We start from the raw sequence: 284,085 nt of genomic DNA on the forward strand, positions 1-284,085 counted from the left end.
TCCTCAAAGAGGAGCCTAGTGCAGCTGGATCCAATCTTGGGCTGCACACTTTGCCAATGGTTTATGTCCAAGGGATTATACAGGTGTAATTGAGCCTTTATACAACTTTGTCCAGCAGGATTAAGGGTGGGAAACCAAATATATTTTTAAAAATAAAACGAATTATTCATTTAAATTGGTTGCAATAATGATAATCATTAAAAAAAAAAAGGCTTAATCAGAATTATTTACAGCACAGTATAGGTAGCTAAAATTACTAGTATAGTGCACTGGTTTTGAAGCAATATTGAAGCATTTATAATAAAGCAATTATATTGAAGCAATTATGTTTAAGTCCTTGAGCTTACAGGCTTTTTAGAAGGGGAAGACCTTCATAGAAGCTGGCAGTGCTCCTGTCATCAGCTGACAGTCATCAATGGAACATTGTAACCAGGGACATAGCAAGCAGCAGCTTGGACCATCAACAAGCTGTCTAGATACATACAAATTGTTCTCAAAGAAAATAGTTGTCTTTGGATGTGTGCACAACCTGCTGCTCTTTCAACCTTCAAAGCATTGAAATAATGACATTTTAAGCAAAACATCCAGCTGAGTCCGTCCTGAGCAACAGAAGTCCTTGCACCCCAAACAGTGCCTGTTTCCTTTTCCCTATACAACACATGCTATCACAAGAACTACAAAGCTTATGCCTTCAGCATTTCCCCCTAAAAATCAATGACTACACTGTGACGAAGAGAACAAGCACTTCTGAGTGATCAAACCAAGGGTTTTACACCCACCTGTTAAAAGAAATCTGTCTACCAGCAGAATCTAACATAGATGAGCAGAGTTGATTATATTTAAATCAATTAAAAATTTATTTATTATTAAATTCAGAGAAAATGGAACCTTATACAACAAAAACTATATACACAAGGAAAAAAACCTCTTTATACCACCTATCCCTCCAAAATCTATCTAAGTCTGTCTTGAAAAATAGAACTACTTATATATAAATGGGATGGTATTCTTCTGGAGTGAGGTCTTCCCTGCAGGTTGGGCAAAAGCTGCCAGTCTGAAGGGCAACAGGAAGGCACTGACTGCAAAAGATATGGCCACACAGTGTTGACAAAACCATTCGTCCACTTCGCATAATCTGGAAGACAGGAAATCACAGCAGGAAAGAATTTCAGTCTGCTGCTTTTCTGGCAGCAGGCAAATAGGATTTGGAGTATCTGCAGTCTGTCAGTTACTGCTGAATAATGAGGAACATGTAGATCTGGCAGTGCCTCCTTGGCAAGGGTTTCTCCCTCTACGTACACCAACAAGAAGTAACTTTTACAGCTCCAAAGCAAGGTCTATGCTTCACACCAGCTGCCCACAGCATCCCACATGAGCCAACTGGGTTGCACAGCTCCCCCTCTGCCTCATTCCCCTCCCACAAAGCTGGAAGGATGACAACATGTGGGTCCTTACCTGTGGGTAAAAATCCATGCAGATCGGGCACCTAATAGTAGCTGCTGGCCAAGCACTAGAGAGAACAGAACCAGAAAGAACATGCTGCTGTTTATGTCACCACACATCGAGGGTCACTGGCACATAAAAAGTCACGTAATCATCCAACTGCACTGAGCAGCCATGACACATTTCCTTTGGAGAACCCTGCACAACCTTAACTCTCTCTTAACAGTTTGCTGTATGTAATAATGAGTGTGGGTCTCCCTGTCCCAAAGGAAACAGCATCTTGGTTTTCATTGGGAGGAGGATGCAGTCAGGCACCCTGCTCTAGGATTTGAAGTATCAGCAGCCTCCAGCACTGGGCAGACTATATATGGCAGCATTTATGTCCAACGGGTCATCAATAACAGCTTTGTAGCTAAAGCATCGAGCTGTCCTCTGGAAAGCATCACTTCTAGAATGGAACAAGGTCTGACACTACAGTGAGACTGCAGACAGCTCTGGCAAGAAAAGGACCCTTTGCTCAGTGTTAAGTGCTGCTCTTCAGCCTCGCCTACACAGAGCAGGAAGGCACATGCTGTAACAGAGAAGCTTGAGATCAAAGGAAAAAATCATGCCTTTTTTGTATTAACTTCTCTCCTATGTTGCCTTTCAGTAATCCAAAAGGCTCAAAGCACACCAGCTTTATTAAAACCTGCACAGAATTTGTCTGTCTGCTGCCAAGCCATCAATACCAATGAAAATACTTCCTTATCTAACAGCTCTACTAGAGCCTGGCATGAAAATATAATGCAATGCATTGTGAGCTATGGCCTGTGACTAATCACCCTTTCTTGCTATACCCCCAGACTTGTCTTTAAGGTTGTGTGCAAGGTTGTCCATCTGCCTTGGGCTGCCTTACTCTCCCAAAGTAAAAATGGTATCATTTGATCATCATGCAGCATGGGATGTGGTTGTCATTGAGAGAGAGAAATAAGTAGAGTAAGTGAAGGTTTCAAAGATAAGCCAGGCCACAGCAGTAAAACTTAGTCTTGTCTGTATGAAAAACAAAAGTCAAAATTCAATGTTTGGTAGTCATGGGGCATACGTACTCTGAACTTTCCGTGTCCTCTTCTGATGAATCCTCTTCTTCAGATGCAGAATCAGTCACAGACACATCACTATCTGTTGCTTCATCTCCATCATCATTACTCCATACAGAGCTGTCTGACAGGCTTCTTTGTTGTTCACACTCTGCAATTTAATTTTGATAACTTAGATCTATTATTTACTCTTTCCCCCAGAACTGTTTTCGGAATGTGTTATTATAAATGGTCTGTAATGGTTCCTATTTGAAACAGACCCTATTCAACTGGCTTCAAAGCAATCTTAAACAAACTACTTCCCTAAATATTGAGGCTGAACCTTCCACACATTGTGACTATTCTGCTACAGACCAACACAAAACATTTGCTCTATTCACCTTACAAACATCTAAAAATGTTACCTGAGAGATTCTCAGTGTCATATGTTTCACAAGTTACACTACCTGTGAACAAATCTGCCTTATAAAGGGAAGCTCCCTCACACAATTCTTACTAACAGGGTCTATAATTTGAAAATTATAACACATACAATTCAAAGGAGAGCAATTTTTAATGGCCTGGTCTGTAACACCCAAAAGGTGAGAACTGCTGTTTGCTTTTTAATTCTCAGAATACACATGCAACAGTGATCTCTGCAACTCCTGTATACATGTAAAAATAATCAAGCACTAATCAATTAAAATAACAGAAAATGCCACCAAATTAAAGTTTCTTTCTACATAAGTATTGAGCTACAACTTCTGTTCTGGGGATTTTTCACTGTGTTTGATAGCAGCTATCAGACACAGATGGGATCCATTCTCTAAGACACTGGCCAGAGGCTTTAACACTGTCCTTTGCCTTTTGCTAAATGCAGTTTCAATCCCTGCTGCTCAAGATGGTTGGAAAGGACATAGAAAAACTAATGATTATATTTATAACAATTCCATTATCAGCTATAAAACGTAAACTCACCTTCAAGAAGCTTGCATCAGTGCATATGGGAAAAGAGAAAAAAGAAAATACAATTAGATTTTGTTGTGCAGCCCTGGTGCTACATACCCAACAGCAGGTCAGCAAAACAACTGCAGCAGAACAGATGAAGAATTTTAGGCTATAGCCATCTAATTTTGGTTAAGAATATTAAAAGTAGTAGCCAAACAGCTGCTGCCCTGAAAACAAATAAGAGGTTGCTGTTGGTTCTCTCCCCACTGCTGGAATAGGGTAGAATCAGAGGCAGCTTAGGAACCACCTGAACACCCTCCTCCCTCCTCCCTTTTCAGTTCTCAAACTGGATTTAGGCTGGAGGTGTTTCTTTCCCTCAATTTTCCCCAAACAGGAAAATTCATAGTAGATGAACTGAGGAAAAGAAAAAGAAGAAGAGGAGAAACCAAAGTGGCTTAGGAGGAAAGAATTCCAGCTTGCTGCTCTATGGGCACCAGGCAAATAGGATTTGAATATTTGCAATCTGTCAGTAGCTGCTAGAATAATGAGGAATCCACAGATCTGCCAGTGCCACCTTGGCAGGGGTTTCTCCCTCAGTGCACATCAGCAAGAAGTGACTTGGAGGGATGAGCTACTTGGAACTTCAAAGCAAGGGCTGTGCTTCAAGCCAGCTGCCCTCAGCATCCCATGCTGGCCAGCTGAGCTGTGCAGTTCCCTCTCTGCCCCATGCCCCTCCCACAAAACAGAAATTATGACAACTCATGGATCCTTACCTCTGAGAACTCATCCGTCCAGCTTGAGAAACTAGCAGCACTTGATGACCATGTACTAGAGAGAACACAACCAGAAAGAACATGCAGCATGCAGCCATTAATTTCACCACACATCGAGGGCTACTGATATATCAAATGTCAGGAATTAAAACATCCCCTTCTCTGATTTAGCAACATCCCAGCCCAGTAACACAATCATTCCAAGAACTCCTACATACTGCAAGCATTTCAGTGTATCTCAAGCCATTATGTAAGATGCATTCATTAATGACCTCATGAACAGAGAAGAAAGGTTTCTGCTGGATTTTGCTGGGATTTCTTTTTTTTTTAAGTAGTCCTCTTCCAGACAGGCCACTATATTTTAGGTCTGAAGTTTTTGCATAATATTACGCAAACTCAAACTTTAGCAAAAGACTCTTTCCACCCTATGTCAGAAATTAGACTTGAGAGAGACACTTTATCCCTCACATACCTATTGCTGTTTCTTCCTTCCTCTTCATCATCACTTGCCAGTAGCAGGACTGAATTATATGCTGCTCTGGAAGCAAGTGGGTGCTGCTGGTTTTGCTCCAGCTTCTGCAACAGGGTAGAAACAGAGGCAGTTTAGGAACCACCTACACACTCTCCACCCTGCTCCCCCAGTTCCATGACTGGATTTGGGCTGTACATGTTTCTTCCCCTCTTTCTCCCCCAAATGGGCAACTTCATCTGTGATAGCCACAAACAATTGGTGTTAGATGAACAGCTGCTGAAGAAAGGAAACCACATCAGGGATTGGGAGTAAGGAATTCCAGTTTTCTTCTCTATGGGCAGCAGGCAAATAAGACTTGGAATATCTGCAATCTGTCAGTTGCTGCTAAATAATGAGGAATCCACAGATCTGGCAGTGCCATCTTGATAAGGGTTTCTCCCTCAACACACACCACCAAGAAGTGACTTGGAGGGATGTGTAAACTGGAACTTCAAAGCAAGGGCTGTGCTTCAAGCCAGCTGCCCATTAGCCAGATGAGTCCCATAGCTCCCCCTCTGCCCTATTCTCCTCCCACAGAAAATGAAAGGATGATGACGTGGATTCTTACCCATAAGAAGCAATCCGCGTGAAGCACACTTGTTAGGGGACCAAAGAGCCTTGTGGTAGAGTGGACAGAACAAGAAAAATATGCAGCCATTATTTTCACCACATAACAAGGGTTACTGATAAATAAAATGTCAGAAATTAAGTATCTCCTATTCTGATCTAGAAACATCCCAGCCCAGCAACACAAGCATTCCAAGAACTTCTAGGTACTGCAAACATTTCAACATATCCCAAGCCACAGTGTAAGATACAATCAATAATGTCTTCATGAACAGAAAAGTGTCTGATGGATTTTATGGTTTTGTTTTGTTTTTTACTTAGTTCTCCTCCATACAGGCCACTATATTCCAGCTATGAAGTTTTTGCACAGGATTAAACAGGACTTAAAATCTTGGCAAAAACCTGTTGCTACACTGTCAGAAATCAGACTTTGGAGAGACACTTTATCTGTCACATACCCATCATTATCTCTCAGTTCTTCATCATCATCATTGGCCAGTAGTGCAACTGAATCATCCACTACTATGGAGAGAAGTGGAAGCTCCTGGTACTGCTCCCACTGCTGCAACAAAGCAGAAAGAGTAGCAACTTAAAAAACATCTGAAAACCCTCCTCCTTGCTCCCCCGTTTCAGTTCCCTAACTGAACTTAGGCTGCAGGCAAATCTTTCCCTCTTTCTCCCCGAAACAGGCAAATTCAGTTATGTTATCCACAAAAACTTCATATTGGGTGAAGAGCTGATGAAGAAAGAAAACCAGACAGGGATCGGGAGGAAAGAATTCCAGCTTGCTGCTCTATGGGCACCAGGCAAATAGGATTTGAATATTTGCAATCTGTCAGTAGCTGCTAGAATAATGAGGAATCCACAGATCTGCCAGTGCCACCTTGGCAGGGGTTTCTCCCTCAGTGCACATCAGCAAGAAGTGACTTGGAGGGATGAGCTACTTGGAACTTCAAAGCAAGGGCTGTGCTTCAAGCCAGCTGCCCTCAGCATCCCATGCTGGCCAGCTGAGCTGTGCAGTTCCCTCTCTGCCCCATGCCCCTCCCACAAAACAGAAATTATGACAACTCATGGATCCTTACCTCTGAGAACTCATCCGTCCAGCTTGAGAAACTAGCAGCACTTGATGACCATGTACTAGAGAGAACACAACCAGAAAGAACATGCAGCATGCAGCCATTAATTTCACCACACATCGAGGGCTACTGATATATCAAATGTCAGGAATTAAAACATCCCCTTCTCTGATTTAGCAACATCCCAGCCCAGCAACATAATCATTCAAAAAACTTTTATGTACTGCAAGCATTTCAGCATATCTCAAGCCATGATATAAATACATTCATTAATGGCTTCATGAACAGAGAAGAAAGGTTTCTGCTGGATTTTGCTGGGATTTTTTTATTTAGTTAGTTTTCTTCTAGACAGGATATTATATTCTATGTCTGAAGTTTTTGCACAGAATTAAGCAGAACCCAAAAACTTGACAAAAACCTTTTTCTACCCTGTGCCAGAAATTAGACTTTAGAGATACACTTTATCTCTCACATACCCATCACTGTCTCTTGGTGATGATCCCATGTCTCTTGGTGGTGACCCATCATCACTGTCTCTTGGTGATGATCCCATGTCTCTTGGTGGTGACCCATCATCACTGTCTCTTGGTGATGATCCCATGTCTCTTGGTGGTGACCCATCATCACTGTCTCTTGATGATGATGATTCCACATCATCAACACTTGCCAGTAGCACGATCAACTCATCTACTGCTCTGGAAACAAGTGGGTGCTGCTCGTTCTGCTCCCCCTGCTAGAACGGGTTGGAAACAGAGGTAACTTAGGAATCTCCTGAACACCTTCAACCCTCCTCATCTCTTTCAGTTCCCTGACTGGATTTAGGTGGAAGTGTTTCTTTCCCTCTTTCTCCCACAAATGGGCAAATTCAGCTGTGATAGTCATAAAGCCTTAGTATGAGATGAACAGCTGCTGAAGAAAAGACCCAATCCCAAACCCACTCTTATTTTTGCAGAATTGGAGCTGGGTTATGCAGATTCTTCCATAAAGTTCAAGGTCTTCTCCTATTCCTGCTGCATGTTTCTGCTTCGCACGGCAGCGGTAGCGTCCCAAACTCAACGGATAAACTACCCTGTAGGCTGGATCTTTTTTAAATACTTCTTAGAATAATAAATAGAACTGGATTAATAAACTTTAAATACTTATTGGGAGTAATAAACAGTTTGTACCCCAGAGTTGTGCTTGGCACCTCAGTGACAGGAGTACCTCAAACCAGTGTTGCAGCTAAACACTTCATATTTGGGAAATCAAAGGCTTCCTGCCCTCTCATATTTTTGTTTTCTTTAAATCACTGACCTATATCTTGTGTATCTCTAGAACAGCTTCAGCTTTAAATTGGCTCCTTCTGTTCCATTTCCCATGATTGCTAAACATTCTTTCCAAGTTTTTGAGCAACAAGGTCTTTTAAATTACTCTTCCACAGTCTGCAAGTGATACTCAGAGATGCTGATGCATCCACAGGTGCATTTGGGGTTGACTGGGAGCTCTCTCTAAAGTAGGTAAGTCAGAGCTGTGTTTCAGCCCTGAATGGCAGACAATTTGGATGCCAGAAGACAGGCCTAACAGCACAAGAGAAAACTAATTTGACTGTGAGATGGAGAGAAGTGTGTCATTCACTACTTACCACAACATTGCCAAAATCATTTCCAGTTAGATTGATGTCTTCAGACTCAGGAGAGTCAGCTGTGACACCTATGAATTCTTCACCAGCTGAAAACCAGAATGTTAGAATCAAGATCAGAAATTGCAGAGGAATGAAATGGGCAGCCCTAGCAAAACAGGCTGAGGTAGGATTCAACTGTGCCCTGAGTCTCTTCTCTTCAGGAATGTGTCCAACATTTCACTCAAGCTTTGCTCTCAACAGTCCACAGGAGAGCATTACCAGCCCAAGGAACAGTGGCTGAGCTCCTCACACAGCTCTGCTGGATGACAGCAGCTTGGAGGAGGTACACACCAACATAAGATTCATCTAACATCAGGGAATGTTTATCACACTGGAAAAAACCCAAAACAAAGCTGGAATCATAGCAGGTATGCTAATTTTACAGTACCATACTGTACATGTTCCACAGCTAATGACAAATTTTCCTTATCTGCTTCCAGCTTGGGAGATCCCAACCTTAGTTTGCCACCCTGTGTAGTGGCAGCTGGGCAAAGTGCCAGCTGCTCAGAGTAGACATTCAGGTGTTTGAGCAGCACTTGGACCTTTGCATCACAGCTATTGTAGCTGTATCCCACTAGTGCAAATGTATGGCAGCTCAGTAACAAACCCATGTGCTTGTCAGGAGCCTTGCTGTTTAGAGATGCCATACTAGGTGCTTCCTAAAATCGCAGGTTTCCCTTCCTCCCCACTAAAGGGCCTAGAGACTGGCAAACACACACATTTGGCTGGACCCCAACCCTCCAGAAGCAGTTTCTCTTCTTACCAAGCTCAAAAGAAAGTGTACCACTTTCTTCAAGGTCTGCTGGCTCTGGCTCTGAAGCTTGACCCGTGCTAGAAGCCAGCAGCCTGCTCCGTTTCTGAGCTTGACCGAAATCATCTGCTTCTCCACAGCGCTTTCGCTGATTCTAAGAGGGAGCAAAGCCTTAGCATTTTCTGTGGGAGTAAGGGTAACATGGCCCTCATTTTTGCAACAGCAATGAAAGCAGCAGAGTACAGAAAACACTCATGCAAAGGCTGGAATAAGCATCAAATTGTGCTACAGGTCATTCCTCCCTGAGTGCATCGCATCGCATCAAGGAAAAGGCATCCCCTGATCTCTTACGAGCTGTCTCACCAAGAAAAAGCCCAGCTCAAAGGCTTGAAAATGAGGAGACCAGTTTACAATTTTATCAGGTCATTGTTCGCATTGTAAGCATTTCTGAAATATTGTTAGCACCCAGAGAGATTCAAAATCTTCAGTCTCCCAAAATATGAAGTTACATGAAGTCTTAATAGGCTTCTGTTCCGGTGCATTTGCTACAAACTCTTTAAATCCTTTCTGGGAGTACCCCAGACAACGTGTTTTAGGAATCAGATCTGCATTGAGAAGTAAAGTACTCACTGTGCTCATGTTGTTTTGTGACCTAAAACCACTGCAAGAGTAAGCGGGACAGGCACCAGAGAAGGAATGTCAGAGAAGCTACAGCGATTGATGCCTTAGATTCCTTTAGGTAGCACACTGCTACAAAGCCCTGATTTCCAGAGGTCAGAGAACAATGTTCTTCCAAACCTACCAGAAGAGAAGAGAGGAGATTACCTATCTGGAATACCTGTTCTCTTAAATACTACCCCTGCTCCAGGATTCCCATCCCTGAGTCACCGGTTTCTGTACCAGTTCAGTACTGGAGCCTCAGACACCTGCAGCTGGGCCAGCAGCCCAGAACAGCCCCTCAGCATCAGAAACCTTTTAAAAAATAATCTACACTTACGTGTGTAGCCAGTCAAGAGTTTTTCTCACAAATGTCAGCAAATCACCTTCTGTTCCCACCGGGGATGGAGAAGCTGGACACAACGCAGAGGAGACGGACACTGTGCGTCTGCTTCCCAGCAGAGGATCCATCAACTGACTTAACGTACCCCAGGTCACCTGAGTGCCCTGGGATGGAATCCTGGTGGCAACAGTTTGGTGGTGGTAACATTCTATTAACTGTAGCAGAAGCACCCGCATGGTTTCCCAGAATGCTTTGGCTCGGAAAGGGCCTTAAATATCAGCTGGTTCCAATCTCCTGCCATGGACAGGGACACCATCCACCACATCAGGGTGCGCGGGACCCTGGCCAGCCTGGCCTTCCAGGGACAGGGCATCCACAGCTTCTCTTCTCCTCCATGTTTTTAGTCTGTGGCTGAAAACTCTCATGAGACTGTTTTAACTTTAATCCCCAGTAAATAGAAATTAAAATTAAAACAAAAGATTTTGGTGCTGGGTTGGGTTTATTTCTAAACTGGTGAAAGTCTAACAATTTATATTCTTATTTAAAGCCTTTGAAGTCTTGAAGTTTTCAGGTGTTCAACTATTCCTCTGCTGAGCACTTTGCAAGAGGACTGAGTAGAGATTTGCTCTGCTCCTGGGGATAGCACCTTCCTCTTGAGGCCTGCTCTACTATGAAAGGCAACACAGCAAGAAAAGTGAAATTAAAATTCAGTTTTTCTTCTAGCCAGTCTTCCACTGGATCAGCATTCAAAGGGTTTGGCTGGCGCTCCTGAGAGCAGCAGCAAACCCCTGCCAGCCCTGCTGGACACAGGAATGCTCTTCATCCCCTAGTCCTGTGGGTGCTTTTGGGTGTGGGGAGGATGGTGCAAATTCATCAGTGCTGTGGATAGCATATGGATATTTTCAGCTCATACTCTACATGAGGAGGATCATTTCTTAAAATAATTTCTCTGTTGATACAACTGTTGCTTTTAGGTAATTGGCAAAGTGTTGAGTGTTTAAAGATGGATGGGGATAACTTTCTCATTTTTCTCAGTCCTGTGGAAATTCAAGCAAAGGCTGGTTTGGGTCATCATACTCACACCCTTCATTTGTCATATTCAGTGCCTGGCACGAGGTACTTATTCACATATTAAATACGTATTTGGAGTTGCTCTAGCACCTTAGCACTTTTATTTCAAGCATTAAATCTCCTTTAGGATTTTTATTATCTAAAACTTTGCCCTTTGGACCCAACAATTTTGGAAAGCAGGAGTGTTTAAGCTGAGATGAAGCACAAGTGGATTTACTGGCATATGAAATATCCCATGTGTTAAGGCAGGGAGCCTGTTCACTCACTCTACAGGTACAGCTGAGGTTGGCTGAGTGGACTCAGCCCCACTTGTATTTTGGGGAGAAGTTGGATGGCTTTTAGCAGGAATGTGTCAATGGGGATAAGGGAGGAGGGAGCAGTGAGAAAAAGGAGGGTCAGTTTTTAGTAAGCCAAACATTTGAAGGCTGTAAGGCTTGATCTTCCTCATCACTGCTGGACAATGGCAACAGGGGGCTGGAAGACTTTATTTTTGTAAGGCCCAACACTTTTAAATTAAAGTGATGAATATTGAAAATATTCATCACTTGGTGGTGGGAGGGAGATACAGCTCCTGCCCCTTCTCTGCCCATTGCAGGGAAGCTGAAAAGGCCACATATCTATTTTATCTCCTCCCATGCAGGCCAGCTTTGAAGCAAGGTGTAAGATCTCTGAAACACCCCTTGCCATTCCATTTCATGACAGAAGTTTTTATCTATCAACTTCCCAAACTTAAAAGATTAATTATAGCTAGCAGCCTAAGCTGAACCCAGACTGACTGGCTTGGTATATTAATCACCTGGAGGAATGGCATCAGGATTTTCACATGATGGCTACAGTTTGCCAGGATTTTTTGGCAGGAGAAGTTTTTTTCCAGAGAACCTCAGGAAGTGAGAAACCCACATTTCACTGGCCAGGGATTGTCAGCTCTGTACTCTCTCAAGTCAGGGGTACCCTGATGATCAGAGCAAGGCCCATAAAGTAATTCAAGAAGAGTGAATGTGGGTAGGATGCCATACACCCAAGTATCCAACTGCAGGGCAATTGCTCCCCAAAGCAACCCTGCAGACCAGTCCCTCTAAATCCACTATGAGGATGCAGGGAAATAGGCAAGGATTACCAAAAGAGATCCCAAACAGATTATATTTTTTACTAATCTCACTGAGATTTGCATTTCACTCCATGTGTCAAAATGTGCCTTTGCTTGGTTGTGACTTCAGAGCATGTTTCCTAAAATGTTTAGAAGGAAGTGCTGGTGGATGGTCTATTAGAGACTGTTCAGAGTAAGTGAAAACATTTTTGAAGCCCCCTGATGGTAGGCAGTACTGTGTGGCTTCTTCTGCAGAAGAAAAACCCAGGTAAGTTTCTTATTGCCGGGGCTGCTTTGCACCCTCCTCAATGGCAGTAAGTGCTTCTCTAGGCAATGGATTGAGGCTTCAGGGTATCTTCCATCCTCCAAAAACCTGGATGTGCTCAGGCCCTCTCCAGTTGCCCAGCCTTGGCTGCCAGCTTAGGAGCAGGAAGGCTGAGCACTGGGAGGAGGGGTTTTCTGGGGGTGTGCACAGTATTTCAGTCCCTCTCAGTGCCTGGTCTTTGGTGTGGGATGAAAATGGGTCTCACTGAGTAACTACAGCAGGTGAGGAAGAAAATCATTACTGTCCTGTAGCTGTGCTCCTTCTCTTTTGAGAGGTGCTGCTTTCAGCTGCTCCCTCTGTCTGCTTTTGCCCCCTTCTGAAAAACCATGATGCTACAACAGGGAAGGCACCCTTGTCTCTCTGGGCTGCACCCGCTGCCACCACACTGTGAAAGAATCTGAGAAGAGTTATTTGTGATGGGCACCACCTGCCTCCTCCATGCAGCCAGCATTGAGCTCTGTACCTGAAAGCATACCATTCAAAACGTCATTTGAATGGTTCCTCAAAGCTCCTCATTGGTTTTTAGACTTCTTTCAAAAAGCATTTCAGCAGTTCTTTGCAACCTCACTGGACTGAAGAAGCAGTATGTACCCATACTTGCCTGGCCACATGCCCACAATTAGTGCTCATAAGAGTAGCTGGGATTGTTAGGGACAATTTATTTTTTGTTCTGTACCCTCAGAAGGTACATATCACTCTTCACTTGGGTTCACTAACTCACAGGGTGGGATGAAAGACCCTAAATCCCTTCAGCAACAGCCTCTACGGTCCCAGTGTGAAGAAACACATGTAGATTAATCACTGTTTCCCTTGATTAAAAAACAAAGACCAACATATGGAACAGAAAAGAAATGTATATTTATTAAAAGTCTAAATTAAATCTTCAAAAACACACAGCTCAGCAGGGCCAAAGAGCAAAGGGTCCCAGAGGAGCACCTCCCAGACCTGGTGACTACCTCTAGCCCAGCTGTAAGCTTGCTGTGGGTGTTTGAGCATGAGAGGTGGGCAGTGTCACCCTGCCAACTCCCACTCTGACAGCCCTCATCTGCTCTCCCTTCACTGCAAGGAGAGACCAGCACCCGCTTTGCTCCAATACTCTGGGAAAACCCTTTCCTAGGGAAACGCAGTTTTACGTTCAGTGGCCACTTGTGCTATTTGGCAGGTGAGTTTTGGAAGAGCAGAGCCAGGCACCATTGTGGTGCTGAGCAGGGGGCTTGGGATGAGCATCCCAAAATACCATATTATTCCAGATGTAGAGCCAGAGTCACAGCACAAAAATTCCAGGTGCTTTAGCAGCAACTGTGCAAGGAAGTAATGCTGGTTTACAAATGTATGCCATTTATACCTGAACTAGCCAGTTTTATACCTGACCTTGCCATTCAGGCAGGGGTCCCTAGGACCTCGGGGAAACAGTGCGACAAGAGGGCAGCAGTGCCAACGCCAGCATTAGGCAAAGCTGGGCATCATTCAACAGGCACAAAAGACTCCCAGCAACAGGCTTTTTATTCCACTAGATGGTGCCCAGCCCTTGCTTAAGGATGTTGCTTAATCGTTTGGACAAGGGTGTGGTCAGGACTGAGGATGGAGGTACCTGGGCACTAAGCCGGGGCTGCAAACTCCTTAGTTCCAACCCTGCCAGTGGCGAGACCCCAAAACCACCCTCTTAATTTATCAGGTAATCGTGCCTAGCCCTAGATCCCCAGAGCACTGCCACAGTCCATCAGTCTTGGGGTGTGATATGCCGTGACAATTCTAGGGGTGAGTCACCCAGCCCAGAAGGGCAGCAGCCCTGCAGCACCTTTCAGTCTGAGACAGATGGACCAGCGCAGGAGGTCCGTGAGCCTTTGGGGATCTTCTGCATGCTGCCCCGAGCCTGGGAAACTGCAGGCAAATCCCTGACACAGGCTGCCTAAATCTCCATGTCCCTGCAGTGCTGGCACCAAGCTACACAGAGCAGCTTCCCAGGAGACACTAGGGCCTGATGCCCTGGCGGGGGCATAGTGGGCTCATGTAATTGTTGACCTTTTCTGCTGGAGAGCATGAGCAGTAGCAAAGCAGAGTCCCGAGAGCTGGTGTTAACTGTTAGCACCAGTGAGACACACAGTGTTATCCTGGTCCTGGTGCTCCAGCATGAATCAACCATGTATGATCCCTAAGTACCAAGCTGCCATGAGAAGCTGTGGATGTCCCATCCCTGGAAGTGTTGAAGGCCAGGTTGGATGGGACTTTGAGCAACCTGATCTAGTGGGTGGCATCCCTGCCCATGTCAGGGGAGTTGGAACTAGATGATCTTTATGGTCCCTTCCAACCCAAACCATCCTGTGATTCTATGGCCTGTAACAGGATCTGCCACCTCCCTGTGTGCAGGTGTGCAGAGGGCACACCTGTGGGTACTTCACTGTGGGTACTTCACTGACATTGTGGCTGCTCCTGGCTGCTCCCACCTGCTCCCTGCATGGGCACAGCCCTGGTGGTAAGCCCCCCCAGCATGTGCTGAGGCAGCACCCCTCCCCTTGAGGCTTGACACCTCTCCCACTGTGCCGTTCACTCTGGCATGCTGCTGAACATGCCTGTTTTAGCAGCTTCTATGACAGAAAAAGCAACCTGCAATTGCATAAACAGTGATTAACTTGGGGCATCACTGACACCATGGCTCCAGCATGTCGAAGCCCAGCCTGGTCCACGTGCAGGGGCCAGCAGCAGGAATGGCGGTGGCATAGCCAGGGTCTTATGGTGCTCCTGGAAAGACGGTGTGGCCAGGAAATGCACCATCAGGAGGGCGCGATGGGGACTTCTCACTGGATGAGGTGGATGAGCCAAGGGGGAGGATGCTCTGTGGGCCTCCCCAGCAAGCCCAGAGAGGCTGGTGGGCCTGAGCAAGAGCTAGTAGGGCTCAATACCCCAAGGGAGGGATGTGTGGGGGTTGTTGGCCGAATTGCAGCCCCACAGATGGTTGGGCCAGGGAAGTGCTGGGGCCAGAAATCCCCTTATGCCCAGGGGCCAGCCCACCCCCAGCACACTGCTTGTGGCAGAGAGACTGCCTGAAGTCCCGTTGCAAACACCAGAGTCAGCAGATCCTCAGATACAGAAATGCCTTTATTTCTCCAGTAACTGGAAGTGAAACCGTGAGGACAGAGGCTTTTTCTCACTGCTTCTTTACTTGTTTCGCATCAGTGCACAAACACCGCTACCCTATGCCATGTAGCATGGCTGCTGTTCCCTGGCTGTCTAGCACAGCACACCCACACATCCCTGCTGCTGTGCCATGTGCAGCCTCCCCCAAATTAACAGCAGATCGCATGAACCAGCGATTTTTGGCTCCTGGGCTGTGAAGCACCGTGTGCCCCCCAGCAACCTGCCCCTCACCCAGGCGAGAGCAGAGCCCGTGGCGGGGACGCCAAGGGGGAAAACGCGGCATGTGGGACCCCCCAACTCCACCGCTGGAGCCTGCCGGGGTGGATACCAGCCGCGCCTCAGAGGGGCCCCTGGATCCAGCGGCCTTGGGGGTACCCTGGGGATCCCCACCCTGAGGGCTGCAGTCCCATCTGTCCGCTCTCACTCTGACTGCCCTGGTCCCCCTCGGAGGACTGGCTGCTGTCGGCGCTCCCGGGGCCGGGGTAGGGGCCGTGGGGGCCGCCGCCCGCCCCGCCGAGGCTGTAAAAGGCCCGCTCGCGGACGTGGAGCTCGTCAGCGCGTTTCACCTGGTCCAGCTGCCTGCTGCGGCCCAGCGTCGCGAGCGTGCCCGGCGCCCCAGCCCCCAGCCTCCTGCCGTGGTGCCCGGGAATGCGGCCGTCCCCGGCCCCTGGCACTGCTCCCCCGCTCTCGCCGCCTCGGCCCCGCTCCCGGCCCCTGCCTGCTACCGTGCTGTCCATGTCGTGCCCTGCCTGTGGAGTGGGGCTAGCCCCTGCTTTGATGGCCTGCGACCTGCCCCCAGCATTGCCATCATAGCCGCCAACACTGGTCTGGGCTCCGCTCGACGCCCAGCTGCTGGGTTTCCCACCTGGGGATGGTGCTTTGTCCGTCCTGGGTGTCTTGTCCAGCCCTGCTCCCCCTGGACGGACCCTCACCCCTGCCCCGGGCCGTCCCTTCACACGGGGGGATTGGGAGGTGGCTGTCCCCACTTCCCCGCTCCCTCCCCTGCCCAGCACAGTGCTCATGCCTGCCTTGCGGCTGCTGGCTGTCACCGACGGGGTGGTGCGGTCTGCCTCGGTAGCGGCCAGGAGGATGCTGGCCCCTTCGGCTGGGACAGTGCCAGCGGCCTCCGTGTTACCCCACTGGCGGGGGGTCGTGGTAGCCACATGTCCTGGCTTCCCCTTGAACCTCTGCCCCTCTCCTCCCACCTCATCATCGTCTTTCCTACGGATGCTGGACACTGTGGGGCTGGTAATGTCACCACTAGTGACTCTCCAGGGGACAGGGGTTACCAGTCCTCCATCAACACCCATGGTGGTGGCACCTTTCTCATCCTCTCCAGTAGGATGGCCATCCCTGGGGCTGCTGGTGACACTGTCCCCACGGGTTGGGGTGGCTGTGGTGGCCGGTCGTTCAGGCTGGCTGTGAGCAGGGATGCTGTCATCGTCACCACCACTGGGTGTCGCAGTGACGCCCAGCCTGGGCAGGGGGCTGCTGGTTCCCTCAGACGGGATGCCGTCATCCTCGTTACCTACTGTGGCACCGGCCAGGGTAGTTTCCTGCTCTCCCACGTGGATTTTGTCCCTCCCAATGAAGATGTTGACTTCGTCATTTTTGTCCGGAGAGACCTGGGTGAAGCTGGTTGCCCCGTCTGTGCTGCCCAGGCTCCCACGGGTGATGGTGACACTGCCCGAGTCAGGGATGTAAGCATATTCATCCACACCAGCGGTATCCACTTGGACATCCTCAGTCTTCTCAGTGACAGAGAACAAAGCGATGCCTCCTGTCCCTGTACCTCGCCTGACACCCTCCTGCCCTTGGCCAGAAACAGTGGCCTCCCCGCTGCCCTCATCCCCTGCCACTCTGGTGGTAGGGGCCCTCCCCCTCCCGGTAGTCATGGCGCCCTCCGCTGGAACCACTCTGGGGTCACCATCATCCTTGTCCTCACTCTTGACACTGGACCTGTTCCCCACCACAGCCTGACTGGGGCGTTCACCCTGAGGAAGGATGGGAACACTGCCATCAACTTCCACCACCAAATCCAGATCGCCACTGCCCTCTGAGCTGGACAGGGTGGGACCTGTGCCACCACCACTGCCACGTGCTCGCGTGCCAGTGCCAGGATGAGGACTGGGACCGTCCCTGCCAATGCCCGGGGTGCTGCGGTTTTCAGCCTTGAGGACAATCCCATACTCAATTACTTCAGTGCTGCTGTTGTCACTGTGTTCTGGGGCTGTCCTGGCCTCTGGTGGCTCCCGCCTGGCATTGTCCTCATCCAACCGGCGGCTGGGGATGATACTCTGGTGGTCAGCCTCTTCTTTCTGTGCAGTACACACAATGGAGAGGTCAGGGACAGCCCTGGTGATGGATGGCTGCTGGGAGCACTGCAGCCAGGCCAGGGTCCCACAGTGTCCCCTGGCCACATCCTCACCTTTATCTGTGTCTGGTTCCTCCGTGTTGAGAATGAGTAGACGTATTTGAAAATGTAGAAGCCATGCTTGCCGTTGCATCCTTTCAGAAGTATCTGGTGGGGAAGAAAAAAATGAAAGCCACAATTTTCTTATGAAATGCATTGGCAAGAGTTCCTCTGTCTGTGCCTGGCACTGCAGTAGGGTCCCACTGGTACCCACTGAGGCCCCAGGATGTGGCAGAGGGATACCTACCCGGTGCTGTCCCACACAGTTCCCAGAAGCTCCCCCAGGAAGCGGTGGCGGCACCTGTGGGCAGCAAAACACATGCAAGAGCTGAGGCATCAAACACTGCCCCAGAATCCAGGCAGCTGCCAGTGTCCACTGCTGGCCACCCAGCGGTCAGGGAAGGGTGGGAAAACTGCACTGATAAGCCAATACATTTGCAGGCACTACCTGGGGTGCTGACTTAAAGATAGCCATAGTAGGAAAGGTCAAAACCCCATTTCCAGGGTCTGAAAAGTATTGTGAATTTTGCTGCAGCATGATTGTATTGCATGCTAGTTTTCATAGGGTATTTTTGGTCTGCAAATAACCTTTTCCTGGAGTCTGCTGCAGAGTATTTTACTGCAGAGCATTTTTAATACACAGCACCATTGCTCACACCAGAATGCTTCAACTAACTGCTTGGATCTGCCTGTGATGGGAATCCAGAGCTGGTTAACTGGTGGTGTTTCCCAGTATTTAGTGGGCAACTGAGCAGCAACATCTGTGCCCGCACAGCCAGGTTTCTGTACATGCTTGCAGGCTTCCAGTTCTCCCTGATTATCCTGGCATCTTTTGGAGGGTATTGGCCAATGTATCCCTCAGGATTGGGGGACCTGCTGGTGGGAGCATCCTGTGAGCCCCACAAAGCCACTTCAGGCATTCCCTATGTGCCATAGCGAGAGATGGCCCCATGGAGGGAAGTCCTTTTTGATTTCAGCAAAATTAATCACTGAAACATCCCAAGCTCAGCTGAAGGGTCAGAAACACACCCCAAAGCATGGAATATTGGTAGGTTGTTCCATTGTTTGTGAACAGTACCAAAGGTCAAATTACAGCTCTGGTTACACAGCATAGTATTAACTCTCTTCTGTGCCCCTATCTGAAAAGCAAATCTGTGCTGATTTATTGCCTTCCCCTGGGCTGCCCCGCTACAGACTGGGTTGTGAGAGCTTGCTCTGGGGGGTAGAAGACACGCGGGAGGGGCCTATCCCTCAGGGAAATGGGATTTGGGAGAGGCCCATCCCTCAGGGAAATGGGATTTCCCTCCTCTTTACCCTGACAAAAAAGCAAGCCTTTTCTAGGAGCAGACTTTCACTCTACCTGTGTATTTAGTACTCTGAGCAACAGTTATGCAGGACAAAAATGGCTGCTATTATATTCATGTTAGTTTGCCTATTTTTTAGTTAAATCTCTCAAAATTTCACATTAGGAGAGCTGGAAAATAATTGAGGGTGCCTCTCTGACCGCTGTTACCCACACAGGTAAGATGAGCATCCTTCCCACACCTCTTTTCCTGTGGCTTGGCTCAGCCTGTTCCCAGGCCAAAAGCACTGGGCAGAGCCCAGATCCACAGAAATCCAGGAGAAGAGGTACAGCTGCCCAGACAGGCTCTTGTGCAATGCCCTGATTGCTAAACTGAAGGGACATGCTCAGCCACCTCAGTGCTAATATATATTTTTCCTGCTGGGCTCATCTCTGCTGTTGACCTTACTCCCCTTCCCAAACAACAGAGGTGGTGTACACAACTACAACCCATAGTTGCTGAAAGCATGCAGGGATGCACCAGGTAGTATGCCTCACGCTTCCAGCAGCATGTTGGGAATCCAGGAAAAGCCATACTTACAGGTGTGGCGAGGGCTGTGCTGAGCAGGCACAGGCACAGGCAGACGAGGGATATTTGCATCTTGGTCTGCTCCTGGAGGCACAAAGTGAAGCATCACTGGAGTTTGTCTTCCTGGGACTTGTGGTCCTCAATAGTCCTGGTTAGCAGCAACCTCAAAGTTCCCACTATCCCAAAGCTCCCATGGCGGTATGCTCCAGTGACCCCAGCTTTTCCCAGGCTTTGCGGTGGCCCTTGGCATTGTCTTGCCTGTCTGCATGCCTCGCAGCAAGGCCAATGCTCTCTTACCATGTGTGTAGGGCACGGCCAGCAGCTCCGAGTGGGCACTCTGACACCAGCTATTAAAGATTCCTAACTCTTTCTGTCAAAGCAGCTTGGGTGGATATTTGCAATTAATGATCCCCCAAAGTTTCTACAAGCTAAGCCATTCATAAATCCAAATTAAGAAAGTGGCAGGCTTTTACAGCACTGATAAATGGCAGGAGGCAATAGCTCCATTGGGCAATAATTCTCATTTCACCCAACCTCCCTGGCTTGGGCTTGCAGGTGCATCCCAGAGACTATTTTCAGCCATACCAGCATTTCTACAGGAAGCACCAGAAGGACATTCATGCACAAGGATCAGCACTACAAAGCAATGTAAGCTCAAGAGATGTGCACAGCCAAGGATCGAGATGTCTCCATCCACACTGTGGCTTACCTAGAGTGAAAGCAGGAGAATGCCTGCTCAGGGGCAGCAGAGCTGAAGGGTTAGAAAGAGACAGGGCAGGAAGCTAGGTAAGAAGATTACCTTTCCCCGTCGGAGGCAGGTCCCAGTGGCAGACCGTGGAGCCTGTGCCCACTTTGCTGAAATTTAAAGTTGGCCCCGGGTGCGGAGAGCCAATCAGCTCCTGCCCAAGGACATTTGTCAGCTCTGGCAGCACCCGCAGATAACCAGGGGGAGTAATTTCCAGCTAAAAATGTGTTTGTGGTGAAAGACAGCTATCAAATGTTCCACCTGGCTGGATAAACAGAAAGCACAGTTTATAAATATCTGTTCTGAAGGCAAAATTGCTCGATGATTAGCGCAGATCTTAGTGTGGCACATGTCCAGCTTGGTTATTGATAAGAGGGTGTGCAGTGGGTCTTGGCTTGCTCGCTGTGACCAACATGGGAAAGCCGGCAGGGCTGCAGAAAGGGAAGGGCAATATCCAGAGCCAGGCCTGGTTCTGGCCCTTTGGCACAGAAGGGCAGTATTGGCCAAGCTGAGAGCCACCACCATGCTGTGTCTTCTGACACTTGCTTTTTGGGTTTCAACCTCAACCCCTCCGAGCTAAACCTGTGCAAGTGCAGAGTGGCAAAAAAGAAAAAAAATCTATTTTTCCATGCACTGCTTGCACAGGTCCCTTTGAGCCCAACTTCATGACAAAGAAGCGCTACAGAGGTGTGCATGATGTACAAACCCTCCTCCCCACCACCTCTAGTTTTGGTGTCATTGCTGATCACCTATGCCCTTGCCAAGAAGGGTTCCCACTGCTGCGGCCAGTCTGGCTCAGGCACTCACTGTGGTGATGGTGACAGCAGCTGCCATCCCACTCCCCACTCTGTTCTAACCCAAACCCCAGGAGCTGGCACGACTGCTGCATTATCACCAGAAACGCTTAAACCATCAGCATCCAGCCTTGAGCAGGAGCAAATCCCAGAGCCAGCAGGAAACTGACGCTTGCCCACTGGCCAGGGAGCGGCAGTCAGATGCCACCGCACAGGGCAGTCAGCCCATGTGCCTTGGCTCCTGGAGGAGAGCTTTTGCCAGGTGCCTGGGGGGCTGACGCACATGGGACTGGGCTACACGCCCTGTGGGAGCGGGACCCAGCCCCTGGCAGTTCCAGGGCCCTTTGTCCACGCTGCTTCCCTGACGTCTCTGGGCACCCCCTGGGGATGTGGATGATGGGAGACTTGCGTCCCCCCACCAGCCATGAGCGCATGCAGGGCTCCCCAGTGCCACCATAGGGATTTGTCTCCATGGGTGCCTATGCTGCAGGCAGCACCTCCTGCCTCTCCAGCAACTGCAGCCTGGCTTTGGCACACGGAAGCAGTTTTGTACAATGGCCAGCAACTTGCTGTTGTGAGAATAGACTAGTTCTGCAGTTGGACCTACAGCAGGAGCTGAACTCAGGTTCCCTTCCTAGGACTGCAAGAGCAGCACAGTACCTGCCATAAACTGTGCATAATGGGCATCACTATTCCCAAATGGTGGCATCTGTCTGGAACCCAGTGGGATTTATTCCATCCCTATCCGTAATGCAGATCTCCAGTTGGCCAGGGACACACTCCTGTTGAGGAGTGACCCTGAGCAGGGATCTTGACGACTCCCAGCCAGGCATCCCCATCACTGATGTAGGAGGGAAGTAGCTGCACCACTGTCACTGTGACAGCCCTACCTTGTTCTGGGAATGAGGCTGTGTGACAGGGACATTTTAGGCTGCAGTTCTGGTGTTCAAGACACACATCCAAGTTGCCCAGCCTTCTACCCACATGCCTGGTGCAGGGATGAAGAAGCAAAGCCCTCATTACAGGGGTGTGCATCTATAGCTAGTGATGCCCAGAAAAAGAAATTAGTGTTTTTACCCTTATTAACATTGCCTGGTGTGTGGTCAGGCCATGGGAGGCATGTTACCAAGGAATGGAAGATGTGGTAAAATTATCATTGCTCAAGTATTGGAAATTCACATCAACTCTACATAAAACATGTCTGTAATCCCACAGCAGTGTCCCTAAGAGCGCCCTTTCATTTTTCAGAGGGGACTCTACAGAGGCTTTCCAAGTTAGCCTTGGTGTTCCTCCCTCCTTTCATGTGCATCTGAGCTGGAATAGTAAGATTCAGCCCTAAGCATCATGGACAACTGTAGCCCCTCAGCCCCTCACCAAGTGCTGTGCTGCCCCACTGACCCCAGCAAATTTGGCAGCAAACCTTTTGTCACCAGCAGGCTCAGTTCAGTTGCTTTATTTCATTTCATTTCATTTCATTTCATTTCATTTCATTTCATTTGATTTCATTTCATTTCACTTTGCAAGATACAAAATAAAAAAGCCTGGAACGGAGCCAGCGCACATGGCAAGCTGCCTGGCGTCTCCTCTGGCATGCAGTGGCTGCAGGGAGCCTTTGGATGCACCTTCCTGAGTGGGCTGGGGCAGGCAGGAACAGCACCAGGGCTGCCCCCCTGCTCACTGGCTGTAGTAGTAATCCTGGCCATACACATCGTATCCGTGCCCTTTGTAGTAGCCGTACTCATCCTCGTAGGCCCGGTAGCTGTCCCCGCGTGCATACCCATCCTGTTCCTCGTACCCACCCTCCGTGGTGCCCTCGTCCCCCCGGCCGTAGTCCCTGGCCGTCACATCATACTCCCACAGCTCCCCAGCTGTGGTAGCATCTGTGGTGGCATCTGTGGGTCCCCCATCAACCATAGTTGTCGCCTGGGTCAGACCATCTTCATTGGTAGTGCTGGCGATGGTGGTGGCTTCGGTTTCCTCCTCCTCCTCCTCCTCCTCTTCCTCTTCTTCTTCCTCCTCCTCCTCTTCCTCCGCTTCCTCAGCTTCACCAGTGCCCTCCTCAGCCACTGCAGTGCCATTGCCATGAGGTCCAATACCCTCTGTGGTATTGGTGCTTGTGCCATTGACACCATTCTCGTTCTCATCTACTTCTTCTTCCTCCTCTTCCTCCTCTTCCTCCTCATTCTCATCACTGTCTTCATTTTCAGAGTCTTCCCCCTTGCTGGCAGTCCTCTGCCTGATCCCTTTCAGGGTCTCTTGGCAGCCCTTGCCCTGGCAGAGGGAAGACAGCACAGCATTACTGGGGTGTCAGGAGGCTGCACCTCCATGTGGCAAGGGGCAGGTATGGGCACAGCTGAGCATCCCCCCACACCTTGCATGGCAGGACTCTCTTTTTGGGGTACCCCTTCCAACCCCAAGTTAATGCCCAGAGCCTGGTCCAGCTGTGGGTATTTCCACAGCAGCTCCCCAAGCAGAAACAGGGTGCAGGGCATCCCAACGGGTGCAAGCAAATATGCAGTGAACAGAGCCCTCCCCACGGGAGGTTCCCAAGCCACACCTGCTGGGGGGATGTGACGTCTCCTCCCAGTGCACCCTGGCAGTCCCCAGGGGCTGCTCTGGCGGGGTGTCCAGCGGCCTTGGTGCCAGCATGAAATGGCTCCTGCAGGGACAGGGACAGAACAGGGCAGAGGGTCAGCAGCTGGAGTGGAGCGCAGGCCTCCCAGCAATGAGAGGGGTACGCAGCATCCACACACAGCATTTGGGCATTGCTCTGAGTTCCCTGCTTTCCCACAGGTCTTGTTCCAGGCTGAAATGGAGAAGCTGCAGCAGGGCAGCTGGAGCCATGCAATTAAGTGGTGGTGGCTGGAGCTGGGTGTTCCCATTCTGGCTCTGCGTTTTGCTTTGCAAAGCATGTAAAGGTTTTCTTCTGAAGTTACCTCTCCCAGTTTCCAGTAAACAAAGAAAGCCACAGGCACACTACATGTGGGCACGCTGCACATCATGTGTGGATGGTCAGTGAGAGTGTGATGGCTCAAAGGCAGGCGTGAGCCCAAACCCCACCAGCAATCAGCCATCAGCAATGCTTGGCCCCAGAGATCAGCAGCACAGCAGGGCTCTCAGTGGGATGCCTGGCTATAAAAAGGTGAGGAATAAACCAAATGCAAACAGAGCCTGGAGCAGCCACTGAGGAACTGGTGGGGCAGTTCACCCAGTGCCCAGCCTGGGAGGAGGAACATGTTGCTACCAGCAAATGAGCCCAGCCATGGCAGGGAGATGTGAGGTCAGTGTCATCACCGCCTTGGGCAATCCCCACCACTCACACGCCAAGACCAAGGACACCTACCCTGGCATTTTGGGCCACCTCAGACCTTGGAATACTGACAGGTGCACCTGATGGCAGAGAAAACCCAGGCTGCTCTTCTCTCCAACAGGAGAGACATCAAATTGCACTGTGCAGCTAGCTGTGCCAGTGGGAGCGATGCTCCCCATCCAGCAGCCACTATAGCAGTGCTCTTTACATACCTATAACTGACCTTGGGGCCTTTCAGCATGATTCCTCTTGCTGACCACGCTGACAGTGAAGGCACATCCCTGCCTAGGAACAGCCACTGCTCTGGTGCTCTCCAAACGAAAAGGGCAGACCCAAACAGCGGCTACATTCCTGCATATCACTTAATTTCTTCCTGAGAAATGAAATTCCACCTTCTGCTGCCCATCCCACTACTCAAATTTATCCCTAGAGATTGCAGTGGTAGGGGAGAGGAACAGGCAAAATGGGGCAAATTGCAGGGAGGTGCCAGGGTTGGCACAGGGGCCACCCCATACTGTATCCCAACCCTGGATTGGTCTCCAAAGGGGAATTTAAAACCAGAATCCCAGGTTTTCATTAAATAACTTTTGAAAAAGAAAAAAATAAAAGACTTGATTAGGTCTGATACACAGGTTTCCAAGCATACCTGATCCTTATTTCAAAGTTCCTGTGTGCCTGAGACCACTGGATAATTTTTGAGCATTTGTAGCCTGAGGAGACACAAAAGACTTTTGTAACCCCTTGCATTTAATTTTGGACCTGGGTGACTCTCACAACTACAGAGGTGCCCAAGCTCATACTGATCCAGCAGACAGGAGCAGCTTTATCATCTGACTGGTAAAAAATGTGTCTTTCCCAATATAGCATCAGTTTGTGTCACTCCACAGACACACATGCAGAGCTTAACAGGATTTTCCGTAGAAATTTTCTCAGTGCTGTAAGGGCAACAGATCCTGAAAGAGGAAGGTGAGCCCCTAACAGCACCTTCTCCCTTGTATGAACCTCCTTGCTTCTGTTCTTTGACCGGTCCTGCTCCTTTATGAGCCACTGAAAATGGAAACCCAGAGAGTTTTTCTCAGAGTTGTTTGGTGCAACCCCCGCCCAGGAAGAAAAAGGAAAGAAAAAAGAAAAAATTGACAAAAAAGTAATAAAACAAGCCCCAGAGTAGAAAATCCAGTTGTATCCAGAGTGCAAGGCTGTGGGCGGTCAGTGACCACAAATGCTGATGAGCAGAGACTACAAAACCAAAGTTCCCAAATTCCCGTATTTGTTTTGCAGGCTGCTGGTTTGCCATACTCACCCCCCCTTCCTCCTCCTCTGAGCCATCCCCCTCTTCCTCGGATGAGTCACTGCCCTAAGAAGAGGGAAAACCAAGTTGGAGGCAGGTGGGTGGGTTTCCAGTGGTGTCATGAGTACAATGTTCTGTGCTCAGGCCCATGGGCCAGTGCAAACAGGGCACAGACTGTGCCCCCATCTCATTTGGGCCAAAATCTCTGCATTTGGAGGGCGGCAAAACAGCAGCAACCCCTCAGAAGCACCGACCTGGTACCGTCGCTGCGGGGGATACACGTAGATGTATCTGTACAGGTAATGCTGGTGCCGGCTCTTGAAAACCTACCGGAAGAAGGAGGGGGAAAATCCCATCAGTCTGGGGACCTGGACCTGGGTACAGGAGCCACCAAAATGGGCCCTCCCTCAAGACCAGCCTCGTGTGGGACGGGGCACGCAGGGTGGAGGAGACCCTACCGCGTTCTCTTCCGAGCTGTCCAGCTTGGGTTGCCGCAGCCAGCTCTTGACCTGGGGAAAAGGTGGGTTGGTACAAGCCCCACACCAGCCCCGGGGAGGCCGGGGGGTCCCCCCTCACCTGGCACTCACCGAGAAGGCGCAGGCCATCCCCACCAGGCAGACAAAGACCAGGACACTCCTCATGGCTGCTTTCTCTAGGAACAGCAAAACACGTCGAGGGCTTGCTTTTCAGCTAGAAAGCACCGACACTACTCCAAACCATCCACATGTCTGTGTCCATGTGGCTGAGCGAGGAGAAGAAAGGCTGACCTCCAGCCACTTCTTGGTGCAGTCACTCAACCCCTCCATAGACCCAATTCCTTCTTTTCTTTCCTTTTTCTCCTTTTTTTTTTTTTAAAGATCAGCCTCAATTTCCATGAATATATGTTGTTTTTTCTAGAAGCCACAAAATACCAGAAAAGCAAGTTTCACCATGTAGTGGACTCATCCTTTCCTGGAGCAGGACTACTCACTCCTGCTTCCCCATTGCCTTTGAGGGAGGGGAGAAAGCCAAGCCCCACTGGAGATGTGACAGGAGCAGCTGGGAGCACTGCCCATGGTGGCCGCCCTCCCACAGCTCCAAGACCTGCTCAGGCTCTGCCCAGGGAGCAGTGCTCCTGGGAATCACACCACAGACAGTTTAACCTCACTGAGGAAAAACAAACGAGCAAACAAATAATGGAAATAATTGGCTTCTACAGCCTGCCATTGGCAAAAATAACAGTGGCAAGGCACCAATGCAAAGAGCCCCCCACAGGCACACTTGGAAGGGACTTGCCTCTGGGCAGGTCTGAGCTGCAGACCCGAAGCACCAAAACACAGCCTGCCCTCCTCCATCAAGGAGCAAGGAGCACACCCAAACCTTCCAGCAGCACCCCAGCCTTCCCCCAGGGAGGGATGCTCCCAGCATCCTCCCGAGCTCAGCCAGGCCCACTGACCTTCCTTTTTCCTACCCTTCCTCTGCCTAAACTCAACATCAGCTGAGCTTGTGAGGAGTCGTTGTTACATTTGTCTGTGCTTGAAGTTTCCCTATTTTTGCTTAACTCAGGCTAGAAAACAAGTGGCCACAAGCTTCCCTGACCTCACAGCAAGGCTCTGGATGCTCATCCCCTCCACCCAAGCGCTTCATGAAGCCACAGCCCCAGGCAAGGAATAAAAGCAGCACCCTGTCCTGCCAGCAAGCTGAGCCCCTCCATCTCCCTGCAAAAATCAGACAGCAATGCACAACCCAGCTGGGAAGAGCAGCAGCAAGCTTACCCTGCCCCAGCACCGAGAGCTACCCACGGAGTCAGCTGGCACAGATTTCCTCCTGCTGCTGCCCTGCTGGGATATAAGGTCTGGCTTTGCCCCCCCCCCCAAGTCAGTCACCGCCCTGCCCGGAGTGACGCCGGCCCTCCAGAGTGCACCAAAAACCCTCCAAAACTTAAACGCTGGCAGATTTGGTGCACAAACATAGCGCCCCGTGCTGCTGCCAAACCCAGCAAGGTTTGCACTGCACCGCTTAATTGAGGGTCTGGCCTCAGATGAGCGGCCGGGAGGCCGAGGGTATAATAACACTCTGGGTTTTAATTAAAATAAATATTGAGAAATCTGTTCCTGGGGGGTGTCCACCTCCATTTTTGGGAAATTCTGTCACTGTTTTTTCAAGTAGACAAAATGACCAACCTCAAAGGCCCGGCTCCACAGCCAGTTGGATAGAGCCATTAGACTGAAAAGAAAGCTAAATCCAAACAAATCCCTCTCCAGGATGCCTGCAGAAGCCTTGGTAAAGGCAGGGAAAGAAAAGGGGACTCAGATACAGGTGACACCTTTGGGAGCCATTTCTGCCACAGTGTTGCTACAAACTGCAAGTCTGCTTTTTTTCTAATGCCCCACTAACTACCCAGACCCACACAGGGGCCAGCCCAGTCCCCTGCTCTCCAAAATCAGGCGTTGCTCAGTTAAAATCTGTGTTTGTCCCCAGCAAAGCAGAATAACTGCTTGAGGTGGGGGGAAAAGTGAAAAAAACCCCACCCATGTGTCCGCTCAAATCTCACTGGGGACTTTGGTGGCAGGATACAGCAAGCGGATGCTGCCCCGACACCCACCTCTGCAGGGACGTCTTTTCTCCTTTACCTATATTTATCATTTCCTGCTTGGATTTCAGCCACCCAGCTCTCCAGTGCACCTCTGCTGCCTCTTTCCCAGATTTTTCTTGCACTCTTCAGCAAAGGCCCCTGAGCTCCTGCACATCTGGGCTGCAGCAGTTCAGAGAATGACTCCTCACCAAATGCAGCTTTGCTTCCCACAGGGGTGAGGAGAACTGCAAATCCCACCTGATGCACCTACAGCCCTAGGAAAGGGAACAGTGATGCTGAAAAATAAATGCCTTTAGGCAGGTCTGTAATGGTCAGCCTAGCCAGTGGTAAAATTGAGGTTATTTAGGACAAAAAAATCCACTTTGTCATGAAAGACCCGAATGTTGTGTCTCAAAACTAGGCGTACAAACAGCCTCACCCTCAAGCAGGGGAGCCCAGCATTGACAGGTACATGATGGGGAGTTGATAATTGCTGGAACACTATACACATAACTTGTTTCTGGGGAGGGAGGGGTCCCCCCATAGCCCCTCGAGGGTCCAGCAGCCCTGGCAGCAGGCCATGCCACATGCCCACCGTGCAACCCTGGGGCTGCAGGGCACAGCTGCCCCTGCTCCATGGGCTTCAAAACCCATTGTGTCACTGTGAGGAGTCCTAATTATAAGGGAGGTCTGGAGCTGGCCGTGGCTTTCAGCTAATGCCTCATGCCAGGAAAACCCACACACCAAAAAAAAGAAAAAAGAAAAAAGAAAAAAAAAACCCCAGCCATGCAGTTTTTTGGTGCCAACACAGCAGCCTCTGATAAAGAGAGAGATGAGCATTGAGAAGATTCCTGTGTCCCCTCCAGCTCCATGGGGCTGGAGCAGCTGGAGGGCCTGCCCTGCTGGGGGTGATACAGGGGGTTCAGGACAGAGACAGCCGTGCTTCCCATTGTCCCCTGCTGTCCTAAGCTGCCTGGCCCAGGAAAGCAGTGAGCATGTGCCCAGCTTTGAGCTTAAAATTTCACCAAGGCTTGGGAACAGAGAGTCCTGGTGGGAGGCGATTTTTAATGTAATTAAAGGGCTTCTGCTCCAGGCTGCTTAAAAAAAACATATGGAAAACTGACTATAAAAACACATATTTCACCCAAGATCCCTAAAAAGCACCAGGATAATTAATGTGTGCCCAAGTGCCTTGTGCAGCCAGCACCTATGTTTAGCTCCTGGAGTGGGTGCTGCCCAGGCAGGCCACCAGCAGCAGCAACCTCACCGGCACCATGCCGGGAGACCAGCAGGGAACTCAGCAAGCACATCCAAAACATTTCCATTTTAATTTTATTTTTTATTATTACTTTAAAAAGCATCACATCACAGGCTTGGAGCACTGGTCTCTTAATGCTTTTGCAAGAACTCTGTCTCTCCAAGGCAGCAGGGCTTGGAGGGATCACCCCTTTGTCTGAAAGGAATCTGGTATTAAAAGTGATTGCAGGCTCTGAAAGCTTTATGAAAATGATCTCACCTTGCTGGAAATAAAACACAGAACAGCTTATCTACTTCCAAGGGATGGGGCTTTGACCAGCGTGGTCTAGTGGAAGGTGGGGTTTGCACCGGCCGCCAGCCACAGCTCAGTTCTGCAGCTGGGTGGGCTTGCACCCAGCAAGGGCACCTCGTACAGTTTGGGTGTACTTGCCTCAGCCCCTGAGGACCTCAGGGTCAGAGTGTCCCTGTCTGGCACAGGCTGACATGGCTCCTAGGTCCAAATTTAATTATTATTTTTGCAGGGTAGTAAATGAGCAGAGCAGAGTGCTTCTGTCCTGCCCGGGAGCACTGCAGGGCTGAGGCTGCACCATCCTATTTCCACGCCCTGGAGCTACTCTGAAAGGAAACCTCAGGGCCAAAAATAAGTAAAGAAAACAAAACCAGAAGGACACTTTGAGCATGGGGGGAAGGGACCAAGGTGCTGCTGCAGCCAGGGAAAGGGGCACACCTGCTATGCAGCTCTGTGCCCAGAGCACCCCCAAAATATGTACAGGGGGCACCTGAGGCTGAGTTTGCCCTGGCCTCCACCTCTCTCCACATGCTGTCAGGGACAGGACTGTGTGTGCCATGGTCACCAGCTGGGGAGAGAAGTGATGAGCAAGAAGAGGGAGCAACAGTGCGAGAATAAGGAATGCCTCTCTTTCCCCTTACCTCTCAGAACACAAACACAAATGCAAACCAGCATCAGCTGCACACACAGCTCATTATTCTTTTGGCAACATCCAATTTTAGGATAAAAGTGTGAGGGGAGAATATCTGAAATGCACCATGTGTCAGTCTCCATTACCAGTACACAATCTTTATATATTGGCCCTCTGCAACTAAATGTTTAGTATGATTTTCCTTTTTCTTTGAGCAGAAATCAGGAAAAGGAAATAAATTCTATTTACATTCCTGGCAAAATGCGGGTCAGGAGTAGCTCTGTAATGTGAGCACTTTGAAGCACCCTGAACTCAGGGAAAAAACCGCAGCAAATCACCAAGGCAAGGTCACAGCTTTATCACAAATCCCAGACTCGCCACCACCCAGGCCCTCACATGTTTGAGCAATATCTGTACATTGGATCTCCTCAGGTTTTTTGTTTGTTTTTCTTTTTTTTCAGGAGCAAGAAACACCTCATCAGCCAGAGTAAGTTACCAGGTCTGGTCTCCCACCTTTCTCTGCCTCCATCCACATGTGAGAGCTCTCAAACACATCCTCAGGAGAAAAAGCCAAATAAACCCCCCAAAATGCCCTATTTTCAGGAGCAGAGCAGGAAGACAGCCTGCGTTCATTGCAGAAGTATCAACCAACAGCCTGCACACGCAGCTTAGGAACTGAGCTCTCAAGCAAAGTTAAGCCAGTGTCCCTGGACCATCAGGCATCTGGATGGAGCGGAGGCACACTGCTTCTGTGCTGCACTAGTGATGGCTGCCTGCCTCCCGGGCTGCACACACTGCTCTAACCTGGGAAAAACCCTGAATCTGGGATTAAAAAGGTGCCACATGCAGCAGAGGCAGAGTGTGCTACATGTGTCAGCAGGAACTGCTGCTCTTGTACATGTCATTTGTTACTGTGTACACACAGGAGTTGCAGAAGAGTGATATATGTATCCACATATCATAGAATCACAGAATGCTTTGGATTGGAAGGGACCTTAAAGCTCATCTAGTCCCAATCCCCTGCCATGAGCAGGGACACCTCCCATTAGACCAGGTTACTCAAAGCCCCATCTGACCCGGCCAAAATACACAGAGAAGTATGTGTCTTCTACAAAAAGTACTCAGGCACTCATTTCATATTATAGAAAGGTGGCTTTGGAAGTTTTCACACTGTCATGAAACTCCTTTTTGCTCTGCAGGTGAAACAACATCAGGTCTAGGGCAGAAAGGGCAGGTGTTGCCTCTGCCCCCCCACGTGCAGGTTCAGCCCCTGTGTTCAGTAGCCTGATGCCTTCTGCTAAAACACAACAACAGCTCTTTGCAGCTTTGCATTTCAGGGTGTGAAAATAGGAAAAAACTGAACTGCAAACCACTTGCTCACTCTGCAGCTTTAAGGTTTCTGTCATGAGTTTGGGGAGTGCAGTACAGGTGGATTTAAGGTTTCCATCATGAGCTGGATGGTGCAGTACAGGTGGATGTTAACACTTGCACTTTATTTGTACCATCCTGTGGTGCCTGGGTCCTTGGGGCAGTGCTGAGGGGACCACAAAACTCCCAAGACATGGCTGAGCCAAGGCTGGGAAAGTTATTTGCCATCAAAGTGCATGGCAGTAAAGGGAGCTGGAAGAAAAATTTCCTACGAGCATTTGAAAGGTTTGTAACATTTTGGGGTTTCACTGAGGTAAGAGACTGTTTTACCACGTCTGGGATATTTCTTTTGTTCAGATTGATGGCCTCGGTGATTCCATCAGAGGTTTTTTCTCCCCATTGAAAAGGGCAGAGAAACACAATCAAATTCTCCTGGCCGCACTTCGTGCTTGGAGAGGAGTGGTTCCCACCACAGAATTCCATCACAGGGGGCACAGAAGAGACGAGCCCATCAGACCTGAAGGGAGCTTACAAGAAAGAGGAAGAGATATTTCTTACAAGGGCATGTAGTGACAAGATAAGGGGGGATGGCTTCAAACTGAGAGAGAAGAGGTTTAGATTTGGTCTTAGGAGGAAATTCTTTGCTGTGAAGGTGGTGAGGCACTGGCACAGGTTGCTCAGAGAAGTCATAGGTGCCCCATTCCTGGAAGTGTTCCAGACCAGGCTGGATGGGGCTCTGAGCAACCTGGTCTAGTGAAAGGTGTCCCTGCCCATGGCAGGGAGGTTGGATTGAGATGGGGTTTAAGGTCCTTCCCAACCAAGACCATTCTGTGATTCTATCATTGTTTCTTCCACAGATATTCCTGTTTCTCTAAAGACAAACACAGGCCAAGGAAAAGCCCTGCAGCCAGCTGTGGAACTCAGATCACCACAGGAAGCCCAGGACATTTGTCTGCACTGTCAAAAAAGTCACTGCTGGATGGAGAGGTGGTCTGCAGGTGCAGGGGTCTCTCTGTTGCTCCCACCAAAGCCAGGAAAATAAGGGGGTTGAATAAGTGCAGCTTGTGTGCCATGGCTGCCCCAAGTTCCGCTGCCACAGCCAGGCTCAGCACTGCTGCCTCCCACCACTTCAGCCACACCAGCTACTTATTAAAAATAGAATTTTTTCTTCTTGGAAAGGACAAAAAAAAAACCAACACAAGAAACGTTTCTTTTAAGATGATGCAAACTCATGTTTTCACAAACCCAAATGGATCCAAAAATACCTGCTTTAAACTCCAATGCTGATTTATGGGTAAATCGCTGCATTCAGCTCTGGAGCCACCCCCAATGCACAAAGAGTGTCATGTGGGTGGATAATAAAAGCATACATTGACGTGGGCATTTTTTATCCCTGCCTAACCCATCAGGAAAACTGACCCTGACAACTCCATGGCATAATCATCTCGAAACTGGAGGCAGGAACATCTCCAGTGATGGCAAAGCCTGTGGCTGACCTCCCAGCTGCTTTTCCTGACAGCCCAACAGCAGAGAGCAAGAGCTCTCCCCTTGACTGCTCACAGTGCATAGACACATGGCACGAAAACCAAATACATAAACTCCTAAAAATGCCTTAAAGTCCTCCAAGAGAGCATCTTTTGGTCACTCTCTCTCTGTCCATCCAGAACCTCACCCTGTAAAGTGCTGCCCATCATCAAGCCCTTCCAGATGTCAAGCAGGGTGGCCCTGCTCATACACAGATGAACAGCATTTGATTGGGATAGTCCAGTGCCACCAGTGTCCCCCAAAACCTTGCAGATGTCCTTGCCAGGTTCTGGGCACATCCCTGCATGGGCCCAACACGAGCGGCTCCCTCCCTGTGGCCAGGCAGGAGGTTTTCCCAGAGAAGGGCAATGCCCAGGAGGGATGGTGCCGTGGGAAGCTGTCCTGGCAGGACCGGCAGGCAGCAGCCAGCTCTGGCACCGGCTCCGTGGCTTTTGGGGAGCAGCCAGCCAGCGGGAGGCAAGCTTTGGGCGTTGCTGGCCAGGACACGAGGGCAGTGGCAGCACGTCCCCGGGAAGGCACGTGAAGGGCAGCACAGCCGGATACCCTCAGCCCTGTTGGCAGGGCACTCGTGCCTCCCGCTCAGACTAAACCCAGATCTCTCCAGTTTTTCTCTCCATGCACGAACTGAGGAGGACGGGGACACGCAGTCCCCTGCCCAGCTGTGCCAGGCTGCTGTGCACCCCAGCACCGCTCCCACAAGGATGAGGATGGACACAGGGTCATGCACCAACTTGCAAGAAGCGATTTCCCCCCACCCCTGCTAGGTCTCGACCGTCCTGCTCGCAGGCCGGGCTCACTGCAGAGCTGCACTCCTCTTCCTGGAGGGATCCGAAAAAAGCTGCTCCATCCCCACCCCCGCCAGCTGTCGCTACGCAAACATCACCTCTGATGGCCCCAGCGATGTGACCCAGCCCCGCGGCAGAGGCGGCACCAGAACGTGGCCGCTGCCTGAGCAGCGGCACCGCTTGCTGGACACGGGAGAGCTCACGGCCCTGCCCTGCCCTGCCCTGCAGCGGCACACACGCCGCTGCTGCAGCTTTAAACCACAGCCACAGGGATGCGCGGACCCAGCCCTTTTGGCTGCAGCCAAACCCACGCTTGATGTCTTTCACCCCACTTGGTGGGGCTGCACACCAGAATTTTGGTGCCCATGACCCTGACAGGCATCGCTGCCATCACAGCGTCCCCAGCTACTTACACGATTGATCCGAGGGGTCCAAAAAATAAGGGCCAGGTCACAGCTGAGGTATTCACCGTGAAGTGGAGACTAGTGGGATGGAGAGTCAGGAAAGAGGCTCATTCCCAAGGCAGCAGCGTGGGGAAGCTGCAACTTTCAGAGCTGATCTCATAGAGAAGCAAAAAAAGGTTACACAGGGTGAAAAAAATGTAATTTCCACAAAAAACAGGAGCTGTTCAGCTACCAGCCTTCATAGTCGTGGAAACAGGCTACAAATTAAGTGTGGTTCTGCTAAAAGTAGCAAAAAATAATTTAGTTTTTTTACTGGTTCTTGAGTTTGGTACTGCAATGCTCAGCACTGACACCCCTGAGCCCCAACAGCTGAAGGGCATGTACCCACTCACCCTGCCCCCTTGGGTACTGTCCCCTGCAGAGCCACCACCTCATGCTGTAAAAGTGACACAACAGCCCAAGGCTTCACCTGTCAGCATCGAAACCGACATTGTACAGCTTGTCCTGCCACGTGAACAAGGAAGAAGCACCTGGGTGGGATTTAAAATAATGTAATTTTAAATAATATGTTGTTTATGTGCTTGCTGATAGGAGGAAAAACCCAACCAAGTGGCACATAGGGTAAAACAGGCTTTACTCACGATAACACCTTTTGCCTGCTCACCTGCATCTCTGCTGCAGGGGACCTGGTACCAGAGGCCACCACTGGCACACAGAAACAGTGGCCCAGAAGAGTCCTCAAGCCCTGGGACATCTTTCCAGCACCTCAGGCAGAGCAGCACAACCCTTGCTCACATTGCAGGAAGTGACTGCCATAATAGAGCAAAGCCCCAGGCCCGGCTCACTGGGGTCATCAGCCACATTTTCCACCCCACTGCGGGTTCACCGAAGGGCAGGGATGGCCTTTGGGGTGCCTGGAAATAGAGTGGGTGGGAACACCCTCAGCTTTTGCTTTCCCCCTCCCCCTAGCATGCTGTGGCTCCCCACACAAATATCCTGCTCTCTGCTTCCCACTCCCTCTAGTCCAGCCCCAAATTGCAGACCCTGCCACGCCCAGGAGGAAAAAACAGCAGTACCTCAAACCACACTTCAGTCGAGTTTGGTGGCTTTAATGGTGATTAAAGAAATCAACAGGGTACATCTCAGCTTTGAAATACAAGTGCAAAAAGGATACAGTATAATGTTTTCTGTACATTTCTTACAAAATATTAAAAATATTACATACATCCCATCCTGAAGTGGTACTTCACACCCTGCTGCGCCCATGCACCACGTGTGCACACCAGCTGTAGCTTTTCCTTGTTATGTGCGGGACATGGAGTTAATGGAAAGCTCCAGCTGGAGTCTGGGCAGGTATGTTTGGGGCAGTGGTAGGTAAATACAAGGGGTGAACACAGGGACCTTTCTGCCCAGCATGCCCAGAAGTGCCAAGCCACCACTGTGCCCCTGGGGCAAGTGGGCAGCATCACCCTGCTGGCACTCACAGCTCTCAGCTGCTCTCCAGTTTGATACAGAAAATGCCTTTTCTCGCTGTGGTTCAGCGTTCTCCCTGTGCCTGGCAACACCTACCCCTTCCCTCCCTGTGTAGCGTGCCCAGGCCTAGCCCTGGCGAACCCGACTCCATTTTAACCACAGCATCTTCTTGAGAAGAAGTCAACCAGGCTATATGACAAATAAATTAACCCCTCCTCCCCCCACATCCCCCACGCCACTGAGGCCATGGGGCACGGGTCAGTACCCGTCCTGGCAGTCATTGTCATCATAGTCAGCAGCAGGTCTGTGGCGGAGGGCGCCCAGCCGCCGCTTGCGGCCCCCGCTCTCCAGGCTCTGCTGGGAGCTGTCGTCCCCATGGCTGCTGGACTCGCGGGTGGCATCCTCCTGGGAGTGGCTCTCCACATCATCATCATCCTCCTGGGACTCACTGTTGTCACTCTCTGTGGACCTGCTGTCCTCACCTGTGTTGTCCTCTGGGCTGCTGTCATCCTCTGGGGACTCAGGGCTCTCGGCCGATGTGGTCGGCACAGAGTCATTCTCATCCTCCTCTGATTCCTCCACAGTGTCCTCTGTGGACTGGCTCTGGTCATCATCATCTTCCCTGTACCTGCTTGGTTCACCCTCTTCTTCCCTGGACTCACTGTCAGGTGTGGACAGCACACTCCTGTCCTCAGCAGAATCCCAGTCCTCCTGCCCTTCCCAGGTCCAGCTGCTGCTGTGCTCATTCAAGGTTCTCACCACCTCCGGGGACTCCCCTGGCTCTTCATCTGACTGCTCATCAGTGCCCTTCCTGGACTCACTGTCCTCTTTCTCCCTGGAGGGGCTGTCCTCTCCATCCACATCCCCATCCTCCCTGGAGCGGCTGGAGCTTTTCTCCTCTGACTGGCTGTCAACAGGCTCTTCTGACTGACTGTTGTCCTCCACAGAGGGGCTGTCTTCTCCAGAGTCACCATCCTCCACCTCGGGGGACCTGCTGTCACCCTCCTCCCAGCGGTGGGAGCCAGCCCCCTGGGCACTCTCCCAGCTGTTCCCCAGGGCACGGGGACCAGCATGGCGCATCCTGTAGCTGCTGCCTGGACCGTCAAAGACAGAGGGGTCATCCCCCTGCATGGCTTCATCCTGGAAGTCATAGCTCTCCTCCTCCTGGCTGCTGCTGCTGGCCCCTCCGTGCCTGTGGGTGCGCCCAAAGCCGTAGTTCCTGTAGCGCCGGTGGTCTGCCCCGATGCTCTCGCTGCTGCTGCTGCTGCTGCTGCTGCTGTCGCCGTGCCCCCTGCCAGCCCCGGCGTCCCCACGGCCAGCATCGTGCTCATGTTCTCCTGCCCCATCGGCACCAGCCACGTAGGTAGGGCCCTCGCCCCTCTCCTCTACCCCGTTGGCATCAAAGGTGTCATCCCCACTGTCATCCTCCTCGTCCAGGAACCTGTCGCCGTGGGAGGGAAATCCGTTGGCTCTGGTGCCGTAGTGGTCTCTGTTGTCACCATCATCAGTGTCACGTGCATCCGCCTCCTGTGGAGGTGACAAACAGAGATGAATGCTAAGCCAAGCACAACCTTGACCAATGCCAGGTTTGGGGCCAGGGAGGCTTTCCTGGCAGAACAAAACACTCCACTCACTCACTCACCAGGAAACCAAGGTCATTCCCATTGTGGGCGCCCATGTCCTCGTGGTCCACCTGGTTCACATGCTGAGCCTGCCCAACTCGGCCTCCCATGTCTTGGCCACTGAGCTCACCCATCTCCTCATTCACGGCATTCCCACCCGTCAGGTCCCTGGCAAGAGCATTTTCGGCTGGCTCCGGACTGGCAGGAGGATGAATGCCATCTCCTCCATCCAGGTGGTTGCCCAGCTTGCTGATATAATCTTCATTTGCGGTATCCTGGAGGCAAAACATGACACAGTGCCTTGGTTTATTAAACACCAACCACAGCACACTTACTGCTGCTGCTGCTGCAGGACCTCACTCCCAAGCCATGCAAGAGCTCAAGCCTTTTTTATTTCTTGCACCTCAACCCTTCAGTTAATTCTGCTGATACAAAATAAAATCGTAGCCACCAACAAAAGGGCAGCCCAGAAAACCCCAAACTGGGATAGTTCAGAGCACAGAAACTCCTTTCACAGGGCCAACACAGCAGAAGGTGTCAGGTGAACTGGGAACGTGCTCAGGGAGGCAAGTCAAAACACGACGAAGCCAACCTAGCTTGAAAAGACTGAGCAGAGAGACAAAGCTCAAAGACCCACAGAAGCAGCAGATCCCTCCCAGGCTCCTGGTCCAAGGTTGCCTGCCCAGGGCTGGTTCCCCCTCCCAGACTTGCTCCCTGAGGGGCTGCTACCTGTGGGACAGGGGCACCTGTGGCTTACCTCCTGCAGGGCACTGGAGTGGGTGGGTTCATGGCCAGGCACCTAAACACATCCAGGAGACATTTGATCAGTGATCAGTGTGCCTTGGCTGGGCAAAACGAACAGGTTTGGGGTGGGAGTGTCAATCCAGGGTTACTTACGGGGTGAGCACAGGCCATGGCCCAGAGAAGCAGCACCAGGAATGCAGCCCTCATGTCAGTTGTGGTCCCTGGGGCTGCAACAAGGAATGAAATATTTGCACACTAGAGCAAAGCATTTGCATGTGCCTCTGGCTGGAACTTGGCCCCAAAAAGCCCTCCCAAATGATACAGCCTTGCCATCCTGGCACAGCGCTCAGCCTGGCGTGTCATCAAACAGCCAGGGACTTGTCCTTGTGCCTCCTCCTGTCACCTCCTGTGCAGAAACCTCCCTTTAATTTGGGATTTGAAGTACCTAGCCATGCGCTGGCAGATTTTTTGTCTAAACATCACTAAAGAGCAGGAAAGCTCTCTTGAATTTCCTGTTCCCATAGTAATGTCACCACCCAGCTGAGCTCAGTGCTTGTGACAGGAGCCTGCACCTCAGATGGGTAGCACTGTGAGAACACGGGCTGCAGAACTGTACCTCCCACTTGGAGTGGTCCCCACAGCCAGAAAAAATCTTACACCATTCCAAAGTGGAGCATCTCAAAGAGATAACCCCATGGAGAGCTGCACCGCCAGAGCCCGCTGGGTCGGCACTCCAGCAGCACTGCTGCCTGGCAGGCGGATAAAGCAGTGGGGGCTTTCCTCCAGCTCTGCTCTCATTTTCCAAGCATTTTCTTTAACCAGCCCAGCACCTTATCCCCATGGGACACACTGACCACACTGAACATCACCCTGCACCCAAAACACAATGGAACAAGCACGCTCCTGATTTCTTCCCTGACAAAGCAACACCTGAATCGCAGCTGACAAGTATCCTGCTTTCAGCCAAAACTTGTGAGGAAATCTACAACCCCTGTTCCCAAACGTCACCATTTTCACTCCAGGCAATGCCAGATCAATCCAAAGAAACCAAACCCTTTACCTTAAGGTGCGATGCAAGCCCGTGTCTCCTCTGCTGGGGATGGGATGAGCTGGCTGCCCGTGTTGGGATGCTCCAGGCTGTGTGTCCCCGGGTGGCTGGGCAGGCATTTAACCGCTGGCCAGTACCAGCCCCGGGCCGGGGGCAGCCAATGGCACCGCCGGGCAGCGCTGCTGTGCCTGGAGGTGTCACCGGGAACTGGCCTCCCACGCTTCCTCTGGCCTCCGCCAGGACGCTGGCCCTAAAAAAGCTCCTTGTGGTTGCAGGATGACGAGATGGGCTGGCAGTTAATGACGGACTGCTCTGGTCGTCTGTTTTGACAGCTAAATCTATCCCATTCACACACTTCCCATTGTGACACACACAAACAACTACGGCGTCACCCACGCCGAGTGCTGGACCCTATCCCATGGATGACATCCTCCTAACCCGTGCACTTGGGAGCAGTGTTTGCCCTGTGCCATGGGCCAGGGTGCTGAAACCCACAGGGGACCATTTCCCTGCCAGGTCTCAGCCTTGCCCTGTACCTTGAGGCAGGAGCACAAAACCACGCTAGAAAGAGAGGGCTTGTCTTATTTTCATGCCCACACAGGCACTCGTGCCAGGGAGCAGGGAAATACTAAATGGAGACGTATAGGGAGCATCCCACACTCTGCACTGAGTGTAGCATTCCAGTGCTCCTTCCAGCTGCTGGACAGGGAGAGGATGAAACCTCTGCTCTGGAAAACTCAGGCCACAATATGTGCCATGGGGACGTGGACAGGGCTGCGGCTTTGCAGGCATTCACAGGAGATGCTGGCACTGCGAAATAAATGACTGAAGGAAACTTGGGCAGGGTCAGGATTGAGACAGGGCTCTGTAAACTGCAGGTTGTCTGAATTTGCCCAGGCTATAGAAAACAGCATCCAGAGGGAATGCCTCGTGCTGGACAGAGCATCTTGTGAAACCAGACACGTCAGTCTGCTGCTGGGTTTAATTTCATCCTCACAATCTCCTGCTGTTTCCCCCCCCTTCCTTACCAGCCCACAGTCCAGGTGTGTCTGCCCTGTGAGGACTGCAAGGTGCCGAATGTCATGAGCATCATTTTTTCTCCTTCCTCCTGCCCCCCATGCACGGAAGCCCCAGTGTAACTCGGCCCCACTATTTTCCCCACAGCCCCTTGGCCTCGAGATGGTCACCATCAAGCCACTCACTCTCATGCCCATACCTTCAACAGATGTTTTCCCTCTTCTTCCCTACCTGATCCCTGCTGCAGTTATCGTGGGATGTATTTTCCCTTTGACCTGAGACAAAATTATACCCCTGTCCCCAGCCAGATATGAGTTCATGTTGCCAACCTTTTTTAGGCACCTCCAACAACTACCATGTTTTGTTGTATTTTTTTTTTTTTTTTGTAATGTCAAACCTGCATTTAACTCAGCCCCCAAAGATCTGGTGCTGCCTTATGTCCAGGTGCTGTGGTGCAAGAAGGAGATAAACACCAAGCTCTACATGCCCAGTTCTTTTATAACACAGGTCACCCATTACCCCACCAGCCACCACCCAAATGTCACTTCCCTCCTTTCCAGTGGCCCTGAAATACCCACAGCACCAGCACACCCAACAATGCTCACTGCCAGCACCCCAGCCTGACCCTCGTCCCTGTAATCTCCAATAGCCCTGGGTCAAACAACAAGGCCTGTCCCCCGAATCCCTTCCAGAGATCATCCTACAGCATTAGCCAGACTGCTCAAGCAGATCTGCCTGTGTTTTGCAAGGAAAGGAAACCCCAGCCCACATACTGTAACCTTAAATTAACCCTATGAAGAAAAAAATTATTAATTATTATTTTTGTTGTTACATCAGAGGTGAGAAATGGACTGAGGGTGGGAGCAGCAGCTGTCTGATGGGTGCTTTAAATGCCACTGGGCATTTCCCCAAGTCCTACCCTACCGAGATGCTCAGTCTCTGGAAGGAAGATGGGGGAAACCTGGCACCATCAGACTACCAGGGAGGAGGTGGCCAAGTGAGAAATGAGAAGACTGGCAGGGCTGGTAAGAAGATGCAGGAATATCACTTCTCTGTTTGACAATTTGGACTGTGTGGTGTTCATGAGAACAGAAGAAATAAATGAGTGCAGACAGCAGGAGGGATAAGAGACGCCAAAGCCAAGAATAAAGCTGGCATTGCAGAGAACCAGCTGGTGGAGAAGGAATGTAACAGCTGCTCTCCCCCACTGATCGAGACAGCTCAGCATCAAAAACTCAAGAAAGTGATATTGTTCAAAAAACCATCATTCCCTCTCTTTTTTTCCAGTCCAGGGTATTTTAGTAGTATTAATGTTGCTGATGCACTTCTCTCCTGAATAGACCTATGGGTTTTGACAGCAGCATCAAAAGGAAAAGGATCAACGAATGAACTGGAGCAAGGGAGACTAGGATGAGGGCAGGACCCAAGGCACATGTCCTCAGCATTCAACACCAGCTCCTACCTTGCAGTCAGATCCAAATCCAAATCCCTTTGCCCTACACTGTCTGGTGACAGGTGTTATAATGCAGTTTCATTTTGCTACCTGAATAAATATTGTCTGTGTTTCACAGCATTAACGTGACACAGAACCCAGTAGCTAATGGTGTCATTTTAGGTGTTTGAAAAGCAGCACTGATATTCCAACTCCTTCTGGGAGCAAGCCTCAAAGCTACAAATGCTGTGATAAGGAATTACCAGTGCGTTTGTCACAGCATGGAGGCATGCACAAGTTTGGTTTCTGCTAAGCCTCTAAAAAATGCTACTTCTTGCTGGTAAAAAACATCTCATAGGAGCCTGAGTCATGGGGCCCTGAATTACAGACACACACAGGGCACCTGCTAATGCTAGACCTCTGCACAGGACCGACAGCCCTCTCCCCTGGCCTCCTGACAGCACAGGGGTAGGATCATTAACCCACCCTTCCATATTCACCATAGAGTTTCCTTCGCAGTCAGAGAAAACAGGCACTTTTAAGGCGCCAGTCATTTGCCCTATTTCAGGCATCACAGGCTGTTTGAAGTCTCTGTGACACTGTCGAAGGGAGGTGCCGACCTTATCCTACCAACAAGAAGAAGCACCATGCCCTTTCTCAAAACACATGAAAGGCAAACTCCCAAAATCCCTCACTCCCCGCCTCCTGTGCCAGCCCCACACTCCCCTCACTTCTATTTCTAGCATTTTTCTACCATCCCACTCTGAGCAGTGGGCTCCAGCGACACCAGCATATCGCCCCTATGGTCTGTTGGAATGAAGGCTCACAGGTGTTGTACCTGCTCTGTGCCACTTTTGCCAAAGCAAAACGCATGGAGCAATAACTGCTATCCACATCGTGCCGGCTGCAACTGGAGCTCATGGCTGGACAGGTACCTTGTGTCATCCCTGCCAGATGTGTGTGACTGGATTGTCAGGTCCTATAAATCCATATTTATCAGTCAGCTTGGCTGAATTCACTCATTTGAGGCTGTGACTTCATCAGATGTGGATAAGGATGTCTCATTTCTGCCTGGTCACTGTCAGATCCAACACATCTTCCTGCACACAGGCAATAGTGCATCTTGCTGCCCTCGGTCAAAATAAGGGCAGGGGCAGATGCTCAGCTCTGCCTCACAGCAGGGACTGGTTTTGACAACGCTGGCACAGCTACCAGGTAGCTCCAGTGCCATGGGGCTGTCAATAGCTCAGCACTGACAGCAGTAATCTTAGAGACACCAGTGAGTAATTACAGCTCCTAACATCTCATTCAGAGTACAGTATCTTTCACAATCACTTCCTGCTCACAATTCAGCCCCTTGGGAGGTGAGAGCAGTAAGTATTTGTAGATCACAAGGTGGAAGTGGAACAATAACACAGCCTTAACGTGAAAAGCTCTCTGCACCTTTCACCCTGTGCTTGCTCCCACTCCAGCTGGAATTGCAGAGATCTGGAAAGCCGTGCAGCATCAGTGCTCTCAAGAAGGAAAATACAGCAGTGATCACATCAGTGAGCTCCTCAGGGTGACATAGGAGCAGCTGTGCTGTGTGTGTGGGTCAGGTCCATGTCTGTGTCCTGAGTCACAGCACCCTGATTTTTTGTTGGAGGGGAAAAAAACATCAGGAGGAAATGGCTGATGGAAATGATTGTACGAAACAGGCACTGCATGAGTGCAAACGGGTAATGCGGAGGCACAGGCTGCCCAGAGTGGGCAGTGAGGTCAGGGCAGGGCTGACAGCTCAAGGGATGAAGATGTCTGTATGGAGTGCCAGACCCTCCTAGAGAGTGGTCAGCACTCCTCTGATTCCTGTACTGTCATTATGGCTCACTTGGGCTAAATTTATTGCTGCTCAGTGTAGCTGGACAGGAAGGATTACCACAGTCCCCTGGGAGCCTGGAAAACTGGACAGACACCATTAATGCAGCTCTGACCAAGAGACTGGCAGCAATTTGGCTCATACCTCCAAAGGACATTTGAATCCTCAAAATCCTGATAACACTAAAAAAATACTAGAAGGAACCAAAAAAAAAAACCAAACCCCCCAATAAAACCCCCAAACTCCCCAGTACCAAAACCCAAGCAATGCCAAACAACTCACAAAACCAGACAAGTCTCAACCCAATACAACCACAGAAAATAAAAGCACACCACATCACACATTCAGTGACTTTCATTTGGTTCACAATCTAACTTTCTATTAACTATTATTATGTGAGTGCTGTACCCACATCTTTCATAATATTCCATATTGCACAAGGGTCTATGTCATAGAAAAAATAAAAATCCCACAGAAGCTACTCTACATTATACAGGAATCTACATGCTTATGATAAACCACTTTTCAGCAAGAAACAAGTATTAAATCCAAGGAGATGTTTCTTGGTTTTCTGTAGTTCTAAAAAGGGTGGTTAAATACTGGGGGAAGGGGTAGGCCAAGCTTAAGCATTATAGCAGTGTTCTGAATATCAGAGCAACAAAGAAAAATCCGCAGTTGCTTACTGGAAGTTATTTTCCTGAAAACAATACATGGGATTGTTGGTGACAAGCCTGTATGAGCACTCAGCCAGCAGCCAAAGTGCTCTGTAGGTGTGGGTGGGTAAGGGCAGGGAGTCTTTCCCTTCTGACATCCTCTTAAAGCACAGAGGCGTTGGGGCTGATGTGAAGCTGTGCACAGCTGACTTCCAGCACCCAAAAACAGAGCTCAGGAACATCACCACAGCACCTGACAGCACCCACCTCTGATCCTGAGGCAGGGGTCTGCATTCCTGCTCCACTTTCACAGGGACTGCAGTAGGAATTGAAGCTGACTGCTTTTAAGACCTACATTTATGAGATCTTCAACTTATTCCCCCAGTAATCAGTTCACCCAATTCAGATACCAGTTATAAGGCTGGATCAAGTGTTCACTGTCAACACCATGATGACTTTAACACTCTTCCTTGTTTGACCTGTTGATGAATAAAGCTTTTTCTTCTCCCCTAGTTGTTCTTCGTAATATTGTACCAATCACCTTAAATGAGCAGCTGTAAATGACTGATGGAGTCTTACACAACAGCCTAATTCTGCTGGGCAAGTGTATTCACACTCTGTTAAACTTCCAGCAGAATTCAATGGTACACCTCAAAGGAGTTGCATACGTGTGATTGCACATGCCCATCACTACCTTTTGACTCAGTCTAGTTCCTCTTCACTATTCTTGCTGGAAATCTCTCTTGTTACTCAGTGCTTTTTTTCTGAGTGCAGAATGCATACAAGAATATTGCACAGGAGATAAGAAGCAGGAATCTTAAAAAATGTTCATAAGAAATGAATATTGGATAAGCATTGACACTTGTGCACAGAATTTGATTTTGCATAACCAGTCACAAACAAGAAGATGTGAAAATATGTTTTATAGGCAAACAGGGCAAACTGATGCAAACAGATGAGAGCAAGGTGCTGTCTGGGGAAGCAGGGTGGAGAGCAGGTGCTGCCTATTCCCTACCTGCATGGTCCCACAGCAGGACCAGGAATGCAAAGCTCCCCTCCAACTGTTTTTAGTGACTTCAGAGCTCCAGTTATTGACAAAAGCTTTCCTGAGGGTTTCTAGTACTTGTGAATCCTGACATGTCTGCAAAGCCCGGCACTGCCTGCTCCAGTCACGTATGTAACTGTGCTGCAGGAGCAGCCCTGCTCTGCCCAGATGTAATTACATGGTACATGCTGCGGCTTTCTACGAGGAAGTGGCATCACCACCTCTGTCTTCCGCCAGTCTCCTCTCCAGAGGCAGCCCAAATGGGAATGCAAAGCCATGAAAGGACTTCCTTTGTCTGCCCAACCACGCGGGAGCTGGAGGATCCCTGGAAGAGTCACCCCAGCTTATGTGCCAGGGCATCCTTTACCTTCAGCAGGGTCTTGGCACTCCTTACTGAAGAAATCAGGCCACAAAAGCTGATCTGTCTCACCCATAATCCCATCATCACTGTGGGTTTAAGAACTTCACTACCCAGCCCACGTTCAAATCTCACCCATGCCCACAGCCATCATCTCTTCATATGACTAATGTGCTCCAGCAGGTAAGCTCAAATCTTTTCATTCCCTCCAACCGAAAAATGAATGGAATAAAGGGAGGTCTCAGTTTGATTCACTTCCCCATTTTTTTTCCTTTCAATGAAACCAAAACCCAAAATAAAGCCAGTGTGAGCTGGCTGAGCATTAATGCAAACTGTGCACTCAAACAGGCGTCATCAAACCCCACTCAGTTTTGGGATCTTTTCCAGAAAAGCCCATAATTTTCCATTAACAAACCCAGCCCTCGCTGTGCTGTACCAGGACAGCCCCACAGCCAACAAGGGGCTAATGGCCATGATCCCAGCACAGCGGTGCAGCACAGGGAAATGCTGCCATGATGCAGGTGTGGGATGCAGCACAGAGGGGCTGATGTGTGGGAGCAAGAGATGGGCATGGGCTGGGCACTGCAGACCCCTGAGTGATGCACAGCTTACCAACACTTGGGCCAAAACTTCTGGCTTTAGGGGGTAACAAAGAAACTAGAAAATACATAGTATTATTGAGAATTCTATGTGTAGAAATATTCCAAATTAGTATCCTTTCTTTCCTTTTCTGTAACGGTTAGATCCTGAAGTGGTGGCCATGGAGATCTTGCTCTACACAATGTGAGGTGCTGCTGACAGGCTGTTCTTTAATGGCTGTGGATCTAAGGAGATGAATTTCTGGGGAAAAGCACGCAACACAGATCTCTGAAAGATGGTTCTTCCACACAAGTGCTTTGCTTGCTCCCAGTTTGGGTCCTGCTTCCCTCTGAGCACAGAGAGAAAGGCACCCGTGCCCACACAGGGAGAAGGTACAGCATCCTTCCCCTTCCCACTACCTCATCCCATGGCAAAACTATAATTTGATTCCTCTCTCCTCAGCTATTTTTGGATTTTTCAGCACTGAAATTAGCATAACTCATGCAGACAGGAAGTTGTTGCTACAGCACTGGAGAAGGGTGCTTGGAAATGAAAACCAGTCTTTGATCAGACTTTGATCAGTCTTTGATAAGAAAGTGATCTCAAAAACTCTTTTGATGAAAAATACCAAAACAGGCATATAAAAAAAGGCCTATCAAAAGAATGCTCTACACCTTTACTATCACTTAATTTAGGCAAAAGACAATGGGAACACTTTTATAGCTGTACTGCGTAATTTACCAAGAGTTTCTGCAAAGGCAAAGAAATAAACTAAGTGCTTTAAATAAAAGAACAAGAAAATTAAACAAATAGAAATGGAAGTTTTACTATGTGAGGCACATCTTGAATACCGAGAGTATATAACCAGACATGACCATCTGGAATCATCCAAGAGGCCTTCACTCAAAAAGTAATTTGGCACCCCCACAAAAGATGTGAGATGGATCTCTATAAAAATCCAAGGAGTTCACTGAGGATGAGACACAAATCTTAAACCAGCTCAACTACATCAAGCTTTCTCTAAACCCAAACCTTTGCCTAAAGAGGAAATGAGCTCATGTAAATGCCTTCTGAGTTTCTGGCGCTGGGGAACAAGAGACGAGGGGTATCTTACAGCAAGAGTGCTTCTCTCTCCTCACTCCTCCCTTCCTGACAGAAGGTCCCTGCCACCCCCTGGAAAGCAGGGCAGCATCCTGCTTATTGCCCTTCCAGCTCACCCATCTCATTGCCCCTTTGCTCCCCTCTCCCCAGTAGAAATCCAGTGCCCTGAGTGACCCCAAACAGGCATTGGGACTGCAGTGAAAGCCACCAGCCACCCTACCAGTGATATTTATCTCCCCTCAGTGTCCTGTTCCCTTCTTGTTTAGTAAATTTTGTTTTGAAATAAACATCTCTTCAAATTCCTTTCCCATCAGAAAACTGAAACGTGCTGGGCGTGGATTGCCTTCTGCTCCCATCAGGTCATTCACAAGTGGTATTTTTAAACTCCTGGCTGGCCGAACAGCAGACACTGCAGACATTACACCCACCCACCCCCAGCCTCGTCTTTGTCTTGTGAGAGGCGGCAAGACATCACACACGCAGATGGCAGGTTTGATAGGAGCCTGACCTTCATGCTGGCATCAATAACACACCCTCCTCGGTATTTATTTCTATTTGAGGAACAGGCAGTTGCACAAAGTTGAGGATGCATGCAGCAAGTGGAAAAACCTGAGGGAAGAGGGGAGCAGTCACCCAGGGCAGAAGCCGGGGACCAAAACCCTCCTGTGCCCTGCAAATCCTAAGAGCAGCTACCTGCTTCAGGGAAATGCCTAGTTGCCCTTAGCCAAGCCAAAATGCCCTGAGAGCTGCTGTCCCCAAGCTCCCAGGAGCAAGGGAAGCTCCCTGAAATGCTGGCTTGGAGGCAGGGTAAGACAGGCCCAGGAGCAGGATGGGTTGGTTTAGCTCTACAAAATCACACTTGGGTTTTGCTGATTTCTGAGCAAGACAGAGCCAGCATTAGAGCTGAAATAAGTCACTGACACACTATATGGAATACCAGGAGAACCAGGACCATGACAGGAGAGGGTGACCCTCCATGCTAAGACCATACTGTTCCTGAAACAACAAGGAACATTAACTACAATGTTGCACAATCCTTATGTCTCCTTATGGACAAAGGCTTTGCTGCTTGTCACAGAATCACAGAATCATTTAGGTTGGAAAAGACCTCAGAGATCATTGTGTCCAACCCATGGCCAAACACCACCTCGTCAACCAGACCACTGAGTGCCACGTCCAGTCTTTCCATAAACAGCCCCAGCGATGGTGACTCCACCACCTCCCTGGGCAGCCCATTCCAATGTCCAATCATCCTTTCTTGTGAAGAAATTCTTCCTAATTTCCAACCTAAACCTCCCCTGGCACAGCTTGAGGCTGTGTCCTCTTGTCCTGTTGTTGGTTGCCTGGGAGAAGAGACCAACCCCCACCTGGCTACAGCCTCCTTTCTGGCAGCTGTAGAGACTGATAAGGTTCCCCTTGAGCCTGCTCTTCTCCAGGCTAAACAACCTCAGCTCCCTCAGCCATTCCTCATCAGACTTGTGCTCCAGACCCTTCACCAGCTTCATTGCCCTTCTGACATCACCAAAGATCACAGCACATACTAAATAAACAGCCTTGACAAACTCTTTTGTGATTCTCAATGTGCTTTTTACATCAGTTTCCCCATCACAAGTGAACCTGGCTTTTTTCCCCACTTATATTTACTTCATGGTGATCCCAAATGTCTGCAGAGCCGCTTCGCGTGGCAGTCAGGTTGGAAATGCAATGAAATGGCACCCATCCATAATATAAAACTTGTTTTTCCCCCTGCCCTAAGATTTAATTCCATCTACACAGGCAGTTTTAAGGCAAGAACATCAGAAATTAGGAAGATGAGCCCCAATGAGTAGTCCCTGCTGTGTTACACATCCGTGAAAGCCTCTGGCAGCAGTGTGTGTCTGAAATGATTAAGTGAAATAACCACCTCCTCTTGAGACACACGTGGAGATTGTACAGCTTGTACAACACAAGTGTTTTCAGTAGAATTGCTCTTAAAATCCTCACGCTGAACTTCATCTCTTTGCCTCATTATTAAAGCAAATGCACATATGAATAATAAAAATAAAGCACATCTCTGCAGAACAGAAGGGTACAGGTAAGATCTCTTCATGTTTGAGCCATGTCTACCTCTTGCTGGCTTAAGGACTCTTCCTGCTCTTTCTTCCTTCCTCTTTTTAAGAATTTGGTTAAGAAAAGGGTTTGAATAATATAGACCATTAGCTGAGTCTGTCTGGCTGACGGGCAAAAATAGCCATCCCTCAGTCTGAGCTTTAAAATAGCTCCTCCCCAACGGGACTCAAATGTTCCCCGGCTGGGCAAGATGTTTATTTCTCTCCCTCCTTTTTAAACATTTAATTTCAACCTATGCAGGCACTGTGGTCAAGCATGACACAGCCCAGAGCAGCAGCTCTCAGGAGACAGGATGAGAGTCTCTAACACCCTGACTGCATCACAGACAAAGCCTGATATAGCAGCAGCACAGGGGCAGCCATGCCGGAGCCTTGGCCCCGTTTGGAGTCACTTCCCGCACGCCAGAAGTGAGGCTCATTCCATACATCCAGGCAACAGGAGTCCTGCCTGGCACTTCTTGTCTTCCCAGGCATCATGAAAATCACAGGCAGATTTACATCCAGTACAGCATTTAATGCAGGTAGAACAAGAAATAAAAAGCCACAATAGTTTTGACTAGCTGAGATTGCTGAAGTGTAATAAAGCAAAGGAATTGTGATGTGCAACTAGACAGAACTAGTGCTGTATGGAATAAAACGCTGATGATGGGGGGCTCCTGGGTTAGAGCAAAAGATAAACTGTGCAACCACATCTGTATTCAAGGGAACCTGTTTTTAGATGCAGAACTGGCCAAGTAACAGGCCAAAAAGGTCACATAGGAAGAGTTTTAACTTTGTGTCTCTGTGATTTTTTAAATGTATTTAATGATAAGCTACACTTTGTTGAGATTTTTCACTAAAAACCTCTTGGGAGATAACTCAGTTTCAATATACTCAGCCGCAGCTCATATGCGTTTATTATTTTGCTCCAGAAATGCTTGCTAGTCTCGAAAGGACTCCAGGCATTGCTGGTATCTAATTGAGGAGGGCAGCCTTTAGTGTCAAAAAAGCTGTGCCAAAATTTTGTTTTTCAGAGTATAAAAACTTCACTCCAAATTCAGCACAAAGAGCCTCCAGAAAGCAGTCAAGTTTTCTTCCTTTTGAGGAAAGAAGAAAGCAGTAATGCATTAATATTACTTAGTCCAGAGGTTATGACATATATTTGAACATGTACACACCTATATATTGTATTTACTATAATTATCAGTGGTTTATTTTCAGTAGGTATGCATGCAAAAATACTTGGACAAACTTCCTGATCAGAATCTCTATCATAAGATACCTAAAGAGCTACAACTGATATTCTCCTGCCTCCCCCCAAATTAGGCACAGAAGGCCCCCCAACCCCCAGTATTCCTTTGGTGTGGCACAACTGAACAGAGCTGGTCAGAGGCACCAGCTCCCTCCTATTCCCAGCACTGTCTCCAACCAGTTTTTCTACCTTTCTCAAGAAAACTGAACTCCCCATGAAATGCCCCTGTAGTCCACATGAACCCTATCAATTATTTCCAGTAGGAAAGGACAAGCAGTACTTGCCAACATTTCCAGTAGGAGTAGCTACAGGCTACTTTGAGAATCTAAATAATTTATACAGTTATCTAAATGAAGACCATTTCACAGGCTCATCAAAGGCTTCAGATGCACCTTTTGTTAAGGAAGTTACACCAAGACTTCCCTAAATTCCCTGATCAGCTGTTAATGGCTAAGAGGCAACCAGGGATGTGCTTAGAGCCCTCTCAACACCACCTGGCAGACTGTGATCTTCACCACCTGGGACTGCACAGCACACACACATCAGCACTGACTGCAGTCAGACTCAGTTTCACATCTGCCTGTTGTTTTGTGGTTCTTTTTGCTCTTTTTTTCCCTCTGTAGTAAAAGGAGAAAAAGCATAGATACATAGCTAGGTATTATATCATTGATATAATACCCAGTATAGGTGCACAGTTTCTTTATCTACACTAAAACACTTGAGTTCCAACTTGCTTACGCATTTTCATTTTGGGGTAAAGCATATTTGATGGACCAGTCAAACTTTATTTGTAAATCAGAATGAGCACCAAGGTCAAAATTTACCTTACATTTTTAAAGCCTGTAAGCTGAACCCTGGTACATGGTCTGGAAGTGGATGGCTCAACACCACTCTCTTGTGGGCAGAGACCTGAACCCTCTGGCTGGACTGAGCATGCAGAGGTGCTGACAGCTCCAATAAAAACAAGTATCTTTTGAGCCTAACTCCATCTCCCCCACAGTCTGTCAGACCCACAGATCTTTGCTGCCAGAGAACACAATGCAAGACAGGCATATGAATAAATGTAACGCAAAATTCTCTGAGGTTTTGCTCTTCTTCCTTTGTTTAAAGTGTCCTGTTTAAAGTGTCTATTTAGCAGCTGTCACAGTGAGACAGATACAGCAAATTTTTTCACCGCCCTGTACTCATCTGTCTTCTTTCTTCTGTGTTTAATCTTTCTCTATTGTTTGCTGCATATCCTCCCTTTCACTTAGCTCAGCAACTACTTGGCTACCCTCTTCCCCCCATGCTTTATCTTGATGGCACAGCACCTCTTTCTGGTAACAGAACTACTAATCCGCCACTGAAAATGTTTCCAAAAAGCATACAGCCTGGCACACTGGGGCTGGCTGAGGACTGGAGCACTAGGACTGATGGCCCCAAGTCAAGCTCAAGCCTCCTGGAGACATAGGAAAACAACCAGAGATCTTCTCAACTGAAGCATTTTGTCATCAAACGTGAAGCTAGAAAATATTGTTTAATGAAATATTCAATAAATATGTAACAGCTCTGCTAAACAATGTATAATCCCTCAGTGTCCTCAAAACCCAAACATTTCCTCCCCCCTTCCCTGTAAGTCCCAAGAAAGCTGTTTAAACACAGAAACAGGCAAAGCCTACAAATCACATACAGTTTTCCAGTAATAACCCTCAAACACCTACAAATTTCTGCTTCAAGTTTCTGCACAGTTCTTCACAGTCTGGGGCCGGTTTTTTGTGAACTAAGAACTTCAAGGCAACGTTAATAGTCATTATCAGAAAATCTTATGACAAAAAGAGTTAATATTTAGCTACCTTAAAATTAACATTGGTGTACTTGTCCTAATTTCTGGGGAGCCACCTGAACAGTTTTCTTCTATCAGCTGAGAGTCCATCCCTATCTGGAATATTGAAAAATCATGGGAGAGCCACTTAATCTTTGATAACCCAGTAAAGCTAATCTGATGGTACAGCACAGCACTCAACAAAGTTTTGAATAGATAAAAGCAATCATCTTTTCAGCATGCACAACAAAAGAAAAAACAAACGGGAAGTTCTGACATATCCCCACTCCTTTCAGACACTGTCTGGCTGACAGACCAGCACAATTTCAACTCCAATAGGCATGAATTAGTTTCCCGGCAGAGAAGCAGAGATAAAAGGGGAAAGGATTTAAAGAATTTCTCATGGGCTTTTGTCAAAGGGGTTTTTTTCTGCTTGGTCTACAGAATGAGGGCTCAGCTGTGATTTCAGGCTCTTTTTTTCTTGTTTTTTTAAATTAACAATGAACTTCACAGTTGGCCACATAAAACATGGTCAATTTTTGTACATTTCTCACTGCATCTTGTCTAATCAACACCCAATGTCTATTACCTTTTTGGGTGAAAAGAGCAAAAGCCACTAAAACTGAAACTTTAAAAAGAATCATATTAAAATATTATCTAAAGTGACTGAATTTTCAGCATTTGCATTACAGTTCTTACCATTCACACACTTCATTTCATTTTGCTTCAACCTCTCTTTCAGTCATGTCAACACAATATGTAAAGTGTCCTCCTTAGGAAGAGAGGATATTGGCAGAATGGGGAATTTGAAGCTGGAAGTGCCTCTGCGCTTACATTGGTGCATCCCCCCCCACTATTTCTGGACAACCTCCCAGAAAGTATTCCAGTTCAGGTGGAACATTTTATGGAATAATGAGATGAGAAAAAAATAAAGAACAAACTCATTAACGTTTGCAGAACCAAAAGCCACAAAGGCTCTGCTGCAGAGGCTCACAGAGGTTTCCACACTCCTCACCAGCTTGCTCTGTGCCGTCGCTATGGCAGACAGGCAGCACAGCCATGGCAACAGCTTCCAAATAGCAAACTCCTCAGAGTTATGCAAGAGTCTCCAACCAATACTGGGTTTTACATATTTAATTCAGAGTTTCTACCTTTTTGCAGGCTTACACACACCATATGCAGCATACTGAAACAACAGTGGGCAGTTTAGCAGGGACTGGCATGCCCTGTGCTCCACTTTCCCCGGGCCCACAGTGTGGCTGCCCCAGCAGATCCCTTAGTTCAGCTCTTCTGGGAGCAGCTGATGCAGCAGGAACTCTTGCACCCGCTCCCTTTGGCTCCCCTCCCTGCACAAAACTAAATATGTCCTTCCCACACAGCCGCTGAGCTCCACTGGCCCACAGCCCATGAGCACTAAATTGTCTTTCTGATTCAATTAATCCAGCAGAATTCCACTAGCCCATTGCCCCCACCTCATCCCATGGAAGCCTAGGATTCCTTGTTCCACCAAGACCCAAAGAGTACCATCTTCCTTCACTGAAGCTTGCAGCAGAAGGCATCTGCTGAGAGGGTCTGTTTCAGACACCAAGTACATCTCAGGAAAAGCAGCAACATTTTGCAAGGCTCAAGGATTTCCAGTACATCAGTGGCAGGCCAAGAAGGAGCACCTCTTCTACTGATATGGTACTGTTTCTTCTTTATTATTAATTAAAAATTTAGAATGCTTTGTATCTAACCCTCTGCATTTTTTTTCCCACTTACTGCAAAATAGCTGAAGCTTTCATACAGTATCATCTATTTTAAGGATAACACATTTCAGATGTTTCTGTCTAGAACAGAAAGAAGTGTCCTTTGTAAGAGAAAACACTGTGTAGTTACTGTGTTGAGGAAGACAACCCTTATCTTACTACTGGGATAATTATTTTTCCAGTGATCTTGCAAAACAATAAAGCATTATGGCCAACGAGCCAAGAAAAGTACACACCTCCTTTGGAACTTTGCTCCAGCTGAAAGCCACAGTGCAACCTAATTTCCCAACACTTCAACAATCTCTTGAAATACCAGTTTAGGAACCTTAGTCCAAGAGACAAGGCCAAAAAACCTGATTCATCCTTTTTTTCTCATATTGGAGAAGAGAGAGAGAAACTCTGGCTGGTCTTGGAGGAGCCTTTCAGAAATGTGTTAGTAGAGCTAGTGAAAACATGTACCAAACAGGGAGCCCCTGAAAGAAATGCAGATTCTGGGAGAGGACAAAACCCACCAACTAATATCAAAATAATTCTGCCTAATAAGTAAGTCTCATTTTCCTCTCCTCAAATTAAATCAAAGCAGCTCATTTTGACTTGATCTGATCTTAAATTACAGAGAGCTCTGGGTAAAAAGAATCCCAAAACTGTAAAAACTCAGATCTAAACAAGTAGAAAATAGAATGAAATGGTAGAAGGGAAACGTAAGAGATTAAACAATTAACATTAATTTAATGTGAATTTTTGTTTAAAAATTGTTTTAAAAAGTTTGTTTAAAAATTGTTTTAAGATGTCCTGAAATACTCTTGGTTTGGTTTTGATTTGTTTGCACTCAGCCATCAAGGACTTACGCCTGATGGCTTTTGCAGCTGTAAAACTGGCAGCATCAGAGGGATAAAGTCTCATTAGCTGCTATTTGCTGGTAGAGAATGAGTGAAATAGTTTTATGCTTTAATATTTATTTTCTTATTGTGATCTCTTCTTTTACTCAGATCAGATACCTGCCTCAAACTCTGCCTTTTAGTTGTATGTGTGTATGCACATAAACCAGCTTCTACGTGTATAATGTACTCATGCTCTCACAGGGGCTTCTGAAACAGACCTACAAACAGGAATGTGCTGTACCAGTTGTAATTTAAGAGTATCACACTTATGTTTTTACTAAAAAATCATGTCATTGATGAGTATTTCAAGTGACTGTTGACACTATTAGAATGGCAGCCCTGTAGCCTCCTGCCACCAAAACCTTGCCATGCAAACCCAGTACTCCTAGTTAGCATTGCTTGCTCAATAACCCATGTTGAAGTATTGTTAAATTCCTCATTTCTTGGTCAAAACCCCCACCATACTCAAGAAAATTTCCTATTCACATTTTGGCTAAGTTTTCCTACAGATTCTCCTGCAGAGTATAATGACTTCATTTTCCCAGGGAGATGTCTCCCTGCTTTTAAAAATAGCTTCTTGTGTAATTGCTCCTCTCTGATGGTTCTATTAAACTTATATGTTACAAAAGCTTGCTTTTAAGAATTCTCTTCCTTAGGACATATTTGGAAATTAAAGCAAGAATGAAGTGTCTTCCCACTTAAGATTTCAGTGTAAAATAAAGAAAAAAAAAATCTCACAATGCATCATATAACACTTCATTCAGTGTGGTCAGGCTTCCCTAATAATTCAATACTTATTCAAGACTTGTGCTTCCTGTGGGCTGCTGTGGGCTTGCTACTACTAAGAAAAGAAAATACAAAAGCCCTGTCCTGTCACCTTAACTCAGATTTGTTCCAACTGTTTTTTCATTATTTGGACAAAGGCAGGAGAGCCAACTTTTACAGACAGAGACACAAGCCAAATTAGAAAACTGCAATTATAAATAAAATACAACATGCAGAACTTTTCATTCATAACTCTTAAACTAGTTCACCAAAACAAATATGACAAATGGGAGTTTTTACAAAGGAAACTCAGTTAAGTGACATGCCCAGATCTGTGTTGCTCACCAGGAACAGAAAAAAACAGAAATCAAGCCTACCTGACATTCAGATCCTTCTTTCCTCAGTCACTTGCCAGGCCTTCAAAAAGCACAGTACACAGTTTTTAGGGCTTTACATGAAATTGGATTGTTTCCCTGCATTTCTGAGAAGTTGCCTGCATAACCCTCAGTCTAACAACACTTGCCTTGATCTGAACTGACTGCCCATACCCAGCCCAGTGAGGCATTTTGCGTATGCTCATTAATGGCTTTTGTTGTATTCTGCCTTTCCCTCTGAAAACATCTTAGACAACTAACTGTGAATGCCAAAGAGATAATAGATAATTATTCAAGAGGTAGTTTGGAGACTGAATGAGCTAACTGCAAGAAAAAATGGATTGCATACTAGATATGCCCCGCTAATGAGTATTTTGATCCTCATTAACTGAAAGATGATGACATTAAACAATGTTTAACAGAGGGATCTTCCAAAAGATCTTCCTTCTCAAAGGATCTTCCAAATTGTCACTTTGGGTGACAATTGCTGAGAAAACACAGAAGCAGGACTGCATCCAAAGCAGGACTACACCCATTCTTCAAGCAGCCTGGGCAGACCTTCTGAGCTTGGAGACCTGCTGAGCAGAACTTCACCACTTAATTCTTCCTACCAGACACAGAGGGGAGCAGCCAGGAGACACCTCAGCCATAGAGATGCCACAAGCAGACACTGCCTCAGAGTTCAATAAAATAGAGGCATTTTTCACAAGGTGGTATCTCAGAGGAGTGGATAAATACTCACAAATATTTGTAAGCATTTAAATACTCAACCGATGTCACAACTCTGCCTTTCAGTAACACCCACTGGAGTTTGTGAGTGCAGCCTACAGCTTAATCCCTGTCAAAGAACTGAGACCGAAGTGTCCTCCAGTTAAGCTGGTGTAACATCTGAGTTTACAGGACACTGCATGGCAATTTTGTGGGTCTCCAGACTAAACAAGTTACGGCAGCCACTGCATTGCTTCCATCAGTCATTTCTAGGTCATTATACCAAATCCTAACTTGTTTTGTTTTCATGTTTCTTGCAGAAAGGAAACTTCTAAGCCTTACCCCTGTACCATTAACTGTTGTCCTCTACGAGATCTGGAAAGCATGAAGGCTGTAGCTCTCTTCATTTGTCTTGTAGGACCAATTTTTGCTATTTCAGTAAGTCCTCATCATGCTACTATTACCAGGCACTTAATTTCCCATTCTGAGAACATTCTATGTTATCCCACTGACCTGTACAAGATTTTTATGGACATGCAGATATTCATATATTTGTCTTTTTCAGACCCATCCTGTAAACCACAAGCTCAGAACTCACAGACAGAAGACTCCAGAAAAGGTACTCTTCATGTTCTTTAAATAGGAAGTAACATTATTCATCTCAAATATAAAAACACATTAGCACATACACACTGGTTGGCAAATTGATTTATGTTAAAAAACTTTAGGCCCTCTCACCCCAAGAATTAGTGCCAAGTATCTCATGCCTTGCATATTAAATGATTGCAAACAGGACAAAATCTAAAGCTCAAAATGGAAGTTTCACTTATTGACAAAATTACCTTAAATTAATCCCCACATATCATCATTACCCATATTTGTACAAGCAATAAGCTCCAGTTACAGTCAAACTGTGGTACAAACAGCTCCAGTACAGGAGGAGGATGACATCCTCAATTTATCACACCAGGTGATCACATGCAGTCTCAAACATAAGAATTTTAGCCACTGTATGTTTCATTATTCACAGTGCAGAGCATTAGACACAGCTTGTGCTGGCAGAGCACTCTGTGGCTGACGAGCCAGATGCCCTGATGGCAATGAGACAGAGGATTTCACCAGCCCTCCCTATGCCACATATGTGTGCTAATGACAGAGCCCACAGTTTTGCATTCACAGCTGACCCAAATTAAAATGCCTTTTTATTGCACTCTTCTGGTGAGCCTTTGTGGCTCAGACACAATGGATCTTGGCTCCAAGCCATTGGATGTGTCAGAACTACTAAACTCAGGTCATGCTCTGTGGTAAGAGATTCAAAATCCCAACTGTTATCCTAACCTTTTTGTTATTTTTAATTATAAACAATATCCCTCTCTGTAGAGCCTTCCAGATACATTTCATATCAATCCAGATGGTGCTCTGCACTATGAAAAACAAAAAATTAACTTTTCCTAATGAACTACCCAGCTGAAGAAATGGTATAAACATCACTTTGTAGCCCACAGCTGTCTACCAGAAATAACACACAGAAGACACTTGCATCGAAACAAGACCTTGCAATAGCCCATGAATCGTCAGTTCCAAGTGTGTGTGTCATCTATCAAAGGCCAGTTCTCCCCCACAGTGTCTAATCACAGATAGTGACTGAAATTTGCCCAAGTTCCTTCATGAGCACCCAAGTTCCTAAGAGCTGATTTTATCCAGGTATAACAGAAAGCAGCATCTGGAAGCCATCTCCAGGCACATCTCTGCAGAACAGGTGCAGGACAAGGCTTCCTGTCAAGACATGAGCCAAATCTTTCTCAGACTGCTGCTTCAAACACAGGCACCCACAACAGACAATCTTAAAGACTGTTTGGCCTTGTGTCTTCTGAATCTGTAGAGCTTTGGAAAAGCTCCACCCTGAATTTCTGTTAGATTTGAGCAAACATAGGATCTTCCCTTGAAAAAGTTAGAGTTAGATCAGTTGGAACAGATACAGTGGATATATTTTCCAGTACTATTCCCACATCAGCAAGGACACCAAGCAACATGCAAAACATTAAGATACCACTTTGACATTCCTTTGACAGGAAATAGGATATAGCTGATCTACAAGAACCTAATTAATACTTCCAATCCTACCTTTAAAAAAAAAAAAAATTGTATAAGTATTTGTGAGTGGAGTGTTTGTTTCCAAGCAGTCATAAGACTGCCTAAACTAAAGGAAAAGCTATTCCAGCAACTTGGGTGCTGAGAAGGACCATTCTTCCCAAATTAAACCCCCCAAAAGCTTTAAGAAAAATCAGCACCAGGTGCTATATTGCTGTAAGCAATAAGCAACACCGAACATGCAGAGGTGTTGTTCAGAAGTACACACAGCAGCAGAAAGGTAATTGCTGAGGCAAGACCTGACAGTCATTTTAGTACCTGCTTTCTTCTCAAGCATTTGAACCCTTTCTACCGAAGGTAATAGTTTTGCTATTGGCTTGACAGAATAAGAAAAAAAAAAAGGCACTCAAACATCTATTGTTGATCTTATGATACAGCGATTGTCACCACACACAATAGTTCCTGGTGAGTTCAGCTAGGAAGCAATGATGTATCAGACTCAAAGTAGATGAATATATGGATTATGAAATCAATGCAGGGCACTCCTCAGGAATTACTATCACGACACCTTGTGAAAGGTGCCTTCTCTTCCCCTGCTCCTCTTTTCCCAGGTCCCTTATTTTTCCCTTATCTGTGTAGGAAGTTATGTTTCACCTCCCCCTTCTCTGAGGTAAGTGATAATTACTGCAGCCTACAAGCGCCTGGAGTTATGACTAAACCACTAATTAAGCATTTTGAGATTTCACAAGACACCCATATGCACCTGTCTCTGAAACAGAGTTGTATAGACCTCTCCAGAAACTCCAGCACTAAAAGAAGGGACAGATAAACAGATTTGCTGAGAAAGAGAAGGGACATCAGCAGTGAATTTCGTGCTCTGGGCTAGTTTAAGAAGAGCACATACAAAGAAAACAAATAAAGCATGCTATGCTTTGCAATACAAGGCAAAAATAACACTGCATCAACTTCAAATAAAACCTAAGATTTATTAATCTCCTTGTTATTTTTAAAAAATTTTTTAAAGAGTGAATATATTCACCCTGAAGCCTCAAAGGAAGAGAACACAGGGTATTTAAACAAAGGTGATTTTCTGCCCAGTCACAGAAGCTTAAAACCAGCGGTATCAGTACCAGGCTCTGAATACAGGGATGAGCCCCAGACCATTAGGAAACAAGGAAGAACTGGAAGCGAGCATCAAGTGAAAAACAGCCTGAAAAGCATTGATTTCCTTGCACTGCACAATAAACCAGGTTTGGCTTCTGATAACCAGGACAGTGACTCTGGGAGCAGCGGCAGAGAGCAGTCCAGCTCTGAGCATGACCAGCTCAGGAAGCATGAGAAACATGGGAACACGGCAAACCGACACCTTCCAGGCCATGCAGAACACCTAGTGGGTGATTTCAGCCTTCATCATGAGCATAACATGTGGAAATATAACAAAAATGCTGTTGGCCTGCCTGAAAGAAACAGTGAAAGCGATGAAGAGGCAAGTATGGAAGAAGAGGACGAGGAATGGGGTGAAGACACTGATTACAGAGACAAAAAGCACAAAGGCCACCAGACACATCAAGGTGACCAATACAAAAGACAGCAACATGAGAACAGCATGCAATCAGATGAACTCCTGAGAGATTCCAGCCAAGCAACCCGGAAAACCAAGAGACATAGAGAGAAATTTGACCTAGAGGAAGAAGAGAGGGAGAACAGCCAGAAGAAGTCCTATAAAGAAGAAATCCCCCTCTCTCAAAAAAACCATAATGATGATCAGGATGGCAAACAGCAAAGTCAAGAGAGAAAAGACAATATTCAAGTGAACTATCCGAGTGACCATGACACAGTGGTGAAAATACGAGATAAGGAAGACCGTAATGATGATGATGGTCATGACAGTGGTGACATTGATGGTGAGGAGTATCTCAGCAACACCTGGAAAGAAGCAGCCTATGAGGAAGAGGAGAGAATCCAGAGTAATGACCAGGAGAGCGTCAGTACCGAGCCTGAAGGGGATGGAACCACTGAAGATAACACTGCAGTTCATAGAGAGACTGAGGATTACCAAATTGCCAAGATTAAAGACCTTGCTCACTCTGAACAAGATGATTATGATCATGAGCCACCTAATTCTGACAACAAGCAACAACTGAAAATGAGTAGCTCTGTTCAGAGCATAAATTCAATGGACAGTGAAGATAAGGTAAGTTATCTTTAAAATAAAATTGGAATACTACAAAAAGGGGGAGAGGGAGAGAGGGACCAGTTCCAAATTTAAATTCTTGATGATTGAAATGACATGTTGGAGAAAAACAGATGTAATAAGTTATTAATATGCAGAAGTTTCATCTCCCCTTTTATTCACTATTCCTCTGGTTCATGCTGTGTCACTGCACACAGAACATTTAGGTGAGTTGGACCAGGAGGGAAGTGAACACCATTCATGTAAGAGCTCCAGCCCCATGGGGTGTGTAATGAAACACACAAATAAATGCAGATACACAGATACAAAACCTGAAACCCAATCTCCAGCTTACTAAGACCGCCTGTTCACTCCTCTCTCACAAAGATTTTAAACACTACTACACAAAAGTGAACAGCTTGGAAAGGCAGGACTACAGTCCACAGAATAATTATAAGAAACTCAGGCCTTACCGAGCTCCCATTTCTCTCTCTCTCCACCTCCTACTCTTATTTTTTTCCCCAAATAACAAGAGCATGTTAATACTACCAGAGGCTTTATGCTCTTCTCACACATTTTGCATAGCAACCTCTCTCTGCTTCAAGCAGAGCAAACTGTGCCTCAGTCAGCTCTATATTCGGACCTGAGAAAATTTTGTCCAAGTATTTTTTTTTTCTTCCCAAGATTCACCACAACTTTCTGCTTATGCCTCTGTGACTGTGCAGGTTAAGACTACAGGCAGTTCCCATGGCAAGATGGAAAGTGTCAGCAACAGGAATGAGGAGGCTCCCCTTGGTAAGATAAGCCCCAAGCAAAGCTGTCATGTAACGCCCAGCTCTCTGCAGCTAGGAAATCTGCTGGTCTGCATTTCTTTTCTGCCTTTTGCAGCATGGGATTTCACGTGACTGAACTGTGCTTGTGCCTAATCCTGTGTTCCCAGAGAATCCCTTCCATATTCCCTTGAATTTAGTAATTTGTTTGTGAAAAACATTTGTAGGCAGTGCACAAATTTTTGTGTCAGTTACACAGAAATGGGAATTACCTTGCACTGAGAGTTTTCAGTTTCAGAACAGTAGCTTGGATTCAAGTAGGAGTGGGACAAATGCCAGTGCTTGATTCAGCAAAGACAGATGGGATATGTTTCACCAAAGGAAGCTGGAAGTGAATGTTAGTCCTTACAGAAGAAACAGCTTTTTGTGAGAAAATTATTTCCCCATCCAATTCAAACCTGGGACTGCTAGAAGCCTCACAAAAATCCTCATTTAAAGTTTGGCTTGTTTTATTCAATACAAGATCCAACTTCATTTCAACAAACTTAAAAATGCACTTGAATTTCTTGGTGAATATTGGGCTGTGTTTTGCTTTGGCTATCAGTAGTACCTGACAAACACTTGGCTTCATCCCATCACCTGTAACAGTCCCTCTTTCCTGCTAGGATTGCTAGACCCATGTCATAACTTCCACTGCAAAAGAGGCAAAGTCTGCCATGCAGACAAACAAGGGAAACCCCACTGCATTTGCCAAGATCCTGCTGCTTGTCCTCCCACCAAAGACTATGAGCATGTGAGTATTTCACCCAGTGCACAGGACTGGGAAAAGCCACCTAAAGTGTTCATAAGATAACATTCCCCTGCTGTTATTTAGAATGATTCTACCCTAAAGAGCATGCAAGTGAGTTTGAATGATTCCAGTAGTTGCAAAATTAAGTATAAAGCACCCAAACACACTGACTATGGCTTGAGAGCAGTATGAACCCATGTAACTACACAGCAACTGACTTGCTCCACTCAGTCTCAGGGATCGCAGCTTTTCCCTGTCGCTAAAAGTTTCATGTACCCACTTTGTGGTTTAGAGCATGTGCTGAGTACTACCACATGTTGAGTGAAATAATCCCACAGCATCTCAGAGGCTATATTACAACCACTAAAATAAACTCAGGTGTTGCAAAACTGGGCCTGCAAGTACAGACAACTAATTCTCACGTGGGCATACAACTAATGTTTCCAATACTTCTGATCATGTGTACTCCCCGTGGGCATTCACCACATGTTAATGATGCTTTTATTTTCTCAACACAGCGGTGGGGGTGGTGGTTTTGTTTTTCCCTCCTCCTCTAGGTTTGTGGTACGGATAACAAGACTTACAATGGCATATGTCAACTCTTTGGCACCAAATGTCAACTGGAAGGGACAAAAATGGGCCGCCAGCTGCACCTAGACTATATGGGCTCCTGCAAATGTAAGCTTGTTTTTCTGTGAAGAATTCACCTAGGTATAAAGAAGCAGTAGCGTTAACCCATCAGCCAGCCCTAAACTACCTTTATTCTTGTAATTTGCCACTTGTGCATCAATTATCTGCTAATTAAGACCTCCAGAACCTAAGCATGTTTAAAAAGTATCTGAAACCTAGACATCTCTCCTGTGCTTACACCAATTGTTGCTGACCTTATCTTCCCCCTACACTGTCTTACATGTTCCTGTTGCTACAGCCTCTGAAGATTTTGTAAATCCTTGACCAGAAAAACAGTGTTTGCAGAGTGTTAGTAAATGAAAATGTCCATCTCTAACTCCCATGGAAAAAAAACCCCAACAAACAACAACCAAACTTAGATGCCACATGCGGAAGTCAGGATCTAAAAGCCAGAACTGATTTCCAACCTCTTCGCGTGCTGCATATGGTAGAAGGAAAGTGCTTTCCCAGCCAGAATACTCCTTTGCTGTCAAAAATTCTGCTTTCATGCAACTGACTGATAACAGCTCCACTGCACAACTATGCTCAGAAGCTGCCCGGATATATAAAAGTTGGGTCTTGCACAACTGGTTAAGCACGTGCACAAAAACCCTGTAGATTTATAACTGACCACATTAGGTGCATTCACAATTTTATGTATTAACAGTTCTGTCAATTTTAACTGGAAGTTTGATAGTGAGATCCCAAATCTCAGAAATGCTCGAATAGGGATTAAACAGATGACTTGTTAACAAAAGCTTTCCTCTTTGGCACAGACATCCCGCCCTGTACTGATTATGAAGTGGATCAGTTTCCCCTCCGGATGCGAGACTGGCTTAAGAACATCCTTGTCCAATATTATGAACGTGACCTGAACACTTCTGGGATTCTAACTGAAAAGCAAAGGAATAAGGTCAGCAATCCTTTTCAGACAAAACCATGCAGTTACATGGACCAGCCCAGAACATCTCATACTAAATGGTACGAATTAGATGACTTCTGAGATGGTTTATTTCACAGCAAAACATGAGTTGCTTTGCTCAGGACAGAAGATGTGATAAAACTGGTTTAATCTCCTACCAAGCCAAGGCTACCAAGCCGAGTCTGACAATTAAGCCACAAGAATTTCACTCCCTTTCTAGTTACTGCCAAAGTTAACGCGGACAGCAACAAAAATCTCCTGGACCACCTGAGGCAAGCTTTTTGTGCTGTGTATGATCACAAACACTAAAACCCATTTCCTCAGTGGTATTTTATTATCAAGTTTCATTTCTCCCAAACACCTTCTTGCCAGATAATTCTCTTCAGGACAGATCTTCATTCCTAAACAAAAAATAACAATTTCTGTGTTATGTTCAGGTCAAAAAGATCTACCAGAATGACAAGCGCCTTGTGGCTGGTGACCACCCAGTTGAGCTGCTCCTGCACGACTTTGAGAAAAATTACCACATGTATGTGTATCCTGTGCACTGGCAGTTTCACCAGCTTGATCAGCACCCTGTTGACAGGTAAAAAAATATTTGTGGTTCAGTTCTGATTTGCCAATTAAACTCAGGCTGTTTTACTTTTCTAAACCCCTCAAAGGATTCTCTACATATAGAAACCAGTATCCTCCCCCTTTCTAACACAGAACTTTTTCCCTCATTGTTTTCCTGGTCATGTCCTAGGTCAGAGCCTGCTATCCTCTTGCCTTGCATGATAATGTAGTACACTCTAAGCTCTACAGTGTCTGAATGGCTACTAATGCTCTCAGCCAGGAAGAAATCCTGTTATTACTGAAGCTAAGAGCAAAAGGCTAAGTACAGAGGACAGAGCCCTGGCAGCAAAAATCCACTAGTGAGGTATCCATAGTTTTCAACTAACACCACAGAGGTCTCTCAGTTTAATGAGCAGATACAGTCACAGTCCAGAGGAAGCCTCCAGCTTCTGAGAACGTGACTCAGATTTCAAGCTTTTGGTCATATCGCTCAGTGATGGGATCCATTATTTCCAAGTTCAGACCTTCAATACCTAGGGACAATCACACCTACTGCTTTAGAACACAGCTAAGCACTTTTGCAAGCTTGATCTCCTGAGGATTAAGAGCAGAACTCCACAAGTGATGAGTAGTGAGCAAGTCGCTCCTTGCAATACTTGTAATTACTACACAAGTAATACTTGTTCCAGGAGAAAAGATCTTAGCAAACAAACATGCATCAGAAGCATTTTAGTTCATCAGATATTAGATATCTTTATAGTGACCTGGGACACATTCACTACAGCAGCGCCATAGCAAAATCCAGTGGGGCATCTCTGATAAAGCCATCCTTACTGTCTTCTACCTTAGATCACCTTTGATAATCCTGCTGATTTATTAAGGAAATGCAGCTCTCCATATCTGCTCTTTCTTTCAGATTATTAACACACTCAGAGCTTGCACCTTTGAGAGCCTCCCTTGTTCCCATGGAACACTGCATAACCCGTTTCTTCCAAGAGTGTGATGGAGACCAGGACAAACTCATCGCTTTGAAGGAATGGTGCCACTGCTTTGGGATTAAGGAAGGTAAACCTAAAAAAATAGGCAGATGCACCTGACAGAATGTTCCCATCAAGAAAATTACTCAGACCTCAATGTAAGGCGAAGAAATTGTAAGTAGAAGCTCATGGCTACTGTGCTGGGAGGAAAACAGAACAGTAATAACAAGACTGCAAAAGGTCAGCAGGGTTAACAACATAGCACAGGTTAATCCCAGAAGAGTTACATGACAGAAGGTATTTGGCCAAACAAGCAGACTGAAGAAATGAGTTCAAAAACTTACTAGCAAGTCCCTAATTTTAAGTGGAGGCTGATTCTTGTCAGAAGTCAGACACACGGAGCTTCACAGAATTCTCTCAGCTCTTCTGATGACAATTTACCAGTCATAACACACATATACTTCTGCCAGTTGATTGCTCATCCATAGCATCAGTCACCTTATTGACAGTGATACAGCATAAAAATGTCTCTTTGGTATAAAATGTCAATAATGTTTTCTTCTTCTTTGTTGCAGAGGACATAAATGAAAATCTCCTATTCTGAACCTGGCTGAACAGACTCCCAGTTCTGTACTAAAATCAGTGAATCCTGCTTACTTTTGTAATTAACAGCTTCACAGCTTTCAAGAAAAAGATGGAATAAGGTTCACTGAGTTCTTATCAAATAACAAAAGTGCAGAAAATTTCTACATTCATTAGCAGCAGCAAAGTTTAACTACTTCAATTGGTTCATAGCTAAACAACCAGTGTTTTCCCCCACATGTACCCATGATCTCTCTGAACCAATGAATACTACTAACCCAATGACTAAGCCGTTCACAAAACTCCTCAGTAGAATTATAGAATGTAGATTTTACTGCACACTGAAATGGGACTTGTTTCCTTTATTTACTGTATTGTCAGCTTAACACTCTGCAGAGAAGTCTCAAATAAAATAGAAGTCTACTTGGAATATGGGTTTTGTCAGAACTTTGTCAAAGAAAATTCTATTTCTTTCACCATTGCCCATCTTTTGCTCACCTCAAAAGAGGCACAATTTAAGAATAAAAAAAGCCAGGACAGTATGTGATTATTCCCGAATCCCCATAAATTTGTGATCTTAAGGTAAGCATTTCACTGAAAACACTCCAGGCATGTTCTGCTTTAAGGAAAAAAACCCCAAATGCTATTCCTACAAAGGATGATCAGCAAACACCTTTCACTTGAACCATGTCACCTCTCCAATGAAAAGAAGATGGAATTCAGAAATGCTATTTTGGTATCTTAAACAGTGGAAGTCCCCTCACCCCCTGCTAATCTGCTCTTGAACCAGCAAGGGCTGATAATCGTAGCTTAACACCAGCCTGATGCCCTGGCATACAATGAATTAAGCTGTGATTATTTTCAACACAAGAACTTCTTGCACAAAGCAGAGATTACTTCCCAGCAAAACCAGTTTCACTGCCAGTTTTTTTCCACCATCCCAACTTGTTGCTCACTTCACATTCTGCAACATCACACAGCAGTGTGTAAACAACTCAGCCTGGATGGTATGTACAAAAGCATATTCTCAATGCTAATTCCATTTGGAAAAGATCCTTTCTCTGGGACTTCAAATGTCTTGGGGGAGAAAGTAACTTTGACAGAGCTTTTCCAGCCTAGCTGCAGTCTTTTGCATATTTGTTCTTTCTGCAGCCAAGACTCAGCCACCTTAGAACAATTAAATATAGTTCACACGAGGATAACTCTCAAGAGATTGACTCACTCTCCACTGACACAATGCTCACCACTGCTCTGCTCAAACCCACTACTAGGAAAACATACAACAAAATTGAATTTATCAGGGCAAAGGGGAAATATTTGCCCTTTAAATAGTCCCAAGTTCTACAGGGCAAATAATGATCATCACCAAGATGGTTACAGCTGTGGATATACGAAGAATATAATGTATTAAGGGGCAGATGAACATCCCACCTGATGAGCTGTTGATGTCAGTGGCCTCAGACAGATCCAACGTGATGCCAACTTCTTCCAAACCGCATCCTACAAGATTTTCCCGATACATGTACTCAAACTTACTTACTTACTAGTAAAATAATCACTAAACAGAAGGATCAGGCAAGCACCATGACTGAAAACTTATTTTCAATAGCTATTTTCAAGAGCTCTTTCAAGAGCTTTTTGTTTAACCCACAGAGAGTTGGATGGCAGAAAGCACAGCTCTCAAACTGCAAGCACATGGTCAGTACACAGCTGGCCTCAAAAGGTAATAGCTTTAATTCACAAGTTCCCATTTCTTCAGGAAAAAAGAAAGTACTTATGCTGCCTCTCAGTTTGTAGCTTCAGTACTCTCAGTAATATCACCTGAGTATTCCTCCAGCATTGCTACAGTCAGAATACCTATATTGAAAAAACAAACAACAAATATTCCTTTTATAACACATTTCCACTGCCAAGCTTGTCAATCCTCCAAGGATTAGTAGGGGTTGTTATAAAAAAAACCTGTCATTTTTATCAGCTGAGAAGTAAACTAATCACCCGAAACATCTGAAGAAGGCATGATTCATGACATTGTGATTTTCTGATGCACAGAAAGCTGAAGTATAAAAAACTGTATCTACAGACTACAGATCCACCTCCCCTGACCCCATAAGAAGGGTCTGCTCTTGTAGGTCATGCTTTCAAAACCCAACTACACTGCTGGGGGCCTGCTCTGCATAATGTATCACATCACAGAAGAAATCAAGTGGGCAGGAAGAGGTGAGCAAGGATTGAAAGAAAAATTAATACCTCTTGGCATTACTTTTTCTTTGAAAGGAACATACTAATAACTCTGTGTCATAGGTTAGCAAGCATAGTCCCAGAAGGGATTTCCTTGCTAAGGGGTGCTTACAGCTTCCTCTGGGAACTGATAGAACCTATCAGCTGGCCAGTTTGAATATGGACAATTCTTTAAGCCACTTAAAGTTGTGACCGCCTCTGTGATACACATTTAAGAATAGACAAACTCCCCCCCCAAGCTCTCTCTCGTTTCCGGCGCTGGCACAGGTGGCTGCGGGCCCCGTGTGGGGGCCACCGGGCCCGGTCAGGCCCTGCTTGGGCCAGGCCAGGCCGGGCTGGGCCACGGCCATCCTGGAGCCGATGGACCTGTTCCAGCCGTGGAACCCCCCCCACTGCCTTGCCGTGGGCAGCCGGAGCGGCTCGGCTCTCCCCCCTCTCCACTGAGATAAGAAACATTCAACATTCCAGCTGCAAAGCTGCAAGGCCGAGGTGAGATTAACCCTTTTATTGCTGTGAAGAGCTGAAAACCTGAGGGAAGAGAGAGAGGAGATGCTTAAAGCTGAAATTCTGTTGTGAAGCTATGATATATCAGAGGATCCCATTGTAATTCCATGAAGATATGGGGGGTGGAGTGTTCAGCTCGTAAGCAAAAGCACCTGCACTGAGATAGGCAGATGCTGACACAGCTGTAATTTCATGAGAAGTTTGGACAGGGAGAGATGGACCAGATGAGGACTTTTGCTCCAAACGGGAAAGGAGAAAACCTCAGTCCCTAGAGATGAACCTGATGAAGACTTTTGCTCCAAACGGGAAAGGAGAAAACCTCAGTCCCTAGAGATGCTCCCAGAGATGCTCCCAGAGATAGTCCTAACGATGAAGATGATGAAGACCCGTTGCTCCCAGGGAAGGAGAAGGGCCTCTGTTTTTGTTTCTGAACGGCTCAACCTTAAAATTGTACCCCAAAAAACTTCAAGAGTGGACCCTCGAAAGCAGTTGCGGGAAAAGCTGCAAGTCGGGGGAAGGGACTCACATGCAGGCAGAGAGACTCCTCTTCCTAAATGGACTGAACAATATTTGGAAGTGGGCGGCTGTCTCGTTGTGATAATGTTTTCATAGCATGAGAAAGAAGAGACTTCTCTTTCTAAATGGACTGAACAAGGTTATTATGGAAGTGGTAAACAGACTGAACATCTTAAGGGTTGTCTTTTTACATTGTCAGTGGGAGAAGGGAGGAAGGTGGGGGGAGGAGGGAGTTCTGAAGATGGTATAATTTTTTTTCTTTCCTCTTTTAGGTCTGTTAATAAATTTCTTTATATTCTTTCAAGTTTGGTGCCTGCTTTGCATTTCTCCTAATTCTTATCTCACAGAAGATAAACAGTAATGAGTATTTTGGACCAAACCACTACACTAAATTGGTGTTTCCGCCCGGTTACAAACCGAACCCGCGACACTCTGCAAGATTCCCAGGGTTTCCTGCATGAACATACGTGACTCCTTCAGGTTTCACTAGCTAACTGGGAGGCAGAGGGAGGGTTGAAAAGGAGCAAGCCCTAAACGCATTCATTAGCTAAGCAGGATGTGGATAAAGTCTCAACAGTGCATGAATGTGTCACAGTACTGTTACACAAGGTAATTCCAGACCATGACATTTCTCACCACCTTACTTCAATATATGGATCAAAATTCCTAAAGTCCTCAGGTTTCAACATCAACTTTCAGCTGTCACTGTCACCAACACCTGACACTAATACACAACAGCAATTGATTAAAAACACAGGGAGAAATGTCAGCAACTGTTGTGCAGCTCCTGTTAGCAGCATAAATGCCAGAGAAGGCCTACATCAGCCTCCTGACTGCAAGCTACTTACATCACCTGAAGGGTAAGAAACCAGAACAATTTACAAGACTATACTTTAAGGCTGCTCTTTTCCAGTGACTCTGTTTATGCTGCAGTCTCCACAACTGCTGTACTGCCATAAGCCGTGGGAAGAGAGGAACCTCAAAATTCAGCTCTTCAAATCAGTCATGAAGTTTCATTCTCCAACAGTTTTCTTTTTACACAGAGGCATTGTCACACATTCAGATGTGAATACCAGCCATGCTGTAAACGAAAAAGTAATTAAATGTGAAAACTAATCTCTCAAAATAGAAAATCACTCCAAAGTGAAATGACTCAGAAAAGAAATTTCGCTTTATTATGCAGCACTTAAATCATTATTCAGGTTATCCTACAAGTCTCTCATTCCTTAGGGATTCATACTTATTCATACAGGGAAACAGTGCAAGAACACAGAGCTAAGGTGAACAGCCTGTGAACTACCACCAGTCAGAATCCCAGTGTTGCCATGCAGATCTGCAGACATCATGAAACAGCTACAAATAATGAAGCCAAGAAAGCAAACCGAGAGCCCCACATTCTTCTCATTTCACACTAGCTAAGAAATAAAAAGAAGCAACCTGAAGTCTCTGAAAAACCCTCTGTTTATCACTGTGTTTTTCCCAGCTGAATTTCACAGAATTTTCATTGAGGATGACAATGACATCTGTTTCAAGGCTGGAAAATATATTCTCTCAGAGTCTGTCGGTTCCAAGTTTCCATCACTCGTGGCACTCAGATCCAGGATCCTCACTCCAGTGGGCTCCCCGTTTCTCAGTCACCAGCTTGATGAAGTAGCTGTGACTTGCATACAGCTCGAGCTTCTCACTGATGTCAACCCACTTCACCACTCCAGCATCATCACCTGCTTCCAGAGGCAAGTTATCCATCGTCTCACCTGTTCACAAAATGAGAGTTAGGACATGCTATTGCCTCTTCCTGCTTTTTCCCCCTCTCACATCCTATCAGTTCTGCCCTTCCACAATGCTCCTTCACAGGCAGCAACCTTCTACTGCTTCTCAGAGAAAAAACAACTAAGTTTCTCCCTGATTCTGTGCCAGAAACATTTTTCATACCTGCACTATTTTAAGGCAAACCTGAGTGGCAAATCTGAGTTAACTCCTTGTCACCACTCTTAGGGTATCACCAGCAGCATGAAAAGTTATGGAAACTATCATGACAACACATACTCATTACCTCAAGTTTAGCCAATACATCTGCCTGGATTTTTGTTTGTTTGCTTAACATTTGACTGCTGCTTTTCTCACATACGATTCTACAGGACAAACTGAATTCTGAAACTTATATATGCTTATGAAAAAACAAAAATAATTAAAACTTTACTAGAGGCCCCAAAATCAAAAATACCACTTTTTGCATAAAGGCTTCTGAATTGCTCTCTTTTTGAAGTTTTTACTCTGTTTTTAAAGAATTTCAGGACTTCATAGACAACAACCAAGGAAATGCTTTTCCATTCTGTATTGGAAACAAGGGCCAAAGATACACTATCTCCACTACTCCTGGGGGCCGATAAATCTAGGACCAGCCACATGTGAAACTTTACAACTGGCATCCTACTACCCAAAATTCAGTGGAAATGTCACTACATGAAATCTCTAGCTTGAACAACTCAGAATCACCTAAACAGATTTATCTTACAGGTGAAAAATGGGAAAGCAAGATAACAGATCAATTTAACAATCTAGCCCCATATTTTACACCTGACTTTCATGCTCCTCCAATTTCATTGCCATTCTCAGTTCAAGAACAGTCCCAATTTCAAATCAACATATGGAGTAAAAGACAACTAAGAGCACCCCTGGAGATATTTACCTGTTTCATCATGATAGTTCACAGCCTCTGTCTCCATCCAGGCATTATCAGTGTTACGAGGGTCATCCACATATCCTCTGTACACCTGTAAGGCCCCAAACAAACCAGAACAAGCTCAGTGTCACAACAAGCAAGGTGGAATCAGTCATACTTTTTTCTTTCCCTCTGACACATTTGCCCTTACAGAGTTTTCAACAGTCCCTTCCATTTCCTACACCCCAAGAACGTGAGCATCATGACTTATTTTCATTTCAGCTGCACTTCCTCAGGTTCCATACAGCTGTGAGCTACATGCACAGCTCAAGAGGCTACCACAAGAGACACAGAGCTCACCACAAAGTGTTCCTGGCTGAACAGCTTCTGGAGCTGCTTCTCCAATTTTGCCTTCTCCTCAGGCGATTTCTGCAGAGAGTTCAAGGCCTCCTCCTCAAATTCTCGCTTCAGGGTAGCAGAGATCTTCTCCCCTGGGTCCACCATCCCCTTAGAGGGGGGAAAACAAACAAACAAGCAAACAAAGACTATCCCTCAGATTCTACAAATTTTAACTCCTGGCTCATAGTATGTTACATCCTCCTGCATCATACACGTGCCTTATCAGCCTCATGGCCTCACCAGCAGGGAAACGTCAATTGCCTCTGGAACTTTGCCCTTACCCCTGGAATGGCCCACTCCCCACAGTCTCTCCTCTTGATGGCTACGAACTGCAAGATGTTCTTGCCAGTACCTGGATGAGCAACTTTATTGCCACTTCCGTCCCTTTTCCACCTGCAGCAAATGACAAACAAGAACATGTTTTGCTGCTTCTTGACACAAGGGCCTGAGAGAGGGACAGGAGGGCACTGCCACCTGTGAGGGGACAAACAAGGCAGAGAATGGACAGTCAGGGTGGACTGATGGATGCCATCCAGCAGGATTGCAACCAAGGGTAGAACACTGATGGTTTTCCTCAGCCAAAAGGGCAGAAAATGCCCATGAGGCACATTTCTGCAGCCAGGCTGGTAGCAGCAGCTCCTTCTGAAAGCTCCCTGAGCTGCACCTGTGCCAATCCATACTAAGCGGATGAGAATGTCTCTGCTGGAACAGAATGGTCGCACAGGCTGCAGCAGCGCCAGGACAAAGCCACAAGCAGCCACCATCGCCTTCAGTAAAGAATTAAGAACTATCAATAGGAAAAGCAAAAAGCTGTCTAAAAAAAAATAAAACAAAAACAATGCCAGCATTTACTTTCAAGGAAGAAACTCGGTAGCATCAGCATCCTTCTGGAAAGCGGAAGAAGTAAAATGCATCAGGATGATTTTCCACAATGGTTCTGCCTTCAGCATGGCACTTTCTAGCTTGCACTTCTGTTAACCACACAATCTTTTCTGAATGCTTTGTGTAAAATGGTTAGCACCCATACACACATCCTGCTGGGAAAAGCACATCAAAACAAAGCATGCAGTGACCAAAAGAGCATCCTAATCCCACCTTCTCTTATCACAGACTAAGTCAAGTTAGTGTTTCTTACATAACAAAAGCAGAATGGGCTTACACATAGAGAACACACAGAGAAAACGGCCATGAAAAATAATAACCTGTCCAGAGAGGCAGAAAAGAAGCAAAAGGTATGGGTTTTTTCTCTACTGCAGGGTACCTTGCAGTCACCTGTCCCTTACCTGGTTACAACAGGATCAGCAGCATGGTTTGGTCCCCAGCGCCCCAACAACCCTCTGCCAGTGAGGCCAGTTCTTCCTGCTGGATTCCTGAAATAAATGCCACACTACATGACTTACATAATCCTGAACTGGTTCCAAATAGAAATTAAGCCCAGCCACACACAGCTCCTCTGATCTCTGAGGATCACCTGAAACACAAGGGAGTTTATTTTCTGCTAAATTTCCATACCCTTAACACAACAGTGCATTAACCATATTTACTTCCCCATATTCAAAATATTCTACAAAAAAACCCCCAAACAAACAAAAAACCCAACCAAAAAAAAAAAAAAAAAAAAAAAACCAACCAAAAAACAAACTCAAAAAAAACTCTCAAAAAAACCACAAATCAAGATTAAATAACAAAAAATGGAAGGACAGCAACACATATGTGGTGTCACCATGTGCTTTAAAGGGCAAGAGACACAGCATGTTTTTCTCCTTCACCAGTGTCGATTCATCAAACTAGGTTCCATTTTTCTCTCTTGGCTTACTCCCAGCAGGTACCACGTACCAGAACTGACAGACCTGTAACAGCACTGAAACCACATCACTGAAATGAATATACAAACAAAAACCCCACACTCACCGGGGTCTCCCATTTTCGACCACATACAAGCCATTCAGACTCTTCCTCTCCACTTCCCCATCTCTCTCATTGAATTTGGGAGAAAAACCATCACTGCGTGAAAAAAAAGAATTTAACAGAGATAAATTATAAAACATATTATAAATTATAAAGCTTGCATGCCACCCATCAGACCAGCAACACCCCTTTGATCAATGAGCAGTTTCTACCAGAACTGGAATTGCAGGCCCTCCCTTTTCTAAAGGAGGCTATAAAGTCTCAACCTTTACTGATGATAGTCCCTCTGTATTTAGTTCTGCAGGCAAAAGTGCAGAACTAAAGTATTTAATATTGCATCTCTCTCAAGTTTCATTTAGACAGTGTTTAGAAACACTTTAGAAAGTGTTTCAAAGGTATTTTTGTTAAGGTTAGAGCTGGAGAATCACAGAATCATTTTGGTTGGAAAAGACCCTTAAAATCACCAAATTCCATGAAGCACTGCCAAGCCCACCAGACATCTTTTAAACACCTCCAGGGATGGTGACTCCACCACTTCCCTGGGCAGCCCGTACCAGTGCCTGACAAACTTTTTGCTGAAGAAATTTTTCCTAATAGCCTATCTAAACCTCACCTGGCACAATGTGAGGCTGTTTCCTATTGTCCTACCCCTTGTTACGTAAGACAGAAGAACTGACACCCCCATTGTTACATACTCACAAAAAAATTACTGCAATTAATTCAGCCTGTCACATTTCCTGAGTCAGAGTGCTCACTTCAAGAAGTATGATTACACTTTCTTTTTTCATTCACTTTCTTTTTTGCATTCCAACCATGAACGAACAAACAAATGTATCACTAAAATGTTCTTCCAAATTCTTAAGGAGAATTAGGAGATTTTTATTTAGCTCACAACACAGAGAAACACTTACACAGCATCAACAGCTGCCCATTATTCCAATCTCAACCATCAGCTCAGTAAAATCATGTGTCAAAGACCTTCACAACAAACCCAGACCGTTCAGTTCTCTAACCATCACTTTTCTTAATCTTGACTTTCACACATCACTGCAGAATCACACATCACTTAAGATGATCTTGTTAACTCAATTCACGACTATTTCCTGCTTCCATGTTCACAGGGGAAAAAAGTTACCATTTCCACTCACTTAATTTGGGGATCTGCCCAACTGGGTCCAGCCAAAACAGACTCTGCAGTGTACTCCACAGGATTATAATCTTTCCACTCAGTCAGCCAGCCCACTTTATCTTCAGGAACATGGCTACGCTCAATGTGTGATCCTGGATATGGGGAAGTGAGAGCTTTGCTGTGGTGGAACTTCACATTGTAACTGTTGAACATGTTTACAGGATGAAGGCGGGACCAACAGTTTGCAGATAAATTACTAAAAGAAAAAAAACCAAAAAACACATCTCATTCACTAGGCTTTAACCTGCTATTTAATGCCGGATCTGTAAAGCATATTACGGCAAGCGGAATAGACTCGGCTCTTTCACAGAATCACAGAATCAATCAGGTTGGAAAAGATCTTTGAGATCATCGCGTCCAACCTATGACCAAATACCACCGTGTCACCTCAACCATAGCACTGAGCGCCACGTCCAGTCTTTCCTTAAACATCTCCCGGGATGGTGGCTCCACCACCTCCCTGGGCAGCCCACTCTAACGTCTAATCCCCCTTTTCATGAAGAAATTCCTCCTAATATCAAACTCGCGAAACACCTGAAATTCACAAAAAAAACCCCTTTAACAGAGACGTGGAAAAGGACAACACCGCTTTTTTACTTTTCAGTAATGACATCACTTTAAGGGACAGCCCGGCTTGCCCTTCTGCCCCGCCCCAAAGGGACACCCTGAGACACCGCACACCCCGGCCAAGCTCCCCCTCGGCGGGCAGGGGGTGCACGGCAGCGCCGGGATCTCGGCCGGGCCATGAGGCGGCTGCTCCCGGCGGAACAGGCCGCCGACCGCCGGCAGCGACACCGGGGCGCGACCCGGGCTCCGCGCAGCTCCGCCACCGCCCGTGGTACCTGTGGGCCGGGCGGCGCTGGGCAGCGCCCCGGGCGCTCAGCAGGACGGAGAACGAGAGCACAGCCACCGCCCGAGGCAGGGCTCCGGCCGGCAGCGGCATCGGCCCCGCCGCGACCGCACCGCGGCGGGGGCAACCCCGCCTCAGCGCCGGGGCCGGGCCGGGGCGCTGGGCCGGGGCCGGGAGCGGGAGTGAGGCGCTGGGCCGGCGATGCGAGGCAGCCCGCTCTAGGACCCCGCTCCTTGTCACCGCTCCGGGATCCCGCTCCTTGCCGAGCCGCGGGCAGCGCCGCAGTGCCGCCCCGCGCCGTACAAGCTGGCCCCGAATTGGCGGCAGCGGCGCCAATGGTAGCGCCCGGTGCCGGGTCTGCCTGGGGCGCAGCGCCTTCCCCACGGCAGCCCCGCAGTGCCCGCACAGTCTCTGTGTTTAGGCCGCTGCTGGGCAGCGCTCCCACAGCATCAGCGCTGTGTCCCCAACATTCCTAGCCCCATCACTGAGAAGGATCCTGGGAGCGGACACAACTAGGCCAGCTTACCCAAACTGACCAAAGGGCTACTCCATGCCACATGACGTCAGCTCAGCTATAAAACATAAGGAAATGAAGAGGAGGAAGGGGAGGGCATTGGTTATTTACAGTGTTTGCCTTCCGGAGCGACCGATGTGCGTGCGGAAACCCTGCTTCCCGCGGGGAAGTAGAGAATAAACTTTCCTCTTTTTTTATCTTTTACTTTAATCAACTACCTTATCCCAACGTAGGAATCGCCATTCCCCATGTAATTTTCCCTCCCCTGTAGAGCCGGGAAGGGGGAGCCACAGATCGGCCCGGTGCGCACCCGGTCCCCAGGGGCGGCCAAACCTCCGCACCCCCCCCCGCCTGGCTCCGCCCACGGACGCGCCCCCGCGCTTAGACGCGCTCTGATTGGGCGCCGGACCCCAAGAGGCGTGGCCTCGGCAGTCTGAGGGGCGGGTGGTGGTGGCAGTGGCAGGGTCCCCGCGCCGTTCGGTCCTCAAAGGAGCTCCGGGAAAACAATGAATCTGTTTCTGGAGCTTCTCCTGTTCCTGGCCACGCTCCTCTACTCCTACCTGGAGGCTTTTGTGAAGCTGTTCGTGCCTGTGAGGAGAAAGTCTCTCAGCGGGGAGCTGGTGCTCATCACGGGCGCTGGCCATGGCGTCGGGAGAGCGACCGCCTTGGAGTTCGCCAAGCGCCAGAGCAGGCTGGTTCTGTGGGACATCAATAAGGTAATGGCACACTCGAGTCCTCACTCCGTAACCACCGAGTCCACGCGGGATTTAAGGGCGTAAGAAGGGCGGCACCGCATTGCACCCCCATCGCCTCCTTCCAGCCCGCTCCCATCGGTCTCTGGCTGGGATGCTGAGCGCCAGCAGAGCGTTTGGCCCCACTTGCAGCAGAGGATGTGGGGCTCTGGTCCCACAGTCACTCGGTGCTACTCGGGAGGGAGCAGGCAGCACCCGGCAGAGCACCTGCGAGAGGGAAAGAAGCGCTCAGGAAGCTGCTGGTGGACCCGCTGCCCGGGCTGGCAGGAAAAGCCCGCTGAGACCAGAAGGCTGTTTCCACAGAGGAGCAGGTTTGCCTTCACTTGTTCTCTTTGTAGCCTCAGGTGTTTTTTGTGCACTGCTGGGAGATGTGTTTTCTCTGCGCTCCTATCAGCAGCATCACTGTGCTGGGCTGTGTGAGCCCGGCTGCCCTCCGGGCAGCTACACGCATAGATGGCTCCTCACTAAATGTTTACACTGGCCCAATCTCTCTATTTCAGGTTATTTGACTGGAATGCAAAAAAACCATGGCAGTTGGAGGATGGGCAGATACAAACATGCAGCATGGCACTCAGAAGGGATCCAGGCCAAGTGCTGGGTGTAGGTGCAGCAGGGAGGGGGAGAGGCTGCGCTTCCTGTTTCTGACACAGTGGGTCAGCAAAGGAGTTCACCATGAAGCTGCAAAACATACCCCAGCCCACCAGAAACAAAAATACCCCAAACCCGAGACAGGCTGAGTGAGAGGATGGATAAACAGGGAAGATAGTGTTGAACATTTTCAGTGTCTGTTCGTGGTACCCATTATGGCTAAGCAGACACTGGAGGGGTGGGAGGAGGCATGGCACTGCTCTTCCAAAGTGTACAGGGCTGCAGCAAAGCAGAGAATTGTTCATGTTCACTGGATGGAATGAGGGGATTAAGGTATAAGTTCAGTAGCGAGCGACACCTGGCTTTAGTGCTGGGAAATAGATTGTAAGCGTGGGTGTCAGCAGGAACTGAACTACAGTGCCAAGGCAGGCTGTGGATTCCAGAGGATTTATGAGTATGCTCCTCCAACCCAACTACCTTGACAAGGCCTCCTTCTTGGGGCCTCTCAGCATTAAACAGCAGCTGGGTTGAAGGCAGCTGCCCAGTCACTCACCACAGGGACTGCTGAGCTCTCACAGGCTATTTGTGACCTGGGGCTTTTCACTACACAGGCCACTGGCATGGCCTTCTGGCACCTGGGAACAGGGATACAACAAATCCATTTCTCCTCTGGCTTAGTGAGTTGATGTAATGACTTTGGGGAGCTTCAGACCTGTGTGTGTCAAAGGTCATTCTGAAAGAAAAATCTTTCTACATTGTGCACTGTGGAGGGCACCTCTCTTCTCACACCCAGCATATGACTACAGAAATGCGTAGAGCCACTCTCCACACCTCAGGGTGTCAGCCAGGCCTGTGTTGTATGAGCTCTGTTTACACTCACAGTACTGCCTGCTGTGCTGCGATAGGCACCGTGTGCCCCCTGTCCGCTGCTACGTGTGCCTTACCAAGCCAAACTCACTCGTGCTGCCACCCTGCCTTTCTAGCTGTCACTACACACAGATCCTCAATTTAAGGCTGGAATGCCTGTCATCTCAGCAACCCCACCTACAGCTCTTTCCGCGGGTAGCCATGAACTGTTCTGGGGCTGGGCAGTGGTTGCTCAGTCCAGGGCCATCTTCAGCCTCTGCTGCTCAGCCGTGGCAAGGGGACAGCTGTGCACGGTGTCTTTCTCTTTGCCTCTTCCAGCACGGTGTTGAGGAGACAGCAGCAGAATGCCAGAAGCTGGGAGCCACTGTCCAAACCTTTGTGGTGGACTGCAGCAAACGGGAGGAGATCTACAGTGCTGCAGACAAGGTGGGGCAGCAGGGGCACGGCCAAAGGCTTTCCCAAACACGCTGGACTTCCAGAAAAGTCAGGGAAACCTAGGCTAGAGGTGTTGTACACAAATCCTGCAAGGCCTTGGAAGCTCCCCACTCCTCGCTGCTCTCTGTACACGGAGTGCTGTAGCATTTCCAAGATCACAGCCAGTCTCATCCTATTTGGGAGGCTCCAGTGTATCACAGCCTGGTGCCAAGTCTGCTCTCTAGGGTTCGAGCCTCTGAAGGAACACAGACAGCACCGAGGACAAATGAAACATTTTATTGTAATGGCTGTGGTCCAGCTGCCTCAGAACAGTCTGTACCTCCATGGTCCCAGCTGTGACTACACGGTCCATACTGAGCACAGTGTGTGGAACACAGTAAATACTGGCAGTAATTAAAGGAGAAGAATCAGATCCAAACCAGATTTCCTGGCTCTCCTATGCAGTTCCTGCCACATCTGAAAATGTGGGATGATCTTCATCTCCCTTAAAGATGCGATGATAAGAATGAAATTAATTATGGCTCATCTTCCCCACCCTTGCATATTTTTTCCCCCCCTGAGTGACAGACACAATTTGGGGCTTTTTTTTGCTCTCCAAAAGGTGAAAAAGGAGATTGGGGATGTGACCATCCTGGTGAACAACGCTGGTGTGATTACAGCTGCCGACTTTCTCTCGACTCAGGACCACCAGATAGAAAGGATGTTTGAAGTCAACATTCTTGGTCACATGTGGGTAAGGGCCACCACCATCTCCATAGCTACAGATTTTTTGGGAATGTCACTGGGGAGGCAATTTAGACCAACCATTATTAGCAGTGAATTACCAAGTGAACTGTACAGTACAGGGTCACCCAAGCAGAATGTCTGCTGGGGAACTGGAGTAGCCTCTTGCTGATCTGAGCTGGCTGGTGACAGCCTCACCTGCAGCACGCACTGGCCTCTGTCAGAGGTGTTGGGGCTGACAGGGTGGGAGGGTTTCAGCTGTTCAGCCGTACTTGTTTGGGGCAGAAGAAAAGAGGAGCCGTAGGTCGCCAAGTGGTTTATTGTACGTGCTGGTGGTGAGACCCTGCCAGCATTCCTGCTGACACCTGAAACCTAAAAGCAGCAAAGGAAAGATGTGAAAACCAGCTGCTGTTTATAGCCAACTCCTGAAACCTTTGGAGAGCAGGTTGCCAACTGCACCAGTGGTCAGAGAGCAGGTATCCCTGTGGCTCTGGGAATCTGAGGTGCTGTGCAGCTCATAGCTTTAGGGATAGCTTTGGCCACCTAGTGAATGACATTGAGGGTCAGTGCTGAGTCTGCCTAAGAAAACAATGTTCCTTTCCTCCTTCCTGCCCCCTGCATTTCTGCCTCTTGGTTTAAATGACTTCCAAGACCACGAGAGCTTTTCTGCCAGTCATGATGAACAACAACTACGGGCACATTGTCACAGTGGCTTCGGCTGCAGGTCATTTTGTGAGTCCTTTCATGGTGGCATATTGGTAAGTGATTTTGAAATCAACCTTGCTTCATTTTTTGAAAAATTTTAATTGCATCTTCTCCATCAGAAAGTACCAAGTTATTAGCTCTGACTGAATCAGGAGCAATGTTTGTACAAAAGAATAGTCATGTGACACATCTACTAATGAAAGATTCTCCTTGTTTTCTCTCCCCCACCAATGCAGACTGTTGCTTAGCAAAAAAGGTATCCTCTTCCCTTCTCCTTCTTAGAATGTAGTTATTCTGTAATTTGTTGTATTGTTGTCAAGTAAACCCTTACTGAGCAGCTTTTGATCTTTTCACCATTGTGGCATTGACTGTAGAGTATAAAATAGAATCATAGAATCATCAGGGTTGGAGGAGACCTTTAGGATCATCCAGTCCAACCATCCACCCAGCTCTGCCACTGTAACCCCTAAACCACATCATCCAGTGCCAGATCCAAATGCCTCTTAAACACCTGCAGGATGGTGACTCCCCCACCTCCCTGAGGAACCTTTTCCAGTGCCTGACCACCCTAGCAGTGAAAAGATTTTTTCTAATACCTCATCTGAATGTCCCCTGTCTCACTAAGGCCATTTCCTCTATTCCTCTTACTGCAGGCATGGCAGAAGAGACCGACCCCACCTCCTTCCAACCTCCGTTCAGGGAGTTGCAGAGAGCCACGAGGTCCCCCCTGAGGCTACTCTTCTCCAGACTAAACAAACCCAGCTCCCTCAGCCATTCCTCATAAGACATGTTTCCTAGACCCTTCATGAGCCTTGTTTCCCTTCTCTGGACATGCTGGAGCTCCTCACTGTCCTTTTTAAATTGAGGGGCCTGGAACTGGACACAGCACTCGAGGCGTGGCCTCACCAGTGCTGCGTACAGGGGAACAACCATTGCCCTGGTCCTGCTGGCTGATACAGGCCAGGATACCATTGGCCTTCTTGGCCACATGGGCACACTTTGGCTCCTGCTCAGCTGCTGTCAGCCAGCACCCCCAGGTGTCCCTTTCTGTCCCAGGCCACTCCTCACCCAGCCTGTATCGTTGCGTGGCTCAGGTGCAGAACCCCACACTTCACCTTATGGAGCCTCCTGCAGTTGTGTCCTCAGCCCAGATCGAGTCTGTCCAGGTCTCCAGCAGAGCCTTCCATCCCTAGAGCACATCAACACTTCCACCCAACTCAGTGTCTTCTGCACAGTTACTGAGGGTGCACTCGATCCCCATATCCAGATCATCCGTAAGATGTTAAACAGGACCGGCCCAGAGCTGAGCCCTGGGGAACACCATTAGCGACCAGCTGCCAACTGGGTGTATCTCCATTCACCACAGCTCTCTGGGCCCAGCCATCCAGCCCGATTTTTACCCATTGAAGGGTCCCCCACCCAAGCTGCAAGCCACCAGTTTTTCGAGGAGGATGCTGTGGCAGATGGTGTCAAACACTTTACTGAAGTCTAGACAGACCCTAGATAGACACATCCACAGCCTTCCCCTCATCTACTAAGTGGGCCGCTTTGTCATACAAGGAGATCAGGTTGGTCAAGCAGGGCCTTCTTTTCATAAATCCATGTTGGCTGGGCTTGATCCCCTGGTTGTCCTGCATGTGCCCTGTACTGGCACTCAGGATGATGTCTTCCATAACCTTGCCCAGAACCAAGGTTAAGCTGACAGGCCTGTAATTCCCCAGATAATCCTTCTGACCCTTCTTGTAGGTGGGTGTTATATTTGCCAGTTTCCAGCCAGATGAAACTTTTCCAGTTAACCAAGACTGCTGGTAGGTGATTGAAAGTGGTTTGTCAAGTTCTTTCAACAGTTCCCTCATTACTCTGGCATGGATCCCATCAGGAGTCATAGACTTGTGAGGGTCTAATTGGCACAGCAGGTCACTAACCATCTCCTCTGGGATTGGGGGCCCTTCTCTCAGCTTTCTGTCCCTAACTTCCAGCTCTGGAGCTGAGAATCCTGAGAGACAACTGGACAATATTAAAGACAAAGAAGGTATTAAGTTCCTCTGCCTTTTCCTTATCCCCTGTTACTACACTACCTTCTGCATTCAACAAATACTGGAGACACTCCTTGACCCTCCTTTTGCTGTATTTGTAGAAACCTTTTTTGTTGTCTTTAAGGCCATGTTCTAGTTGCACTTTGGTCCTTCTAATCTTCTCCCTACATGACCTCACAACATCTTTATAATCCTCCCAAGTTATCTGACCCTCCATCTGGAGAGGATACATTGGTTTTCTTCCCCGAAGTTCCAGCCTAAATTCTCTGTTTAACCAGGCTGGTCTTTTTCCCTGACAACTTGTCTTTCTACCACATGGGGACAGCCTGCTGTTGAATATTTCACAATTCCTTTTTAAAGCCTATCCAGCCTTCCTGGACCCCTTTGCCCTTCAGGGCTGACTCAGGGCTGACTTCAGGCCCTTCAGGCCAAGGTCTGCCCACCAGAAGTCCAAGGTAGAATTTCTGGTGCCCCTCTTTACTTCACCCACTATTGAAAACTCTGACATTTCGTGGTCCGTCTGCCCAAGACTGCCACCAACCACCACATCACCCACCAGTCCTCTGTTCACAAACAGCAGGTCTACCAGGGCACCTCCTCCGGTGGGCTCTTACCAGTTGTGTTAGGAGGTTGTCTTCCAAACACTCCAGGAACCTCCTAGGCTGCATCCTCTCTGCTGTGTTGTATTTCCAGCAGACATCTGGCAAGCTGAAGGGCTGGCAACCATGAGACTTCTGCCAGCTGCTTGTAGAACACCTCATCTGCCTGTTTGTCCTGGCTGGGTGTTCTATAACAGCCTCCCACCAAGAGGACCACCCTGCTGACCTTCTGCCATCATAACATCAAATTACTTTTCTACTTGAAATGTGTCAGGAAAATCATGGTGCAGGCACCGAAAACCTGTTAGACTGTGTGTTGTCATTCTGCATCACATCTAGCCTTCTGTAAAGGCAGCTCCAGCTGCAGCAGTCTTCCCCCAGGAGCACTCCTTAGAGCAATCTTCTCCTGGGAATACTCCTTCTTAGACCAGCCTTTTCCTGGGAACACTCCTTAGAGAGTCACTCACTGTCAGCAGTGTGAGAACTCTCCAGCCAGGATTTTACTGGGATTATACTGCTAAATCCATAGCAGTCAATAAACTGATTCTGTGGTTCTCCTTTCTTTGGAGTTCATTTAAACTCCAGGCCCACACCTATTTCCATGCCAGGTCATTCCTCAGTTTTGCTTGCATAATACTCCTCTATTTCAAAAGTCACACAAAACTGTTACAAGATGCTCCTTTGTGGTACAATAAACAGTTGAGGGTTAATCTCCATTTCTAGCCTGCCCATCTTTCTTAATTTTCAAGATTCAAGCTGCATTCCTTCTAGGAATCTTCTAGATGGGAAGAACAGGATGTCCATCAATTGATGCGCTTCAGTTGAAATTTTCTAAGAATTCCTGATGTTTGTCGGTTTGCAATTAAAGTGCCTTTTTTGAGATATCTGCTATGCATTACACGATTACTCCCCAAAGCAATAATATCTAATCCACCACTACATTGTGGCACAGGGAAAGTTAGAATAGTCCCTGCTCTGTCTCTCAGCTGGATTATATTATTTGGAGGGTTTTGCCTCCTAGCCCGTACTGTAAGTGTATGATGGTTTAGGCCATTTGCAGTTGTAGAAAAGTGGAAATAGGATTGCTGCCTTCTCATTTGTACTTTTTCCCCTCCTGCAGCTCAAGCAAGTTTGCTGCAGTTGGATTTCATAAAGCTCTGACAGAGGAGCTGTCTGCCCTGGGAAAGGATGGAATAAAAACAACGTGCCTTTGTCCAGTTTTTATAAACACTGGATTTGTCAAAAACCCCACTGTAAGGTAACTGTCAATGCTCTGCATTCCTGTGCTTCCTTCTTTGCATCACGGCACTGCATATTATCCCCAGCTTGAGGCCTCTGTTCCAACTGGCTGTATAACAACAGTGTGTATCATTGGCTAAAGAAGATCTGCAGTGTCCTTTAACTCATGTAATGGTTGCATTTGAATTACCTGAGGTTGTGCATTTGTGAAGCCTCCTACATCAGCCAGTACCACCCCTTTTTACTACTGCAGGTCTTATATGTTTGCTTTCCTGTGTAGGCTTGGAAAGATTTTGGAGATTGAAGAAGTTGTAGAGGCTCTGATGGAAGGAATAGTGACCAACCAGAAAATGGTTTTTGTTCCACCACAGCTAAATATTGCTTTGCTTTCTGAAATGTAAGTACAAAGGAAAATTAAGCAATGGGTGTGGAAACAACAATACTAACTACCTGAGTATACAAGGTTCAAACTTATAACTTCTGAGTCAGCATAGTTGCAGAAAGAGCTGAGGACCTGCTGCTTATTAGTGTTTGTTTCTTCATGTTAGCACTGAGGACATGGAGGCTGAGAACATTCCTTCAAAAGGGCTTTACTGCTCTCTGCTATGTAAAGCAAGATTTATCCTCTCACACAACTTACTACATTATCCAGTGTAGCTGCTCTGCTGAGGAGGTGTTTTTACCAGAGCTCCAGTTCCAAATCTGGAGTTCACATCTGAACAACTAAGTTAACTTCTCAGTTAAATCCTACAGTATCTCAAGAAACATTTGGTAGCTTCTTGTTTGCAAAACCCAGCACCAGACACTCAGAAAAAGATTTTAAATCTCTTTGCAACTCCAAGAGCTGCTTGTTGAGAGTGCAAGTCTGCAGAAGCACAAGCAAGTCAAAACCGATGCTGTTGAAACACTTAGAATAACTTTGCTTTTTTGGTCATAATTTAGGACAGAGGGATAAAGAGACAAAACTCTTAAGAGAAGGAATCTTAGGAGTGGAAACTGCATCTCACTTTTAATGTCTCATCCTTCCACAGACCTGCTGCTTTTCAGAGCATGAAATGTAATACACACCTACATCTGTACAATATTGAACCTTCCTGGATCCTGCAGCAGTATTGCAGCTCACATACTCCCTGTAGATACCTGGCACTGGAACTGTCCTAAAAGGCTGGGACTGGACTTTAATTAATCAGAGATTGAAGACAGCTATGGAAATAATGCCCAGTTGAATACTTAGTCTCAGTCCATGTGTGTGCATGCATTCTGCTACCAGACCAGCTCTTCCCTCACTTGCAGTGACATTTTTCCCTATATTTTTTGTATCCTGCTTTTAACTTCATGTTATTATCTTTCAGGGTGTTTCCAGAACGCGCTCTGAATGTTCTGAAGAAGCTGGCCATTCCAAAGTTTGATGCAGTCATTGGGCAGAGAAGCACGCAGTGAAAAGCAAGAACTGATTCTCATTTCCCAGAGGCACCAGAGAAGACAGAACATGTGCTGAGTGTAGTTCCGCTGGCTTGATTCAGAGCAGAGCTAAGGCAGGTGCTTCCAGGCCACCATTCCCAGGCACACCTAAGGGCTTATCCCACACCTGCAGCTGGGACACACCTGCATAACAGGGAGTGTTAGCAAAGCAGAGATGCAGCTCTAGAAGGGCTGCTTTGAATGTACATCCCATCACCTCTATCTCATTGTGCTGAGGCTGGCAGGAATTCCCACAAAGGTGGGACTTTGTTTGGGAAAACACAGCTGCCTAGTTTAAGTGCGAAGGGATTGCCTGAGAATATGTTAATCTGGACTCAACCCTGAACAAAAGCATTTGCAAGAAGCAATTTATAGAGGAAATGGGTGGCCTGTTTCACCTCATTTATTAATTTTAAGTTTTAAAAAATGTGCTCAAATGAACACTTACAGTTTTGTGTGCATTTGTAATGAGCATTACTGAATTAATTATTTGTATTATTGAAATAATACAGCCTTGTTTGTAATGTAATGCCTAATTACAGTGTTTATCAATTATGCATTAGCAGCATCAACACTCCTTATTACAAATAAATACATTTTTTAACCCAAAGGTGTCTCTCAGCAATGAAAGTGGTAACCAGGTCCAGGCAAGGGCAGTGGAGCAGGTGCCATAATGCTGAAAGGATCAGCCAGAGTCTGCCAAACACCAGCCCAGGCTGCAGGGATGAGGCAATCCCTGGGCACGGGGGAAGCCACATCAGGATCAGTGAGGTACAGGGCCAGGCAGTGCAGCCCATGGAAGGGCCAGGGCTTAAAGGCGGTGCCAGGGCAGGGGGTGCAGGGGAAGGCTCCAGACAAGCCTTCACACAGCTCCTTGTCACAAGCCAGGGGCCTGCTCAGATGGTGAAACCCCTAAAGGTCTTTGGCCTGTGGTCCAAGAGAGCAGCAGCTGATGACACACGGGTCAAAGACCCCTCCAGAGCACAGAGGATCTGTGCACCCACTTGTGCAACTCCCACCCGCTGCAGGCACTGCTGGCCCGCAGCCATCCCAGGCACAGATGCCACCTTTGGCACAGTTGGAATCCGTCCTGTTCACCTGAGCCTTTCAAGCTGTTCTGTAAACAGGTTCTTCAGAAAAGGGAGAGCCCTCACCACCCAGCTCCTCCTGCTCTTAGCTGGCAACAGGTAGAAGCACTGTTGACAGCTTAAATAACACACAGCTCTTTTCCATTTTGCCCATGGAACATTCATGTAACAAGACACTCAGGGTGTGTCAAAGCACAACTTCCCAACTTCAGCTCTTGTACTTCACAGTGCAAAATTCCTGCAGCCGAGACAGGAAAGGAAAGAAGGGGTTCACAAAATTCAGGACATTAAAAAAAGAGTTGTAACCCAATTAAAGAATACTTAGGCATGGTTTCCATTTAAAAACCATGACAAAATGTGGGGGGTTGCATCCCTACTTCTTTTTGAGCTGCGTATTGCCCTCTTGCTACCATGACAGTCCTGTCACATATGCAAAACACTTGAAGCCAAAGCATATCTGTGTGGCTTTTTGATTTTGTTCACACCCACCTACTCTTACCTAGTGTGGAGTCAAAAAGTCTAAAAATACAGATGCTTCAAAAGTGCAAAAGACCTGTCAGAGCAAGCAGCATACTGGCCAAAATGTTTGTCCTTAGAACTCACTGTAACATAAAGGCTAAATAAGTACTTTACTGATTTGTAGGTATTTGACAGTTGTCTCTTGTATGGCTGGCAAACATTCTCAACTTCCCACCCAGCCTAGCCTCTTCCTTCGCACCTTCCAAATTTCTTCTATTTCATGACTTGAATGCTTGTTTAAAGGAAGAGTACAGTCCAGTGACTCCAAAGAAAAAGCTTAAAATGACTGCAGAAACAGGGCAACATCTGATGACTTGGCCCTTTTCTTAGACTGGGGAAGGACTGGCTTCAGTAGGACACATCAGTTAAGATGCTTGGCTTCTCCTGGCACATCATTCCCACTAGCCCTGTGTATCATTCAGATTCTGATGGCAGCATTAAATAGGAAGACAAAAATCCATCTAGGCGATGACAGTGCTCTCCTGCAGTCTGTTTCTTAGCACACTTGCTCCTAAGGAAGGGGAGACTGTATTGATTCCTGCTTTGTCCGATCTAGTCCAGGGTCTCAGAGCCCAGAGGAATTATTGGGCAAGGCAACTTGTGCAGTACACCATATGTGGCTGTGGTTCTGTGTCTTCTATGGCTGCAAGTCTTCTGCTTGGCATAAAGAAACATATGCAAAAGCAAGGATTTCAGCCTTCATCTCCTGAACACCAGTGCCAGAACTGAGTCACCAAGCCTCCCAGACTCCTCAGTTCTCTTTCTGGCCACAACACTCAACTGAAGCTTATCCCAAAGTCTGGTCACTGAGGGATGCCCCTGTCCATGCAGGAGTCCATGTGAGCAGGTTTCATACGGCCACCTACAGCTAAGTCCCAGATTTGGAGGGTGGTGCCTCACACCCTGGCCTAGGACTCCTTATGAGTCAGGTCAGTGATTCTGGCCCTGTGCTCTGCCTCCTGCTGAGGTGTCTCTTGGAGTCGGGCTTGGTTCTTCCATGCCCTCCCTGCCTCCTCTGACTTGGCCCCAGCACTGACTGGAGCCCTGTGCCAGGAAAATGGCAGCACTGCTGAGCTGTGCAATTGGGGTCTGGCCCAAACACTGATGTGTTAATTAAGCAGAGAACCAAGTTCCAAGAGAAAAGTAGGAAGCGCCTAGCTCGGAATCTCTGTGCTGGAGTCAGCCCAGTCTCTCACTGACAAGGTGAGCTGCAGCCAAACCACCAGAACAAAAATAATACTTTTCAAAAACTGTAGTCTTAACTGGACACGATTTTGGTTAGTTGATAGATGCTTGTGAACCCTTCGCAATTCCCCAAGAGCTCAAAAATATCCTTAAATGAAATTATGAACATGACCATGATACATCTGGTTTTCTAACTGAATAACAAAGAAGTAAGGTCAGCAATCCTTTCCAAGAAAGGCCATGCAGTTACATTGATAGAGCTGGAAGAAACACCTGAAAGTACTTTTCTCCTATTTCCTATAAGCATTCCTGTTCTGGTTAAGGTTCTGGATACTCTGTTACATACAAGCGATTCCAAGTGTGAGTTGCGTGATTTAGACTCAATTAGATAAAAATGACCCAATTCAAGCAATTCAGTGCCATTTTTCAAAGGACTTATGGAAACTAAGCAGCCATAGCATAAGATGAAAGGTCTGAGTATGGATAACTAAATAAAGACTTAGTAAGAGAAACAGCTAGGCAAGAGATCACCTGTGGAGTTCCAGAAATTGAAAGGACTTGTCTCATTCAGCTTTGCTTAAGGGACCTGGAAGAGGATGGTGGGGGACAAAGTCTGCTGACAATGCACAGATATGCAATGGAAGGAAGGACCATGAAGAAAACTGCTCAAGGACCTCATGGCACTGAGCGACTCGACAGCCACAAAGCAGGATTTGAAAAGAATTACAATACAGAGTTGAATGTAACTTCAAGATACTTTTGTCAGTAACTGGATGAGCAATTTCATTGCCACTTCCGTACCTTTTCCACGTGCAGCAAATGACAAACAAGAACATGTTTTGCTGTTTCCTTGACACAGGAGCCTGAGAGGGACAGGAGGGCACTGCCACCTCTGTGGGGACAAACGAAACAGAGAATGAATAGTCGGGGTGACTGACAGATGCCATCCGGCAATGTCACAACCAAGGGAAGAACAATGAGGGGTCTGCATACCGCTATAGTCTGTGTTTTCCTCAGCCAAGAGGGCAGAAAACGCCCTAAACCCCACATTTCTGTATCCATGCCCGGCAAGTCCTGTCAGCTGCAGGGTGAACATGTTTCTGCTAGGACAGATTGGAGTGCAGACTGCAGCTCCTCTGCACCGCTCACCCAGTGCCAGCCCAGGGACACCAGCACAGGGACACCGGGAGCTCAGCGTGGGACAGCTGGGCGGAGCAGCCGCCCCGGGCTCCCGCTCCCGCCCCCGCCGGTGCGGGCGGTGCGGGGTGGATCCTGCGAAAATGGACGGGAGCAGCGGCGCGCGCTGGGAAGGGCAGCGGGTAAATCAGCAACCCGCGTCCCCTTAAAAGAGATTAAAGTTCAGTTCGGTCCTCAAAGGAGCTCCGGGAAAACAATGAATCTGTTTCTGGAGCTTCTCCTGTTCCTGGCCACGCTCCTCTACTCCTACCTGGAGGCTTTTGTGAAGCTGTTCGTGCCTGTGAGGAGAAAGTCTCTCAGCGGGGAGCTGGTGCTCATCACGGGCGCTGGCCATGGCGTCGGGAGAGCGACCGCCTTGGAGTTCGCCAAGCGCCAGAGCAGGCTGGTTCTGTGGGACATCAATAAGGTAATGGCACACTCGAGTCCTCACTCCGTAACCACCGAGTCCACGCGGGATTTAAGGGCGTAAGAAGGGCGGCACCGCATTGCACCCCCATCGCCTCCTTCCAGCCCGCTCCCATCGGTCTCTGGCTGGGATGCTGAGCGCCAGCAGAGCGTTTGGCCCCACTTGCAGCAGAGGATGTGGGGCTCTGGTCCCACAGTCACTCGGTGCTACTCGGGAGGGAGCAGGCAGCACCCGGCAGAGCACCTGCGAGAGGGAAAGAAGCGCTCAGGAAGCTGCTGGTGGACCCGCTGCCCGGGCTGGCAGGAAAAGCCCGCTGAGACCAGAAGGCTGTTTCCACAGAGGAGCAGGTTTGCCTTCACTTGTTCTCTTTGTAGCCTCAGGTGTTTTTTGTGCACTGCTGGGAGATGTGTTTTCTCTGCGCTCCTATCAGCAGCATCACTGTGCTGGGCTGTGTGAGCCCGGCTGCCCTCCGGGCAGCTATACTTGTAAAGGACCTTGGCAAGTGGAGGATGGGCAGATACAAACATGCAGCATGGCACTCAGAAGGGATCCAGGCCAAGTGCTGGGTGTAGGTGCAGCAGGGAGGGGGAGAGGCTGCGCTTCCTGTTTCTGACACAGTGGGTCAGCAAAGAAGTTAATTGTGTCATCCTGAAGCTGCAAAACATACCCCAGCACAGGGCCTCACTGGCATGGCCTTCTGGCACCTGGGGACAAGGCAACAACAAAATCACTTCTGCCCTGGCTTAGTGAGCTGATACAGTGACAGAGGGAGACTTCTCTTTTGTGTGTCAAGTGCAATTCTGTAAGGAAAGTCTCTCTGCACTGTACACTTTCGTAGTGGGTTGACCTTGGCTGCATGCCAGGTGCCCACCAAGCTGCTCTATCACTCCCTTTCCTCAGCTGGACTGGGGAGAGGAAATAACATGGGAAACAATGACTCATAGCTTGAGATAAAGCAGTTTGCTAAAGCAAAGCTGAAAGTTTGCAGGCACAGAAGCTAAGAGAAAAAAATATTTTATTCTCTGCTTCCCATCAGCAAGTGATGACTGCCCACATGATTCTGGGAAGTGCTTGCTGGGGAAGGCAAACACTGTAAATACTGGAAGCCCCTCCTCTTCTTCCTTCTTTTCTTAGCTTTTATATCTGAGCTGTCATCATATGATATGGAATATCCCTTTGGTCAGTTTTGCTCTGCTGTCCCCTCCCAGGGGCGGGGAATATTGGGGACACAGCACTGATGCTGTGCCAGCACTCCTCAGCAGCAGCCAAAAAACTGGTGTGTTATCAACCCCTTTCTAGCAGATAGTGCAAAGCACAGCACTGTGAGGGTGAATGAATTCCATCTCAGCCAGATCCAATACAACTGTGGAGGGCACCTCTCTTCTCACACCCAGCATATGACTACAGAAATGCATAGAGCCACTCTCCACACCTCAGGGTGTCAGCCAGGCCTGTGTTGTATGAACTCTGTTTACACTCACAGTACTGCCTGCTGTGCTGCGATAGGCACCGTGTGCCCCCTGTCTGCTGCTACGTGTGCCTTACCAAGCCAAACTCTTGTTGCTGCATTCCTAAGGCTAAGAGAATTGGGGCTGTTCAGCCTGGAAAGCAGATGGCTTCGTAGTGGCCTAACTGTGACCTTCCAGTATGTGAAGGGGGCTTACAAAAAAATGGAGAGAGAATATTTACAAGAGCATGTAGTGACAAGACAGGGGGAAATGGCTTCAAACCGAAAGAGAGGAGGTTTAGATTGGGTATTAGGAAGAAATTTTTTACTATGAGGATGGTGAGGTACTGGAACAGGTTGCCCAGAGAAGTTAGAGATGCCTCATCCCTGAAAGTGTTCAAGGCCAGATTGGATGGAGCTCTGAGCAACTTGCTCTAGTCTCCCGCCCATGGCAGGGGATGTTGGAACTATATAATCATTAAGGTCCCTTCCAACTCAAACCATTCCACAATTCTGTGGTTTCCTTTCTAGCTGTCACTACACACAGATCCTCAATTTAAGGCTGGAATGCCTGTCATCTCAGCAACCCCACCTACAGCTCTTTCCGCGGGTAGCCATGAACTGTTCTGGGGCTGGGCAGTGGTTGCTCAGTCCAGGGCCATCTTCAGCCTCTGCTGCTCAGCCGTGGCAAGGGGACAGCTGTGCACGGTGTCTTTCTCTTTGCCTCTTCCAGCACGGTGTTGAGGAGACAGCAGCAGAATGCCAGAAGCTGGGAGCCACTGTCCAAACCTTTGTGGTGGACTGCAGCAAACGGGAGGAGATCTACAGTGCTGCAGACAAGGTGGGGCAGCAGGGGCACGGCCAAAGGCTTTCCCAAACACGCTGGACTTCCAGAAAAGTCAGGGAAACCTAGGCTAGAGGTGTTGTACACAAATCCTGCAAGGCCTTGGAAGCTCCCCACTCCTCGCTGCTCTCTGTACACGGAGTGCTGTAGCATTTCCAAGATCACAGCCAGTCTCATCCTATTTAGGAGGCTCCAGTGTATCACAGCCTGGTGCCAAGTCTGCTCTCTAGGGTTCGAGCCTCTGAAGGAACACAGACAGCACCGAGGACAAATGAAACATTTTATTGTAATGGCTGTGGTCCAGCTGCCTCAGAACAGTCTGTACCTCCATGGTCCCAGCTGTGACTACACGGTCCATACTGAGCACAGTGTGTGGAACACAGTAAATACTGGCAGTAATTAAAGGAGAAGAATCAGATCCAAACCAGATTTCCTGGCTCTCCTATGCAGTTCCTGCCACATCTGAAAATGTGGGATGATCTTCATCTCCCTTAAAGATGCGATGATAAGAATGAAATTAATTATGGCTCATCTTCCCCACCCTTGCATATTTTTTCCCCCCCTGAGTGACAGACACAATTTGGGGCTTTTTTTTGCTCTCCAAAAGGTGAAAAAGGAGATTGGGGATGTGACCATCCTGGTGAACAACGCTGGTGTGATTACAGCTGCCGACTTTCTCTCGACTCAGGACCACCAGATAGAAAGGATGTTTGAAGTCAACATTCTTGGTCACATGTGGGTAAGGGCCACCACCATCTCCATAGCTACAGATTTTTTGGGAATGTCACTGGGGAGGCAATTTAGACCAACCATTATTAGCAGTGAATTACCAAGTGAACTGTACAGTACAGGGTCACCCAAGCAGAATGTCTGCTGGGGAACTGGAGTAGCCTCTTGCTGATCTGAGCTGGCTGGTGACAGCCTCACCTGCAGCACGCACTGGCCTCTGTCAGAGGTGTTGGGGCTGACAGGGTGGGAGGGTTTCAGCTGTTCAGCCGTACTTGTTTGGGGCAGAAGAAAAGAGGAGCCGTAGGTCGCCAAGTGGTTTATTGTACGTGCTGGTGGTGAGACCCTGCCAGCATTCCTGCTGACACCTGAAACCTAAAAGCAGCAAAGGAAAGATATGAAAACCAGCTGCTGTTTATAGCCAACTCCTGAAACCTTTGGAGAGCAGGTTGCCAACTGCACCAGTGGTCAGAGAGCAGGTATCCCTGTGGCTCTGGGAATCTGAGGTGCTGTGCAGCTCATAGCTTTAGGGATAGCTTTGGCCACCTAGTGAATGACATTGAGGGTCAGTGCTGAGTCTGCCTAAGAAAACAATGTTCCTTTCCTCCTTCCTGCCCCCTGCATTTCTGCCTCTTGGTTTAAATGACTTCCAAGACCACGAGAGCTTTTCTGCCAGTCATGATGAACAACAACTACGGGCACATTGTCACAGTGGCTTCGGCTGCAGGTCATTTTGTGATTCCTTTCATGGTGGCATATTGGTAAGTGATTTTGAAATCAACCTTGCTTCATTTTTTGAAAAATTTTAATTGCATCTTCTCCATCAGAAAGTACCAAGTTATTAGCTCTGACTGAATCAGCAGCAATGTTTGTACAAAAGAATAGCCATGTGACTATTCTATTTTCTTTGAAATCTATTTAAACTTAAGGCCCACACCTATTTCCATGCCAGGTCATTCCTCAGGTTTGCTCCAATAATGCTTCTCTGTTTCAAAGCACACACAATTGATTTGAGATGCTCCTGTGTGGTACAGTAAACATTCGAGGGTTAATCTGCATTTCGACCCTGCCCATCCTTCTTCATTTCACACATTCAGGCTGCATTCCTCCTAGGAATCTTCTCTCAGGAAAATGGGATGTGCATCAATTGACACACACTAGTAAATGTTTTCTAAGGTTTCCTGATGTTTTCCTGTCTGTTTTGTCTGCCTGTTCACACCTTGTCTGCTTTCCACAATTACTCCACAGGTTTCAATATCTAATCCACCACTACATTGTGGCACAGGGAAAGTTAGAATAGTCCCTGCTCTGTCTCTCAGCTGGATTATATTATTTGGAGGGTTTTGCCTCCTAGCCCGTACTGTAAGTGTATGATGGTTTAGGCCATTTGCAGTTGTAGAAAAGTGGAAATAGGATTGCTGCCTTCTCATTTGTACTTTTTCCCCTCCTGCAGCTCAAGCAAGTTTGCTGCAGTTGGATTTCATAAAGCTCTGACAGAGGAGCTGTCTGCCCTGGGAAAGGATGGAATAAAAACAACGTGCCTTTGTCCAGTTTTTATAAACACTGGATTTGTCAAAAACCCCACTGTAAGGTAACTGTCAATGCTCTGCATTCCTGTGCTTCCTTCTTTGCATCACGGCACTGCATATTATCCCCAGCTTGAGGCCTCTGTTCCAACTGGCTGTATAACAACAGTGTGTATCATTGGCTAAAGAAGATCTGCAGTGTCCTTTAACTCATGTAATGGTTGCATTTGAATTACCTGAGGTTGTGCATTTGTGAAGCCTCCTACATCAGCCAGTACCACCCCTTTTTACTACTGCAGGTCTTATATGTTTGCTTTCCTGTGTAGGCTTGGAAAGATTTTGGAGATTGAAGAAGTTGTAGAGGCTCTGATGGAAGGAATAGTGACCAACCAGAAAATGGTTTTTGTTCCATCAAATCAGAGTGTTGGTTTACTGCTTGAAAGGTGAGCAGGAAAAAAAAAAATGTATCCACTGTAACCTCCTGAGTGTATCACCCTCAAACTTGTAAAATCTGATTCAAGATTAAGTTCTATTTTAGAACATATCACAAGCTAGTTAATAATGCAGTGGTTCTTTCCAGTGACAACAGCAGACATCATCCAGAGATTTTTTTGAGCCCTTTCATAGGCCCTTGTACAGAACCACTTGCTGCAGCTGACTGTTCTCAGTGCAGAGCTCCACTGCTCTGCAGGCCACCACATTCTCGGGAACAGTAGTCCCAGAGAGAGATGAGGACCTGCTGCTTATCTGTGTTTGTTTCTCCATGTCAACACCAAAGATTGAGGCCATGGAGGCTGGAAAATTGCTCTAAAAGGGCTCCTTTGCAAAGAGAAAGCAAATGCTTGTGTCTATGTTCAGTATGAAAACTTTCTGGATTCTGCAGCAGTATTGCAGCCAAAATCATGGTTGGTACATACCTGTCATGGAATTTTCATAAAAAGAGATGGGTGGAATCGGAGTTAAAACTTGTCAGAGGTTGACAAGGGCCATGTGTCCTTGGGAAATAATGCCCATTTTAAGACTCTGTCTCAGTCCATGTGTGTGCATACATTCTGCTACCAGACCAGCTCTTCCTTCACTTGCAGTGACACTTTTCCCCATAATTTAAGTTACTCTCCCACATTTAACTTCATGTTAATGTTTCTTTCAGGGTGTTTCCAGAACGTGCCCTGAATCTTCTGAGGAAGATGACTGATGTCAAGTTTGATGCAGTCATTGGGCAGAGAAGCACGCAGTGAAAAGCAAGAACTGATTCTCATTTCCCAGAGGCACCAGAGAAGACAGAACATGTGCTGAGTGTAGTTCCGCTGGCTTGATTCAGAGCAGAGCTAAGGCAGGTGCTTCCAGGCCACCATTCCCAGGCACACCTAAGGGCTTATCCCACACCTGCAGCTGGGACACACCTGCATAACAGGGAGTGTTAGCAAAGCAGAGATGCAGCTCTAGAAGGGCTGCTTTGAATGTACATCCCATCACCTCTATCTCATTGTGCTGAGGCTGGCAGGAATTCCCACAAAGGTGGGTGGCCTGTTTTCAGTTCAATTTATATTCTTAAAATATAAAATTCTCTAATGAACACTGAATTTCCCATATTTTTGTAGCAAATACCTGAAATAATAGAGGTGTATATGTAATATACCTAATTACATCGATTATCAATTACGCATTTGCACCAATAATATGCCTTTATATGAATAAATACAGTTCTTTAACACAAAGAACAGTGTCTCTTGGCAGTGAAAGTCATAATCAGGTCCTAGAGATGCATTTAAGGTATGATATCAAGGAATACACCTTTTCCTGTATAATTTCTCGCATGGTCCTCTGCACTTTCCAGACATCTTTAAAACACCTTCTCATGAATGCAGTATTTCTCTACAAATGACTGGGTGCCACAAGTACAGCCCTCACAGAGCAAGGGCCAGGGCTTAAAGGCGGTGCCAGGGCAGGGGGTGCAGGGGAAGGCTCCAGACAAGCCTTCACACAGCTCCTTGTCACAAGCCAGGGGCCTGCTCAGATGGTGAAACCCCTAAAGGTCTTTGGCCTGTGGTCCAAGAGAGCAGCAGCTGATGACACACGGGTCAAAGACCCCTCCAGAGCACAGAGGATCTGTGCACCCACTTGTGCAACTCCCACCCGCTGCAGGCACTGCTGGCCCGCAGCCATCCCAGGCACAGATGCCACCTTTGGCACAGTTGGAATCCGTCCTGTTCACCTGAGCCTTTCAAGCTGTTCTGTAAACAGGTTCTTCAGAAAAGGGAGAGCCCTCACCACCCAGCTCCTCCTGCTCTTAGCTGGCAACAGGTAGAAGTTTTGCTGCCATCATCACAAATAGTTGCTAGATGTGCTAAATGACACAAAAATAGTTTCCTTTTTGCTCATGGAACACTCATGTAATAGGACACTCAGGCTGTGTGAAGCTCAAGTTCCCAGCTTTGGATTTTTTGTTTCATAGCGTAAGATTCCTGTAGCCAAGAAAATAAAGAAAGGGTAAGCAAATTTCAGAGAATTAAAAAAAATCCAAAAAGTTAAAAGTCAATTAAGGAGTGTTGATGTGGTTTGAATTTAAAACCAAGACCCTCAAAACCCCAAAGCATTTGCGAGACGCATGCTTTGAGTCCTGAAGGATAAAGGAGTCCAATTTGCATGCATTTTCAGTAAGTTATTTTGTAAGTCTGTTTTCCCTGCCTCAGTGGCATCCCACAAACCTGAGAAGAGTGACTTAGTGGCTTTGTCTACTCTGAAAGAAGTTCTTGGTTTGCCCTGCTTCTATTTGAACTACATGTTCCTCTCTTTCTAAGAGGACAGGCCTTGTCACAACTGAGAGCCACTTGCCCTTCTCCATGTTGCTTGAATTTCCAAGTCTTCTGCTTGGCATAAAGAAACATATGCAAAAGCAAGGATTTCAGCCTTCATCTCCTGAACACCAGTGCCAGAACTGAGTCACCAAGCCTCCCAGACTCCTCAGTTCTCTTTCTGGCCACAACACTCAACTGAAGCTTATCCCAAAGTCTGGTCACTGAGGGATGCCCCTGTCCATGCAGGAGTCCATGTGAGCAGGTTTCATACGGCCACCTACAGCTAAGTCCCAGATTTGGAGGGTGGTGCCTCACACCCTGGCCTAGGACTCCTTATGAGTCAGGTCAGTGATTCTGGCCCTGTGCTCTGCCTCCTGCTGAGGTGTCTCTTGGAGTCGGGCTTGGTTCTTCCATGCCCTCCCTGCCTCCTCTGACTTGGCCCCAGCACTGACTGGAGCCCTGTGCCAGGAAAATGGCAGCACCGCTGAGCTGTGCAATTGGGGTCTGGCCCAAACACTGATGTGTTAATTAAGCAGAGAACCAAGTTCCAAGAGAAAAGTAGGAAGCGCCTAGCTCGGAATCTCTGTGCTGGAGTCAGCCCAGTCTCCCACAGACATGATGAGCAACAGCTCAGTTAAAAGCACCATGATGTTGTCTAGAGGTCTGTGGAGCTCCTTCCTCAGCTCTTCTAGCTGTTCTGCTTTAAGAAAGCACAGGAGAGTGAGGGCCCCACAGGGATTTCATGAGCCAGGTGCACTATGTACTCCCCGAGGGGTTGCAGCCAGCAGGCAAATGCCTCTGCTGTGACTGCCCTGCCAGGTGACAGGGGCCCTGGTCGCCAGAGCAAGAGGCAGGAAGGTGAACTATTTACAGAATCTAATGGCATGGATTAAAACACCCCACAGCACTGCTGCCTGGCCTGTCTCTTTAGCGAAGTTTGAGGGTACTTCTTTGGAGACTGGCTCTGCTGCATTTTTCCAAAGTCCTTAAATCCTACTCAGAATGTTAGGAGAATCATCTCAACCTGTGTTTCTTGGCACAAACCCAGGCCACTTAAAAGAGAAAATCCGGGCTGTACCTCTTACTGCCCCTGTCTGCTAGCACCAAGGCCCCACCATCATATACCTTTTAATGCTTGCAGGTGGTACCAGTATGCATAAAAAAACAGGTAATTTTAGGCAGCACTTCAGAACATGGATTTCTAAATGCACAGAATCCCCTGAACCCAGCAGTTCAACAAAAGGGGGGTTTGTACTGTTTTGTGGTTTTTTACTATGTCTCCACTGAAATTAAGCATCTGACATCACTGGTGGTTCATAGTGTTGCAAAACTGTCTGCAGAAATTCTGACTCAGCTTTTTGGTACCTTCGATCTCTCCGATTATTTCATTCTGCATCTATTATCTGACCATGCATTTTTTCCTTTTCCAAGCAAGTCTCTTGCTTTGTTTGAGCTCATCACTGAGAAGATTGTGGCTTTACTGCAAAACTTCTACCACAGTATTAATAAGCTTACATTTATCCAAGAAGCCAGGTGTTTCTAGGGTTAAACTTGCTCTCCTGCAAACTAATTCCCCTCTGTGTTCTCAGGCTTTTAATGTTCACAGCTGGTTGCTGATCTTTTTCCAAAAAACACTATCAAAATGATTTTCAAGAAACATTCTAGTTAAACTGATGCTGCAACAGGAAGATACACTCAATGCTCAAAAATAATCTGGTGACAATAATGACTGTATTTTTATATAAAGGAATTCCAGACACTCATGTTCACCAGTGTCTCCCAGCTTGCTAATCATGAGGTAATCTCTAATGGGAGAAGAACCCAAACCCTGAATAGGAGCTTGCACTAATCCTTTGATGGCCACATAGCTTTTCTATGATGAGGTATTGCTGCTTCCTTCTGAAGGGCTGACCTGGAATACAGTACATAAGGACTCCTTTGAGCCTTATAGAACTGACAGCTGCACTCTAAGAGAGGTGAAAAATTGAAAATTGTGTAATAGCTGGCTTTAATATTATGCAGGACATGGAGATCTGCATTTATTCTCATTGAGTGATTTCTGTGTAACACAGGAATTATACTGGCAAAAGACAAGATTCAGGTCTCTCTAGTATAAAAAACAATGAAGGGGAAAAAAACCAATATTTATGTGTAGCACAGTTCTCTAAGTCCTTAAAGCATGCACGTGCTGTTAACACCAGTTCTGGCTGCACAGCCAGATCATTAATGTTATCTTCCCAGCTGAACATCTGTTCATGTGGCACATTTCCACATCCATCCTCCTCTCTCTCTTAGACATTAAATTGTACCAAGAGCCCTTTTAAACACGAGTACAATTTTAAGGGGATTTTAATGAGCTTGTCTGGAAGGAGGCTACATTATGATTTATAGCAAGGAAAGTAGTATGGGCCAAAAAAACATTTAAAAATTTAGATTAATTGGTTACTTCCTTAGAAGTGCCCTTTTAGGTCACTCAGAGCTATGGTCAGTTCTTGTGCATTTAATGAATATTTTCAGCCAAAAGAACCCAAGCAAACCCAAACTCAACCAACCAAAATCAATCAGCACACTAATTAACAGAGGCACAATTACAGCTAACAGCTTCTGAGATACTGAGATTTTTCTGCACAGGACTATGGAGACACCTTGGAAAGGAGACTGCTTTCATATGGGTCAGTTGTAATGGACGTGCCGTTAGGAATGAGTGACCGAGAATCATTAAAATGCAATATTTTGTGAACCTAGTTTATACTCACTGTTGGCATGTTCATTTTCTAGATAAAGAATTCCTGACTCACAAGGATTTGTGCCTAATCCATATGGTTAATCAGTAACCAATTTAGGGGCAGGAGAGGCTGTAGCTCACTTCATGCTCTCTCTCCTCAGGGGCAGGGAACAGGTAAAAGGGAAGAAACATGCCAAACAGAGGTGTACTCTCCTTTAGGAGGATGACATAAGTCCATGTATGCCCCAGGCCTATAGATAAGAAAGCAGCAGCACAGATTTTTCAGATAGTTATTTTTCAAGCCACAGATTGTTTCAGTTTTGCCCTGTCACACACAACACTGTTTACATCTGAAGCCTTGGAAATCATGAAACTTGGAACTTCCATACACAGTTACATTAAACACAGATCTTCTCAAGCTCTTACGAACATAATATGGATCATAGGCAGACAAATACTAAAGCATGATCCTCAATACTCTAAAGGCAATTTTAGATAATGGCTGTGCTGTGCAGTGCTGAGCTACCTCAGCGCTAGCTCAAAGGCACTAAGAAAGAGATGTTTTGCATGTATGTATAGCCCCATGATTACCTGCAGCCTTGGAGCCTGGCAATGGGTATGGTTGTGCTAGTGCAGTTCTGGACTAACAGGTTTGGGAAAGGGATTGTTCTTCATTCAGCAGCTAATCCAGGATCTCTGGAAGATGTCAAGTGACATGGTGCAAAGCTCTACTCAGTGCAGGACACCTTCATGGCAAGACGCAGCTACCTGGCATTCAGTTTCTCTTTGAAGCCTCCTCAAGGAAGGTGTTGATGCTCCTGCGGGTTTCCACCTTGTAGGCATATCTGTCACATACTGATGTAGCTGAGATTAGCACACAAAGCCAGAGTCACTCAACACCCAAAGATCTTTTTCACCCAAGGTTATGCTTTGTCTCTGAGCTACCAGGTCATGATTTGATTCTTTGGACCAAGTGAGCTTCCTTTTTTTCCCTCTGAAACAACTGAAAAAACAAAACCAAACCACATACACACAAAAATCCAGCTATTTAAGTTTTCACAGTTGGCTTTTTTTTTTTCTTTTGAGGATTGTTACTATCAGGGAATAGCAATATTTTTATATTTGTTGCCTTTAGAGCATAAGATAAAGTACTGAAGTCTTACAGGTCTCTACGATTGCTAATCCAAAGAGCTACTACAGTTTTAAACTCAAGGCTTTAAGAGAATCCAGACAAATAGTTATTTTACATTTACTAAGAGAAAGAGGTAAAGCTTTTACCAGAACGGTCACAATAGATCCCCAGGAATCCAGCCTCAAAGTCTGCCCACATTCAGGAAAAGGTAACCTCTTTCTGTCATCAGGGATTTTACCTTGCCCTTATAAAGCACTGCTTGTGAGGACTTAGGGGATGTAGGTATCTGAATGTATGCGAGAGCAGGACAAGCAATATGCCAAGTGCCCCAATGGCAGTAAAACCAGACAATGGCATCTTTGTGGGTTGAAAGCCTGATCAAACTATGACTGAAGTCAATGGATATTACAGCTGGAGATGGGGGTCAGCAGCTTTGACCCAGGAAGAGGTGACCGGTCCGGGGAGATGGTCCCGAAAGGAATCGCCTTCCCGAGGTCCAGTGTCTTCCCTCAGCTGCTGGCAGGAGGGCCCATGCAGAAGCTGTCAGCTCTTTAGTGATTATCAGCTCGTGATTCCAGCTCAGCTCTGCAGGGCAGCCTCCAGGCCAAGCCAGACCACAGAGAGAGACGAGAAGGCTCGTGTGGCTGGTTCTGCACCGAAGGTAGGTAGCTTTATTATGGGTCCCCTCTGGCGAAGGGGGGAGCCAGGGACGAGAACCCTCTTCCTCAGGGGCCCCAGAGAGCTTGCTTTTATAGGGATACAGGGGATCAGTAAAGGACCAATGGATTACAGAGGATCTGGGATGGGAACAGACCAATGGGTTACAGAATGATCTGCATAGCGTCTCCCAAAGGATTGTGAGTCTGCCTTTCCTCGCTGTGACCTAAGTGGTTGCCTTTCCAGGGAGTCCTACTGGGAGATTGCTCAATCTCCTTATCTCAGCAGACGTTCCTCCAGGATAGTGGCTGGGCATACCCCACAAATGGAAGCCCTTTTGGTGGTTTCCAGGGGCGTTGGATGAGAACCACAATACATTGCAAGCAGTATCACTAACTTTCAAAGCAAGAAATAAGAGTACAAAGTCATTATAACAGCAGTTTGCCCACTGACAACTCCTACCTTTTCACAGACCTTGCTGCAATCCCCAGAACTCATCTGAGGAAGCTGGCAGGTAACATTTCCTCCCTTGGCACATCTTAAGTGTCATGCTTTCATCTTGAAGAGAACCAGTCTGGGCAAGTAAAGCAGCTGCCAGGCTGGACATTGTGGATATATGATGTACAAACTCTGAGGCCAACAGGGAATGTAAGTGTACACTGCGATAGAAGGGGAGGGGAAATCCACAAAACACAAGTCTGTATAGGTCACTTTTTCCAATTCCAGCCTTTTGGAAACTCCACATGGACAGCAGCATCTCTGCCACATACATTCAGGTTAGTACCTTTCAAAAACATGGATGAACGTGGGGAGGATTGCTTGGGATTTTTATGTTCAGAAAAAAAACTAGAAAAAAGGCATTGCTGAACAGGAATTTTCTGAGATGTATTTATGCAAAACCTAAAATGTGCTGGGTTGATCACAACTAGTGCAACTTTTTGAGAGGCACATCATATAATCAAATCAGCTGTTTGCCACTGAATTTTCACCATCTCTGACCTCTATGGAATTAATGGCACAGGGGTGTGGAATAACAACCCAAACCCATCAAACAGATATATTTGAGATAATAACAATGATCCCCATATTTTCATGGACAGTGTTCTGGCTCTTTCTCAAACAGGCCACCTCAAATAGCAGTGTTATTTAGTTTATTTTTGCCTTTAAAGACTCCTAAATAGATGTACTTCTCCTCCTAAAAACAGTATATGTGTACTCTGTGTGAAACTGCAGACCTCCAGCCACTCTTTCTCAGATAAGCATGGATTTCTAAAACACCTTCCTGCTTTTCAGCAGAATTGTATTGGGTTCAGGAAAAAAGGAAATCCTGGAATTATTATGCACATCTGTAGAGGTGGACTTGCCATCCAGTGTGAGTCCAGCTTTCTGCTCTGCCGTATGGAACTGGGAAATCTACTGTACGGAATTGAAATCTACTGGGCTCTTATGTGGGGCTGGGGGTAGAGGGCATTTTCACTTGGCAAGCTGTGCTTTTGTTCAAGGAAGACTCCATACTCCCCAGGGCATCCATTTCTTTCATAAGGTCTTTCTTTGGTTCTAACAGCCTGCAAAACTTTCCTGACCAATTCTTTTCAAGTTCTGAAGTCAAGCTTTTACCAAATGGGACCAAGACTTACACATATTATTCCACAGGCAGAGAGGGGTACTACTAACAAAGAGACTGAATCAAACCAGGGGGAAAGTGTGTATTGGGGAAATGTATTCCTGCACTGGAGGGGGTGTATGCATCTCTCTGTGTGAGATATGTATATATAAAAAATATACACCATAGAATGCAGAGCTGGTGGACAGGTGGAGAGGAAGGAGCTGGTACAGCCTCTTCCTCTCTCTGTTACATCCTTCTCTCTCTGAACTCACAGAGAGCAGTTCCTCCAAAATCTGAAGCAGGATCACTCTGATCTGTATTACAAACGAAAGAACCACAGAACATGATTTGGAAGGGACAGACAAGGATCATCGAGTCCAACTCCTGGCCCTGCACAGGACATCCCCAAGAGTCACGCCATGTGCCTGAGAGGATAGTCCAAATGCTTCCTGAACTCTGTCGGGCTTGGTGCTCTGACCACTTCCCTGGGGAACCTGTCCAGTGCTCAAACACCCTCTGGGGGAAGAACCTTTTCCTGATATCCAACTTCAATCTCCCGTGACACAGCTTCAGGCCGCTCCCTCGGGTCCCGTCACTGGTCAGGAGAGTGAAGAGATCAGTGCCTGCCCCTCTGCTTCCCTTCACGAAGAAGCTGTAACTGCAATGAGGTCTCCCCTCAGTTTCCTCTTTTCCAGGCTGAACAGACCAAGTGACCTCATCCACTCCTCACACGGCTTCCCCTCAAGAACAGGGAAGATTATTCTCGCGGAGATTGCCCTAACTGGGGGACAGGGTGATGGTATTTCTCAGGAATTACTCTGCCTGCTTCTGCTTCCCACTGAAAGTCAGCCATTCTACCTGGCAAGTACCAGCCTGGAAAGTCTTATTTTCCACACACACCACTGAGCGAAGGGATGGAACCGCCTCCCCGCGGGGATCTGCGGGGGCGGGAGCGCGGGAAGCGCTGCGGGGCTCCCGCCGTGGCCCGCCCCTCGGCGCATGCGCGCGGCGCGCCCCCTGGCGGGCGGCGGGCGTTCCGCCGGACCCGCCGCGGCGGCAGCGGCAGCGCAGGTGAGCGGGGCGGGCAGCGGGCGGGCACCGCGGCATTCACCCCGGCTCTCACCTCGCACCTCCCCTGCCCCCGCAGCCGGAGGGCTGCACCCCACTCTGCGTTCTTCCCCCGCCGTCCCGCGCCCTCGAACCGGGCTCGTACCGCCATGGCGGCTCCCCCGCCCTTATGTAACGCGCCCCTTGCCCTCAGGTTCCGCTCAGGTGTCCGGGAGCGGGCTCGGCGGGGCGGGCGGTGCCGCGGTCCTCCCCCTCCTCGCAGCACCGCCGTGGACTGCTACCCCCGGGCACCCCGGCCAGGGCGGGACGGCCCGGAGCCGCTCCCGGGAGGGCCGCGGGCCGGGCCCGGCTCCCTCCTCGGCCACGGGGATCGCCGAGATCGGAGCCAGGGAGCCGGACCGAGCGCGGGTGTGTGGTGCATTAAAGTGGAATCCGTGCAAATGGGTACCCGGGCTGGGCTGTGCTCAGAGAGCGCAGAGGCGGCACGGTGCCCGGGCTCGAAATCGGGGGGCTTGCGGTGCGGGGGCATCCACAGAGAGAACCCTGGCAGCCACACCACTCGAGAAAGAGATAAACGTTAATTAAAAATTAACTGAGCCCGGATTCCACGCGTTTCAAGATGCTCCATGTGCAGACCACAGCCAAAGGTAGTGCCTTAGTCAGCTCACTATTGGCGTTTTGTAAAGGATAACGAGTAGTCACTTAGCTTACCCCAAAACAAATATTTGTGCTAAAAAAAACCAGCAAGAAATTGCCCTTTGCTACTGGGGAGAGCCGCAGGAGTTCCTAGCCTCTCCTTCATTCTCAAATAAATGAGAATTTAGGATGTCACAGCTCCCCCAGCCTGCTTGGCTTTCCTTCCTCCTTTGATGGGTTCCCCCTTCCCATCTCCACTCAAGGCAATTGCTTACTGGCCGCTGGGAAGTAGATCTGTTTCCTCCTTTTCTTAAGTCATTCCTATATATCCTACACTTGTAAAAGTTACAAAACTCAGGGATACCTGGTTTTCTGTGATTTCTGTGCTGGGTGCAAAGGCTTCGGGAAGGATAATCAAGAAACAAATCACACTACAGACAAGTACCACAACAAGTAAAATAGCTGATCAAGTGTTGGCAAACAAAACCACAACAGACATGTCACGTATGTCTTTGCTGGAAATGGAGGTTAAGCTGCATTTTGTTCAGCCACCTTCTTCAGGCAATGTGGTCTGAGATTTTGGGTCAGTTTGGGCTGAGTCCCCTGTAATCTCTGTGCAAATTCTTGTGCTGTGAAAAAAGCTTGACTGCGTTGTTACATGGCGAGGTTGTGCCTGGGGTTTCTGTGCAGGGTGTTTATTACCTCATTTATTTTGTTAATTGTTAGTGGGATGTCAGTAGCCTGGCATCCAGTTTTCTAGTTGGCCATTTATTTGTAAAGGCAAATGTAATCAGTCACACGAATACAGGATCATTGTGTAATGACTGCCAGTAACTTGATGCAAGGCAGCACAGTACCACATTACCCAGTGCTTCAGTTCTTCCCCAGCAGGTTTCACCGAACAGATTTTGTAATAATAATCTCCTGCAATGGTTATAACATCTTGGGTTGTGAAGCCTTTTGTCTTGTATTACCTCTGCCACCTCTTGATTTCAGATTTTGAAGGAGCTTGCAGCTCCGGGACAAAAGGAAGGTGATACTGCTTTATGATTTGAGCAGTTTGTCTTGTGAATCTCTAAATGAGAGAATGTGATGATAGTTGGCAGCTAAGGCAGAGAGTCCTGGGACAAAGGGACTGGTGTGTGTGTGGGAAGCATTGTTTCACTACAGTTCTGGAATGCTCTGGTGGGTACCATGCCTTGATATACACATCCAGGATACAGGAAGCTGCCAAATGACTTAGAAATAATTTTGCTCTCTGTTAATACTTCCTGGGAATGGCTGGCTAAATGCTGCTGTGGAGACTATTAAACTATTGTTATTTTTAATATGGTCCATTGTTACAGCGGGGATTACTGTAACACGCATATATCAAACCAGGAGTCCCCTGGAAAGGAAGTATATATGGACAGATTCGTGGTAGATGTTTCAGAGATGTTTATTTCTCCAGCCGCATGGCCGGGGCTCTGCTCAGGAACTCCGCAGTCACGGGACCCGAGGGTCCTTGGCCACACCGGGAAACACAAACCAACCAATGGGGAATGAGGCTGACCAGGGGCAGGGAAACCCCGTGTCTCCCCCCCAGGGCCCATCTCCCAGGGCTCCATGGCAGGGGGGGAGACCCCAACAGTCCATCAGAGAAGACAATAGTGCCTCTCCTTGGTAAGGGACTGTTCTGTGTTGTCGTGATGTAATAGGCTAGTTAAATTTTCGTATCTATCCATCAGCACTTCACTGTGCTCCCATTGCACCAATTTTCAGTGGGTTTTATTTTGTGTTCTACTTTCTGGGTCTTCCCAAGGTTACATTGCATAAATAAACCATGTCTTAGTTACCCCTGTATCTGCAAAGCAGAGTCCTACTTTGCTGTTTTGTGACTTCGGAGGGATTTTGCTGAGGGTTGTTCTGAAGCAAAAGTAAATCAAGCATAAATAAATCATGGCATATTAGGGTTTTGTTTGTTTTTTATAATGCAAAATTGAACAAAATTGCCAACCTGTTATTATATAAATCCCAGGAGACAGGTGGCCTTTCTGGTGTTTCATGGAAACCAGGATTAAACCTCAGTAGAACTTCACTGAGCATTGAATCAAAGGGAGCTGGGAAGAAGCTGTCTCAAAACGGCATGAAGGGACTGCCAGGAGGAATGATTTCCAAAATGAAATTTTATCTGATGATGCTTCTCATGCTCTACAAAACACCTTTTCTGTTGCATTTTCTAAGGAGGAGCAGTCCTCATTCACTGCTTGTGTGTCTGCAGCACTGATGGGGTTTTGATTATACATATAAAAATCATCCAATTGATGATTTTGATGAGAGATGGTGCCAGCTGTACCCATTTCACTGTTACTGAGCTACCTGTGTGACAAGTAACACAAAACCATAATGTCACTTTTTGCTGCAAAGAACCTTGGAAATGCTGAAAGGATTTTGAAACTGTATATTAGTGTTGTCTAAGAAACTTTTCTATGTGTTTCTACAAAAGCAATCCTGGTGGTTTTAAACAAGCTAAACCAGTTAGGTGGGTGGATTCTGACTATTTTTCTTTGTTAAATAACTTTCTGCTGAAAAGTGCAGTAGGCTTGGGGTTGTAATACAGTGTGTAATTTGAATATTCCCGTGTTTTCCAGCCTTGTCTGATTTGACCTAATTAGCATGGGCATCTGAACAGTTTTGCATAAAATTTCCACATCATCCTTGATAGAATTAGTGAATGGAGAATGGGAGAGAGCTGAGGATTTTCTACACTATTTCATCTATCAATTTTTTCCCTCCATGTTCCTTCTTGCTGATGTAGCTGTAACCAGACTGAGCAGTGAAACAGCTGCTTGCACAGTCCCTGCCAAAGCTGCTGCTTGTCTGCAGTTTGCACTGCAGCTGCCTCCTACACTTCCCACTTCTCTCCATCTGTGTCTTCCTTAGCTCTGCCAGCTGTCCTTTTTCCAAACGTTCAAGTTTTCTTAGCACAACACAAGACAGCAGCTCAAATTGCTCTGTTAGGTGGATTAAACTGGAGAAGATCTTGTTGCTGCCTCTGCTTTCTGATCTTGTGGGCAGCAGTGAGAGCATTTCATTACCCACAGAGACTCACCAGGCTCTGTGTTAGACAAGTTAGTTTTACACAGCCACCATGTACAAAGGCACATTTCTCATCTCCTTAGATTAAAAGGCCTTTTTGTTTTTTGAGGGAGGCTGACTGCCCTTCTCTGCACAGATCATGATGTGATTTTCGTTCATCTTTGGGGTGGGTAACCGAAATTACATACAGGATACTTGGTGAAACTTCATCTGTATCTTGATTTCTCCAGCATTTCTGCCACCATTTTTCCAGCTTCAGTACCACTGAATAAGGAACATTGGATTTATAGGTATCATAATACCTCTTACCTGAAGGCTGCCTAGTTTTGGTTATAAGTGGGAATTGTGGTTTTGTTAGTTTTGTATCACTGAAGTGTCTTCCTTCCATGTGTCAGAGGAAGAATAAGAATGATCCCTTCTTTCTGGGACACCATCTCTCAAGGTGCTCCACAGAGGAAAGAGGCCATGTACTCCAACGTCTAGATTGGCTTGTCGGTCAGGATTCCTGGGATTTAATTTCATTATGGGGGGAAAACAGAGCAATGTTATTCATGTCCTACCACTGTCTGTTGTCTTCAATTTCTTTTTGCTTCAAAATGGAGGTAATTTTTCTCGACTGAACATAAGTACTCTGTATGACTTGAGTAATTTTACACTTAATTCAGCTGAAGATTTAGCTAGAATGTCTGAATCAAAATCACATCACTTTAGGACTGAATTGCAGCAGCTATAAGATAACCTCTTTGTGCTCTGACCTCCCATCCTTTCTTGCTTCTATAAGTGTGAGGAACAGCTAGGAGGGGATCCTCAGTCCCTTGCCTGAGGGCCAGCACTGATGACCAGAACACACTTTGGGGTCTGGAACAGCTGCACTCTTGAGAATAGCAGACATCATCAATATTTCTAAATTTTTAACTTGAACTAGAAAATTGCTGACTGACTCTCAGCAAATGATGCTGAGCTGTAAACATGTGTGGGGTTTGTGTGAGTTTTTTATTCAGACAGCTACTTCTTCATGAAAAGTGTCAAGCAGCTGTTTACAAGGAATGATAGATGATGTGATGAATGAAGCACTTCCTTTAGTTTCCTTAGAGTCAGTCACTTGCTGTGATGGTTACTTGTGCTCTTAATGTCAAAATATTAGACTGTGTGGAGGCTGGAAGACTTAATTGCCAAGATGAAAAAGGGAGCACGTTATTGAAGTTCTGAATGGCTATGGCAGTGTTTTGTTCTAGAGAGGAAAGACTGTGTGTGTATGTGGCATTCACCCAGGACTAAATTAACCTCAAGTAGTGGGATGTTATTGTTGAATTACTGTTGATTTGGGGAGCAAATCTGTTAATGGCTCTCCTTAGTTTGTGGAGTTGAAATATACTGACCTTCATGACTTTGTGATGTGATCTTCAGATTTCCAGAGCTTAGTATCTTGATTCAAGTGCTACTAAAATTAATTTCTTCTTCATTTAAAATCTGAGAACAGAAAAGACCTATGGCTAAACATGAGTCCAAGACAGTATTTTCTCCAAATGAAACAAGGCCACAGCTGGTACTTCCCATAGCAGATGATGATTTGTTTGAAGACTCAAATTGTGAGATGCTGTAATTAAGAGCACTAGAGGATTTGGGGATAGGTGTCTAAAAAGATTTGCATGACGGAGGTGTATGACAGAAACAAGATGCTCCTGAATTGGTGACTTGGGGGAAGAATAAAAATCTAAGATACCTGTCACAAAGTCTCATCAAAAGAAAGCTGAAGTATGTCAATCTACTGCTATCTGGATTTCTGAAGGTTATGTTACACGTTAAATTTTTAACAAGGTGCAGAACCTTCTCTTTACCTGAGGAACAGTAGCTGACTTGCTCTCATGTTCCCATACCCATATTTGATACCACAATACTGGGCACTCCCTCATACATGGTTTTCTTATCTATGGCTGTGTGCCTGAGTAATGCCATTGGTTTCCTCTAGTATCATTTCTAGTTTCTTCCCCTACCATATCAAGTGTGTACTTAGTATGTATCAAATATATAAATCCAAGTATGCACTTAACTTCTTTTCTTACAGGCAAGAGCTCAGAGCATCTCTGAGACCTTTATTTGCTATGAGCATGAGATATGGATGAAAAACATTGCTTAAAATCATTTATGTTTGGCTTTTGTAGTATTGCTTAGTTCATTTATAGCGTAAAAAATTCACCCGAACAGCAGCACTGATTTTTTCATAAGACTCATGGGTTTTATGTTGGTGTTTACAATGGCATACCCAGAACAGGTAAAATGTACACCATCAGCATTTTTTACCTTGAGACACAGAGTAGATGAGGAAAGTATGTGTGCAGCTGCAGTTAAAGCATGAGGATAAATGTAGCTTATGTGTCAGATGGAAAAACCTTATGGCTTGGGAGCTGTATACTCTCATTTAGCAGTCAGTGTCAGTTCTGTCTGAAAGCAGTGTTTCTGCTCACTGTAGCAATGGTTAGGTGTGAGTAACCAGGGAGTGGTGAAGCCAGAGTGTCAAAGACCGAAATAAGCATGAGTTCCCTACAAGTGTGGGCTAGAGATGCTATATCTTACCTCCATTATCATGTGAATGAATAACACATGATGCCTTCCAACATCCTTGTACAGCATTTCAACTACAGTCTTTTCCCTTTTGTTTGTTCACGCTAATTTTTATAACCTCAGGAGATTGTGTCTGAAGCTCTGTGTCAGCTTCAGATCTCAGTGCTAATAGTGACTTCTTTGAAGGGCACGTTAAACATGAGTACCAGTCATGGAGGATTAATTTGAGAACCAAAATATCCTAATGAACTATATATATATATATATATATATATACACTATAAATATATAAGATATAGAAAAATATCTTAGTAATTTGTCAAATCTGGCATAATGAAGCTAGGTTTTCAGCAGAAAAAGGTATTCATTGCTATAAACTATATAAAGATCCTGTGATCCGTAATATTTTTGAGATAGTCTGTAGTTTTGGAAGAAGTAAGATCTTTCTCTTACTTATCTTTTAAAGGAAGAATACTTATCTTGCTGAAAGCACCACACAGGCAGATATTCCAGGCGTGTTTGATCCCACTTTAACCTGCCTGGCCTGGTGCAGCCACCAGCTCTGTCACCACACAGGACATGGAGCTGGCAGCAACCCTGTGACCTACAGCAGGAACGAGTATGGTCGCCTCAGGTCACTTCCTGCTTTTTCTCTGGTACTGATGCAGGAAGAGTTGTAGATTTTATAAGAGGCATGGACACTTTCAAAATCTCCCAAAGGAAAATCAGTTCTGCTCCCAGACATGTGACTTAAATTGTTATTGCAGAAGAACTTTTTGTTCTTTTGGCCAGTCCACTTCCTCCAACACCGGTGTCCATGAGCAGAAATCACTGAACTACAGCAATCATCAACTCTTAGCATAGAATGAAGAATGAATGCATCATAAATTAACTAAAAAGGCATGAAACCAAACGTAGTCAGTGTAAGAGGAACATGCTTCTCAATATACTCTGGAGTACCTTCCAGCACTTAAAGGGGGCTTATTACAGGAAGAGTGACTTTACACAGGCAGGTGGTCGCAGGGCAAATGGGAACAGTTCCAGTGAAAAGAGGAGAGGTTTAGATTAGATGTTAGGAGGAAGTTCTTTGCAGTGAGGGTGGTGGGACGCTGGAAGAAGTTGCCCGGAGAAGCTGCAGATGCCCCATCCCTGCAAGTGTTCAAGGCCAGGCTGGATGGGACTCTGAGCAACCTGGTCTAGTGGAAGGTTGGAACTATATAATCTTTAAGGTCCTTTCCAACCCAAACCATTCTATGATTCTGTGGTATCTATTTGCTTTTTCTTTTTCATGTCCTTTTCAAGAAGTGTGGACAACAAGTTGATAAATAATGTCTTTTCCTAAAGGTACCTACATAAGATTCAAGTGGGTCTTTTATTTTTGTCCCTTCTGCTCTCACCTTCCCCAGGTAAGACCATAGGCAGTAATATAACGAAATCAAAGTGTTATGTACTAGCATTACCTAATGTCTAATTTTCTTTTTTGTGTGTGTTTTTAAACAGGAAGATGAACAGAACTGAATTTTAGTACCTAGCTCCTGATGGGCTGGATTTTGTCTTGGCAGGAGTTTTTGAAGATTGATGCAGTGAGAGAAGAAACAGCCAATGGCTTCAGAATCCATGGTCCCTGAGCAGGCAAAACAACATCTGATGAAAGGAAAAAGGCGGCAGCAGCAGCAAGCTCGGTCTTCCAACAGTGATGGAGATGACGATGTCTTCGTGTTTGAGGCAAATGAGGCTTGGAGGGATTTTCACAGCTCTCTTCTTCACTTCTTTGAAGCTGGAGAGCTCTGTGATGTTACACTAAAGGTGATACTTGTCACACATCCATTGCATGTAGCAGCCTGAAGATTAAGTTGCAAAGAAGTGTGTTGGGAGGTGGCTGTGAATATTGGCAGGGATATGGAAGCCACAGAATCCCTCTTGGATCTGAGGCATCTCTAGAGATGCTCGTATTTTTCTCCTTATTTAGGAAGTTTACAGCTGAAATTTAAACACTTAAGATATTGACAATCTGAGAGAGGAAGTACATGACTTTGGCCTCATCCATCTTTCCTTCTAAGCAAGTTTCCAGAGTTGGTCAGTAATTACTGTGCAATTCTGTCTCCTTGTAGCCTCTTTGTTCTCAATGCACTTTCATCCCTAATTTTACCTCCATTTCTGCATTTTGTGCTGTTTTGCTAGATTCTTCTCAGCAAACAGGATTTCTGTAACAAATCTATCTTCCAGCATTCTTCAAAAAAAGAAAAAAAAAACAAACCCAGACAGTTGTGTTCTACAGCTGATCAAAGAGTAAAGGAGAAGAGGGAGGAAGGAAATTTTATGATTCTTGCATAGCGTTGCTTTAATGCATTATTTTAAACTCAGCTGTATATTACTTACATCCTGATGACAATAAATTTGTATCTAGCATGCGCAGAAGTGGGTGCCAGCACCTCTAAATATTAAGTATTGCTTAGCTAAACAACTTACTAGTGCAAGATAGTTACTTAAGGAATAATGATGAAGCACAGTTCCTAAACCAAGAACAAATGACACATGCCTTTAGGAGAAGTTGTTAGCCTGCCACTTTGACTGTTAGATATGAACAGGGAAAATCCCTGACAGATGTATATCCCTGGTGTTACAAACTCTCCTCATCCCTTTTCTTGTTGACCTCATTCTTACCTTCCTTCCTTTCCAGTTACCCTTGCAAAAAAACGGCAGACAGTCTTGTTTTATAAACATAGTTAAATGTATACTCCTGCTAGGGAAACTTGCCTTGGAAAAAACACTTTACTGGAGCTGCAGTTTAACTTTCCCTAAGTTAGGCTTGTATTAATGTTCATTTGTATGATCTGTGTGGAGCTGCTTTGGTAATTTAAGAATATTAGATGACATGACTTGGCTTTCAGTGAAGGGTGGAGCAACCTGTGGAAATCTTATTGTATGGCTTCCTAAATCAGGGATTTCCAAGTGACTGGTAACTATGTACTTGAATTAGAGTTTTCATGGGGGCTTGATTTTTCTTCCTGTAGTGCTTGGGCCTCGCTCAGGTTTTAAGAATAATCAGATCTCTACTGAACTTTCTGCTTTTGTGTGTGACCTGTGATAGTGAGCAATTCTGGCATTGCTGTTGTCAGACTGATTATTGTTTTAACTGCTGGCTCTTAAAATAGGATTGTTAGTAACTGGAGGGGAACTCTTGATTTCAAAATACCAAGAATATGCTAGATAACTTGTGGAAGGTCCCTGCCTATGTTAGGGGGTGGAACAAGATGACCTTTAAGGTCCCTTCCAACCCAAACCATTCTGTGATTTAAAATTAAGCAGATTTGGGTAACATAGTAAAGCCACTTAATTCAAAAGGAAGGTTTAATTAGAGAGTGGGATGATGGGCAGAATAAAAGTGTCTGAAGGTAAGAATGGCCTGGGAGCTTTACGTAGCAGACCACTGGTAGCATTTTTTTGTTTCAGTACTGTAGTTAGTTGGTTGGAGTGCTGATAACAGTAATAAGCTGTGGGAACACACACGGAGACTTCCTCTGGAATTAATTTAAAATTCTGGAATTTCACCTACTCTGCTGCTGCTGTCATATGAACAGTCTTAAGAGGCTGTTAGAAGGCAGAGAGTGGCAGATGAATACCATCTGCTTTTCTCCTGTTGGTTTGCTTTTTGTTCATTTGGTAGGTCTGAATTGTTCCTTCTGGGGTGATCTGATGTAATCACACTGAACCATCCATCTTTTCCTCTTTTTTAATCTGCATACTCTTGCTTGTGTGTTTGCTTTCTGTACTCTACTCGCTGCTCACCAGGTAGGTTACACTTGTGTTGATCATACTCTTTAAAAAGGTAGAGCAATTGTGTATTGAATCAGAGCTAGAAAAAACTCCAAAATATCCTTTATAATTTAGTATCTTTTTATTTTAAGTGCACAGCAGCTCTCTGTAACACCTTCATCTGAAAATGAACATGTTATTTGAGTCGGTCAGGGAAACTGGTTGCTTAAGTCAGCCATCCCTTTATGTTAGTGCAGACTGCAGAGTGACAAAGGCTGTAAGAAAGCACTCCTGGAACACAAATAGCAGTGGATTGGTCATTTACCTTCAATATTTAGATTATTTTTTAATGTAATGGAGTTCTAGAATTTTGTATGTGAAAAGCTTATTTTACATTTTCTGATCAGAATTTTGAGAAATACCTTCTCTTTTTGGGGAATACACTGTCTTTTGTGGCTAAACATTCTAAAAATACTGAAGTGATTGGTAACTTTTAATAACCCCTGAAATAGCTGTTATTCCTATGTTTTTACATAAATTTGCTTCTATAAACATCAGTTCCTTGACAGTAATAAAAGTACAGAAGTCTAAATTAAGTAGTCTAAAAACGTCACTTTCTAATTTTCCTCCCCTTAAAGTCTCTGAGTACATATAAAACTAGTGTCTCCTGTCTACAAGGTGCATCTAGAATATTTCTACAGAGGCTTCATAAGCCTTTTAAAGAAAGTCAGGTTCAGTGCATCAGTGCTTTTGCTTCCTTGTATTACGGCTTTGCTCTCCTCTGATGGCCAAGTTACAACTTAGAATTCCTTGGGATACATGGATGTAATGTCAGAATTTCAAGGCAAATGGGGTTAATTGGTGTGGACAAAGTACAGACGAAACACATCGAATCTAGAATTCTTATTTCAGCTTCACTGCTCCTCTTTTCACAGCCAAAACCGACATTCCAGTAAAACATCAGGGGTTTTTTTGTTCTTTTCTTTTCAGGTTGGTTCAAAGCTAATCTCCTGCCACAAACTGGTGCTAGCTTGTGTTATTCCATACTTCCGAGCCATGTTTCTTTCGGAAATGGCTGAAGCCAAGCAGAAGCTGATCGAGATCAGGGACTTTGACGGCGATGCCATCGAGGACCTGGTGAAGTTCGCGTACTCCTCGCGGCTCACACTGACAGTGGATAACGTCCAGCCGCTCCTGTATGCTGCCTGCATCCTGCAGGTGGAACTGGTGGCAAAGGCCTGCTGTGAATACATGAAGCTGCACTTCCACCCCTCCAACTGCCTGGCAGTCAGGGCGTTCGCCGAGAGCCACAACCGCATCGACCTGATGGACATGGCTGATCAGTTTGCTTGTGAACATTTTACAGAAGTGATGGAGTGCGAGGACTTTGTCAGTGTGTCACCACAGCACCTCCATAAACTCCTGTCCTCCAGTGACCTGAATATTGAAAACGAAAAGCAAGTTTACAATGCTGCTATCAAGTGGCTGCTGGCCAATCCACAGCATCATGCTACGTGGCTGGATGAGATCCTTGCACAGGTAGGGCACAGAGAGGCACCAAGTGCCTGTCCCATCGCTGGTTTGGTTGTGTAATCAGCTCTTTGTACGTGGGTAGATCTCAAGCTGAAAATGTTCATAGCTTTTGGTGCCTCGTCCAGTTCATGGTTGGGAGTTGACAGTGTAAGCAAGTTAAGAGTTCTTAAATATCAGGGAGAAGTGATATTCTCCTGTTTCTGTAGAGAGAAGGGTACTCACTTTATACTCATGGCTGGGAGGTGGGGGACCAACAAAAAGCTACATCTGCGCTTGAGCAGAAATGTTTTATATTGACACAAAACAGAAAATAAAGCCATCACTTCACTTGGCTTGCCACTCATACAGCCTGATATGCTCACTGCCCTTGCTGTTACGTATTTGTACTTTAGAAAGGAGGCAAAACTGCTGAGTTTTCTTACATGGCTAGGAAAGGAAACTAACAGAGATGTGTCACATCAAGTTGTGCTACTTCTAGAATATTTCATGTATTTCATTAACAAAAGAGCAAGATGTGTTAGCCCTAGTAGGCTATGAAACATGATAGACTTTTTAATGCTCACTAGACTACCATGGTAGGAGCCAAAAGGAGTTGGCAGTTTAATTGTCTAGACTTGATGCAAGCTCACTGCTTCTGAAAGAAAACACATACAGGTATCAAAAGGTCATTTGGCTGGACTTACTTGAACACCCATCGGAGTTCCTCCTGTCAAAGCATTAGCTGCTTCACTTATTCAAGCTCCCTGTGTGCTGGGTATGGGGGTTTATACAGTATTTGTGAGAGAATATATGTGGAGAACCTGTACTGGGAAGGATTTGCACGCCATGTGCTGCAAAACATGCCATGTGTCTTAGCAGGTAGGATTGGCTGTGCAGTTCTAGTTGTCACTGAACTCCAACTTGATTATTTTGCATTTGGCTGAATTGATAACGTTGGCATTATGTGAGTAAGGAGAGGTCCACTAAGATGCTGCTGTCATTGTCTTCATGAATCATTTTTCACATTTCCTAGGAAAAGATCACAATGGTTTATTAGCTGTCTTCCAAAAACCTTCAGTTTCATCTAGACTAGCATGAGGTTTTTGGTACAAAAACCCCTTCTTTCTTACACTATGCTTAAACTTACAAGCAATATAATTAGAGATTTAAAAAAAAAAAAGTTATATTTATTGCCCAGTTGTGCTAGTAGATGAGATTAACAGTTTTATTCTATTGATGGAAACCAGAGTCTAGATTCAAGCAATGAAAAAGTAAACCCCTTCCTTTATAAATACGGGTTATTTGCCAGAGCATAGGGAGTCATCAGTTGACTTGGACATTACTGCTAGCTGAAAATATGCCTGGGCTTCTAGGCAGTGATTATCCATGTCATAATCAGCCTTACAGGTTTTACTCCCATGAGGTTCTGAGTCTGTCCGCCTGGAGTTCTTACCACATCACTAACCTCAGGAGCCTGTCAGCAGGGCTGCAGTGGTGCTTTAAAGTAGCCTCAAATAAGCTGGGCCAAAATAAAGGAAGAAGTGGGACTGAAAGCAAGGAGGTAAGGAAGAACAGGTAGAGGCACATGCTTGCTTCAGGACAGGGACGCTTGTCAGTGCTGTAACAGGCCCATCCTGCTGCTCTGAAAAGCACTGGAGCTGCTGGACTTCTTCGCGATTGCTGTTGAGCCAACTGAGAGCTGCTTGACAGCGTTGACTCCAAACCTTAAGAAGTCAGGTGGATTGCTTCAGTTCCCCCCACTAATATTTGTCCCACCTTTGCCTCTGATTGTACTTCATATTCTGCACTGTTTGTCTTACAAAGAAGAATGAAAGGTTTGCTGAAATAAATGGCAGGAAGGATTTTGAGAAGGAAACAATTAACTCTCAACATGTGGGGTTTTTTTAATCTTGAAGTCTGTGAAGTCTGCCTTAGAGAAAGGTGTTACTGCACTAGCAATACCTCCTTCATAGACACTTAGTTATGGTGACAGTGTTTGCTTTTTGACTTGCCACCCAAAGAAAATGAACCATTCTAGCACAAGCCCTCTTACAGTGGCATAGCAGTGAGCTGAAAATTCATACCCAACAGCACATTAACCTGATAAAGCCCTGGTAAAGCCACGGGTGCTGCCTGCATTGTGCTGGGCAGGTGCAGGTGCAGGTGCAGCACAGGCAGCAGCTCATCTTCCTCAGCATGGCCTGGGCCAAGGGACACTTCTCTGTGGCTGAAATGCAAACGGTTGTAGCAAACATTATCACTAAAAAGAACTGTTCATATCACTGTTGTCCGGAACAGCTCTGAGAGCTGCTCTCCTTATTGAAGAGCATGGGGCTGCCGGCTGGCTCCGGAGCTGCCAGCTGGTGCATGTGCAGCAGTGCTTGGTGACACTCAGCAGTTCAGCCAGTTTCTCCAACTGTGTTCATTTCTGTGTCAGGTACGGCTGCCTCTCTTGCCCGTTTGTTTCCTTATGGGTGTTGTGGCAAAGGAAGAGATTGTCAAGCAGAATCTAAAATGTAGGGATTTGCTGGATGAAGCAAGAAACTACCACCTTCACCTGAGCAGCAGGGCAGTGCCTGACTTTGAGTACTCCATTCGCACAACACCAAGGAAGCAGACTGCTGGTAATTAAATGTGTGTCTGGTTACCCAGTAGGGAGTGGTGTGAAGAAAAGGCAGCACATCTGTGCAGGTGTCTTGATAGCAAGCAGGTATAGCTTGGTATCGAGGGTTGTTCATGACTTAATGCAAAATTGGGAAAGCCATTATGTACCTCTCTGGTATTTAGGTAATGTGCTGCATTTTCCTAGCAGAACTTTAGCAGTCATTTTCTTTCTTTAAAGCATTAATAATTTATCCTGATTGGCTCTATCTATATTAAAGCCAGAGCTGTTGTTATGACCAGGCAATCTGTTCGAAGCTGTACTGAAAACAGTGGACAATTCTCTTTCGGTGTTGAAGGCTGAGCTAACTTTTAAAGTCTTTGACTAACCTACACCAAAAGTGAGTGATGAATATTAGACTGCAAATCATAATTTCTCCATTGTATTTAACAAACAATGGATTTACCTCCTTAAGCCAAATCACAAAAAGCATATTTAAAATATGCATTGTTTTTACAAGAGCATAGATAGCTAATTGCCACAGCAGGATGTCAAGCAAAGGCCAAAATCTAGTATCCAGTTATGAAGGGCAGTGACTGTGCTTCTTGAAGTGAAATACAACTTGCCCCGAGCTACATAATTTTCCGTTGCTCTGCTATACAGCTGTTTTTCCCCATCCTCCTGCTAGTTCTCTGGAAACCTGTTTTGTGTTCTCCAGGTGTGCTGTTCTGTGTCGGTGGCAGAGGTGGATCGGGTGACCCCTTCCGCAGCATCGAGTGTTACTCTATCAGTAAGAACAACTGGTTCTTTGGCCCTGAAATGAACAGCAGGAGGAGGCACGTGGGTGTGATCTCCGTGGGAGGTCAGTAACCCTATTCAAGCAACCCCAGGCAAAAGGCACTTGTTTGCTCCTTCTGCTGAATTGGTACTTTCACTAGCTGTACAAGTAGTAAACAAATTGCTTAATTGTTGGATAGTCTTCAGTTTAGTAAAGCTTCTCCCCCTTGAAGGAGTGTTTGGTCTTGAGCCAGTCTGAGACTGTGTTTATGGAAAAGACATTACTGGGAACTGACAGAGTTGGGCTGTTTCAGACTTGGGAAGGCTCCATGCAGACCTTATTGTGGCCTTTCAGTACTTGAAGAGAGCTTACCAGAAAGATGAGGACAGGCTTTTTAGTAGGGCCTGTTGTAACAGGACAAGAGGTGATGGCTTTAAACTAAAAGAGGGTAGATTTACATTAGATATCAAGCAGAAGTTTTTACAGTGAGGTTGGTGAAAACCTGGAACAGGTTGCCCAGAGGGGTGGTAAATGTCCCATCTCTGGAAGCATTCAAGGTCAGACTGGATGGTGCTCTGAGCAACCTGAAAATGAAAATGCCCCTGCTCATTGCAGAGGGGCTGGACTAGATGAACTTTAAAGGTTCTTCCCAGCCCAGCTGAACTGTATATAGCCTCCTGCCTTAAATAGGTGATTTACTTTCTAAAAATCCATTTATAAAGAAACAGCCTTACACAGCAGTCACCCAGAATTTTCTAGTGCTCATACTGGCTCCCTTCTTACTTAAATCCATACTGGAAAGTTACTAAGACCATAACTCTTCCAAGAGCAGACCTAGCTTTATTTTTGGGTCTCCATCTTCTGAAAACAGGTCTGTGCAGTCCAGAGCAGCTTAGCACCAATAATGCAGCTTTCCCTTGTACATGGTAGCCCCTCTGTTGCTGCAGCAGAACAGAGATCATTTTTCTCCATGGAGAATCTGAAGAGACTGGTACATATGTTCAAACTGATTTGACCTGCAGTACTTTTTATTAGTAAATTAGTAAATTAGGGGAAGATGTTTTTGTCTACATAATCTCAAGCTTTGTGTAAAAGTCCACATTAGAACAGATTCCTGGTTGAGTACAGCATATAAAACTCTGATATTGAAAACATTCTAAAACTTTTACCTGTGTTTGACCTCTTTGTCTCCACATAGGCAGGGATGTTATATAAATGAAAACTGAAATGTTGCCAAGCAATCTCTGTATCAAAAGATGTCTGTGTGTTCAGGTAAAGTCTACGCAGTAGGTGGACATGATGGAAATGAACACTTAGGAAGCATGGAAGTCTTTGATCCTCTCACAAACAAGTGGATGATGAAGGCATCAATGAACACAAAGAGGTATACATATGTCCCACGCTCCAAGTCCTAGTCTGTGATGTGCCATTTCTTGCTGATGCTGAAAAACATCCTGCCTGTCCTGCCTTTTTCGGGTGTCTTCAAACTGTTCTATTTCTAGGATTCCCCACCCCCCCCCATTTTGGAGCTTTATGCTATAAATATGTTACCCTTTTGTTCTTTTTTTTTTTTGGAGGAGCTGGCTTCTGGAGCAGGGACCTCTTCTACTCCAGCTATGTGCTTGCATTCTGGCATCTAGGGCCTGTCTGCTATGCCCAGTAAACAACTTGGAACTGATGAACTGGTTCTGTGGGTTTTTTGCTCTTTTTAAGAATGAGCAAAATAACTGCCAGCATAACATGAAAAGTGAAATACTTCATAGTGAAAATAAAACAAGTGAAATACTACACCAGGAAACAAATAGCTGCCTATGTTTTTCACACAAAAGTCCAGAAGCACTCAATATGAAAGTGAGATTGAGGACTTTTCTTGCCTTGACATTTAAGATTCTTTTAAGGAGTTACTGGACTCAAAGGTCTGTAATTTTTTGTTTCTGCTGTTATTTAAATCAGTATCCTTAATTCTGCATTCCATTTTGTTATTTGTTGTTTTGAAAAGCATTACCCACAAGTAGGAATGAAATATTAAGTATGGCTAAGTCCTAAAGCTATTTGTAGCTGTCACCTAACTAAAGTAGAAGACCCAGACTCTGGAAGTGGCTTGCTCTGCTTCCTCCCTCCTGCCACCACCCTGGGGCATAATCTCAGCAACAATCCGCCCTAGATTTTTGTGGCATTTATTACTGAGTACCTGGGTAAATGGAAGGGTTGCTGTGTCTTGGCTACCTCCCAGCTCCACTCCTCCCATTCATGGAGGCATTGGAACACTTAGTAGAGAAAAAAACTGCCACCATTAAGTGGTGTCTGTGTTATCTGCTGAGGCAATTTAAGATAAGCCCAAGATCTTGCCACACTGTTTGTTCTGTAGAGAGATTGTGCCTCCCTTGCTCCTGCCTGCTCTGAGCCTGCCCTCTTTAATGAGACAAGAATATTGTCAATGACATGGTAGGTCACCTCTCTTGGTAGTTAAAGCAGAAACTTGATGCTCATATTCTAGACCATACTTTCAATTTTATAGTACTGATTGTACTCTCATATTGGTAGATTAGTACAAGCAAGTTTGACAACCATTTTAACACTTAATAAAAATACACCAGAATGGAAGAAATTGCAATTAAATCTTGCTAGAGTTCAGCTATTTATTATCCAGCACAGGTTTGTCTTTTAATATGTATTAGTACCACCCCCAGTCATTCTCAAATGGTAGCAGCCAGCTATACCAACGAAGTTAAAACCAGCAGGTTTTGGTTCATCACCAGATTCAGTAAAACAAAATAGGAGGCATAAAAGTTCAATACTGAGATAGAGAAATCATACCTAAGACATTGTCACATACCCAGATATGTCAGCAGAGGACTTGGCCTTAGAGTTGACAAGAAGTCAAAATGACATGGGTGTGCAGAGAGCCAGCCACATGATCTACTATAAACGTCACTTTTTAAATTTGCATTACTCTTTCCCCCCTAGTTTGAAACAGGCACCATTCGTGTACCATTGCATTTGCTGTGTGGCTCCCTCTGGTTAAGGATTTGCACTGAGGTGTTGGTGCTGTGTTTCCCTAGGAGAGGCATTGCCCTGGCGTCCCTGGGTGGCCCCATTTACGCCATCGGGGGGCTGGATGACAATACGTGCTTCAGCGACGTGGAGCGCTACGACATCGACTCGGATCGCTGGAGCACGGTGGCCTCCATGAACACTCCCCGGGGCGGCGTTGGCTCCGTAGCCCTGGTGGTGAGTCACTGCTTCCTCCCAGGCTGTGGCCAGCTGGGGAACCCACCTGCTTTTCGGAGCTGCTTTCACAAGGTAGAACACAAGGTCTTGAACAAAGTGCAGCTGGTGGGTATGAGCGCCTCTGGTGATCAAAACCCTGTGCAAAAAGTGGGGATATTTAGGATAATACTCATATCAAATTGAACTGTTTCAACAGTATTTGAGATACTGGGAGGAATACCCTTCTAATGACGTGTATAGTGCTTCCTGTCTCAGCAGCTTGGTTTGTCATGGTCACTGTGTTTAAAAGTACCAAATGCATGCTGTACTTTAATCCCTTTATGCTCTGAAAAAGAGCTGCAACACTACGTAACAGTTTCACTTCTTTTAATTGCAAGAGATAGCATTTATGTTCGATAATTATATCTGTTGTTGGAATTCTTAAATAAAAGTGGATATACCACATTTTCCTATAATTTTAACGCTGCTTATGAAAAGCTGAGTAAAGGCAACTACATCACAAATAATCTTTGTGCAACTGTTTTCCAGAACCATGTTTATGCTGTGGGTGGCAATGATGGTGTAGCATCTCTTTCCAGTGTGGAGAAATACGATCCCCACTTGGATAAGTGGATAGAAGTGAAAGAGATGGGTCAGCGAAGGGCTGGGAACGGTGTCAGCGAGCTCCATGGCTGCTTGTATGTTGTGGGTGAGTAGGAATGTGGCATTTTATAGTGCTGCTGCTGCCAAGTGCTGGCCTTTGGAAGAGGCTGTTGTTGCTAGAGGAACCAGGAACAGATAGAGCTGACCTGTACTTGGTGTTCTTGGGCAGGAGAAGAAAGCAAGCACAACCAGGGCACGCTTAAACGAAGGTACCTTAGCAAGGAAATGAAAAGCAGCTCCTAACCCACATTTCAGGAGGGCTGATCTGTTAAAGACAATATGCCCGTATTAGAAAATCCTCTCAAGATTCACTACTCTTGAGTTTCCTTTTAGCAAACTATTCTTAAATTAACACGCTTTCAAAGCACTCGAGTTGTGTTCCGAGTGTAGACAACAGTAGGTTTTTTTGCACTTATTCCACAGCTTCTTGTCTTGTGTGCTACCTTGTATTTACCTGCTTTCCTGAGAGGAAGATGCCAGGTAGGTGTGCCATAGTGATAGTTAAAAAGCCCTGATTTATTATAAGTGCTAAATAGGTTTCAAAAAAAATGCTCCTCTGACAGCTTCCCCAACAAGGGGAATGCATCACTGAGTCTTATATGAGGATTTTTTTTTTCTCTACTCATATATTTGCCAATGCTGTAATTTGAGAATGCTGTTAGAGTGTGTTTTGCATAAAGTAAAATAAGTGCAAGATTGAGACCATCCTTTTGCTGGTGTTAGGTTTCTTTCTCTTCCAAATGGGAAGCTGTTTCATTATAAGTATGATGAATTCAAGGAGAAAAATAATAAAATTAGAATCCTTGCAACTTGAGTAGAATAAAACTGTCATTCTGAGTGATGCTTGTGCAGTGAGAGGAGGGAGAGCTGTTAGGTTAATTTTTAGGAGCATGTAAAGTTCCAGTAAAGAGAGAGCTGGACAGGACCCCCTGAATGCTGAGAATGCCGGTCTTGGATATCCCCTGCACCAGAAGTGCCAAAAGCTGATCTTGTGATGGTTGTTTGCAGGTGGCTTTGATGACAACTCGCCCCTGAGTTCGGTGGAGCGGTTCGACCCACGCTGTAACAAATGGGAATATGTGGCAGAGCTTACAACTCCGAGGGGTGGTGTTGGCATAGCGACACTGATGGGGAAAATTTTTGCAGTCGGAGGTCATAATGGCAATGTGTACCTGAACACAGTGGAAGCATTTGATCCCATAGTGAACCGGTAATTTCAAATGTTTTGCTTGGCTTAATAAGACAAGAAAATCTGCCTGTATGAAAACACCAGCATAGAAACAGTGTGCAGGAGGAGTCTAGCTGTTGTTTCCTGGTAATAATTGAATAATATCCATAACTATCAGTGCAGGACTGCTGCTTATATCACTAGGGCAGTCTTCTAAATATTTAAGCACCTCCTCCTCTGCTCCTCTCTATCCCTTGTCCTCACCCTTTCATTCAATAACATTCTCCTGCTTGTTTCAATTTGATTTTGCACTAAGTGGGGTGTGTTTTTGTGCAGAGTGAACAGCTAGGCAGTGTAACAGAATTTCAGGCACAGAAAATACTTCCAGGTTGCTCAGAAAGGGCAGGAACTTAACTTTCCTTTTTTGCCGTAGGTGGGAACTCGTGGGCTCAGTGTCGCACTGCAGGGCAGGGGCAGGCGTGGCTGTGTGCTCCTGTCTCAGCAGCCAGATCCGGGACATGGGCCAAGGGTCTAGCAACGTTGTGGACTGCATGTGAGCTCTGCTGCCTCCTCCAAATTCCAAAGGAATGCTACTAGGGAGGCACTGTGCAGCTTTTAAACACTGTGTTTTGTATGGTAGGTTAAGGAATAAATCAAATACATTTTCTTTGTGAAAATGGTATCTTCTGCAACTGTAAAGCTTTTGGTGGCTTTCTGTCAGTAGTGATACACAAAAGCCTGTGAAAACATGGAATAAAAGCATGACTCACAGGAACAAACCTGCCAAGAACTGCAATCATCCCATTTCTGAGAAGCTATAATTTCAGAATCATTTGAGGCAGCTATTGCAGGGACTCAGTATTGAACTGTAAATCAATCAGGCATGTGGTGAGGAGCGCCGCAGCAGCTCCTGCTGCTGAGCTTCCCCCAACAGCCCTGCTGCATGTTCTCTGGAGAGCTCGAGTGCCATTTCATATAACTTGTTTTCTGGAATGGAGTCTTAAACGTTTCCCAGTTGTACAAGGCCTTTGGAACAGAAGGTGTCTCAAGTTTTAGAAGGTAACGACATCCCTGATGCACACGGAGATAGCTGAGGCAGAGAAGTTCACTGCTCACCTCTCAAGGGAATGCTGACAGCAGTGGAAATTGCAGGGATTCAGTTTGAAAACTGTCTTAAAAAATACTTTCTCGAGCTAATAAACTTGTTAGAAAGCTGGAAAGATTCTTGATCTGAGTTTAGCCACTGGAATACTGAGATTCTCTAGGCTTCAGTAAAATCTGTAGTTACTACCCTCTTCTCCAAAGGAGTGTTTCTGTTGAGAGGTCCTTCCTGAATTTGTCCTACTTTGAGATGGTACTGTGTGAAAATGTAGGCTTCAGTGGTGTTTGAGTCACCATTTTTATACAAAATGGAAATGCATAATAAAATTTGTGGTATTCTGTAAAACTTTTAAGTGCAACTCTAGAAGACATGACTGATTTCAGTATCCAGTAGCAGCTCTGGTAACATTCTCAAGGTTGGCTCTTTTAAGGGAGCAGATAAAAGGGAGCAAAACCTTAAATGAACCAAATAGAGTCAGCAGAAAGATAATTGGTAATAAACCAGTACTTCCATCAAAAATTGAGACAGCAATGTGACAGCCCTGCATCACCTTGAACAGACCAAGTGACAATCCTTTGTGACCAAAGTTTCACAGTTACCAAGTTGTTCCAAATGCCCAGGGAGAGCAGCAAATTTCTCTGCATTCAGGACCAGGAGAGGCAGGACAGCAGGAGCGAGGCACAGTTGTATTTTTCTGCCAAGTTACCATCATTTAGCTTCCCTGCCCGAAATGGCTTTGCACTTTGGTAGCACCCAGGGACAAAATGAACGGTACTGTAAATAATGAAACACTGCAATAAAACATTTGTACTTCAAAGCACGTTGTTTATTGTATCTCTGGAGCTTGCTGGTGCTGGGAAACATTACAACATTGAGTATTTTTTGGTTTCTGCAGTGTGTATTTCTCAACAGGAAGCTTCTGTTGGCAGAGAGAATCCTGCATTACAGCCATGGGCTGTTCCACCCCGCTGCCCTCCTCTCAAGGATGTGGTTACTCTTGTGGCTCTTCACCTGACTGAAGGGTGGAAAGGAGGGATAGAGGTTCCCTCTCTGGGACTAAGTGTTGCCTTCTATGGATGTCCTGGCTAACAAAAACCCCAAGTTTTCTACCAAGTGACCCTGACCGTGAAACCAAGTGCAGGTTGCCAGCTGCTCCATTTCTCCTCTGGGCGGGAGAGTGTGACACCCGTGGGTGCAGCCTGTGTGTGACTCACGCACCTGGACCACACTGACCACAGCACCTGCCAGGCACCAAAAAGGGAAGCGTTCAGCAGGGAAATCAGGTTACAGCGAAAGCTCTGGGATTCTCTGGCGTGTGGGAAGAGCTGGAAGTCACATGGTACTAGCTCAGAACAGGATCCTAAAACGGGCATCTCATTTGTATTTCAATGCACACCCCCTCCCCAACACTCATGTTCAGGCCTCTAGAGGTGTATCCCTAGGGACTGGCAAGAAAACTGCAAAGCAGGTTCACAAGGAACAACGCTGTTCCCAGAACAGTCCCACATTGTTAATCTTGGATGGCACCACAGCTAAATATATTTTGTACAGAACTGGTTTTAGAAACACCATTGCTGAAAATGTGCTAATGACGACAAAGTATAAAAAGAAATAAAAATACAGAATTACTGTGGTGACAAACTGCAGTGACCTACCTGCACATAAAGCTGTTGTGATTTAACAGCTGTCCTGGCAAGGGGACAGTGATGACAAAGGAATATATCCCCCCACTCCATGCTGAGGGACAGAGCAGCCCCACAACGGCAGTAGGCTCTACCCCCACACACCTTATTTATTTACGTTCACAGGGGATTGTGGTCCATTTGGTGATACTTTTCCAGCTTCGAGTACTTTTTAATACTCCCCAACAAAATCTCGTTCCTAATACAGCTGTGCTGGCAGCAAAACTCTTTGGATTCGACATCCTGCTAAAATACTCTGCTAAGATCAGAAAGTTTTAGAAGGCAAAGCATATGATACTTGCATATTTTAAAATACAAACCAAATACACGCGTGCACTCCCATCAGAAAGACTGCAGACTTCCCTGAACACCGTCTGGGAAAACGATTCCACTAGAAACGCCTGCCTGCAGAGGGGGATGCAGCCCTGCGGAAAACCGAGTCCGCTCTGGCAGATGACCACACACCGTGTGTTTATCAACCAGCGGCCCCGGGAGGCTGCACGGGAGAAGCAGCAGGAGGCAGCAATGATCCCAGCCGGGAGGGATCCCTCCCTGTCTCCAGGACCTTTCAGAGGCGGTGGGATTTGGGGGCAGTTACTGCAGTGTTGATAACCCTTGTAGGGTTAACATACTGTGCCTATAGAGCAGACTGAACATGTCAGAAACAATTTATTCATCAAAACCAAGGAAACTGTTGCCTGTGACCTGGTAAGGCTCTTTTAGAGAGGTGGGAAGGCAAGTAAATAAAAGCAGGACTGGCAGCAGATTCTGAAGGCAGCACTTGGGTGAGCAGCCTCTTTCTCACTGCATTCAAGGGTGAGCAATAGCAATGCAGGCAGCCCAGCAGTTCTAAGGCTATCGAGGCACCAGATTTTCTGAGATCATTTTGCTGCCATGAATCAAATCGGAGTGCCTTCCTATGTCCCGGCTGCAGGGCCTCAGTTCTGTGTCCTTACCTCCACTTGCAACAACATTTAGATGGTGGAGTGTTTTCCTCTCTTCTAGGAGTTGGAAACAAGCTGCATGAAACACACACCAAGAAGCAAAAAAAAATCTACGAACAGCAGTCACTGAGGAATGAAATCAGACCCCACCAACCCGGGGAAACTCCTGAGTAAATAAAGGTTTGTTAAAGATAAAACCAAGTACCCAGAATGCAACACTGGCACAGTTTCCCAACTCCAGCCCGACCTAGTTGCCCTGAACTAGGATGAGAACCAGAAGCAGCTGTGTGCACCTTGTTTGCTGTGTCTCTGCTGTGCCTGCTGGGACAGCTGCAGGATGCTCGGCATGATCCCGTGTGATGGGACCGTGGCTCCCACATCAAATGACACCGAGATTCATTTTACAAACAAGTTGTCAACAGGCAATAAAAATTCAGCCAATTAGCCCATTCAAGCTTAATTAGAACAAATGCCTGGGAAATTCTTAACTCCAAATTGCTCCCACCCTTAAATGGGGGTTTCTGTCCTCATTTAGGCTGAAACTGGTTTTGGAACTATTTTCAGCATCACTGCAATGCAGAGTTTTGCAAACCCAAGTACTCCGTTCCACATGCTCCGCTTACATTTTTTTGCTGGCTGATTTTACCACATCTGCATTTGTTTTCTAAAGCTTTGCACATTTTCTCTACTGGAACTGCTAGCAAATAAAGCACAGCCAACCAGGAGATAAAACTTGTAATTCCTCCTTGGCTCAGTCAGCGAGGTCGGTGTTGCTGCCACTTTGTGGCACTTGAGTGCAGCTATACTCTAAGCAGGCAGCTCTGGCTGTTCTGGGAGAGGCAGCAGAGCCAACAAGAAACATCTGCTTGATAGGCAAGACTTAACAGAGGCCATGAATTGCTTGTACATTATCTTTGCCTGCATGCATTTTACAAGAGAAAAAAAATAGGACAGTGCAAATCAGCACACCTAACTCAGGTGCTGGGAGAAAGTAATTGCAAATCCATGCAAATCCTTCTTCTGTGCAGCATCCCGAGGCTACTGGCTGATGCTCTGTAAAGCCCATGGCCACAGGGACAGCCAGCACAGCCCTGCTGAAGTCATAGCAGGGCACTGCTATCTCCAGCCCCTTGGCATCAGGGTAAAAGTCACCGCTCTGCATGTCTGTGGTGCTGATTCACACCCACTGGTCACTTGTTTTGAGCAGAAGGTCGGTTACTGCCCTTAATGAAAGTTTTCCTCACTGATAGAAGGTCAAAGCTGGCAGACAAAATGAACAGGTAAAACAGAAAGACTAATTCTGTCATCTTTTTCATGTCCTAGAATAGGCCCAAGTGAAAACAGTGAGCATCTTTTCTAACCAGGCCCCTGACCTGGCTCAAGGTTGAAATATAATGGATTTTTATTTAATTTCCTGTTATTTCATAGAATCACAGAATGGCTTGGGTTGGGAGGGACCTTAGAGATGGTTTCGTTCCAACCCTCTTGCTGTGTGCAGGGACAGCTCCAGGGAGGAGGAGTAAAAAAAGCTTGATAGGTAATGTAGGGAGGGGGAACATGGACCTTCCTTCAACTCATTAGGGCAGCTTATCCCTGAAATGCACTAAGGCTTTTAATAAAGTCAACGTAAAAGGCCAGGCACTTGAAGGTGCAGGGAGACCCAGCCATGATCCTGGTGGTCCTGCACTGCCAGGAGGCAGAATGACTCCAGGCTTCCATGTGGCAGGAGCCCTTTCTACAGAAACTCATTTTGGAAATGCAGGCATTCTGCTGGTATTTATGTTCAATTTCTTGAGCCTCAAACCCACAAACAGGAATTTTACAAAGGGGGAACTGCTAAACTTGTGCAGACCTTCTCCTACATCACAAAATGATGTGCAAAAGGGAGATAATTCTTTCTTGTAAGCACAGTTATGTTGGGATCCCATCCTTCTCTCCACATTCCCACCGGTCTGTCAGAGAGAGGGGTAGGAATGTGACAGAGCGCAGCAGAGGGCTAAGACAAGTACACCATTGGATGAGAGGATGGCAGGATGCTGCTGTCACACAACAGGAAATCTTTGGGTAGAGAAGGGTGTCAGCTTCCTGACACACCAGTGCTGTGGATGCTGCCTCCCCTGTTACTGTGGCAAGGGAAAAGTGCTTGCAAACAGCTCATTATTCCCTTTTGGGTTCCCTTGACAGGTTTCTAAGTCACTGGGCCCATCCCAGAGTGTGGCTCAGAGGGAGCCCGAGTCCTCTCCCACAGGAAGGACGCCCGACTTTGATACCAAATTCTGCTCTTGGATGCTCGCTGAGACCACCAGTGCTTGCAGGCAAATATCCAAATGCAAAATATGCCTCATGTTCCACAGTCAGCCACTTAATCCCTCTTTAATCAGAAGAGATTCCTCTCCCTGGAAGCTCTCAGACTCACGACAATACCCTAGCAATCCCAGGGACCCAGAGCAGCTGTCCACCCCCACCCACCCAAATGCCAAAAAGCCTGGGAAGGAATCCTCCCTGTGAGTCCCATCCCTGCACCACAGGAGACAGGCAGAGCTGTTTCCAAGCACACCTTGGGTGTCATTTTGCCACCCAAACTTGGGTCTGACAAGGCTGAAGCTGAGCAAGACCCTCAGCGACATAGCTCAAGTGCAGATGTCCTTGTCAGCAATAGGTGTGAATATTGTCCTGTCGGTAACTCATAATGGACATGTTTACAGACCATCATCCCATGGGGCCATGCAGAGAATTCATTGCACGTGGTCTTTTTAAAGGCAGGTACCACCCTCCATCTCTTCTTTTGCAAGGCAGAAAGGCATTACCCTCAAAAACCACAACGTTTCCCAAAGGTAACCAAAATAACTTGCAACTGTATTTCAAACAAAAATAATATGCAGATCTTTGCATTGAACAATAAAAACAAAACAGAACTGTTTGTAAGGCTTCAAAAGAACAGAGAACTTGGAACTATTTACATCCTGGAGACCCAGTCAAGGCACACTGGATTCCAGTCTGGGCCACTGTAAATTCGGTCTCATTCAGTGCACGAGGTCAGTCCAGCTCTTGGTCACGTCACCTGGCTTTGTCCAGCAGAAAGGTCTGGAACAAAGGGAGGGAAGAGAAAACATTTGGTTGGACTCATCCAACAGGCACACTGGCAGAGTCCAGTCAATGACTGCAGTCACTTGGCTCCAAGAGGACCTGCAAAGCCTTTTGGCTTTCAGCAGGTGCCACTTTAGGGAGAGGGTTTTTACAGCCTCCCAGCCCTTCAGCCAGGCACATCGTGCTCATTTTCTTTTGCAAGTTTGCCAGCAGATCAAGGCAATGCATCCCTTTGCCCAGAGGGGCTCACAGAGCTTTGTGTTTTATGGAAAATGACACTGCAAAGGCCCCGTGGGATGGCAGGTTACAGCTTCTGAGTATTCCCCACTGCTTGCACCACAGGACAACACAACATTTGTAATGACTAAGATGTACAATAAAAAATGTGGCAGCAACTCTAGGAATTTCTGTTGGCCAATACTGGTCACAGGCCCAGCAAGGAGTCAAAAATTCAAGTGCTGCCCAGCTGTAGCCAAGCTACTTAGCAGGTGCTGCCCTCACAGGGCAGCTCTCCCCCATCTCTCTCCTTTCTCCTAAAGGAGGTGCTCAGGAGGAAGCAGAAGCCGGGGTGGCTGCAGGGCCAGCCCTGCCTGGTGGCTGCAGAAACTCCAGGCAGGGCTGTAAAACAAACACTTACTGTTCAGACTTGAGGTCTTCTTGTCTTGTCTTCATTGGGCAGTGAAGTCACTGGGAAAGGATTCCTGTCATCCCCTGCAGATCCCTGAAAAACCACAGAAAGCAAGCTGGTCAGAGAGAGATGCCTAAAGCCATTCCAAAGGCTGGCTTTCCTAAGTTTCCAGAGAAAATGTTCATTGGTCCCAGGCACAGTCTCTTCTCCAGGCTCTCCCCCTCTCGCCTTCTTCCCCAGCAATCCCTCCGACAATGGAAATGGAACCTTGGCTTCTCACCTGGCAGCTCACAATGCTTTGCACCATTACACTTCTCCCAAGCACAGAGAAATCCAGCAGCAGGTTTCCTCACTCAGTGGCTGAGAGAGCAGTGAGGGCTACAAGCAGGAGAATTGTCAGGAAAAAGCAAGCAGTGAGAAGGCAGCTACTACAGTGTGCACAGGCTGGCCTAACACACACCCCAACGCCCTAGAGCCCGCACCCCGAGCCATCAGCAAACAGCCAAGTAATCCAATTTTATTACCAGGGAATATTTTATTACCTTGCAAAGCTGCAAGGGTCATGAGCAAGTTTGTAAAAAAGCTATAAAACCTTAGGCCCAGGTTGCAGCCAAACTCACAGCTTTGTTGTTTCTTCATTTTAAGCAAACCACCCTTTCTTATTATAAACACACTCCTTCTCCCACCAGGTTTGTATTTGCAGTTGCCCACAACCAGAAATGGTCACTTAGGTGAGAGGGCGTTTCAGAAGAGAACCACACAGCATGCGTTGGTTGCAGGAAACCTACCAGCTCTCCTGGATACCAGTGTTGATGCCCTGGGACAGTTCCTTGGGATCTTTCTCTACTTTCCTGAGCGTGGCAAACAAAGGATCCTGGTTCCTGGCAGGGTTATCCATGGCAGGCAGGTCCAGGTCATCACTCTCGGTTCTGGGGCTCTTTTGGGCCGTCGTGGTCAAGTTTGGTGCCCGTTGTGCAGCAGTCATGGCCGGCAGTGGTGGCAGCACCACAGTTTTCCTCTCGGTTTGGAATGAAGCTTCTGATGCTCAGGACAAGAGAAGCAAATTCATGAATATGATGCACACACACCGTAGGGATTTCTGAAAAACCTGGCTACATCCTGAACTGGCTAGTTCTTGCCAGTGCCTCAAGTAGACAACACTTCCAAAGCTGAGAGGCTTCAAGCGAGAGAGACTTTTAATTGGCAGAGACTTTCACATTCACTAACAGAGTGGTCTAGCAGATTTCTGGTCATCTGAAATCAGGATGGCCAGGGAACTCTGGCAGCAAGAAGCAGCACCAAAGAGCTCTCAGCCTTGTTTCACCATTGCTCACTGACACCATTTTTAGTCAGCTTCTCAAAGTTTCCAAGAACACACCAACAGCGAATCCCAGCCCATGGGCTGCAGCATCAGAAGAGGCAATGAAGTTAAACCCAGTGGGAAGGCTCAGGTGTGAGGCTGCACCTCTTGCAGCACTGCTGTGCATGGGACAGTCCTCTCCCCTCTTTCAGCACCCACTTTTCCAGTGCTTTGGTCCCTACTCACTGCCCACGTGCTCTCCAGCTGCTCTGCCTTGGCACAGCTGATGCTGCACGGAGCACTGTTTGACACGGAGCACAGCACCATCCCCCACCTGATCCAGAGCCCTCTCTCCCCAAAAACACCTCCTACCCTTCCCACCCCAGAAGCCAGCACATGACTAAGGCAGCTGCTCATTTTCCCTGAAAAAAGGCAGGAAGGAACTCCAGAATTAAAGCTCTCCCATTCCTACCACAATGGGCACATCCCTTCCCCCAGCCAAACATCAGCCCCAATGCCTCTGTGCTTTAAGAGGATGTCAGAAGGGAAAGACTCCCTGCCCTTACCCACCCACACCTACAGAGCTGCTTTCTGCACCAGGTGCTTCCAGCCTGGAAAGGCCAGTCTGCAGCATCTGGAGTTGCAGAAGGCACACGATGTTCCAAGCAAACTCTCGAGTGCCAGGACAGGAGATACGGTTCTGAGTCTCACCCTTCTGAACAAAAACTAAGATTTACGCTTCTTTCTGACATCCCACCACTGCATACTCACTTCAGTTTATTGGGGCCTTTGTTTGCTGTAGGCTGAAATTATTTTGTTGGGTGTTTTCATTCCTTTTTCTTCCTGGGAGTATCCCCCTTGTCTTCCCTCTAACAGGAAGAAAGGAAAAAGGAGAAAAAAAATCACTCATGTCTTGAAAGTTCACACAAAGTACAGACCAATACAGCTCAGTTTTACAGATTCTGGTTGAAAACAGAAAAAATAAGATACTGGAACTCACAAAGTGGAAACCCAAGCACAGTAGATAGAGCTTTCAGGCTCACTGACAAGTAAACCTAAAATGACATTTTACCTATTTTGCTTGGATACATTAATTGCTTTCCAGTGGCAGGAATGGAACTGCTAAACCTCTCGATGCAAACTGTAATCTACAGTAAGGCCCTTCCATTGCTGAAAACAAACATTCCATCTGTCCTGCATGGGCTTTTTGTCCTCCTACTCAGTCTGAATGGTACAGAAACGTATTCAGATGCCTTGGGGCACAGTCAAGAACTGTAAGCAATTGTGTTTTGTGACACCCCCTATCAAAGGGAAGGAAAAACTCCAGTCACAGGAGAGTGAAATCCCTGAGATCCCCCAGATGTGCAGGGGGTTCTGATTGTACTGACAAGAATCTGAGAGGCGTGAAATTTAAACAGTCAGTGAAAATTGCTGCCATTGTCTTCCAGAAGCACAGGAACCATTAAGGCAGAGAGACAATCACTGAAAGATTTTTACAGATTTTATAACATCGACTGTGCAGCATCAAGTGTGCAAATCATCAGCTCAGCTGAAGGAGAAACTTCAGAACCGTTTGCTACAAGCCAAGAAAATGTAAAAGAAAGTGCCCTTATCTCATGGCATTACCCACAGTGTGCCTGGTGATTTCTGCCTCTCTCCCAGAGTGCAGAGAAACATGGAATCTTGGAGCAGCTTCTCGGCAGGGCTGCTCTCAATGAGTTCTCCTTCCAGGCTGCACTCCCGTCTGGGATACAGGCTCTGACTTGGGATTTCCTGCAGTCAGGGAGTCCACAGGCAGTGCCCATTCACCATGAGGCCTGCAGACAACTCTTGCTGCAGCTGACCCAGGCCCCTTTGGGAGTCAGCTTCCCAAAAAACACTTGGGAGCACGGACCTGCTCAGTTAAATGAAGGGCTCTCTTGGAAATCAAGGGAAAGCCACTGCAATGGTTGAGGGACTCTGCAAAGGGCTCTCTGGAAAGCCCCTGAGTGCACACAGCCACCTCTCAGGCATCACTGCTGGCATCACAGCAGCTCCAAGGAAACCCAAACAAGCTTTTTGCCCATTTATCCATGTGCCAAGTGCCTCAGTACCACACTGCTTGTAATGGGGGGCACAGGAAGGGGGCACTGCAACCCTACAAAGCTCTGCTTGGGCTGAAACCCAGAGAAACCCAGCAGTGCTGGCAGGGGGCTGGTCAGCCACAAGCTGCCACAGCATGCTGCCAAAACCACCTCTGACAGAGGAGGGCTGGGGATTTCTTGTCGCAGGAAACCAGGATTCCAAGAAAAGCCCCAAAACACCAAAGCATGTTAGACAGCTTACAGGGCTTTCCATTTGCTCAGGAGGGGATTTGTGACCAACTGGAAACAGCTGTGGGAACACACCCCTTAAAAGTTTGGTAACACCATTAGAGGAGAAGGATCATGGATGGCTCTACTGCCAACCTATGAAGTGGAAACTCCACATGAATTTTCCAAACACCACCTTGGTCATTGTCCAAACCCACCTCCCCCTGCCCCCTCATCTTCTTCTTTCCAGGGGGCTCCTCAGGACTCTTGATAGCTTTCCTCTTCCAGTCCAGCTTCCTTGCAGGGGAGAACAACTTCTTCTCCCCAGGAGGCAAGGGCACTTTCTCCTTGTGCAAATCGCCAGGCCTGTGCCCGCTGGGGATGAGAGCGTCACATTCCTGGCCAGCTCCCAGGGGCCGGGGCTCCAAAAAGCCTTTGGCGTTGGCCTGCTGGGAGCCCTTGTCCTTTGGCTTCTCAGAGAGCTCATGAGGTGCCGGCTTCAGGTCTTTCCTGTCCGTGGGTCTTTTCTGTCTTTCTGTCCTTTCGGTGGCTTTCGGCTTCACTGTTTCTAGGACTCTGGGCTGGTCCTTGCAAGGCTGCTCTGTGACCTCCAAAGGACCAGGCTCACTCTCCACCTTCCGGACTCTCTTGGATTCATCAGGCACCAGGGGCTGGCTGGGCCTTTTGATACCCACAGTCTTCCTGGGCAAGGCCCCCTCGGTGTGCACAGGACGCTTCAGGAAGCTCTGTTTGCTCGTAACGTGACCTTCCAGAGGAGCCTTGGCCACTTGGCCACAGCTTTTGGGAGAAGTCTTGGCCACTTGGCCAAAACTCTTCTGAAACTCCTTGGCCACTTGCCCATCAGGTTGGGATTCCTAGGAGTAAAGGATAAACTGCAAAGTAGCTCAGCATGTAGCTTCACAATAAATACATCCACTGACACCTAAATGGTGTGTTGCTGGCACATTAGGGACATGTGCAGTTTTGAATAAATACTTTTAAAACATCCTAAGAGCTGCCAAACAGCTGAGCTGAACTTCTGCTCAGCAGAAAGATCTCTTGGAATTTATCAGCAGCACTGGCAAAAATGGGCTGGCTTACCTTTGCTGGCAATGGAAGATTGGAAGTCTCTTCTCTTGGAGGCGTCTGAAGAGGTGGCAGGAGAGGTGACAGTGAGTTGCTCATTTCCTGGAAAGAGAGGGAGAGAAGCAGCTCTCAGGAGTTTTGCTGATGGACACAGAGAACGTTTCACCCTGCAGAGAGTCAGAGGGATCCAGCTCCTCATGGATTTGTACAGGCTTCCCCCTAGAGATCTGTTATTGAAGAGCACCTACCTTCAATATTCCTTCAATGGACTGCACATAAATGTGCATGATGGGCTGAAACAAGAAAGAAGGAAGCAGTGTGAGTTTGTCTGGGTATTTTACTCATTGATAGGAAACAAGCATGCACTCAGCAAACATCTGATTACCAGCAGCTCTCTAAGTGTCATGCAAGTCCATTCAGGACATGAGCAGCAGGTGCAGAGCCTTTGGACAAGAGCCGCTCAGGAAAAGCAACCCCCAGCTTGAGGGAGGAGCAGCTCAGGCTGCCTGGGATGAGTTGTCACTCTGGCTCTAGAACTGCACTAGAGAGTGCTACACTCACAGACTGAGAGGAAGGCTGATCTTACAACTCCAGCTTTTACCTCTACTTCTCCTCAGCACACCCCAAAACACACTTTCAGTGAGGGCAACATCTGCTGAGTGAACAGGAGCTCAGCAATGTATTTCTTCCCCACCCAATTCCTTTTTCAAGGAAATTCCCAATTTTCAGGAATTCCCAATTCCTTAATGTACGCAAAACATAGACAAAACCAGAGATCTGTTATTGAAGAGCACCAACCTTCCAAGTTTTTTCAGTCGATGGCACCTCAATGGGCTTCTTTTCCTGAAACAAGAACGAGGGAGGCAGAAGGAGTTTGTTTGGGTTTTTTACTAATTGACGTGCACTCAGCCAGCATTTGCTTACCAACAGCTCTAGAAATGTCATGCAAGCCCATTAACAATAAAGTGCTGCTAAGGATTAAAAGGCCCATCTGAGGGGGAGTTACTAATGGAGGCCAGGTAGAAAATGAACTGAAATCCCCACAGTCACCTCCTCTTCCTCTGAGAAAAATGCCGGTGTTCCCTTTGGAACCTGGCAGTCAGAGAACAATGTTTCCTTTCTTAAACTACTACTACTACTGCTAGTACTGCTACTACTGCTACTATTTATCATTACTGTTGCTGTTATTATTATTATATAAGTATGTTCCTGCAGTCTGCTCCCTTTATGGAATTTTGCTTTGAAGCAGCCAAGCTTTGCTTTCAAAGGCACAGGCTGCCTCTGCATTTAAAAGAGTTGAGCAAAAAGCTTCCTTAGTTAAAAAAAACAGTTAGAAATAATAGTTCCCAATTCTTCTAAGCCAGTCCTAGAGCAAGAGGAATATTTCTCATTCACCCAAATCAATGAGACTCCTAGTCCTTCTGAAGTCCACAGCAGTGTGGACAAGACACTGACATCTCACACATCGGGAAAGATGCAACACAGTTCATGCAAATCCTGGCTGACTTTATCCATCCTGTTCTTGCCCCTGCAGGACTTGCAAATCCCCAGCTACCATTTCTCACTCTCCCATTGCCTGGCAAAGTGATGGATTTAGCAGCCAAATTTGGACAAATGCATGTTCTGCAGGGGTACCCAGAGGCACACTGTGGAGAGAAGTTGCCTTTGGGCTACCCCAGAGAGCTGAGTCCCGCCCCAGCTGATGGCAGAAGCCAGCAGGGACTCCACCCCTCTCTCAGAAACGCTGTCTCTTGGCAGCCCCTCCTTCCCCTCCCTCACCACCCACTCCAAGGCAGATGCAGCATCCCTGCTCCTTCCTTCACACTGACATTCCCTAACTGGGCTTCCCAGCAGCAAGGACAAACACTGCCCACTTCTGCTGGCCTGAGGGCTGGTTGCAGCACTCTGCACTCCCAAGACTTTGAGAGCCAGGATCGTGCTTTATCTTTTTGGCAACTGATGCTGAAGAATGGCTCCTGCAGAAGGCAAGGCCCTGCACCGCTTTACTCTCAGCTTCCTCTCATTTTCCACAAGGTATTGCCCACAGTCCCGTGCAGCTGATCACCAGCCTTTCCCAGGAAAAGCTGACTGCAGCCTCCAGCTCTTCCTTCTCCTTCCAAAGGCCAAACACAGTTTGAAAACCTTCCCTGTGGCTCTCCTGGCCCAGCTGCCGTGGCTCAGCACCATGGGCTCCTGCATTCCATAGGGCACAGCAATATCCCAGGATGCTGAAGGATGAGCCTGCCAAAACCCCAACATGCACCTGGGAACCAAGTGCCTTTGAGCTCTAGCGAGGCTGAGCCCCGTGCCAGGCAGGGCCCATGTGCTGCTCCCTTGGCCTTGAGGGGCTGCCAACAACAGAGCCCCCAACAACTGCACTCACCTTGACAGGCTCAGGCAGGAGTTGCGATTGTTCCACTTTGGCTTCTGCCTTCCAATTGGAGGGACCCTCATCGCTGTCACAGTTCTGCTCAGGGCGAGGTGGGAGGTCTGGTAAGTCCGGTGATGATTCTCCCCAGATGTCCTCACAGGGCTTTGTCTTACTGCAGGTCCGCTGATGCCTGCGGGTCTGTGACTGGGACTTGGACTTTCTTGGAATCCATATGGGATTCAGGGGGGACTCGTGGCTCAGGAGCACCTTGGAGTCCCCATCGCCCAGCACGTTCTTAACGCGCCTTGATAGCTCATCTTCTTTATCAGTCTGCAGCAGAACAACAGAGAGGGGGAATGTCAAAAACACCCCAAGAAAGAGATGCAGCTCAGCAAGAGACATTCCTCAGGATCTTCATGGAATCCCCACGCATCACCACAAGGGAAGTCAGGCAAGCTCAGTGGAGCACATGGGAAGCTGCTGTGTTTGCAGTTGTCAGGCTCAAGTCTGCTAGAGCCCGTGCAGAAGACACAGCTCCCCTCTCCCACCCCAAGCCTCCTTCCTCCTCTCCTTCCAGCCTGCACCCCACTCCCATTACTTTGTAGGGTTTGGCAAAGAGGGGAGTCTCCTCCGAGAATGGATCTTTCTCCTCTGGAGCCGCCTGCCTCCTGCGCCTGTCTCGCTCCAGAATGCGGAGCAAGTCTCTGTTGTTGTGCCAGCTTTCAGAAAGAGACAGAGAAAGGAGAGTTAACACTTGAAGCCCTGTTTCTACTCCATGCACACACTGGGGCATTCACACAAGGGCACAGGTCCAGCAGCAAAGCAATGCTGAAACCCACAGGATGGTGACAGTGCCCAAATCAGTTCTGTCCAGCGTGTGCTGTGCCCCAGAGCAATGAGACACACAAGGAACAGCACGCATCCTTCTCAGGGATTGCTATTGCTCATCCCAGCCATCAAGAAGGGTGGGAAGGGAAAAACTGTCCCCCCATTTCACTGTGAAACAAATGGGGAAGCAGTCACTGGGGGCAGTCAGCACGTGAGCCGGCAAACCCACTTGCAGTGAACAATGGGAGAAACTGCCATTCTTGTTCTCCTTCTGACTTCCCACCCCACTCTCCCACTGAGAGTCAAAGAGAATCCTCTCTTTTGAAGGTCTTGCCACTTTCAACGACTGAACTTTGTCCACTTTATAAACAGCCTTGCAAATGCACTCTCTACTGTAAACAGATATGCGGAGAGCTGCGTACTGACAATCATGTAGCTGCATTTAAAGCCTTCCCACCAACGAGATTAGATAGGAGATCTCAGACATTCAGAAAACACCAGCTCAAATGCCCCTGTTCCTCCTCAGCCACATGTGCATGTACTCAATTCCACCAGCCCCACATCAAAACACCGATAAGGCTGTGTCCCATCATGGGAAACCAGATCCTTTAAACTGTCCCTGGTCTGTGAAAGGCTACTGCAAAATGAGGGAAACTCTGCCTCTGATATTTGTGGACATTGGGGAAGGAAAAGGCAGCAGGCATGGTGGATGCAGGAATCTAGTTCTACTCTACTGCACAGTCTACTCTATACCTACAATTCCTGGATTCTTCTTCACTCATCCAACTGCCCAAGTGCCCCAGGATGCAAGGGGAGAGCCTTGTCTGCCCCTGCAATGACACTTTCCCAAATACCACACCCATAATCAGCTCCTGAAAGTTTAATCACCCCTAGAACAGAAGCACAGCTGCCTCATCTCATGCAGAGGGGCTGTTATTTGCAATAAATCAGGTTTTTTGCACTGGATGGCATTCCTAATTCAGAGTAGAAGAGTCTGCTGTCTACTGAAATGCCCAGCTTCTTCAGATAAGCCCGTAGCTCTCCCAGCCTCCGCAGCCCTGGAGACACCATTGCTGCCCATCTCTGCCCTGGCCATTGAAGGTGTTTGGCAAGATGCTCTTCAAAGCCTTTGCAAATCTGAGCTCTGCTGTTCCTCACAAGCCTGCACACTTCCCTTAAGGCCAGGGAACTTTGGAAGCTTTGGCAACTGGACCTCCAGCCTTAGCACCAACATGCCCAGCACCTGGGAGCCTTGGAACAGGGGGACTCCACAGTCCCACCCCCTCCATCTCCAGGGGGAACACAGCTCAGAATTGGAGAGTTAAAAACAGTGCTGTACTTGCTGCAGCTGGTCTACACTTGATGTGTCATCAGGAAAACCCAAACATCCCAACTGTTCAAAGAGGCAGATGAAACTGAATGTCTGCCCTGAAACATCAGCTCAGACCTCCTCACCTTCAAACATATTCCACAAGAAGTAAAAACTTGCACAAATCACCCCCACCCCAAAAAACACAGCTCCTGCTTTGCTGCACACTGAAACAGGAAAATTCTCCCAGGCCCAAAGCTTCCCAAACTGCAGAAGGGAGTGCCCTCGCCCCAGGAACAAGCGATTGGCTTCAGAAAGTTCAGCCCAGAACCTGCCCTGACCCACGACATCATCCAGGCCTGGGCCTGTTACAGGAGCTCTGAAAATACCAAGGTGCTCTGAAGCCACTCCCACTGACAGGACAATCCTTGCTTAACTGCTCCCACTCCGGGATTAGGATTCCTGCATTAAGGGGGGATTATTTTTTAAACCATCTCAACATTCATCAGAGCACCTGGGAAGCCAAGATTACATCAAATTAATTCCTACCTATTGTCTCTGTTCAGGTTGTCCATAGGTTCCATTACGAAGCCTCAGTTTGATCAGCTTCTCTGGAAGAGAACAAACAGATATTCACCATCTGCACGAGTTCAGACCTAAAGCAGGGGTCCAGATCTCCAGGGACTTGCTGCACTCAGAGCCTCGAGTGCCCAGCTGGGAGTCACTGCAGTCCTCCTAAACATCAACCATCCAAACATGGGGATTCCACGTAGCTGAGAAGGGGAGAACCAAGAGATCCATTTTCCCCTGCCCCCAGTGCTGGTGCTGCATTTCAGGTCAGCTCCTAGCTCCACATTGGGCCAAGAGCATGACAAACCAGGCCATGCTACACGCTCCAGGATATCTGGTTCCATTTTAAGTGTAAATGTGCCCTTAGAACCCTGCCTTTGGACAACCAAATGGGCCTCGCATGAATGGCAGCATCTGTGGAAAGGGGAGGGAAAGAAAAGGAGAAAAGAAAGCCCTAAAAAGACAGCTCTAGATTAAAAGGTAACGAGATCCCCTCAGCAGAAGCAAAAAAATCTCCAACAGGCAGAAACAGGACTGAAAACATTTCCATTTCAATTTGTGACCTTCATTTGCAGCATCTCACACTCCAGAGGGAGCAGAATGAATTCTCACTGGGGAGGAGGCTACAGGAGCATTGTGGGAAGTCTTGTGAACCACCCCACTGAGGGCAGCTGACATGAAACAGGAGCACAGACACTTGGGGGAAGAGGGGAAGCAGCAGCTGAGCTCTAGGCCATGGCTTTAACACCAGGGAAGGGACCAGCAGGGAACCATTCTGCAAGCCACAGAAACACACGGGCCACTGCGGATGGAATCCTGTCAGACCCCCACCTCCCCCTGCAGCTGGGGAGCCTCAGAACAGGCACTCACACTAAGCTGAGAGGACAGATCTGGAAGCAAACAAACACTGCAGCTTTGTTCCCTCCTCACAATCATGAAAACTGTAACGCTGGCTGGGAAATAAACTGCCTTGAAAGAACAAGGTGCCCAGTTAGATTTAAAGAGAAACAAAGGTGCGAGAAGTAGGAAGCGCATACTGGGAGGAGTCATTCCAGGTTTCTTCCAACTTCTCTTGAATGGACCGGGCACTGGCACAACTTGGGCAGAGAGAGATGCACGCACCCATGTGAATAGACAGCATGGCAGGGAAGCCTGCTCTGTCACCAGCTTGTCCTTAACATGGCCACAAAGCACGTGAGTGGCCAGCAGTAAAATCCAGACTTCACTAAACAGTCAAAAAGTTTTGCAAATGCCCTGGACAGGGCCAGGTTTTCAACCTCGCTGACGCCCCATGGATCTGAGGTTGCGGAGGCGTCCTTAACCTGACACGATTGCCACAGGGCACAAATGCTTTTGCAACCAAGCTGTGCTTCTGAACATGAGCTTTCCTTGCTAGGGAGACGAAGGCAGGTACCCAAGTGACCCTGATGGGAATTCTTACAAGGTTTTGACAGTGCTGTATTTGGCCAGACTCATTGCTGCAGGACATCTTTGATTGCTCTTCTTGCTGCCTTTCTCCGTCCAGCCACAGGCAAAGAGCTGCTCTGAAGGAGCAAGGAAGCTTGGAGGCTGCTTGGAAACCTAAACCTTATGTACCCATCTCAAGAGCTTTTCCTTCAAATGTTGCTATCACTGACCTTCACATGCTCTTTTTATGGGCAAAGCGTGGTGTTTTGCATACATTCGAGTATTTGAAGGGTCACCTTGACATACAGGCAGAGAACACACCGGATTAGTAGAAACACAGAACTACAGAACCACAGAATGTTTTAGGTTGGAAGGGGCCTTAAAGATTATCTACTTCCAACCCTCCTGCCATGGGCAGGGACACCTTTCACTAGACCAGGTTGATCAAAGGTCCGTCCAACCTGAACTCCAAGTATTAAAATACTCCGGTGGCCATTGGTCTTATATACATAAAATATACCAATAGATGTAAGAGGCCATTGTGATTAAAATGGCCTTGATTCTTAAAACTGGAAAGTAATAAATCCATAGCTTTGGCTTCACTTTGGGATGGTGGGTTTTTCCACACTGGCTTTGCAACCTCTCTCTGGAGTCACTGCCTGCGACAGTTCAACTGGAAGAAAAGCCCCTCGCAGCCGCTCTCAGTCCTGACAATGGGGCAATCCCAGGCCCCAGCTGGAGCAGCCGCTGCAGGCACTGCCCAGGAAAAGCTCAGAGTTTCCCCTACAACACATCTGCTGGCTCTCCGCTCAAGCCTCTCCTTTCCCAAGGTGTGAATTCAGCAGGCGGCAGACTAGGCAGCCACGCTTGTCTTGCAGCCCCGTACGACGGGCCCCCGAGCCCGGCGCCCCGCGCCTTGGTTCTTGGCCTTTTCGAGCACGCCGTTCCTTCGTTCTCCCGGAGGCCGACGGTCGTCTGCTTCTCACCCGGAACAGTGTGGCCGGCTGCGAAGCGCTTTCTGCGGCAAGCTGCAAAGCGCCCGTCAGATGGCGATGCTGTCTCGGCTCGAGTGTACCCCAGCGCACGCTGCCGTCTCGCAAGGAGCAAAGAGCTTCGATTAGACGTCTCACACACAGGAGCAAGGTGCCAGGACGCCACCACGTTCTTCCTCAGCCCTTCTCGTGGCGCGGATTGTGGTGCTGCCTTCAAAGCCGTGCGCATTGAAAGACTCCTGCAGCAAGTGCTTCTCCCCTGGCACACTTGGCTCAGCGAGAGCTACGTGGGCAGCGTGCACTCAGCGAAAGCGAAAGGGTGTCCTTGGAGCTCGAGCTTGTTGGAGAGGATGAAAGTTTGGTAAGAAAGTTTCCCAGCCATGTAGGCTTGGCAGCAAGATGTGTGAATGTAGAAACTTAGCATGAGGTAGAAATGGAAGCAAGTTTTGACAGAGAGCAAAAGGAGTTTTGCTGAAACACTGATCGCTGAATAAGTGAGAAGGCAAAGGTTGGAGATTGAGTTGGAAGGAGATTTTTTCCATGATTAGGACAACGGTATGTGACTACAAGTACAAGCACCTGTTTTTCAGCAAGGAAGTAAGTCTCAAGAAGGGCATAAGGAACTAGAAAACATGTTTTTACCAGAAAGAGAGCTCTCGCAGGCAAACAAGAAATGTCGATGGAGCAAGAAGAAGGGGGGGGGGTGGGGGGAGGGTTGGAGGGGGGGGTCTGAGAATTCTCCGTGGTAAGCTTAAATTGTAACTTGCTTACTCTTGCGATTGGATAAGAATGACTATAATGCGGCAATGGTAGTAGTCATGAGAGGCTACAGGCAAATGTCAAGGTATCACTGTGTATGGTGCTTACTGCTTGTACTGTAGGAAGCTACTGAGCAAAGAAAACTATAGAATGCTTTGTAACTTGAACAGAAAGCGGCTCCCGGTATGCCTAGGAGCTGTAGCTGACAGCTGTAGGGCTGGCTCTGCATACCCACTCCCTGAAACGCTGTAACTTCGCCTATGCAAGAAAGAGCTTTCAAGAGAGCCGCCTGAAGTGCAGGCAGCCTTCGTGAGCCTTTCTCCTCTAGAGCTGTGCAAAGAAAGCGTGCACGCTACAGCGTGGGTGCGTGCAGCATGCACGAGCAAAAGCGGCGAAGTTGAGTGCCCTCGCTGGCCTTCCCTTTTGTGCGGACAACGTGAGGCGAAGAACGAAGCCGCAGAGCACCGGGCTTGCGTGTGCAGTGCACCGAGTTGCAGAAGTCCAGCAAGGGCTCGTTCACAAGCCGAGCCGGCTGAGGGCGTCCTCGCTTCTGCGAAAGGGAACGCGGAGCCGTAGCGCTTCAGAGCACTGCGTGGAGATAGGCACTTTCCTAGTCGTTCAGCCTTGCAGAGTCCCTGCAGCTAGAGCTCAGCCAGGAGCAGGCGTCAAAGCAGAAGGCCTTCCTAAAGCACCCCTTCTCCAAGCAGCCTCCGGAAAGGGCGCATCCCACTGCGGCTCTGCGCCTTTCTTCTAAGACAGACGCCCGGCTATGCTTTCGTGCTCGCAGCTCCCTTGGCAGCCTCCAGCAGTGGCTCTCATGGAGAGCGGCTGTAGAAGTCAAAGCCAGTGCTGGGCTGCTCCTTTGCCTTCCCCAAGGAAGAAGCAACAGCGAACTCACCGCTGCGCTCTATACTTCCCTCCTGCGCTGCATCCTACATACATTCGTGTTCTCCGAAACTCGGAGACTGAAGGGAAGGGCAATTGCTTCCCCAGAGAGCTGCAAGGGGACTAGGCAGCAGCAGCAGCACGGCTAACTGCTGTGGAACTTGCCAGTGTGAATTTGGCACTACACGGGGCAGAACCCACGGGCCCCTGTGGTGCCCTCCTTTCCTAGGGACTGCCTGGCTCTGCTGCGTCTCAAAGACACTGAGGATTAAAGCTGAATCCGCAGCAAGCCCACCTGCAACCTTGCCCTCTCCACCCGACATTAATTTGTCCCACTGAGGGCTGGGTAATATACTCCGAAATAATTGCACAAACAAGGCCTTAAAGGCAGTTGCCCTGGTCAGAGGCCTCTTTCCCATCAAACTGATATCAGCTCGCAGAGGCTGCAGTAAGAACCCGCATTTGAAGCTGTTCCTGTTTCTGCACGGTGCAGGAAGGCAGCAGAGCCATTCGTGGCTGGCCCGATTGCCCCCGTGCAGCCAAGGGGAGAATCACCTGGCACAAGCGGGCCTTGCGGGTGAGGAATGCCTCCTGGAACGGCAGTGCCGCTGCCAACAGGCCCTCTGGCCACGGAATGCCTCCGGGAATGGCAGCCGCGCTCGCTCCGTGCCGCTGCAGCCCGCGGGGCGATTCCCGAGGACGCTTCTGCCGTTGCCATGGCCCCGGTGGCAACGGAGCGTCACAGGCACGGCCGGGGCGGTGTCCAGGTGCCCAGGGCGGGGCTCAGAGGGCACGGAACCCTGCTGGAGCCCCGCCCGCACCCCCTGCTGCACACGGGAACCCAGCACTGCCCGACAGCCGCACACGGGCTGTGCCCGAGGCGGGGCCCGCACGGCCCTGTGCCGCCGAGCCGCAGGGCCCTGCCCGGCAGCTGAGAAGGAGCCACTGAGGGAGCCCTCAGGGCCCAGGGCCAGAGCTGCAGCTGCTTTGTCCAAAGGCTCAGGGGCGTCCCATGAGCAAAGGTGGAAAGAAATTCAGTGATGTGACTTGCACGTCTTGTGGCCCTTGAGCACTGATGGGAAACTCAGGGAGGCTATGTCCCGGTCCAAACAGGAGAGCCCCTGGACTGGGGCCTCTGCAACAAGAATTTCACATGTCAATTATTTGGTAAATGGGATAAAAAATCAAGACACCAGAACAAGCCAACTTATGTATATCATTCGCAAGTTCTTTATGATTCTTTCAAGTAGAGATAAGTCTTGAAAGACTTCATGTGAGAAAGCATTCTGCACATTGAGTAACTCCATCAGATGGGGAATGCAGTCTTAAATCCTCTCGGCCAAATAGACACAATTAATCTAAAAAAGTCAATTTTCCTGAGGCTCTCTCTTGGCACTGTCTCTTCTCTGGCTGCAATTTGGGCCATACCTTTTCCCCCCTCTTGAGTATTTTATCCCAGTGGCATTACTGCCATTGCTGATGGGCTCCTTTATGGCCAGTGGTGGGCACGTCTTGGTCTTATTTTTAAGGGAATTATTTCATTTCTGGCTAGGAAAAGGAAAGTGAAAAATGCTAGAAACCAACCACATAAAGTCAAGTTTTAAAATGATGGAAGGCAGTATGTAAATAAGTTGAGAGTGTTCCATCCTAACCTGTTTTTTCATTTCATTGTATTAATTCACGTTGGTTGATGCTCTGATACGAAAAATATCTTCCTTTCTTCTGCTGCTTCTGACATTTGAACATCGCTGTGAGAGGTTTTGGTTGTACTCTAGGGCCCTTGTGGAGCCCTTCCAGCACAGAATATTCTATGATTCTGTGACCTGGAGCAATGTTCCTGTGCTCGGCACTGCTGAGGGTGCATCTGGAATCCCGGGCCCACTTTTGGGACCGCACCACGAGGCTGGGGCGTGTCCAGAGATGGGCATGCAGCTGGTGCAGGCTCTGGAGCACAGGTGTGATGAGGAGCAGCTGAGGGAGCTGGGGGTGCTCAGCCTGGAGCAGAGGAGGCTCAGGAGGCATCCGCGGGAGTTGGCAGGTGCTGGCAGAGGCCACTGCTGTTCTCCCTTGCAGCCTGAAGGCAGCTGTGGCACCCGGCCTCAGGAGGGCTGAGTGGCTTTCCCGGGAGCTTCCTGCCGCATCCCACAGCACCAGGGCAGGGGCTGCTGCCCTGCTTTTGGGTAGAGAGGGCTTCAAAGGTGCCCGGGAAGAGGCCGGGGGTGCGGGGGGCCCAGGCAGGCAGCCCGGGGGCCGCTGGTGCCACAGAGGGAGAGGGAATTGTGTGTGGCCAAAGGGGGAAAGCTGCCAGCGGTGTCCGGCTGTGGGCAAGGCCTGTGGCCACCATGGAGCCGGGAGGGCTGCGGGGAAAGGGGACGGGGGCTGCTGCCCTGTGCCTGGAACCCTGCCAGCCCTGGGGCTGAGGCACCTGGGTGACACCAAATCCCGCCTGGCACACGGCGTGTCCCTGCAGCCCCGTGTGCCTTGGCAGCGCTCGGGAAGTGTGTGGGATACAGAACAGGCCCATTTCCTGCCTTTGCCGTAAATCCAGTGCATTTCCCGGCCTCCTTGGGATGTTCCCTATGGCACAGTGCCGTGACACAGTTACAAGGCTGTGGGGAGAGAAGAAACCTGGAAGTCTTTCATGGAACAATACCCTGTTCTTTCCAGCCAGCTCAGTGGCTGCCCTTCATGAAGTGGGATCATTTGTGTTACCACACATTATTTTGAAAATGGACTGACATAGTTGGATTCTAGCTAGGAAATCTCAAACTTATCTCAGTTAGACTTATGGAAATATAATTTCTATATAAACCAGCATTTTTTTGTTCTAGTGTAATTGTGGAAAGCTGGGAAAGAAGAATCCAAATTCTTATGCTTGATCTTGACATCCTGCAAGTACAGCTATGGTATACTTCAAATAACTTCCTTACAGAGGGAAAATATCTTCTATTATTCAAATCCTTGCTATCGGATTTCAATTTATGACTAAACATTTGTATTTATATATTCTGTGTAGCTGAATCACAAGGCATGTGTGTATATTCAGCCTGGTGATGGTGGGAGTAACAGTGATAGAGAACTTAGGGAATGATCCAACCAGGAGCTGATGTGACCAAGGAATTATAATTGATGTCAGCAGTTTGAATTCTTGTCATCTACCTACATGATCCTAATGCTGACAGCTTGTGGCATGTGATGCATGGGCAACTAGTGGGAAGTGATTATTTATTTTTTAATGGAACAGGTGGAGATTTCCTTTTCCACCTTAAAAACCCTCTGGAGCAACTATTTCTGCATTCTTCTGTTTGCTTGCTACCTTTTTTGGTTCTTTTTAATTGACCCAGACATACAACTTGAGGAGCCAGCTGTGTCTGTTGTGCTGCACCCAGGTTTGGACTGTCTCCTAGCTATGAATTCCTCATGCTTTTATGTGAATGTTGAGCAGAAACATTCTTGAGCCCCATTTGGAATCGGGAGTATTAATGAAAGAGATGTACAATGTGGAGGAAAAATGGAAAGCTTTCACCTTTTAGTTGTATTTCTGCTGCTGTAACACTGGACTAGCATGGTGATAAATGAAGATTCCAGAATCTCTCACTGATACCAAGCATCCATGTTTTATTGACCATCTTATGACCATTACTGATAACTTGCTTTCATACTGAAATACAGTGGATTGTGGGGGAATACAGGGGAATATTACTGTAGTAAGGAAGCTGCTCAGCTGTGTTTGAGGCACAATGAAACTACTTGTGCCGATGAAACCTTTTGTTTAACAGTTCTTTGAACTTGACTCTAGATACCTTAATGTAGTGGGTTGAACCTGAGTTGATGGACAGTCTTTTAGACTAACGACGCGTCTCACAACTTACATATTTAAACCGCGTGGAAAGGTGGGAATTGCCTTTTGTCCCAGCTCGCCTGCCGGAAGGTGGGGGGGCCTCGGAGCCTCCGGGCCCCGCCGGGCCGGGCCGGGGCCTCTACCCCCCTCCCCTTTTCCCAACGCCGCAGCACGGACCCTGGATCTCTGGGGGAGGAACTATCCCAGAGCCGCAGGCAGCTAAAACCAGCCATAGTCTGCCACACAGCTAAACCCATCCGGCGCGACTTCTTGGGACTGGTGGGTCCCTCTCCTCTCCACGCGGAGCTGGTGGAGCCAGCAGGAGCCGGTGCAGCCTCCTTTCTGCAGCCAGCACACTTGGCGCTAAACTGAGGAAGACACCATGCAGCCAGGAGCACAGAGGGAGCGAGGCTTTCTTCCACTGTAAAGCCAGAACAAGAACACTCTTCAGCATGGTGGTTTCAGAGCCAGAGAGAAAGAGAAAGTGAGTCATGTGAGACAAAGCTGAAAATGGCAACCAGAGAAAAGAGGGCGGTGCTGCGTTTTTCGCGCGTAGCTTAAAAAAACTTTCTTGCCTGCCGTGGTAAGAAACTGTAATATCACAATCTGTTTGTCTCTTTAATCCATTTGAAGTACATGGGGGGATGGAGAATTCATGTGTGGCCCGTGAAGACTCTGAAGAGTGCCTATGCCAGGCTATATAAAAGCAGTGAGAGGCTTTTTAGAGACTTATGGCGAAGAAAGCCTTTGTGTTCGGGTCAAAATAACTTATCCTTAAAAAGATTAATAACCCCATGTGATGGCCCATGTTTGGCAGTGTAGAGGAACTGAGATTTTTCATGGAAGAGATGTTTTACACCACAGCAGATTGTTTCTTTCCGGGTGGGTCTGTTGTTGGTGGCAGTTTGGGAACCATGTGAGAGACTTATCAAGAACTGCAACACTGACTAACATCCCATGTTCTGTTACCCTTTGTGTGAGTTGGATAAAAGGAGGAAAGTGCTGGAGAGTGGGAGGGGGTTTGCTTTAATTTCTTGTTATTTCTCTTTTAATTCTATTAGTAATAAAACTCTTTCTTTGTTCTGCAGCTGTTTAAGGTTTGTGCCTGCTTTGCTTTCTCCTAGTTCTTATCTCACAGAAGGAAAATAAGTAAGTAATAGATATTTTGAACCAAACCACTGCACTTAATTAGTGTTTCTGCCCGGTTTCTGAACTAAGCCCGCTACACTTATACAAATGGCGTTGATCCAAAACCTGTCAAAGTCAACTGAAAGGTGACTGTGGGACTTAGAGAGTTTGGGGTTTTTTTTTTCAGAGAAGCGTAACTTCCTTCAAAATAAAGACAAAAACGGCCTAGATCCCAGCAGACTCGCATTTCCTGACCTGCTTTCTGTCTCTTGCTGAATAGTCTTTGAAGTTTTTTTGGTTTTGGGGGGATGAGGCCCCATTTTTTACTTTACCAAGCCTTAATTATTTAGCTAAAGTTACAAATTAATTTAGATTTTATACTCTCTCTCATCTTCCTTTTGAACTTTTTCAGCATTTGCAACTGTTTCCCTTTCATATAGGTTTCTACTTTCTTTTTCAGACCTGGTGGGTTTTGGTGTTTTCTTCCTTTTGTGTTTCTCCAATGTTTCACTCCTTTTATCTCCTTCACTGTTTATTCCCCTGAACTGCTTTCTATCTTTCTGACCTCTTTCAGTAAATTTTAACTATCCAGCAAATCAAAGCCAACAGCAAATATTCTTGCATTCACAGGACAGCTGTTGTAAATAAATATAATTTCACTTGAAGGAATTGATAGGAACAGTGCCAACCACCCAAAATAAACCAAAGTTTGAGATGCTGGTGGGATGGACTGTTCATCAGAGAAAAAAGAAATGACCTGTCATTTGGATTATTAATGTACTGTTCTTTACTAGTTTAGTACTGGTAAATATATATATTCATACTGTCTCTAAGGGTTACAGAAAGAAAATCCATTTTTCGTAGTAGCAGGATCCATGTGCCAAGCACATGGCCAGCTTTTACCTGCTCACAGCAATGTAATCCTTTTCCTCAAGGTCTTGTAACACTTGGCATGACATCAACTCCTGCTTAGGAGTAATAAAACCAAGAAAGCAGTAAACTAGGGCCGTACTTTTAGGAAAACACTAAAAAGAGGCGTCTGTCTCTTATGAAACTCAAGGTTTTTATGAAATATTTTTTGACAAGAGGAAAACATGGAGAGAGGCTATTTAGAAGAGCATGGCAAAATAAGGGAGAATGACTTCAAACTGAAAAAGGTTTAGATTAGGTATCAGGAATAAATTCTTGTGAGGATGATGAGGCACTGGAAGAGGTTGCTCAGAGAAGTTGTGGATGCCCCACTCCTGGAAGTGTCCAAGGCCAGGCTGGATGGGGCTCTGAGCAACTTGGTCTAGCGGAAGGTGCCCCTGCCCATGGCAGAGGGTTGGAACGAGATGATCTTTAAGGTCCCTCCCAACCCAAACCATTCTGTGATTCTATGGTCATAACTGCAGAATGGCAACCTTCTAATTTCATATTGGCCAGTTTTAAAGATACCGTTTGTTGTCATTTTCAATGTTGTTTCTCTGAAAAATGCAAGTGTAAAGTACATAATGTGAATGCTTCTTTTTCCTAGCAATTGCCCCTTCATATTCCTCCTACAAATTACCGAATAGGAAGCTGAGAGATTTTTCAGCTTTATGGAATAAAGTTTTCCCATTTGTTATTTTTAGACTAAAAGTACTAAAGTCTCAACATAAAGAATGGATTCCTTAGAACGCACTTAGTATCTCTTAAAAACTCTGGAAAATGTTACTGTAAAAAGGGTAATATAACTGCTGTTCCAGCCTTTTCCCAGTTCTGAAATAAGGACTTGGTGAAGAATTAGTGAGACATTAAACAGGTGTTGAAACTTACACTAGTATTGTGCATAGTAAAAGTTGCTCAGCAATCTTTGATTTTATTAAATGGTCTCTTTCAGTAAGCAGAGGCTTCTGGAGTACTTTTTTTTTGCAAATTTTGGGAAAATCATCAGATAAATGGAGGACAGAGTCAATTCTTGATGTGAGCCACTTTTATCTTGTTTATTTCTTGTCTAGACTTTGTCCATTACCTGTAAGCAATGAAAATTTTCTGAAATTAGATGTTATAATCTTTTACAATAAAGCATACTTCTTGGAAAATAAGGCCTAATTTTGCAAGAAAAAGAAAGATAATTAATGAGCTGGTAGCTTATGCCTTCAAGACCAGTTGTTATTTGGTTACCTTTGTTGTGTGAAAACAGATCACATAAGAATTGTACAGAATACTTCTAAAGATGTAATGCTTCTCTAAAGAGTTAATTTTCTAAAACAAGGAAACTGCTGTTTAAAATGCTTTAACTGCTGTTAAAGTTTGTTGTCTTTGTATATTTTAAATAGCGGGACTTTCGTCTTTTTTTTTTCTTTTTGGTAAGTTTTCCTTTGGGAAATACAAAATAGCTACTGTTCTAATAAATTATTTTCCTGAAAGCAAACTTCATTGCTTAGGTTGTTCCTATCAGAAGTGCAGGAATCAAACACTTGCACACTGAGGCTCCTTGACTTGGTCATGCAGCTATTCTCAGTTGCAGATGGGATGCAGAATAACTCATCTAAAACACAGAATCATTCTTGGTCTTATTCTGAGTTCTGGCCCAGGGCATGTGCTCACACCCACTGAACTCACTCACTGATGGGAACTGTTATCAGGTTCCAGGGAAACTTACAGTAACGGCAGTATTGGACCAGAAATAATTTTGGTTTTAACTGGTCCCTAATTTATCAGTCTAAAACTCAGCTGTCCTTAAAGAACTTTATTTTGCTTGCTGTAATGTTATCAGGCTGGTAGTTGCTTATATGGGGTTATGGGCTGCCCTCTAGTGAAGAGAAGGGAGAACTTCCTTAAAAAGAGACGCACTGTAAGAGCCACAATTCAGGATGAATTCTAACAGAAGGTAAGACTAAAACCCATGATCAAACAGTAGTGATGGTCATGGAACACACTGTCTTTACATACAAAAAGAAATACGCCTAAAGTTAGGTAATTCCTCTCCTGAGAATTTTTGAGAACAGCTTAGTAACAACTTGATTTAATAATTTTAGATTGACTGGTGTAATGTAAAAGGTGTTAATCTGCTTTACCAGGATCTGAAATCTATGGGTGAGTGATGGTGGATCCAGTTCAGAATCTCTATGTCTCCTTCAGCTGCAACACTGAGGTGTTCCTTTGCCCTGGTGCAGTGCCCAAGTACAGCCAGACCATCAGGAACAGGGATGGAAGTCTGGGATGGATGCCTGGCTGACTCACCCAGATTCAAGATCCTGGTATGTCAACAAAGCATGCATGGGATGGTAGCAGGCATTTTTAGATCCTGAGGGCCTTTTTGCACAGGGAAAAACCTAAGAAATTAGACTTGATTTTCTTGCAACTTAAAAAAAAGTGATTGGTGTGTATATATATATTATATATATTTACATATATATATATATGTATATATATATATATTTATATGAAATAAAAGGAGAGAAAAGTCAGATTAATTAGAATTCCCCGTGCCTCTTTCTGGGTCTCCTGAAGTGGAGTTTTTGCGTGAATTAGACCTGTGTTTTGTTAGATAAATGCAATAGCCTTTCTGCATTCACACTAAGGAGAAACAAGCTCTTTTAGAACATATCGTATCTGCTCTACTCCAGCAGTCTGCCTTAAGGAAAGATTAATCCTTTCCCCAAGTGCCTCTTTCTGCCATTGACTTGAATTAAGATGTATTTCACAGCAGACCTGGGACCTCTGTCTGGATACTTGGTGCTTTCCAAATGGAAAACTTGGTGCTTGTAGTAAATGTGCACAAGGCGGGTTCTGGTTTGTTGGGGCTTTCTGTGTGTTTGGGTGTATTTTTTAAGGTGGCAGACAGTGTTGTCTCAAATCTTAATGAGGATCCCAGCCATAGGGACAGGAGGCTCTCAGAGATAAAGCTGTAATTGCAGTTGTCTGCAAGGAAAGCATGGCACATGGTCAGTGAGAATTAGAACTATTGTAAAGCCACACTAGAAAAATAGTATGTCAATGCTTTAAATGCTTTCAAACATTCTTAAATAGATTCTAGCACTTCAGAATAATTGACTGCTTTCCCATATTGTACAATAATAGCCTATTTGTTTGCTTGATAATAACATCAAAATATGGGCAAATACATTTAAAAAGGGAGCTTATTTTTTCCAGACACTGGGGGAAACACTTGAATAATCTACAAGCAAAGTATTTTGCTTGTTTTACTTACTTATTGAAAGAAAAGGGATTTTCTCTAACTTGCAGGACACCATTTGGGAGACTAAGGTTTAGTTCCTTTCACTTACTGCATGTGTACACTCAACCATCATTACCAATGAAGTGCTGCTTAGCTACTTAATAAATCTTTCCCTTCTGCTTGCTCAAAAAGTTTTTACTTAGACTACTTTAAAACCAAATGCTCGTGGTTTGTTTTGGATTGGGATTCTTTGACGGCATTTTGGTGAAAATGGATGCTTTTAAAGCTTCAGCATTAAAGCATTTTCCTTTAGGGTTAGCTAAGTTTAAGCAGTTTAACTGATTTCTTCAAGGGCTGCCAGGACAATTCAACGTGTGACATGCTGTGGCCTGGCTGTTAACACTGCTACACATATCACATTGTTGGACTTTTCGAAGAGCCAAGTGTGGTTACTCAGCTTGTTCTCAGCAGGTGTTTGCAAATCAGTCACAGGCAAATAGGAACTCATGTGTCCCAGTAGGAGCTGTGCTGCTGTACAGGAAATCTGCATCTGGGACTCCTCAGCAAAGCTGACTTTTCATCATTTCTGTTTACACAAAACTGCTGCCTTTGGATTGGTGTTCTTAACAGGCCAAAACTGAGCAGAGCTTATGAGCATTTTCTCTGTTTTTGCTTGTTTTCGTAGTAAATTCCAAAGTGATGCTACATTAGATGATGGCATCTCCGTCAGCAGATGCCAGATACTGCACCAGGAAGGGACAATGTAGGGATCACTCGTGCATGGCACTGTTTGACTGGCTCAGGGCAGAGTGAGGGCTTCTAATTACAGCTGTGCACAGCTGGAGTCAGCACCAGCTCCTTTCACTCCAGTCACACCTATCTCTGCATTTACCACAGCTGAGTGTGTGAGAAGGGATTGTTTCCCAGTCACGTTTTCTGTTCTGACTTTGCGGTTGTTTGCCAACAGACCCAATTCTGCCATGCTTAGGCCATTCTAATGAAGTGCAGACCTCAGCATAACTCAACAACCTTTCTTCAGGCTCAGATTTTAAGCAGAAAGTGCTAACGGTTTTTTTCCAATCATTATTTTTGAAGTAAATAACCAGCCTTTCCAAAAATTTCAAAGAACTGAACATGTTTGTACAGTAAAATTAAGTTCAGTAAAGGTAAAGTCAAAGCCACAAATTTCCAGAAATGGAGTTTGAGTGGTGGCTTGTACCAAGAGAACACCACTAAACAGTTCTATTTAGCATAATGTTCACAACACCCTAAGAGGAAACAAATTGGGGGATGACTAAACAATTATGTATTCAAGTGGAAACATTAACGAAAAAAAGGTAACGAGAAGCCTTATTAATAAATGAAGACAATTTATTACTTCAAGTGTTAATGGTAAAAAAAATTCAGCACAGCTGTTGCATTTAAAAAAGTGAAACTACAATTAAGTACTATGTTCTAGTTCAATAAACAGATGAACCCAATGTTCTTTAAAATAGTTAAGCATTATACAGTACATCTTATGAAGACCCGTAAATTAAAGAACTACTTCTTAAATTTGGAGATTAAAAAAATTCTGCATTCACAGCTTTAGTTTCTTTTTTCTCCCACGCCCATCAGGAGTACCATCCATTTTGCGCTTCTGTGCCTGCAAGGTAAGATTTGATAGTGAGTTACTGTGATATAAAAAGGTTGTAAGCAAGCAATGTGTTTCAAAACAAAGCAGATGGAGAAGATTTACACTCTAGCAGCTTTAAAATGTGTTAAATTGCAGATGTGGCACATCTTTGCTTTTGTTTTTTATTCTCTGGAAAGAAAATAAATCTGGAAGAGCATGATTTCACAGAGGTAAAAAGTGTATAAAAGCAAATGTCATAAAGCTTCCTATTTATGAAAAGGTATTTAAAGGTTCTGTGAACAGGTCTAAGAAACTTAATAACCCATCACTATTAACCTTACTGATTTCTGCACATCTGCCAAGTAAGTTGTGCTTCTAAGGTTTTGCTACAACAGCTCTAGGCAATGACCTGAACAACAAATGGAGGTAAGAAAATGGGTAAAGCTGGTATTTTATTTACAAAACTGGCCGGCATATTAGCAATACTTCTAATTTAGTCAGCAAAGAGAATTGTCAAGCATCTGTGCTGTTTTCCCAGTCTAGCTCTACAAGCCCATTTGTAAACACATCTGTGGCGATTTAGCAGATTATATAAATCAAAATGCCAAATACATCCCTGTATCTGTATAGGGTAAATCTATAGTGTACCAACCCAGTGATCCAAAACATAACAAGTTTATCTGCTCCAAAGCATGTGAGCTGCACTTAAGAACCTTTTTTCCTTTATTTGACATCCACAACTGTACTAGCTGAACACCAACATGAACTTTAGGCAGCTTTTAACATTGCTGTCTTAAGTTGTCGTTGGTTTCAAATAACTTTAGATATCACTTGTCCTAGAGCTTTTTCACAGAAATGCTTTTTAAATCTTACTGAGGATGGTTTTGGTCCACGTTTCTTCTTTTCTGCCTTTTCCTTTTCTTCCAGTTCCATGTTTTCTCTTTCAATGAGAGTGATTAAAGTATTACACCTCCTTTGCAGCTCCTGCATTACACAACATATTCAATCAGTACCTTAGGCAGCCAATTACTGTAAAAATTCTCTTAGAATATTAAAAATGCTGGTGAGTAGGTAAGTGTTTCGCTGGATCTTGTCAAGAGTAACAAAGAATGAAATGTTTCATGATACTTACTGACTGGCTTCACAGGAATGGATTTGATCATGGATATTTGCTTTTTTAAAACACATTTGTATTTAATTCAGTTTTGAACTTCTCCTCCCATTTTAGTTTAACTGCATTTGCCACCCATACAGTTGCTGGAAAGCTATAAAAAGGTAAAGCCTTGTTCCCAATGCACCTACCTCAGCATTTCAGCAGCAACTTAATTAAATATTAATTTCATTTAATATTGTCATAGGCATTCATGAACAAAAAAGAGCAATATATATATACCATTGCAGTTCTGGACTTGAGAAACCAATCAAATCTGAATTGCGGCGAGTTTCGGATACATTGTCTTAATTCATCATAGACATTTTCTTTATCAAATCCTAGTTTGTGAAGCATACAGATTAGAAAGCGATCCTCCTCTTCAGTGTAATTCTTCCCTTTATTAGTACCATAGGATATTCTTAGTTGGTGGAAAGGGGCTTTATATCTCCCAATCTGAACAAAACAAATAAGACCACATAAAGCTAAGAAATAGGTCAGAATTAGCATGGACATCTTTTGTATGAAAGCAATACATCACATGAAGACAGAAAACTGGATCTTTAAGGATCTCCCATGCTAAGTCACCACAAGAAAAGGACTGTAGGTTCAGGACAGTGCAGTTATCAAAGATATCTAAACTGGCAAATTCTGGTTTAGACAGTACACAGCTTTGTAATCTTTTGACTAATGGCAGTCTTTCACTACATTTGAAAACAGGTCAGGATTCAAAGGGCAACAATCCTTTTTAGCACAAATCCTCAGGAAATGGTAAAATCAGAGTGAGAGTGAAAAGGTACATGAGAGTTAGCACATGGTTCAGCTGCCTTCTGGTTTATTGAGTCCCACACTTATTCCCTAGAAGAGAACTAACTCAGCAAACCTGAAGAGGGGAGAAAATTCTGGTAAAATGTCTTAATTTACTACAAATCTCTTCACTACCAAATACTGCTTGGTGAAACACAGACAAGAACAAAAGCCTCCTCTGATGGGTAAGTCTAAGTGCTCTAAACAGATGTTGCTCTCTCATCTCTGTTTCTAGCTCCCTCCATCTCCTGCTATCTCTGTCTCTCTACCTACTCCCTCTATCCCTACCTGTTTCTACCTGTCTCCCTCTGTTTCTCTCTCTCTCCCCCCACTTTTCTCTCTCCATCTTTCTACCTCTCTCTCTCCCCCATCTCCTTCCCCATCTCTCTACCTCCCTCTCTCCCCCTCATCTCTTTACCCCTGTCTCTCCCACTCTCTCCATCTTCCTCCATTTCTCTCTCTCTCTCTCTCCATCCCTCTCTCTCTCCTATTTTCAGTTACATATATCCAGGAGGAGTTGTGCTCCTTCCCAAAGCCTGTACTATGTGGAGTTTGTTATACAGCACTCTGAACTGCATGCTATAATACAGAAGACTGTTACAAACGCCAGGGTACACCGTAACTCAGGCTTCTGTGGGATGGAAAAGCCACAGGAAGCAATTGCTGAGCGTTATGCAAAGAGGCCAATGTCATGCCCAAGGTATCTTCATACATCAGCAGCACTGACCAGACACGGGTCCTGCATCTCCCCTCACTGGCACCAGGAAGCAAAGCAGGAAACAAAGCAAACTCACCTTCGTATCAAGAGCCTTTTTTATGCTGATTCGTCTCTGAATTCTGGCTTCTCCTCTTTCAATCTGAGCCATGATTTTCTCTATGTCTTGGAGTTCATTGCATCTTTCCCAGAACACAGCTAAGAAAAGAACAACCGGTTAGTTTCTTACCGTGCATTGTAAAAGTCAGAGGTTTTACCTTAAAAAAGGATGTTAGCTGTTCCTTGCTTTTACCAGAGCTTACTGCTGTGTAACAACAGACATGCATTTAGCTGATAAGGAACCTTCCCTTCCTGCTACCACGTGCTGCAGTATTATAAATGCTGTTTTAAGGCAGATAGATATAGGAATCTTTAGTTTAAATGAGGTGCAATACTGGTCAGAAAGATTTTTGTGTGTCAGTTTCCTTCTCATAGGAAAAAAAGCTTCTTCAAATGGAAATTGATGTAACAGAATACAGTTTTACCAAGAGAAGCAAGAGGGCAACTGAGTGGCCGAAGACAAGGAAGTGCCTAAAAGACAATTAGGTGTTTAAAGGGCTTTTGTAGAAGAGTTTTTCACATTTTCAAGCTGCTCTATACCTTTAGAAATGTACTGCCAGGACCTTGTAGCTACACTACAGTGGAAAACATTTCCGGGACATGAAAGGTAAGTAGCCGAGTGGACTCAGGTTACAAAAACCAGTGGTCACTGTATGTTCAGTCATGATGTGTTTACTGTGTTCTGTTCTTGAGGAGGAGGAAAAGGTTAACTACCGCTTAGTAAATACAAGGAAAAGGGAAATCTCTCCAGCTAAGCATTGTTTCTCAGCATTTCATTTTGCAAAAAATTAACAAGAACTGAAGACCCAGTTAGCTTTAGGATACAGTAAAGTAGCTCAGCAAGAGTTTACATGTGCATTTTAGTACAGTCTTAATTACGCAGGCACTAAAGATGGTAAAAGCCAGATCAGCAGATCCAAAATCCATCTGTATAATTTACCCCGAAAACCTTGAATAGCAGTGTAAGAAATTCTCAGCAGTTGCCATGCTCACAGGCAGCTCAAACAAGGCAAGCAGAGTTAGATACTCTCAGAACTGAGTACAGAATCAAGTTACCTGAATACTCAATTACTTCCTCTGGGGTTTTTCCTTCAACTTCTCGTGCTATATTTTCAATGTCATCACGGCCCCACTTCTCATTGGCTTTGATGAACTGGTTGAAATCTCTCTTATTCCAGTTAGTGAAGCCCTGTACAGCAATCAAGAGGAAACATTGCACAGAGGTCAGGATTTGTCAATCTTCAAATTTGATTCAACAGGTTTCTTTAAATTGCCTGTAACACTTCTGTCATTCCACAGTGTCAAACCTTTTCTTTCTCCGCAGTTTAATTTAGTAGAAAAACTGTTTTTATACTACAGTCACTATAGTCTCTCCATCTAAATATTGCATAATGATTAGCACTAGTTCTCTAGTTACCTAGTAATTTCTGGTAAGTTTTCAGCTGATAAATTAATCCCTCCTCCTAATATTCTCTGCATGGGATCACTTTCTAAGAAAAAAAATTGTTTAAGTGAAGCAAGCAGTGTCTACAACAGCTTTTGTTTTGTCAAAAAGTCCCCCCAAGTGCCTCACAGACACCGTCAGCCATTGGTCACTCTCCCTCATGAGGACACTCAGCAGGGACACAAGTAGCACTGCTGAAGTTATGAGCTACCAAAGTAGGTTCATTTCATATTACCAATAATTTTTACAAGTAGTTGGAAGTAGCAAGTTCTGCCAGTCATGTTGTGACTTAGTCACAGCTTACTGGACTGTACTGATTCCTGACTTCTGTGATTCTGGTGTCTCCACAGTGAGCTGTTCCAGCTCATTACTATGCAAGCAAGAAATCCTGTCCTGTAATTTTTCCCCTGCCAAAATACAATGTGTAAATACAATATCCAAATAAGGCATATCAGGCATTCACCTGTTTTAAATTATTCAACTATACATGCTTGCTGATTATATACCTATTCAGCTCATACCCTCTTTTAAGGAGGGGCACTATCTACTACCAGGTATAGTTTAGGAAAACTGACCATTCAGACTCCAGGATTCACTTCCATATGCGTGTGAAACTGAGGCAGAAGATAAGCATTAAATAATGTGGAATGAAGCACGCCCAGCTCTGCAGCCAGTCTGCAAGGTCCCACAGCCTACAGCCAATCCAAGTGCACTAATTTGGTTAATGTTCTTAACCGATATCCAGACCTATGACAAACCTAATGCTAGAACTCTTTTCAGTCAGAACGAAAATTTGCAGATTTGTTAACTACAGCACATGTGAATCAGTGACCAAGAAATGTTCCCGTAACACTGTAAAACACAAAACAAGCTTCAGCTGATTTCAGTCTCACTGAAGACCCAACAATACCTGGGTTAGAAGCTTCTCTTTTTCTTCTAGTTCTTCATCATTAAGAGGTTCAGCCTCATCAATCTTAAGCTGCTCTTCCTTTTGTGCTTGGGATGCATTTGGGAGATCAGGATTACGAGGTACCTGAAAGGTTTTGCACTTTGTAAAACTGAATTAACTTCTCAGAAATAATTGCTAATTGTCACTTTTTTGTTAATATGAACTACTAATTTCTTCAGCTGAACATTATTTTATTCAATTTAAATTATTGTGAAAGGCTGGAAAAGTACATAATCTCCTACTGTTGCAGTAAACTGTTCCAATGTGTGAATTTAAGAGAATCACCTAGAAGGGACTGGACCTTAAAGATCACCTCATTTACAATGCCCTGCCATGGGCAGGGACACCGTCCACTTAGACCAGGCTGCTCAAAGCCTTGTCCAACCTGGCCTTGGACACTTCCAGAGATGGGACATCCACAGCTTCTCTGGGCAACCTGTGCCAGTGCCTCACCACACTCACCGTGAAGAATTTCTTCCCAATATCCCATCTAAACCTGCCCTCTGTCAGTTTAAAGCCATTCCCTTGTAAAAAGTCCCTCTCCAGCTTTCCTGTAAGCCCCCTTTAGGTACTGAAAGGCTGCAATCAGGTCATCCCAGAGCCTTTTCTTCTCCAGACTGAAAAACCCCAACTCTCAGCCTTTCCTCTTAACAGAGGTGCTCCATCCCTCTAGTGAAGGAAATTCTTCAGTTACCTTGTAACCAATTGTTTTCCTGTAGTAGAGAATCTCTTTTTCCAATAGTTCAAACAGGCGAGGAGGAAAGAACTGGAAGTCCTGTACATTTGGCTGTTTTGGAGGCCGTGGAGCCTGAAACACAAAGTTTGCATGTGGCTCCCTTTTGCATCCAGAATCTGCTTCCTTGTAAGAACTGATTTAAGTTTATGAGCAAACAAAAAGCTTTATTGTTACAAAAATGTACCGTCTTAACTTGGGGGGGGAGGGGGAAAGTCACACCATGCAAGAGACAGTGACCACCACAAAGAATTCTAAAAGTAAAAGACCAGTGAGAGAAGGGGAAGAGAGGTCTTTTGGGAAGAGGAGGAGGAGGTGGCTGGGGAAAAAGTCACACATGTTTAAAGCATCAATAGGTAAGGAAAATTTACAGCTGCTTAAGTAAAAACCAGAAAAAACTTATCTTACCCTCCTAACATCTTACAAGTTTCATCCTGTTCTTACTTTTTTCTCACAGAAGTTTGTCTCCAGTAATTTGGAAATTTTTTCTAACTTTAAATAGTCTCTCCACTTTATAAAAATGAACAGAGCAGTTTTTATGACTAAAGACCAATTTTTTGCTTACAGTTTTAGCCATCTACCATGCACATTTCAACAATTTATTTCTTTTAATTAGTCAACTCACCTTGGGTGCTTTTGGTTCACTGACTCGAAGAGCCTCTCTGAAGTAAGCATCCACAGCATAATTGGCTTTTCTTTCTCTTTTAGGTGGTTCAATCCACTCTGTAAATGCCAACTATAAAAAACAAAACCCACCACCCCAAAAACCAAAAATTAAGTCTTGCAAAATCATGATGATTTTGCAAGCTACAAATTTTATATAAAATTAGATCTACATCTACTTCATTATGTAATAAATGTTTTTATTTAAAATATCATCATAGATGACACTGTATTTTACCCAATACCTCTTAAATAAATATGATTAAAACATGCAATTTAGTGCATTCCTCCGAAAGAAACTTAAAACATTACCTTCTGTTTTTCTCTGTAGTCTTCCCCTTCAAAATTATACACGCTAGATTCAGTATCCATAGTAAAATTCCTAAGGGAGCTTTCACCCATCTTTGAAAGTTTTTCGTTCATTTCCGCAGTCTTGGACGGGGGATACAGAAAAGAACAGTAGCCATTTGGATGGTACTTCATTATTTAACATCTCATTCCCAGATAGAACGGGAGCCATTTTGGAAGGCATGTCATTATTAAACACCTCATTCCCAGAAAGGAGCCACTCTGCAAGGTACTTCATTTTAAAACATCCCATTGCCAGAAAGAAGAGGAGCCATTCTAGAAGGTACTTGACTATAAAACATCTTATTAACAACATCAGAAAAAACAAACATGATTGTGCAACACAAAAACCCTCCACAGCAAAACCCCTTTTCTCTCCAGCTTGGAACTGAGGTATCATCCAGAGACACACTATCTTGCCATCACATGTAAATCTACATGTGGGCTTCCCCTTTCCAAACCTTCTCACCTTCTTTGCCCCTCTTTCCAAAATGTGATCAATATCTTCATCTGTAATCTCACTGTCCTTTGAGGCAAACACATGTGTTGCTCCATGTCTGATCATTTGCAGCATTTCATCCTTTCCAAGTTTATTCAGGTTTTGATCCACCAATCTTCCTAAAGATAAAAACACTCGAGGATAGCAACTAACTAAAGAGTTTATGTTATGGAAGGGCAACACGTGATTTTTCTCCTCCTTGTATTTCCACATACAAGCTATGTATTACTGATTCCAAGCAAGTCAACCAACTTTTCTCCATCTATTAGAAAAAGGAAAGACATTCATTTTCCCGGTTTAAAGAAGAAGCTGAGTGCTTTAAAAAAACAAATCTGACTTTATCCACTTGTATGCATCTATCGCTAGGGAGGTAAGCAAAAAGTTAGCGAGGAAATACCTACTTCTACAGTAAAATAAATTTTCAAGTGGATGAGGCCTTTGCACCCTCTTTTCAGAGTTCAGCTGAGGCAAAAGCCAACATTCCCACTGGTTCTTACTGGCTGATTCCACCATGGTTTACAATGGGAAAAGAGAATTGCATCCTAGACAGGAAGTGCCTTCATATACTTGCCTTGCTGGATGACTATGGAATCCAGGCGCAGTTTCATTTCCGCACGCTCCACTATCCTTTCCTCCACTGTATTGTCTGTAATAAACCTGAACACCCGGACAGTCTTGGTCTGGCCAATTCTGTGCGCTCGATCCTGGCCGAAACAGTGACAAAAAGTTCAGTACTTGTCTTCCAGCATGACTCCATAATTAGGCTTAAGATTTTCTTTATTTCCAGCACACTAATTTACAAAACAGGTTACTTAAATGTTTACAGTTATCCACGGCTACCCAAAACATTACATTTTTATCTACATTGCAAGTTTTGGGGTTTTTTGTCAGTAACATCGACAATGAGTCTGTCTCTATGTATCGTGGCTAAAAAATAGCAAGTTTTGGAGTTTTTTGTTAAATCACACAGGGGAGAAGACTTGGATGCACCTGACCTTAAGCAACCTTCTGTAAAAGCAAAGAATAAAGAAATCATCTTTGTACTGACCAAAACCTGCCTTTCTCAAAATCCTACAGTTGTGCCATGAGTAGTTCACGAAAAATACAATACCCTGCCTCTCATGACTAGGAAACATGAACCACTGTGAGAATCAGTATGCTCAAAATACACCTGTAGTGGCAGCTGGTCCTGTCTCACTTGAGCTTCTACACACCAGTTCCATCGTTATTTGAAGTAATTTTTGCTAGAGTATTTGAGACCCTACAGGTTAACTGAAGTCATTAAAGAGATTTCCAAGACTTGTCACTGAAAGGCCTCGTTTGTCAAAAAAAAAAAACACTGGCAGTTTTTAAATAGCTTTGCTTTCTTAGGTGGTCACTAATGTCCTTGACATGTTTCCAGGATGGAGATGCATGCACATCTACTTTAAAAAAAATTAAAGATAGTTGCTAAAAGGAGATCCTTCAGTTACCATCACCATAGAAGCAGTTTTTGAAAAGTTTAATTCAACTTTTCTGTATTTCATTTTCAAGATCTCAGGAAAAACAGTGTAAACACGTTCACCTCCACTCCCTGCAATTGTAAAGCTTTAAAGCTTTATAGTTTTGGGACTAACAACCTAGATTTATTTCATTTTCACTTAAACAAGTAGGCTATTTTCATTAAATAATACTAAGAGGTGTAGCATACACCCAGCATTTCCCACTGCATAAAACATTTTATAACCCAAATATGAGTAAGGCCTAATGGAAACACAGTAGAAGCTGCACTTGAACTGAAAATTGGTCTTACAAATCCTACTCCTGGTGCTAAAATGGGAAAATACCAATTTATTTTGGAAGTATGCATTTCTAGCAACGTTCTCTGAGAAAGAAAAGAAAAATGAAGTTTCCATCTGGAATTTTACCATAGCCTGGAGGTCTACTTGTGGATTCCAGTCTGAATCATAGAGAATTACAACATCAGCAGTAGCCAGATTTATTCCAAGACCTCCTGCCCGTGTACTCAACATGAACACAAATTTTGAGCTGTCAGGATCGTTGAATGCATTAATGGAAGCCTAAATAAATGAGAAGAATGTATCAGTTGAACTAAATGTTTTACAAGTAGTATTTTTAAATACAACCCTTAAAATTGTGAATACCTGTCGTTCATTGTGAGGAGTTTGTCCATCCAGTCTGCAATATTCATAATTCCTCCACATACAGTAATCTTCCAAGATATCTAGGACTCTTGTCATCTGACTGAAGATTAGAACCCTTGAGCCTGTTTGGGTAAAAAGGTTTCTTATGCTTTCACCAAAACTTAAGATTTAACAAACTGCAAGTCTGCACTACCAGAAAAGGAAGAAGGGCAGTTCCATGTACTAAGAAGAAAAGTAGTTTGAATTTCAGACCCCAAACTACCATGCAGGGCTGCAGCTGCTGCTGTCACAGCATGTCCAAGCCATGTTTGTCTTACTCTGATATGTCACTGTCTAGTTAATGGCTGCCTTTTCCCTTTTGTTTTGTGTTGTACTCCTGAACAAAATGTTCCCAGACACAACAGAGTAAGATGGTAATACAAATACAAAAACATCATTGAGTATAAAGAATAAAATTTTGACATATTTGTTTGGTTTGGATTTAAGATCTCTAGAAACAAAGTGAATTCTTCTTAAAGACTTGTCAGTTTACTTACCTGCCAAGAACAACTTAAAAAAAAAAAGAGAAAAGTAAATGTTCAGTAATTTATGCATACATACACAACCATTTCCAGTCTACTGGAGAAATTTAAGTAAAACACAGGATATAACAAAGTTTCTACATCCTTTTGTCCTTTAGACTCAAGGGCTAATACTGAACTCTTTTGCTTAAGATGATAATTTGATTTGAGACCAGGCCAGTATTAATTACAACACTTCATCAATAAGCCTGATAGCAGAAAGAAACCAAGATCAAAAAAAGCACAGTAGCCACCGAATTGTTTGGTTTTTAATCTTGAGTTATATGGCCACAGCTGCTTGGATGATACCTAGATACAAAGTACACGTTACTTTTATGTTACTGAAGGCCGAGGTTTGGAGGTGGTTTTGTTTTGCTGCAAAGTGTCCCCACTCACAAACTTACCTCCAACTCCTTTAGCAAAGCTACTTCAGTAACTTCAAAAAATAATGAGTTAAAAATTTATTCCAGAGTCAAAAACTCTGTGGCAAGTGAGTTTTATAGTAATCCATTTCAAAGCTTTGTCCCTACTATCAAATAACTTTAAAACAACTCAAGAGTTCCTCCATGTCCTCCTCAGGCGCTACTCAAAATCACATCCAGCAAGAAACGCCGACATTTCACAAAGGATTTGACTTTAACCCTGCATGAGGACTCTGAATCTGAGATGGTCCTTCATGGCAAATCAAAGGTGTGGCTAAAATACTACATGATTATATTTCAAATAGCTAATAAGACTAGGAAAGAAAACCTAAAGCCCCAATCAAATGATATTTCTGTGGTCTCAGCTGGGATAAAAAAAAGGAAAAAAATAAAACACTTCAGCACAAAAAGCCATAATGGACTACCGATTCAAGCACGTATCATACTAGAAACCAACAACAATCCTGGCTAAAGTCTGCTGGTTTTTGCTCAGGATACACAGAAACATCACCGAACCAAAAAGCTCTCAAAACAAGACACGTACCTTGTTCTTTCAATTTAGGTAGCAATTTGTCCAGAACTACCATTTTGCCACTGTTGGTGACCAAATGCATGTCTGTTGTGTAAGGTGGGCCAGGTTCTGCTCCATCAAAGAGGTAAGGGTGATTGCAGCATTTCCGCAGCTGCATCAGGATGTTCAACAGTCTCATCTTGTCCAGCTTCCCAGCCGAGTTCAGGATATCTATGTCCTTCATCAAGATTCGGGTATACCTACAGCAAAGAAAGGAAAAAACCTTCTGGTCACTAAAATGAAGTTGGTCTGTTTTTAAGCAACAAATGTTGTCAAAATCTCACCCTCCCCTCATTTCATCAGGTAAATCTTCTTGACATGCATGGTTCTGTCATCATAGCAGTGTCACAAAGAAATAGGCATAAACTGGGAGTACATCAGAGAGAATTAAACCAAGTTCCACACAACCTTCAAGTCACAGACAGCACATTCCTTCCGAGCCTTAACCACAGCCCAGTCAAGCATGTGCATTAATTACCATTCTCGCTGCATTTTGCTGAGGCCCACATAAATTTTAACTTCCTTCTTTGGAGGCAAGCTTTTCTCCACATCAGCCTTGATGCGACGGAGAAGGAATGGTCGTAGCACCTGGAATAGGTTCGTCATAAAATGCATTTTGGAAACTGAAACACTCAGCAGGTCAATAGACAAAACACAGAGCAGATATTCTCTATCACAGATACCAGATCTATTATTAGACAATCTGAGAAAGCAACCTATATGGAGAGATTACTTGCTGTACATGGGATATACATGTGCTTTCTCTGGAAGACTCAAAGATTAGGTCAAAATCATCTTTCATATGGTTCTGTGTCCTTTGACTTAATTTTACTTGACTGAAAATTTCTGGAATAATCTCTTTTATCCTAACAGTCTATCATAAGCATTAGAAGAATTGTTTAGGATTTAACTTAGGTAAAAGTAACACTTGTACAAAAGGCAGAAGGACTCACCATATGAAGGCGCTCCACCAGTTTTTGATCCCCTAGACAGTTGTTTGTATCAAACCATGAATCAAAATCCTGTATCAACAAAATCATCAGTTTGTCAGAGCCTTCCTTTCAAGGTGCAATGGCATCACAATGATGAACAAACACAACTCTTATATAGCCAGTAAGTAAAAGAACAAATGACCCTATTTGGACTATTTTTATGAAAAGCTCTGTAACACAAACATTTCTAACTGTCAATCTATCATTTATCAGTAACTGACATCCCTAACTATATATATCCAGGTCTATTTTCAAATCTGGAAAACCAGCAAAATTAATTTGATTAGCAGAAATGAAGACTTACTTCAGCTGAGTTAAAGACATCTGGCAAAAGGAAGTTTAGAAGGGCCCAGAGTTCATGTAAGTTGTTCTGAAGTGGAGTTCCAGTTAATAGCAGCCGGTTGGTAGTCTTGAATTCCCTCACAATTTCTGATAACTGAAGGACATTGAAACATGAGCAAATATAAAAACATTACTAGTCCCCACACCACCACCTAATAACCCACACAAATCTCTTTTTCAGTGTAAAATAAATTACCTTTGATTTTTCATTTTTAATCCTGTGGGCTTCATCTATAACAAGGTATCTCCAGTTGAACTTTTTGAATACTGACTTCTCTTTGATAAGCATTTCATATGATGTTACACAGACATCCCATTCTCCAGGCAACAACACATCTCTCACAAAGGCAGCCTAGATAACAAAGTGACAGCTAGTTACTGAGGCTTTGTCAAATTAAAGCAAAAAGAACACAGTAGCACTGTTACAGTTTCCTATTTTAAGTCTCATGAGGTTTTGTTGGTCTACACAGTGTCCTGCCTTCATAAAAGGAGAAGCAAATCTTTGAACAAGAAATTATGAACATAAAGTGATGAAGCAATAGCTGGGCAACACACACATGAATTCTAAGCTGGTTATATCCCAACTAGGCAGCAGTGTAGATCTTAAACCACTACAAATCCAAGTAATATCCTTCCCAGGGAAAGAATGGGAAAGAACAGCAAGATCACATGCTGGATTTCCACTACAAATCCAAGTAATATCCTCCCCAGGGAAAGAATGGGAAAGAACAGCAAGATCACATGCTGGATTTACACAGGAATACACAGGAAAAACCACCACATCCAAACTTACTCTCTGGTCTTTGTCACCGATCAAACAAACTGCTCGAAGTGTTGGTACCCATCTCTTGAACTCATTCATCCAGTTCTGCAGAGTAGACTTAGGAACTAACACCATGTGAGGTCCAGGAATGTTTCTGTAGTGTTTCATGTAGCCAAGAAGAGAAATTGTTTGCAGTGTCTTCCCAAGACCCTGTAAGACACATTAATGTGTTAGAAAAAAGAAAACCTCTCAGAAAATACCTTTAAGAAAACCCAAGAGTGAGCTCCGAGTACAGCATGGAAGGCACAGCAGCCTGAACAAATGAGGGAGATACAAAAAGGGTTATCAAAGGCTTGGTTAGGAAAGGCTTGGATGGCTTCCCGCATTTCATTAAAACAAAGTAGCAAGAGTAACATTTTCAAACCTTGGACTATAAAGTTAGAATTTTGCCTTACCTTTCAAGTAAGACACCTTGTTAAAAGTACAAGGAAGCATTATTTCCTAAAACTTTGTTTTGTAGACCATGGTGTACGCAGGTTATTTAGAGGTCAAATTTTACAAATTGGATTTAGGTGTTCTCTTAAACTTGAAATAAAGTGAATAATGAATTTTTAATTTATTCAATTAATTATGCATTAATATTAATGACGCCATCACCATAATATTATATATTATTAGTGCTTTATAATAGTAAATAAGTTCTTAATTCATTTTTAAAAGGAGGCTTCCACAGGCCAGCAATGACATCAGTTCCTGTGAGGAGAGAACCAAACAAGTGTAAAAAACTGTATATGTCAAAGAATAAAACAAATACTGAGCTTCTGGTAAAACGTGGTGTCTTCAACATATAATTTTAACTAAAACAAAACTGAGGAAAACCTGAAAAATCAGATAATTCCCATAATTTAAGTAATTAAAAATATTATTCAAATTCACAGGAATTAAAAACCCTAAACACCATCAGCAGAAGTCATATTTTGTTCTAAAATTTGAGTCTTTGTCTTCAAAGACTACCAAAATCCACCTGGTACAAGATGTGGAAAAGTGCTTATAAGCTGTGTGAAAAGCATTAATAACTTCAAAACAATAAATACCTAAAAATAAACCAAAAATATTTAATAATATTTGATCTCTTCAACACAAGATGGATTTTGGAATACCACAAATCCAAGGACTCATAAAGCTTCCCAAGTGTTTTCATTAAAACAAGCCTGCTCCACTTAGCCAAAAAAAAATCCTCTATTCGTAAGCATGCATGTTTAAGAAAATCCTTGATGTATTTAAAAGTGAAGCATGTTACTAAACAGTAATTTAAACTCCTTTGTCTCTAACTTATCTTTAAGTTTTATAATACAGAAATTACAAGATATGGGAAATGCAATACGCTGAAATTAATTTGATTTTAGATTTTTGTTTCTTCTTTTCTACTCTGTATGAAAAAGAGATACATCTAAACTTATTAAGGGGACAAAAACATCTGCCTATGAAACTACTACAATTTCTTCTGCATTCATCCCTTGTCTTTTGAGGGAAAAGATTAAAAACAGAAGCAAAAGCTACTATGGCCAGTGCCAACTGAAATGCCCGTGGTCATGGTGTATGAGAAATTTTAACACAGCTCCCTAGCTACATCTATCTTTGCACTGTTTTTCCCAGAAAATCCCCACTGGTGTAGCTGTTCTGTGGAGATTACTCCATATAGGATACTCATATCCTGCCATCTACATGTGGCCCTAGCAACAGGAAGTGTTTCCACATTTGCTGCTCTTTTCATATATGACACTCTACTCACAAGGGCAGCTTGAGAATACCATAACACAACACCTGCAGTTTAGAGAGAAAGAAAAGAGGACGTGTCATTTTGTGGAACAACTCCCCTCCACCAGCTTCATGTTCCTAAAGGTTGACAGATTCCCTTTCCATATGCCTATTTTTGAAATCTGCCTGCACAATTTATTAAAAGTGAGATACCTTTGACATTTTTAAAATTAGTGACTTTAAACACATAAGAAAAATAAGATTTAGCAAATTATGTATTGCATTTTGTGTTATTAAAACTCCCATATATATATACACACAGCTAGACTAAAATGGCATTGTACTGCATGTGTTCTTAAGTGATCCTAAACATGGGCTCTGTGCATACCATTTCATCTGCCAGGATGCCATTGATGCCATTTTCATACAGAGAAATGAGCCAGTTCAGTCCTCGGATCTGGTAATCACGCAGCTTTCCCCATTTCACATCTAAAAGACATCAAAGAATAGACTAAAAGATATACAAAAACTGAGGAAAGAGTTTCACCACCTCTTGTCTGCTAATTGACAGTGATTACCAAAGCTACAGAACAACATCAAGTAATAAATTCATGTAATAAATTCAAGGACAATGCAGAGTGGAGACAGCAACATGCTAATTTTGTTTCTGCAAGCTGCTGCAACAGCTTTGTTTTCTGCAAGAACCCAAAGCACATGGAAATTCTAACTCTATCACCACTGTCCAAATCAGAACACAGTCAAGCATTAAAGCAGAATACTGAATTCCATTAAATGAACTGGAAGCTGTTAGGTGATGTTAATTATACCAGAACATAGGTGAGATATGTAAAAATTGTAAGATGACAGACTTAATAACTCTTTTCTATTAACTGAAATATAGCAACTGGATTTCTAAGGGACAAGACGCACTGGACCATCCTGCTAGCCTAACTGAAAATAAGCAGTTCCTCAATAATACATTTTGTACCATTAGATTGATGCTGGATATTTCCCCCCCACCCCTCCTGTCTCGCCAAATTATTTCATCATCCTTGTGGAACATGAAAATCAAGTTCATTCTAAACATTTTGAAGAAAAAGAAGAGGCGCAAGAAAAAAAAAAAAAAGGAAACACACATGATGGAGATTCTTCAAATCGAGTGCAGACATTCGTTGTCTTGGAGCTTTCTGTTAACAGCTCCTCGTCCTCTTCCTGCTCTGTTCTACGGTGCCGATAGCTGGAAAAGTCCAAGAAAGTAGTGTCTGGATAAACTGAAAAGACATCAGCTTGCTGCGAAATAAATCTAATGTACATTAATGGATATATTGCAATACAGAATGCAAACACCCAAAGAAATTTCTAGCAAGATTCTTCATTAGAATTCATGTTCAGCAGGCTCAAATATCAGCCCAAAGTGACTGGAAAGGGATCAATGTGTGCACCAGTACTGGCCTTTAACTGTAAGACAGGGAACAACACTGCATTTAAGTTCTGCTGCAGCTGCCAAACACTGGAGCCCTACAAGCTGCAATGAAGGCAATCCAAATTTCTAGACTTACAATTTTCAAGCTGCTGCAAGGTGTTGCATACTGACGTTCTTCACAAGCTCTTAAAATTTAGACGGCTGCTTTACTTTTCTGCCCCTGCTTTTTTTCATGCTGGAAAGCTTTAGCATCAACACAAATCTCTTGTAACTCCTTGAATTCTTAAGCAACCCTCAACTTACAGGTAGGCAGTTGAAAAAAAAGCATACACACTGACAAAGGACAAAAAACTTAGCAAGTTTAACTTCCACTTTTAAAGTACAATAAAATCTTAATTATAGTACAAGTTGGCCTATGTGTCATCACTCACTCGCCAGCTGACAGTAAATTCTGTTTCTCGTCCTTCTTTATTCGTGGACGTCCAGGTTTCATTTTTAAAGGTGAAGTTGGAGTTTTCTGAGCAGCAGGCTGAATGAAATGAGCAAAGAGCTCAGTCTGCTTCAACAGATACTCAAATCTGTTTGCTCTGTCTGTTTGCTGGTGACAAGGGAAAATTAAGTGGAACAAGTGTGAGACATTCCAGTATGTATTCATTCAAAAGAAAAAGCAAACAAATACTTTTAAAATATAGATTCACATTACTTTATACACATCACTACAACACCAAAGAAGAGATGAGTAACATCAATATACCTGCTGCTGACAGACTCAATACTCTTTTTTGGGGCCAAGGCTCATCTTTGCTATGCAGCAAGATCAAAGCTGCAAGACAGATCTGTGCCAAGACTGAAATCTGACTTTGGCACAAAGATTGCACAGGTCTCACTAAATAAGAGTCCCCTTAACAACTTTCTCCAATCAAAAGTGATAGTCCCGCTCCCAAAAATTTCCCCCACCTATCACACAAGAGATTCTTCATTGTACTCATTCATCTCTCACCAAACTGGCAACGACTGCTCCCTACTGCACCGGTGACCTGCCTGCTCAGTGAGATACAGAACCTCCCTGGGCTGTCAGATAAGCAACAGAGCTGGCATCAGAGGGCAGTGAGGGCAGAGCAGCTCATAGCCACAAGCCAGAACATCTATTTCAGTAGCACAGACCTTAGATATGCCCAGCCTAACTCATCAGGCTACCCCCTTTGATAGGAGTTGCTGCTTCTGCTGCACAAGAAAGATTACAGCAGACAGTATTAGTATTGAAAGGTTCAGCTTCTTAGAGACAGGTTCCATTTGGAATCAACACACCTTGCCAAGGCCACACCAAAACTTTGAACAGACAAACAAGCCAAAAACAGCTCCAAGGCTAACAGTAACCACTCTGACATTCTGCCAGCTATCACAGCACAACCTGGTATTTAGCAACTTGCAGCACAGCTACAGGAAGTCAGCTTTCTTAGTAAAAAGGAACATATGTTCCAGGGTTCTGCAAGAGCAATTGCAGCTCTGTGAGTGTTTTCCTCCTTAGAGCAAATAGATCCTGCACTATGGAAGAGACAGGAAGACAAAGTGTTAGAGAATAAAGAGACCACGAAAGAGACCTTGATGTACCACAGAGGACTCAGACTCACTCTGTGTTTTAAGCTTGAACGACACAGCTACAATCCACATCCACTAAAAGTAAGTTTTCCTGTCTATTCTTCATAGGTTTTGTTTGCTTACTTTGCAAGAGTTTCTGAGGTTTAAACTAGGTAAGATCTCACTACTATCCATATTGCACACCCTTATTTTTAAGCTCTTTTTTTACTGCCTGTACAAAAGAGAAGTAGAAGAAATGCAAACTGCATTGCAGAAGGTTCCTTGTTCTAAAATTTTAGTGAGGAATCTTCTGCAAGTTTTGGCTCTGCACACACATCTCCACACTTGCTTTAACTGCACTTAAGGATGTTCCTTTAAGGGACTAACAAACATTATCTGTGCCTTTTAGACAGGACACAGAAAAGAACAGGCTGTACTCTGCAACCCTAAGCTATCCCTATACCAACAGAGACACTTTTCCCATTTCCTTTTTCAGCGCATCTCTAAAACACAATTGCCCTTGTTATTGTGTCTGTCTAGAGACTAAAGGAGACAATTCCAAGTTCACTTCCTTCAGTGTGCCAGAAAGTAGCACAAAGAAACATGCAGAAGATGACTGGGTTATTTTCAGTGGCAAGAAACACAGGAAGCAGCAAATTATAAGAATCAGTTTCACTTTCCTATGAAGAAATTCCACATGGAGTCACAGACACTGGAATTACAAACAGGAAGAAAGGCAAACAGGGAGGAAGAGAGAGAGGAACTGTGATGAGATGGTGAGGAATGGGCGACTCCATCTCTTACATTGTAAAAACTATAAAGACCCTATATTATTAAAAAAAAAAAAAGGAAAATAGCAAATTTTCTCCTTTCTAACCTGTGAAGCACAGAATCACTCCCATCTTCAAAAACCTGAGGTCTCTAATTAAAGCTTCACAAAGACATTCCTAGACAACCTTTCCATTTCTGACTGAGAAGCTGAATGCTCAACTCTTTATAATCCCTCTTGCCTACAGGATGGACTGCTCTACAGGTAACTTTAAAATGCTGGAAAGGAGAAGGGTCCAAGGAGCGTTTTTCTGGATTTTTTTTTTGTTTCAAGCTACTTAAATATTTTTTAATACCTAGACAAAGCTTTAGAAATCCAGTTAAGATATTTCAAACAAGCAAACGGAAACTCAAATCTATTTTAAATAAGTGCATAAGTACTGAATAGCTGTACATAGTCCTAAATATTACATACCATTTTCTCTTCATACGTAGGATCTGTTTCCTGGATTTCTTTTTGTTTCGCCAGAGATGCATCATCAAAAGACTCCTGAGGTGAAAAAAATTAAAAAGAAGTATTTCTGAAAAAGAGAAGATACCCATGTGAAGGAGAATAAGCTTGTTTCACATTGTATCAAAGCAGCAAAAGCTGGCTGTGGCACCTGATGTGGATAGATAGTAGTCAGCTCTCTATTATTTCCTATACAATTACCTGGAGGTGGATCAAAGATCCCTGCCACAGGGTGAGGGACAGAGCTGAGTCTCTGTAATCCGATTTAGCTCCATCATTAAAGCAGCACATCAACGTGAATGAGGGAGACAGCTGTGGTCCAGGAGCTCAGCATGCCACCTCCAGGGTGCTGAGCCAACCCCTCCTGAAGCTGGCTCTGGGCGGACTATGAGAGCACCAGCTCCAGGCCTGAGGCGAGGGTAAATTCAAGGTTTTTGCCAGATTGCCCTGGTCCCTCATCATTCTGCATCAAAGGAACAAATCTAAGCAAGGACTGCAGTTTTGTCCTGAAAGCTGAGGAAGAACTTAGGAAACAGTATTTTTCCCCTATGTAGTTTACTAAATCAAATAATGTTTATTGCTCATGGTACTACTAACAACAGAAAAACCAGCTGGCTGGGAGAGGGCAGTCTTCCCTCATTCTCTTCCTGCCAAATCCTTAACATACTGCCTTCAATTACTCTTTCAGATCAGGGCTTTTTTATCCTTGTCTCTTCTGTCATTAGGTTAACTCTTTCCACATAATCTCCCATATGTATTTTTATCTTCTGTTGCTAAAACTAAAAGCAGTGAGATGATCCTTCCCTGATAAACAATGCTAAGGTAACATTACAAAATAACTCTTAAAGGATGAGAAAATGAAACAAATGAAATGCTTTCAAGTGTTTATTAACCATCTGTTTAACTGAGCCAAGTAAGAATGGAGCTAAATTCAATCTTTACTGGCCAATACAGAACAAAGAAACAGCAAAAGTAAGAATCAAATGAAACAAAGGCTGGCAAGAAACGGGATGTTTGTCGGTGGGTATTTCCTCACAAACCTCTGGCAGGTGAGACATGTATAAACAGAAAAATCCTAACACAAATGTTTCATTCAGTCAAAATATAAAGAACTGAGCATAAGAAGTTATGGCTAAAGCTCTTCTGAAGTCATAACCAAATCCTCTTACTCATCCCTCACTGGACTGAGCCAACACCCATCGAGCACAAGCAGAGGACCGTTGGAACTTCTGTTCGAACTTCCCCTTTCTCCTGCACCGCCAAACCTGGAAAGTGGAGCAGCACGGCCATCAAAGCTCATCATCTGCTGCGCAGATGACAAAGCCCTGCAGTTTAGCTGGAGACCAGGGAAAGCAGTCTTTCCGATGCTCACGACTATCAAGAAGGCATTCCAACTCCAACTTCACTGTATGCCAGGAAATCCCTTCTCAAGGTAAAAAAAGAACTTGGCAGCACAGAGAGCCCTCGCACACAGGCGCCTCGAGAGCACGGGTTTCTCAGCCTCCACACGCTAAACTCCAGCCCGGAATTGCCCTATTTCTGCAAGTTCGAGCAAGAATTATTTCCCACAGTGCTTTGGCTACTTGCTCATCCGAAAAACATGGCAATTGCAAATTTATTTAGATCAAGTAGGTTGGACAGCCCAGCGTGACCCAGAGTACAAAACACCCAGCGCTGAAAGCAGGACCGACCAGTTTCCTGCTATCATTAAAGAAACAATGCTGCGATAGAATTAGCATCTCCAGGCAATCACTTCCAACCCCTTGAAATTTCTGGAATATACGCACCTGTTGCCAAAACAACCCCTCCACCAACCCTCACACCGTCTTTCGCCCCCCAACAACAACAACAAGAACAAGGAAGAAAAAAAAAAAAAAAAAAAAAGAGAAAAGTTTTGAAGCACTTCAGCAGAAGAGCATCGCTCGTGCTTTTTAGACGCCGGGCTGGCTCGCCGCTGGAGCAGGAAGCGCAAAGGCTGGGCAGGGTCTCGGGGAGCCAGGAGCGGAGGGAAAGCCTGCGGGTGCGCGGGGGGCTCCGCCGCCCCGTTTGGAAAACAAATACGCGGCATGACCCGGCCGCAGCGCCTCCTTCCCCGTGTCCCGGCGGCAGGAAGAGCACGACTCCCGGGCCCCCTGCGCGGCGAGGAGGGGGCGCGGAGGGATGGGACCCCCCCCCCAGACACCCCCACCCCACCGGGCCGCGCTCCCGGCGGGAGGGAGGGCAGAAGAGACGGCGGCGGAGCCGGAGCGCGGCCCGGCTTTGCCAGGTGCGGCCCCGCGGCCGCTCCTCCATTGTCTCCCGCGGCCCCACGCGGCCCGGGGTGTCCCACCTGCCGCCGGGGAGTGGGGGGCCCCGCCGGCCCAAGCCGACTCACCTCCATCTTGATGTCGCCCCCGGCCAGGCCGGCGGCGCAGGGCGGCCCCGTCCCCACGGCCTCGCCGGTGGTGGCGCCCGGTGGCAGCGGCGGCGCGGGCGGCTCGTCCGGCTGCGGCGGCGGCTGCCCGGCGGACATGATCCCCGCCGCGAGGAAACGGCGCTCCGCCGAGGCTCGGGCTGGCGGCTGGCGGGCTGCGGGCAGGGGCGGGCGGCAGCCGGAATCCCGGCGGAGGAGGAGGAAGAGGCGGCGGCGGCCTGCGGATCCCGGTTCCCGGAGCGCGGCCGGCGGAGGGAACGAGGCCCGGCCCGGCCCGTCCCGGCGGGAGCCGCCAACCAGCGCGCAAGTCGCGCCGCGAGCCCGCGCTCGCGAGACTTCCCCCCTCGCGCGGCGGGGACGGCGGGGAGCGAGCAGCGTGCGCCGCCGCCGCTGGGGGCGCTGTGGGGCCCGCCCGGTCCGCACGCGGAGCGCCCGGGAAGCAGCCGTCTGGGATCTGCCGGGACCCCACCGAGCCCGCGGCGGCTGCTGAGGCCGGGCAGGGGGCGGAAGTCGTCTCTGTAACTGCGGGGTCCTCACATCCCCGTGACTCAGGGCCGTACAGGAGAGATCAGGTCAAGCCTGGGCAGGCATCAGGTTTCATACCCTGCGTAAGATCACAGCGTATCCTGAGTTGGAAGGTCATCGAGTTCAACTCCTGGCCTTGCACAGGACATCCTGAAGAGTCACACCCTGTGCCTGAGAGCATCGTCCAAACACTTCTTGAGCTCTGTCAGGCTGCTGCTGTGACCACTCCCCTGAGTAGCCTGTTCCAGTGCCCAGCCTCCCTCTGGGGGGAAGACCTTTTTCCTGACATCCAGCCTAAACCTCCCCAGTACAACTTCAGGCCATTGCCTCGGGGTCCTGTCACTTTCACCACAGAGAAGAGATCAGTGCCTGGCCCTCCTCTTCCCCTCACGAGCAAGCTGTAACTGCGATAAGGTCTCCCCTCAGTCTCCTCCAGGCTGAACAGAACAAGTCACCTCAGCTGCTCCTCATACAGCTTCCCCTCAGGGACCTTCACCATCTTCAATCCCCTCCAGGAAGGGCTCAGGAATCAGCCGAGGAGGCGAAGCCATGCTCTGGGTGAAGCCCAGCAGCAGCCCTGCTGTGCCACCTCATGGCTCCGGCACCTCCAGGTGGAAGCAGCAGTGATGCGTGATTAAAGCAGGTGTCAGCAATGTGCTGTACAGCAAGTTACTGATGAGGCAGTTTCAGGTTGCTGCATGGGTTCCTCACCTCTCCATGAGTTCTGGGTAGAGGGGCTTGAGCAGTCACGAAAAGGGTGTCACAGAGCCACCCTCTCAAGTCCCCTTGCTCAGGTTGATGGAGCCAGACCAAGTTTGTAGGTACAGAAGTACAGTTTTGTAACCACCTGAATACAACACAGTGTCTGCTCCCAGCTCGAAGCATCATGGGCGGCAGCCCCCTGCTTTGGGATGTGATTGAGCAGATCGACACCTGCACTGCCTTTGCTTACAGAGGAGTGCACCTCCTCACTGATAACCTGCCAGGTGCCACCTACCAGAGCATGCATCCCAGAACCCGAGAGTGCACAGAATGGGAAGAAACTGAGCAGGAAAGTCTGCTTAAGAGCACTACTATTGCACTCCAGGTGCTAACAGAGGCTGTCTAAAGGGCCAGACCTGAGCTAATCAGAAGCAAAAGTCTCCTGACTGGTTCACAGTGTGGACAGTCAGGTTCTCCACATCATCCAAATTGCTCTATACATCTTCTCCTGCAGATTTGTCACACCTGTAGGTATTCCAGCAATATTCACAAGTGCTGTCAGTGTAGATGTAGCCACTGAGTGCACTCCACTGTTTGTGAAGCTGCATCTTCCACATCCTGAGAAACCACTGTAACCTGGAAGGTAGCAGCAAAAGAGACCATCTCCATGATGATTATTACAACATTCATTCCATTGTCTTTTATTACAGACATCCTTTAGTATTTTTTTGAAGTTAAAATTACTAGCTTTGACATTTCCAAAAGACTGTGTCACTTTGTTTCTGCTGGAACTACTCAGAAGAATAAATTCCCAGAAAATCTCAATTTTCCTAGAATAGGATTTCTCAGCTCATCACAAATTTACTGACACATTTTCCCACTCCTTGTTGTCATCTTTTATCACAGATGAAAACCCAGTCCCTGAGCTTTGCTAAACCCTTTTCTCTCCATTCAGGGACACAGCTTGAACTTTTAAATACATGCAGCAGCAAATTATACTTAACTGTGTCAATTTAGCCACCTATACTCTTCCATCATAGTCTTGTGTCCACCTGATGTGCCTCAGCTCCTGCCCCCTCTCCCAGAGCTGCTCCAGATAATGCAGTGCTCTCCGTGTGGTGAGGAGTGTAGATCAGGGTGGGAAGGGAGCTACACTCCCCCCTTTCCCATTTTTCATTCTTTTGCCTCTCCTGCAAAGCACACAAACAAAACCACACATGGAGAATCAGTGGTAAAGGAAAATGGGGTAGAAGGCCCTTGGGAAGAAGTCAGGTGTTTGAGAAGAATGGTGAGGATATTTCAGCACCTTTGACACCATCTCTTATAATCAGACTAAAATTGACAGGTAGGAGCTGGTTTGATGGAGCAGGGAGAAAAGCACAACCTCTGTCCAAATCTCACTGATCCTTGGCCATCCAGCAAAATAAAGCAGCACCATGCCAGGGGGTGGGGGTGTTGAGATATTTGTCTGCTTGGTATCAGAAAAGGTGAACATTCATCTCTTCTTCAACAGGCAAAATAATTGAAAAAATAAATCTTGCCAAAAGTTAAAAGACAAAAGGCTCTGGATTTCTTTTTGAATTTTTTGAAATCCTGAAAGCAGAGCAGAAGTCTATGCAAACCGCCCCCCCCCCCCCCCCAGAAAACCAAAACAAAACCCCACCCAACAACAACAACCAAACCAAACCAAACCACCCCCCCCCGAAAAAAATCCCAACCAAAGCAAGAAAGAGGACTTTCCGAGTTAACATGAAAATGTTCATGAACACACAAAATCATTGCGACAGTCCATACAGAGCCCAAATATGAAGACCTTAAATTGAAAGCAACCAGTGGCATAAAGAAGTTCATGACAAAGGTTACTGAAGCACTGAACATCAACATATGGTCAAACACACAATACAGCTAGAAAACCCCCCTCAGCCAGTACAAACTGGTAGAGACAACTAATTATTAACGTGCTTATGAAGTTAGTAAATAACAGTTTAATTACAGATTTTTGTCAAATCTCTCATGCGACACGTCTTTCAATTTTGTTGCTTAGTCGTGCAACCATAACTTTAATTAGTATTCTTTAGATGGTTAAACAAGAAATTGAAACACCACAAGTAATAGCAACTCTAAATGTTACTATTAGCTGTACAGCAATTATGCTAATAAGCATTGCTGCACATGTATCAACACTGTAATCCTTCCCAAAATTTGGGAAACAAAAGGAATGAAATAGAGTTGTTTGTGGTTACTCATCAGACATATGACAGTCATTTGGGTTCAAGAAGGTAAGAGAGGGGTGAGAGCTTGGTTTATGTTCAGATCCTAGGTGGCTTTTGCCTTTTTTTTTTTAGTTTGCAATGCCAAAGCAAGATACTACCCCTGTGAGATGAAATACTGCCAGTTTTTCTAGTTCCTCACAAGGCTGATGTTGAGCTGGACTATTCCATCAAGAGTAAACACAATTAGACTTACTTCAAAGCCATCACTTCCGTCACTGTCACTTTTCTTCCAGCCTCAGATTAACGGTGCTGCAGGCAAGAGGTGGTGTGTACACACACACGGAGGATCGACAGTCAAAGAAACCATCAAAATCATGCTACATCTGTTAAAAAAAAAACAAAACAAAAAACCCCAAAACCCTCTGCCCCATCAGCAAAGGTCACTGTCATCATCTTCATCATAAATCGCAATGCATTGATTTTCATTATTAACAAAACTCATCCCTCACAAAAAAAACCAACACACGCAAATGATACCACACATTAATTTCAGTAGATTCCTTAATGCAATGGGAACGTTCTAGAGTTTACCACATGTAGGTGTATAAATTTCATCCATGTGCTCTTTACATTTTTGAGTACTGTGAAGTTGATATTGAGATGATGTTCAAATTACAGTGTAACCATCCTGGTAAAATTAACCTTTCATAGAAAATACATCTGCTGTGCTTAAACAAACTGTAATGAACATTTGTAAGCCTGCTGCATGTCTACCTTCAAAAAGTAGACTACAGTCTTTCAAAGACCAACAGTCTTTCAAACTGTGCCCAACCACAACCCAGTGAATATTTGGTAACAGCAACATGGCATGCACATAGCATATCAGACTCTGCTTGTGTCCATTTTAAAACAAGCCCTTTCATCAATAAAATTTACCCATGCAAAAAAAAAAAAAAAAAAGACCCCATGTGGAGTCAGCTGCTGATACTCATTACAGATGTCCTCGAAGAACGGAGATTCTGTAACAATCAGCACTCTCACAGAAAAATCCCAGAATGAATAAAATGCTTTTAGATTTTATTTCTTTGCTGCTGTGACTGAAAAGGCTCAACCAAAAGGCAAAAGTATGTATTTTTTCAATATGTAAAATACATTTTTATATAAAAAATAACACACAAACACTTTATTACACACACACAGATCCTTCCCTTTTCAAAATTCCAGATTCTCCTCCCTCTCAGGAACCAGGTTCTGCCCTGGCCCTGTTTCATTTAATGAAGTTCACTCCTCACCTTACAGCATTGCAACCAGAGGGAGACAGGGCAAGGGAAGGCTCTTTTGGAAAACTCACTTCCTTCATCTATTGGCACGGCAGTTAAGCCACCTGATTTAGAGAGTCACAGAATTAACTAGGTTGGAAAAGACCTTTGAGATCATCAAGAATTCCTCCTGCTGCTGTTATTCTTAGAGCAAAAAGGGATTTTAAGAAGTTGTATATAAACTTCCCGTGAAAGATAGGGATAAATCTGAAAAAGAGTTTTTTTAAGCAAGACGTAGCACTTTAACTTTTTTACTTTTCTGCTTTTCACTACATGGGCAGTTTTATCCTTTAAAATAATGTTTCTAGTTGGATTCCACATATCTATCTATCTGCCTCTACACCCAAATTTCATACATCGATGCCTCTGCCATAGCATCTTAATCTGATTTTTATGGTTTTCTTGCCTCCTATGCTGCTTTGTTTCTCCTCAGTTGTGATCTGGGCCAATTTTCCCCCTAGTGTTTAGATACTCATGAAAGACTTTGAAAAACACTTTGACACTTAGCATTGACAAATATCTACTTTCCTGTACCTATAGTATCAAAACAGATACGACATACAGGGGCTTCCAAACAGTTTTTGTTGCAAAAATGATGGGCTCTCATGTGCTGCAGACTGTGGTTGTTTTGTGCCACATGTATTTCCTAAGCCCTTGGTTTTAGACATGAATATGCCTTTTGTATTCACCTATAGTCACTGCTTTGGAGTTACTGCTTTGTATACATCATCTAAATTCCTTTCTGCAGTTGTGATTATTCTGAATAACAACAGAGACTTGCTACATTAAAAAAAACCCTCCTGCTCACTCACAAAAACCAGAGCAGCTATTATAAAAGTAATTGGTTTTCAACCCTCCATTAATTAAAGAGAATAGTTGGGGGAAAAATCATGTCAGAAAGACACAGGAAATCAAAATAAGACTTCACCAAAGAACTAAGTGTCCTGGAGAAAATGTAACAGCATTTATTCAAATCATTATGATGAGGGGAGATAAAAACTACTAAGAGAAAAGTCTGACACTGTGTGTGCAGAGCAGATAATTTTAAATAATTTTAATTTTTTTGGTTTTGTTTTGGGTTTTTTTAAAGCAGAATAACATCCCATTTACAGAACAATAACTGCTTGCTTAATTTCACGTTTCCATCCTTATACACAATGCACCTACTAAAGGAAAATCTTAAGATCCTGGAACTATCCATTGGAAATTTATCCCTAAACTTAAAATGTTGGTGGGAACCAACATTTTCTGATCCTTGATCCCACACTTTAAAGACGGCCCTTCTGGTACACCAAATGCTCTACACAAAATACAGACCACAGATACCATTACAAAAAACTGGGAGTGAACAATAGAATTCACAGTGAGATGCAGCACAGCTCATAAAGGGTAGTACTGGGTATACTTGCATCACAATCCTAAATTTTGTCCTATCTCTTTTACACAGAGGAAACAAACCCACCAACCCTCTCCAAAACGAAACTTTTACTTCAACTCTTGATATTGTTTTTAAGTAAACCACTTTCTCAGAGCTTGTTGGTGCTTCCCTGGTACTGGTCACAGGATTTGTGTCCCAACTCCTAAGCTGAGCACTGGAATTGTGGGCAGCTGCACCCCATGGTGTATGAGGGGATCAGAGGCTAAATCCTGGTCCTGGGTGGCTCCTTTACTTTTTTCTTCTTTTTAAAAACTTCAAGGGCTGAGTCTGTTTTGTGCTTCCTCATATTGGGCTGTCAGTGAGTAGAGCTAAAGGTAAAAATCTCTTGAGGATCATCACTTCTTTAATTTATGAAGGAAAAAATATAGCTAAGACATAAGAAGTATTTCTTAGAATTTGGTTCCTAAACTTCTATTTACATAATTGAGTAGAAATTAGATTTTGAAAAAGTTCTTGAAACTTTCACTTACTTAAAGAGGACAGTGGTGCCTTGAATATTAAATTCTGCTGCTCAGAAGATCCTAAATGGACTTGCGTGCCTGGGGAATTTGAACCCTGTTACACATAATGCCATTTCAAATGCTGCTCTATGCCTAACTGGAGATTAGGGAGCTTAACTCTAAACACCATTTGTTTCCAACATTTGTGTTTCAAATATGATTAATTTAAAAAAATAATTAAATATGCACACCGTGATTTATAGGTATTACTATGAAGATTACCTCAGCAAAGGGTTGAATCACTACTTTGATGCAATTAACTCCAGACTCCAATTGAGGTACACCAGCAGGCCAGTCTGAGGCATCTCCAAAACTCCCAGGCCTGCATCCTTCACCCCTAACACATAACGGAAAGAAAAAACCCCTAAACATTTCAGCTAGTCTGCATAGTTTACAGGTGTGCAAAAACCAGCACAAGTGCACAGAAGCAAGTAGTGATTCTTCCCTCTAAAGTATGTTCCCTGATAAGTGCATAAAAATATGAAAATTTACATGTTTTGAAGTCTGGTAGGAATTCAGGGAAAATAAGGCATATTTCTATTTTCCTCCTCTTCTGGCCTTCTGATTAAAACAATCACGCTACCTTGTGCAAGCCCCACATACACACATTAAACCCAGGACCTCAAACAGCATTTATTAAAATCTTACTAGGATTGGTCTTTCTGAAAGTAAATGCGATGCATATTTTCTTTTTATTTTACTGCAGATACAACTTACCAGGAAAAGGCTTGGCAATGATGAGAGATCCTGGGAGAATTTTCAAGAGCGAATCATGATGATTACTACAAGTGGTGGCTTTATAACTGCAGGAAAACTTTGAGAGTCCCCATTTTACCAACTTGGTGTTTTATGTTCTCAACTGTACAGGTTTTTTTCTATTCCGTTTTAGCATATTAAAGTTAAATATTTTGTGTGTGTGCACAGCAGATTATACAACTGTACACTTCAGCTAACCTGCTTCTTAAAAAAAAAGCAGAAACAAACACAGATCATCCCTTTCAAATAAAACATGGAAATTTTCTTTTAAAGACCATCTAGAAAGAACACCACTGGCATCAGAACAGTCTAGCTCTGTTTACCTAACGACGAGAAGTCAAAAACCTTTCAACTGGTCATGCATCCAATACCTGCTCTCCTCCCACTTTTGGTACTGAAAATTAACATCAGGGCTGCTGAACCATAAACATATACTGGAAAACTTAAAATGTCAAAGATGCTGTTCATAACCCTCTCAACACCTTTTCTTTTTATCCCACTCTCCACCTTGTCAGGTTGAGAGCTGAACTCAAAATATTTGTTCAGTTAAGGCAAAAAGCCAGAAATCTCATTGCTTGGGATTTGGTTCATCTACACCCAATCAACACAATGTTTTTGTGGAACACTTATTACACTACTTGCTAGACAAGTACCTTTTTTTTGTGGTCCCAGGCCATATTAGTACCCCAAGTAATAAAACAACAAGAAATGAACCTTTGAGAAGCAGTTTGGTGCAATATGCAGAGACCAAGAGCAGATGTAGGAAATATGAAGGATAATCTCCAAATTTAAGTTCACCTGTGGACAGTGCTGAGCTTCTTAAGAACTACAGGTGTGAAATATTTCAACAGATGAAGTGACACTATTGCTGTCCAAATTGCATGCTGATATTGTATGGCAATACCTTCTCCTTGAGCAAATAAACATCCATTCACTTTTCATGACACAAACCTCTAAAGCTAAGGAGGGAATGGAAGTTTGGTCCAGGGCTGCTAAGTTTCCAAAGTACTTTTGCAAGACTACTACATATACATGTGTATATATATATATATATATATATATATATATATATACACACACACACACACACACATAAAAATTTACTGCTGCAGTAATAGCTAAACTTAAATTTCACTGTGATAAAAATCTTGCTTGGCTCTTGGTGCACTGTGAAAGCTACAGAGGTGCCCATCACTCCCTAATTAGCTACAAGGAGCGATGAATTCTCAATTACTTAATCAAAACAGCCATAATGTAATTTGTCTGTACTCCCTAAGTGTGGCACTAAGTCACAACTGTCATACATGAATGGATTGTTATTATTTTTTTGCATAAATACAAATCTCAGTAAAGAAAAAAGACTAATGATCACATTTTCACCTTTTTCAATGTCTCATTACAAAGTTTTAGTGGAACAGAGCAGCCGTGTTTGCACCTGCACTTCATGACGTAATAGTGATTGTGTCACAGTGTGTAAAAGTGTGGCCATTGGAACTTACCAGATAATGAAATGTTCAGATCACACCATGGAGTGATAACAAATCACTTCTCAAGTCAATCTTAGTGCACAAGGCACCAAGTTTTCTTTTGATTTTTAAGAGCAAGATGTTGTGTATTTGTAAGACATATTGCACATATATATTTGCAATTTATAATGACACATACAGCAATGAAGACTGTCTCTGCGACTGGTAACATATAGTTACCATACATATAGTTCGAGTGAAACCAGAAAAAACTCACCTATTTGAAAAAAGAACCCTTGACAAGCAACACTGACAAACGATTTCTGCACCAGTATTTATTAGAATTTCCACCAGCTTCCCTCCAAGTAGAGTACTATCGCAAAGCTAGTAACTGGAAGTGACACAGGGCTAATATCAATTTTGCTTGCTTTCTACCACCTCCAACTTTAGTAGTCACATTTTCAATTTTATATTCACATCCTCGGACCATCCAAGAGCTCAGACAGATCTGCACAGTGAAGCCCCTGTAGCTTCACTGGTGAAAATGAGATGTATCATCAACAGTTAATATCATGCCTCTGATTCTGAACGTAAAGTGGACAGCATGTAAGTACAGAAAATGTATTACTGGAGTATGGGGGAGAAAACTGCTTAGAAATCTAATTAAAGAGGAATTGTAGACTGCTGCTTAGAAAATGTTTCACTGTCTGTACAGTGTGGAAACTCTTGTTTTCCTTAACAAAAGAAAGGGAAGAAGCCTAGAAATTAAGAGTGGATTCTCAATCATAATAACAATTAATGTTGTGAATCCTGCCAAATTTTAAATGAAGAAAGAGTAAGTGTAATCTGTAAACCAAGGACTGATATCAGCTAACTTAGAGCAAACTCACCTTCCATCACTAGCTCAGCAAGAGAGGCCAGCCTAGGAGACTGATTCTTTCAGGCACATCACTGCTCCTGGCTCCCAGAAGACTGGGAATTCACATTATTTGGCTTTTTGGTGCAGGGTTTTAAATGAGAGATTCATGTTGAAAATTATTCTAGCCATACATTTGCTTTTTGAGAGGTACTAGGAGGTAATCCACAATTCTGACAAAGTGTGGTTGGTATCCAGGTGCCTTCCCAGACACACTGGCATCCGTTTGCTGCTTGACAGGACAGAGTTTACACATCAAAACCGAACAACTTGATTTATTTAAAATTCACCTAAAAATGCATTGTGTTTAGTTTCTTTTTTAAAATGAACATTCAAAGCATCAAAATATTACTAATTTAAAAAGAACCTTTGTTAAGAATAAGATAATTTACATACTGTAGATTGTGGCTGTGAGGAGAGAGAAACAACCGATGGTAGATTAGGCACAGTACGAAGGCCAACATGCCAGAAAACAATACAGCTTTATGCTCAACTTTTAAATGATCTGGACAAAATAAGACAATGGGGCAGGAAAATGAAACCAACCACTTACTTGAGGGCGTTCGTATAAAATAAAAGTGTTAGTAAGTTTTCTATCTTGACCTAGCTCATTCATGTATTTAAAGAACTCTATCTTCTTCCAAATAACAAAAAATGTTTCTAAACCAAGGCAGATTATTATTTGGAACTGGCATAGTAAAATAAAGGATCACAGTATACAGAGCTTAAAATCCTGTACCAGGAAAGAGCAACAAGTGGTTTACAAGGGGATCACTTAGGTATATTATCTAATTTTTAAAAACAGAGATATAAAATATCAGTTGCATAGGGATTTAAATATAAGGCCAAGCAGGAGATTAAAGTAAAATAGAGCTCATAAGAAGGGCACTATGGTGTCAAAACATAGTATTTTCATTTGAATTAATGTCTAATTCAAAATCACAGTATTTTGCTAGTACTACAAAAAGTGAATGTCAAACTGTCCCATTAATGTTGAACTGAAAACTGACATTAGAACTTCTAAACAGTACAAAACTAAAGCTCATTGTCTAAACCTGATCAGTGTATTAGCACAACAGTGCTTGGTACGTACCTGATTTATATACTCTACCTTCTGTAAATAATATAAAGGTTATTTTTTGTTAATAAGTGTGAGATCACAATATTACTGCATGCCATCAGTGGTTTGCAGGCTTACTTGACATTTAATTATTCAGTCTTTGAAAGTGTAAGATCCCACCCTGCAGAATCTTCACCCATTGAACACAGAACACTGTCATTAATAAAATACAATAGAAGTTCCATCACTAACAACTAACATATAAGCCAGGATTTTAGGTCTAAACCCAGTACAGTTCATTATTATTAACTCACAGCAATTTTTTGTTAGGAAGGTAACCTGTAGACTTCCAAATAATCTTGTGTGTATTAAATATAAACAAGTATGTAACTAACGGTCGTCTCTTGGCATTTCAAGTAGATTATTCAATTGTGAAAGTATTTCTGCAAAATCAATTTTGAGTTGGTAAAATTAAGTTCAAATATTAATTTCCATATCTACATGTAGCTTAATTAACCTAACATTGTAAGGAATAGTAGTGTAAGGAAAAAAGAATTCTCCAGATGAATTAGGCATTAAGGTACATTAACTGGGAATACCTGAACCAACATTGTAACTGAAAAAGTGCATAAACATAGTAATACTACAAATGTGTTAACTACAGAACAAAAGGTTTTCTGAAAGCTAAGTGATATTATTTTACATGTTATTTACAGGCGGTGATTTTTCCAGACACCACAGAGCCAATTCATGATCTTAAAGTTCCTTTGATATATTCAAAGTGTCCTTTGGCTTCCACCCTATTCGGTGAAGAACTGATTCCCACCCTGGGGAATCAGGTACTGTACAGCCGAACAACACTGCCATTGTGGTTCTGTGATTCTTCAAAATTTGCTTCTTTCCATTTTTTGAAGACAAGGCAGTGTTTTCACTTCACACTTTTCGTGGACGTCTCGGACTCCGTAGACTGTCTGCCATCAGTCCACGCCTCCCGCGTGCTCTTCAGGGCCAGCGTTTTCTGCTGGTCCACCACAACGTAATCAACCCTCTCATCTGCCACGCTGCTGCCGGAGCCACTGCTCTTTTTCTGGGAACAGTGAGAAACAAGTTCAAATAAACTAACAACAAAAGAGCAAGTAGGTGTCCCAAACAGGTACAGAACAAGCACAGGTTTCTCTGAAAGGTCCAACACCCATTTGAGAAATGACCATTAAGATGATCTTGCTGAAGGCAATTTTGACCTCCTGATGGCAGCACTGCAAGAGCTGAACATCTGCTTACCTTACGAGGTGGGGTAGACTTTCCCGAATCTAGGTCCAGATCTAAATATTCCACTTGTTTATCTCCTTTAGGTTTTACCATAGGACTGCTTCCTCCATCAAGGCTGTTGCTTCCAAACAAATTCTGCAATCATAATATAAACAACCTCAGCTACAAATGTGCAACTAGTGGTCCTCATTATCAAATATCCTTACTATAAACTGCCAAAATGTAAAACGTTAAGGAAATGACTGAGACTCTTGCAATCACTTAAATCATGCAAATTTCATTGACCCTGTATGGCAAGGGGATACATTCTATGTCAAAACTGGGACAGAGTCAAAAGCCAGTGGGAAGAAAAAACCCAAAGACCACCCCCCAGATTTAAGGTTGCCACCAAACCCATCTGTGCCTTCCACTTAATGTCCCCTTCATATCAAGAAATAAGAACAGAGCATGTTTCGTTCTTTCTAAATGTAGTTGTCATATCTCAAATTTAGCATTACTTAAGCACAAACATTTTTATTTTGTTAAATTGTTGTTAAATACCTAAAATAATTTCAGCTTTACAGTAGCGGCAAAGCTTCAAATGAAACTTTTACATTTCATTCAAAAGTCATTATGGTTAAGCTGAAAATCAGAGTATTGTTCAATTGACAAGACCAAAATATTTAAACTTTGGAAAATATGTGTGGTGCTGCCTGAACTGAAGTTGCATTGTATGTACCTAAATTTCAATTAGCCCAGACTTTTACAACCTCACCTCCTCTGTCCTCTCCCAGCCTGATCCCTCCCTCTTAACAGGTGTTATAGGAACAGTACAATAGAAGGACTCTTCTCTAAAAGATAAAGAAAAAACAGGAAGACAGAGGGCAGCAGTCAGCAAAAAATGAAGAGGAAGGCAGAAGGAAAGACAGAAGGGTAAGGCTGAGAGCAACTTGAAAGAAAAAGCACAATATTGCTGATTTTATTAAATAAAACAGAAGTATGACACGTCCAAACAAGATGCTTCATAGCTGATGACAGAAAAAGATGAAGAAATACGGACTCCTTGCTAAGATTAGAGTTTGAACAAATACAAGTTCTCAGAAAGTCTATTTAATTGTCAGATTTTAAAACAAAGGCTGTGAGATATCTGGAAATGTTCTGGTTCTTTAGGAAATAAAATATTTAATGGGTTAAAGCTCAGTGAGCTGGGCTTTTTAAATTGAAGTTATCCATTATATCTGTATTGTCCAACTCATTTAATATGAAGTGGTAACAAGGACAAACACAAACAACTGATATGAAGTTCATTTTTGTTGCTCAAATTCACTGAAAAAATTTCTGCATATTAAACACACAAAAATCAGATTCCATATCAATGTTTCCAACATAAATTTAAAACGCTGTTACTCTTTAAACAAAAAATAATCTGTTATTTCAAACAAACTAGGCAGGCAGAACATATGCATTAGGAAACAGAAACTTTAAATAAAAGCAAATGAAACCAAAAGGAAATCTGTAGAACGACCTTAAAGAAGGAGCAGTGTAAGCAAACAGAAGATATTTATGAGCTGGGGTATTAATTGTACCACCTTGGCATGGAAGTTAAGCCCCTAGAACAGCCATAAGAATCAACAGAAACCTGTGGGTTGAACTGTGCAGGGAGAACCGTGGGCACGGGTGGGGCTAATCCCTGGTGTAAAATGGGATGTTTCTTGCACCTGTGGAACAGGACACCACCCATTACTTACCAATGGCCCTTGCAAGATAAGATTTAGCATCAGCAGCTCCCCCATGCCTGGTGCCTTTCCCCTGGGAAGCACAACTGCACTGTCAGGGACGGCACAAGGCACAGCTCGGGGCGCTCTGCAGGCTCCGGAGCCTGCACCCCACCAGAGCTCCCGCAGGGAACGGCACAAGAGGGACCTGGGATGCGGCATCCAGAGGCAGCAGTGGTGAGCTGGGGGGCAGGGACACTGAAGGAGACTGGGAGGGGATCCAGAGCAGCAGGGGACAGGGAAGCGAACAGCATTGTGAGAGGGGAGCTCAGGGGCAGTGAGATGGGCCAGCACATGCCATATAAGAAGGCAGACACACAAACAGAACAAAAAAGGTGCTAGACAGGCCCTCCCCAAAGAAGGTCTCACATAAACGATTTAAAGATGAAAAATGCTGCTGTATTCCCTACAAAGAACCCAAACATGTGAATGCACTGAACAGGCTGGATGGGGCTTTGAACAACCCAGTCTAGTAGAAGGTGACCCTGCCCATGGCATGCGAGGCTGGAACAAGATGATTTTTAAGGTCCCTTCCAATCCAAACCATTCTATGATTCTATACTGGACAAAAAGCTGACCTCAAGACACAGGTTTTCCTCCAGTGTTTTATGCATATTCTAAACCACATTTTAGTTTAGGCCTAGGTCTACTGCTGTTGTCTTCCTTAAAACTACTGCTATGGGGTCTTCTTTTTCTCTCTCTCCTTCCCCTCACCAGAGAAAAACCACAGTGTGCATCATTAACTTTTCTTAACTAGCTGCACTCCATGCTGAGTATCTGAAGCTCCATTATCTGAGAAAATTCTTCCCCAAAGGGGAAAAAATACAGACAGTCAATACACAAAGACTCCTTCTATCCTCTTCTTTGAAAGAAGCCTAATAAAATACACATGGTTCAGTTTTTGTAGAATGTATACAACAAGCATCAATCCTTTTTTCCCCCTGTTCCTTCTACATTTCTTGGAAGATGTCCTTTTAATACAGCCTGTTTAAGCATGTCTCAGAGGTCCTAGGACAGTTTATTTCCCTTTATGTCATAATACTGAACTGGTGCACGGCCCAAGGACAAGGAATTACAAAGAAGGGACAAATTCCAGGAAAGAGGTGGAAAAAAAGTCATGTCCTGAACTGTTTTATACAATAGATATGTATATCAACCATTCTCTTTATGCTCTTCAGTGAAATCCTATCAAAATTACAGCTTTGCTATGGAGATTTTTTTACCATTCTGTTGATCTAGAAGTATAAAGGGAGTGATGTTGAGTGAAGGATCTGTGTTTGCATGATTTTAAAGTAAGGACTGCACAGGAAGAGAATAGTTAAGACGTAGATTTTACATACTGGGTCTTCAGTGGACTGATTTGGGTTCATGGATACATAATTCTCTTCACTGTCGTGCGAGTCACTGCTGGAAGTTGTGCTATGAACTGAATCCGGTCTGGGAGACACGGGAAACCTGGAGGAGCTAATTACCAGGAATTATTTTACAAACAATACATCTCAAATATCTTAAACCTCCTGGTAAACAACAAAAATAAGCATATTAGAGCTGAAATTCTCATTCAAGTTTACTAAAGTGTCACATTTTTTGGTTATAAACAGTCCCTTATATTTAACATCACAAAATAAAAATTCACACGGACACACTTTATTTCAATATACAGATACACACACGCACACGCATATGCACACATTTCCAAAGGAAACTTCAAGCTAAAAATATGATACAGATGTACACACATTTAGTAACACTCTAGTCAACAAAAATGATTAATCTGAATGAGGAAAAGCCAAGAAACTTACTCTCGTGCAAAGCTTCTGGTGATAGGAGATCTGACTGGGGCTTGTAATTCTTCCCATTCAGGCAGAGGTTTTATTTCTAGTGGAGCTGGTTTTGCTATGTAAGAAACAGACAATCTTAAAGCACAGAACATTCCTAAACAAACTTAAATTTAATAGCTTTTCACAGCCTAAGTACAGAAAAACCTCTATCTTTCAAATAGTAAATATTAGTAAGGAAAAGGAGTAAGGAAAAGGAGACACTGTTCCATTTTCAGAAAGACATGATATATTAACTTATGCTTTTAATCTTTCAAGGTAATGAAAAGACACATCAATTAAAAAAATTAAGATATAATATTAAAAAAACCCCACTGCAATTTCTGAATTTGCTGCATATACTGGTACGTAGTAATTCTGTTTTGAAAAGAGATTCTGAAAGTGGCAGCGTCGTGTTCTGTCCTCGTTCTGCTGGGATGACTTGTTGAGTGGCAAGGCCAGGGCAGAGCTGATGGGCTGTTTCAGCAGAGCCAGCTCTGAGGACTTTTCTTGGCTCAGCGCCAGTTGTTATAATGCTAACTCTGTCCTCGCTGTGTACATGTGCCCTCACTGGTGAGGTTTCACAGCTCCAAGTGTGGGCAGAACCTGCAGCTAAGCCTAAGTCTGCAAAAGTGAGAAATAAGCCAACAGCAGGAAGAGCCTGGCTCACTTCAGTGCTCATCCACAGCTGAGCAGAGCAATGTGCCACTCATGACAGCTAACACTGCTCTCAAAAAAAGGGCCATTTTTAAATTCCATTTTCAGAACAGAACCACAAATAGACTATTAGCAAGAAACACATTATCCCTCCCTCCAGCTTATATGTCTCACCTCTATTAAACATTAGGGAAAAAAAAAAAAAAAGTATAGAAAGACTTGTGGAAAAAAGTATCATGGAGTCAAACTTCTGTCAACTTTATCCTCCCTAAAACCGTTTTTAGAAAACAAAATGTAATGTCATCATAAAAACAGCCCTTTCTCTCCTGCCCCTTGCCACCATGAGTTTTCTGCCTCTTGGCAGGTTCACTAAGATCAAGAGTCAGGCATGTAGTGACAGAACTGAATGTGACATAGGCAAGATGATAAAGCATGACTGACACAAAAATTGGTCAGCTTGGCTCAAGTCCTCTGTAAAGGTCTGAGACTACCTGGCAGGGATAAACAGTGGGCAAGGTACTGCTGCAGCAGAGACAGAGCCAGGACTTTGTCCAAAGCCCACCAAAATCAGCAGAAATATTTCATCCAGTTGCAGTGGGCTTTAAAACCAAAGGTAAGGATCAGTGATATTTCTGAGAGATTTTTAACATTGTTCATAATCTTCTCTACTTCTTGTAACTACATAAGGCACCAAATCAGCACCTTCAATAAAGCCCATCAAATTAATTGCAATCCTTGTTAACATACATAAATAGATGTCTGTACTAGTATATGATCAGAGGATCAATATTTTGCTTCATTTCAGGAGACCTAAGTGAACTCTGATTTCAGGTTATTGCCTAACAAAAGTTATTTCAAGTAACTTAAGAGTTATTATGTACAATTTACAAGTTATTATATACTTGCTTCTAAATCAACAGACAAAAGTCAATCCAAAATACGAACAGCTACAACTTAAGAGATCAGAACACCCATGTTAATATCAAAGAAAAGTTTCCATGCACTGTTCAAGCCAGAAAGTTTTTAATTCCTTATATAGGAAACTGGTTGCTTGGCATGGAAAATGCATCCATGACCTTAGACTATAACAGAAAAGAATATGCCAGAATTAAAGTTACTCTAAAATAACAGTTCTCTTAATTTTTGCATCACTTATTTTTATAAAGCTCCATATACATACAGTGCTAAAGTACATACCCTTTCTTCTTGTAGTAAAGTCACCTATGGTTTGTGAATCAGTTCGCTCTAAACCATGTGGTTTAGGTCTTAAAATTTTAGGACTTTGACCTAATTGGCAAAAAGAAGACTCTCTTAATAATATTCTATTTATAAGTGGAAAACTGGAATTTTGTAAATAAACATCACAACCCCCTGCAGAAAGGTTAATGCCACAAGCATAAGCAAGCTGCTGAAGGAGATTTTACAGTCTAGCTGGGGCTCACACTAAGGGCTTAAGCACCAAACCAGAAACAAAGAAAACACTGCATGCAAGTAATAAATATATTGGAGGCAAGTGTAAAAGGTGTACAAAAAGGCTAAAAAGTGCATCAACAAATATTGTAACTGATTGTTACTACTAACTGGTTTCATTTAAAAAAATTAAAAATGCATATTTGAGGAATACCTAGCATGAAAGGAGAACAGTCATGTTTCAGATACAAGCTGAAGTACCCTCAGAGAAATTAAATCCTCCTTAGCACAAAATTACTTTGGAAATAATGACTCTTGGGAGTCTCTACTCCCATGGTACTCTTGGTAGGTCTTCTATCCACTGTGCATCTCCCACTTGAGATGCCCCAAGAATCTTTTTCCACAGTGCATTTGTTAAACTTGTTCCCCAGAGGTCTCCATCTGTCTGTACCAAACCCCACCACTCTGATCCTGCAGATACAGTGGGATTTTCTTCCTGAGTTTCCAGCCTGCCCCCCTACCAAGGCACAACCCAACCTCCACCAGAAATGACCCTGGCATAAAAATACCAATCACCCCCCTACAGACAGCAATGCAAATCCCCTCTCAACAAGGATGTTCTTTAGCCAGCTTGACCAAACACTGCAAGGTCACACCATCTATTTCAAATAAACGTGATCAATAATGTATAATAGCCCTAAGCTTTCATTAAAGTCTACCTGACGAAATGTTAGCATTAAAAAAGGCAAGTGCCTTCAAGTGGTACACCAAGAAGCTATATGAATAAACCAAATGAATAGTTTAAGTCTGATTATGTTAGAAAGTTGCCCTACAGCACAAAATGGAAAAGGACTGGTACAGACTCAGGTGTGGGCTGGTACTCCCAGCAATGGGTGAGAATACTTTGTAAAAAATAAACTTGGCAACAAACACCAGAAGTTTGCAAATCTCTACCCCAAGGGCTTTGCATATGAAATGCTCTATTACTGTTATCACTGAAGTATTGGGAATAATCAAGTAACAACAAGAAAGGTAAATACAGAGGTTTTGTTCTGTATCTTAACTTCTACATAGTGCTTCTGAGAGACCATGCAGGTAAGATAAAATTTATTTATTCATTAGTAGTGCTGCATAGCAACTGCCTTAAAAAGAAAAGGACATGAAATTATTTTTACATAGACAGTTCTTTTCCAATTTCAAAATCAGATGCTCCTTTAAATGGCTCAATGTGCTGATGAAGAGTGAGCAGTTGGGCAATGCTGACCAAAGACACAGATTGTGAAGTGGAATACGAAGTATTTCTCACTGGAGCCAAGTCAAAAGCACGAGCCAGCATGTTGGTGTACTCAGTTCTGAGCTGATCCAATATTCTTAAGTCCCTTGCCTATAACTCTCTGATAAAAGCCTGCCTATTTAAAAAGACCAGGATCTTAAAATGGATTGAACAAATGTAGAAGTTCAAATTCAAACACTTTTTATTAAGGACAATTTGATTTGAATATCATTACCTGATCATAGTAATTTTGTATTTCACAGTTTTATAATCTGATTTAAAAGAAATCTGGCCCAATACAACTCAAATTAATATGCACTGATGTAAAAGCACAGATAGTAAGCACAGTGAGAAAACTAGCAGAGGTAACAGTTAATGAAATTATTTATTTATTAATAACCTCTGCTCTTATAACCAAACAGACTGAAGTGCCTGAAACCCATAATACAGAGATAAACTCAAGGAACTCAGGGCTGTGACTCATTATTTCTCCTTCTGTTAATGATGCTACATGGTCTAGTGCAGCCAACCTTCCTGAACTGGGATTAGCCCCACTTGTAAAACGTGGATATTATGTAACTGACTGCTTCACACTTAATTTAGCAGTTACCAGCTACTTTGAGATTTTCAGAAGAGCTATAAAAATAAATACAAGTCCCTTTAAAACTTCTGCATCAGACAAGAACATACAAAACTCACTGAGCTTTCATCTCTTGCTGCTGGAAGACTGTTCAACCTCAATAAATTCGGTGGCAAAACAGCTTGCTGTTACCAACCAGCCCGGATAATGTAATATCTTGAGTTTAATGCGTCACAGAGAATTAAAATATTTGTGCAGGGTGTTTTCTTTTTTCTCCCTACAAAACAAAAAACCAAAAGGCCTAATCTCTGTTGAGGAGCTTATACTGTGCAACAGGAAAGACCTGGCACCAGGCAAAGGAAAAGAGGAGGGGGGGATCAAAATCACAAATCTGAGGTTACGTATTTGTGTAAGCGCAGAATTCTTTCACCCTGTTTTTTCCCATTTAAGAAGATAAAGTGACATGAGCCAGGGCACTGAAAGTCCTTAATAATATCCCTTGCTGACTTCAAAAGACAATTTTCCCCAAGGGCACACCCCTGTGTCTCTGAAAAGCAACAAACTAAATAAAATACGGAGGGGAAAGTGCTTCCCACCTGTACAGCACACTGGTCTCCCTCATCTGTTCTATCCACAAATACTCACTAAAGGTAACGTGTCACGGGGCTGTTCTTCAAATCGGTGTAGTGACAGTAGGGCTCTATGGAGAGCTGGCTCCATACAGCATTCCAATGTCAGCAATACTGAGGAACACATTTCCTGTGGTTCCCACAGGCCCAGATTTACCTCATCTCACAAAATATAATACTTTTAACTTACACACCTATTCTGGGAAGGATAAATCTGGGTAAAGGAAAAAAAAAGGTATCATTTATGCAATTTTATTTTTTTTCTAACTGAAAAGGAAATAAATGTTGTGGCACCACTGGATGCAAACCTACACAGGAAAAAAAACCGAAATAAATTATGTCAAGTGAAACCAACCAAACAAGAAGTGAAAATTAGATGTTTTCACTGTTCAGTCAAGTCACCACCTGTGAAATGCAAAATGCTACAGCCATGAGAGAGAAGCTCAGCTTCTGCACATTCTATCAGATTGTACAAGGGCACTCTGAGCTGAAAAATCACTAATGAAGTCTATTTTTCTAACAAATGGCTGTTTGTACAAACTGCCAGGCACTGCAGGCGATCATGGCTGTGGCACTGGAGTGCACTCAGATGCACGAATTCTGCTCCTGACATTTGGGGCACGTCAATGCCGCCTTTGTCTGTGAAGTCACCGGGAGAAGGGTCCATTTCACGTGTTGGAGTTTGTTTCAAACAACACTTTAAACTGTAAAACCTTTTTGGTTTCTGCATTGGCTCTTGTTGTTTTCCATAAAACACTTGGAATATAATATTGGGGGGGAGAAAAGTTGTCCCACTGCAGTAAATTCCTGCATCAGTGTAGGTGGGTCCTAATGTTTTTGGTTTTGAGGACATAATGCTGAAGAGATTCATTTGTTCTCAGGCTACTGCTTTGAAACACCAAAACTAAACATGATTTCTGTTAAGGACACTTCTTTCCTGACTGGATGCTTGCTCCATGGCTTGCTGGCACAGGATTTCACGTCAGGAAATTGCAAACATACTCACAAAAGAGGCCAACTCTTCTGTTTAAATACCAGCTATTTAGGGCTTACAGTTTTAAGGTAAATATACTAACGTGACATAAAATTTGAGAAATGCATGATCTGCTAATGCTGCTTCCTGGCCAACAGGACTAATCCTCATGAGACAAGGAGATCAGATGTAGGAATGCTAAAGCAGTGCTGTGCTTGGGATAGGAGGAGGAGAGCAAAAGGAAAAACAAGCCACATAAATGCCCTGCATCCACACAAAAGTGCTTTCGGTGAGAAATAACTAACAGCAGTTTCTTGTTTCCATTAACAAAATACACATCTTGCTCCCTTTTCTTCGTAATTAGATGGAACTGAATTTTGCACTGAGGTCCAAGAATTCCCATACTCAGAATCACTGTAGATTTTTCCTTGAAAAACAAGGCTGAAACTCACTGGTTTACTCCCACAGGGTTTACTATTTGCTTTTCAATTCTGCAGAATAAACTCCTGCTTTCCTTCTCTTCCTCACCCCAGTGAACCCTGATTCCCGAGTACATGGTCTTCAACACAGAGCTCTACAAATATCCTGAATTTGCTTTTTCATCTCTGTTTTTGTAAGACTGTTTCCTGCCAAGGTACTTCTAATTAGAAACACGTATTTAGTTATACAACATTCAATTGGATTTCCATACTAATATCCACCAACAAATAGGAATATCAATAATGTGCTTTGTTCTGGTTGGTGATAAGACATGGATGCTGATAACTATAGTCTCTTCAGAACAATAAAAACAAACTGAAATCAACTTATTCTTCAATGTTATGAAATATAAAAAGCAGTCACATAAAGAGAGGCTCTCCAGTCTTCTTAGACATCTTTATCGCCTCAAAGTAACTTTTTACAGAGAACTGGTACTTCGAATGCTCCAGAAATTAAGAATGAATTTGGAAAAAATACCTGATTATGAAGAAGCCCAACTGGATCTGACAGCTAAGGTTCACTGGTATTCCTAAAATATTTGGCAAATGCCATAAAACTACTCAGAGAATACCAAAGCTATTAATCATCAAAATACTATTTGACTGCTCTAATTTGTGAGTAACTCTAGATGTCTGTATTTTAAAAGCCCCCAAAGCATAATGAACTGAAAGCATTCAATAACAAAGACTGTTTTAAAACCAAAGTACAGTGTTCTGGAGTGTTTATTGATTAGCAGTTTAATGCTGCACTAAGATTCGTGAAGTCCAACAGACTTCAAAAACAAAACACAGAAAAAATAACTGAATTTAAATTATTCACCAGAAAAGTAAAACTTAACATTAAGCCTGTTAAAAACCAATGGATAAGCATGATAATACGGGCATCAAAAACTATGTCTTCTTGAAAAAACTGATGACACAGCAAAGAAAAGAAAAATTTTATGAAGAGAAATAAAAATAGAGCATTATTACCCATGTTCTCTTGTTCCTGCTCTACCTCATATCTTTGGAGTTTAAAGTTACTTAAAAAAAAAAATCCCTAGCCCTAATCCCTAACCCTAATCATCCCTAGTACTAGTATAGAAGTATTGCAGTTTGTCTTCAGAAAACTGGTATGTTTAATTTTGTTACAATCATTGTGTCCAGCAAAGCGCAGCTTCCTCTGCAGCTGTGATACAGCCATCCAAATGAAATCTTTATTGAAATTATTTGTTGTTTCAAAGTTTTGGAAGACAAATCACAGCTGCAAGTTAAGGACTGGTGCATCACAGCAAGGAGTTATGTAAACTTCATTTAAAGCCATTAAGTAAAAACTAGACTTGTACAAGTAATTTAGTACAGGCATGGAGGAAGCGTAATTTTCAGCTAAATGGGAGCTTGTGGAGGACAAAGAAGAAAAAAAAAATCAATAATTTTGTACTCAACTTGCTTTAGGAACTCTGAGGAAGCACCTAAACAGTCCCCAAAAGCTTAATTTTTTAAAATTCGTAAATGGAATGAACAAGGGGTGTAGCTTCCAAGACAGAATAGAAGATTAAATGCATGGATTTCTTAAAAGCAAAATGAACAATACTTCTATTCAGAAAAGTCATCGCAAAAATTACAATTTCTTTTTCAACAGATCTTCAGTTCTTGCTGCAGATTGAAATCACCATTCTCATATTTTCAATGCCTACTTGTCCTAAAGCCTCAGTGAACCTTTATTAAAGAATATGCAAGACAATGATGATAGTGTAGAACATTGCAGTGTTGCCAGCTCCTAATTATTATTGCTTTAAAAGAACTGTCAGCTCCCGCTGTCACAAATGCTCTAAGTGTTTCTCTGAAGTTTTATTTAAGGATGGCGTGCTGCTCCTGCCGTATCAGGACATGCAATATATTCACAGTGTCCAACTTAAATATTTACATGTTTGAGTGCCTAACAAGGAAACTGTTCATCAGGCTATTTATAACTACCTTCATGATTAATGAGGGTTCTTAATTTCCTTAACAACTACCTACTTTGCCTGGGATTTGTAGAGCACCATGCTACACTGCAACAATGGGAGATTATTCCAGTCATCCAGAAGCATCACAGTGGGTCCTATGGGGACCAGAATGTGGCAGGTGCTTCCTGCCATGGGAAGGCTCTGTACACAATTACCTTTTCAAAGTGGGCCTGGGCTCTTTTATAAAGAAAACTGGAATTCTCTGTGAAGTTAATCCATCTGGGAGATGCTCATGAGGAGTGGTGGCAAAGATACAGCCACATTTTTAGAAGCAGTCCACGTATTTGTGGTTTAACCACACAAATTATGTCTTTTAACATATTAAATGAGAAAAAAACTATGAGAGAAACAACCAGATAAGATTTTTAACATTTTTAAAAACAATCACGATTTCCAACTCCATGAGAATTTTCTTCCTCTCCCTTGGTTTCTTTTGTTTGTTTGTTTTCTTGTTTTCAAGCTGCAACTGGGTATTTTCTTGGCATGAAAAGAAATGTGTGCATCACTCACTGCCTCTAAATCCAAGTTTACCACATGCTGGGCTGAAAATTACCAAGGGCCAAGCAGCAGCAGTCTCTTTTAAAGGCAATCATGTGGACTTAAGTTTTAGGAAGCCTCTCAGATTAGATGCTGATATACTTTTGTTGAAATATAAGCCTTAAAAAAAAAAAAAGTTCAAATGCACTACACTAACTATTGGTTATTTTTTCTATCAGCAAAATAATCTGTGCTGCCTCACCCAAAACTAGGACTGAAAATATTGTTCAAAATAATCTTGAATGCAATTAAACCCTAACAATATTTGGACAAATAAGAGTTGCTATTCAAGACAAATGGAGCAAAGTACAGTACCATGCTGTCAGCTGGGAACCCTAAATTCTGTACTGCCTCTGTCAGCAACCTGCTGAGTGATCCTGAGGGCATCGTTCTATCTCAGCTCCCCATGACCCTGAACTAGGACCTGTGCTAAACAGAACTCTCCCAGAAAGTGCTTTTAAGTATTATTGATCAAAAAATTTACAAAAATGACATTTATATTTATTCATTCATTCATTCATTCTGTTCATATATTATATTCAAATGAATGAGATTTAACTTTTGATTTTTATTCCATCATGGCCATGAATTGTTAATTCAGCCATATGCCCACTGTTCATGTATTTCTTTTCAGAACCTTAAAAAACCCACTTTGGTAGAAACGTGCTATGACACGGAAGAAAGAAGTTACTGATTAAATGTAAGTTGGGCATCAAACTGAGATTCTGAGGAAGTAAACTCCCCCATCACCAATTCCATTGTTGACTTTACACTTTGGTTCAGATATTGAAAAACTGTATTTTATCAGTCAAGATGACAAGCACATATTTCTTAAGAGATTTCAACCTTACAGATGGGATGGTGTTATATAGCTATAAGGACTTGTTCTGGATGGCTCCTAAACAGTTATTTAAAAAACCCCAACAAACTGGTTTTGTAGTTGTTTGGTCTTAAAGTCTTGTTTTAAGATGAGATACCCCTCTGCCCTAGCCATGGAAACAAATCCTGGGGCAGGAGGGGGTCACTGTCACGCCCAGAGGTTCACAGACACACCCATCTCTCAAATGCTGCATCATTGAAATGCTTCCTCCTGGCCGGTAAAAAACAATTCACACCTTTTTAGTTTTATTTTTGACCACGAACTTTTCCCTTGAAAAGAGAACCTGGTTGTTCTTTGCTGCCTTGTCTGTCTAGGGAGTCTTCCTTCACCTCGCTGCATTTGGGCACCTTTAATTGTACTGCTCCTTCTTGGACAAACAGTATTTTGAGGAAGGTGTGTCACCATCACAACAAAAGTCACTTTTGTTCTGTGTCAGAACCAGTCACTGTCTTTGAACAATTCAGGGAGTAAGACCCAGCTGCATGGGTGGATGCAATATTTTTTTCTGCTTGAAGCCTTTTACCAGCAAACACACTTCCAATTTAGCATCCATGCAACTGTGGCAAGCTAAAGCAGCCAAAAAGCAGAAATACAAAAATTAATATAGCCAATGGTCCTATGTAACTAAAGAAACAGCACCCTGAAAAAAACCAAACTAAAAAAGAGATTATTTTTGTCATTCAATTACAGGTGAATGCAGAAAAGCATCTGCCAAACACTCTCTGTTTTGTCCCAAGCAATACATCACTTACCTTTTGGTATGCTTCTCTAAAGAAAAAAGAAAGTGCTTTGATTCAAGTTATTGGGGCAGGAGGCCAACACTATGTTTTGAAATTACTTTCAAGACTTCCAGAAAGTACTGGAAGCTCCCCATATTTACAGAAGCAGCTGTGAGCTAGAGAAATGAAACTACACAAATCTGTATTGTAATCTCAAGGCTGTAGATATTTTTACTCATTATTACTTTTTAACCCATTTTCTGAAACCAAGCTCTCCTAGAGACCAGTGGAAAAAGAAACAGACTGGGGACATCAAAGAGCCTAAGGCTCTCACAGCTGGGCTGCACAAGTCCTCAGAAGAATGTCCACATACTTCAGGGAATTTTAGACCTATAACCTACATTTAGTTTACCTATGTCACAATCTCGACTTCTCTATACTTCTGCATAGTTGTAACTATTCTGAACAATTTGGAGAGTATTTATGATTTGATAAACTATCCTGAGTGTCAGTTGCTTATATCAGAACTGTGAAGAGCTTACATGGTATAGTCACTACTGCTGATGGACAGACTGCCAGATCCTTGCTGCCTGACACGTTATTCTTCAAAGACAGCACAACCAGAAGGGAGTGAGTCTCAGTTTCATCTCAGGTTGGCAAAACTGAACAGTAAAGGGAGAACAGAGACGTTGCCATCACTGAGCCTTCCATTTTCTACCCTTGTCGAACTATACTGCCTGTAAGCAGCAAGCCCTTAAACAAAAAGGAAAACAGAGGAGGTGCTAAACACATACATTTGACAACAAAAAGCAGTGTATCCTTTCTTTATGTGCTGGCTTCACTGCATTATTTCTTTATCAAATGCATTTTTAGCACTGGATGGAACAAACCTCCCTGGCCCACAAGAACATGACTGAGCTAAAGCTAATGCTCATGTGAAAGGTGGTGGTGGTATTTCTAATAGCTTCCAAAAAGCTTGGAGGCAGTGCAAACACTGTTTTTTCAGCAATCTGTAACCAATAAAAAAAAGATAGAGGAGCTTCTTCTGGTAGAACATGAGATGTGCCCTCATAACACCTTACTCCCAACACATCTGATCTCTGCAGTACTTTAGAGAAATCTTCGGGAGAAGCACTGGTAGTCTTCAACAGAAGTTCTTGAACCAATGGCATATTAAACCCCCTCAACATTTAAAGGAGCAATAGCCAGAAGGTAAATATTTTATGTTCCATTTCCTCCCCTTCTGTGTCTGCCAAAGGTTTATTGAACACACAGGCCTTTCTGATGCTTTCTGTGCACTAATTTGTAGCAGAAGAGCATTGCAGTACATTTACATAAGCAGAAACAAACTGGTAATAGAAGCTGCTACAAGAACTTGAAAGCTGAAAAAGCAATGCAGAAGAATATAAAGCACACACTTATTTTAGTTAAGTAAAGGTCCACTTAAACAAAGGCTTTATCTAATTGAATCCAAAGGAACCTGCAGTTTTATTTTCCCAAAGGTATATCTGGAAGGAGTTGTGTGGAGATCTCAACTACTGAAATGGGAATATATCACCATCCTGATGTGTCATCAGATCTGCTCTTCACAACAATGGAAAACTCGCAGTGGTGCATTTGATAAAATTAGAGTGAGGCGGGGGGGGGTGTGTGTGTTACTAAGACCAAACCCTCAGTGGTAAATCAGAATCATTACCATTCTTGGCAGCTCAAGATATTCACAAAACTTTTTTTTTCAGCCCCTAAGCATCTACTATACAATATTTACTTTTAGGGACAGTTTTACTTTAAAATCACTTTCTCTTGTAAATTATATTAAACAATTCTATTATTTTACAGTGATAACATCTTCCAAAAGTCTACAGGCAAAGATTTCACCCAGTAACTCTACACTCATTAGAAGGTATGTTAGCACATCTAAAAGTCCTTCCCCTGGTATTAGATACGTCTTTCTAGCTGTAAAGCATTTGAGGACGGGAGCAAAGCAGGAGCCTTACATGCCACTTTCTGAATGTGAAACACTAATTCAGTTCCAAAAAGAAAGATGCAAGAGCAACGATGCTGCCCCAGCAGACATCTGTGCGGTGGCTTTGCGCTGCCAACAGCAAAAGTGAGATGCTTTTCAACACATACATTTATTACTTTTGAAGGTCAAACATTTTATCAGTAAAATACACAAACTAGCCAGTCTGGGAAAATATTTTAAATCAGTTCAGTTCAGTTTATTCTGAGAATGTTTTCCAGTATCAACTTCCATCAATCTGTTCCTGTCCAGTATTTCTTAAGAACTAAGCAAAACTGCTGTCTGGTAACACAGAAACAATTAAACACAAGCAGAGAGCCAAAAGTCTTAAAAAAGGCCATGCCTCACTTTTTGAAGATGGACAGGCAGAATGAGACTTGGTACTTTCCATTTCACACCGCTCATCTATCACAGTGATACTCTATTTTCCTTAATTACAGGCTGTTTTCACTTAGTGGTAAAAATACTAATTTAAAGGTTTAGTTAGCAAATATTTTGGACCATCTGGATATTTGCCATCACACTTTCCCACAATGAAGTCAGTCATTCTCAATGTAAATACTAATTTTTTCAAGTACATAAGATCAAACATAGGACTTACTCAAATGCAAAATAGGGCAGACATTTGACCTAATGTTCTTTAGTTCCCTCTTCTACAAGAAAGTAAGTTATCTTGTCTCAATAACTTAGTAGGGAAACAAGTTCTTTAAGCATTTCCCTGTACTTCTAGTAAGATGGCTGATAAAACATTTTAGAGAAACTGGAAAATCCAATCTATTTATTAGAGATTCTCTATACAAGTATCTCTCATAGACACATTGCAACCCAATTGTCTTGGTTCCTTAAGAAGTCTGGTGACCCAAATAACCCTTATTTTAAGGTAAAATAAACACATTATGCACCAGATCCAAGAGATTACTTTTTTAGAATAGATTTGAAGGGGCCCTCTAAAATGAGTGTGTGTACTGATCCTGTACCAAGCATTGTTATGGCCATAAATTTGTGTTCTACCCAATGCTTTGTATTCTCTCTCTGCATCACGAGTGTCTTCTATATATAAGGAGACACTTCTGAATCTTAGGAATTCAGTGAAATTTTTTCATTAGTAACTACAGCAATAAAATCTAACCTTATGCCTTTATTTGGCATTGTTATTGTGATGTTTTAATAATGTTAAAAATACTCCTAGGGCTCCCCTGTGATTTGGTTATCTCATGGGATAAAAATCATTTGCCAAATAATTTCTAAAAACATGATCATTTGCCACTAATCAGAAGTTGAGAGAGCTATGTTATTTTCTTAGATGATAAAAATTAGCTTCTCTTGGACATTTTCCTCACCTTTTCTGTCTGGTTTGAGGTTCCGATCCACGGGCGGTGGCTCACATTCTGCAGCAGGTACCGACCGTCTGGGAGGGGTTTTTGGGCTGGACCTGAAACCCATGTGAGCAGGAGGAGGGACTTGCTTTCCAAATAATGGAAAATCAAACGTGCCTGGTATCATTGGTACATAGTTTGTTTCCTGGATGGGTTCAGTGAAGCTGCTGGAATGCTGTCGTGGAGGAGAGTTGGGATTCATTGGGACATAATTTTCATCTAGTTCTTCACTTGAAACACTTCCCACTGTCAACATGCTTCTGTTTTTCTAGAATTAACATATATTTCCTTTAACAAAATAAGTTATGCAATCAGCTGTGAATCATATGAGTCTTTTAACCTAATCTACTCAGATTAATATATTCTATTGAAACTGAAAAATCACAAACACTGCACAGCTTGCTTTGTTACTCAGGAACAAAGAGCATTCAAGCACTGTCACTGCTGCCTCTCATCAGATCAAGTCATACTTACAAAGTGGTTATGGAAGCCCTCCAATGAATTAGATCTGTCATTCGGAAACGTTCGTGGAATATCATAACAGTCTTGAGAACTAATTTCTAAAGAAACAAGAAGAGAAAGTGGCTATTTATCACCCCTGTTCCTGTCACTTGGCACAGGTATCCAGAGACTGTTGTTATTTACTGTCTGCTTCTGAGAGCACACAAACACACCTCCTGAAACTGTGGCCCTATCTATATTTGAGAGGACTGTGTTCACAAACAATCTTAGCGCTCATCAGTCACAACTTGAAGCTCTTACAGTGGTGTTTTTCCATGGCAAGAAAAGAGAAATGAATTTTTGCTTTTAAAGAAGCAGCAGAGTCTATCTTTTAATTGAGCAGGTGTACTAACTTAGTGTAAGAGTGAGAATCTGGGCCCTCATGAAAAACCTATTCTAAAATAAACAAACAGCAGATGCAGTTTAAGGTCTGGAGAAAGGTTTTCTGACTGATGCCCTTTGCTTGGAAAGTGCTGATTCAACAGGATCCCATCTGTTGCAGGAACAGGTGAATCCCTTCTCAGCTCCCCAGTGTGGTCTCCAGGGGCTTTCAGTTGGAGTGAACTGCTGCAGAACCGAAGATCTCTCCCTTTTTGGAGTCCTGGATCTTGGCAGTCCCCATTAAGTAGGTCCTCAGCTCCATGGCTGGTTCTTTGTTGGACAGGGGTCTTTGTGAGACTCCTGGCTCCCAGGTGCTGCTCATCCGTGCAGGCAGCAGGCTGCCTTACCCTGTGGCAGGGACGCCCCTCTTCATGATGCCAGCATAGAAACTGGGCAAACTCTGGGGTTTATCCCCACCTTGCCCTGAAAAATACCTCTGAAGTTTTTTTGGGATTTTCACCACAGAGGAAAGATAAACAACTCTGTCCTTAAGTACCAAATTTAAACAGTGTTTTCAGAAAGACTACTTTCCTGAGGCAGATAATCTCAGCTTTGAGAAAATAAGCAAAATAAATAAGCAAAAAAATAAGCAAAATAAGGATCTTTCAGAGTGTTACTTTGTAATTTTAAAACACTAACAACCACCAATATTTTACACTCAGTCTACAAAATGAATGACAAATAGAACAATACTATCTGAGCATCTCTATGATCACACCTATTCTGTATACTGCCTCCTCTAAAATCCTTGAATTCATCCCTCATTTCAAACAATTCTCCTTTAAAATCACCTCTAACATTAGTATCAACTTTAACCAGCATAAAATTTCACTTTAAAAACAACACTGTAATACCCACCTGCTTCAGAAATCTGAAAGAAAATGAAACCCTTAGCCCAAGAGTGGTTAACAAGACAATACACAACGCAGCATATCTGGAGTACCAACGTTTAGGTGGCCACAAGGAACAACCTTAATTTTACTTAAAAACTGCAGTAAGCAAATTTATCACAAGGACAGAAAGAAAGGCTGGTGGCAATGATCATCAAATCAGGGTTGATCTCAAAGCTCTGGGTATACACCATATCCCACTGAGCTTCATGAAACACTTTCAGCTCCTGCAGACTGGACCACCCTTCACTAACCTCACTTTGGTCTTTCTGAAAGACTGATAATGGTAGTATTGAATTCAGTTATATGAGCTCATTACCAAATAAATATGTCTAGATCTTCAAATATTTTTAGCCAAGGCTGAATGCCACAGTGCAATGTGCATCCCTTACCGATGTTCTGTGCCTTGCTGTTCTGATGGTTTCCTTTAAAAATATCCTTTCCTCTTTCTTACGTATTTTAAACACTGTGAACACAGATCACTTTGTGAGGGGCTACACACTTGTTCCTACAGGCTAGAAATGCCCCTCACATCATTCAGCCCATTCGTATCCGTCGTACCACATAATTCAACACAAAAATTCTGCAGGACCACACATGGAATAATGGAATACTGACCTTTCCGGAAGACATTCAAATCTCCCGTTGAAATGGTGTTACTGCGCGAGGGTGGCGCTCCTGCGGCGGGGATGCAGTAGCTGCTGTCAGTGTCGGAAGCAGTGCGACTGATGCTACAGGTTTCCACAGGAGAGCGATCCGCCGCCTGGTGAGGTTTGGGTGGCCGAGGTGGAGGGATGTCTGGAATAGTCTCCAGTTTTGAAGTCTGAGACAATGTTCCCTCTGGGAAAGTTCGCGGGATCTGATAAGTACCTCCAGGTGTGGGGGGAATGTCATAGCTAATGGAGATGTGCCTCATCTGTGCGTCTAATGACGTTGCTGATGGGGTATTGAAAACATGCTGCTCTCCTTCTGCATCAGTCCCAGATGGAGATGCTGCCTTGGGCAAAACATCCTGGGAGTAACTCCTAGGCAGGTTGTAAAGGCTGGAGTCTGCCAGTGTCAGCACGGGGCGGGAAGGTGGGGAGTCGTAGACGCCCTGCTGCGGGAAGAAGCCGTTCACAACGTGCTTGCTCCCTGATGGAGCAGGGTTTTTGTGGGAGGGCAGGTTATCATTGCAGTCTGTTTCTGAAGAGCTGGATTTTGCAGAGTCACCATGAGATCTACATGTGAGATTGCGAGATTAGAATGTTGATGAACACATAGAGAAAAATAAACATTGCAAATCATAAACACAACGTTTATCATGTAACCAACTAAAAAGTCAACCAGTGTCTTCCAATTTTTTATTTTTATTTTTTTTAAATGAGGTGCAGGAACTTAATTATTAAACAAACAGTAGTACCTAAGGACCCTAAGTAGCTATATCCATACAAATCCATGCATGTGAAATACATAGCACAGTTGTGGAGCTTTACCAACAGCTCCACAACAGGTTGATGTTTCATAAAGCAAGTGATTTTCATGATGCCAGTTTGAAGCTGAGTTTGTTTGGGGGCTGGAGGTTTTTTTAATTCTTATTTTTTTAACCCATGCTGCAAACTAGCAGCACTTTATTGGCTTTGTTAAAGGTAAAAATAAGATGTTCAATACTTGGATTTGCAGTACTTGCTAGTTCTAATCCTTATGAACAAAATGTTAAGAGGAAAAAATATGACTGCTTGTAACCCCCCTAAATGCATGCCTGAAGTTATACTGACCATATAGGACTCATTTGAAATACGTAAGGAAAAGAGAAATAAGAGATAAGATCATAAATAGGAGGCAAATAGTATGTTCTTTGAGGAGAAAAAATCCATAGGTTGCATGTGCAACAGAGAGCTTTTGTCTTGAATGCAAATGAAGGCAGTGTTGTTAGATAAAGTTGCAGAGAAATTTACTTTTGATTTCTCAGGAAATTCTTTTATGAGAACAGCACTCATTAGTACTGGTACTAACCACTACCAGTAAACTTACATGGAAAGTAACCATCTTATAATAATTTTATTTCCTTTGTAAACCCCCCCATTTACCGTGCTCTAGGCAGACAAATTCTGTTATCAGTCTGGCTCCTTGCTTAAATGAAAGTCAAGACAGTGGCAAAATACTAACACTGGAGATGTTAGTGGTGTAGTTAAGGAAGTCCATACACTTTTTGATCAAACATACCATGATATTTCCTATTTTCATTACCTCAATACCATACCATTGTGTTAAGTTATACATGCATATGAAGACAGGAAATTCAGCCTCTGAATTTTAACTATTTTCAAAAGTCAGCATTAACCACTAATCACGATAAGAACACCATGTATAATTCTGAAAACACACAGTGCATAGTTGACAGGAACAGACTACTCCCGGTTTGGGGGTTTTTTCAATGACTTCTGTACTTCAGGAATTTTAATTTTTCCCTTTAGTACAGCTCAATAAAAAAATCAATTGGCTTAAACATTCCATTAACCATTGGTTATTACGATAAGTATTAAAGCATTTTTACACCTCAGTTTAAAATAATGGCAAAGCTGGATGTAACACAATGATAACTCCTCACTTTATAAGCAGAGGATGACTATGACATGAATTCAGTGTTATCACACATGGGCATCACATATGTGCAAATTATGGTAAGTGGCCAAACTATCCCTTACTCAGTGCTAGGACTGGACATCTCTTTCCACATACCAAAAAAAGAAAACTGTCCAGCCTGTTGATCCACAAGGACTGCGCATTAAGGTGCACAGAGAGGAGGTGGGGCAGTGAGGCAAGGGGAGCCCAGCAAAAAGCCAGCCTCCACATACTAAAAACCACTTGTTAACAGAGACCCAGGAAAAAGGTTTATAAAGTGTTTTAGTCTGAGGGGTAATCATCTCATTTTTGCAAATAACGTGTTCGGGCTGACTTGACCACTCATCCTTTTCAGCTGATTCTTTTCCCATCTGCAGGAATCAATATAACTGATTAAACAGAATATTATGAACAAAATGGCAGCAAAACTGCTTTTGTGTGCCAGCAATCTGGGACACCAACAGAGAAGAAAGCGTAGAAAAAACAGGATAGACATAAAAATAAATAACAACCAGCTCTCTCTTTTCAGAAAATGGAAGCCAAAGTTACATAGTTTTTCTGTTAAAACTCACAGAACACCATGCAAGACGAGTCTCAAACAAACAATAATTTCAGGCAAGTTAATGGCTCTCTGATTAATTTCTCACACGTGTTCCAAGAATGGCTACTGTTCACTCACTGCAGTGGAATCTTTTTACTTTCAAAGTCTTCTAATAGCAGGTATTCCTGCCCTTCTTCTGAGAGAAAGGGTGACCCTTGGCTGGTTCATACACATAGGAAAGATGAGGAAGACAGCATTTAGTATTTCAATACACCTCTCGAATGAGCCAGAACAATAAGGGATTTGGAAGTAGTGTTTGGCTGCATTTTCTTATCTAGGATTCAAATACAAACCTTAAAAATCTCACTAAATGCTACAGTGAAACAATGTTCTTTCTCAAGTCAGCAGCGATTAGAGCATAAAACTATTTTAGATGAAATACTGCATGATTGTTACAGCTGCAATTGCTGCATCCAAGGCATTCTCACAACAGCATGTGGTGCACTCTGTGACACTGTAATGAATGCTGTCTGAAACACTACAGTCCTCAGAAATCCCAAAGAGGCAACTCAGATACTTCTATGTTTCACAGTTACTCCTCTCACCCAGAAAAGAACCTCAAAGCCTTGAAATAAAAATCAGTGGTTCCCAGATTACCTGTAAAGTAACATGCAGAATCAGAATAGAAAATGTTCCCTCTGCATATTGGACACTTTTAAGTCTAAAGGGAAAACATCATAGAAACCACCATTTAAGTAACAGTAGCTGCCTGTTTAAATACAGCTATTAAGCCTTGCACTTTACACCAAGTCTGTATGAAATACACAGATAAATTGTTACAAGCCTGGAAATTAATAGGAAAATGATGCAGCCATTTGGTTTTCTTTCTTTGCCTGTAAGGATGTGGACTGGGGTAGAGTCCACTCTTACAAATCATCTTAGTAATGTGCTACACAGATACACGAAGCTCTCATTCTATAGGAAAATGTCTATATGCTCTATGCTGTGGTCCAAATCCAGCAGCTTACCCACTTTATCAGACATAAAACATAGGCAGTCCTTTTAGGTGGAACTGAAAGTCCAGTAAGACTGTTATTCTGAATGTTCATTACTACAGCCTTTTTAATGAAAGGACACGGCTATTTAGTTACATAAAATAAACTAAGCCCATATAATATCCAAGTGATCGCAATACCAATGTCTTCAAATATTCCTACAAAACCATCATTTATTTAAACAATCTCTAAACTCCCAAAGATTTTGTTCAGTTCTTTCAGTTCTCTAGGCATTGTATCTCCATTGGACTTTTTGCCTTGCCCTGTACCTTCTTCCTTGTGTCACCAGTGACTTCCTTGAGAAATTTTGCAGGCTAATCAGGGACTCTGTACTTTGCCGTATTTTGTGCCCCCTTCTATGGTCTCCTCAGTCGCTACTTAACCCACACATCACATAACTGTGGAAGTCAGGTCAGAAAGTCAATTACACATCCCAACCTTCATAATTCCTAAAAACACCTTCATGCTGTGGTGGTAAAACTCTGCTGAGCCTGTCCCTCTCAGAAGGAAACGGGTACTCAGACACATTTCTGATGGGGCAGGGCACTGAAATCCAAGTCAATTCCTCTGCCAAGCTGCTCTGGAAGTGAAACCAAACTTAAAAGCTTTTGGCAGGAACACTGACATACCTCCTGGGCCCTATCAGCCTCTCAACATCACTAAACACTGAAACCTTTAACACTGGGTTTCCCCTTCTCCTGCAGGAGGTCCTGGGGCACACCATGCTGCCTGTAACCTGCACATTCCATACTCTGGGGGAACTGTAGGCGCATTCCCTTGTTTTAGAAGGAAGACTAAAGGGTGGATACTTTTCTACCACATAATCATCAGTAAATGGAGCCGGAAACTCCTCAGGCACAACAGAGCAAGATAAAAATGCCAAGGGAGCGCAGAACACATGGCACAGGAAAACTGGCAGAGCATCAAGGTGTTGATGCAGAAGGCACTGCCACTAAAAGGCATGGCCTAAGGAAGCATGCGAAATGCTCATGAAAACACTCTCAAAGGAAGCTTTCCTCAGCCTTCCACGTACTTGTCTGTAATCACAAAAAGAGTATGTTTTGTTTATTTTTCTGGAAGTACCCCAGCAGATTTTATTTGAAATTACTGCAGAAAAGAAGCTTGCCAGAGGGATTTATAAGGTTCTCCTACAGAATGCTCAAGGCTGGAAAGGACCTCTGGACACTATCTGCTGAGCTTTTCCAATACCTCTAAGCAAACCCTTCAAAATCAGGTAAGGCTCCTCAGGAGCTTGTCCAGTCAAGTTAATTTGTGGTTCTTTTAAACCATTTTTTTTAAAGAGGACAGATTCCAGTATGTCCCTAGGTAGCCTGCTCTAGGAATGGCCACCATGATCCATTCTGGCAAACCACAGTGATATTTCCCAGGCAGCTTCTATGAATATCATATCCTCCTATGCAGGAGGTGCTGTACATTTATTTAAGTTAGAAGTAGCAGTTGGAGAAATAAATAGAGATTCAATTCGGTAGAAGTTCTAAATTTTTCCTTCAAATTTCCTATTGCACACTTCTTTAAAGAACTGACTGTGTAGGTACTCTTTATTCAGTAAAAAATAAAGCTTATTTGAGCTTCCTTTTATATATCTGTTATTTGGAAAAAGCTGAAATGGATATGGAAGCTGAGTGGTTTCAGCCTCTGCATTCTTAGTTATCATAAAATAATTGGCTTTTTTCTTGTTTAAGAGTCTGACCCATGCTAGTAATAGTAAACAAATACCACTTGAAGATCACGGTACTCAGTGATGTGGTAACCTTGCAGGTGATAATAAAATCAGCATGTTTTTAAAACCCCTTCCATGAAAGCCTTAACCGGCAAAACTGGGGCACCAAATGCCAGGAGGGAGAAAGGCTAAATTCATCCAGCTTTTTCTAGTCCTAGACTAGACTAAGCACACCAGATTGTGGCTAAAGAAAGGGTACTTCTCTGCTCTGTGCCATGCACCACTCCAAGCTACAATGAAATGCTTGGATTGCTGCATTACTGTGATACTTCTGGTGGCAATTGCAGTCCACACTTTTGGAGAATGCAATATGGATCTAGCACTGATCAAAAACTTACTATTGCAGGAAAAGGTTTAATGCATGGAAAGAAAAGAAGGAAAAGTTACAGGCAGCTTCCCCAAGTAGATCATGTGCATCCAAATGCTCAGTGGCTCGGCAATAAAAGAATGCTTTTAGCACAAACATTCTTGGCCTGTAATACAAACAAGTGTTATTAAGAAACAAAAGTCACCTACCTCATAGGTTCAGGTTTTTTACTTTGACAGTTTATTAGCAGTAAGTAGTCTTGAGGATCTTCTTGACCAGAGGAAGACTCCAGAGGGGGGACATTAATAAGCCGATACGGAGAAGGAAGGGAAGATTCTGCTTGCATGGAAGGCGGTGAAGTGTTGATGGGCAAGGGTAACTCAGCAGATGGTTGTAAAGAACTAACTGGTGGCTTCACAGCATCTGCAAACACATAAGCAAAGAATTCTTTACACTATGAAGAAGTAGTTTTTCAACATTAAGAGAATTATTAAGAGAGGATGTGAAAAATCTCGGGTTTTAGTTCAAATTTGTGAAATTGATGGACGTGAGAACATCTGGATGCTAACATTTGTTTCAGGGTATTTATATTCATATTTTAATCTTTGTATTTTCAAACTGCAATCAATTTCTTAAGTAAGCCTTGGAAACGGCGGTTCTGCCTTATTTAATGACTTATTTAACCCGCTTTCTGGCCACAGAAAGAACAAAGATGCTGACAGCTGCAGTAATACAGCTAAAACCACAAATCTGTTGTCTTAATCAAGAGCAGACAAAGGCCCATAAGTTATTACTTGAATATGGCAACCTGAGTCAGCAGTTACAAGTATTCTTTCCTTTTTGACCAAGGTCACTTCAGCGTTTGAGATTAGTCACCAGGCAAGACCTGGCCACTCTCAATATCTGAAAATCAACAGGAAAAGTGCTGCTTTTGCAATGAAAGATCCCTTACAACTACAAAAATATTGCAAAGGTACAACAGGTAACAAGTTCCACTAAGCCCCCTGATTACAACCCTAAGTATTTATTGTTGTGCAATAATTGAAGCTGTTGTGGCTGGGTTTGGTTTTGGTTTTCTCTTCTTGTTTTGCTTTGGCTTAGTTTGGCTTTCTTTTGGGCTGGGGGGAGAAGAGGTGTACTGTGAGGTTTTTTTAAAATAACCTTATCTTTCTAATTCTTATCTACTTCCGATCCATGTATATTCTAAAGTAACTTTTTTCCTTCCAAATACATGTATCCAGACTATTAAATTATCTGGGAGACTAGAAAATATCGACACCACACAACATTAAATAATCATTTGACTTTTTCATTGTTTTAATGACACATTAACGAAGAACAACATAATTAAGCAAACCATTTCCCAATTATCAAGGCTCCCTTGTACTTGCAACTCATTGTACATTCCAATTTGCTCATCCCAAGAATGGACGCTGATTATTAGCATTGTTTAAATGAACATATTATTATCCAATGCTCCTGCTCCTGCCAGGCTTACAGGCCAGCTATGCACTACAAAGTAGCTTCATTCAGCTTCTGCTTCCCAGCACTACCCTGGGAAAAACCAGATGAGCAGCCCAGAACACAGCCCTCCTGCTTCCAGTTCTGTGTACGCCAGGTTCAAGTGATTTAGACGTGGAAATAGAAATAGCAGCAGTTGCTTTGAACTCCCATGGTACCTAAACAGGCTCAGAAATTAAATCCCACCACACCCATGTGGGTGGAAGAGTCTAGGTGTATGAAAATTCCTCAACTCAACCTACCTGAAAAGGTAGGATAGCCTAAAAAAAGTTATTATGAAGGGTTGTGGCTGACCTATTCATCAAACTAGTTAGCAGAAGAAAGGAAAAACCAGACTGTATCCAGGGATCACACACATAAAAATAAATGGATGCACCCAGGTCAGATAAATAACAGTATAGAGATGTTTATACTTCATAAAATCTTTACACATTACATTTCTTGAAACATATATTCCTGAAAATTCCTGACCATGTCCTATGGTTTAGAAAAATGGAGGAAAAAATATAAAATTCATTACATTAATTGTTCCCTGAGAAGTGTTACTTAAAATAGTCAATGTTTACTTAAATACCCTTGTCTTTATAATTCCTATGCTCTTCCTATTTATGTATACTCTAGAGTCACTTCTTTCTCCCTTTCAAATACAACAGTATTTGGATGCAAAAGCTACTAAAAAAGCAGTTTATTTTCTATAGGCTGAAATACAAAACATGAACAGCTTTCTATCATTTAGGAAATTCAAGAGCTTGAAGGAGCCTTTTTGAGGCACCTACTAATGTTTCTTGATTTCCCTGTTGCTGGGGTTCAACAGCAGGAAAAGGGAAGCGCCTGAGTAGATCTACCAGGAATGTACTTCTTGTTCCTGGAAAAGTGGTAGTGGGAGAAAAGACAAGCAGCTCTCTGCCCTGTCCCCTGCCTAACTGAGGAACACAAGTAAATTTATGCACCAGTAAGAGTGTGGAAGAAAGGTTTCCTGCCAAATACGTCATTCTTTGACCACACTTAGAGATGAGATCCTCAAGAGCTTCCCTGTGGCACAGTCCCCACCCCATTCCTGGTCCCTGGCTACACCAACCTTCATGTCATTGGAACTGCTCGGTGCCAAGTTCACACGAGGGGAAAAAAGAAATCAAACAGGATATCCCTGGGGCTTCCAGGGAAGATGGGTGTGTCAGTCAGCCCTCATGCAGTCAGGAGAGCCCAACAGGTACACAGTAAGATGCCTACGTGACCTGATGCAATTAAACAGACCATGCACTAGCATTCCCAGGAAGAGCAGCAAGACTCAAGGGTAACTTTCCAGGGAAAAATCAAATCAAGAACTTTGAAAGAGGACCAATGTATCCACCAAGTCTGATGTACTGCTCCAGCTTCTGGGGCACCCCAAGGCAGAGGCTGCTTCCACAGCCTCTGCGGACCAGCCTCTGACACACTGTTCTCTGAATTTCTCCTATTTCTTTGAGTGTCTTTATAATTTTTACCTTTACTACCATCCTGTGGCAGTGAGGTTCACACCTTATTACACACAACATGAAAACCCACTTCCTTTTAGACCTGCTGCCTCATAGCTTCACTTGATATATTTCAGCTCCCATCTTCAGAGAAACAGTGAACAATTGCCTCCTACTCATAATTCCCATTCCCAACTTTACACAACTTTGTGGTAGTTTTTGCTGAGTTGGTGCTGCTTAAATTTTTCCTGGTGCAGAAGCCATTTCATTGCACCTCAGGTTTCCCTTTACCCTCACCTTTCCTAGCTCTGCTACTTTTTTTTTTTCCTGAGAAGGGAAACTAACTACTGCATACAAAGCACAAAAAAAAAAGTCTGGGGCACACTTTCTGATTTACAAAGACATAACAATGATTCATTCTGTTCCTATCCTAACCTTTCCCTTTCAATTGTTACTGAATATTAAAGGTGATGCTGTCCAGCTGTCTGGAAGGTTTATGATCTGTTCTCTGAGCAAGGATTTGGAGCCCATTAATGTTAATGGATCATTAGGGACACTTTCCTTCTGATGAGTTGCCTCATTTATTTTGACACAGATTATGCTTGATAAAATCCCTGATCCTCCTACAGATCTGTGTGGGGTTTGTTTGAGTCTGGGGTTTGTGTGGTTTGGTTGAGTATTGGGGTTTTTTCAGTGTATAGACCATTAACTATTAAAATACCAACTTTCTGATGTGAAACTCATCCTCACACAGGCATTTTCTATGTGTTAAATAGTGTGGGCTAATGCCTGATTTAAAGAGAAACTGAACTTGGTCTAAAGCACTTCAGATTATCTTTATGCATTGATGCCATTTCAAATTTGCCTACAAGGGAAGCAGTAATGTTAAAGCTTTCATCACCGAGCAAATGAAGGCTGTTTGGCTATCTGCACCCTCTCAAATATTCTCTTCAGCCACGTACTCTGAAGCTGATATGAAGGAAAGTTTCTCTCCTAGCAGCCTATTATGATTTCAAAGAGTACAATTGTCAACTTGCTCCACTTTGGACTAGCAGATTTTTAGGGAAGGGGTCATCTGCACACCAAAGAGCGTTGTAAGTAATTTGGTTTGTTCCCAGAACTCAGACACTCGGACTGCTTTGAAATAACTGAGAGCTGGAAAAACAGCCAGAATATTTAACATGCAAATGAGTCTAACAAGAATCCTATTTTGTTTTTATAATTCCTGCATTCAGTACAGCTAGAACAAGCAGCTTTCTCAAAACAGGGCAAGAGTTTTATCTTTTCTCAGTTGGCTTCTTAAGAGCAGTTATAGGCTTCATCTTCACTAGAATTTATACTTTTTTCCTCATAACTATTTTCGTATCATATAAAATTAATGAGATAAAAGGAGCATTTTCTGAACAAGAATAATAAAAGGCTTCTCTTTCTTCCTTCTTAGCTATATAAAGTTTCTTTATTCCACCAGTTCCTATATATCTGTGCTTTGCATGCAACCTAGAAAAAGATCTGAGTGTGGGAGTTTCCATTTAGGATTGGGTTTGTATTTTGGTTTGGATTTTTTTGGTATTTTTTTTAATGAAAGCAAAAATTAAATTGTTTTCTACACTATGATATACAGACACTTAATATCTAATTATGCAAAAACTGGCAATGTTCTCATAGTGAACAAACACAGAGGCCTCATTACAGCAAGCATTTCTTTAAATGTCAAAATTGCAATCAAAGTAAGAAAATGCATTCTTTGCACATTGTAGGTAGAAATATGAGAACAGAAATGGGATTTTCCCATTGCAACAGTGAATCAGCAACAGATGTGCAATGGCATGATTCTTCTATTCTTCTGAGATGTTTCATTCAATCCACTTACTATAATGCAGGTGTTATAACCAGTGGCCAACAAAATACCAGAGCAATAACTTTGTGCAAAAATTTACAGATACAATAGTAAGAGCCATAATTTAAAAAAAACAAACTTCATAACTTCAGCTGAAACCTTAAAAGAACTTCTTTGTTTGAGAGATCCTGGAATCAAAGGGCCACATGTGCATGCACAGAGCACAAGGACGTGTATGCTGGTGGGTGCTTTCTCTTTTCACACATTACCTCAACAGATGAGAGCCAGATCCAGCCCAGAAGGGGCACAGACACACGAGCCTGGGTTTGGGTTTTGGCATTAAGTGATCAGCTTGGCATCAATATGAAATCTATGCAGTAAAGCTCAATACTGAACCTTTCTGCTACACCCAGAGAAAGTCCTTTATAATGCTCTAATAAAAAGTTCCTGTGCATTTCATAGGTTTGTTTTCTTAGTTTAATATAATCTCACAGTATCTCTCTCTTTCTGAAGATGAACATGATACCCTATTTAAGGAATGAGGAACTCAGCACTGTACATTATGCCCAGGACAATCCTGCCTCCTCCATCTGAACCAGAAACACAACCAACTGTTCCAGGTTCCATCACACACTGAAGTTTCCAGCTTTCAGAGTTAACATCTGAAATTTAGTACTTACTATCTGCAGTTCATATGTAATTTTAAGCTGCACTTTTGGTTACCCATTTAAAATTTGAAAATACCAAAAGCATTTGCACTCAGAATTGACTCCCCCTCTCCACCTGTAATTTTCTTTTGAAGACTATTCATTTAAAAGGAGAAATAAGAGAAACATCTGTAGCCTGTTCTCCCCATCTTCAGATGGTACACACGCTGGGTGACACAGGAAAAATAATCAAGGAGTCCTGTTATAGACTAACTTCTGTAAGTGCTCGTGAAGAGAAACAGTGCAGCCCACCACATTAAAAAGCTTGGGAATCTTTTTCTTCACTGAAAAGGCCCAGAGCTTTCCTAGGCAGAGCCTGGTGCTCTGACCACATGGTGACTTTTCCCAGCTGGGGCTCCAGCTTGGTGCCTGGGCTGTAGGAATCTCTGTGTTCCAGAGGCTTCCATCAATCCATGTGCTGCCTCCCAGCACCTCACGGCTTGAGCGACAGTAACCTGCAAAACACCTTTCCAACCCTTCTCCCAGTGACTCAAGTAATGTTAATAGTACAAGAGGTGTCCAGCAGGAACCAGAGAAAATTAATTACCTAGGCATAATAGATTCAGTCTATTTTTCAAGGAAGAGCAGAATCACCTTCCATGTGAACTTCTGTAACATGCAGCTGTCAGCTTAAGATAATGACCTCAAACGCTCAAGATTAAGATTCTGATCATACCCTGATAGTACTTATTTTTAAATTATATGTATTTTTTCCTCACATCTCACAAGGGAAGACCTACTCTTGTAGATTTTGTGCTCTATTCATCATCATCATCTCACTTAACTACCTGTACTTTTAGCACATCATCTGAAGCAGAAGACATCCTAGTCCTGTCTGCTGTCTTCTCTTTCTCCTTTGGATAACAGGCAATGATCATCTCAGCTTTGCCTCCTTTTACTCAGCTCAAGCCACCAGCTACCAGCTCTATCAAACCCTTGATTACTCCTATTAAATTTTGCCAGAAATCTCTAACATGTATTCATTCTTCACAGTCTATCATCACCTTCCTCTCAGTAATTTCACCCTTAAAGAAAATCATATTTGTATGTCTCAGTAGCCATTATCCCCCAAATGTCACTTACTCAAAGTAAGCAATCAAAAAAGCCCTCACAAAAGAGATGCCTTTATGCTCCTGTTCCTTCTAAACCTACTGCCTCACTTCTGTGACAACAGACCCACAACCCATCTCTGGAGCATTTCTCTTATATGCTTAACTCAGTTCTTTTGTGTTCTTTTTTACTGCACTCCAGGTCATCAGTCACCCATACTTCTGGCATGTCACCTTTGAGCCAACAATTCTTTCTAGTTAATCATATCAGAGAGATACAAAAACACCTCAACTCTTCATTAAGTACATCATCTCCATAGTGCAAACTTGTTGCAAATATTTTTTAAGCTTATTACTCAGTCATTGCACTTCTCTTTATAGTACTCCAGAGCCTCCCTTCCTTCATCTAAAAGGTCAGCTATTTCTCCTCACTTTTGAGCCTTTTAATGACCAAGGTCTCGAATATTCAACATATGCTATTGGGATGGCAATTTTGATTTGCCAAGTGTGCCAGCCCCTGTCAGCCACTTGTTAAAGCTGTCAAAGAAGAACATTTTTTATTTCTTACAGGCAGACCCTTCATGCAGGAAGGGCACCCTAAACACCTACAACAACCTCTATTTATTTATCAAAGACAAGGAATCAGGATGGGAAGGTGAAGTTATGTTCATCCTGTCAGTCTCTGGTATTGCATCCAAGCTGTGATCAACCTGCAGTGCACAGATTATCAGAACATCATTTTAAAAAAGCATGGTTACCCAAAAATACTCGTATTGTTTCGAAGGCAGAAAGGTATGAGGGCATACACCAGATAGCAGCAGCCTGAACAGAAACTTTGAAAGCATCGCGTGTGAAGCAAGCTGCAGCTCCTTCAAAGTATGGTCCTTAGGATGACAGAAACTTTTTTCACCACATTTAATTATTTGTGTAAATGTAATTGTAGATTTCAACGTCTTGTTCTTCCCTTTTTCCCTCTTCTGCTCTACCTTGTTATTTCTTCTGGTTTATTTTGCTATTTCTATATTTATTCAAATGAATTCATGCAAGTAACATGCTTGCATATAGTAAGATCATTTCCTCTTTCCCCTGCTCTGCCAAGCACACAATTCACTAAATTACAGAAACATGGAGTTGGATCACATATAAAATATTCATCCACTAAATTCTGGGGAAGGGCTTTCACAGCCTAGATATCCTTCGAAAGATTTTCTTTATCATTACATCACTGACTGAGAGAAAAACAAGTTACTTCTCTCTTCAGATAACAACTAATCATGTCCTGCTTATCACTGCTTTTTTTGAAAGTCAGTTCTTCCCTCAGTATTTTCTTCTCAGGAGAAAAAAAAATCCTTCAACTTTTCTTCTCATCAATCACTTTTAGAAAGCCACTTCCTCTATTTCTACCTTTCTTTAAACATTTATCCTCATCCTTCTGAAATTTCAGGCCACAGTATTTCAGAGGACGTCTCCACAGCAGCAGGCACAGAATAGTCATTACCCAGGTCCATTCAGTCTCTCCATCCCAGATTGTCTCTCACTAGAGTTCAAAGCACACAAAACACTGGTGACACATTTTTGCCTTATAGTTCCATTTTAACCTCTAGATGATCTATTATATCATGATCTTACAGAGAAAATATGAATGATATAAGTGCAGTATGAAACTCTATGGCAAACCCAAACTCAATGCTCATGTATAGCTCCCCTCAACTTTGCATATGTGTTTTAAACAGATGCTACACAAAGAAATGTTTTACAGCTTCCATTTGAAAACAAGAAGCATTAGTTAAGAAAACATAAAAAGTACCCAGAAATTTATTTCTAAAAGATTCATTGACCTAATTTAAAATAAAAATTTCTTCCTGTTTCTCTCTTAAGTTTAAAATAACTAAATCACTGTGAATCCTTTCATAAAAGAAAGTCCCTATAAAAAGCCAAATATTGCATATATTGTAATTGTAATGCAATCATTACAAATTACCCTACACTATGACGCAACCAGAAATGTGAAGACTCAATGCTTGTAATTATGACTGAAGAACATAAATTTATCTACTCTACCCAAATACAAATGTAACATTGCAGATCTCCACAATGAACAGATTTCACATGTATAGATCAATTTCTAGTTGGAAGGTCAAAATAAAGCATTAGGTAAAAATGAGTACTCAAAATAATTTCCAATGAAATAAAAAAAACCCCAAACTTTACAGCACAGGAATCTCTGAATCTTCGCTATGCATGAAAGGAGCAGCTTAGAGCTACTCTGATCTTTATTTTTCTGGTCTCTCTACAGTTACGACTCTTTCTTCCTCATTTATCCCAACACCAAAACAGAAACTCCACATTTGTTTTCTAATAGCAGTAGCTACCACCATCTTGTAACATTTTTTACTTTAAAAACCCAAGGAGGAAATGGGCCTGGGCTTCAAAATGAACCCCAGCAGAAGCAATAGTGCAGTGGTGTCCCTGGTTCTTGATTGAGCTAAGGATGCCAATGACAGGACTCTCACAACACAACCCTTAATCAGTCTGGCAAGAGACATTTTGTCCAGCTTCAAAGAAAACTATATCTTCTTCTTCCACAGGCTAAAAGGAAGATAGGTTATGTCCCATACTCTTTTTGTTTAGTTCCAGACTAAAATAATACTTTTTTACTGTCTGAACTTCACCTGTTCTTTAACTTCCCAAAATAAACTGCAGGAGAACACAGATTTTATAAAGTACATTTATGACTTGCTCTTCCATTGGCAGGAAGATTCATCTTGGAAAAATAACAACTTGGCAATAAAGACTCAGCAACTGATTTTCCCATTTTCCTTTTTTTAATTCTTCCTCAGTGCACTGCAAGGCATCGCTAAACCCACAAAACAGACAGTACTGTCAACTCTCAGTTGTGTGAAGGTGTTGGAACAGTTCAGCCAAAGCTAAAACGCCAAAGATGAAACATGCAATGAGAGTACAATGGGGAGAAGTTATCGATACAATTCACTGAAGCAAAAATCAGTTTGTGAGGGCACAGTTACATCTCTCCACATCCATAGCATGTTTCATCCCCAGTTCAATGACAGAAAACTAAGGGCTAACATTACACCAGCTCTCAGAGGAAAGGTCTGATGGTTTTGAGGTGACCCCACCTCTCTGTTCCACGCAATGGACACATGCTCCTTTGTGCTCTGACGAAGAGCTGCCAGGTGAACACGTTTCCTCCTTAGATACCAGATTCCTAGGTTATCCCTGGAACCAAGGACTTCTGCCCACAGCTGCACTGGTGTATTACCCCCCTGCCCACCCCTCTCTGGAACACAGGGACACCTGGCAGGCTGAGCACTGAAATCACACAGCAGTCGCTCTCTGAGACGTGCTGCAGGTGCTCCGGGGTGTGCTCAGGATGCCACGAAAACACGCTGGAACTGTCAAAACAAGCACCCTTCCCCAAATTTGCTATTAGAGTGGCAATTCATAGATGAGGTTTTCATGACAAAGTTGTAGTTCAAAACTGCAATAAGGAGAAAGAAAAGGGCCCCTTCTTCAGAACACACAACAGTATTTTCCAGTCACTTTTGAAGATTTGGCTGGAGCAAAGTGATGCAAGCCGCCTTTTTTGCCTCACCTCCCTCAACCCACAATCCTACAAAAAGCAGGGATTTAATTCTAGCCCCTTCAGTCAGGCATGCCTTATAACCCTATTACCACTTCTATTAAATCTTTTCTTGGAACTGTGCACAGAACTACAGCAAGTCATGTAACCCACTAATCTCCACAAGGAATGCAGGAATAATAAGTAAATGAATAAGAATGGATTCAGGACAAACAATGGCCACAAGGTATTTGCAAGGAATTAAACACACCGTCATGTTTCATACAAGCTGCCTTCACACAATATCTATTTTGGTAGGATTAGAGCTGGATAGTGCAAGTTATTTTTTGTTTATTTCAGATGATGGGGGGGGTGGATTTTTTTCCCCCAAGTTTCAAAGCAGACGGAGAAATGGTAATATTAGAAACCTGACATTTTGCACTCATTCCTGCTTGCATAACCATATGTTTTTATACCAAATGGAATTCCTTTGATGATTATGAAGATCTACTGCTGTGCATGATTTTACTTAGAGATTTTTCCTATACTCCCAAGACCTAACATGACACAGAACAGAAAAGCGTCATCCAAGTTCTACGGCACACTTAATTTGTAACAAATTCTGAATATCTCCCTCTGTTCTGCTTGCTTTTATTCAGGGTAACAAGGAAGTTTTAATGCCAATACACACAAGTTTTAAAACATATGCCAGCTAAAGATAGTCATCTGGTCTTTGAAACGTTCTTCACATGTAGGCACTGCACTTTCTTAGAAAAAGCAACAGAACTTACCCTCATCTGTAGGGTTGAACCCACAGATATCACAGATACATCGAACCCACTTATTCATCTCCTCCTCGCTGTCTGCTACCAAATAGAAAACTCGGTCTATAGTGTTGATATCAAAAATATAGCTGTTTTCAAACTCCTTTTTGTTGAATGTTAATCCAGCATCCACTTGTTGACACAAATTTAAGTCAATAATACGGATAGGCTTCTTGGCATGGTCATTTTTGTAGTATTCCAATACATCTGGATCCCCTGTTAAGCGGCCACTCCGAAGCACAAACCATCTTCTCTTCCATGCCTGGAAATTGGGGAGAGAAAAAAGGGAGAAAAATTAGAAGGAAGAAATCAGACTTTAAGACCTGTTGTATATGGTTTCAACCTGGGTTGAACCCTGTACTAATAAGTAGTTCAATTTTTATTCTAAGAGGTTACACATCAGATACCCACATTTGACGTTATTTAGGTATTGTTACAGCATTGGACTTGAGGATTAGTGAATTTGTATTTTAAATTTTATATCTTGGCTTTGTTTATAACAAGTGGATATATAAATTAAATCACTGTTTACAAAATGAGAAAGCATGAATACACTAAAGAAAAAGTGGGGTGGGGACCAGGAGAGGGGGGAAAAAAGCACACACAAAGGGCTTCTGAAGAAAGCTCTCATAGGCATGGGAAAAACAAAATAGAATACATCTTTAAGTGCTCCATGGTGTTTTGTTTCCAATATCTGTTGTTTCAGGCTGATGCATTTTAACTGAATTTTTCACTGATACTCAACGATAGCGACCTGCATTTAAAGAACAGACAATGCTCACATTGTACACTCTCCTCAATGCCAGGGCACGTCTGCACTCAGAACCTCATCATATTCCTACAGTAGTACTTCTTACAGCAAAAGAGCAACATTATTATTTTTTGAAACCGTTAGAGAGATGGGGGTGGAGAGAATGACCAAATGTTATAGTTTTACCATGTAGACCTGGTCTTTGGGGAAGATACAGAAGAAATGAATCTGATAGTCTGACACTGTGCTTATTATACCAGCCCTCCTGATGCTGCAGAAAGACCCTGGTCTGAGAGAAAAGCAAAAGCAAAATGTCTCATTCTCTAACTAATCCTCAGCTGCCTTTCATCCCGTGGGCCTCCATCACCTGCCATAATTCTCATCAAAGACCTTAACTCAAACCATGCAACCAAGCTCAGCATACAGCTGTCCTGCTGCTTCCAACTGCATCTTTACTGCCCCACTTGGCTGCACTTTTGTTCCTCAGCAATACTGTGCTAGCAGCTTCTTTATATAGTGCCAGGATAATGGGCACAGTGGAAGAAAACAGACATACTGTCATGGCCCACTATGAGAGCTGCACTGCTTTCACACTGAGAAGTCTGAAAGCAGAGCCCAGACACAGTGGGGAGCCATCACTGTGTCATCCATTTGCTCTTATACTTTTCAGCAAAGTTGGAGACCAAGGTAAATCAGTGCAGTAGCCAAGCCACTGTGCATTACCCCACAGAACCACACCACGCCCCAAGGCACTCCACCTGAAATTTCTTTAGGAAAGCCAAACAAGATGGTCAGCTAGTCCTTTGGAAGATTAAAAAAAAACAGCAGAAGAAATGCATGAATAAGACAGGTGAGTGCATTTTCCTTTTGACCAGCCATGGCTGTGTCCTAACGAAGGAAAGAAATGGAATCAGCAAGGATGGTCCCAGAAGGGGTCAAGATGTGTGATGTCCTTTAAACACTGGGACAGCAGCTTTGAAAACAAGAGTTTCTTACTATGTATTAGGGAAAGATTCAGAGCCATTTTTGTGAGGCACAAGAGTGCATCCATTTAATTTTTTGTGGCTGCTACCTTCAAACAAACTTGTGGAAGGAGGACATAAGGGAGAAAGAGCAAGAACTCCACTGCCATCTCCGAGCTCTGAACGAGTGCCGTCAGCTTTGCCCCAGAGACTCACAAAACCCTCATTGTGAAGTAGGCATGCCTTTTCAGGGTATCAAGCTTAGAAAGCTATTATGAAAAGATAATACAGAGAACAGGAGAAAGGGAAAAATGACAGACAGCTTAATTAAGGCTTGTGTTCCATTCTCCAACTACCAAAGCTCTAAAAGTTGGGGTTTTTTTAAATAATGTCTATACTTTACAAAACAATTGTATTTATTTTAGTTCTGAATAACAGCATCTGTCCTTAAATGCTGAACTGTGTGAATCAAGTCAAAGTCTCAAGCAACTATTTCCATGGTAGCAGTAAGTTTAACTGGATGAACAGTTAAAATGTAGAAGATATAAGAGATTAAACCCCTTCAATTTAGATTTCAGAAGTGAGTATATTCTAGTAGCACAGCTGGATAAGCACCATTTAACAGTGACCCAAAAACATTGGCAGAGTTTGTTTTGTTTCCCGTTTCCAAATCAAGTGACAACTTAGATGTTGGGATAACAGGAAACTTCAGTAGCGGAGGCTCTCTCTCTGGGCAAGGCCGATCACAGATAACTGCTACAAACTGCTTCAGAAACAAGCTTTATCTTTAACCTCAGCCTTCAGTCACTCAGATGAAATTTTCAAAGCAGAAATCAGGAGGAAAGAGATTCGAGATATGAGAGGAGCAAGAGCAGTTGAGAAGCATGATGCGTTTTGTCTCACAATTTGTGCAACAACAAAACCCCATGCAAAAAAGCTCCATCAACTCTGTATCAACCAGGCGTGCCTCTTCTAAAAGTTTATTTCTTGTACTGTGTCAGGGAGTGAAAGGTTCTTAGCAATCCTGACAATTTCTGTTGAGTATTAATGAGTAAATAGGACTCTAAAACTGAGAAAAACCAACCAGCTAAAAAGAATTTCTTTGCAGCCCTTCAGGCTACAAACCAGCAACTATAAAGTATTTAAAACATTGAATTTAGCCTGCTAGCACCTGCTACTATTTTTGAAGAGTTTTCACATAGTGTATATGCAGACATTTATTTCAGTCCTATAGTGAGTCACACTCTCTGAAACTGGCACAGATTATATTCAAAACCAAAAGCAATTCCATAAACTACACACTAATAAGGCAGATACAAAGGTTCTCTGGATTACAGTACAAAGCACAATTTAGCAGCAGAATAAAGCTTAAAGCTAGACAAGCGAACTGACATCAGCACCCTTGCTAATCATAGTACAAAAGTCCTCTATACTTTGTCAAAGTGCAAAATGAGCTCACATAAATCACTCTTTGTTATTTGAAAATATCTGGGATTCTTAAAGCTTGATCTATTTTTAACATTTTGAGTATTTGTCGCTGCAATGAAAGCTGTGCACTGCCCCACTGAAGTATAGAATAGTGTGTTATTTGTGTTATATGTGCAAGGAAGAGCTTCTTCAGCAACAGCTTTCCAAAGAGAAATCTCTAAAAGAGAGAGTGCACATGTACAAATACGTACTTATGCAAGTTTTATAATCTTTTTTTTTTTTAACCCATTTGGTCATTTTTGTTTGAAAATTTTGTGTTTCCTCTTACAGAAGAGCATGCTACAAACTATTTCTCATAATCGCCCAAAAAGATGCAACCAATTTATGACACAGGACAATTAAAGATACCAATTATTTATCTGTCACATAACTGATGGTATTATAAGCCATACATTATCCAACACTGGTTTTCTGTGCTAGAAGTCAACTACTTTAAGTTTGAGAAGTCAAGAAAACAGCCAGTATACGATTTAAACATTTTGTACAGTTTTTTAATTTTGGGAAGAAAATTGAGCAAATTTTTTTTAAAAGAAAGATTTACTCAAATGTATAAAATGTGTTATTAATATAAAGAGGGTTTAAAAATACATTTTATAATTATACTAGCACTTAGTCACTAAACACTGCTTGCAGAGCAAATACCTAATTCAGAAGAAAAATGGCTCCTTTTGTAAGTGCTGTAAGGCAAACATCATGGCAATCAAGTTCACCAGAAGCCTGTGTAGGCTTTGTAAATTATTACAAAATACAGTTTAACAAGGTTTGCTGCTTTTCTCTGAGTCTAAGAAAGGCCTTGTGTGCCTCTCAGCTTGTTTTCTCCTCTGGGCTGCACAGCAGATCAGCTGGCCTAACACAGGACACCACCATGCCTGCCAAACATTGTCCTACTTCTGTCATGAGACCATCGTATCATGAGACCATCATAACTATAGAAACGAGCTTGTTTGCTTGCTTTTGAGGGAGGCTGAAATGTGACAAGCTGCTCACCCACAGAGCATCAAATGATCAAAGGAACAGTGGAATTCTGTATTTTTCACACAGCATTTTAGTTTACGAAGTAAAACCAAGGTATTCCTACGATTAGGGTTTTATTTCCCTAAGGTATATGCAAACTACTGGTTTCAATGTGAATGAATGAGCTAAGAAATTGACAGAAAGCATCATGCAGCAGTGTTAGGGCTTAGTTGTGGTTTTTTTAACTACTCTAGCTAAAGTTGTATGCAGTACACAGAATTTACAATATATTCTATTTACAAGAGGCATATCTGTTGAAGAAGTTGTAGCTATACTTCCCTTAATCTTTACATTTAGCGATTATTTTCCCCTCCCCTCTCCTCATATTCACTCGAGATGTACCTCATTCAGCTGTTGGCTGTAGTTCAAAGATGTAGGAAATAGGGGATGTATGTGTAAATGGAAAGGGAAAGGAAGGAGGAAGGGGCAGGAAAGAGCAGATAATTTATATTTTTAAAAGGATTTAACCTTCCATTTAGATCCCCTTAAGCTGTTGCTCAAGAGGCCCAAATGATTACATGACACGTTTAAATAAAAGCTTAGAGATGTTAAATCAAAGACAGCTTTTTCTGGTCCATTTTTTACAGATTTTGCTCTCGCATGGCCGAGTAACTGCTTACTGATATACTGATCGGTTATCCTTCTGTAGTTTCCTACTGTTATTACCCACCATTCTAAGGTTGCTTAAAGCTGATTTTCCTCTTCTAGCACATTTGCCACCATTTTTCTTCTGGGTAGCATTAAGTAAAAAAAATCTTTCAAAACTGCTCCACACTGGCTAAGCTGAAGAGGATATCACTTATACCCCACTCCAGTAACACTGCTAATAAACCCAAGAATAAAATTACAAATCTCAGGCCTTCCTTCTCATCTCTCAAGTGAGCAGACATTTGTGCTTAGGTTTGCATCTCTGTACTCACAGAGTACTTTAAAAGGGCACTATTTGGCATCCTTGGCATCCTCTTTTCTCAGAGACGTCAACTAAGACCTGGCAGAAAGAAGTGACTTACCCAGGGGCACAAGGAAGATGCCAAAAAAATACCTGGTGTTTCATAAATGCACAACAAGACATTTCATTGCTCCAAAATAACTTATGAAGTAAACAGAAGGCAGAACATGAACCAGAGAGAAGTAGGAACAGCAAAAGACACAGCCTGAGGTGACTTCATTATGCTCTTGCGGATATTTAAGTCCTGTAGCTACTATTGAGCATTTTTCAATTGTCTGCTGGGATCAAGATTTAATTTTCTTTATGCTTTTTGCTCCCATCTATTTCATCTATTCCTTTCTTTCTACTTATTTTTCAGTGCGAATTTTAAACAGTGGAATTGGTACACGTCTTTGACAAACAACCAGAAGAAGGACCCCAAACAGAAGTGGAGTATTTCTGCTCCTTTTTGCCTCCATATTTCCAGTGTCCAGGTGTTCCAGTCATCGCAGAAGACAAACACACCTCTGGCACAGATTCACTGACTCGTGTGTTAGACCTGTGCTCTGCATCCCAGTAGAAGCTCAAATGAAACAAAACTAAAAGTGTTCCTTCACACTGTGGTTCTTTTTAAACCCTGTTTGTGGTCAGCATAGACCAGCAACAACTATCACGGAGAAGCTTCATCCCACAAGGCACGTACTTGGGAGGACTGCCGGGAAGTATCAAAAAGAGGTCACATTAGGTAACGATACTTCAAGTACAGGACTTTACTTTTTCCACTTGCTGCTCTTCTGGCTTGCAGGACTAACTCCAACATGGTGAAATTGCAAAATTTCAAATGTTTTTGCTAAGAAATTAACGCTTGTAATTTCCCTATGTATTTCTATACAGATTTCTTATTTTGGGGTGTTTTAAAGAAAGCATTTTCTGTAAATCTTTTAAAACCTTTTTGGTTGGTTGGTTTTGTGGGTTTTTTCAATTGGTTTCTTTTTTACAGGCCATATCATGAGCACCAGGAACTGAAGAATATGTAATTACTAGTTATTTCTGAAACCCTTGTCATGACACCAACTGCCAGTAGACATCCTCTTGTCCTCTTCCCTAAAAATTATGCCCTTTATTTTTCGAAACGTAAGACAGAACAACTAAACTGAGCACAAAAAAACCCAAAGGATGTTTAGTGTCTTAATTCTATACAGCAGAAACTGCAATTCCATGATTTGACAATAGTCCAAACATTCTACTTTTAGTAGTGCTTGATACTAAGAAATGTAAGCACATTGCTGGAAAACAAACAAATGTGATATGAGGAAAATACTGAATGTGTTATGACTTTCTTTAAATACTTAAGACTTGTTTTCCAGGAAGCACCATCCTTTCTCACTGAGCAAAATAAGGAAAAAACAGTCTCAGTGGAAGTTTCCACTCTCCTGGCCATCATCCTGATCATCTGTTCCGAATACACACAAGGCCAAAATTTCCTGTTTTCAAACTATTGTCACCATTTTCTAGTCTTGTGCTGTCGATTCTAACTTTAGCTTGTTAAATAAACAAAACACTGAAAATACAGCAGAACAATACTTCCACACACATTTACTGTGAGCTCTGTTTCATAACTGATGTTTCAGCACGTGAAGTAGTCTCCCTGCATTAATTAAAGCTCCAAAAAAGGTGCAAAATAAAATGCAGACAATGTAGCACAAACTGCTGCTTTATTTTGTGAATCTGAAACTAACTGAATATCTTCCAGTTATCCAATATCTCTCCATTTTGCATGGGAATTCTTAATTTTTTCTTGCCTTTTGCATCTTTTTTTTCCACATCCTTATCCCTACTCCCAATGTGCAGTTGTGCAGCCAGGTCTGTATCATCTAATTCACGTTAAACCGATCCTTATTACAATTGGTTTCAGTAAATACTTTTCTGCAATATGCCAGAAATTTTCTAATGGCAATCACAAACTTACTCCTGCGCACCAGGGAATTATCACCATCTCTTCACCAAAGGACAACTTATTCAGACCTATACAGAGCAATAAAGCAGAAGCCCTGCAGCAGCAACAGGACCTGAGCCCTCATTTCACTGTCTCCAAACCAGGACCAGTGACCAGATCATCTCTCTATATTCCTACATCCTCTAATCCAATTAAAATGCCTAGAAAAGTTCCATTGGTTCTGACCTCTTGCAAACCCACCTTTTCACTTTTGGTTGTTCTCCTTCACCACCCATCCTGTATGGCCAAGACATAACTCCTAGGAACTTGCCAGGAACATGTTCCCCATCACTGATATGAGCTTTGCCATCTCCTCTCATTGCTCCTTCTCACTCCTTTGTCAGCAATGAAGACACAACACTGACATGGCATGAGGTTTGCCTCGGCACAAGAAGTATAGCTGCTGCAGGTCCCTTACTCACACATCTACATGGTCTTTGGTTTGCTGCCTTGTTTCCCAGAATAATGTTTCCCTTTTTCTAAAATTTGGTCATTTCCTCTCTAATCATGAGCATGCTCTGATCATCCCCCTCTCAAGCCTTTCCCATATTCATCCTATTTGAAATAATGCTGCCAGGAGAATCTCCCTTCTCTCATTCTGATTACATCATCTTCTATTTAAAGTTCTCCATTTACTGACTTGCTTTATTGCACTTTTCATACCAGGTTCGGCTCATTTTTCCTTCTCCCCTACATCTCTCATCTTTCTTCTGAAGGCTTCCTGAACCAATAAGCAAGGGCAAGACATCTCCTTCCTTCAGATTCCTCCTAAAAATCAGCCTCTTTGACAGTGCTTGTGATCACCCAACCAAATTACAACCTGGCTTTGCATCACATGGATTTATTTAAGAAATAATGTTTTTGCGTATTCACCAGACAAAGGTTTGTTTGTTGTTTTTTTTTTTTTAAGTTGCTTCAGACTTTTCATCAGCTTTTAATTAGAAGTCACTTCTCCGCACAAGTCTTAATCTAAGAAAGCAAACCATTCAGAGTAGGCTCTGCCCTGTTTTTAGAAGTCTCTGTACATTTCTTATCACAAGGATTACTACCATGCTGACAGGACCCCCTTAACAAGACAAGGCAGAGAAGACACCAGCCATGCAGTTTGACTTGAATTCCACTGAGCTCATGGGTGTAGGTTGCATGAAAGCAACACCCAGAAAATTAAAAAATTTAGTATTTTAAATATGTGAAAAATTCAAAGCTGAAAAGTCAAGCCGACACTCCACTGATACCAACAGCAGCTTGCCCACATAGACTGGGGATTAACTATTTCACCATATATTTTAATCTCTTCATTCCTCATTTCCAAGGAGTACAGTAATTTTGAAGCAGTTTGTAACAAGTTGGGGAAAAAATTCCCATTTTTCCAGATCACAAGCCCAGTGCTTCTTGTAATATTTTGTACAAACTGGGTTTTGTTTTTTTCCCTTCTTATTCACCCATGTAGATATCTATCTTCATCATCTGTGAAAGACTTATACACAAGGAAAAGCAAGACAAGACACTAGAATCTTGTAAAAACCTGCAATTCCTAACAGGAGTTTGGATCCTCTAAAGGACACTGCAGTATGATGATACAACACATGCTTGCTTCACTGCTTCATGTTTGGATCACTCAAGCATGCTCATTTTGCAAACAATATAAGAGATTTCTACAGATGACAGGAGGCCAAGCACATCATCTCTTCAACAAAATATTCATAGGCTTAAGTCCTGTGCTTTGTACTCCCTATAAAAGAAAGGGGATTTGAGCTACAGAAGCATCATTTTCTCCAGTTTCAATAGGGAATGATGAATTACAAGGGATTTAGCAATGAATTAAGGATGATGGTACAAAGATACCACAAAGATAATTTCTACAATTTGCCTCCCAAGTGACTAACCTGGTTTAACCTACCAGTTGTATTAAAGAAGCTCCTACCCATCCATTAACACACAGTCTCCAATGGAAATTCAGTCTCCAATGGAAATTCTGACTATGTTTTAAATAATCCCTACAAATTAAACTTAGGACATGTTGACACTCCATCCTTATCCATTCCTCATGAGAGCAAGGATGTACAGTTGCTGACATCTTTGCAAATCAAGTATATGCAGACCAAAGCAGGAGCCTCTCTTGCAAATGAGTCAGCCACTGCTCCAGCAATGAAAGGACTGATACTTACTCAAGCCATTTTCCTCAGGCACAGTAAAGGGAAAGCTAAAGGAAACCTATTGTTCTGCCAAAGCTTTACAGGGATAATCAGCACAGTCATTTTTATATACTGTGAGGCATTGCAAGGAATTCCTTATTCATGTATAAGGAACATGGAATTCTTCCTCTTCATATAAAAAAGGGGAAGAATTAGGAATGGCAATCTGCATTTTAACACTAAAACTATTAACTTTCCCATTACAAATCACCATATCTGAAATGTGCAAGTGCAGAGATGGCAGGGAGAGTTGCTAAGAAAAGTAAAAGCTAAGATAAAATAAAAATCAACATTGTGTCTGATAAATACATTTTCACTTTACAGGGCTGAAAATATTTACCAATTAGGCTCCAGCAGTTTTTTCTGAGCAGAACTGACCTGAAGAACTCCAGAGAAAAATTAATTTCAAAATAAACAAGCACAAAGTCCAAATTCTTTGCAAGACACTATGATACATCAATTCCTTTCAGTATGCTCATTAACCCTGAGTTTCTATTGTAGCAAAAACATTGTTTTTCCAACAATGCAAACAATACTTTTAGATTCAAATAACTCACTGGCAGTAACAAAATGAATAAGAAATTCAGAAACCAGCAATATCACATATCAATAGCAATTTCAACTACATACCAGGATACTTGAAAATTAAGATGCTTCAATATAATTACTTGGATTAGCTTACAAAACACTCCTCCAGCTCTCATCAGCTCACATAAAAAAGTTTTCTATTCCTTACTGGACTGTAACAGTACCCTTGTGCCGTATATTATTGGGATGAACAGCTTTGTAAAACGTAACCACCACAACCAATTCACAGCCGTGTGAACAGCCAAGGAATTACAGACAGCTCTTCAATAACAGCACAAATACTAAGATAAACTGCATCTTTTAGAGGGCTGTATTAATACACCTAGCACATGCCCACAAAGTACTGAAGCAATACATCACAGACATCACAGAGCTTCTGCCTGCACTTCATGGCACAAAACCTTTCTTTTGTTTTTTTTCCTTTTTTCTTTCTTTTTTTTTCTTTTTGAGCTAGTGATACAAGTGAACAAATGGGTAGAGAGGTTTAGGCTCTTGCTTCAGGAACAGAATTTACTAAGTCAAGTTGTAAATCAAAATGAAAGCTCTTTTTGAACAAAAAAAAATTCTAGCACAAAGATAACATTCTTTAAGGAAGCCCCTGTTTACTCACGCCAATTCATTCTCCACATACCTAAGTTACAAAGCAGAAAAGTAAGCAACATCAAGAACACATTCTTTGACTAGTTTACCTCTTCAAGTCTTCAGAAAATTTAAGCAATGTAGCCATTTCTGTAGTTGTGTCTACCCCAAAATAAGCAAAGCTTTCTTTTTCCTGCCGGCTTCCCACCTCACTCTACACCACCCTATCCTAATAACCTTTGACCAACAGGAAGCAGACACAATGGACTGAAAATAACAGCAATTGTAAGATTTCAAATGATTTAATACATGAGGGGTGGGCTTAAGATTTGAAAAATTTCCCTTGCTTTGGTTTTTCAACAGTCGCTTAAAACATGTTATCTACATAGACTTAAAATGTTAGTTCAAAATCCTAGGTTGAATGGAGCCAAAAACTGTGAAACTTTTATTGGGCACTACTAAGAGCACAGAGGTACAAATTCTTACATGCATTGAGATTTTAAGTCCTAGTCATTAGGCTGTTATATACAACTAACTTAGTTTTCCAGCAGTGTAAGCAAGAGCAGTAGAAATTTCTTAGAACATTATGTCTTTATTTAAAAATACTTTTATTTATTGGAGCTTTTAGATCAGAAATAGGTATATGTCCCATAGAATAAGAAGACATGCATGTAAGAAATGCAATCGTCCATTTTAACACTGCAGTTAAACCATGGTGATGGAAAGGCACAGGTCAGTTTGCTAATACAAAAAGGACTTTTGCTAACTCTGAGTAGCTGAGATGCACTTTGTGGTGTGGAAGGAAAGATCTTTACTCCACACATAAAAGCCCAAGCAATGATCCCATATATCTCCTCATTAACAGTAAAAAATTCATGTGCTTTAGATTGTACCAGCAGCTTGGCACAAACACCGGAGGGCTACAGATTCCAAAGTCCAAACAGGCAATTACAGCGTTTCTTTTTATTAGTTTTAATGTTTTTTGCCTTGCACCCCAAGTACCTGGTGATTATTATATTGCAAAGTCACAGTCACGTCCCAGGTTCCTCCTCTGCGGTTACACCACAACATGCAGAGGTCACAGTCAGAAGAACAGAAGCACCAACTCAGAGAGAGACCCACCTCTTGTATGAGAGCTATACTGTGTTTTCTGTATAAAGGAAGGGGCAGGGGGTGGGATAGAGTCAGTATCATTTTTACACAGACTCCTGGTCCTGAGCACAAGACGACCAAACCCAAGGTTCTCCCACAATCAGAGAGGTTGGTAATGTCCTCTGCCTTGCAAACACCAAGCAAAATTTCAAGCTGCAAGTATTACATGGAATTGTCACAAGCATGCTGAAATGCAAGGTCATAATAATTTCCCAGCATTATTCATGTTCCAACATAATTCTGAGTACATTTGCTACCCCACGCACACACTTTATCAAGCATTCACTGCACCTCTATTGCACATTAGGCACTGCTCCATTTCATACACGTTTTAATAATGGAATTACAACAGAAACATTCTTTTCTTGGCAGGGGAAGCTCAGGCACTGCATCTCTGCAGGATAAGACTGGATCTACCTTGTCAATGCAGTATTTCATTAAGGTCTGCTAGAGCTCAAAATAACTACAGAGAAGCCCCTCATACCCCTCAGTATCCAACAACAACTTCCAAATACAAAACATCCAAGCAGGGCATGAGCAAGCTTCTGGGCACAGTAGCAGAAGCCACCACTGACATGTTACAAGAGTAGCTTGAAGCACAAATAGTTCAACAAGGAAAGGAAATATGAGGTCCTCAGCCAGCCTGCAGTTTAAGAGTCCCTTGAAACCACTCTGTCTGCTAATAGGACCCTCCTCTTCCCTTCCCCCATTTTAAGACACAACCTGATGCCATCACACCAAGGAATAACAGAGAAAGGATATCCTGCCTAGATTTTCCATTATACAGATCAAATCATCAATCCAGAGAGGTCTTTGCTTACACATGGGATAAAAAGAAGATGCTTCCAACTGATAAACCCTGAGAGGAAGCAAGGTTGGCTCCATGACTATTTTTAAGTAGTTAGCATTCACACAATGGCCTAAAATTAATGGCCAACCCCCAGGGTCCATGAAACCTTCATTAAAAATAAAATGAAAATTAAAAATAGGGAGTTAGGATGTTTGAGAGGAGAAAAGCAAAAACTAAAGAACTAGAAGGTGACAGATATAATTATGCTTCTTCCCAGACTCACCTTCAATTCAGTTTGGATGCTAAATTTAAGTAAATTAAAAAATAGGAAGCTTTATGTCATTTTCTCTAAAAACTAAGCATTTTCTTCAACAACTGCTGGGAGAAATCTTTCTTCAACAGCTCTTGTCATTTTGACTAATACTCTTTTGCTGAAAGTATCATTTGACAAAAAGTAAGTCAACAGAGAAAAATAAAATTATCTTTATGTAGCTGTATTATCAAAGGAGGAACTTGTTTCCCAGCCCTCATTTCCAAGGCCAGATACCACAGCTGTGCTGCAGCTCCAGCTGAACAGCTCCCTACGTTTCACCACCTACCAGACAAAGGGCATTTAGTTTACCAAATGGGCAGTGTTACACATTTAGCTCAGTTAAAAGCATCCCACATCTAAGGCTTCATCTAAGTGTAAAAAAAGTCACGCTTTGTACATCTGGACAGATGATGAATACAAACATCTTTGGTATAATCTAAGGATAAATAATTTAACTGGCATCATTTCAACATTAAATTCACTAAAAATACATTTTATATCAGGCATTTCTCTGGATAAAGAACAAGATGAGGCAAAAGACCCTGTAAGATCATCCTTGTAATCTAGGAAATGCCCACAAACTGAAGACATTTTAAATATCACCATTCATCTCCACATTTTACTGCTAAGAAGGATTTCTTATTTTAAGCATTCATCCTTGTGGAGGTTGTTGTTCTTGTTCTTATTAATAACAGCATCCTTGTGATGACTAACTAAGAGACTCATGGAAAACAAAAATTTCTGATCTCACCACAAACTATTCCGCTCCTCCTCTGTGAACTCGATAAAAAGTGAACAATTAGCCTGCCGTTTGCTCAGTACAGTGAGATTGTTCATTTCTTCATTTGTATCAGATCACATCACGGAATAGAGAAAAACATTAAAAATACTTTAAAGAAAAATATCTACCATTAAACTACCAACACTGCTCTGAGAATTTAAACCCCATCTGATTTTTATTATTTCTTTTGTAGTTTTGAGCATATTCAAGTGTTACAGCCCCTTTACCTTATCTGGTTTGCAAAGTACTTCGCATTTTTATGTTTTGCTCTTTGACATGAAAAGCAAGCACTGCATTATTCTTCTGCTTTTTTCATCTTTTTTCGTGAGAGTTTCATAACTGGTTTCATTTCACTATAAAAATGTTTAATTTTTAACTTATGGGCAGGAAAGAAACTCTAAAGCAGGACTCCTTGTTACTTTATTTGTTGTCTTTCTTATACACCTAAACGGCATCTACTTTGTTTACTGACTGGAAGCTCTTACCACTGCCAGCACTTCAGGAACAGTGTGACTGTGGAAAGGGAAAAACATGTTTTTCTACATTTTGTTTGTCATCTAACAGAATTATAAGGTACACATGCAGAAGTTTCAAAATATTTTTAATAGTTGATAACCTCAAATGGACAAAACAATTCAGCAGGTACCTTATCTCAACTCCGAATTTAACCCTTCTCATTCTGGAACCACTTATGAGTAATAATAACTCATAATGATGTAATGTAATAAGTAATAATGATTTGCTATGGCACTGGTTATTTTTCAATATCTGTATCATGACATTGAAAAAGTATATTCTATTTCTAACAATGATGTTTTTTAGTCCTTAAAATGGAAAGAGCTTTGAGACAACAGCAAGAGGCACGAAATCCGAAACAAGATTTAATTTTGTACAGTACCTTGTACAAAATTTTCCACTTCTTAAACCTATATATCACAACATTATTTATGTGAATCCAGTAAGGCACACTTTGATGATTTAAATTTGAACAGGTTGTTTTGCCTCTGCTGCAAGCCTCTTCCTCCCAGAAACCTGCAGAGCTGAAGCTGCTTATTCACAACTTGAATCATGAGAGAAGAACTAAGACTAGTAATAACAATGTCAAACCAGATTTTTGGAAATCAGTGAAGCAGGGTGACTGTATCTTCACTGTCACTGACTGCACAGGCAAGACACTACTAATGGCACTTTATTTGTACTGCTGCCCTCAGCTCCAGGCCCCAGCCAGGCAGGTGCCACTTCACTGGAGCTAATACATGACTTGAGAGCACTTGTTATGTTCGACAGGCAGAGAGGCCAAAGGCTGAGTGACATGGAAACAAAGGCATTCTCACTTTTGGTAACAGGCTGATGTGCCAGAGTGGCCAGAACGTCCATTCTTACACTCCCATTTAAAAATTTTTTATAGAAAGTAAGACATATTCCAGCAGATTGGGCAAGTCAACTCAGATTTTACTAAAGCAAAATTACACCACGGGCCAGTGAAGATCAGAAGATTCTGAGGATGGGATGATGGCATGATATAGCCAGAGTGTTTAGATTCAAAAACAAACTTTAAAACATAAATACTGCTAGAACTGCTCACATCAGCTACTGATGGACACAATCCAAATTGTTTCAATCCAGAGAAAAATTATTTTGGTGATCAAAGTCTCTGAATCCAAGTAATAATAAAAAGCACTTATATTAATGTCTTGGCACCTTAACCAAAATATGCTGATCAATCAATTTGTTAGTCATTTCATGACTAATAAATAAGCATAACCAGTATTTACTGTATGCTTTCTACCTCTTACAACTCTGCTCAAACACTATAATAAAAGCATAGTTTAATGGTTCACAGTTTAATGGTTTGCCATACTATGAATTCCTCCCCACAGTGGCAGGGATAGATGATTTTCTGCAATACCTTGTGCCTGAAATAGACATACAAATTAAACACCTTCTGCCTGACAGCATGGGATGCAGCTTGGGGGAGAAGCTATAGGTGAACTTCTCTTAGCATTTAAAAGAGGTATGACATCATACTGACAGAATTGTAAAAATTCCCACAGAATGTAAGAAAAGTTTCAGTGATTTTATCACACACAACAGAAATGAGCTGGCAGGGTAGAGGCATATACAAATGACTGCTTTCTCTTTGATTCACAATATTTAGATTGTTATTTCCAGACCAGGTAAAACAAATTGGTGTTATGATACTATTGTTAAGCTGCATGTATAAACATACTTATGCACCTTTGGAGGCAGGCCAGCCAGCTCAGCAAACACATTACAAAAGAAACAGCAAACAGGTAGAGCACGAGCTGCTGCTCGGGTTCACCCACCAGGCTGTTATGGGAGGTGGGAAGGAAGAAAACAGCACAAAACAGTGGAGCAAAATATGTTGTAAACACACTATTTTAAGAAATGTGGCAAGTTTCTTGGAAAAAAAAAAGCTCAAGAGTTGGTTCATGCTTAGCAAAATAACTCCTGAACATTTGATACAGACAGACAATCAAGTATTTTCAATCACCTGGCTTAACCCGAGGCAAAAGAAACAAAGAAACAGCAGATACAGATTTCTTACAGTGAAAGGAAAATTGGTGGGCAAAGCACAAATTACCATCAGCAAAAATTTTAGCCAGTAGAAAAAAAACTATTTGTTTTCTTTAAGAACAAAGAATAAGGACAAAAAACACATTCTGGGTAACCCAGATCTTCCAATGCATTTTCTAAGGAGGAGGGCTCAGTCTTACCCCCCTCTCTTCTGCAACAGCTCAGGCACTTGACTCCAATTCTCCACTCTACCCAATATTTACCTAAAAAATGACATTAAAAATACTTTTTTTCCTCATTCCAGTCAGGAGAGAAGTTTGGAGACAGGTCATTTACAGCTGTTTTCCAGGGGACTCAGTTTACAGATACAGAGTTGAAACAAGTATATCTGAACCAAGAGAGATTATGGATTTTTCAGCCATTACACCCAGCCTATATAAGCAGAAAAAGAGTTATAACTTTTAAATAAGAAAGGCAGACTAACCAATACAGTCACAGATTAATCTCCCTAGCTTACCTTCTGTCTTGGTGATCCTGAAGTCACTTACCTGTTCCAACAGCCAACAGGGCTGAGGTATCAACCCTGGAGTTCATGTTCTAAGCACACCCAACATGCAGAAAGAAGAAAGCTGCATGAAGAAGTAAAGCCAGTAACTCATGCCCTTTGGAAAGGGTCTTGTGAGGTTTCTCATTCCTGATTTGCTCTCCTTCATTCACGGGAGACACTCTGGAAAGAGTAAGCTGGGTTGCATTCATACTAACAAAGGAGGTTTCTATTCTCATACTCAAAGCACTTGCCTTGTTTCATGGAAACACTCCATAATTTTATATTCTGTTCAGAGGAACAGGTCCTTCACTGGCAAAATACAGCTGCATAACAAGGCCTGACTTCGCCCTTAAAATAAAAAGCAACTGCAAAGTAGTGCCATTAACAGAGTAGCCCCAAACATTTCAAGAAGCATCAGGACTTGACCAAGGTCTCCAAAAAGGAGCTCTTGCAATAATTCATACTTGAGAGCAAGCTAAAGTTGAAATGGAAAATATTTTCGTAAGTACACACACCAGATATCGTAAAAATCAATTCACTTCAGTCTACAATACAGAAAGATAACTACAGAAAAATAACACTTTGTGAACAAAAGGTTTTTTTAAATGCAAAAAATTAGAACACTTGTCAATTCATTTATTTTCTAAAGTATTTGGTATTTGTCGTGGTTTGACAAAAACCAGGCTGTGCTAAACCAACACATTTGAGGAAACTTTACTTGATTTTGCATATAAATTATTGGCCTGCCTCTAATTTGCCTATCACTGATAGCCAGTATAACCCTGGATTTTAAAACCAATCACAAGATCATGTCTCCCATCACCAAGCTATGCCATTTTTAGTAAGCCAGAAAATGAAACCTGAAAACTTGATGTGCATTTGCTCTGCAGTTCACAATCCACACAATACTGGTGTCTGTAAACAGTACAAGTTTGTGATTTTGTTTATTGTCAAATACACATGAAAGAACATTCTCTTCACAGGTGTATATTGCCCCACTTCTTCACACACTGGAACAGGCTGTTGTCGTAGATTTTTGGTTTTGCACTGGCTTTTTTTATTTTTTTTTTTTTGACACCAGATCCAAAAAAGCTCCTAGACAAAGGTCACTTTCTTGCAGAACTGCCAAATAAATAAACCACACTTGACAACAGAATTCAGAAGATAACACATTGCTGGGGTTCCCTTGCCAAAAAATAGACTCTCTGTGCTTTTGTCTCACTGGATGTGCTTATTAGTGTCATACAGTACTTTCTCTAGGCAGAAGAAGTAGAAGAACTGCTCAGGACTCAATGGAAATTACAAATCTTTCTTCTGTTTGTTCCCAAACTCCCAACAGATTAATTGGACTGTTTTTTAATACGGAAAAATCTGACTATACAGCAGGAGCGGTCACTACCAGTCAGAATAGCAGTCCTGACCTTTCAAACTTCTGGTCTAGCAACCCTTGCATTATAAATATTGTAACACTGTAGATCCAGATTAGAAATTTTGTAGCTTGCTAGCAAAAGCAAAGCTCAAATATAGGACTAGTCAAGCATAATACTTTTAATTTGAAATTCAGTGTTTTCAATGAGCTCCTTAAAACAAGTGGCATGTGAAGAAGTCAGGTAGGGTTTCAGTGCACCACCAGCTCTGGCATGAACATGTGCTGCCTGCCACACTGCTTGTAAACAGGACAGGCAAGAGGATAAGGAGTGACACTCACACTACACCTCATCACAAAGGCAAAGCCAACCTGCAGGAAAAACACAGACACCCTATAAAACCAGAACAGCAATATATACATTGCAATGTTCCATAGGAAGTTACACAAAGCATATCCTTCCAACATTAACAGTACAGAATTTCACAAAGAACAGCAAAGCATGATAAAACTAACACAAGGCTGACAGTGATTTTAAGAGAAAACTTAAAATCATACAGAACCTTACTTTTAAACACAGAAAGATGGAACATCCTTCATCAGCCTCCAGCTGCTGCAACGATTATCCAGGAGAAAAACCCGGCAAGATATCCATTTCTGTCTCACTCCAAGGAGAGCACTATACTTATTTAGCATCAGCTCCCAACAGCAATACAACTGAAAGCTCCGCAATCTGGTAGACTCCATGAAGTTTAATCATCTAATGAGATTACCTCATCCGTGTGTGGTTTCACAATGCAGTCTCAACGGTAGCCCATTATGCCAGTCCCCTGACACGCAGTATCAATCATGCTGATCAGCTTACTCTGCTATCACTCCTACGGAGACACACTGCCACGCACAGAAACCAAAAGCCGGCACAGTTTCTACCCCACAGGTTAAAAGGGATTGTGGAGAAAAAACACTGCTAGCTCCAAGCCTAAAATAAATGTCACTTCTATCCAGCAGGTTATGAGCCATGTTCCACTATTAAATTTTACATACATGTGCTATGTATTCTATACGACAGCACTCTCATGGAGAACATGAAGTTTACATGTAACAATTTACATGTCTACAGTTAATAAATATCAAGTTGGAAAAATCTTAAAGCTTCACAGAACATCAGTAGCTGCCTTTTCTGAAACACAAGCATCTTCCCCAGGTACCATCAAGTGGAGCTCTCAAAGCACAGGCCCCTGCCCGTTTTACTGTTACCAACATAAAAATGCTACAGTAATTAATGCTCTTCATTCACCAATGCCAGAAGCATCCAACCTCAAAGTAACATAAGGCATGTACAAATAAAACTTGTTCTATTTGACAGATGAGGGTAATGAGAAAACCTAAATATTACTGCTAAGTGTAGTCTGTATTTCGTGCTTTGGTTGCAAGTAGAAAAATAACCCTGAGTTTTGATGTTTTCCAAGGTAAGACAGGGATACAGCTGTTGTATATAAATAGTTAAAATAACCAGGGACACTACACAGCTCAAAAGACAAAGAGAATAAGCCCCTCCAGCATCAGGTTTTATACAAGAAAGATTAAGCAGCTTGCCCAAAGAAGTCATGGGCAAAAATCTAAGACATCCCCGTTAATTAGCACTACCTTATCATACTGGCTTTACCTGTTACACTTTTCCCAAAGCACCTGGAAATAGTGCCACCTGAATTTCAACACATCTTCATTCAATGAAGGAAATTAACACATAGTTAACAATACCACTTTTTTTTAATAGCTACATGAATCTAGACTTGACTGGGGAGTATAGAACAGGTCACCCTAACACCTTCTCTAGTGTCTCCTTTTACCATTAGGTGCTTTCAATAACATGATGGAAAGGGAAGGGAAATTAGATAAAGGAGACCAGACGAGTCCCATAAAACTATGATCTCATCACATTGAGCTTGAAAAATATAGAACCACTTAAAACTTGATAGAACCTATAAGACGTAAGGATGTCAAATTAAAAAAAAAAAATCAAAAAGACAAAAAAAAAGGAAAAATACACACACAACTAATACAAAGCAGCTTTACACACTTACAACCCTGATTATCAGCCCATTTTGCTGGGCCAAGCATCCCAAACTCCTCTGAAAGCAGTCCACTGCCAGAATACTTACTTAAAATGGAAATGAAAAATGGGAAAGACCAGCATGGCAATGTCAGGGCAATAAGGCTTCGGACCTTGTTATCCCAAATTAACTGCCTCATAGGCCACTGACTCAGTTGGCCCAACAGAAGCCAGGATCAGACTTGGGACTCTTGTTTTGCTGAGCAGTCTTTTTTTTTAGAGATTAAGATACCAAAAAGTAACTTTGCGGAATTTGACATTCGAGACAAAACACATATCTTTGAAAATATCTACATTTTCTGCCCTACTTTTCCACAAGCATACTCAATTCAAGCAGTTCTATTTTTTAATAGGATATCATTTTTGCACATCCCAAAGTGAAGGCAAACAGCTCTAGTTCAAATAACTAAGTAAAGACTTACAAATAATTTACCCTTGCTACCCAAATATATACTAGCCCTTCAGAACAGAATATAAAATTGTTAATATAGTTTAAAAACCACACAAAATCAAAACCATAGATACAAATTATCAATGCTTCTTCCACTGTTACAACAAAATAACTGAGCTGATACAAAGGAGACAAGACAGAGGAGGGGGAGGGAAAATGCACGTGCCTTGGCTACAAAGAGAAGTGTGCAAGAAAAATATAAATCTCTAATACTGTTTTACTTCATCTAAAGTATCAAATATTGGTATTAAAAGCAGCATTATTATTCTGCCACTAGTATAACACTGAAATCTACCTAGAAAGGGCAACTGCTAGTCTCAGTGAGCATGGAACACTCACAGTGCAAAAGTGCCTGTCTTTACACTGCTGAGCTGTTAATAGACTTAAATATTTAAATCTGCCCCATCCAGGAACTTTCTATTGTTTTCAAATGCGAACAATATTCCAAAAGTCTGAGACCAAGATTTTCCTTCCAACCCCCCACAAAAAGCTCCTGTTGAAAAACACTGAAAGGCTTTCCAGGGTCTCTCAGCCTTCCTACTGAAACAATTTAACAGGGATAGAGGACAAAGAAGGACATCTTGCTTAAACAAACCAGTAATTATCTAATTCTTACTCCTTTTCTCACACACAGCTTACGACAGAGATCCAGGACCAAAAGTCATTAGCACAACCAGTTAAAACATGATTTAGCTAAGACAATACTATAATGGGAGATGTTAGGCAACCTAAAACTTTGAAATTCATTGGATGGTCTATCTGTAACAAGATTCCTGCTGTTACAATGTTAGTTTTCATAGGATCCAAAATGCTAATTGAATGAAAAGTCAAAAGAAGTGTGAGTTGCACTCTCAGTGTGGAAAATAAACAACAAGAGATCAACTTTATATGAAGTTTGTTTTACCATGCATCCCAAGTTTGCTTAATGCCTCTGTGTGATATTCTATAAAATAGTCATTTGGATTAAAATAACTCTAAGCTCAGGTAGGAGAGTCACATAAAGCCCAGGGAAGCTGCATTAGGATGAGAGAACTCATTTCTAATAGCAGAGCACAGACTTTACTGGCTTTCTTGTTGGGGTTCCTCTCCCCTGCCACAGGGTCCTGGGAAAGGGGACTCTGGGGTAGAGGCATGGCCTAGGCATGGGGTCTCCCTGCTCCCTGGTCACATGTATCCTAATCCTGTTCCCCACTGGTTATTTTGTGTTCCCCTGCCCAGGAAGGACCCTGGTTGTCCCATTATTGCGCGGTTCTTCAGCAGTCCCCCGGCCATGCGGCTGGAGAATAAAGATCTCTGAAACTTCTATCAAGAATCAGTCCCTATTTCTTTCCACGGGCCTTGCTGTCTAATACATGTTGCAGGAGACCCCACTGCAACACTTTCTGTCACTCATTTAGCAGTGGGACCACTTTCCTCCCACAATCATTTTCGTTATTCACAGCAGAAAGGCACATCATGGCCAGAAATAAGCACATTGTACTGCTGACTAGACCCAGCATCACAGAGATACCCAGGAAATTGCTCATTATCATGAAAGACCAGTGAATCACCAAGAGTGCTCAGAGGACAAAAAAGGGGGAAAAAAAGTTGCCCTGAAAAAAAAAAAATCAAGCATATCAAGTCACTATTCACCTTTCTGCTCGTTTTTCTGGAGGATGTGGAATGGGGAGGAGGGATAGGAGAGAGCAGTAGGTAAGAATTCATGCATGCAGGTGACCAATCATTCAGAGTAGACTAAATTAAGAAATTGCCTTCCTTTTGACAGAAACCAAGTGATAGATTCATGCAACTCCTGGATTTGCTTATTGTTGTTGATCTCCAAGGTCCTAAAACACTTCTCCTAGTGCAAGATAGGCATCTTAAAATTGCATGAACATGAAGCAACCAGTGAATGGAAAAGTGTGAAAGACAGGAAGAAACTGATTTTCAGTGCAGGACAAGTAGGAAATAAGGATTTGTGAACTGCAATTATAAAAATAATTTTAAAAAATTTTCCAAGTACTGCCACATATCAGGAAATTATTATCTCAAGCTTGGTATGCAAGACTATAATCATGCTTGATGCCTGATAACTCCTTTTGGGTCATAAAAACATGCTATTTCTGGCACATTTCTCGTTGGTCAGAACCTACAGATTGCTCCACACTTCTAACCAGGGCATTGCAATGGGTGCAAATGTTGAAAGAAGGCTTTAAGAAATATCTTCCCACCTGACAGTAATTTCTTTCTGACTCCATTATGATGAAGCAGAGTGTGAAGCTGCACTGGAACTTACACCCACAGAAAACTTTAAAGATGAGAAAATGCTTCTGGAGGTGGACATTTGACCACATTACGTATGGGATTGGGGTTGTCTGGGTGTTTTTGTAATTTTGCATATTTAAAAGAGTCTGTCCTGGGAAAGTGCAGGTGCTCCTCAGGCCAGCATGCTTTCAAACCTCACCTACAGGATTTGTAATGGATGCAGTTCAGAACCACAAACCTCAACATATTCGCTCCCCGGCACCGCCAAGACCACGTCTGTAGAAAGGCATATCTCAGCCTGCCCTCGCAGCTCCTGCCCAGCACTCTGAACACGCTCCCTGAACAGCATGAGACACACACACACATTTATATACAGGCTGATAAACACACTGCATCCCAACTGCTCCGAGCGAGGAAACTTGACTGCTTCTACTGAGCTTAGCCCCCGCCAGCCCTCTCAGACAGGCAGGCAGGGAACAACCATTACCAGGGGACAGACCAGCTGAAGAATAAGGAGCTCCAGGGCGTTGTCTTACTAATAGTCAAAATAAAAAGCTGGCCTAGACAAGTCTTCAGAGGCAGCAGAGCTCTAGCAGAGTGAGCTCTAGACCCAAGATGTTGCTAATAACCAGCCTGAGATATCTTCGAATCTCTGTAGTGCAGATTCAGGGCTGAAAATAAAGGATAACATCTTTTTTTGGAATCTGCCTCCTGCCCCTAATTTCTGTTCTACATTATTACATACAGAGATATGGTATGCATACACCAGAAAAAACATGATTTTACAATTATAAATTACCAACATTTGGTAAGACAGTGATTTCAACCATTGTTCCAAGACTACCAAGTAGTCATTTGTTAACATATGAATTGAAACTACATGAGATTTCATGGTATAAATTTACAGTCAAAAAGAAAAACAGAACAGTCTCATTAATTTTACTTACTAAAAGCACACTTGAAATATTTCACAAAGTACAGCAAGTTTTATGGAAGAGGGGGAAGCACTGAAGTACACACATGAAATCAGAGACAAGACATATGTATAGGGTAAGCTGTTCCAGGTGCAAAATACCATGGAAGAAAGAGACCTGCAAGAAGAGGGAAAACTGATTAATCAGCTCCAAGACCTGACGAGTTAAAGCAGCATTAGCTAGCAGTAATACACAGTGTGTACTTGTGCAAAGCCCTGCCCACACAGGGCCAGCTCTGTGCCCTGTCCTGCTCTGGAGGGATTTGTGGGGTGGCACACACCTTGCCATCCACTGAACCTCCTTCTAGGGCCACATTTTTTCCGAGGCCATTTGCAGGAAGGATGTCTGTACACACTGCACGTGGCTGCATCTTTGATACTTTGGCTTCCAGATTCCAACTTAAAATGGAAAGCTGGTTGTATTTATTTGTACTTGATCAGAGGTGCCTCTTAAGATCATAAAGAAAACAACTCTTGCTCATCCTCCAAGAATCTCCCCACAGCTGTGCACGGGTGCACACACACTTGCAGACATGTATCTTGAGAGGACAGGGAGAACAACAATTGATTTCCTGCAAGTGTAACATCCTGTTGTTTTTCCAAGGTGATCCAGAGAATTATCACAATCCCAGATGTTTACAGGGGGAAAGAGAAACTACAGCAACTCTGCACAGGATGAGACAGTTGACTGCCTAAGCACATTATTCTAAATGCAAATTCAAAGTTTCATTACTTTTTCTATAGAGGCTCTCTGTTCCAAACCCTGGAACGGCAAGCTGTAGGATATTAACAAGCATACATTTGAGTTTCCAGTCACTTCAAGTGTGTCTGAGGCAATGAACTTATACAAAGTATTTTTAGACTTCCTGCAATCAACTGTCCTCCCGGCATTGCTCAATATGACACAGTTGTCTGAGGGATGCAGTTGTGCTAACATACAGTTTAAAGTTTCATTTCTGTGTTTTCCATAAAATAAGTACTGGCAAATTTGCTCATCCAACAAGTTGAATCACAAGTGATTAAGGGTCATCTAAGCTACACCATATTGTGTAAATGCTAATTAAATTATAAAAAGTAACTCATTTTATCTACAGAAGATAATTGTGTAAACTAAAAAAACCACTAGTAATGACTGGGCGTGTGTAGCAAAAATAGATGGCTAAATTCTGCACAGTAAAGTTTTGCCACTACAGAGTCTCACAAGCCTAAGGTTAGTCTTGCCTGGAGATAACCTACATCGTCTGTGACGGAAAACAAAGAAGAAAACGTTGCCTCAACTTTACACATCCTGCAGGATAGAAAAACTGATCTCTAAGAACTGTCCTGCTTCCTGGTGTAGGGCAGAAAATAATAAACAGTTGAATCATTTTGAGGAGGAGTTAGGAGAGGGTGACAGTTGGTATCATCTTGGAAACTTATGTGTCCAAGAAATAATCAAGATATATCAGTTCAAATATGGCAAGCCAGTCAGAATATTTCAATGCAAGATGTTCTTGCAAGAAAATAAAATGGACAGGGTGATTACTGGAACAACCTAATTATTCAGCAGCATTGACTAACAAATCACTATTTGACGCAGCTCCAGACTATCCACTATTATAATAAATACTGTCATTAACCATGATTAAGCATTATCTCTTATGAAGACGCTTCAAATGAAGGAGCTTGCTAATTAGCTGTGTCCTACATCTCAGAGCCAACAAAGGAATCTTAGAAGTCTTCTGCTACCATTTGTAAAAATGGGTGACTAGGACTGGCCTAACAACACGTTGATGACACTTCTTCCATTAAGAAAACAAAAGATGCCATCAAGACGTGGTGCTATGATTTTAAACTGTTACTGATGCGTTTCTTTTGGACTGTGACTGCTCTTGGTGTACTTTAGCTCTGTGACTGTCACTTACAGAAGAAACTGACTGCTACTTTTGGCGACTTCCTCAATTCATTATCTCCCCATTACTGCCATTACTATTAGAATACTAAGTCACAGAAATATTAATCACACTGCCAACTATTCAGACAAAAATTATAATAAGTTTCACAGACTAAAGCTGATGTAGAGACTTAACTGAATTGCCTTCGATTAAAGGCCCAGCTGAAATTACAATGCAAAAAAAGTAGTTCATTTTAAAGAGTCAGTTTTCACAGTAGTGTCCTGTTGCAAAGAAATTTAAATTCTTTCTGAAGAATGACATCAAAATGACCTCAGTTTCATGTTAATAAGAATGACTGTTTTCCTCAGTCTAAATGATATCAGACAAAGAATTTAAATGAAGGAAATAGTCTTGGGGAGGGGGGAATCCTCTAAAAATGGTGAAGAACTGAGCAAACCAATCAGAGTTACACTGAATGATTCAAGGCTGCTGAGGCTTACAACAACATGTACATGGGACAGTAGAGCATTGTATTCCTTTTTTCCAGTTATAATCTTCATCTTGATAAAACCAAGAATAGTTCAAGGAGTTAAAAATTAAGCCACATACAAAGCTAAGGATCCCTTTTAGTAAGCATAGAAAACATTTCTTATTATGATAAAAATGGGTTGGATTAACTGTGTAAGCAAGAAGAAAAAAAAAGCTCTTTTGCCTCTTTCTCCTCTCCGCTTCTATGCAGCAAAACCAGCAGCTTCACAAATGGATTATCAAAAAAGAAGCTTTATTAATTTGAACAAATTTCATACATTGGGTAAACTGTAGAGGGTCCTTCACTGGGCAACACACATGCAAAAGCATTCAAGCATCTGTTTTATGCAACTGTTTCTTCTCTTTCATGTCACATGCAAGGAATTTTTCTGAAATACTATCTGAACGCAAGACTATTCTTGCTATCACCTGCAGGTCCAAAAGTAGCACAAGAATCTCAAAGAGACCTTGCCCACAGGTGCAAATTCCAAAATTTTGGTTATAGGCTACTGTTTTCACAACAACTTCAGTCCATGTTTAGACATCCACAAGCCCAGCACAAACAGCAGTAGTTCCAAGAGCAAACCAAGTCTCAGCTTTTCAGAAGTCAAAAATAAGAAAAGAAAAAAAAACAAAACACCAGGCAAAACTCCAGTTGCCACACCGACTTTGGGTTTACATGTGCAAAATATCAACAGTGACAACAAAAGGCATTGCACGGAGTCCAAACTAACAACTCTTGCATTTGACACCTCTCAGCTGTCATGGTATTTAGCCAATTGACTCACATCAATCACTAGGAAATACACATTTATCTTATTTACTAGGGATGTGTTAGGAAAGACATAAGCCATGTTGTTGTTGTAATCCTGTCAATGTGAAATAAAACCAAGTTTGTAGAGTAAACAACTGAAAGGAGACAATATGAAGAGAAAGCACTGGCTCCTGAAGAGAAAGCAGCAACTCCTGTCAGACATCATGTTTCTTTTGTCTTAGATTATGAAAGGCTAAGAAATACTTCAACAGGAATTATGCAAGTATTTTAACAGGAAATTTTAATCTGAGACCTACAAATAATTAATTCAATAGTTATGGATAAGAGCAGAGCATAAACAAAACATTTTTGTTCATATTGAGGTGAAGCAAAGAGGTTGGTATTTATGCCATGAGTACACAAACTACTTGTAATAAAGCACAAGTGATACTCCTGGTACTCCTAAGAACTATTACCAAAAAATACATACACCAGGAGAAGCACACACAGAGGAAAAAATTTAAAACCACAAGACCGCTCAAAGTCACTTTTATGCCATCTAGTTTGACAGACAGGAAAGGTAGAAAACCTTGCCATCTCCCCAGTTGTCTCTGGGACATTTAATATTCTGTATTTTTTTTTTTACTAAGCACACAGAAAGACTAAGTCATACTGAAATAAGTGACTGGGAACTATTTCACTTCTCTCTACAAATATTCTCATTCTGTATTACCATCAGATCCTGACACCTAAATAAGAAATCCTAGTTGTATTTCATATGGCCTGTTATAGATTTGCCACTCAGAACACACTTTGCAAATTATTCTCCAATGCTTTTAACTGGGTAGTTAAATGCAGCCAGAGGAAAGTGTTTGATCAAGCCTTACAAGACAAAAGCCAGTTACAGTTAAAACTGCATGTATAAGACACAAGAATTTATACAAATCAAGAAATATCTCACATCCCAGTCTTATAAGCACCTATCCCAAAGTCTACAGTTAAAAAACAAAACAAACAGAAAACCAAAAAAAAACACAGAACAAAAACCTTCACATGAGTGTTTACTACTGTTGGGTGAGCTTGAAAGCATAGTCAGAGCTAAGTTTCTCCTTTAAAGCAAAGTCAGTACAACAACTCCTAAAAGCAGAAATAGTGGAAGAGTTAAGTTTATTTTCAGTATGAGAACACCACTACCCAGAACATGACAGCAGCCAAGGTTAGTTCTATATTTTCTCACTTGAGGAGTGAACACCATTTATCTCTGGACAATACATTATCTCACCAAAGTTTCTTTAACACAGGTGCTGCACGAGGCAGGGAAAAAGTCTGTTCTTCACATGGAGGGAGACAAAGTGTGCAGGATGTCTGCAAAACACACTTTCCTTCCTCATTTCTCTTTGCCTTTCACAGTTTTTCTTAAAAGCATGGAGTGAGGCACTTGCCAGACCTAATGCACTAAGAAGAAATGAAATGTTTTGCAACAGCCTTGGTAAACTAGAAATCACAGTTTTGAACATAAACACAGATCATTTCAGTAGCACAGCAGTTTGAAAAAGCTACTGCAATAGCAAAGACTGTATTTCAGTGTTTATTACAGTTGATCAACATTGTTTCAAGAAAAAGCATATTACCTACTGTAGTAAATCCAGTTAGTGTTCTACCACACAGTTTCTTTATATCCAAGTAAAGAGTCACTGAGAGTACAAGCAAAGAGAAATACCAGTTCTATGCCTGTGAAAAGGGTTTATCAATTTAGGACATGAAATCCCAGTCAAGATGACTCCAGATTTCACATATTTTTTTTCACCCTAATTTAGTAACCTCTGTATTATTTTAGGCAAAATGCTTGATTTTTTCCAAAAAAGAAAAGGGAAACAGAAACTTTCAAGATAATAATGATGATAATAATCTGAGTTGCTACTTCTATTTATTGTACCAGTAGTAATCACGTGCAAAGAACTCCTGCTACAATTTTAAAAAGTCTGATTTTTATTATATGCTTATAGATGTACACTTGCCCTTTTGTTACACAGAGATCTACTGACCTTAAAAGCCAAGCCTGTTGAACAAGATGAAGCACGGTTGCTTAATGACTTAATGGAGGCAGACCATTAGCTTACAAATCAGCACTGCTCTGCCTAACCAGAGAGAAAGTAGAATTATCCCAGTGGGAGAGAAAGGGAGTCTAGTAAGGAGAATCCAGGAAATGTCAAGTGCACGATTTGGATATGCTGAAGAGAGCAGTACAGAAAGACCAGACATACCTTTGCCCTTGGTGCTGCCCCTCTCCATGGCTCACATCCCTGCCTGTGTGTTAGAGTGGTCTTCACATCCAGCTGCACATCCAGCACAGGCTGGCCCACAGCCAACTGAGTGACTTCAACTGCTCCATATTTATATGGCCACAGAAGGAATAGGCAAGGGACAGCCAGAGGAAATGCAGGGGGTTGCACTCTCTGCTCAGCAAGCTCCCTTTGGCAGCCAGTGGGCAGAGAGATGGGCAAGAGAGCTGCTTGCTCACACAGCACCAGCACTGGAGCGCTACCCATGCTGGCACCTGCTGTGCCACCTAACACAGAACACAGCTTGGTGCAAAACAAAAAAAGACAGAGAGACATCCCCCTCCCTGCTGGATAGCTGTCACTGTTCACGCAGCAAGGCACTTACAAGGCAACCACCTCCTCAGCCTCACCATTGAGCACCCTGCGCGGACACTTGACAAGCAGAACCTCCCCTTGGTAAAGGGTAAGATTAAAGAGATGGAGTTTCAAAAGGCCTTGGAAGTTTCAAAGAGTGATAAAATGCACCAAATTCCTGCAATAAATTATCTTGCACATTCTAAGCTATTTCCTGATACACGAGCTGTTCAGTCAAAAACTTAAAGGTCAAATTTGCATCAATAGCCTCGCCAAAAAGTTTTCTACAGAGAAAGGAAAGAAGGAGGAAAGGCTAAAGAAGCAGACATGAAAATAAGAAACCAGTATCTGTATTTTATGCAAAATAAAGTCATTTGCAGTGCAAAATCAGCCTGAAAGGGTGAGTTATTAGCCTGGTTTTAACCAATATGCTCTTATCTCTAAGTCTTTCTAATTAGCGATAGTTTTTCTCCAGTGTTATCCTTCTTTCTTTAAAAAGAGGGGAGAGGGATTAACAACTGTCTCTTTTAATCCTTCCTCACACTCCCACACAGAGACCTTTTTCTTCCTTAAGGACACTTCACAAGTACTTCATTATGTTCCATTTTTTTTTTTTTTGTGCCCACTATATATAAAACAGCTACTTGCCATTTTTAACTCATTCAAGCTGCAGCCAAGCATCTTGCCACAGAAAATTAGGCACACTGCTGTTAAGAGAAAGGTCTCTGAATACTTAGAGCTATAATAGTATGCTTAAGCAAGCAAACACATGAAAATGCCAAACGTAATTTCTTACCTATGTCACTTGCAGATTTCTAATGAGCCCACATGGGTTTGATTTGCTTAGGTTGTTTTTTATATTTCCTTTAAATGAAGGAGAAATGGAAGCACCTGTATTTTCTAGGACCAGCACACCCCCAATAAGAAAACTGAAAATCTTAATTAGTCAAGCCTGTCTAGTTCATAATTAATGAAGAATGCACAACATGAAAAGGTTCCACATTCAACCATCTGGTATTTTAGTGAGATCACATCCATATTAAAGATGCTACAACACTCAGATGGGGAAGAATAAAAAAAGTACAGCCACATGTATGTCTTATTTTCACACCTCATACTGTCAATAAAGCCTTTCAAAACACTCTAAAGAAAAACCCTGTCTCTTAATGGAACCTGGCACTGTGATTTGCAAAGTAAACAGAACACATTTAAAGCTGTTACAATTTAGTACTAGTTTTGCAGTGATCAAACAATAATAAGCCATGCACAACTAATATCCAAGAAGAAGACTTCTCAGAAGCACAGTTTCCAGGCTGCCACTTCATCTTCCTCAGATTCTCCTCCTGAGAAAACCTGCAAGGTATGTACCCAGCATCACTTATGCCTGTCATACACCAGTGCAGCTGTGCCACCTGGTACTCGTGCAGAAAGGCTAAGCTCTGTTCAGCCCTTCTCCTCCCCAGAAGGAAGACCAAGAACTCAGCACATTCTTCACACCTTGCTTCAGCTTTTGTTGGGGTCCCTCCCCCGCCGTGTAGCCCTGGGAGAGGGGCCCTGAGGGCACAGACACGGGGCTACCCTGTCCCTGCTCAGCCTCGTTCCCATTGGTTGGTTTGTGTTCCCTGCGCGGGCAGAAGGACCCTTGGTCCCGTGACTGGAACAGTTCCTCGGCAGAGCTCCGGCCATGCGGCTGGAGAAATAAACATCTCTGAAACAGCTAGCAAGAATCTGTCCACATATATATTTCCTTTCCACGGGACTCCTGGTTTGATATAGGCGTGTTACAGTATCCCCGCTGTAGCAAGCTTTCCCCTGTAAAGTCACCATTTTCCCTGGGACACAGATTTAGACCTAAGGAAAAAAACCCTGTTACCACCAGGTGCTGGGATCCACCAAAAAGCAATACTGAAATTCCCCAAGAGAATAGATTCAGCCCAGCTGACAGCAACTGTAGGTCTGAATGACATATTAAAAAGCAATCAAGCTGATTACATTATGCATCAAAACATGGTTAAGTGGTACAGTTTTGCTGCAATGTTAAAAGAACATCTGATCTTCCTCTGAAGAAATACAGTTTCGCTGTCAAGATACTGGCAAGAAAAAAAAGATAAAAAAACTGCAGTGGAAGAAACAGGATTTTATCAACAGTTTCTGGATTATAAGGCTAAGGCTTCCCACACCCAGAGAAAGCTTTAAGGAAACAAAGGGTGAATTTAATGACCTTACTTTAAGAAAATGGAAGAGACTGTAACATTACGAAGTTCTCCTATTCCTTTTGGCTTTTCTTGTTTGTATTCTTAGGTGCAAGTTATTCCCACCACTCCCTTCTCAGCAGGTGTAGGCTCACTTCTAAAGCTCCCAGTAAAGCACCTCTCCTCTGAAGCACAGTCTGCCTGCTGCAGGCCAGCTACTCCAGATTGCTATACTCAGAGCCCAAGATAAGAATGAAAGTTTCTGTATGAAGTAGGAGCATTCATCACATCAATAGAAGAGGAATCCAGCAAAGATAAGCAACAGCAGAGAAAGAAGTCCACCTGCACATCTTCTTCTACACCATTTTTCCTTAAAGTGTCAATGTGCTGCTTTTGGCTGGGCTAGAGTTCATTTTTTTCATAGTAGCTGGTATGGGGTTATAATTTGGATTTGTGCTGGAAGCAGCTTTGATAATGAGGATGCTTTTTGTCACCGCTGAGCAGGGCTTACACAGAGCCAAGGCCTTTTCTGCCTCTCATCCCACTCGTGAGGGGGGGTGGGGATGCACAAGGAGATAGGAGGGGACACAGCCAGGACAGCTGACCCTGACTGACCAAAGGGATGTTTCAGGCCATGTAACACCATGCTCAGCATAGAAAGGGGAGGGAAGAAGACGGAAGGAGGGATGTTCGGTCTTCCCAAGTAACACAGTTGCCAGCTGGGGTTAAATCAGGACAGTCATTCAAGGAGACTGCAGAGCTTCACTGTGGATGTGCTACGTTTCTGCTGCAGAAAGAAACAATATACACACACATTCCTGCCCAGCAACTACAAACTCTGGGTGCTGACCCACATGTAGAAGACCCACTTTGATGCAGAAAAGGGGGGAGTAGCTTAGGAGGAAAGGACACTGTCAGAACTTCACCTGCCTTTCCAAATGCAAAGGCTGCACTACACCCAAACAACAAACTTCTGATCCCTGGTAAATTCACTCTAATAGAGAAGCATCTGCTGGACACACAAGTCAGACATCAACAAGATACCCCAAGTTCCTCAGCCAACAGTATTGTCTTAGGTTACAATGTAAGATGTAACCAAAAGCATGTATTCTATCACTGTCTGTTAAAACCGGGTGGGGCAGTGCTCTTTGTTTTTTCCATGACATATCTCTGATAACTCCCTCAGGAGAGATATTTTTCTGTTAATGAGCTATCAAGCCTCACTGCCTGACCCATAAAATTACATCATCCCATTGTGAGATGCTCCGCCCAGGGGGAGGAACCAAACATTCCTACCTGGATATAATCTAAGGTTTGGAACACCACAGGCAGCTCTTATCTACTGGATTCCCAGAGGACAAGAGCTACGTAACCACCACTGGACCCTCAGAGGAAGACCAGACCCTGCTACAGGATCACTGCTTCAACAGAACCACATCTATCACTTCAGGAGGACTGCAGCCACCATTTAATCTGACTGCTACCACCACCCTGACCAACAGGGTGTCAGGTTGTACTCTGACTCTGTCAGGTTAAGCCAATATTTCTGTATTATTGCCCTGTTGTATATATTAGTAAAGAACTGTTATTCTCATAACAGTTGAAAAAAACTATTTTTTTCCTGAAAAACAGGAAACCCCTTTATTTCAAATAATAAAAAAAAACCCCTTAATTTCAAAATTTTAATAATTTGGAGGGAAGGGGGTTACATTTTCTATCCAAGGGAGGCTCCTGCCTTCCTTAGCAGACACCTGTCTTTCAAAACCAAGACAAGGATCACAACATGCTGCGGATGACCTCAGATAGCTCTTGGTTATCCAAATTGACAGTATAGTGTTGTGATTTTAAATGGGAGCTCTCCTTCTATTTTTAATTGAAAACTTTCCAATGCAAGTTTCCTCTAAATTTTGGAAGCTTGACTAAAAGAGACAGTTTAAGTCAAAACAGCTGTAAAGAGAGATACATTATGAGTTTGTGCACACTTCTGGATACCTTTGCATTAGTACTTTTAACATGCTATGGCTTTTTCTTTGAAGGCCTAGAGAAACTTACAAAGCAATATTGTGAATATTAAACTTATGCTTGGATTCAATGCAGAGTAAAGATTAAATAGCAGTATAAAAGTATGCTTTGTTGGACCACCACCAAGTCTATCCGTGAACTTCGCAAAGCTACAGAACCATACTTCTGAGGCTCTGCTGTGGTAGCCCAGGGGGCACATGCATTCATTTGCCCTCAGGTGGTTTGCATCCACAGGTTAAAAAAATACATGTCACTCACACAGCATTTGGACCAGCAAGAACTCATCACCCCACTGTCTGCTTTTAGAATTGCCTTTTTTCCTTTCATCTTTTCTGTTTTTAATGCCAAAGGGTTTTGCTGATTCCTCTTGTGAAGAGCAATGCCACAAAGTAGCTCCCAAGTCTAAGGCACTCCCTCATTGCAATTCCAAAAGTCAGACTTTTGTGGGCAGCCAAGAAGATACAAGAGTGTAACCATTAATGCAAGACTTTTCTCCCAACATACTATTATCAGTCTGTGAGTCTTGTACACAGTCTTGTGTCACATCTGCGGAATAAAATTCAAATAAGTAATTTTCCAAGGAAGAAAAGAAAGATTATGTCCCACAAAGCTCTCTGCAGGTAGCAGAGGAGTGGATGTCTCCTTTTCCTACAGAGCAAGAAAGACACTACTGAAAAAGCACTTCAGTCAACATGCCAACATGTAAAGTTTCACTTTTCAGCACTAAAAAAACCCAAGAAAAACCCCAGAAGAACAAACACACACAACAACAAAAAAAGGGAAATTCTGCTTCCGTGCATCAGGACTGAGCAGGAATATTTACTAATAATGGCTTCTGACTCCAGTAATAACTTCTACAGAAAAGTTGCTCCAAGTTACTTTTTGAGCTATTCAGTCAAAAGTCTTTGCATTTTATATCATGATCCAACAAATTAATTTCCTTCCAAAACCCCACCCTTCTCTCCATGCCAAAAGTTCACAAATCTGAAATTCTAGCCTCATCCTGGATTAACAATTCATTGCTCTGTCACCAATCGTATTTCGCAACCCGCCTTCAGTGTATCTGTGGCAAGAACCATCTATAAAATCCTGAACTGCAAAACCTGCTCTGATATTCCCACTCCACTTTCTCTCACTCTAATTCAGGACTCCAGTGCAGCCTGAGAGCAGAGACCAGGAAAGCATATCTCTGCCAAGAGTCCAGTTATTTTTCTGCTATGGCTACCAAGTTCTCTATCAATTCAAATTGAAAGATTCAAAACACATCAGTAAGTCTCAAAGGGAATCAATAAAGTTATTTGTCTCATTTCGTTCTTTCCTCATGAACGAAGGAAAAAGAACCACTGCTAATCAGTGATCAGTCCACCAGTTGCTGCAGATCGTGTAACTTCTGGTGTATACACTGATAATAATAAATGAGGAAATCCTCCAGAGCATAGAAGTGATTGTTATAAAAAATACATAGTTTCTCTACTCTAAGAATGCGCTAGTGTCTGTATGTTCTTAAATACTTTAAATTTTATTCCTGTAGAGGGTTCTTTCTGAGAAGGCTTGTCAATAGAAACACTGATTTCTGAACATATGGAGAGAAAGATGTAGACAATCTAAAATTTAAAGACCGAAAAAGAGCATTTGATTTCAGGCTTTCTAATTATTTTTTACATGATAGTATGAAATTCAAAGATGAAAGATTTTAAATAGCAAAGCTATCTGGAAGCAAAGATTTTAGGGAACAACATGACAAAGGAAATGTATTTATAGGTTTGAAAATGGGGTGGGGGGAGGGAATCACTGAAGCAGCTGCACAGTTTTTGCACAGTGGACAAGAAAAAGCGATTTTAAAAGGAGGAAAAGGCAGACAGAGAAGAAAGTAAAGTAGTTAAAACCAAGGTTGCATTACTTAACTTATTCCTGTCTCAGGCTATCATGAAAGTGTTGCTGGTTTTTGGTTTTACTTTAAAACTAGTGGTTTTTTTTCTCCCTACCTGATCCAGTTTTCGTAAGTGCCTTTCCCAGTTTTCATAATTAAACCCATTAAATAAATAATTATTCGGCTATGACGCATGTTGCTATGGCAAGGGCTGCGATAGCAAAGATTTGAGCTTTTATGACTTCACTACAACGTCACAGAGAAGCCTCTGAGCAAGCAAAATGTGTGGCAAAAAAGGCCATTTCCATTAACATCAACTGTGAGGAAAAACCCCGAGATGAAGTAGGTGGCTGCACTCTGAAGAGTGGTCTAAGGGCGAGTGTTTCATCTTTCACTCCAGCCTCTGCACCAAGCCATAGGAGGAAGAGAAATGTGACTGCTGACTGGCTCATCCTTCTGGTTTTGTCTGAAGGGTTCGTTAGCGCAGCGCTCCAGCAGCGCGGGAGGCCCCAGGGCCACATCCATTCATCTGCCTGCTAACCCAAGAGTGCTCTTTTGCCTTTCAAAGTATCCATAAAAATACTGCAACACTATGATCTTTAAAGAGCATGCACTCCTTGCCAGATAACTTTAAAGCAGCGCTTGAGGAAGATAAACACAAGAGCCTGGCTTCCCGTAGGAACACAGGCATCTCCGTTCCCACCAGCATCCAGCCCAGGTGGGAGAGACCCCGCAAGGTGCACAAGCAAAGCAGCAGTGCCAGCCCAAGGCAGAGGGGCAGGAACTTCTGGGGATTCCCTGGGGACAGTCAGACATACTTGGTGGTCTCCTTGGAAAGCTGTGCACGGACTAAGAGCCCCAGAGCAGGAGAGGGAGGTGCAGGGAGCAGCCTCCAGCCCTACACCCAACAGGGGGTAAGGTGAGGGGGGAGAAGAAAAGCTGCCCTCACATTACTGACCAAACCTCCTCCCCAAACAGTTACAAACCACTGTTGCTGAAGGCCATGACTTAGGAGAAAGAAGTGGCCACTCAGAGCATGGTGCCCTTGAGGTGACAAAGGCCACCACACGGACAGGCACAAACACCAGTCTCTAATGAGAAGCGTAACTCAGCTAAAGCAAGGTGCCTCTAATGAGTTACTATTTTTACCAGTAAATCTTGTCCTAAAAATATTTGCGTGGGGAGGGAAGAAAAAAACCAGGAGGATTTAGTGGGGTGTCAACTAAAAAACTTCTCATCAAATATATGCATGTATTTGAAAGCAAATAAACTGCTTTGATGCTGCTCTGTGGTGATGTCTACAACTCAACAGAGAGGACAGCCAGGCAGACTCTCACATTAAGGGAAGAGGTGGGAGATTCAAAACTAGAGATGAAGAAAGCACACACTTGTACTGAACTTTCAAAACAAGTTATTCCAGTTTAACATTTTTCTTCCTGAACTGACATAGCATAAATAAGAACCAATGAACTAATGAAATGCAAAGCTTATCCCGAAGCATGAAAGTATTATAATTGTGCTGTGCTTTGCTAATTTTAGAAGACGAAGAATTACTATATTATAATAAGTCAATGTAAATATACAAGGCCATCCAATCACCCACAGTGCATGCAGACCACATTACTCAGTTCTTCTCTGCAACCTCTCAGAGGTTTAAGGCAGTAAGAGCAGCAAGCAATTCCTCTACTATCTCCAGTTTGCTAGATAAACCTATTCTGCTCCAGAGTAAGTTTAAAATTTACCAGTCACAATTTCCTTTACGTCAAGGCTGATCTTCTGCCTGTAGGTTTCTTGACACACAGGAATGTCAGACAGTGCAATAAAGAACTGTGAAGTCCAGCACCTTCACAGTGCTCCATGCCCCTCGCTGGCTCCACCAGTACCTCTGGACCCCAGGGAAAGTCAGATTTTCAGTGTGTGGTACCCACACACTGGGCTAACGTCACTATAGTATGAAGACAGCAGTTTCTTATATGGCACACAAAATAATTGGACTGAAAATTCAAATAATGAAAAAAAAAGCCCAAACCACCAAAAACCCAAACTACTGAGAAGTTTCAAACAAGGGAACATTTTCCCTTCTAGCTATTATTTCCAGATAAAAATCACTGTGGGTCATGGCCTCTACTGCTATAAAACCAGCATTTTGCACGAATCTTCTTCCTGTAACACAGATTATAGAGGTCAGATAACTGCTCAGAAATATTGAGACACAAGACATGTGGTAAGCTATACATAAATATATGCTCACTATCTCCACTTTAAGTTACCCTAAAAAACTCTGAATAATCCATCCCAAGCAAACTACGATAAGCACATCAGGAAGGCTATCAAAATAGGAAAAGTCAGGAAACTCAAAGATTATGAAGCTACACTTCCTTCCAACCTTTTGAGAGAGTGGGGAGAGCAAAAGAAAAAAATAATCTGAAAATGTCAGTGGAGTTGTATTTTTAGTATTCTGATTAAATTTTATTATTGCTTTCATGTTAAAATTAAAATGTTTCATTTTTTACTATGACAGAAATAACAAATATTTCTATTTTATCAAAACATTTTTCTACAAAGGTCATTAAATCAATGGATTATAATTACTTCAATTCATCTAGATAGCAATTCTGATATAACTCTTGAGGGAAACTTCAAGTCTTTTGAGAAACTTCAGATTCTTAGAGATAAGTAAATATTAGATACTAATGTTCAAAAGGGACAACAAAAAGCAATTCTAAGCATCAAACCCCCAAACTTTTACAACAGACCTGATTCGATAGCTGAAGCAGTTCTCATGAACAAAACTGGCAAAAAATATATTAGCTGCAGAACTTGGTTCAAAACCAGACTAATTTCATGTTTTTCTGTTCAGCACAACAGCGACCAACTTACAGTAGCTCTGATTAACTGGCTCACTTGAAAAATTCTTTACTAGATTTTGCTTAGTATTAACTCATGAAGCTTAGTCTAAGAGGAAAAGAAAGTTATCCTTAGCAATGGAAGTGTTATGCTGAATGACTATTACATTCTTTTTACACTAGATCTTTTCAGTGAAAGAAGCTGTTCATAGTAGCTATAGTAGATGAAATACCAAAAACACTCCTGTGATGAACTCCAAAAGGTCACCAGAAGACCAAGAAGGCAGTGATCTTGGGAAAGGGGTTTAAAAAAAAGAAAAATAAGTCACCTCACTTGATACAAACTGTCCATCAACACAAACATTTTCACTACATTTCAGAACAACCCAGAAGACCATCAATAAGAAAATCTGCAACTCCCATTTGCCTCCGTCAGGAACTCAGGTCCCTTGGTTGATTTTTTAAATACAAAAGACTGGTATCATGATATTCTTTGAGTGTGCCTAATTTCCCACAATCTGCAAAAAATTGATATCATCATTCTGAGGTGTGTCTGAAAAGCACAGAGATTTCAGGTGCCATTAGTGTGTCATAGCACAGGGCCATATTTTGCTAATGCTATGTAAGTTATTACAGTACATTCACGTAGCTCTGCAGACTTTAACCACACTCACCCAACAAGACAGGCGAGTTTGGCTTATACTATACGTAAACAAGCCTTAGAGCAAACATGCAGTAGAACAAGTTGAAACATTGGTTACATTAGTTAAACCTCATTACACCTGAGTAGCCTCTTCGTTTCCAGTTATTCCCATTAAGAACACTGCAGGTTAGCAAGATCAGAAAATAACAAGTCATCACCTTCTCCGCCCCCCTCCCGGACTCCCCTTCCAGGAATACTTTGCACAGATTGATGCAGCAGAACAATTGGAGAGTGCACAAACTTGTATGGACCACTTCCAACTTGCTTTTCTATCGATATGCAGACAGCTCTATCTTTTTCCCTCAATCAGGGTCATTGCAAAACTCAAAACATGCAGCCTGGTCAGTTTTAGCTCAACCAGCAGCAGCCCTTGGTGTCTTGATCTGTGTCACATCCTGGTGAGGAGGCTCATGCAACTATTTCCTCTTGGACAGCAACAGGCTTGGATTACATTATCATCAAATCACAGAATATTCTGAGTTGGAAGGGATGGCACATACAATACAGGGATTACCTCCTGTGCAGAGTAATTAATTCTGCTTTGTCATACATCATTCTTAGAGAATTTTTGACAGACTTGTGAAAATAGAAATCAGTAGGCCCAGTGGCCATATCACCACTGTAAATGTATCTTCCAGCTCCAAAACACTTCACACTTGCCTGACACAGTTTGGGAGAAAAGTACCTGATAGAGACACAGTCCAGGGAAGACAAGACTGATGCTGTAGAAAGCACCCAAAGACACCAAAGCTTTCTACCCCATTCAGATGAAGGAACACATGTTGCGAATTCCATTGCCTTCAGGTTTTGTTATATTAAAAATAAAATTAAAAAAACCTAATTATTTTATTATTAGGGTAGTGAGATCATCAAATGAAAGAAATCTTGGCTTTACAGTCAAAATTGCATTCCTTCAGGGGTCAGCTTTCATATTTGTGTTTGCTTTTATATCTCAGTGGAATTCGAACCACGCATGCCTATTTGGGGCTTTACTGAAGGATGACCACAAAGAAACTTTACAGCTGATACAGAGGACAGCAGCTTATCTTGGCAGCACTCCCGAAAGAGCAGAGATAATTTCCCGTGCTCACCAGTCTGTATTCTGACAATTGTTCCTATGCACAAATTCAAGCCATTTTGGCCTTCATGGATCTCCATATGAGCAAACTACAAAGGAATCTCTTAATCTGCCCAGATTAGACTAAAAAAAAAGCAATTACACGTAAAGCCTGCTACATGCTTTCCAAACAGAGAAAGAGATGTTTTCCACCATGAAGTCTCCTGAAAAATATGTATGTAGTTCCCTCCCTCAGTATAGACATAAGAGCATTTCACAAAAATACACAAGTGAATAGAATAACCTCACAAATCCTTTGTAACAGAAGAAATCAGTCTTGATTGAGAACAGAAAGAAAAAAATACCCTCTAGTTCTAACAGTTCAGAAAATAGTTTTATCACTTAATTCCAAACTTAGTTCAGAGTTTAAAAACAGAGATAGATCTACTAGAGCAGGCAGGAAAAATAATAAGTCTCTAGAGGTACAGTGCAGTTACAAATGGCTTTAAATACAACCTTCCAGGAGACTGGATTTTATGAATCTATGAAGAAAAATAGTTGCAGAATTTAGAGATATTAAGGCCAGTCCTGATTAGTATCCTTATCAATTATCTGGATGAGGGTATCAAGTGCAACCTCAGTAAGTTCACAGGTGACACCAAACTGAGTGGAAATGTTGATCTGCTGGAGGATAGGAAGGCTCTGCAAAGGGATCTGGACAGGCTGGATCAATGGGCTGAGGCCAATTGTGTGAGGTCCTGCTCTTGGGCTGCAACAACCCCAGGCAGAAACACAGGCTGGGGCAGAGTGGCTGGAAAACTGCCCAGTGGAAAAGGACCTGGGGGTGCTGGTCAACAGCAGCTGAACATGAGCCAGCTGTGCCCAGGTGGCCAAGAAGGCCGATGGCATCCTGGCCTGGATCAGCAATAGTGTGGCCAGCAGGACCAGGGCCGTGATTGTCCCTCTGTACTCAGCACTGATGAGGCCACACCTCGAGTGCTGTGTCCAGTTCTGGGCCCCTCACGACAAGAAAGACATTGAGGTGCTGGAGCGTGTCCAGAGAAGGGCAATGGAGCTGGGAAGGGTCTGAGGGAGTACAAGTCCTGTGGGGAGCAGCTGAAAGAGCTGGAGCTCTGTAGCCTGGAGAAAAGGAGGTTCAGGGACCCCCAAGCAATATGTCCTTGCTATCACATACAATAATTATCCCAAACAAACTTTCTGAATTATGCCATTAAAATCTTAAAGATTTGCTTGGTTTTGTCTAATCTTCACAACACACCCTTGGGCAATTTCACCTGTGTGAAATTATCCTTGTAAATCAAAAGCCCAGTCCTGCAATCACTTCTGCATCTGGGGACCTTTTTCTACAGCTGAATGTTGAATATTACCAGAGAAAAAATGCAGTTCAGAAGAGTTACATTTAATAGCCTCAATGAACTCTTTTCCAATCAGTCTCTTTTTAACTATGTAGCCTGCAGTTTAGGGATCTCTTAAAAAAAAAAAATTAATCAGTGTTGGATGCTGCAGTTCTTCATGAAAAGCCAAGATTAACACATTGAGTCACAAATTCTATTTTGAAATAGTTTAATTCACTAAGGAGATGACTGCTTTCCCCAAATGATGCAGACTTGTCTGCTGTTGTCTCAGCCAATTCAGAGGCTTGTTATTCACTACTCGGTTGATTTCAAAATCAGACTACCCCTTCAGAAAGTTGCAGAGACTATGACATCACATTTATGATAATTTATTGCACAATTACAGTGGCTACATCCCTGGATTTTATTTCATGGGAAAGCATGCTTCTATTGTAGTCTCAATCATTTTCTTGGCTTACACCTGTCCACAGAGTGACATGCTTTGGTATAAAGCTTCGCATGTTTTTTTTCATAATACTATAAAGGCTTTTAATAGCAACTTAAGGCTGCATAGTTCAATTGCCTAGAGAAATATTTGCACTTTACAATGAGACTTACTGAAATTTCACAAGCAATTCAGAAGCGCTGCTTAACAATTTACTAAAAATCGTACAACACTCCATCAGATTTCACCTTAATACTACTTATGTCGTCTTAAAGAAATAAAAAGCCCAACATCCTTTGAGAAAGCAAGATTGTCATTGCCTCAGATGAATGGCAATAACGCAATCACTGAAATTCAATGCAAGAGTATAATTCAATAACCTCAAATTCAAATTGAAAGATTTACACACCACTGTGATGTTTATTGACTAGAACTGATAAAATAGTACTGTGGAACATTATAAGACAAAGTAATGCAAATGACTGCAAAATTGGGTTTTATTATACTTTGGTCAGTGTTATCTTCATTCTAATCAAAACACTTTATATTACAAGCTTAAAAGACAATAGTAGACAGGTCCTGTAATACCATAATTACAGGACGCAGCCCTTACTTTTTGGCTTCTGATTCAGCAAAACTTTCACCACACGGTGTAGAAAGGACACATAAGTATTTTCTACATTACTTAACATGGCATTTATTTGAATACGTACTATTAAGTTTCAAGAATTCCAAAACACATGTAGCAAAAAGATAAAAATATTTTCATGTAATTGTTTCCACATGGCACAGTATTATTATGAAAGAGGTTGCCATGATTTTAGACTGGAATATATTATTAACAGGATGCTGTCTTCTATCACACTATTTTCTTACCAATTCCCTAGAATGTACAACAGTACATTATCCAAATTGCACCCCCAAGAAAATTATTTTCATACTCCACATACAGAAAACTCATTTCAACCCCAACCATAGGAAAAAGTAACTCCTCCCACTATTGTGAGAAAAAAAGGGAATTCTTTCATCACACATAGGCAACCAGTGCAAGTAGGCAATGATGGCAGAAAGGATATCCAACTCAACCACGACTAAGATGAGCTCTCAGGTCCAAAATATCTCAAATTTATCTTTCTGAGGAACTTCATCCATTCATTTACTGACTGGATGAGAAAAAATGGCACAAGGGGAAGCCCCATCTCCCTGTGCATATGCAGCCTCCGCCAGAGCAAACTGTAACATGAGGCATTCCTATGACATGTAATAGCAGGGCTCTTTTGCTTCAATTGTCTTTTCTGAAACTGGTACTTAACTAGGCTAGAGTAATATTCTATGGCTTTGTCTTATTGGCACAACCTGCAAAATGGTTTCGGTAGGTTTTTTAGATCTTCTGCATGGAGAATATGCTTCCCATGCTATGCACAACACTGTCAGAAAAGTCAGGGTAAGTTGTAACTTAAGAAAAAGGTGTTCTCTGTCTCTCTCTTTTACAAGAAAGCACAATTAAGTCAGCATAATATTCAGGGTGTTCTTACCTCATCTAATCTGTCCTAAACATATTTGTCTTATTCTCACCTTCTTGCCATCTTAGTAGGAAGAACCAGAGAGGGAAATGAGGAGGCACAGATGGGTAGGAAGGTACAAATGCAAAGTTGCCAAAACAAGGACTGGATCTTTCCTCTGATGTCTCCATTTACCAAGTGAAGTCCATTTAACAGTTCCACAAGCAGCGCAGGAGCTGTATTGTTCAGCACATTGTGAGGCTGGTCTATGATGATTCAAGATGAATTTTCTTCATAAAGGACAGAAATCAGTAAAGAGAGTGCAAATGCAACAGGAGAGGTGGGGAGCCTCCATGGGTGTCAGCTGTGTCTTCTCTCCATCATTCTGGAGTCACAGTTGGTTGAAAAATAAAATAAAATAAAATAAAATAAAATAAAATATTTTCAAAGCTAAGAAAGAGAAGTAATAACATGAAAAATGAGGATGACACACTCTTATTTTGCAGCTTTTACAAATGCGGTCTAAGATGTACAGCAGGCTGATGGAGGCTGGCATGTGCTCTAAAGTATCCTGTGTTATCTTCTTGCCTTGCAGTGAAAGAATCCAAAAAATGAGGAAAGCCCGAGTGATAGACCAGGCAGCATTTCTCCCAAGTGACTGGTTAGGTGACACACACCATGTACCTCAGCACTGCACCTACATGCCAGGTGTGAGAGAGCCAAGGGGCACCACCAACAGCAGCAAGACTTGAGGCAATCTGCCTGCTACTGTTATTAACTGCAGAAGCTCACAGCCCACTGTTTATATGCTGCTTTTATTATCCACTACCATTCACCTGCTCAGCCTGATCAGCCCAGCAGCTCCATCAGTTTGGAAGATTGGAAAGACAAGGAAGTCAACTGGCCACAGAAGCATGCAGTAAGCAGCTTATCCAACCTGTACCCAAGTGAATTAGCTTCCCAAACACACTGCCAGAGGGACCCCCTCCACCTTCATAAACACAATCTCAATGTTTGGAAAGGTGCCAGGAGTAAAATGTTTGTTTACTGCAGGCAGGAAGAGCTACCTATGATTCAGACATTAGGAAGTGACAGGAAGAACTAAATTATGCAATTTAAAAGTAGGAAAATAAACACAAAGTAGTTGCAATGAGAGGAAGGAGGAGGAGGAGGAAAGGATGAAGAGACACAAGTTTTGCGTCTTTGCTCTCACTTCTGCAGGGCTGAAGCCATCATTGCAGCAGGAGGCCCCCATGGGATTCCTTCACCTTTTAACCCTCATTCTAGAGCCCCTAGCCAGGGACTTTCTTCCTCAGCACTGAGTAAGAAACATCTGTCCAGCTCAGTCTCCCAATTGGAAAGGACAGACCACAGTCTTCCTTATTCCCTATTTTACGTAAGCAGACTGAGATTTCAGAGAAGAGCATTCCACCTGCCCTCCCTTTAAACAACAACTACCCAAAGCAAAGGATCAAAGAGCTCATTTTCCAGCCAGCTAAGGGAGGTGGGAACAAGCTCTGTCCGATGCTGGTTGCAGAGACTGATAGGAAAACCTCTTCCCGTAAGCAGAAGGCAAGAGAAGCACCCCAATGGGAATAGCACTGCCTTCCCAGCAGTCGTTGGAAGCAATCTCAGCAGTGCTGCTTACAACTCTGCACCTCCTATCCACAGTTTGTTAGATCCCAGCAGAATTTTGAAGTTTCTTAAACAGCAGTAACAATCTGCATTATTAACACGCCCATGCCAAGGCTAAAACAGCAAACAAGCAGATTTGAATCACAGTGAGTTATGGCTGTACTGTAAGAAAACTCCACCAAAGAACACTCTCAAATTTATGTAATGATAGTGGTGCCTCCCTTATATTATCAGTAAAGATCTTCCTGTCACTCTCTTTATAAATCAGACAATAAACTCCTGCGCTTTTTTTTTCCTGGAGCTGCAGAGATTCATAGACAAACAGAGCCATCAGATCAAGGAAAAGTTCAAAGGACTGTGAATTAACTTAGCACTGAAGTACACACCATAGCAGAAAACTCTGTAGTTACTTGTCCTGGGACAAAATTACCTTGGGATGAAACCAGGGTTAAGTTTCCCAATTTACACTAATGAATCACTTGTATGATACTCTTCAGTTTAGATCTTCCCCCTGCCCCATTTCTCCCTTCCCTGCTCCAAAATTCCAGAAAAGACAGGTTTTGTTTCAGTAATGGCTGACTCCTGAGTGAATACAAGTGTGTCCTCTCTGCTGACAGATCTTTGGTAGTGAAGAGTCATTTTAGTTATTTCTCATAGTCCTGAGAAGCTTATGCAATTTAACTTCATTTGTGCACACAGACATAACTAAGAGCATGACATGACCTCAGCTTTGAGCTTCAAGGGCATTATTTCACACTGAGTAACAAGCCATTAGACTGCAAAACTTAGTCACACAGCATGATGCAAATAATTTCAGCAACAACTGCATACAAACAGTGAATGGAAATGCAAGGACATGCAAGATTCAGGAAGATACACTTATTGACATCCCTACTCTTGAACTTACTGAAGTTATCTCCCTTAGCAACGGGGAAGGATTTTGTAAACAACAAGTTTATCTAATGCCACCATGAGATCATCACCCAGTGTAACATGTAATTGAAAGAAAAAACATGTCTGTCATGGAGAGCACCAAAAGAAGTAATAGAATTATGTAACAAGTAATAGATTCAAAAGGGATAAGTTTTTGTCAGTTTGCGGCTTAAATCTCAAATTAAGTTCATATAGATCACTGCTTTCTAGGAAAGCAGAATTGCCAGATGGCATCACACTCATAGCCTACCTCTGACACTTCCTGCACATCAGCAGAACTAGGAAAAGACTGGATGGCACAAGTGAACCAAAGGAACCAGTTACAACATGACATTTTAGAAGTCTCCTCTTATCACACCCCAGACCTCCAAGCATTCATGTTTACAGCTGGGGGATTCTCTCCAAGCCTCCCTGGAATCTTCTGCATTCCCAGTGTGGATACCACATGGCTCATTTGTCCTGGAAAACACCAGTCTCTTCTGTTTCAAACTACACTCCAATCACTCTCCTCATTCCCCCTGCCCTCTCTTTTTGTTTAATTAAGCAATGCAAAGACAAATTGTCAATGCACATCAAGTTCATACATTACTCTGACATCCTCTTTCTTGGTTGTTTATTGATGAAACAAACATACCAATCCTTATAATAACCATTAGGAGGATCAAATAAATTATACTCACCATCTCTCTCCTAATAAGCTCCTTACTTTTCAGTCTTTGCTGAAAGGGACACACTTGCTGTCAGTATTTTACCCTATTTTTAAGGATCACAGATATGCATGCACATTTTTAAAAATCATAAATGTTTGTTAGGTTCTGTATATGGACTTACGACTGGTTTCAAAATGGATTCCTTATAAAACAGCAATTCTCCCTGCACTATCCCAAAACCAGGTGCAGCTTCTCCACTACATCTGATCCTGCTTAAGAATCTACATGGAAACACAAACGTCAGAAAACTGTAACAGAAACATGCATTAAGTGTGATTGGGAACATTTGTCTAACACATTACGTGACTCAGTGCAGTTATTCTTCATACAAAGGGAAAATGACAAACTGACACATAATTTTCAGAATTGCCTTTTTTTTTATAAATGGGTATCATTCCATTTTGAAACTCAAAATCCATTTTTCATCTGATATCATTTGTGTATTTACCCTTTTAATAACCCTCCCAAATGGACTGTAATTAGTATGTGTTGATTGCATCAAAGGTCTGTTTGAAGACAGGGGTATTAACTGTCTTTGAAGAGCTTCCTGTATCCTTATTCTGTACCCCAAATCTAATCCTGGGAACTCCTACTGTCAGCAATAAACACCTACAGAGGATTTATTTTGCTTTTAAATCCCAAGCCCCAGACAACATAGCAAAATAAACCAAAGTCTAATTTTGTGTTGTTTTTCTTTTTCCCCCTTTTCCTTTGAGGCAGAAATACTGAAGAGCCTGGCGGTGGCTGTAGCCCCAGAGAGAAGAGCCTGCTGGCCTGCTCCACTGAAACCCATGGCATTCCTCCTGGGGTGGAGACAGGCTTACCCGGGAGGAAGGAGGGAGCACATCTGCCATCACCCTGCCCCAAGGCTGGCTGTGCTGGGAAGTGGGTGGGGAAGCAGATATACTTTGTGACAGCCACTATCTCCACTGCCATGAAGCGCTTATCTGGTGTTGTTTTCACTTCTAAAGCAGCAGAACAACCCACATGTCACCAGCGAGCTGGCTGGAAAACTCTTGTGTGGGGAACAGGCAAAGGGACAAGGTTGCTTTTCTCCTGCTAGGCAAGGTTATCCCAATGCCTGGCCACCACCCCCAGCCACCAGGTACAGCCACAGGCCTGCACAGCACCCCACAGCAAGGTTTTTCATCTGAGCTAGCCAGCCTGTGGCAGAAAACAAAAATTACCTCATTTTTAAAAACACAAGAGAAGGAAAAGCTTTCCTAGAAATCCTCAGACAAAAGAACAAGCACAGCTCCTGAAAAAGCGTAGTTATTCTTAAAACACCCTGCCAAGAAATTGCTGTACAAAATAAAAAGAAGCAAAAGCTTTTCCTTTATTTCACTTCTTGATGTGGAGCCTAAACTCGTCTGTCCTGAAGTGAGAAGCTGGATCTTCGCACAGTTTCCTAGCTGCAGTATCACCTCTTTCTCCAGGTATGTTTTTAAACAGAATTATTTGTATTATGCACAGATATTATATATAGTAATACACAAGCCACAGGGACATAACTGCCTGACCTTTTTAATTACATGTTGCTGTGCCACCAGTTCCAAGAGAGACAACACTCATGCTGCCATTTACCCCAAATAACTGCCATTTACCAGGGAAAAAAAAGGGAAGAAAAATGCGTCACCATAACCTCAGGGAGTTTAATCATAAAGTTGTAATTTTGGGGCATAAAAAGCAATTAGATACATTCCTTCTCCTCAGTTAAAAAACAAAAACACACCAAGAAAAAGATGGTTAGAGAGTTCAACAGTTAAGACAGTCTCTTTCCTCTCACAGAAAGTTACCTTGTAAACATTTCAGGCTGGATACTGCTTAGGGAGACAGTCAGATACTACGTAACATAAGAGTACTTTTCACAACTAAAAGCACTGTGGCACGTTTCGCAGAGCTTCAAAAGTTCATCATGAGAAACAAAACCTTTGTCAACAGCTGGAAGCAAACACAAGTACAAAAAACATGCTACGTAACCTTTTATTGGAAGCCAGGGTACTTTTCTTTTTTTTTAAAAAAGCTCAAAAATACAACTAGCATATTGCACTGAACAATACTTACAAAGCTAACAATATTTGTGCAACTATGAACACTTTTCCTAAAGCAAACAAGCCAGAGAATTCATAAAAGAACCAATGTAGAAACCTAATCAAGAAATGATAAAGGGGGAATTGAAAATAAACAATACTTTATTGCAGCTGGGAGATGGCAGAATCCTCCCTCCACCCTTCCAAAAAAAAAAAAAAAAAAAAAAAAAAAGAAAAGGAAAAGGGAAAGAAAAACATAGAAAACATAGTACTCCTTTGGAATTAGTTGTTTGCACATATAAGGAGATGAATTCACATTAGAATCTCTAAAACAGCAGCAAATTACACTGTACTACAACATTCACCTGCACACAACACTTACCCGCCTTGACAAGATTATCCCTTTCTGTGTGATCTTTCTGCCTGCCTTGCTCAAGTAATTTGCAAGACATAAGGTTTGTCCCTCCTAATGAAATACTGCAATGAAATTGCAACAGTTGAACTTGCTTCTATTGCCAATAAAATGATTACTCACTGAAGCACAGAAAACATTAAGGTAATTTTGAAAAGGTCTCAAGAAGTCTGTCACTGCAACACTGCAAAAGTGGGGATGAAAAAATAAGGAGGTGAATCTTAGCTCTACATCAAAACAAAATTTGCACCTCATCAGTTGCAATCCCCTTCCTGATTTAGGAAAGTATTTCACCCAATATAGGTCAGTGGCATCTACTTTTAGACTAGAAAAAAGTGAGAGCAGGACTAAAGAAGTATAAGACACTCAACCCAGAGTAATCTACAATCCACAAGTTTATCCTCTTCCTTAAAATAATTAAATTTTGAATCACTGATGTTCCTTTCACTTTTTTGCAAAGACTTCTATCAAAGCCATATCAAATTTAATGGGGAGTAAATGTTTTCTAAATGTCTGTAGAAGACTGCATTTGATTTGATTAATGTGATCCAAAAGTTAGGTCAAAAAAGACAAAAATAAGACATGCCTCAGAAGTGACCAAACCATCATTCCAAGATTTTTAAGACTTAAAGAGGGAGAGAAAAGGACACTAGAAAGAGTTCTGTTTGTCACTTTCTTCTCTCTCCAAATAAGGGACTGTTGAACACCAATAATTACCTCTCAGCTGAAAGAGTTACCAGCTCTACCAAAGGTTTCCAGAATTGATGCTCATTTTGGCAGTCAAGCTAAACGTCCAATAAAACATAATTTTAAAGCTAAACTGTCCAATAAAACATTCTTTTCTCAATTTATCCAACTGACATTTCACACAGCTGCTTTGGGCTGATGACTGACTAAAAGGCATGCAAAACAAGCTCATCTGAGTATAACTGGAAATAAAATTCATGGTAATTCATTATTTTCTCTTCTTTAGTACATATGTTACTTATACTTCATATTCAATGCTGCAAGACTCTGCACACATGGAGGAGTGGCCACTATACAGCACTAAGAAAGTGGGAGACACTGATTTCTATTCCTACTTCCCCTCCCTGCTCCCTGTTAGTTTCTCATTGAACTGTAATCCCCTGTGATTAGCTGCACTCAATCTCATTAACAGACTTATCAAAACACAGAAGCAGAGTGAAAGGGTATCTATAAGCTGCTATACATCCAATTGAGAACTATCCACAAAAAGTCAGAATGTGATTGTTCCTTCATTTCTCAGCTACTGTGTTCTCAAATTATTATTTAACAGCTGTTAGGAAATATTTTTCACACCATTTAACATATTTAGAATATCTGTCTTATTTCATATGTCCAGTAGTTCACCTGCATTTCAAGAGGAACAGGACAATTTCTGTTAATCAGGTCTCCAATTTTCCTATTTACACCAAGGAAAAAAAGCATTCAAGTGGTTCAGGTACCATCTGGCCACCCAAGCTCAGAAATGTTTAAATTAATAGTATGGTAAACTACATAAAAACTAAAATAACTGGTGGAAGATAATCTTACTATGCATATATTAGACTTCTTTATCTGTTTTATATGCTGGTGCCTGCTCTTACCCTCTGCAACCATCCTCTGGTAGTTAATTCAGAGCATGCACCGCAGGTCAAACACTAAGAGTGCTGCAGCTTTGGCAGCAAAGTCAACACCAGCTGCTGACATCCTGTCAAAGATGACAAACACTTGTATGATGAGTTCCATGCTCTTCAAGTGAGCCTTACACACCAACAGCAAGCTCAGGACGTAGCTACAGCCCTACAGTCATACCCAAGATCATATCAGCATCTTCAGCTGGCACACAAAACAACGCAACTTCCTTCTGTAATCAACAAAAACACTGTGTTTAGTCATGCTTTCAACTTCATGGTTTAGGGTTTACTAACCCATCTTTGAAAGGATCAAAAGTCAGACTGTTGTTTTCTGACCAGCGCACAGCAGAATGGGAAGGTCAGAACTCCTTCCAGAAGGAAAGTTTTCTGCCTGAACACTAACTCCTGTGAGGTCTTCAGCAACTTCTTGAGTAGCACAAGCACAATCAAGTTCAGAATACAAAAGATGTCACATAATGTTACTTGATTATATTCATCTGTCTTTAGTTAACTTAACTTGACCCAGCTCCATGGGGACAGCACTGAATGATGTCAGACAAGATCATCTTGGTTTTTGTTTTTTTTTTTTTTTCCTGTAAACCAACCAGCTCCTTAAATTTCCTCACTATGCTGATGAAAGGTCACAGAAAAAGCTTTAATGCAAACAGGTGTCTTCCAGAAAAAGGGCCTTGGTCAGGCACTGCAGCTTTTACCAAATTACAACTATTCTGCTGAATATAACATTTCTTAACACCGTTACATATCTTAGCACATTTAAGTATTACTCAAGACAGAAGATGCACCTATGTGACTAGTGCCAAAGGGCAACTGCCAAACAAAACCACAGCAAAATATTCCACTTCTTACCTATGCTATCTGAGCCTTTAGTTTAAACATCAATAACTAGCTTAATAATCTGGCACCTTTTTAGTCACTCTCTACAACTGAAAAGATTAGAAAGTAAGAGAATGATATGTGTAGCCTTGTCTGAATCCTATCAGTGCCCCTTACATCCTAGGGAGATCAAGTCCATTTCTCATTTTTAAACTCCTTGCTTTTAAATAACAAAATGCACTATGAATAGGAATAGTCAAATAACCACAGGATTTTTAGTCATACTTGCATCAAAATTAAGGTTTCCTAATTTACTTTCAAAAAATCATCTTACGAACTCTAAGAAGAACAGGGAAGTCTATTAGATACAGAAAAATCTGAACCAATTTATCCCAAAAAGTGTTACGTCTACACAAGGTATTTTTGATGGAGTTTTACCTTTTATCCTATAAAATGTATTCCCCTATAAGTAGGACATATTAGAATCACAGAACAGTTAGGGTTGGAAGAGACCTCTGGAGATCATCCAGTCCAGCCCCCTGCCAAGGCAGGGTCACCTGGAGCAGGTCACACAGGAACATGTCCAGGTGGGGTTGGAATGTCTCCAGAGAGGGAGACTCCATGACCTCCCTGGGCAGCTGTTCCAGGGCTCTGCCACCCTCAGTGTAAAGTTCTTCCTCTTGTTGAGGTGAAACTTCTTGCGGTTTTAGCTTATGGCCATTGCTCCTCATCCTGTCACTGAGCACCACTGAAAAGAGTCTGGCACCATCCTCTTGGCACCAACCTTTGAGATATTTATATGCATTGATGAGATTCCCTCAGAATACTGGGAATTATTATACTACATCAGTAGACTTTCTACAAACTGGTTCCATATACCAACCATCAACGCTAAGATTGTGATTTAAAGTGCATCCAGTTGCCCTATTGAGCCCTAGCCTACCCCAGACAAAAGTGTAGTCATTCTAGGAAAGAATTTAAGACTTATTCCCATTCCCTCAATCTTTTCTTTCTTGCTTTACCAAGGACAGCTGTGATTAAATATCTGGTGGTTTCATAGCAAAACAGCAGTAAAAAACCCTCTGTGCTGCCACCACAAAACATCAGCTATTTTAACTGGCACGTGCACAGCAGAGCTGCAACACAGCAGAAAACCACGAAGCCAAGGTTTACTATCATGTTTTAAAGGACAGATGCAGAGAAAGGGGCTTTCCAATTACATTTTTTAAAAATAAGGGGACAGAAAAATGACAGCAAGTTAAAGTGAGCACGTAAATGTTTGCAAAGTTGAAGGCAACAGAACAAGGGAAAAAAGAAAAACACACAAGAAGATAGCAGAAGCTGTGAAATTCAGCAGTCCTCTATCTCTCTGCACAAACAAGTTCTTTCATGTACTCGTGAAACCACAGCATAGGCTGTGGAGAGCTGTGCAGGATTTAGCCCCAGCTCCCTTTTCCTTCTCCTCTGCTAAATCTACAACTTGGACCCCCAACCAGCACCAAAAGTTACCTGTGCTTTCCTCAGACATCTGCTGCTGGAAATGACCAGTCTATTCCCTCAAACAAACTGTTCTGAACACCAGCTCCAGGGAACTGACAGCAGGTGCCAATGGCTGTCAGAATATTAACCAAAAACACATGAACAGGGCTTGGGAACAGAACTCCTAAGAGGGGAAACAGGCATTCATGGCATTAAGGCATACACAAGGAAATCTGATTATTCCACCTGCAGGACAGGGTTGGTTGGAGGGTTTTTACTTTTTTTAGCCTCAAAATGAGTATAAGCTAGCTGCAATACCATGTCCAACTGTTTCAAACTAAAAATTGAAGTCCCTGTGAAACAAATGTCTATCTACTAGCTTCAAAGTGCTCCTTTTCACCCTTCCTAGGAACTGAAACCATATTTGACTGCAATTTCAGACTTTTAATCTCCATTCCCAGGTGGTAACCTGGGTTTGCCCCAACACTTGCATGCAAGACCTAATAGAGCGCGAAGTTACAATTTTCCATATATATATGTGAAAAGTATGCATTGCAGAAAAGCAGTTTCCTATTGAAATCACTTTCCCATCTTTTCATCTGGTGCAGCCCCTTGAAATACCACCACCATAAAATATGGCTTTGGAAAAGGCAGCTCTCTGCTGTGCCTTCGCTTAAGCATAGAATTACAGGGAGCACCAGCCAACTCTCCAGCCAGTGCACTCAGCTAAAGTTCATCGTCTTAAGTACGTCAACTTTTTGTTTGCTTGAAGACCGCAACTGTAATGTCAAGGTCACTTTTAGGTCTTTGAAGGGAGCGTCAGCCTTCAGCCTACAACTGATCAAGCACTACAGACAACCAGGCGGAATTTTACTTTAAGTCCTTCTCTAAGCTGTACCCGTCTTTTACACATGCAAAAAAAGAGTCAAAAATTACATGCAAGATTTAAACTCACGACCTTACGGCCTACAATGCATGGAGATGTTAAACCAAATCATGCTAACATAAGCTTGTCTTACCTTATGTTAGCTGTATTATCACCCTGATACTCTGCCTACTCAAAAAGCAAGTGAAAATTAAGGAATTACCTCTTTAGGACAGAGAACCACTTGGCCAGTGCTGTAGTCATGGTTTTCCCCTCAAAGGTTCTGGTGTAATTCCAGTATGGAAGTGGAGTTATAAATACACTGAAGGGGCAGTTACAAGGAAAAAAGCTGGCATATTTAGAGACTGAATTTTGAGATCAATTTAGGAGGGCAAACTCTGTCTGCTTACAGACACCAACCTTCATGGGATTTAGAGTCTGAGCAGAAAATTTATTCAAAGTTTTAAAAAACATCAATAGTGCTCTTAATTTCTACACATTGGTAAAGAGGCATCCTGTGAATATACACATAGACATGGAGAATCAGCCAAAAATACAGTCCATGTCCAATTCAGCAGGGAAGCAGAACCCTGCTATGGCCCATCAGGATGTTCTCTTTGCAAGTCTGATCCTGTGTCCTTCGCACGTCTGATCCTGTGTCCTTTGCACAAACAGGATTTTTGCCACTGGGAACCAGAGAATGGACTACCCCCAATACTGGGTTTTTTATTTAAATAGAGTCTCATTTCACAAATTTCCTGGCATTTAAAAAACCACCCAGAACAGTTCTTTGAGAAGTGGCTGCTAATCGCTAATAGACAAAAATAACATGATCACGTTAGGATCTGTATTCACAGATTCCCAAATAAATCTGAAGGCTTAGCTTCTTAAAAAAACAAACCCAAAGAACCCCACCAAATCAAAAACACTGGGGGGAAAAAAAAAAAAAGAAGAAGAAGAAGAAGAAAGAAAGGACAAAAAAAAAAAAAGCCCAACATTTTGTCCCAATTACACAGATGCCGCGAAACAAGCCGGGTGCCAATGGGAAAGGGCTCAGCCAGCAGCGATGACTCCTGGCATCACCCATCCCTCCTACGTGACCTGACAGCCTCCCCGGCGGCCCCGCAGCTCCGCTGTGCCCTGTCACGGAATCTGCCCGCTCAGCAAACACGCTCCATTTTCCTGCCAGCAGCGCGGTGTCCGCTCCGCCGCAGCCCCTGAGAGCGCAGCCACTGCCGAGTAACAGAGGGAACAACTTCGGGAAAGACAGAGGCACTTCTCTCACAACTCCCTCCTCCTTTTTCCCGGTGCGGAGAGCAAGGGCAGAGCTCCCCCCGCCCCAGCGGGAGCGCTCCCGGGGCATCCCCGGCTCCCGCGGTCTCCGGGCCACCAACCCCAGGTGCGATCCCCCCGGGAGCGGCGCGGAACCGGGGCACCCCTCGCCCTCCCAGGGATCGGGCACCAGCGCCAGGACGGCAAGTGTTTACGTTTAAAAATACATATATACCGAGCCCGGACTCAGAGGGAAGAGGGGAAAACTCCGCCCCCTCCCTCACCCGACTCCCTTGGAAAGGCGATAAAAGCTAGGCTGAAACATCTGACCGCTCGGCGCCCCTTTTTTGAGGAGAAAAAATAATTAAAAAGAAAAAGAGAAAATAAAGGAAGTAGGAATAAAAGAAAAGGCAAAATAAAGGCTGGGGAAGCGGCACGGGACGTGCCGTGCAGAAGTCCCGGCTGGAACGGGGAGGCGGCCGGGAGGGCGGCTCGTCCGGGCCCGGCCGGGAGGGACTGCGCGGGGAGGCCGGGCCGGGCCGGCGGGAGCGGGAGGCGAGCGCAGAGCTCCCGCGGGAGAGAAGCGGGGAGGAAGGAAGGGAGTAAGGGGGAGAGCGGCTCGCGAGTGGGAGAGGGCACTCACGTAGCGTTTCAACTTCTTCTCCGGCGGGGACTTTCGGAGCCAGCCCGAGCAGACCACCTCCCCGCCGCTCATGGCTGCGCCGCTGTCCACCGGGGCGCTCCCTCCGCCTCCTGCTCCTTCTTTTCCTCAGGCAGCGGCTACGGCAGCGGCGCCCGGGCCGGCCCGGCCGAGGGAGCCGCGATCGGCGGCGGCAGCACCGCGCCCGGCCCAGCCTCCCGGGGCTGCGAGGCGAGGGGCGGGACGCGGAGCGGGGTGTGTGTGTCTGTCTGTCTGTCTGTCTGTCTCGCACAACAGCCCGCCGGAGCGGAGCGGCGAGCGGGGCTGAGCCGGGAGGGTCCCCCCTGCCGCCTCCTCCTCCCCAAGTCACACGGACATCGGGAGAGACGACAGGGGCAGCCGCCGCCCCAC

The 284,085-nt window shown here is 43.7% G+C and overlaps 12 protein-coding genes and 1 long non-coding RNA gene across 32 annotated transcripts in view; 4 read left to right on the forward strand and 9 right to left on the reverse strand.

Annotated features, from left to right (window-relative positions):
• Positions 1–893: 893 nt before the first annotated feature.
• LOC125326338 lies at positions 894–6,544 on the reverse strand. 2 transcript variants are annotated; one of them, XM_048304508.1, is made up of 9 exons: positions 6,380–6,544; positions 5,756–5,856; positions 5,299–5,347; positions 4,692–4,795; positions 4,220–4,274; positions 3,477–3,486; positions 2,529–2,670; positions 1,456–1,510; positions 894–1,135 (listed from the first exon to the last, which is right to left on the reverse strand). In XM_048304508.1, exons 1-9 carry the CDS (start codon positions 6,491–6,493, stop codon positions 986–988), a joined length of 780 nt encoding a protein of 259 aa, XP_048160465.1. In that variant the 5' UTR covers positions 6,494–6,544; the 3' UTR covers positions 894–985. The 2 variants fall into 2 exon arrangements, with proteins under 2 accessions (XP_048160465.1, XP_048160464.1); XM_048304507.1 differs by having other exon boundaries at positions 5,756–5,859.
• An 8,798-nt stretch (positions 6,545–15,342) lies between these two features.
• MEPE (matrix extracellular phosphoglycoprotein) lies at positions 15,343–19,776 on the reverse strand. Its single transcript, XM_048304723.1, has 4 exons — positions 19,699–19,776; positions 18,063–18,116; positions 17,831–17,923; positions 15,343–17,720 (listed from the first exon to the last, which is right to left on the reverse strand). Exons 1-4 carry the CDS (start codon positions 19,756–19,758, stop codon positions 15,741–15,743), a joined length of 2,187 nt encoding a protein of 728 aa, XP_048160680.1. The 5' UTR covers positions 19,759–19,776; the 3' UTR covers positions 15,343–15,740.
• A 2,889-nt stretch (positions 19,777–22,665) lies between these two features.
• On the reverse strand, positions 22,666–34,799 carry LOC125326336 (integrin binding sialoprotein). 3 transcript variants are annotated; one of them, XM_048304500.1, is made up of 7 exons: positions 34,666–34,799; positions 26,411–26,475; positions 26,282–26,332; positions 26,078–26,149; positions 25,836–25,889; positions 23,783–23,884; positions 22,666–23,496 (listed from the first exon to the last, which is right to left on the reverse strand). In XM_048304500.1, the coding sequence occupies exons 2-7, from the start codon at positions 26,462–26,464 to the stop codon at positions 22,900–22,902; spliced, it is 930 nt and encodes a 309-aa protein (XP_048160457.1). In that variant the 5' UTR covers positions 26,465–26,475; positions 34,666–34,799; the 3' UTR covers positions 22,666–22,899. The 3 variants fall into 3 exon arrangements, with proteins under 3 accessions (XP_048160457.1, XP_048160455.1, XP_048160456.1); XM_048304498.1 differs by lacking the exon at positions 34,666–34,799 and adding an exon at positions 34,351–34,508; XM_048304499.1 differs by lacking the exon at positions 34,666–34,799 and adding an exon at positions 27,578–30,076.
• Positions 34,800–35,744: 945 nt separating this feature from the next.
• LOC125326334 (dentin matrix acidic phosphoprotein 1-like) lies at positions 35,745–56,661 on the reverse strand. Of its 3 annotated transcripts, XM_048304496.1 has the most exons (6): positions 56,495–56,661; positions 39,556–39,805; positions 38,649–38,722; positions 38,509–38,550; positions 37,772–38,026; positions 35,745–37,656 (listed from the first exon to the last, which is right to left on the reverse strand). In XM_048304496.1, exons 3-6 carry the CDS (start codon positions 38,700–38,702, stop codon positions 36,388–36,390), a joined length of 1,620 nt encoding a protein of 539 aa, XP_048160453.1. In that variant the 5' UTR covers positions 38,703–38,722; positions 39,556–39,805; positions 56,495–56,661; the 3' UTR covers positions 35,745–36,387. The 3 variants fall into 3 exon arrangements, with proteins under 3 accessions (XP_048160453.1, XP_048160452.1, XP_048160454.1); XM_048304495.1 differs by lacking the exon at positions 39,556–39,805; XM_048304497.1 differs by lacking the exon at positions 56,495–56,661 and having other exon boundaries at positions 39,556–42,662.
• Positions 53,934–67,158, forward strand: SPARCL1 (SPARC like 1). 2 transcript variants are annotated; one of them, XM_048304493.1, is made up of 11 exons: positions 53,934–54,406; positions 57,520–57,637; positions 57,765–57,818; positions 60,315–61,484; positions 62,189–62,258; positions 62,899–63,026; positions 63,581–63,701; positions 64,469–64,605; positions 65,052–65,200; positions 66,086–66,234; positions 66,722–67,158. In XM_048304493.1, exons 2-11 carry the CDS (start codon positions 57,584–57,586, stop codon positions 66,748–66,750), a joined length of 2,061 nt encoding a protein of 686 aa, XP_048160450.1. In that variant the 5' UTR covers positions 53,934–54,406; positions 57,520–57,583; the 3' UTR covers positions 66,751–67,158. The 2 variants fall into 2 exon arrangements, with proteins under 2 accessions (XP_048160450.1, XP_048160451.1); XM_048304494.1 differs by lacking the exon at positions 53,934–54,406 and adding an exon at positions 54,801–55,014.
• A 3,977-nt stretch (positions 67,159–71,135) lies between these two features.
• Positions 71,136–77,617, reverse strand: NUDT9 (nudix hydrolase 9). 3 transcript variants are annotated; one of them, XM_048303108.1, is made up of 8 exons: positions 77,531–77,617; positions 76,104–76,340; positions 74,959–75,051; positions 74,331–74,417; positions 73,329–73,440; positions 73,009–73,155; positions 72,676–72,760; positions 71,136–71,740 (listed from the first exon to the last, which is right to left on the reverse strand). In XM_048303108.1, exons 1-8 carry the CDS (start codon positions 77,551–77,553, stop codon positions 71,565–71,567), a joined length of 960 nt encoding a protein of 319 aa, XP_048159065.1. In that variant the 5' UTR covers positions 77,554–77,617; the 3' UTR covers positions 71,136–71,564. The 3 variants fall into 3 exon arrangements, with proteins under 3 accessions (XP_048159065.1, XP_048159066.1, XP_048159064.1); XM_048303109.1 differs by having other exon boundaries at positions 77,521–77,608; XM_048303107.1 differs by lacking the exon at positions 77,531–77,617 and adding an exon at positions 76,987–77,514.
• A 322-nt stretch (positions 77,618–77,939) lies between these two features.
• Positions 77,940–97,569, forward strand: LOC125325766 (estradiol 17-beta-dehydrogenase 11-like). Of its 2 annotated transcripts, XR_007203533.1 has the most exons (8): positions 77,940–78,224; positions 80,034–80,141; positions 80,752–80,883; positions 81,525–81,631; positions 85,334–85,471; positions 85,733–85,849; positions 86,805–87,172; positions 97,370–97,569. XR_007203533.1 is itself a non-coding variant. In XM_048303110.1 (7 exons), exons 1-7 carry the CDS (start codon positions 78,015–78,017, stop codon positions 86,890–86,892), a joined length of 900 nt encoding a protein of 299 aa, XP_048159067.1. In that variant the 5' UTR covers positions 77,940–78,014; the 3' UTR covers positions 86,893–87,523. The 2 variants fall into 2 exon arrangements, 1 of the variants encoding a protein (XP_048159067.1); XM_048303110.1 differs by lacking the exon at positions 97,370–97,569 and having other exon boundaries at positions 86,805–87,523.
• On the forward strand, positions 77,954–97,569 carry LOC125325764 (estradiol 17-beta-dehydrogenase 11-like). 3 transcript variants are annotated; one of them, XM_048303104.1, is made up of 8 exons: positions 77,954–77,984; positions 91,069–91,308; positions 93,489–93,596; positions 94,207–94,338; positions 94,980–95,086; positions 95,779–95,916; positions 96,178–96,294; positions 97,002–97,569. In XM_048303104.1, the coding sequence occupies exons 2-8, from the start codon at positions 91,099–91,101 to the stop codon at positions 97,087–97,089; spliced, it is 900 nt and encodes a 299-aa protein (XP_048159061.1). In that variant the 5' UTR covers positions 77,954–77,984; positions 91,069–91,098; the 3' UTR covers positions 97,090–97,569. The 3 variants fall into 3 exon arrangements, with proteins under 3 accessions (XP_048159061.1, XP_048159062.1, XP_048159060.1); XM_048303105.1 differs by having other exon boundaries at positions 77,956–77,998; positions 91,083–91,308; XM_048303103.1 differs by lacking the exon at positions 77,954–77,984 and having other exon boundaries at positions 90,751–91,308.
• Positions 97,570–105,778: 8,209 nt separating this feature from the next.
• Positions 105,779–127,721, forward strand: KLHL8 (kelch like family member 8). Of its 2 annotated transcripts, none has more exons than XM_048304483.1 (10): positions 105,779–105,840; positions 113,614–113,919; positions 116,860–117,408; positions 119,819–120,005; positions 120,702–120,845; positions 122,034–122,145; positions 123,824–123,992; positions 124,521–124,680; positions 125,643–125,844; positions 126,236–127,721. In XM_048304483.1, the coding sequence occupies exons 2-10, from the start codon at positions 113,716–113,718 to the stop codon at positions 126,357–126,359; spliced, it is 1,851 nt and encodes a 616-aa protein (XP_048160440.1). In that variant the 5' UTR covers positions 105,779–105,840; positions 113,614–113,715; the 3' UTR covers positions 126,360–127,721. The 2 variants fall into 2 exon arrangements, with proteins under 2 accessions (XP_048160440.1, XP_048160439.1); XM_048304482.1 differs by having other exon boundaries at positions 113,676–113,919.
• A 4,679-nt stretch (positions 127,722–132,400) lies between these two features.
• On the reverse strand, positions 132,401–135,408 carry LOC125326681. Its single transcript, XR_007203933.1, has 4 exons — positions 135,317–135,408; positions 133,526–134,283; positions 133,255–133,338; positions 132,401–132,614 (listed from the first exon to the last, which is right to left on the reverse strand). It is a non-coding gene; the product is annotated as an uncharacterized LOC125326681 (long non-coding RNA).
• A 1,547-nt stretch (positions 135,409–136,955) lies between these two features.
• Positions 136,956–138,249, reverse strand: LOC125326659 (AF4/FMR2 family member 4-like). Its single transcript, XM_048305116.1, has 3 exons — positions 138,171–138,249; positions 137,938–138,024; positions 136,956–137,711 (listed from the first exon to the last, which is right to left on the reverse strand). Exons 1-3 carry the CDS (start codon positions 138,207–138,209, stop codon positions 136,956–136,958), a joined length of 882 nt encoding a protein of 293 aa, XP_048161073.1. The 5' UTR covers positions 138,210–138,249.
• A 19,257-nt stretch (positions 138,250–157,506) lies between these two features.
• On the reverse strand, positions 157,507–179,693 carry SMARCA5 (SWI/SNF related, matrix associated, actin dependent regulator of chromatin, subfamily a, member 5). Its single transcript, XM_048304132.1, has 24 exons — positions 179,385–179,693; positions 176,975–177,049; positions 174,585–174,751; positions 173,867–173,967; positions 173,119–173,219; positions 171,003–171,182; positions 170,406–170,561; positions 170,172–170,303; positions 169,829–169,897; positions 169,354–169,463; positions 168,849–169,075; positions 167,323–167,444; positions 167,086–167,238; positions 165,750–165,882; positions 165,149–165,297; positions 164,644–164,763; positions 164,294–164,404; positions 163,630–163,743; positions 162,897–163,019; positions 161,599–161,731; positions 160,523–160,641; positions 159,165–159,377; positions 158,645–158,755; positions 157,507–157,801 (listed from the first exon to the last, which is right to left on the reverse strand). Exons 1-24 carry the CDS (start codon positions 179,520–179,522, stop codon positions 157,736–157,738), a joined length of 3,123 nt encoding a protein of 1,040 aa, XP_048160089.1. The 5' UTR covers positions 179,523–179,693; the 3' UTR covers positions 157,507–157,735.
• Positions 179,694–189,505: 9,812 nt separating this feature from the next.
• The window catches only part of GAB1 (GRB2 associated binding protein 1), a 94,649-nt gene continuing 69 nt past the window's right edge, over positions 189,506–284,085 (reverse strand). Inside the window, exons 1-11 of one of the 8 annotated variants that reach the window (XM_048303176.1) lie at positions 283,678–284,085; positions 227,642–227,936; positions 216,912–217,125; positions 211,073–211,674; positions 209,157–209,242; positions 208,647–208,950; positions 197,013–197,102; positions 195,144–195,237; positions 194,682–194,805; positions 191,600–191,722; positions 189,506–191,405 (exon numbers count right to left, since the gene is read on the reverse strand). The exon at positions 283,678–284,085 is cut by the window's right edge and continues 69 nt beyond it. In XM_048303176.1, coding sequence (XP_048159133.1) covers positions 191,247–191,405; positions 191,600–191,722; positions 194,682–194,805; positions 195,144–195,237; positions 197,013–197,102; positions 208,647–208,950; positions 209,157–209,242; positions 211,073–211,674; positions 216,912–217,125; positions 227,642–227,936; positions 283,678–283,749 — 2,163 coding nt within the window. In that variant the 5' untranslated portion in view covers positions 283,750–284,085 and the 3' untranslated portion in view covers positions 189,506–191,246. Of the gene's footprint in view, positions 191,406–191,599; positions 191,723–192,341; positions 192,418–194,681; positions 194,806–195,143; positions 195,238–197,012; positions 197,103–208,646; positions 208,951–209,156; positions 209,243–211,072; positions 211,675–216,911; positions 217,126–227,641; positions 227,937–239,177; positions 239,262–256,863; positions 257,164–283,677 lie in introns of those variants that run through there. The other 7 variants (XM_048303174.1, XM_048303171.1, XM_048303170.1 and 4 more) reach the window with 7 other exon arrangements.

Source organism: Corvus hawaiiensis, chromosome 5, assembly GCF_020740725.1.
Source record: "Corvus hawaiiensis isolate bCorHaw1 chromosome 5, bCorHaw1.pri.cur, whole genome shotgun sequence".
NCBI classification, from domain to species: domain Eukaryota; kingdom Metazoa; phylum Chordata; class Aves; order Passeriformes; family Corvidae; genus Corvus; species Corvus hawaiiensis.

What these genes read in the sequence shown, in the direction of transcription:
- LOC125326338 (XM_048304507.1), bottom strand. Translation starts at nt 6,493, where the DNA reads ATGTGTGGTGAAATTAATGGCTGCATGCTGCATGTTCTTTCTGGTTGT. An exon ending in GGACGGATGAGTTCTCAGAG is followed by an intron (nt 5,860 to 6,379) that starts GTAAGGATCCAT and finishes GCTTTGTTGCAG; the next exon opens with CAGTGGGAGCAGTACCAGGA. An exon ending in GCATGGATTTTTACCCACAG is followed by an intron (nt 1,136 to 1,455) that starts GTAAGGACCCAC and finishes CCTGTCTTCCAG; the next exon opens with ATTATGCGAAGTGGACGAAT.
- MEPE (XM_048304723.1), bottom strand. Translation starts at nt 19,758, where the DNA reads ATGCAAATATCCCTCGTCTGCCTGTGCCTGTGCCTGCTCAGCACAGCC. An exon ending in GCACAGCCCTCGCCACACCT is followed by an intron (nt 18,117 to 19,698) that starts GTAAGTATGGCT and finishes TGCTGCCCACAG; the next exon opens with GTGCCGCCACCGCTTCCTGG. An exon ending in ACTGTGTGGGACAGCACCGG is followed by an intron (nt 17,924 to 18,062) that starts GTAGGTATCCCT and finishes CTTCCCCACCAG; the next exon opens with ATACTTCTGAAAGGATGCAA.
- LOC125326336 (XM_048304500.1), bottom strand. Translation starts at nt 26,464, where the DNA reads ATGAGGAGTGTCCTGGTCTTTGTCTGCCTGGTGGGGATGGCCTGCGCC. An exon ending in CCCCGCAGCGACGGTACCAG is followed by an intron (nt 25,890 to 26,077) that starts GTCGGTGCTTCT and finishes CCCTCTTCTTAG; the next exon opens with GGCAGTGACTCATCCGAGGA. An exon ending in ACGTCACATCCCCCCAGCAG is followed by an intron (nt 23,497 to 23,782) that starts GTGTGGCTTGGG and finishes TCCCTCTGCCAG; the next exon opens with GGCAAGGGCTGCCAAGAGAC.
- LOC125326334 (XM_048304495.1), bottom strand. An exon ending in CCATGGCCTGTGCTCACCCC is followed by an intron (nt 38,551 to 38,648) that starts GTAAGTAACCCT and finishes GGATGTGTTTAG; the next exon opens with GTGCCTGGCCATGAACCCAC. An exon ending in ACTCCAGTGCCCTGCAGGAG is followed by an intron (nt 38,027 to 38,508) that starts GTAAGCCACAGG and finishes TTTTGCCTCCAG; the next exon opens with GATACCGCAAATGAAGATTA.
- SPARCL1 (XM_048304493.1), top strand. Translation starts at nt 57,584, where the DNA reads ATGAAGGCTGTAGCTCTCTTCATTTGTCTTGTAGGACCAATTTTTGCT. An exon ending in CTATATGGGCTCCTGCAAAT is followed by an intron (nt 63,702 to 64,468) that starts GTAAGCTTGTTT and finishes TCTTTGGCACAG; the next exon opens with ACATCCCGCCCTGTACTGAT. An exon ending in CTGAAAAGCAAAGGAATAAG is followed by an intron (nt 64,606 to 65,051) that starts GTCAGCAATCCT and finishes TGTTATGTTCAG; the next exon opens with GTCAAAAAGATCTACCAGAA.
- NUDT9 (XM_048303107.1), bottom strand. Translation starts at nt 77,087, where the DNA reads ATGCCGCTGCCGGCCGGAGCCCTGCCTCGGGCGGTGGCTGTGCTCTCG. An exon ending in TGGGCAGATCCCCAAATTAA is followed by an intron (nt 75,052 to 76,103) that starts GTGAGTGGAAAT and finishes TTTTTCACGCAG; the next exon opens with TGATGGTTTTTCTCCCAAAT. An exon ending in GTCGAAAATGGGAGACCCCG is followed by an intron (nt 74,418 to 74,958) that starts GTGAGTGTGGGG and finishes CATTTATTTCAG; the next exon opens with GAATCCAGCAGGAAGAACTG.
- LOC125325766 (XM_048303110.1), top strand. Translation starts at nt 78,015, where the DNA reads ATGAATCTGTTTCTGGAGCTTCTCCTGTTCCTGGCCACGCTCCTCTAC. An exon ending in TCTACAGTGCTGCAGACAAG is followed by an intron (nt 80,142 to 80,751) that starts GTGGGGCAGCAG and finishes GCTCTCCAAAAG; the next exon opens with GTGAAAAAGGAGATTGGGGA. An exon ending in CCTTTCATGGTGGCATATTG is followed by an intron (nt 81,632 to 85,333) that starts GTAAGTGATTTT and finishes CCCCTCCTGCAG; the next exon opens with CTCAAGCAAGTTTGCTGCAG.
- LOC125325764 (XM_048303103.1), top strand. Translation starts at nt 90,766, where the DNA reads ATGCCCGGCAAGTCCTGTCAGCTGCAGGGTGAACATGTTTCTGCTAGG. An exon ending in GTCAAAAACCCCACTGTAAG is followed by an intron (nt 95,917 to 96,177) that starts GTAACTGTCAAT and finishes TTTCCTGTGTAG; the next exon opens with GCTTGGAAAGATTTTGGAGA. An exon ending in GTTGGTTTACTGCTTGAAAG is followed by an intron (nt 96,295 to 97,001) that starts GTGAGCAGGAAA and finishes TGTTTCTTTCAG; the next exon opens with GGTGTTTCCAGAACGTGCCC.
- KLHL8 (XM_048304483.1), top strand. Translation starts at nt 113,716, where the DNA reads ATGGCTTCAGAATCCATGGTCCCTGAGCAGGCAAAACAACATCTGATG. An exon ending in GGGTGTGATCTCCGTGGGAG is followed by an intron (nt 120,846 to 122,033) that starts GTCAGTAACCCT and finishes CTGTGTGTTCAG; the next exon opens with GTAAAGTCTACGCAGTAGGT. An exon ending in TTTGATCCCATAGTGAACCG is followed by an intron (nt 125,845 to 126,235) that starts GTAATTTCAAAT and finishes TTTTTGCCGTAG; the next exon opens with GTGGGAACTCGTGGGCTCAG.
- LOC125326659 (XM_048305116.1), bottom strand. Translation starts at nt 138,209, where the DNA reads ATGCACATTTATGTGCAGTCCATTGAAGGAATATTGAAG. An exon ending in CCATTGAAGGAATATTGAAG is followed by an intron (nt 138,025 to 138,170) that starts GTAGGTGCTCTT and finishes CTCTCTTTCCAG; the next exon opens with GAAATGAGCAACTCACTGTC. An exon ending in ATCTTCCATTGCCAGCAAAG is followed by an intron (nt 137,712 to 137,937) that starts GTAAGCCAGCCC and finishes CTTTACTCCTAG; the next exon opens with GAATCCCAACCTGATGGGCA.
- SMARCA5 (XM_048304132.1), bottom strand. Translation starts at nt 179,522, where the DNA reads ATGTCCGCCGGGCAGCCGCCGCCGCAGCCGGACGAGCCGCCCGCGCCG. An exon ending in ATTTGAAGAATCTCCATCAT is followed by an intron (nt 173,220 to 173,866) that starts GTGTGTTTCCTT and finishes GATGTCTTTTAG; the next exon opens with ATGTGAAATGGGGAAAGCTG. An exon ending in TGGTGGAGCGCCTTCATATG is followed by an intron (nt 169,464 to 169,828) that starts GTGAGTCCTTCT and finishes AACCTATTCCAG; the next exon opens with GTGCTACGACCATTCCTTCT.